This window comes from Papilio polytes, unplaced genomic scaffold (assembly GCF_000836215.1).
Source record: "Papilio polytes unplaced genomic scaffold, Ppol_1.0 DF823691.1, whole genome shotgun sequence".
NCBI classification, from domain to species: Eukaryota; Metazoa; Arthropoda; class Insecta; order Lepidoptera; family Papilionidae; genus Papilio; species Papilio polytes.
The window spans coordinates 1,618,651-1,851,754 of record NW_013525513.1 but is presented as its reverse complement, the minus strand read 5'-3'; the positions used below and the strand labels follow the sequence as shown (position 1 = coordinate 1,851,754).

Sequence of the window (233,104 nt, the reverse complement as noted above, 5' to 3'; positions counted from 1 at the left end):
TGCGTTTTAGATAAGAACGTGCGGGATCTTGCTATGTTAAAATTTGTTAGAAAAGTAAAACAATGTTTTTCTTTTTCATTTTGAGACTAGCCGTTGCTCGCGATTTCACCCGTGTGAAATTAAAAAATAATAAAAAAGTATAGCCTATATTACTTACAGATAAATTACCTTTCTAATGGTAAAAGAATTTTTGAAATAGGCCCAGTAGTTTTGTCGTGAATCTATATACTAATATAATATAATATTAGTATAATACTAATATAATTATATTAGTATAGTTTCAGATTTAACTTTATTTTTTATTTGTGAGTTATAACGTTACAAAATGGTGTTACGAACGTTACAATCTTATTTGAAACGCATTGTATTTTGATTTTTAACCGACTTCAAAAAAGGGGTTCTGAATTCGTCTGGTATTTTTTTGTATGTACATAATTTTACATAGTTTTCACGGCGATTTATGAACCGATTTATGTTATTTCTTTTTTTTCTAATGCGGGATAGCTGCCATTCGATCCTACTTTTTCAAAATCAAAGATTATTTATTACTTTTTCAGCTTTTAAAATGTACTAAAATCAGGACATTTCTGTCTCGAAGTCGATTTTCAATTTTTTGTTAGAATAGTTAGAATTAAGGATTATTACTTAGCTTTAGTCTGTTAATGCCGTCCATTTTGAATCTATTAAAATTAAATTAATATTGTACAAATATGTTTGTGTAAAGTGACGTGTCAATTTATGAATTTAGTGACTTAACTTTTTTTATTTTTTTAAAAACATTGTAAGATACAATATTCGGTTTAATTTTGTCATTAGCGCCATCTACAGGAAAACAAATCAAGGTAGGAAACGTTGGTTTCTCCATTGCCAACTAGATGGCGTTGTTTGTAATCCAGACAAATATATTTCGTTGTACGTTTTTGTTGTTTTTTTTACCGACAGTTGCCAATTTCTTATCTCACTAAAATAACATCATCATCCTCTTGCCCTTATCTGTTCTTCCATACATCTCTATCAGCCGTCATATCTGAATCCACATCTTTCTTAAACCTATCCTCTTTCACACAATCCATCCATGCTTTCTTCGGTCCTCCCCTTCCTTTGCAGCCATCCACATCCAATCTTAACACTTTCTGGTTTATGTCCCTATCGTTTCGCCGCATATGTCCATACCACGCTAACCTTTTGCTTCTCAATTTCTCCACCGCACCTCCATCTTAACATACGCATGTCAGCCACATGCAATCTTCTTTCATCCGCAACTTTAGTGGCCAAACATTAAGATCCATACAATACAACAGGTCTCATGATGGACTTGTAGATCTGTCCCTCAAGCTTAAGAGGCATTCTTGGATCTGGATCTGGATGGAGTCTTACCAGTTACCTGTCGCCATTTCATCCAACCTGCATTTATTCGGCTTTTCACACTAAAATACACCAAAATTAAATATTCACGGTGGTATTTCTAAACCAGTACTTACCTCAAAAAGTCATTTCCTTCGGCTGACAACGCATCTATCGTTCATCTTGTATTGAAGACAGCTGTGGGTGTCATATACCTCGGTTTTCATGGAGTGAACTTACTTTTATAAGAATAAAAATTGCTTTTAAATATCAGTTGTTAAGCCTTAATAAAAAGACGCACCTAAAGAGGACATTTCACCTTCCTATGCGTCTTTCCACCGTCAAATCCACTTTTCCTTCCCATCCTGTCCTCTTAAGAAAAGTGTGGAAAGGGAAAGGGACTAAAATTAGGCCTCCGGCACCAACCTTATCAGACGAAACGCGGAATTGTCTCCGCTTCACGCCAGTTTTCTGTGTGGTCGTGGTATTACACCGGGCGAGCCGACCCATTCGTGCGATGTTAAAGCGGACTCTACCACTGTTAGACTGCTCTTACTTATTTCTTGTACGAAAATAAAAGTATTGATAAATAAAAGTTTTTCAATGAAAATTTCTTAATTATTTTATTCGGAGAAATAAATTTTCTTTCATTTTTCGTTTGATCGATTAAAAACATAAAAAAAATGTTGAATTGAAAAATCATTTCAAGATAAAAAAAAGTAAATGTCGGATATTCGCGATACAAGCCTAATCCCAATATTAATTACAGGTTTATTACATTTTTTTTTAATTATAATTCCTTAAATTTAGTATACATTAACGAAGCTTTTAGAAAACAAAACATTCACTTGTATTGCACAGTAAATAGAATACATTATTTAATTAATATTGTAAATACCTAAACGTTTAACTATTATAAAATTACACATTTTCATATCAAATTACATCAAATGGAATGATTTGAGTATTTATTTTTTTATGTATTAATTTGTCATGAAAAATTAACAATGAAATCTTTGATCAAGACTGCGAGTGTAAATATACCACACAAAAACAGCAATTTCTTCAATCTTTAAGAAACAGTTGCGAATATTCCCGAGATTGTTTTTGTAACATTATCCTCATATAAGATTTGTGCAGCGCCCCTAGTGGTCGAAAAATGAACCAATATCATGTACATAAAGTTACAAATACATTCTCACAATATTCGCGGTTAATCCTCAGATACATGTTTCTTTATAATGTGTTATGAGATTCCGCGGTGACATACAATAAACTGCATTTATACGGCGCACAGTGGAATATTTCTTGGACCTCCATAGATAGATCGATATAAGATCAATTTTACGTTATAAAGTATGTATAGTAGAACCTCTACAACCTAGACTCTTGATAACTCAAAACCTCTATAACTCAAAATATTTTGAGTTTCCCTTGGACTTTAACTTATCGAGGTTCTACTGTATTAACTCATACAAAGTATATCAAGAAAAAACATTTATTAGATGAATCTGTCTATGGAGGCCCAAGAACTATTCCACTGTGCGACAAAATCATCAAAAAACTCAAAATTATAGTCACACTAGAAACTCCCAACTTTCAGGAAATTGTACTTACTAATTCAAATTGTTTGATAAAATAATTCGTTCGAAAACCACGATATTTAATTAATTTATCTGAGTATTAATATTAATTTTCCAATACAAAATGGCGTCTTTGTAATACATAATTTTTATGTATGTACACTCGAATTTCCTTAGAGAGGCTTCGATAGATTTCGTATTAATAATAATTTACAATTCTTATTTTAATTCAGAATATTATAATTAAAATATTTAATTAAAAAAAAACAAATGTAACAAAAAAGTCTTTGAGCCTTGACAAAAAATGTGGCCGTTATTCTAACAATGTTATATACAATGAAATTCTATATTCAAATAGTAAAAATAATATACAATACTTAATTCCTAAAATTTACAGAATTCAAGACATTAATCCTAAAAACAGTCATGAAATTGTACAATAATTTACAGAAAGCTTAAATTTAAAAATAATTGATATGCAACAAGCTATAATTAGCTCTTGTTTTTTGTGTTATAAAAAAAGACATTACATCGTGTTTATTTCAGTACAATAAACATTTTCCTTTCAAACATTCCTTGCATAGGTTGCAAAATTCCCCCCATTTGTCATAATCATCGTGAAGTTGCCAGTGACAAAAAATGTTTATATTCCACTGTGAATATTCAGCAATATAACATACCAATTTTCACGATCATAAGATAATTAATTGCACGTTATCCGATCAAGCCGAATGGCAACCCAGCACCACTTGGCACACAAAATATAAAAACAATAGATGGATGGCATTTGTCTATAAGAACGTACAGTTGTTAATAACTTTATTAACACCCCTGTTCATTTTGCAACATAAAACTCATAACTTTGTTTTAGTTAAATTATAAAAACATTTTCAGACATCGTAAACATAAACGATAACAAAAAAGTCGTCAGTAACAATAAATATGAATCAAACATTTGAATCAACGCCTTACATTTTTGGCAAACGTTTTGTATCTCAATATTTATTATCTATATGGCTATGACCCAGACGAGTACCAATTTGTATTTGGTGGTGCTGTTTTATCCGCTGATTGGTGAGAGTGAGACGGATGTGCGGCATGCGCCTGAGGATGATAGAGATGGAATGATGATGGTGGATGGAAAAATTGAGATTGATCCAAAGGCGACGCATAATCCAATGCACCGGGCACTGCAGAATATGCTTGTGGCTTCAACGGTAATGGAGCTTCGCCTAAATAAGAATGTCTTAGTGCATCAGAGTAGGCACTGTTATCGTAAGATATCGCGTATTGCTGTTTATCTCTTGGTGAAACAGATCCGGGTGGGGTCATCGCGGAATGGTAATCCCCATAGCTTGTATAAGCCAGAGATCCAATTTCAGTAGTTTTGTGTCCGAGTTGTTCACCATAACCGGACCCTTCGCTACCGGGCGGCGTCGGCAGTGGTCCCGTTTGGCCATCACTGGAATAATATCCCCCACCTCTTCCATCTCCTAAGAAGTTACTGCGAATTACACTTTCCCTGTTCGCGTAGAGTTGTCTCAACAACGCTGATGCAGGGTTTGGCGTGTGATTGCCAGGTATCTGTCTATTGAGGTGGTTCAAGTGATGATTCTGTGTCCCTATCCACTGTATAGTGGATTTCTGCTGTTGTTGCTTTAGTAGAGCATCCGTAGAGAAGTCAGTAGGTCGGTGTGATATTTCCTTTCCATCTAAAGCTACTGATGGCAAATGTTTAGACATAGCATTCTCTAAATCCCTAACTGAAGTTGCGTCGCCCCCACCTTCTGGTATCGCTAAGTTTGTTTTACTCATGTCGGCGGGTGATATGGCTGTGCTGGGATTAGAGTTGCTCTTCCGCCTCTCTTCGTCTCTTTCTGTATCTTCTTCGCAATCAGTGGTATGCTTTCGTTTTTTCAGTCTTCTAGCAGGCATCGGTGATGTTCTTTCTGTGTTAGTGTGCAGCGGTAATGGTTGTGTGTCGCTAAGCCTCGTTAGATGTGTCACATCCGAAGTTGGTGGTACTGTTGAAGCGGAGTCAGAGTTGTTCGGGGCTTCGTTGCGCTCGGTTGTGTGTCTGGTGGGCGGCGGCGGTGCTCCGGGCGTGTCAGCATCAGGCGGTCCGTTATCGGGATCTCCTATCGTTTCTTCGCGCTTCACTCCTTGTACGCTTTCTTCTAATTGACAGCAATCCATAACGGTGTTGGGATACTCTCGGCCACTGGAAATAAAAGAAAAACGGTTTTAAACAACTATGACTAAAGACAGTTTTTGGAAGAAATTAATCGTGTTACCGACGTAGTCTTGTTAAAATGGTTCCTCACCTGATGACGTAGTTCACACAGATAATGTTCTGTTCCTCAGCGTTCTTGGAGGAGCAGACGACGGTGGCACACGTCTGCATCCAGGTGTAGCCGCCCAGCTTGTTCATCAGTCGATAATAGTGCGTCAACACTTGGCCCTTATTCATTACTGTAACAAAACAATTTAAATATCAATAACGTTTACTAGACTATCAGCGATAGCGCCGCATGAACGGTAAGACCTGACCTGAAAAATAATACAACTTTTTAAATTAGTTGACTAACTTTAGACTTGACTAGTAAACTCAACTTTTAAAGGACGTAGTTGTATCTTCATAGCAGTCTGACCTTCAATTTTTAATTCAGTTAAGTTCGTTGCTTTAAATAGTAACTATCAACAATTTACTCGCGAAAACAATCTGACAGGTGTTTGAGTTACGTCAGTTATTGGTCATCGACCAGCCCAAGTTGGTGCATCTTAAAATGGTCTGCAACCGCGGTGACCCAAAGCCTTCTAATCCCGACCTTGAATTAGTAGCCTAAATTGATGTTTGATGACGATATTATTCATATTGTTCTATACAATTAATACGATAAGCCTAAACCGATATGTAAAGCTGGGGACACATTGATAGGAATGTATTTAATTGCTATTCAAAGTAGCAAACAAACTTGTCTTGAATTTGTGTATGATATTCATGTAATAACGAAGTTTTTGAAAATGATTTTGAATTAAAAAAATGAATGAATGAATGAACCTTTAAATTATCTTATTCTTTCAATTACATAAATAATTCTATAATCAAACGGGAACTGCAAACAACCACGTATTACTCTATGAAACTTCTTACGTGCGAATTACAAGGCTTGCATGGGAAGAATTTTTACTCCTACTTATGTATTGTGAATACAGTCCAGTCGATCAGCACATTTACAATTAACCGCAAACAGAAACAATGTGAACGACACGTGTATTGTGCTACGTGAGTCATTAGCGACGAGACGGTTTTTGGTTTTGTTGTCGTATTGTTTATTGTCGGCTGGAGTTATAACCGCGGTTGGACCTCGTCCAACAAGTGAAAAAGGCGCCATTTGTGAGGCATCATTGTTGTGGTCCACTATAGCTGATTACTACGTAATTGTTCAAGTTTATATAGATTCAGACAATTGCGTGTATAACTATGGTATGCACTTCCAATATAACTACATATTTACATATGAACGTCGTTATAACGTCAAACTGTATAACCGTGGAATTTGCCATAACACTTGAGGACATATATTCTTGTCTTACAGTAGTTAAAGATTACCAAATACGGATAACAGGCACTGAAATATCCTAATAAAATACTAATGAAGGCTAAGAATTGAAGGATTGTCTTACGTGAATCATTAATTAATCCAATATCATCATTTAATAAGCAGATACTATAAGCTGATTACAAAAAAGAAGTATGGAATTAGACGTTAATGACGTCAACCATAACTTTACGATACGTTGCCAAGTAATTAGTCAATGTTGTTTGTACATTTTATACAAGTGCACAATATTAAAAGAATGCAAAAGTGCCAGTAATGTGCTAATGTCAAACTACGAGCCATTTTAATGAGACTTAATAGTGTTGGCGCTTTTATTACCTTTTGTTTAACTTTTGTATTCGCATCAACGGATATTGTGATGACGAATAGACACATAGAACTGTTATTTACAAAAGCATGAGTTATAAACGGCAGCTGTCGTTCTCGACTCTCGACTGATAATCTAGTTCTAAGAAACATTTATAATTCTACACTCAGCGGCATCTTAAAGTGTCGGAAGTCCCAGACATAAGAATTCAATTTTATAGCCTTATATACTAAATTTAAATATCAGGCGGTCAGTTATGTCGCTGGCTACATCAGAAATCCTGTCCGCGTATGTAGTTGTAACCAAATTACCCGCTTTCTAACAAACGCCTGGACTTTTATGGAAATTCAAACAATTGATATTCTACACCCGGATTGTCCACATTTGACCGGCATCTGCAGAGACAGTGTGTATTTTAAATTCAAATTAATCGTCTCGTAAAGCTATCAACGGTTTTGGTGCTAGAGAAAAAAACTATGACGTTAACTCGCTCGTGATTCGTGTACGCAAGCGGCGGCCATCTTGTTTCGGCTTGGCGCGAACGGTGACAGCACCGTTGCATTTTTTTTTTTTTTATAACATAAGGTGGCAAACGAGCAAGCGGCCACCTGAAACCGCCAAAATGGCGTAGCGACCGCTGCCCATAGACATCCGCAATTGTAGATGCGTTGCCTACCCTTATACGACGGAGGAGGAGACGCACATAAAGAGGATATTTCCCCCTTCCTATGCATCTCCTCCGCCGTCAAATCCACTTCCTCTTCCCAACCTCTTCTTATAAGAAAAGGGTGGTAAAGAGAAAGGGACTTAAATTAGGCCTCCGGCACCACACTCATCAGACAAAACACGGAATTGCTTCCATTTCACGCCTGTCTTCTGTGTGGTCGTGGTATTACACCGGGCGTGCCGGCCCATTCGTGCTAAGATGTCAAAGCGGGCACTACCACTGTCAAACGTCAGTCCTTCGTTTTATGCAGTTTTATAATTTATTTTGTAAGTTCCTTGCACGTATTTATTTTGAATTTGCTTTAAATAATTGAATCAACACATTTTTCCTACGTGTATTAAGTAATTTTAAAGCCATTACTTTATTTAGGACAATAAAGTTTATATTACACAGTCAAATGTTCAAGGAAAAAGTAAGCTATCATGGAAAATAAAATAGACACAAGATAAAGCTATGCAGGACGAATTACTTTTCCCACGAGTAAGCCGAAGGAAAGGAAACTAAAATGACAGTAAAAGAATTATTATTCAAATCACAACACATATGAGACGGCGCATGGCGTCAACCTAAATTGTATTCCTTTGATGAATACATAAGAGATAAAAACATCAGGAACTATATTGAGCTTGGACAACGATGTGAACAACATTTTACATTCAATTTTTTCCCAAGAAAAAATTACATCGAATACCCAAATTTATTGGAAGAAACTCTACATAATGGAACAATAAAAATCGAATAACACATCACAAACCAAAAAGAAACAATTTATTTTAAATTACCATACTTAACTGTCTTTGTGGTTAAAGTGAAGGTCCAAACCAAAGAATGCGGATAAGAAAATTACTAGGATCATTAGAAATCATTTCGCACCCAAAAGTTACCCTCAAAACTGGACAGAGTCGTAAATTTTCCTTCTAACGCACCTCAATCGACCGCTAGTCGACTTGACATGGATTTCTATATGCCTCAGACTGAATACAAATTGTCCGTTGCGACATATACTGGCAAAGGATTTCACTACGCGTATTGGGTCATGGGTGGACGATCGATACAATGATTGTTGAGAACAATCGATGATTAATCGGTTTTATTGAAGTTTTATAGGAGCAATAAGAGTACGAAGTCCTTGCGACTTCAGGGGACGATCAAGTGGCATATAACATTTTAAATATTTTAGGATTTATCTCTTATTAAATAAACGAAATGCTTATCGTAGAATAAATACTACAACTTACAATCTACATGGCATTTTCTTAATTTGTTAGCGTCTTCACCGTGGCAGAGCGCGTAAAGATTTTTCCCCGTCAGTTCCTCGGCGGTGTAGCCCAGCAGCTCTGATACCCTGCTGAGAATGAAACAAAAATTGTAATTGAATTTATCGTAAGTAAAAGAAAAATAACATTAGATAAATGACTCTACATGACTATTGATGACATTGGAGAGATTGATAAAAGTTTAAATGCTGAATAAAAAAAAAACTTTATTGGTTTCGAATGAAGTGATACTTGTATTGGGTCTGTTGAATATTGGTGATGGTAACATAACAATAAAGTCGAAACCTAAGAAAATCCAAAAGAAATATCTACCAGAATCTGTTATGGTAATCACCTTCTATAATGATAAGTCTATACTCTATCATCTATACTTCTTATTTTATCTTATTAATTTGGAAATTTGGATTTTTGTATGTACTAACATAACTCAAAAATTACTAGACCGATTTCTCTCACCATAAAAAAGCTAAGTTATCGGTAAGTAAACTAGTAATTGATAATTGTATTACCTGGGTTCACAATGTGCTATTCGGAAGTCGAAGTTAATCCTCGTCACGAACATATCTGATTCCAGTCTTATCTCGTGTACTGAGGGCGGTGGTAGAGCAATAGCTAGGGCGACCATGCCCAGCAGCGCTGGTGGAGACTTGCGGCTGTGGGAGAACGTGTACTGCGGCCGTAGACGACATAGCATGAGCACCACCTGGAAAAAAAAGAAAGATCTTTAAAATATAAAGCATTAGACCTATTATTCTTTAAATGGTGGCCCTCTGGGGTCAATAGAAGATCCTGTGATGATGTACTAAGGTTGGAAATAAAATAAGGAGTTCACAAATTAAAAAATTAAAGTAATAGGGATTCAACGAGTGAAGTTTGAGACATTACTCTGTGTCCTACACGATCTGTGGTGGCGAAGGCCGGCAACGCATCTGCGGTACCTCTAACATCGTCAGATCAATTATTTAAGGCAATTCTATGCTCTGTTTGTCGCTTCTCCTATTAACACTGATATAAAAGATTTTTTTTTTTCACTCGAAATATCAGTTCTTTACCAATCCGATAATAATAACGAAGTAACAGCTCGTGCCGAGAACCCTGAGAGAGCCTTCGAGCTTAGTTACTCATAAACGAGGTTTAGGCTAAGCGCCATCTGCACTGGGCCATCGCAAGCTCGGTGAATCTGTAAATGCCTCTTCGATGTAAACAGTGGCCATTCAGTCACAAAAAAATCAGTTTACTCTCTTCATTGATAACTCTCACAATATTTTCCCTGTTTATTAGTAAGTACTTTTATGAACAAAAAGATTTTATACTACAGGTTAAAAAAATCTACGACAATCGGTTATTATTGGTGAGGAGGCACGTGCTCTCAAACTTTAAAGCACTAAAGCTTGATCAAAACTTTTAGAACATAAATTACTTTAATAGTACATGTTCAACGTTAATTCCGAAAAGCACGTACTGAAAATTCAGGTAACAAACTCGAGGACCACTGAATTTGGGCAATAAAATACTTGCCCGCGGCGTTGCTTGTGTTCGGTAAGTAATTAATGTTACTAATTGTACAAGTCGAAATTCAAGCAATTAAGATATAGATAAAGCGAATTACGACTTCATAGGAAAATCCGTTTCACTGATTTATTTGAATTAAAATTAAATGCTAATGTTATTGTAATATCCGTATATTAAACAACACTAACGTAATTGGTATATGGTTTCCATACAGATTTCAAATTAGTTTTTTACAATACCATTTTAAAATACTTCGCTTTATTCTAATATAGTATTTTGTTTTAATTAACATTATTTTTAACTTATAAATAATATACATGTCTTAGAAAATGTATTATTTAATTTACAAGAGTACATACGTAAATATAATTTTAATCGTACATCCATACTACCTCTATGTCATCATCATCCACTTGCCCTTATCCCTTACGGAGGGTCGGCACAGTATGTGCTGCTCTTCCATACATCTCTATCAGCCGTCATATCTGAATCCACTCCTTTCTTAAGCATATCCTCTTTCACACAATCCATCCATACTTTCTTCGGTCTTCCTCTTCCTTTGTACCACCTCTATATCTATACTATTATGATAAAGAGGAATGTATTTGTATTTTTATATTTTTGTATTATATATATTGAGATAACACAGAAACTACTGGACTGATTTTAAAAAAAATTCTTTCACCTTTAGAAAGGTAATTTGTATGTGAGTAACATGCATATATTTTTTATTTGCACGCGGCCGAAGTCGCCAACAAGAGGAAAGATTTGTATTTTTGTATGTATTCGATTCACGTAAAAACTACTGGGCCGATATCAAAAATTCTTTCGCCATTAGAATAGTAATTTATCTGTGAGTAACATAGGCTATATTTTTTAATCTCACGTGGACGAAGTCACAAGCTACAGCTATTTAAATATAAATCACATATGAAAAAAGTAATAACAATAAATGTAACAAATCAATATATAAATTCACTTCACAACATAAAAATGTCCACAAACGTTTATGAAATAAAAGCTAAATTTTCACCCCGGAAACAATCTATTAAGAACAATTTTACGCACCTACTAAGACATTTTCATGTTGAGATATGATCACATTTTATGTTGTAGCACCGAGTTAAGGCAAAAATTATGGGCCATAGAGATTGCCTTGGGGCACCCCGCGTTGCAATAACTCGCCCATGATATTTGTGATCTTCCCAGGATAAAACCTCAATTATTTATTCGCAAGTTACTCCCGATATCTCTATTACATCGCGAAATAATGAATTAACTAGCACTTTGTTACTTGTAGTACTGATAATATGAATGAAAACAAAAAAGTCTTTGCCTATTACAATCATATTTACTTATTCGCTTAAAAAATCTTAATTTGCGAAAACAATCGTATTTTCTAATTTCCTTAGTACATAATTTGAGGCAGGTGTTTTTACACGATTATTTCGGTAAATTTTATGTATTAAAACACAAACATGGAGTAAAATGCTAGAAATTTCTGTGACAGATAATTTCAATCTTTCTGCATTTGATACCCACCCGCCAATTCCCACTCTCTGTGTTTCTGGTAGATTCGCCTTCCTGGTTTCTTGCAACCTATATATGAAAATTCAAGGTCCATTTAAATCTCAGTCTAAAATCTAGATAAGAAATAAAATGTCCACAAATTTCCAAACTCTTACATTGCAAGTGTATGAGTATGTAATATTTTCCCAGATCTAGAAATCCTATATCATCTAAACGCGTTTATTTTAACTGTACAGTACGACTGTTCAGTTTGTACTGAAGCTGTGTAGCCGGCTTTAAGTAGATTACGAAAAATACATTTTAGATATCATAAATTCATATCTGTACTATAAAGGTCCATATTCGTTAGACTTCAAATCAAAAGCGTGAATCTGCAGTAGGATAAAATATTGGTATCCTTACCCTGTATCCAGAGGACTTGAAATGGCAGCCGCGTTTAGTGAGCGTGCTCTTCATCCGGACGCAGAAGGCTCTATCCATGCCTCGGAATAACACCCCACTTGCAGCCAGAGTCATTTGTGCTGACACTGTGAACAATAAGAAACATATGACAACAGAATTAAAAATGAACAAATCCGAAAGTCATAAAAAGCATAAATCATTTATTTAGTTGACAATCGTGCACAGAATGAACAATTCGAAGTAAATCAATCATTGTTGAGAACTTTATATTGGAAATGACTAGGTAATTTAGATTGAAAGAGTAAATTTGATTGCTCGTGTATTTTCAAAACATTTTTTGCATCCTTATGTTTTGTTATAAATTATTCTTTAAGTGACATGAGTTTCGTCAGTCGATATTCTCGAGAGCGCGCAGGTAATGATGAAGGGGCAAGTAGTAAAATAACTTTTTTTTTCTAAAGAAAATAATAATATGTGGTACAGTATTTTAATGAACAACTTACAAATCTCTTTTGAGTTATTTATGTGTCTAGGCATTGTAGGCACTTTAGTATTTTGATTTAATTTTTACAATTTTTGAGTCCTTCCCTCTCTGGCTACACCCATGACCCATGACAAGAGTATATTTAATTTAAATGTAAAATTAAATGGCTGTTTAAAATCTAATCGCAACAAAATTCCTTTCACGCAAGAGTAAAAAAGCGAGTAATCATTTCAAATTAAACTATGAAGAAGTGATTGATTGGTCGAGTGAGCAGGTAATTAAAAGATTCATGGGCCCAGCGTTAGGTACCAAAAGATCAACATCACGGCTTAATTGATTTTTATTTAGCTACGTAATACTGGGAAAAATCATTGAAACTTAAACTTTTGAAGTACCTTTAATTCATCAATAAACTTTCAACTTAAGTATTACTCATAGTCGTTAACTGACGGATATCCTATAGTCTAAATAAGTATAGCTGTCCGTCCAACTTTAAAACCTCTAAGTGACCTTCAGTTTTATTTTTGAAGGTGACATTGAATTCTGCAGTATAACTTTTATTTTGAAGCCGAAATCGAATGACGCTTGTAGATTTATTTATTGCCACTGTCATGTTCACGTACACTTTAATAAATTAACCGATTTAATGAGTAATGAAACAATGGAGTCATTTAAAAAGACAAAATGTTTTTATATACATGATTTTATTGCAGACATTTTTTTATATAATTCTTTTTTACATTAACGATAATATCATCATAGACGAAAAATAGTTACTAAGACAGTGTCTTGGTGTGATTTCTTGAATTAAATTTATTGATATTTATTTAAGTAATTTAAAGACTGAGACAGTGTTTGAAAGAAAATTGGAATTCTGTACTCCAAGTTGTCAGGGAAAGATGTGTACAATGGACTACAACAGATTCCTTAATCGAATAGATGATGACAAAGGTTTGCTCCACAAAAATGTGCAGTTTAACAAACAAAGAGCATGTATTAATGCGAATAAAATTTGTCTACTGATTTTCAAGATATTTGCAAAAAATTAAAAAATAAATAGCAAACTTTAGAGGCCTCTAGCGCCCAAACGAAGTAACTTTGGGTAAAGATAAGCTAGGTCAAATGTCATATTTTCGGCCAAGGAATCTGTGGTAGTCCATTGTTCACGTTTTTCCTAAACACCCTGTATATTGTTTTTGCTTAGTCTGTACTTTAAGCTTAGGGTTGAGAACCGCTGACTTTAAAATCAACTAACATAATCACACGGACCTCAATCATTTTATGGTACGTAATATGCGGTTGTCCGCGCGCCTCTGTTCTGAAGTCCCTTTAACCACGCCAGTCAGATTACAATGACCTGCTGTCACATCGATTCCTGATTGATTTTTTACTCCATCTAACATTTTTTTTCAACATATCACGGACGTAAATTGAATTCAAGGTCTTGATTGTAACTGACATCCGTTACGAGAAAAAAAGTCATATAAAGATTGTATGGAGAGTTAGAAATGTGTTTGTTTATGTCACAAAAAAGTGAATTAAAAAGTGATCATTTCTAAAAGGTTAACTTCAGTTTAATATTTTTAAAATAAATGATAGTAGTCTTAAGAGTTTGATCCTTTGAGGTTATGTTTTTAGATTTTATACGTTTCCATACGTTTTAAATGTTGTTAAAGGCAATGAAGGAAAATTGGACTTTTTAATTTACTCAAATTGTGTTAATACAGATAAAAGACAAAAGGTATACACGGTTTATTATAATAACAAAATGTCAAGGAAAGTTCTAGAACAAAAGCGTAAGTGAACAACTCAAGTTTCTCTTAGAATATTATGAAATAATTCCGGTTTGAAAAGAAATGCATCAAATATCTGGGTCAAACAACCGCATGTAGAAAATAACATTCAAGTTTTTTATAGACCAACTTGGATTACACTTTAACTTATAAAAACATCAGATTCAATAAACCAAGATCTAACTTTGGCAATGTACGAATAAATAAAGAATTAAAAAAATATCAAATATTTTTAACACATCTATAGTAATATTATAAAGAGGAAAGTTTTGTATTTTTTTGTGTTGAAATAACTCAAAAACTACTGGGGCGATATCAAAAATTCTTTCACCATTAAAAAGCTATGTTATTAGTGATTAACATTGGTTATACTTTATTATTATTTTTTAATATCACGCGAATAAAGTCGCGAGTAGCTAGTAATCAATAAAAAGGAAATCAAATTTACCTCACGAAATAAAATCTCCAGAAAAATGACGTCCAAATTCTGTTGCCATTCCGTGATAAGAACTGTTAAAGTACTTTTAAATTTACCGTCATTTCAAATTACTTTTTGTCAATCACAAAGTTTTAATGGGACCAGCATGATTTCTGATGTAATAACACCTTACAATTCGACTCCCTTAAGTCCATCTGTTGAGAATTGGCCAGAGAATGGCGCCCAAGTTTCAATAAACTTAATCTGATTCCTAGAGCGATGTGAAATATTAATCAATAGTATAAAAGTATGCTGTGACTCCCCATTGACCGTTTCATAAAGTAAAATACGCCGTGAAGTCACTATAATCTAATTTAAATTTGGTATACTATTACAGGCCTCATTCAACGATTCGTTGTACCAAGGTTTGGGATCGATATTGTCGCTGATAAAAATAGAAACTGAACTGGAAATGAGGAAACTTTAATTGAATTTATAACAATTTTTTTTGTTGTTTTTCAACTTTCATTTGAAATGTACGGTTTGTTTTGTTTTCTTTTTTAGAAGTGGCATTCAGAACGCGTAACGGTTAATGCTTAACTTCGACTTATGGAATCTTTTATCCAGTAAATAAAGATATCTTCTTCATTTCTTTTCTATCTTTTATCTTTTCCACAGCTATTTTATTCATGGTCTTAAAACCGTTACTTGAGCATTCTTCGTAATCATTTTGGAGTTCTAATAAAAGTTCCTTTAATCTTAAGAGATTTACAGTTACAGTAAGATTCTATAAGTAATCAAGCAAAACAATCTTTGAAGGAATAAATTGCATACATAAATGAGACTTGAATACATTTAAATTAACAGTACAGGGAAAATGTAATTGTTGTGGGTCAACAAACGATTGATATATCTAACCTTGTTGGGACAAAGTATTTACGATGGCTGGGTGCATATTTTATTCATTGACATTTTGCTTTCTTTTGAAATCGTATTGTTTTAACGAAACAGATAAGAACTGAAGAATTAAAATAGCAAAAACATAATTACATTTATTTTTATCCAAGATGATCAAAGATATTCTCATTGGTCCACTTTAAACTACAATTCTCAGTTGCTAGTGATCGAGGATCAGAATTTTGGTCTAGATATATTGAGGTAAATCTCTTTTATTTTATTTTGAAGTGTCATATAACACTTACCATCAGGATTGTTGGTACCATGTTGACTTCCCTCCTCGCTGCCTGAGGCTGGACTATTCAGGCCGGCCCCGCCGCCCCTGCCGGCCAGGGATAGACCGAGCTGCTCCGCGATCTCCGCATGGTCGCTTTGGTGAACGTAATCAAATATGCTGCTACCAGTCATCTCTACCTGGAAAAGATAGATCATGTTAGAAATAATAATTCTATTAACAAGAACTAAGTAAACGGATGAATGAATTATAAGTGTTGTCAGACCACCATAACCTGTCAACAAAGTTTTATAACAGAGTAATGTAATACCACTTCCAAAATAAAATTTTCAACCACGGAAATGTTCCTATAGTCAACAAACTAACAAATCATAACAATCTTAGTAACATGCATGCTATATCCATCCTTAGTAGAATACAATAATGATCAGAGTTGCTTGATATTTTGGACGGTCAATGCTGCGGAGGCCTAGTGTAATTAAGCTGGGCCGTCACGTACTCAGTCATCGTTATGAATGAACGGGCTGTTATCAGACATCGCATAGCAGGTGGCTTCATAGAAATACCAATAAAACTCGGTTGCGACGAGGAAACCAAGAGAACAATGGAAGAAGCTATTGCGACAACTGCGATTGATTTTCTTATAAATCTGAATTCTTTGAAAACGGATTCCATATTTAATTTTGTTATTACGAACATCAATTGAAGCAATACGGTTAGAGAAACCAAGCCCTTTATAGCAATATAAATGATGATTTAATAAAATGCCTTCACTATCGTAAGCAACACTAGATAACTATTAAGATATTATGACGTCATAAATTAGTACATACATATACGTGTGTAGTAAGTAGTATCGGTCTAACGACTTGGAATTTCCGTTGTGTTTATTTCAGGCGTCTACGATATAGTTACAATTTCTGATCAAGGCTGAAATTTTCGATCGATTTTCAATTTGTTGCCAGGCGACTTTCACGTTGAACCTTTCACGGTATGCAAATGTAGCTTTAAATAAATTTATCAAATATAATTGTGGGACCTTATTAAAGATTCAATGCGCGCGTATCCGCAGCGGCGAAGCGCATGTGAATGTCTACAAACAATGGTGAAGTTATGGTGGTCGCTTCTGGGAAAGATGGTATGGATTTTATGGTGTTTACCGATTCGCCGATTGATGGCTCACAAATTTTAAGATGTTGGCAGTTGATTTGATATTACCTCATGTATGTTAAGCGGCGTCATTGATCATGTCCACTTTATTTATGCTTCGACAAGACTGTCTTTAGTGTGAAAATGATAATTTTCTCGATTGTTAATGAATTTGGGCTCTTGAGGTCCCAAGTGCGACTAGCGTTAATTCTAACTGTGCTTTTTGTTATAATCAAAACTATAGACTTTTGTGAGAGTTAAGTTTGAAATGTATTGAAATCAATCAAATCTGAAAACTGACAAAAGCTTTGAATAAACCAGTTAAGAAAATGTTATTTAATTATTTCTACATCAGTTCCAAGAAAGTTCGTAGCGATAAATAATTTTGTCGAGAAAGCAAAAACATGTCAGTATAAAAAAGTAAGGTAGGAATTTTCCGAGAAAATATGATTCCTTTTGTCGACATCAGACTGGCTCCGAAAAAATTGCCAGTAAGAGAATTTAATATAGGAGCGTTTCGAGGCTCGCTTATAAGAAAGTTGTATCTTAGGTTATTTACCAGGAAGTTTATATGTATTTTATGCTCACTCACACTGACGTATTAGACTTATGAGACTTCATGTGTTAGGTGTTTAGATTTTGGTGTGTGTGTGTTTGGGGGAGTGTGGGTTATGTCCGTATTAGGATGAGGATCACGCGCGCGCCTTGCCCGAGACGTGACTCGCATATCGCATCGTCCCTTTCCCCCTGTGTCCTGTCTCGCTTGCACCACCCTCCAGCCATGTTGGATTTGAGTTTTCCAGTTTTCGGATCTTTTCCCGGCTCCCTTTAATTTCGTAATGTTTAATTTCGTTTACATGTGTTTTTTCTGTCTTCGCTGTTTTCAGCTTATAAAATACTGGAGTTTAAAACTGAGGCTTTAAATTTTTTTAACGTATATTCACACTAAGCAACCCTAGACAGACGGACCTTCAATTTCGAATTGTGAAAGTTCGCTGTATTTTCATAAAAAAAAAAATTAATAGCACTAAAAATGTTTTATTATTTTCACATTTTTTGTTAACATCAAATAGGGGAATAATTTATGGACATAACAGCGTCAATAAAAATACCATAAAGTAGAAATAAAATGATGAAGAAGAATTTGAAATGACGATAGACAATATCGAGGTATTCTTTAAATAGATATCTACAATGCACAATAACTGATTTAAAACAAAAGTATGCGATATGTAATCACTATTAAATTCAAATGAACCAACGAAGTGATTGTTCCAATCTGGCAAAATGAAGACTTATTGATCAAAGAAGTTAGTAAACAGACAATTGATTAAGCTTGAATTACATAATATGGGCCCCACAATTCTTGTAAATTGTCAGGTAACAATCAAACGTAAAAAATATCTTATGGAAACATCAGATTTTGGTGCTCTATTTGACAGTGACGTCACTTTTAAGCTATCTGAGCCTCTATCAGCCAGTGGTGGGACAGACCCAATAAAATTAAACCAATAATTTTTAGCAAAATTTTACTGCTTCACTTAAAGTCTCATTAATGAGCAATTAACTATGAAAATTACCACTTTAAGGGAACACTTTCCATATATTCATTATGTAACATGAATGGTCACTCTACCTTCTTACGTAAAACACGTTGACACAAAACATTTACAAGACCCTTTCCAGCCCATTTTATAAGCGTCTACCCACGTAACAGACATAATGCGACACGTGTAGCTTTATCTACGATCACACCATTACACCGGATGTCTATCCAGCGCCGAAAATTTCTGATTAAATCGTATAATGCCATGTGAAACTTCGAGCGTGCTTCAATGGACTGCACTCTGCTTAGATTTTACGCCTACAAAATGTAGGCGTTTAGTTAACTGTGATACAGTTTTACAAGATTATGTTGATATTTGAAACGGAGTCAAATGGTTCGTAGTCTCTACCTATCCTTCTGGGTTACGAGTGTGAGTTATGTTGTTGCATTCTATTTGTATTCCTTATGATACTAACATTACGAGTATAAACAAGCAGTATAAACATGCATTGCTTGGAAATTTTATATGATTGTAAGTTTCGGAATACAAGGCTAAACTAATATTAACTTACGAGGCATGTGGTCTATAACAATTATGTCCTGCACTATAAGAGTAGAGGTAACATTATTAAAAATGTTGTACTTACTTGTGATAATCCTAAATATATTGAGACAGTTTCAGATATGTACAGAAATCTCCCGTCCGCTGCCACTGAGAGCGCGAACCCGTCGAGAGACTGTGGACAAAAAATAGAAGTTAAGAAAGAAAACAAGAAATATAACAGTTGAATGAAGAAGTCAGCAAGATAGATGAAGTTTAAATCATGTATGTGAAAGGTTATGGTGTGTCTGATCGGTGAGTCGTCTTTTTAACCGACTTCGTAAAATACGGAGATTCTCAATTCGTCTGTATGTTTTTTATTAACTCTTTTAACGATTAAAAAGAAAATGTCTATCAAATCGTTGTTATTTTGTGTGAATTCTCTTAACCTATTCCTTCATGAACATTATCTTGATAACAACTTTAGTAAGAAATTACTTATGAAAAACAGTTAAAATCAAATCACGAGATGACATCAAAATGAATACAGATGTTTGAAGTTCAAGATCAATGGGGCGTCAGGTAATAGTCGTGAAATTAAAAAAAAGAATAATCCATTGAGCAAAAACTGTGCTTACGATTTAGTTCTTTTCATGTCTGATAGGGTTGGCAGATTAATAAAATTAAAAGTATAATTTTTAACAATTATTATTTAATGTAAAAATCATTATTAAAACGCTAAAAGCCTAATGGCTAGGGGGTATGGATTTCCAATCACATGGTCGAGGGTTCGAATCCCGCCATTCGACTTTTGTCGTAAACTATATCCTTGCACAAACCTAGCGCTTAGTTGAAATGGTGACAGAAATATTAGTAAATTAGCAAAAAATTTACTACTATTTTTTGTTTTATATATAATTTTGTTACGGTGTATGGTATGTAAGTAAAGTACTACTCGTTTAATTTTTAAATTTCAACATTCGGGTAAAAACTTTTTTGCATAACATACTATTGCAGTATACAATGTAATTAAAATTATTTGAATTAACTTTAAGGATTGTTGGACGCTTTCTCCATCTGCTAGTACGTTTTTATTCTACGTTAAACTTCGGTAATTTTTATAATGTTTTCTGCTGACGTTACTTGTAGCGGAAAACTAATAGCTTCATATCCCGCGTCAATTTTCTACCGACAGTAAAAAGTTACACAAACAAAACAATTCAATCACGAATGTACCTATTATTACTAGAAGTGGCATGTAAAATTAGTTTTATGATGATTTTAAAATTTGTTTTATAGATTGATTTTCACAATAATTCATTATAAACATATCCCAATATGACGTGTTATGGTTTTGAGATTTATTTGACATCGTTGTTTTAAAGTATGAAGGTTTTTATAAACACTTATTAATCGTTAGTTTTCCCAAACAAAAGTTAGCCCAAACATTCGTAAAAACAATATCATCGTTCTTTTTGTAGAGATAGTAATATGGAGGAAGGATCCTCAGAACGTAGTGCCACATCTAGTGAATTACATCCATGTATAATTCATTTTCGTTGCAATAAGAAATATAAACTCGGTCACAAGAGAGTAAAATAAAAACCAGTTTGCGATGTTTTTTTACTTTTTGTTATCGTCAAATGAAAATATGTTTTACAAAATTTAAGATGTTTAATCTACGAAATTATTACTAAGAAAATAAAAGGTTATTACAATCTAAGTAAGAGCACATACATAATGGCAATTACATACATATACACCTTTTACATTTAAAATAAAAAAAGCTACCTAGTAAAAATAATATGTACACCCATTAATTACCGAATCAAAGTGCGAAATTCTACAGGATAAATTTAGCTGCAAATGAGGTCAGTAAGTGTTGTAAATAACGTTTATTTTTTAGTACAGTTGTAGTACATAATTCGTAATACAAGAGTTCCCACAGCTATCGACGTCGGCATCAGTCTCGACAGTTTTTATCAAACCAACATAAACACATTATTCGCACACAGCGACCTTTTGTAGCGTTCCTTCATGCGCGTCCTTATTTTTTCCATCAAAACGTACAACTTGTCCCGTAAATACAATCGCCTAAATTTGATGAGATCAGAAAAACTATACACACAATAAGAGCGGGAATCACGTACTGAGGTATTTTCACGCCACAGAATAGAAAACCACGGCGGCCACAGTAATACAAAGACTGAGAATCGATTGCACAAAATGATAATTTACGTGATCGAATGGTATAATCGATTTTTTAGTATTCAACCGCCATTTAGGTTAACGCTGATGCTTGCGAAGTCGATTTGTCCTTGAACATCAGATTTTACAATGAAAAAAAAAACTAATTTAATAGCTTTTGATGTAACAATGACTCTACTAACTCTTTGTTGTACACTGGAATAGATTTCATTTTACAATGGTGCGTTAAATTACTATTCAAGTTAACCAGTGAAATAACTTAGTCGTAACTTACTTATCGATGGAGAAACAGCTTGAATCGTCGATGATATCAATGATTTATTAAAACCTCACGATACATATTCGAATACCTTACTTTAATTAAGTAGAGAACTTAGTTATAAAAGTAGCATAACATTTAGACAATATCATTCGGGATTCCAAAACTTGATTTTAATATACACGAATATCAACAAACCTATTTTTATTTGATTCTTCAACAATATCTTATTATCCGCAAGGCTATAGACAAGTTTTGTGACGCAAAAATAAATTGACTCGTTCAATAACTAACATTTCAATTGCAATGTAATTCGGACAACCCTTTTACAACTCTGTACAACGCATTCGATTAAATTCCGTTATGAAATTCGAGTGAAACCGATAAAAAAAATATTAAATTGATATTTCGCAAGCGCTTTAGTGTGTCGGTCTATTGTATGCATACTATTGAGTTGATAAAAAGCATGAAGTTAGTTTATTGGGCAACGGCAAAGTCAAGTTCGTTTGTGCTTTGTGATGCTTGGTGACGAAAGTAAACAAAATTTTTAATTAGTCATGAAAAGACATATATCTTACAATATAATCTATTAAAAAGGACAAATATGAACCCACGTAATCGAATAACAGTGCCCTTAACCATTATGCTATTGAAACTTCAAGGTTGATGGATTAATGTTTGATGTAACATTCAACTGACCTGGAGTATGTGAGTGCCTTGATGCTGCTCAAACAATTCCAAGGCCATACCCGCAGACGTCCGCCTGTTCTGTGCACCTGAAACAAGAAACATTTTACAATTAAATAGCCATAATATCTATACTAATATTGTAAAGAGGAAAGATTTGTATTTATTGTAATAATTCAAAAACTACTAGGCCGATTTCAATTCTTGCACCATTAGAAAGCTACGTTATCGGTATATAACATAGGCGTGGACGAAGTCGCAACAAACAGCTTGTATCTTATAAAGGAGAAATTTTAAGTACAGTATTTAACTAATTATAATAAGCTCTTACAACTATAAAAAAAATGATCTATAGAACTATAGAGCAATATCTAAAGAAGATCCAAGTTTATATTGAAACTATTTGAGGTTATCTTATTATAGATAGAGCTGAAGACATAACATTCTTGCAAAATCTCTGTAATATGAAAAACAGAAGTTGATAATGAGAGTTAAATTAATAAAATAATTGATATCTAGCTATATTTTGTTGTCTACGTTCCTTTCTTAGTAAACCTTCTGTGACATCCTTATAATAAAACCAAAACAATAGTCCTTTCTTGTAAACAGAGGACAAAGAGAAGCGTCCTGTCGTAAAGCAGTCAGGAGTGCCGAGGTAACCTGACTCTGCGCGATAACATCGCCACGGTCTGACACGGTAGCTGCTTTATTGAGACGAGCCTCTTCGGTTAAAATGATGTTTTCATTAACCAATGTTTATGAGAATTGTGATTTTATAATCTTTATTGGTTAGTAATCTACACTTCCTCAGAGACAGTACCTGATTTAGTCTACACGCGCCCTGGGCTGGATTTGTACAGCGCTCCATTTTTCTATGCTTTGTAACAGTCCTATTTGAGACATTATAATTGTAGACATTGGCGCCCCCTTTTGTCAAGCGCCCAGGGCGATAGCCCAACAACGCCCTACCCTATCGCCTGCTACTTATTAATGACTAAATAAGTTAGTAAACGTAATGAATTAAGTAGTCATTAAAAATTATAATTTAAGCGAAAGTGACTGCGAAATGTGAACTAATGACCATTCCAGCAAGAAGTCGTCAAGATTCGTGACCGGGGTGTCGTGACGTCGGTGCGGACGGACAAACGCACAGACAAGCACGACTACAACTCCGCGGCCTCGCCTTCATACCCTCACGAACTTACGTAAGTGTTATAACGAATGTTTTTCGTGTTACGAATGGTATCACGTTTCAATACAGATTTGGACATTTGCTAACTGGGTCAGTTTTGTTTTTGGTTACTTACGGCCGACTGAAACAACATAAAAAATCTAACAGCATCTTAATTGATAAGACCACGCTTAAACTCTGGATTATTTTAAATTTTGACGTCTGTCAGATTGTAAGGGACGAAGCAATGATACGAATTTGATTGCAACGCGAAATTACAATTTAGGAACATATGTAAAAAACGTTATCGTTTATGTTTTTTTTTTAATATCTTGCAATAGGTAAGTAAGTAATAGTAATTTATATCTCAACATCAGATATCTAGATTGTAATTTCAAGTCCAGAATCCTAGATTTATTCTAAACAGCTCATTAGTCATCACAGTAGTAGCAACATCCACGTCCCATTTGTCTCCGGATTATAACAAATATGGCCACCTGACACGAACTCCATGTCGGCATCTTCAAAGCGTTATGTTCTATGTTTTATTGAATTAAAACGTAATAAAGAACACGGCGGTACTATCGCGAGATCGCGTAGCATAAATATGGTCCGCAGCCTAAATCTGCCATGTGAACATTTTTATCAGTGTAAAATTTCAGGACAGATGTAGACGGTGAACTGATAAGAATGTACATTGCATTTTAAACCTTGTTACGTATGCGTTATGGCTGTTATTGTTTGGCTTTTGACTATGATTTTTGCAAGCAATGTATGTTGTTGCAGTGACAGGTCAAATGGCATTTTTGTTCAAACAAACTCAATGAACTTTAACCAGTAAAGGTTTTAAAATATCATTCCCAGTTTATGCATGGAACTACAATAATTTTTAAATTATGCGTTATCGTCTTTATTTAATGAAACTTTTCATAAGTAAATATTAATATAAATTATCTATATTTTCTGGTAATAAAGTGTACAAGCATATTCCTCATTGTAAGTAACTCATTTGTACATTGTCTGTATTTGTAATTTTACTGCAACATAACTCAAATCAACAACTCTTTAGTCCCTAATATTAAATAGCTAGAGATTTTAGTTTCAAAAGTCGTTATGTTTAAATTTACTTTTATAAGTAGAAACAAACTGCGATCAAAGCATTTATTTCTTTCCATCGACCCTAAGTTGGGAACAAATTTTTATGACGGCGACTAAGACTCGGTATAATTTTGTCATTACCGTCTGCAGTGTGGCATTACCCTTAAGTCGTCATTATGACGATAATTTAGAAAGGCGTTATGAAGTTAATAAAGATATTAATAGATGTTTCCAGAAGCCAATGTTTTAAATTGTTAAAATAACATTTATTTTACTTTAATACTTTAAGATAATAAAAGTTTGAGAAAATAAAAGCTATGATAATTTATTACTAAAGACAAAAGTGGATTTTAGAAAATAATCCGTTAAATGCACGATTTTTTTTTTTCAGAAAAATTTTATCTATGTCCGTACCGTACATTGCATGTATGTATTATTTAGCTCTTTAATAATAAAAAAACGAATGCTAAACTACATTTAAATTTGTTCCATATACTTCCCCTATCAATACATTTAGAAACCACGGCGTCAATGTTGACTAATCAAACATCTTCGGCTGTATTTTGGCAGAAAAAGCAATAATTTGCGGGTATTTGCCCTTTCCGACAAGCGGACACTCTGCCAACATGGGGGTCGATATTTTCACAAGGCGAAATTAAATAAAACTCACCAACTCCTAATAGGAGGGTCGGCAGAAACTTGACCGGTTACGACTTAAATAAGTGTCGAAACAGTTTGATATCTTTTTATAAGATTGTCTATTAGAAGTTACTTTAATGCGATATTATTTTATTGTACATATATGGATGAATGGCAAGATTTTACTTGGTCTAAAATTATTGAAAATAATTTTGATATTTGACCCAATACGATTTAAATTACCTAACAGAATAACGATAGGTGCGCCTAAAATATCGTTCTTAACAACGAAATTTATTGCACTTTATTATCCAACAATAAACATATTCGTTTGAACTGTACAAAATAGTTTTACCATTCCAATTGGATTTCTTCCAAACGGCGTAGTCTTCCCTCAAAAATAATACAAGTTGCAAGCGTTGATTACCAACCCCCGGGGGCAGCACTTGACCGGAACCCGCCGACTCTAATGAAGAATTACCGCCCTTTGTGGCCGAGCCTCTCCTCACGAGAGCCATCGATTCATCGACTAGTTTAACTGAGACCAATAACAAAGAAAAGGATGCTTTTATTTTAAAAGAACGCAGTTAATTTATTGTTACATTTAATTTTATATGTACTGATTATGATCTGACGGATTGCAAAGCACCTATATGTGATTATTTAGTTTATAACTTTTTAAATTAATAAACTATCAGCCTAATTACTAAAACGACATTTAAATATGTAACAACGTCTTAGATGACAAGTTCACGTAGAACTCCAAATTCCATTAAAATTCTAACAACGCGAAGTGTTTAAGTTTCGTCATATCATTATTCTGCCCTTAGTCTTCTTCAATTGAATTAAAAAAAAAACTATTTCGAGAATTTCGGAAAGTAATAAATATTGGTAATTTTGGTTTTGAAAAATCCTCACTTTTGTAAAATCCTAAGTATTAAAATAGTGAAAATCACATACAGTGAACAGTAATGAATCGTAACTAACCAATTACACGGGCTGATAACCCTTCAACCGCCGACGCGGGGTCGATCCGGCCGAACGGGGATCGATCGATTGCTGAATAAAAATAGCTACAAAATCCCGGAAAACGATGCTGCATTCGGGACACGTACTGTCAATATACAATGGCGCAGGGTGATGATTGTGATGCACCGAACGCGGGGACGCACTGAAATGACGCTTACAAGCTCTATATTGAAAATAAAACTATCCACTTTATGAAAAGAACTCCTTTTATAACAAAGATTACTCATAACTGACCAAGTTTAGTGTTTATAATATTTACTAGTTAATAAACAATATGATACACCTAAGTTATTATCATAAAGAGTAAGATTTTTCTTTCCATTTACTTTAAAAGCTGACTTTTAGTCATAAAATTGACGTAATTTATCTATAAAAATCTATAAGTTCAGAAATAATAATATGAGAAAATGTCAGCGAAGACAAAATTGACAAGAAAAAAGTAAGAAAAAGGATCGGTAGCCATTTCTCGTGTATTTGGGCTTAACCCGTGTTGTCGCCGGCTACGGACGCATTTTCCCTTTATTTATTGTTATTTTTCTATTTCGCCGGCAGATGTGCCATTGCATGATTTACGGTGGGCAAGTATTAAGGAAGGTACGAGAATTATAACTCATGTTCCATTTGGTCAAGGAATAACCTTTTCTATGTCCGCATTTATAGTGTTACGAACACAATAAATAACTAGTTAAAAGCTAAGCAAAAGGGTACATGGATTTTTGAAACGTTAGTGTGATTTGAGATTATAGAAACAGAAACCTTACTAATATTATAAATGCGAAAGTTTACCTGGTTTGACGTTTGCTAAAGTTTACCGCCTAAACGGATCGGATCTCGATGAAATTTGGCTTAGATGTAGAGATAAGTTTGGAAGAACACATAGTCAATAAAAATACTTTTGGTATTTTTATTCTGCATTGACGGAGCCACGGGTAAAGGGTAAATAAAAGAGAACACAACCTCTCATTATTAACGTAAACTCAGTTGATCTAAGTGTTAAGACGTCTACGGTTCGCAAATATAAAATAAACAGCGCCATGTTTTTAATTTTGCGTTGAAATCCAACTTCTTATTTAAAATTTCCTCTTAAATAAATGTAGAATTGTTGGTGAACATTCGTATTACGTAGTCTTATGTCATGCAGCAATCATGCCTAAAAAACAGTTAACGTGAAATATAACTGTACTCTTTTTGCATGGAAAATCCACGTTTCGTGAATTTGACAACCTATTTAATTTCATCCGAGCAAGGTTAACAAGAGTCAGTCGCTTCGCAGAAACCTATTGTTAGCATTTTTCAATCTGCACTGACAATAGTTTTAAAGCACAAGTTTGTCGAAATTATAACAAACAAAAAATGGCAAATCATTAAGCGTAAGAAATTTTGCACAATTACTTATTGCCTTAATTTATTTGACGTGGTTTATAACTTAATATTTTCTTTATAATATCATAATATTTTATTCTGTTTTTTTCTCAAAAATAAAACCAAATTATTGAATAATGCAAGTGTATTAAAGAGACATCTTCCTGTCTTGATTACGAAATATGCAGTTTTTTTAAACTCGTGTATATTTCAAAACACGTCTTTCTTCTGCGAGCACCGGCGCCCTAATGCTATAAATCAACCGTGCTGCCACCAAACGGCAATATGGGGAACGAAACATGTGTTTACCCCGGAGTTAATTTGTCGAATTTATCTCCTTGTCTCCTGTTATTGTATTGAGAAATATTGCGTTCCTCTGACTTATGCGGTTACATTTCTGAACGCATGTATCAATGGAGAAATAAAACTTTCACGAGATAATTTACTTTTCTGATTACCTTTTGGTGAATAAAAGTGAAATAGAAGATTACCTTAACAGATTAATTACAAAAATTTAAAAATTTTACAATAAATTTTTATTAAATATGACGAATATAGTAAGTTAAAATTAATGTTACTAATCCTACTAACATTATAAATGCGAAGGTTTAGATGGATGGATGTTTGTTAGAGCTTGTAGTCGAAACGGCTGAATGGATCTGTACGAAATTTGGCATAGATGTAGAGGATAGTCTGGAAGAACACATAGACTACTTTCTTTTGTTTTTATTAATTCCACGCGAACGGTATCGCGGGCGAACTCTAGTTTGAAATATATGTTATGTCAATTTAACTTCAATAAAAGCTTGTCAATTATTACACTACGTGACGCATTGAACACTAATTTGATATAACCTGACAATTATGTTAATATGATTGCATTACATTTATATTAAACCCCAGTTTAATTTAAAAAAAAAACAATTGCACTGATAAGCAGATGTTTATCTCGACTTAATAAGGAAATAAGTGTATATTGTTGTTGATATAGACATTTGCATCTTATTGTCGCCTATCCATTATGTTATAGATTGTTTTTTTTTGTATTTATAGATTGTTGTTAATAAATATGTTATTTTTACAACGACATACTAATATAAAAGCGAATAGATGGATGGATGTTTGTTAGAGTTTGTAGAAATTTGGCATAGATGTAGAGTATAGTCTGGAAGAACACATGGGCTTACTTACTTTTGAATCCACACGGACGGTGCCGAGAGCAAAAACTGCTAGCTCGTATATTAAAGATTATTAAATGAAGCAGAAGATTGAATACAATGTAGATAAGTAAATACAATATTGAACATAACAGACAATAAGTTTGTTTTCCACATATCGATAGACACAATGTTTTATTATTTTACTCAGCATTAGATCTTGATATATGTCTATATAATTAAGATGAATGTACATTTAATAGTTATCAATAAGAATCTAAGTAAATTATACATTTGTTCAAGGATTAATGTATTTTAATGAGTTGTATTTTACTTAAGAAATTTTCCATTTGGGTTTATGAAAACTTGTCATGGACATATTATGCGACGAAATGATGGGGACATAAACCAGAAAGTGCTGAGATTGAATGTGGATGGCTACAAAGAAAGAGGAAGACCGAAGAAAGTATGGATGGATTGTGTGAAGGAAGATATGCTTAAGAAAGGAGTGGATTCAGATATGACGGCTGATAGAGATGTATGGAAGAGCAGCAAATACTGTGCCGACCCTCCATAAGGGATAAGGGCAAGTGGATGATGATGGTTTATGAAAACTTGTCGTATGGTGTATCCACTAAGAGTGAGAGACTATTCTTAAAATAGTAAAGAATCAATTTAATTTTTAAAGCCAGTATTTAATTTTATTAAATTAAACGTCAATAGCCTAATAGTATGGAGTACGGAATACCAATCTTGTGGTCGAGGGTTCGAATCGCATTCGACTGTTGTCGTGAACCATATCCTAGCACAAGCCTAGAGCTTAGTTGAAATGGTTAAAGAAAGTATTAGTAAATTATTCACAAAGTACAAGCTTTCACATGTAACTTCGTCTACGCGGAAAAAAAAACTAAGCATCCTCTGTTCTAGATTTTTCTAAATTTATTCGAAGTACGTATTAACAAATACCCATATCTCCAACCAAAATTTCGCATTGACCATTTTATGCGACTGAAGTTGATGTATAACAGTTTTTAAATAATTTAATGTGAACTCCCACATTTATTTTAGGAAAATTAAATAGAGTTTTTCCTCTTTGTTTTAATTTATTTTATACATACGGTATTTAATTGTAAACGTACATACTAATAACAGTAAAATAGCAAAGCCGCGAACATCAATTAAACATCCTGACGAAATTGTCAAACGAACCCCAACACAATTTAAATAAAGCAAGCGAGTCACGTTCACCAAATAAGCAGCACTAACAAGCGGCATATCGCTTGCACTGATTGATAATTGATTAGATTAAAAATTTTGGCCCAATTCGTCCGCCATTGTCCCCGCGGTATCCGAGCCCCGCCCTTGTTACTTAATTAAACTTTTTAATAGCAGTCTCTTTTACAATTTAGATGTTAACAGTTGTATTATTTGATAATCCTGTTATACTTTCGTTGAATACAGTTTATTTTTAGTAGTAAGATATTTCTTCATGGAGTTACTGTGTATATTAAATTGTACTTTATTCGATAGTCCTGAAGGTTGCTTTTAATTGTTTTTCTTCTTATTTTAAAATCATGAATAACTTTTAAGTTACAGGAATAACTGTTCGTACCTTGCATTATTTTCCTGTTTAAAGCGCACATCTTTGACTGAACTATCGCACAACTGTTGTGCGATTGTCGATTATTTCGCTACAACTATTTAGTTGCACAACTAAAAATCGAGTAGTGTGCACCTCCATAGAAGGTCAGAGGAATCAAAGCGCGACTAAACAGTTGTGCGATAGTTTAGTCAAAGATTTGCGCTTGCTCTTAGAAGACATTTAAGATCTGCAATAAAAGTTTCGATATGTTTTTGCCAACAACAATTTTAAATCACATTCTCGAAGTCTGTTAACTAGATGAGTTTAAGTTTATTACAATACAAAGTACATTGCTCTCATATTGTACTCGACTATCAATCTCAAAGGGGACGTTTACGATATCGATGGGTATTTTCAAATCCTCTAAACAAAGTCTTTATAGCGTACGTGAGTGCGTTTGAAAGTTCAGAATTTACCTCCGTTTCGCAACCAGATGTCGCTGCTCCCCACTTGTTTGTTTTATTATTGTCAATTTTATTTGAATGTTAAAATATAGCTCAAGCAGAAATAGCAGTTGTAGCTTTTAAGTTAAACGATGTACTCTTTTGTAGGAATTTATTATGCTGATAATAAAATCATCATCGTTTTGCAAAATTTATTATATGAATTTTTTTAGGTTAGATTCTTAAAACTTTCAATGCTGCAGACTTTATTTAGGGTAAACATTAAAAAAATATATACAAAAATGATGTTTACATTGATCATATTTTAACATAAAATTTTGCTTTAAAAATAAAGTTTCATTTACTTTTTTACTGAAATAAAAAACAGTTAAGCTTTTTTTAATATGTCTAGCTGCTATACAAAGTAGAGTTATAATAAAAAGCTCATAAAATACAGCGAAATACAGAAATGTATTTTAATGTGTATAGGTAAGGAGAGCTTTAAATCGAGTTAAAATGACGGCGTACGTAGTGATTCGCCCCGTGGTCGCATTAGCCGCATTAGGGGTTGAAATTGGATTTGTTCGCGGGACGTTTTATTGGTACACTTGTTACGCATTTACTCACCGAGTGTGTGTTAAAAAAGCTCCTTTGTCAAGCACACGTACGCTAGAATATTCCGTATTTATTTTTGCGCGAATGATTTATTTTTGTAGTAGATTTGCGGGAAAATATTTTATGCTAAAGCTATGAAGGCATTTTATTTTTAAATTTATATCTTATCTTTGTAAATTAATATGCAGATTTATTATAAGTAAGATGTAGGTTGGAATGTTTATTATAAAATACAGCAATAACGTCTTATTAAGCCATAGTTTCTGCGATAATAGCTTGTTTGTTAGTAAAAGCGTTTAAATATTATCTACATAATTAAATATTTAATAAAATATACTTTATTCACTTTATTTATTTTATTTAAATCATGTAAGATTAATTACACATATTTAAAATATATACAATTAACAACAAGAAAAAGAAAAGATGTATTGTAAACACTACTTCTAATTAAAACACTTAAATTTAATTTAAAGGACTTTTAACTTTAGAATTTAACATTTAAGTCAATTTCCCGAACTTACCTAACACGCTACTTATCCACGAAAAAGTTAACCTCCTGTTAAACAAACAGGAGGTTAACTTTTTCAATTTCATTGTCAACTGACAAAACAGGAAAAAAACATGTATAGACCTTTATTAATACTCGAAACGCATACCAAAACTATGTGAACTCAAACATACACGCGTGAGTCATGTTGACTGAAACTCTATTTCCCTATCGATAATGCTTATTTCACACGTGGACAGAACATTAGAGCAGTAGAAGTGCAGTACATGTATTATTTCAAAGCATACCAATCTGGAATCTAAAAATAATAAAAAGATGTTTTTTTTTAATTTTTAATGTCACGCAGACCAAGTCGCGAGCAACAGCTGGTCTATACTATTATTATAAAGAGGAAAGATTTGTTTTCTATTATGTATTTGATTCACGTAAAAACTACTGGGACGGTTCTAATAATTCGTTCACCATTAGTAAGGTAATTTATCTGTGAGTAACATCGGTTTTATTTTTTATTATTTTTTAATTTCACGCAGACGAAGTCGCTAGCAACAGCTAGTATGTAACAATACGAGTGTAAGGTCAGTAGAGTTCTATGGTATTTATGTCAAACATTAGCAGTACTGTTCTGTCCTACTGCTCTACGCTGCCCTCGTGGCATACACGCATAAGGTAATTTATTTATTTGAAGCGATGTGGTGAATCAGTCCCTAAGGTTCATTTATTTGCGCGCACGCCTCGCTTGTCAATGTTTGTGATTTGCCCCACGGCAACAAACTATTTTTTTATCCATAAATACATTTTGATACTAAAATACTTATTTTTTTCTTTAATAGTCTTATTAGTTGTTATGGATGTCTTTTGTTTTATCGAAAATTTTGCAGTACTTCAATATGGATGTGCTAAAAATCAACAATATTCATAATTGTTAATTTCGTTCAAAAAAATATGCAAATTAAATGATAAACCATTTTCGATGTTAAGTTTTATATCTGCATTTCTTATTAATGTATGTTAAAATGGACAAATGAACATAGTATTATGGAGCATGTAAAATAATCGTAACTAGATTTCGAGCTTCTACAAACAAAAAACAAGTGGCCTGTGTTTTTCAAGAGCTCTATGCTTATGCCAAATTTCGTCAAGATCCGATTGTTTATGCTACAAAATCTATCAAACATATTTCTAAACTTTCGCATTTATAATATTACTAAGATTACTTTATCCACTAACTTTGAGGAACAACATTACATGTTGTCTATTTTCATAGTACCAGTTATATCTATACAAACTTGTGTCGCCTGTATAAGGGTACGCGGTAACTCTGTTAGTGTCGACAATGACTTGACGAAGGCAAATCAGATTTGGGAACCCTCCCGGTTATTTTAAACCTACTCAGTCATTTTGCATAGTTTTAGAGGGGCCGTTTGTGGGCATTTCTGTAAACTAATTCTACTATTGTTGGAATTAAATTTCATTAAATGTAACCCACAATAAAATTGGACTGTAGATATAAAATTAATTCTAAAAAAAATCTTACTGCTGTTTATACCAGTTTAAACTTATTTACGTGTAGTATTTGGTTTAGAAAGTTTAATTAGATTAATTTTTAGAATATCACTAACACTGAAAGAGAACAATGATTTTGCGGGTATCTATACTATTATAATAAAGCGTAAACATACACTTCTTTGTTGCCTAAGATGTCAGCAATTACAGCATATTTTTGAATAATTCTTTTTTTTTTTAAAAAGCCCTACACCTACGTCACGCTTTAGGCTATCTATTTTCACGCCATTAAACTTAGGGGGTAAATATTTTGGATAAAAACGCTAATGTGGGAAAGAGACCATAAGTTGCTGCCAACATCAAAGAAGCAAGATTGCCAAGGTTTGTCATGTCATGTCATTTGACCTTTGCTATTGATAATTTGACAAAAGTAAACAATAATATAAAGTTTTCATAAGTTCATGTGGATGAAGCCGCATGGGAACAGCTAGTGTTTTAATATGAGTACCTACTTTAACAATATTTTGACCTTAAAGAGTCAAAAAACTGCACCAATTTTGACGTATAAGATCTCATTGCATTCATAATCTTATTGCGACCAAATACTGAAACGACATTTTAATATGTAAAGTATCTTGAATGGTAAAGCCACGTTTAAACTCCAAAAACCGTTAAAATTTGTTAGATTGTAGATTTCATTATTCAGTATTCGGCCATAAGTGTAACTTATATCTAGAGGCGGTTTATTTTTTAATTACTTACTAATGGCCGGTTTCCCAGTTACATTTAACTGTTCGTTAATGTTGTTGGTTCGATAACAATGAAATGCGTTTCCGATCGTAACTAGAGTTTAAGTCCATTGAAGCTTTACATTTAGGTGGTTTATTTTAATTTAGCTACTAATAGTACGTACCTTTAAGGGCTTTACTGGTGGGCGGAGGGTCGCGACTCCACGGCGGGTCTCCGTGTCCTGAGAAGTCACGTAACTTGAGGTAGCTGATGGTAAGCCTGATGATGGAGGCCTTGTCCAGCTGGCTAGTGATAGCAGCCGGTAGTGGCAGCATTTTCGCCAGCTCGTAAAACTCATAGTTCTCCTTGCCTCGCCTCGACCGCGCTGCATCTCGACTCTTCTCTTTTCTAAGCTCGAGGATGCTGTAAACGAAGTATCAGGTTAGATTATCTGCTAATAAATTTCTGTAGGCGTCTAATGGTCATAAGAAATATCACCTTGACTTTTTGATACCTTATTCTAAATTTGGGACTTTTAACTTTTAATTATTTTGACATCTTAAAATAATCTATTGTTAACTATAATAATTTCTTCTGTATGTGTCCGTTGTCTTTGACTTTATCAGGCATCTGTAGCTTAGTGCCACTTGACTTTTGCATTTCGTAATTTTTTTATTCTTATAAGATAAGTACAAACATACCAATTGACGTCTTATTGGCGAAGTTAATTATGACTTCTAAATACTATTCTATTAAGACTAGTACAAACGCCCAGTTTCGATTTGAGAACATCGAATCGGTCATTGTTATGGGATTTACCTCTCTACTTTAATACGAATTAAAAGGAACGGAGTAAGCTTTTAGGAATCATTTTATTGGTTTTGAAGTCTTGGTATAAACTGATGTATCCTTGAAGTATTAAGACGAATGGGTGTGTACACCCTGCCACAACGCCACACCCACGCCACGCCCGCGGGCGGAGTCGCTAATGAACCCGCTGTTTTATCGACTGTACTTATAGCGTTTTATTTAAAACTGGCTTTTGGTCATTTACATTTCAAACTATTTGATGTCGCTTACAAAACGATGTGTTAGAGCGAGACAGGAGTTGCTGTATTTGGCCGAGCTATTTTTTTAGTCGTTAGTTAATTTGTTTGATTTGGTCATTTATAAGCAAGGTTTATTTGTTAAGGATTTTAAACGAACGTGACAGGCTTAGATTATTGACGTTTATGTATTTTATTGCATCAAATTAACTTTACAAATCCACTGTTAGATACATAAACTTAAGTTAGCTTTTTGTAAAAAAAATGTATATATTTATGTTAATTTTCATTATAGAATAAAATAGCTAATTTATTAATTTAAAAATAATTGAGACAACAAATATTTTGGCAATGAAATCCCAGTGTTAAATTTTCCAAGCATATACAAGTACGTAAACTAAATTAAGACCCGTGTCTACACGGTAGAATAAAGGTTGAGGTTTTATATAATTGTGCTCTGTCAACACGAAAACCACTAACATTGAAGGTTGATAATAAAACTCTTTCCTCCATTAGTTGGGTTAGAGGCAGGGTGCTTCGCTGGCTAACATTCGATAGCTTGGTTTACGATCGCCCTCGATTACTGGCCCCCGAGAGTGCTTACTTTATTGTCACCTGAGTAAGGTAGTTGGAATGGACCCGAGACATCTAGTGACAGTAAAATCTTTGCAAGACAAAGCAGAATTTGTACTGCTTTTAATGGAATAGCTGGGATTACAGTGATGACAGTATCAAATGCCAGTAAATCGTTTCTAAACAACTCTATCAATTGGAGATCTTTGTTTTTAATAGTTAAAGTCTGAAACTAATAACGAAGACTAGGCTAGTTTTAATCTTACTAAGTTGTAAGTGCGAAAGTTTACGGCAAAATGTTTGTGACATCATCAGATCAGCTTTACATATCTCGCTCAAATTTGGCATAGATGTTGAATGTAGTCTAGAAAAAGACTTATTGCGTTTTTGTTTTAATTCCGCTTGTATGAATTTCGGGCTACAGCCGCGATTCCATACATACACGCGGATGTAGTTTAGTTAATCGCATAAAAACTTTATACAAATATAAAATATCGTAATTTTATCTATAAAAATAAACAAAACAGTGAACTTCTGTTCCTTGGTTTAGTATTTAAAAGAACTCTCAGTGCTTCTCGAATTCCATTTTAAAATTTTCTACGGTTATTCTACAGAAGTAGTATAAATAACTCCAAAGCTTTACCTTATCAGAGTTTAAGTACAGTTAAGGGACTAATAACTCTTAAAAATAAAGAAATTCTACACAATCCCTTCAAACGATATAAGATCAAATTTTCCGATACACGAACTAAACGTTTTACGTATAAACAAGCGGAGCATTGTGTTTGATTTAATGTTACCCGAGGGTTTGGTCAGCTTTGGGCAGGGGCATTAAATTGTTTAAAATAAGTTAAACATCGTCCAAGGGTTGGTGAATGCAACAAAACATTTTCAACCTTAAAGTACGGGATATAAGGTGTGTTATTCAATAACGTGAGCTGTTAATGTAATTATGGTAAATAAAACTGTATTTAATTTATGTCTTATAAGGTTCGATTCTAAATAGATATTTAGTGTGAAATATAAGATGCGATGAAATACGTCTTGAAAAAATTGGTTTTAAACAATAACTTAGAAGATTTACAATATTGACCATTATTTAAACTATCTAGTTAATAATTTTCGCCCGTGACTCCGTCCGCGTAAAGTTAAAAAAAGTGAGTAGTCTGTGTTCTTCCACACTACACACATGCTCCACATTTATGCCTACAAACTCTAACAAACTTCCATCCTTCCATCTAAACTTTCGCATTTATTATATTATAAGTAAGAAGTAAGATAAAATAAGTGAAATTAGGACGAATTAAAAAAAAAGTTTCTGTATCTCTAATTGGAAGTACTGCGCGAGCTAAAGTCGATCGACTGGCAGGCGACGACGCAGGATAGACGACGCTGGCGCTCTCTTTGGGTCACTACGCCAACGCAGTAAGAAAGTAAGTATCTACTAATTCCAGTGCAATGATACTGTAATAGATATACACATGAAACATAACTATTATTATAAAATAGAAATTAGTTATTACGACAATCACTTTTAAGTTTATTTATAAATACACAAGTGCATGTTACTGGAGATTCTCACCATAGACTATTGTCATAGAGATTGTTGTCATAGACTACATATATACTTTACTTTATAACTGCCTTTTTTGAACAAAAATACAACATAATAAATGATTTTATTGCAAGTCGACTCTAATGTTTTTGTTCTGTCCAATTTTTATGACGGACCTCCCTTCATCTTAGAAGTGTCTGTCTTTAAGTGTTCACGTACGTGTCCCGACGCCCCGTACACCTGGGAATCAAACCCGCAATACGGCTACTAACGCCTTGACCCCCTACTAAACTAACTCTACAAATCAACAATCCAAATTCAACCTTAAAAACAAACCAACAAAGTCTACTTTCCCAATACAACTAATTTTCGTATTGGTCAGCGATGATTGGTTACCTCCGTTTGATAAATGTCACATCTGTCTAAAACTTCAAAGAAAAATGAACTTTATAACCATACTCATACGTAATACTGTGAATAAGGAAGTCGACGTAGAAAAAAAGAATTTTGTAAATTGAAACTGTAGAGAGAGTGGAGAAATAGGATCAGAATCGAACCCGTAGCGAGGTCGTAAAAAGCCGACCATCTAGCAACCGTGTCGCGATAGTTACGCTTAATGTGCCCGGGACAAATTGAGTTGGAGCTGCTAGCGAAATTAGTCGGCCCTTGGGAATGCAAACTCGTATACATCAAGAAAATATGACAGGCGTTCTGTCTAATATTGAAGGAGGGCGAAACAGAACTAATGTTAGTTTCCTTTACGTTGAAGAAGAATCAATTTAAGAGTTCATTAATTGCAATAATAAGTATTTTGTTTACGCTGTCTTAATCACATCTGAGACCAAATTTCTCTAATTCAAAAAATTTTGATGATTCGTGAAAGTAGGTATGGTAAACTGGAATATTCCATTTATTTTTATCAGATTAGGATAAATGCTTATTAAATTTTCTAATACTAGCATTCGCCCGCGACTACGTCCGCGCGAAATTAAAAAAAACTAAAACAGCCTATGTGTTCTTCCAGACTATCCTCTGCGTTTATACCAAATTTCTTGGAGATCCGTTAGGCTGCAAACTCTAACAAACATCTATCCATCCTTCTAAACTTTCGCATTTATAATGTAAGTAAGATTATGTAATGTACGAACATTTGTCAGTTAAAAAAAGGCGATCATCACACCGAGAGCAAAGCTATGAAAGGCGTTCTTATTGTTAGTAGATTTAAATCTGGTAGCACCAAAAAAATAGATCAATGGTCCATTAGAAAACGCTCGTTAAATTGTCACCCATCGCTATTGAAGGGTTAATATCGAAAGATTTGCGAATAACCCCTCAAGCGACCTTTAATCTCCTTGTTGTGGCTTTATAGACCCCGTCTGGGAATTTACTAAGTATTTTCTGGTTGAACAGTTTAAAGTCCAAACATCGGTTTCTTTTGTTGACGATCAATGTGTTTATTGGAGATCGAAGCAATAAAAAGCATGAGAAAAATATAAAGAAGTTAGACAGAGGTTTGCTATTATTAGAATTATTCGCTATCTTCACGCTTGCGAACTGTGACGAATTACAAAGAATAAAACACGAACCGCGTAATGTTTATTAAATTATTTTTTGTAATCCAAATCTTACTTATGTTACTAATATTTTAAATGCGAAAGTTTAGATAGATGGATGGATGAGTGGATGGATGTTTGTTAGAGTTTGTAGCCTAAAAGGCTGTACGTACCTCGATGAAATTTAGCATAGACGTAGAGTATACTCTGGAAGAACACATAGGCTGCTCACTTTTGTTTTTTTTTTAATTCCAAGCGCACAGAGTCGCGCGCGAAAGCTAGTACATAATTGAAAGAATTTTACTACGTTCTATTTCTTTATTTTTTGTGAAATTGGCCTGCTTATCTTTAATTGTATCTCGAAATATTTTCTATTTTATCTAATTAAAGCGCCAATAGCCTAATGGTTTGGGGTACGGACTACCGATCTTGCGGTCGAGGGTTCGAATCCCGCCATTCGACTATTGTCGTGAACCATATCCTAGCACAGGCCTAGAGCTTAGTTGGAAGCAAAAAAAAACACGGAAGACCAGTACATGTGCTGAGTGGTTTTAAATAAATAGGTAAATAGACAGCTTACGTAATTTAAATGAAATTTTCATGACACATTGTTTTCACAAATTAAAATACTGTAAGAGCCTTCCTTACCAAGCGCCGTAGTTGAAGACAGTTATAGTAACTCAATACTGGGACCCCATCAATTATTTGAGTGACAAATATGACACGTCGTATTGTCATTGTGAAGTGGTCCTCAACGCAAAATACTACCCACTTCACATCTATGGGGATATTAAATTTAATGGCCGACAACAATATGCTTCTTAGTAGCAATTTCTCTAGAATTATTATCCATTTGGGGTTATAAGTATGTATTATAAGACTACGGTATAACGGTTGCTGAAGTGCAGTTAAAAATTATTTGGAATCTTAAAGAATGAATAAGTATTCTAGTAATAATTTTAAAATCCGACATAAAATAGTAGCTTGTATTTAGACATTCAAGCAATATCTTATCGCACCAATATTACAAATGCGAATGTTTAGATGGATGGATGTTTGTAAGAGTTTGTAGGCTAAACTGCAAACGGATCTCGATGAAATTTGGCATAGATGTAGAGGATAGTCTAGAAGAACACGTAGGCTACTTATTGCTATTTTTGTAATTCTTCGCAAATGGAGCTGCAGGTGAAAGCTTATCACATATAAATCCATGTATTTGAAGGATACAAGTATAATTTATTCAAATATGTAGAGGTAATGAATAAAAATACGCACGGCTTAAGCAAAAGTAACTTTTCAAAGAGAAATTCACACCCTCAGAGAACTTAAGGGTCGGCTAGTTTTCTTTAAAAGCGCGGGCATTTGAACCCTTGGAATTTAGTCAACCGTCCACTCCCTTGGGCCTTGCATACCCCGGGCCACGGTCAATGTAAGGAAATTCGAATAAATCGACCCAGTAACTGAGCTTACTCAAAGTGATCTTTATTCACCTTTATTGTAGAACAAATTTATAACCTAATGTAAATTTTATCTTCCTTTTAGTAGTTACTAAAATTGATTTTAGCTTAATTGTTATAACAATCTTTAAGGAAGTAAAATTAAATCAAAACCACAATTGCAAGTAAGGAAGTATAGAAAAGTTGAGGCCTAACCTTAAAACATTTAAATGTTTCATCCGCATGACATTATAAAAAATTTATTCTATTGTTTACATTTGTCAAATATCAAAATGACATGACATGAAAAACCTTGGCAATCTTGATTCCTTGATGTTGGCAACAACTTATGGTTTCCTTCCCACATTAGGGTTTTTCATCCAAAATATATACCCCCTAAGTTTAATAGCGTGAAAATATATAGCCCAAAGCGTGACGTAAGTGTAGGGCTTTTTATAAAAAAAAGAATTATTCAAAAACATGCTGTGATTGCTGACATCTTAGGCAACAAAGAAGTGTGTGTTTACGCTTTATTATAATAAGTATAGATTACGTGAACCCTTTTATAACATCGTTGTTTTAGATTCGTTTCAATATACGGTAGTCTGTATTACCTACATTCATCTAAATTCGACTACAGACCAAAAATAACATAAAGCTATCTATTTACCCTAACTAGGGACAAACACGGAACACAATAAACCCGTGAGATATTAACTAAGCGATCTAATGACATCTTATTGACGAAGGGAATCAAATAAATACAAATGGAGGGGAGCGGCCATATTTGACGTAGCAAATGAAAATGTCATCGGCTTATTACCCGTCGAGATTATTGATATTATGGATGATTATTTTCTTATATAAACTACGACTGTAATGACTAATGAAGGAATATTACAGTCGCCATCTTTAATTGCATATTGCAAATCTTACTAACATTATAAATGCGAAAGTTTAGTTGGATGTTTGTAGAACTTTGCTGCCAAAAATCCAAAACGAATCTCAATGTTTGGCAAAGATATAAAGCATAGTTTGGAAGAACACATAGGTTAGTTTCTTTTATTTTTATTAATTCCACGCGGACAGCGTCACGAGCGAAAGCTAGTAGTCGTAGATTTCTTGTGTTGCGTTTGTTAGGATTGAAAGATACACTTGTATTAAAACACATCTCTCTCTGTTTCTATGGACAATATTTATAAGTTTTCTGATAGTGGAAAACCAAGATGCCAAGAGATGAGAGCCAACATGCTGTGATATCTTAATTCTTACGGTATTTAGTAGAAAACAACTAAGATTTAAAACAATTTTACCGTTGGAGGTCAGTAAATTTTGATATACAAAAAAAAACTTGAGAGACTTTAACCTTTTTTAACTAAAATATAAGTTTTTTGCAGCACCATTGTACCTTAGACAGATGATCAAAGGTGACAAGAAATGTGAATGAGGACCGGCGTAGAAAAGCGGAGGTCACGCCGGTCACTAGCGGCCCATTGCAAGAAATACTGCCAACTGTACGATGACCTACATTTCTTGGTACTTGGACACGATGAACACTAAACGATTAAATTATCCGTACATTTTCGAACATAGTTAATTACTTTTAGTGAATTTAAGACTTTTTTTAATTCATATAACTAGTATGAGGTACTTTCAAAGCAAATAATATTCTTTTCAACCTCATTAACAGTGGCTTATTGAATACTAGTTGTGGCTCGCGACTTTATTACTTCACAAAATTAAAAAAAAATAATAAAACATGGTATAGCCTATGTTACTCAGCGATAACAGAGCTTTTTAATGGTGTAAGAATTTTTGAAATCGGTCCATTAGTTTTCGAGTTATTGCAATACATACAAAAATCCAAAATACAAATCTTTTCTTTCCAATATTAGTATACAAGTATGGATAAGCAAGAGACAAAATAATAATTGAGCTTATGCTGAATCCTCACAAAAATTCAGTTCCGCGGCCATAACTTTCGTATCTTAAACCGCATTTGTTGTCAAATACAATTTTCTATTAACTATCAAGTTGTTTCGATCCTAGTATACAGTTCGGAAATAATCACAAGGGCTCAGTCTCGCGGGACGGACATTTTACTGGCCCGCACCCCCGAGATGAGTTTAATATGACTCGGCGACTTTCTGAACGGGACTCGTCACGCCTTGGGAAGAGAAAGGTGTTGTTTACTATCAACAAGGTATTTTATTATGAAAAGGTCAACTTTGACTTATACTGTTTTTGTTGGAAATGCCTTATATTGCGAACGAAATCAAATTGCAGATAATACTGATAAAACAAGCAGCCATTTTGCATCTAGACTTACTTAAAATTTATTCAAATGACTAAAGGATGTATGAAAAGGGCGTGGGTGGAAAAACATCTTAGCTTGTAAAATCTACTTGATTATATCTCACAGTCATAAACATTCGTTTTTTTACAACATGCCTAACATTTTAATTTTATAAGAAATAAAAAAGATAAGAGTTTTCATTGAGTCATGCCAAAAATATAGTGTAATGAAAACGTTTTGTCTTTCCTTTTTCAAATTTTCTTTCACCCTATCATTCTTATTCAAACCACAGTATTTTATTATTTTTTTTCATAAGATTATATGGTAAATACTGTTTATGATTTTTTTTTTGTTAATTGAATAATTTATTTTCAAGCAACACCGAGCTATTTATTACAAAGTAAGTATAATGATGATTAATTAAATGAAAATTTATAGGGCAAAATACATGCACACTTTGCCGTTATTTCGGCACAAAAATACATCTCATTTGAAATGCCCCGTCCGGTCCGGGGTCCCAAAGGACCGGACGATTTGTACGCTGCCGAATTGCCAGCTCTTTAGAAAAGCTTTAATAATCACGTCATATCCAATTTTCCCTTCAAACGCATTCGGAATACCGAATAAGTGTAAAAATAAACGTACAGATAAATCGTTCGTAAAGGACGATTGTTAAAATATACCAATAATTTGGTAATTATTAACCAATTAAAATTTAGCGGTAGTGTTTAAACAAATTGTTTTGGATTTTATGTAACATTTTTATAAAATACTAAGGGCCTGACCCACCACTGGCTGATAGAGGCTCAGATAGCTTAAAAATGACTTCACTGTCAGATTGGGGAACAAAATCCGATATCCATCACATATTTTACACATTGGATAGTTATCAAACAATTTACAATTTGGTGGGACAGGACCTAAGTATAAATATCTTGTTGCCCCAATTTTATCGATACCATGCATAGTACTCTCCTCCCGCATATTAATACCCGCTACATCTAATATTGTGCTCTACACAGCGACTTGTATTATGTTCCGAGCAGCCAAAACATCTCACAACGGTTCTCAGAATTGTAGGAAAACTCACGGTATCAGCGTACAATCCTACTAGGATATAATTAGCATGATCGTGTAATGATGATAGTGTGATATCTAAATGAGGCAATGAAAAGGCCACTAATCAATATATTTTGAATAATCAAAGACAATTGTCAGGAGCAGCACGTACCAGCGTTCGTCATCGGTTATTTAGAAAACAAAGAGTTGAATGGCGCAACACGTGTGTTAAGGATTTTACGACTGTTGGTAATTGGAATAAATGCATTTAATTTGTGTGCACATACTATGTTATTGAACATGTAAAATATTTGAGTCATGTATTTGTATGAAGACAAGGGCAGTTTTTTTTACAATGGAATCACATTAAAATTAATATTAGGTTATATTAATTGATAACTTTTATGTTAAGCAAATCAAATGACTTAAGATCAAAAGCTGAAGTAATTGAAGGCGCTGTTGTAAAAATTGTCAAGTCATTTTCTGCTTTAACTTGTAAATGACAATATAAACAATTTTGTACAATAAATTATTTCCGTGTTTGTATTTAAATAGGATGACGTCACAAGAAACATGCCCCAATGGACAGCGATCAGCGATAAAAAAATGACCAATATACGCTTTAGTCTTGACTAATGGTGTACTGTCAGCTAGTAAATTGCCTATCAAAATCGCGGCGAAGTCTGGAAAATTGTTTCATTCATAAATGCAATAGGTGGGATTTATCTATGGCTTTCTGATGAATAAAATAGTAGCGGGGTCTTGCCCCATCTGATGCTGGGTCAATGTTACAACGAATATTTGTTAGGATTACCGCGGATGTTGATTTCCTTCGATTATTGTACTCATTTTTTGGCAATATCCCTTGTATTGTACGAATTTTGTATTTCGTATAACTTGTGTAGATTTCTCGGAGATGTAACGCACACTTTTTCATTATACATTTGTCGTAAACTATTCATAAGGAATTAATCTACAATTTTCAAAGTCGTTCCTCGCTCGGTGCGAAATTCTACGTTCTCCTAGTGAATTCGTGCTGAATTGATAAAACTACCGTCACTAGAATTAGCAATACAAAGAGAAATATCGTGCCTGCATTCGCTGCCAATTGAATGGAGAAGGAAATAATAGTTATTTGCAATAATCGTCTGAAGGGACGGGTGATTGCGCTTCGGGCGGGAGCGTTTTTCTCGTCCTACCCTCACAGCTATACGAACACCGGTCTGGTAGACGCTTGTTAGTATAATGTAATTCTAGTGGCCGTTTCTTGGCATCGGTTGCTATGGTTTCAATTATTACCTTCACTATAGAAAATAAAAATTATAATTTCAAACACATTAACTAGTAGTAATTTAACAAAAGATGTTATCGAACTACTAATTGTGTTAATTTAGAATTCAGTCCACAACCTCAAAATCTTATTCAATAATTTGAAAGTTTTTGATGGTTTTCGATAAAATGTTGTTTTCTTCTTCTCTTTGTTTTATTTTAATAAACTCACAGTTATGTTTACCTTCTAATTATGTATATAACTTCAAAAATGGCATCTATACTAATATTGTAAGGAGGAAAGATTTGTATCTTTGGAATTTTGTATGTATTAAAATAGTTCAAAAACTACTACACCGATTTAAAAAATTCGTGCGCCATTATACAGCTACGTCATCAGTGACTAACATAGGCTATATTTTTATGTTTATTTTTTAATTTCTACGTGGAAGAAGTCGCGGGCAACAGCTAGTTTACTATAAAATATATATATAACACAGACCTCTCGGACCACTCTTTATTAGATCTACCGATCGTACCCAATCTACGGCTATTCAACCCTAAAAGAAGGAATTAAAACAACACAAGGGTCCGTACAAAGTTCTCTGATGAGGTAAAGGGGGGAATAATGCATCATTTTCGGGACACTTCATCCGCAGTTAATCCGCACTGACCGGACCCTTGATCGATTGTTGTCACCCTATCGTTCAATTTATATCGGAATGTCTATTAAACTACGAATAGAAGAAATAAATAGGAGTACTGAAGACTATTGACGGTCGAATATTGTGATTTTTGATCGGTTTATATACTAGCTTTTGCTCGAGGCTTCGTCCGCGTGAAATTGAAATTGAAGTAAAGATTATAGTCTATGTCACTCAGAATTAATATAGCTTGCTTATGACAAAGTCATTTTTGAAATAAATCCAGTAGTTTTAAAGTTTATAAGTTACGTACAAAAATACAAATTTTCCTCTTCATAATATAAGTATACATAGATTAAAAATCCTTTGCATTTAACTTTAATTTAATTCATAAATAAATTTTAATAAGTCAATAGTAATATAATTCAACAATTTAAATTTAAAAAATTGTGTTAAATTGCACATTAGAAAAATAAAAAAGCAATCTTAAGTTATTCAAAAATTTAAACAATACAAACTTCTTAATTTCCGTCTAAATATTCCCGCCACAGACTATCATTTTGATCTCAGTAATGAGACCATGAAGGTTTAATGTAGAGCGCTAAACGTTTCCACAGATTAAAAACTCATGTATTTTGTACCGCGCCATTTTTTTACCGCGTACTGATGGCCGACCAGATAGTAACTGCATTCCACAATATTGTTGTAACGATTTTACTCTTGAAAATATAAAACAAAATATTTTATTTAATCTGTTAGAGTGTAATAAAACTTAAAATCTATAGTTTTATTTTTGCATAGATATTACGACTGATGTTAGATCACTTTTTGTGGTTGAAAAATGCAACATTTTTTTTTAAATCATTGTTCAATCGGTACATTTAAAATCAACTTAAATAAAAACATCATAAAGAGTTAAAAAAGCAACCACAAGGAAACCACAGAAATAATCGATTTAAATTTATCAGGATATCGATTATGGTTTTGATTTGATTGTACATAATCATTACCTACAGACGTAATTCACGGGAATCGATCCCGAAACCTCAATTTCCAACTCTTATGGTCGGTTTCCCATTTACTTTTAACCATTCGTTAGTGCTTTTGATTCGATAAATTCATGAAATGCGTTCACGAACTACGTAACTTCAGTTTTAGTCCGTTGAAAAATACGTCAAGCTAACATTAAAAAATCGCTAGTTAATGACAAAATAGGTCGAAACTTCAGAAACCCAGCATGAAAACATTAACTCAAATTATTTTTGATACCGAAACAAAAGACGACCCCGTACAGAAAATTAACAAATATTAAAAAAATTGGTTGACATAAATGTTAGTAATTGTTCAAAAAAGTTTCCAATTGTTGAAAAAATGTCGTAGTAATATATTTACCTAGATATTTAAACGTGGTTATTTTCTATCTTTTGACACCCGAGCCGTTTGTCTGATCGATGGTCAACTTGGTAAAAACTAGAATGTATAGAGGGCGCGACGAATCGACGTGACTTAGCGTTTGCTCGCTGATTGAAGCTGACTACTGTCATATACGGGATGTTAACTTTTCCATACCTTATTTTTTTATGTGAATTTTTAATTTTTTGTTTGTTATTGTATTTTTTGTCATACTCCGCAGATATAGAATGGTGCAATGAATTAGTTTTAAAATTCTAACCTCTTGTTAAAAGAATCTAAAAAAGAAACTAAATCAAACTTAAATAATATTCTAATTTTTCACAGGAGGTATATTCAATAGTGTTATTGCCTTCTTGCAAAATTCTCTAATATTACAATATTTAAAAAAAAAAAACTATTATTGATTTATTTTAGTTTTACCTTTGATATAAAAATTGACCAGCCTGTAAATTGATCAGTAGCAAACAACACAAAGCAAAACGTAATAGATCCATATATTCAAAAAAGGGCCGCCTATCGTTTCTACGGCCAGATAATAATAATCTTAATAATCATTATAACACTCTTATCACGAAGGCATAAGACTTAAAATCACACAATTGTTACTTATCAAATCGCAGAATGTGTAGTTTTCAATTGATAGAAGACCCAAATAATTTCTTTCCGATTATTTGTAGGTTGGTATTAGTTGTGGCAACATAACAGAGTTCCGGATGTTGATATTAACTTCTTTTTTTAAATGTATCTTAGTTTTTTCTATATCTGCCTTTGCGTAATTTACGAATATTACATTTTACTGGGAAGTTTTTCTTGAAACTTTCGTGTATGCTCTTAGTATGAAATTTTGCAAAAATCAACTAAGGTTTCGTTGAATTTATGTTTAAAAAAATACTGAATAGAAATGAAACAAGCTTTACATATAAGCTCTCAATTCATTAAAATCCTAATACGTTAATTATAAATGTAATACGAACAAAATTGAATTTATTTAAGTAAGCCGTGAAGCTTTTTGTTACAGCGAAGTTCATTTACGTTTGTTCAATTACACTTAAAAAAAGATTAAGTTACAAGAGTTAAGTTTTTTGTAAGAGAATTTTTTATCTGCTTGGTATGACTTTTATTTTTTAATTTTGTAATTAAGAATTTTACTGGCAATGGAATTACCCTGCTATTTTTAAATAATTTTATTTATTTTGGTTTTTCTTTGAGACTTAAGACTACTTACTAGTTTTTTAAGCTTAGTCGTACATGTCCTTTTAATATAAACTCTGTGTACATAAATCTGTACAAAATTAACAATAATTTACTACTATTCTTTATAATTACTAACTTTAGCCAGCGCGTGCAATTAACAAAAAACAAAAGCAAGTAGCCTATGTTGTGTTCTTCCAGACTATCCCCTACATGTTTGCCTAATTTCATCGGGATCCCTTCAGCAGTTTATGCTACAAACTCTAACAACCATCAAACCATCCATCTGAACTTTCACATTTATAATAAGTAAGTTTACATTTTATAGATTGTAATATGTCAAGATTCGTGATAAACTATAATCTTTTACAACTTATGTTAGGGTGTCCGGTAGGTTTTTTAATGTGATATACATTTAAATTGAATCGCTTAGCAACAGTTTAAAAACTAATGTAACATGTTATTCTGAATAAAACTTCTAATTGCGATGTCGTTACACAAAAAGGCTCGCCGAATTCGAAGCTTTTTTTAAACGACTCGATTGCGGTTTGTACGTTTTTTGTGCACTCAGGTGTACCGATTGAATTCTGCTTTTGTACGACTAAATATCGACTTCTTTATAACTGCTTGATGGGTTAACATTGTTACCGTCATTTATTTATCGGACAGCTGTTACTATCTGGCAGATAGAGACTAAAAAGAAAATTTATATTGAATTTTTACTATTATGTCTTATTTATCTTACATTTCGTTTTATGTATCGTAATAATAAATGCGAAAGTTTAGATGGATGTTTGTTACTAAGTATTTAGAAATAGCTGCAGGGATGTGGATATTTGGTACAAATGTAGAACACTATCTGGAAGAACACATCAAATACTTACTATGTTTTTTTTTTAATCCTGCGCGGCCGGAGTTCCAGTCGACAGTTAGTATTAGTTACTTTTCTTCTGATATGAAGTACGCAATTGATATCTCTATTTGTTTTTTGATGATGTCTTTTTTCACTTATTTTGATATCCTACCTTTACCATTTAACTATAAAAAATATTTTAGATTCATTATCATTACGAAAATCCGATAGAATAATTAAATAAAATAAATAAAAATGTTTACAATTATTACCAACTTGTCAAGTTTACGCATCGACTAATGCCTACAGAAGTACACTTAATGCATTTTAATGATATTTCGCAAGAACCCGCCTATCTGACAGTATAATTGTCTGGCATTTTAATTACATTTAATCAAACACTTAAATACGTTTTCTACTCATATTAGCATTTCGAAAGCCTAGACCAGTCTAGACCTATACAGAATGTTCTAAGAAATGACAATATATATAAATAATAAAAATTCTGACATACTGAATTCAGTGTTAATTTTCATTTTTATTCTTGCACTAGCTTTCGCCCGCGACTCCGTCCGCGTGGAGTTAAAAAAATGTGAATTTAAAAAATTAATACAGAGATATACAAAATCATGCAGGGAGTCGGTTAACCGAGCTTGTATCTAATCTTAGTGAACAATAACATATTAAATTCAAATCAAAGACATTTAAAAACATATAGACGAGGCATAGTGAATAGCATTTTTTCACCTGTACTTTCTCTGATACTATATCAGGTGTTAACTTTAGTACGCCACCTCGTGTCCTGTATTGACATGTAATAAAACATTTTATAAAATTATAATAAGCTCCATCTGTTGTTTATTAAATAAATTAAACAGAGCTACAAAATAAAATATAAACATTTTTATTGAGATTATATGAAGTGTTAACTATGCCTCCTCTATATACATTTTTAATCTCTTTGATTCAAGTCTTTGTCCGTACATACATACTCGTGTAACAATTGGTTACGGCTTTTATTTTTCAATCAAAATATTTTACACAACGGATGTGGGGCTTCTATTTTTTCTTGCTCATTCTAAAAGCATTCGATGGGGAAATTTTAATGAGGTGTGAAAGGGTTCTTGTCTCATGATTGAGTCAAAAGGATAGTTTTTGTTTAGTCTGGACTAGGGATAAAAAGTCAAACTCTTAAGCGATGTAAAGGATGAAAAAAAATCAATTTCATTCGACTACTGTTCATTGGAACACAATAAATAGTTTCATTTATGTTACAATTTTTGTAGAAAAACGTAGAAATAATTTTAAAATGTCAAGCTGCTGCCCACAGATTCGCATGTTTGTTTTAGGGAAGCGCGATACCTCTTACCCGTTATGGTGGAAAGCAAAACATACATTGCATTTAGTTATAATAATAAGGGCCTATCCCACCAGTAACTGATAGTGGCTCAGCTTAAAATTGACGTCAATGTCAAATAAAGTAACAAAATCCGATATTTCCATCACATTTTTACACGATGGATTGTAATCAGATAATTTCATCAGAATCAGATAATCCTCTCCACACACACACACAGGCACATATGTGTACATATATACCACATGCGTACATATATACGCACTCACATACCCAAACATATGTATTTGATCACATATGTACCTAGATTAAGAGAAGGCACTGCCTCCTGTAATACAGGTCCCCACCTAGCTCAGGAGGCAGAGCCCAATGATTATTGTTAAACTGATCTTATCAATAGTGTTTTTTTTTTTTTTAATTTACAATTTGGTGGGATAGGCCGTAAATAATTGTTATTACAACATTCAATTGTTTTGGGTTGAATCTAATCTAGTTTATATTGCAATTTTGTTTAAACTGGTCTCGTTGAGAGATAATAAATGTAATAGTGACGGGTTTTCTGACGCAAACCAAGTCCGTCAATGAAACTGGTACTGGTTTACGTAGGATGTACGGTTAAGCAATGGTGGAATAAAAATGTTATTACTATAGTGGGACGTTATTCACATTAGGAAGTTAAGTTAAACGATGTACCAGTTTGTTCATTGTTTAAAAACGACACGGAGTTTAAGTCAAATTATAAACATAATTAGTAAATTAAAAAAACTTAAGTCTGATAAGATAAGATTTGCCGTTTAGTTGATAACTTTTAACAAATATCCGTCCATACAAACTTTTTTAATATTAGTACAATTTGTTAATATTGAAATAGTATGATTGTAGAAAAATAGCTTTTTTTTAAAGAGGCAAAGACATTTGAGGTTGACAATAACAGCTTATAAAAATATGTATTGACATGAAATATTTCTTCAATAAATTTCATTGTGTATAGAAAACTAATTTACACAGGAAAATGAAATTGGTATAGTTCGTTCGTTTCCATGGCCGTTGCAATTCCGTTGAAAGGTCGGGAAATGTACGTGATTTAATAATAACAAAAAATACGTTTTTGTACATTTATAAACATTACTTGTTATTACTTTTTTATTTAAAAAAAGAAACTTCAGTCAATGGATCACGTAAAATTTGCATGAATGGACAGAAAAGGTAGAGTATTAACCCTTTGTGATCGTAACATTATTGTGACATTAATATTTATTATACTTCCTATGTAGGCTTAAAAATACAGTTTTACTGTAAACAATTAAGACACTGTGTCAAATATATTTCATCTTAAGTGCGTGGGCACCTAAAACTTAACTATCGCACAAATGCTTAGTCTCGCTTTGATTCCTATGACCTTATAGAGGTGCGCACACTACTCGATTTTTAGTCATGCAACTAAACAGTTGAATTGACTGCGAAACAATGGACAATCGCACAACTTTTGTGCGATAGTTCAGTCAAAGTTGGTCGCCCGCTTCAAACATACATCAATCCATTCATACCGTGACTAGCGTCCGGGATTTTTAGGTAATTATGCCTATTAAAACATTGTTATGCATAGACTATGCTATATATTTTTATTTCATAAATACTTTTAGAGTGTGATTCATTATCTTATGTCTATTCTCGTTCAAGTTAAAATCAACTCTGTGTTGACAAAGGATTATAGTAATACTAAATGTAGAGTTTTAAGTACGAATTAAATTTAACAAGATCGGATAGCATCTTCATATTTCCACAGATTAAAAATTACTCTCGAAACTTCATCGTATAAACCTTAATTGAGTTTACTCCCAAGCCAATTTGTTAAAGAAAATTATATTAACAAGTGCCTTTCAATTTCTGAACAAATATGTATACCTCATTATGAATAAAAAATAAAACAAAACATTTCTGGGAAAACGACAAATTACGAAGGTGAACGCCGTCGCTCGGGTCATGTTATGTTCTTGAAATTATAGAGTTAAAAAGATTCAGATCTCGCTAGTAAAAAATCATTTATGTTTATTTTATTACAATGGCTTATTACTCTGTCGTCAAAATGTCGATAAAAATATCTTTATAAGCTCTACAAGCTTTCGTTGTTTTATTGAAGCTTTTAACAACCTCTTTGTTAATATTTTACAATGCGAATACTTTTAAATGGTTTTTTAAGATACTCCATTTATTAGGATTGATTAAAATCAGTCTTAAAATTTGCAACACATTTTAATTATGATTTTCTCGTTCTCAGTACCTACAATATGCTCTAGTTTTTACTCGTAACTTCATCCGCGCAGAATTTAAAAAAAAAAGTATTATAAATGGGTTTAGCCTATGTCACTCAGTTATAATGTAGTTTTTACTGGCTAAAGAATTTCTGATATTGGTCGAATAGTTTTTGACTTTATGCGTTACATGCAAAGATACAAATCTTTCCTCTTGAGCGTTTCACGTTTATTTCTTGATTGAATATATAAACTAGACTATGCCTGGATAGAAACATAATTTTTATTTTTTATGTTCACCGTAATATAACTTTTATAGTTCTGTGGCAAAGACGCGTGGCAGTACCAGAGCAACAATGATAGCATCTTAATTTGCGACTGCCCGCCCGGGCCATACCTGCTACGAAATAATCGCTAAAGTTTGTATAAAATTGTATAAGTCCCGCGTGGGCTAGATTAAGTAAATTCGCTCTGTGTTGTATTTTATTATGTACAGTCAGATGGACAAAAATGTATATCATTACAGAACTTAAGAATCAATCGATGAACTCGTAATTGTATTCCTGAACCTTTGTAAATGTATAAATATTTCCACCTGACTGTACAATTAGTATTGCAACTACCAAGAATTTAAACTGCATCACAGATGTATAGTTATCTCTTTTTATCAAAGAGTATGAGTAAGATGCCATTATTGTTAGGATAGTTGGCTCATAGCAACATATTTAGTATCATTTAAACTTGAAAACGTACATAATTGATGTCAGCTCTTGTTTATTAAATTAAACCAGAAAATCAACAACTAATTAACTGTAGATAAAAATAGAGAGCGTCGGTGGCTCAGTGGTTTAAGCACTTGACTTGTAATCTACAGGTCTTGGGTTCGAATCCCGCCGCCATGTACCAATGTGATTTTCGATTTTTCGAATTTTCATATGTACATAATTTACCCGACGTTCTTACGGTGAAGGAAAACATCGTGATGCAACCTGCACATATCGGCGAAGAAATTCAAAGATATGTGTGAAGTCAACCAACCCGCACTTGGCCAGCGTGGTTGACTATGGCCTAGTCACCCTAACTTTAGGGTAGGCTCCGGGCCCCTCGGTGGGGACGTATAGTGAGTTGGCGATGATGAAAAATAGTTTCACTGCCTGTATCCTATACTTTTATTGCACTACAGGATAAAATAAAAATTGCATGATACTTTCAAACTGCTTCAGATATGACGGCTGATAGAGGTGTATGGAAGAGCAGGACATATTGTGCCGACTCTCTGTAAGGACAAGGGTAAGCTGTTGACGTCAGACATGAAGTTATTGGCAACAAAAAGTTTTTAAATGACATATATTATTGTTTTACGTAATTTACTTGTGACATATGTTTACATACAAGTAGGTTACATTTAAATATGTTTGGACTAGTCATTACAATCGTGATTGTACAAGAACCAGTTAAACAATGTCGTGTTGATATCAATCTTTGACTTTTCTACTTTAATTCCGCTGTTCTGAGCGCTTTTGTTTTACTGTTTAGTTAATATTGAAAATCATAAGTTTTATTGTACTTTTGTGTGTTGGTTTTTAAACGTAATTTGTTTTATCCTAAACTAGCTGTTGTCGCGACATCGAAATTACAAAAAATAATAAAAAATGTAGCCTATGTTACTACTGAAAACGTGGCTTCTAATGGTGAAAGATTTTTTGAAATCGGTCCAGTAGTTTTTAAATTATTTCAATACATATAAAAATATAATACAAATCTTTATAATAAAAGTCTAAACGTATAGATTTTTTTTCCAATTGGAATAAATTATTTTTAGTTATATTATTATTGGTATTAGTTTTTATTATTATTTTATTTATTAGTTATGCTATTATTGGTATGTTTAACTTTTTGATATGTTTGACATGTAAAAACTTCTAGAATGTTCTATCGGCTGGAGTTCTGAAATCTCAAAACTCCGAAGTCTCAGACAGCTGTTGAATTGTAAAAGATTACGGAATAATCCACATCAATAGATGCAAAAGTGTCTAATACCATATATTAAACCACACATAAGCATTTAATATAATAAAACATGTAAATACATTCAGTTTTAACTAAATACAAAATTTTGTTACAACTAAATCTATGACTTACCCATATTTTTCAATACAACAAATATTTCATTACATTCAGACAACATTGAGTTACGTTAGGTAACTTCTAAAAGCACGTTAAAAAAAAGCAAAAGAGGTAAATAAAAAGCAAAATAACAACAAATGCTACGATCAGGTAATCGATTACATAATTCGACTTGTCGACTTGCTCTTAAATAACAAATGAATAGCTTTAAAAGTACTTTTAATTTGTGTAAAGTTTAAAAATAGAAGATAATTTTGTTTCTTAATTAATAGAAGATGTCGACAAGTCAATTATTTTGCTATAAGTAGTGTAACTTAAAAAATTAAAAAATATAAAGAAAAAATGAAACGTGCCCAGGTTCGAGATGCGATTGGTTGGATGCTTGTTGCTGCCGACAGATATCCGGGCTTGTCTGTACGAACCAGGAATGGGTGAAGGCCGGGTTGAGGCCCGGGTTGAGGCCGGGCCCCGGGCCCGACAGTCCCATCACTCCGGGCAGCCCCCCCGGCCGCTGGTGGTGGTGGAAACTGGCGGACGCCACCGCATAGTCCATGGCTACCGCTTGGTACGGTAACATTCTCACTTTAACTACGAAATCTTAGTCCAGAACGGTTCCACTTAAAAGTTCCCGCGTTTCGCACATTTTTGTCCAGACTTATCGGTTAAGTTCGCACCTGAGTTTTCAGAATAGTTCCATTTTGTAAACACTCACACACGACCACTGCTTTTTCTTCTTTCTATACTAAAACTTTACTGTCCTTGGTGAAGTTACAAGCCAGGTACTATAGCGCTGCGTTTGGACTGACAAGTCACTGAGCTTTCAGATTTCAGTTAACAAACAAACGATTGTCCCATTTTCGCTACCGATCATTTACGGGGCGAGATGGTCGCCGGGGTAAAGTCACGCACAGCCACCCACTTAATAAATATTCTGGGCATATATCCGTTTTTACGCGGACGTGACCCGACGCGCACTGTCCAATTTTCACGTACGGAACGCGCGGCCGATTATCGAAAACAGTTGCATGCGTCCCCCTCTTTCAACTTCGGACGTGCAACTGAGACCGAGCACGCGCCAAACGCGACTCTATCACGCTCGGGCTAGCTCCCCGACGGACTAGACTTCGGTTTTAGAGAGCGGGACGACGCTTTACGATAGACCGGGACGAAGAGATCGATCACGAAAGTTAAAAGGCTGCGTCGTTACACGGTCTGTAATAGGCGGTTACGTGATTGGGCGTGGCGTTGACTATTAAGTTGAATCGTCGCGCTCTGATTGGTTGAAATTGGTAGTAGCAGCCTACGTGATATGTTCAGGAATACGTTTATAGCTTGTGCTCATAGAATATAATAAGAGAGTTGGAGATTGGACGCGCGCCAGCCGAGGAGTCGACGGGAGCTTCGATCCCGATTCGCTCGGAGCTTTTCAATTATTATGCAGCGTTAATGAATTTGTTTGACCGTCAAATGTCGGTCAAAGAAAGCCATTTTCAATAAAGCTATTTCTTAAAATTACTCTTTAATCTAATGGGTAGTTATAAAACTTACATCAAATTATTTGTAGGTACTTCAGTTACAATTAGATATAATACATTCTATACCAAATGATAGTCCTATTCGCAATCAAATTCAATAACTTTACATAATTACTTAGTTATTTTTTCGACAATTAACTGCCCTTACTATATCTCAAAAGACAAACATTTCCTTGTAAAAGCGTATTAAATTCACAATTGCGTTTTTAAAATGTACATTTTACCAAATTGGTTTAAAAATGATTTACAACAATCAAATGACAGATCGATATACACAATACCTTCACACAAATCAAAATCAATTCAAACACAAAGCCATCGCAAATCCATGGGATTACGAAGTCAATTGAACGTTTGATATTAGCACACAAATCGTCGGCAATGACTTCGCAATGGCGACCGGAAGCCGCAAACGCATGCCCCTTCCGGTCCGCGCCCGACTGGATACCAACCTAATGCCTGTTTAGATGCCACCATACAGATATCCTAATCAATTTCTATTGTTGGATGTTTGCGATAGGTGTTAAAGCGTGGGATAGGTACGAGTTTGTAATACGATAGTACGGTTAAATACTATTCGATTTGTGTTATTTCAAAGTAAAAAGGCGCTTCTATTATTAGTATTGATAAGAATGAAGCAGTAGTACCCTGATTTTATAGAATAAAATGGAATTATTATATTTATGTTCCTTTGTTTGAAACATTTTTAATAACCCATGCTTATCTTCATCCCATCGCCCTTGAAATATTAAAAAATAAGTCTTAAAAATATTCCGAAAGACGTAAATTTCTTTCCAGCTACAAAGCACTATATTAAAAAAAGAACTAAATGTAAACTTTTTTTCAAGAGACCTATTAAATTATCACAAACAATTATAAAATAAAATCCGATCAACGTTCAGTTTCCGTAAATAAAAGGCTTGGAATAGTTGGAAATGCACAGTTTTTTGTTTTGGTGGCCGCTTATTGGGTAAAGAGTGCTCGTCTCTGGTTATAATCAATAAAGAGATCGCTCCAATGGACACGGTCACGCGAACAGCGCTCAGAAGCGCGGACGCGGAGGTACGCGGGCTGAGAGCATAGTAGCATAGCCGGAGCGGAAGCGGTAGCGGGAACATTTATGTTCATGTATTAAATGAGAGGGTATAGGTATAGATAATACACTTTAATTTCCCAATCCTGTAATAATAACGAAGTAACAATCAGAGTCAAGGCCCCAGAGGATGTTCTTTTGCTTAGTTACTTGCAAAATCAATATTTTAAATACCATTCCCGTATTACGTTAAAATTGTTCGTTAACATCAAGATAATATGATTGTGTTTTCTAAAACATGTTGCCTACATAATTCGAGTACAAAAAATACCTGTGCTTTGTCTACTGTGACCTCTAATTTTATACTTAGTAAACATTTTAACACCTCGAAAAATTATTGCTAATTATATCCAAAAATAAAATAACAAATCGCTGATCCTGTCACTGTGCGCACATAATCGCTGAAGTCAGCCAGAAAACTGCCTTCTTATTGGATAATTCGTGATTTTCTTTTTTTTCTCGGCGTCGCTATACAGCGACAGGTGCTTGAACCTGCCCACGATCTTGACATTGGTGTCTCGATGATAATCGAACATCGACTGCCAACATCAGTTCAACGCACTCGATTAAATCTAGTGCGACGCACAGTTATGTGTAGAATCGATTTTTTAACAACGAATTAGTGTTTCGTTTGGTGACAGACGGTGGCGCTTAAATGTGTACAATTCTTGTGAACAAGAGTCATGTAAAATGAATGTAGCATTTTATGACACATGTGCATAGACCGAGTTATAGAACCCTGTAATAATAACAGTTACTAATCTCGTAGGTTAATTTAACAGAACAGTAATTATAGGCAGTATTTAATACTAACTATTACATTGCAATAAATCCACATAGGGTTAAAATCCCGTCCATTCAAATGCAGACCTTTATCGAATAATAAACGATAAACACTTGTGCATTTTGTAATTCGTAAACACGGTACATCACTATCTCATAGTCTGCCAACTCGTACGCTTCCAGTATAACATATAAGTGATATCCATTATTAAATAATAGTTACAAATTCTTAACACTATCGACGGCTGCGATACGTCCCCCGCACCATGATAGCGTTCGATACTGAATTTAAAGCAGCATCGATCGCATCTTGTGGCCCACATTCGACTGAGGACGGTCAACAACCTGCCCTTAAGTTTATTGGTAGGGTGTCGCTCATAAACATTCGGACATGTGCTCTGGATACTCAACTAGGTATAATAGGAACATGTGTTATGTCTAGGAACTTTTAGAGTCGTAACTTTTTTTACACTTTTATTTAAAAACAAAAATCAATAATCATACGCTCGGTGTAAAGTATCACGAATTTTGTTGTTTTATTGCAAACTTTTTCCTTACTTAATAATGATAAGTAATCTTCAAAGTTGCATAACTAGAGAAATTACCTCAATCCTTAGAGCAGAGCATTACGTTATAAAATAAACGGACTAAATTGAAACCACAGCTAACATATCAAAACAAACTCCCTCCCTTAGATCGTACACATCTACATAAATTAGTCGCATTACATTCACTTACGAACAAATAAACATGTCCAAGCAGCGCGCACTCTATCTCAGCATTACCCCGGAATTAGGGTAGCAGATATACACATTAAGATGGCAACCCCGATACTTTGATATGAATTAAGATATTCTAATTTTAATTGCCCCATACGTTGGCTTCCGGTGTTAGAATAACAAGAATTTACTTGTAAACTGGTTGTTATTTTTTACGTTCTTTAACTTTTTCACGTAAATAATTAAACACCCATCCATTAAGGTGGTAAAACCCGCTTTATCAACTTCGCACGAATGGGTCGGCTCACCCGGTGCAATACCACGACCACACAGAAGTTAAGCGTCAAGTGGGAACAATTCCGTGTTTCGTCTGATGAGTCTGGTGCCGTAGGCCCAACTTTAGTTCCTTTTACTTTCCTCCCTTTTTCTTATTAGAAAAAAGATGGACAGGTAACGTGGATTTGACGGTGGAGGAAGCGCATAGGAAGGTGAAACATGCTCTTTATGTGCGTCTTCTACTTCGAAAGTAGGGGTCTCCTCGCTATTTTGGCGGATTCAGGAGAGCGCTTGCTCGTTTGCCACCTTACGATATAAAATAAAACATCGTGAACGACATAAAAAAAACAATAATTTTTCTTTTTGAATATTAAATTAAACTTAAGTAATTATAATTTGTATAGTTAATTTTTACTATTTTATACTAACGAGGTTTCATATTAAATTTGCAAACATTCAAGAACTTCTAAACAACCCTTACCAAGAAAATGTATTAAACCCTGATAAAATCACATCGCGACACTAAACTTTGCATATGGGGCCAATTAGGCCGGAGTTTGTACAGATATGAGAGTAAATAAATTAATAAAACAACCCTAAGTGAAGGGTTAAGATTTAAATGCAAGCGATATGATCTTTCAACCCTTTAGGGTTAAGTTGTGATGTTCTAGCTAGTATTTCAAACATAGAAAATATCTAATAAATATTATAAAGAGGGAAACTTTGTAAAGGAAATACTTATTCTTTATTAGAGAGAATTAAACTGTTATTTCCTAGTTACTATTATAACATGATATCTATATCTATACTAATATTATAAAATAGGAAAGATTTGTATTTTTGCATTTGTATGTATTGAAATAAGTCAAAAACTGCTTGACCGATTTCAAAAAACTTTCACCAATAAAAAGATACGTTATCAGTGAGTAACATAGGCTACATTTTTAATTTCATGTAGACAATGTCGCGAGCAACAGCTAGTTAATTATAATTTCATCATTAGCTCACTATTGTGCCCACTGTAGGCTTCGGAACCTATATAGAGTTTGGGGTGATTTTGCCATAGTCAACCACGCTAGTCTACTGCGGGTTAATTGCCCTCACACATATCTTTAAATTTCTTCACACAAAGGTTGCACTACGATGATTTCCTTCACCGTAAGAAAGTCGGATAAATGTATGAAATTAAAAAATTAAAAATACATTGGTACACAAAGGGCTTCGAACCAGCAGTTTACAATTTAAATGGCCCTTGAGAGTGTACAATACTTTAGTTAAAATTACATATCATTTTTATTAACATATTAGTGACAAATAAAATTAAAATTCTCTAAACATAACGCAATTAACAATGCAGTCAATGAATTCATTCATAACTAACAAATTAAACGCATTGTACCGTGCATTTAAATAACCATAGACGTATAAATAGTTAATAATAACCATAAACAAATAGTTATTTAATATTTTTAGCAGGAAGCGACACGCTATTAACGCGTTAAGCCAGTCCGGGCAGAAATAATAAGCCTTGTGACGGATATGAGTTTCGGGCCTACGTCATCATGCATTCGCGGCACGGACTTACGAACCCCAGCATATTACTAAGTAAAGCCGGTGATCTATTGGCAAGCGAGCGCGTTTACGCTTCTAAGATAGAGTTTGTAGAATTCAACTCGTCGTAGTATTCCTACGATTGTTTTTATTGAGTTTTATGTTTTTTCTGTCAAATAAGAAGTTTCTTTAGTTAAGTAAACCATAGAAACCAAAGGACTTTTTTTCTTTTTAAATTTATTACTTTTAAATCTTACCTTTCTTTTCGATGGATGCTTGATAGATTTTGTAGCCTAAACTATTAAACAGATCTCGATGAAATTTGATACATGTAGAACGTAGTCTGGAAGAACATATAAGGAACTTACTTAGTTTTTTTTATTCCGCGCGGACAGAGTCACGGACAAATGGTAACGACGAAAAAAATTTTAATAATTGAGTCTACGTTTTTCTGTAACTATAGTAACGTGAAGACGTCTTTAAATGTATCTGTCTGTACATATGTTTATAATAAAGTCAGCTTTTATATACCTACTAGCTGGTGCCCTGCGACTTCATCCGCATTTGTTTTTTGTTTTTTACATGTGTCAAGTAATGAATTGCAAATGTCAAAATACCAATTACCTTACTATGGCAAATTTGCTTTCTTGATGATGACAGCAACTTATGGTCTCTTTCGCACATTAGGGTTTTCATCCAAAATATTTACCCCTTATGTTTAATGGCGTGAAAATATATGGCCTAAAGCATGACGTAAGTGTAGGGCTTTTTATTACAAAAAGAATTATTCAAAAATATGCTGTAATTGCTGACATCTTAGGCAACAAAGAAGTGTGTGTTTACGCTTTATTATAATAGTATAGATTATCCGCATATACAAATAATATACGTTTGTATGCATATCTGTTTATATGTTGGCTGTCGTATTTAGTAGTGACTCTTGAATGGTTAAAGGTTTTTAACCACAATTTAAGGAAAACAAGCGCATATAAATTTATTACAAAATGTCGTCGTTTAAAATTACAGTTTAAACAAATTACAGTGAGCTTAAATTCTTACAAATTGCTGCTAACAATTTAAAAAACGCATTATTACGTTAACACCTCCCCTTTACTGTACAATAGGGACACCTTAGCACACAGTTTGTACTTTAAAACTAAATTTAATTATGTTAAAATAAAAGCTATTCTTTGTACCATAAGACTTAAAATCGTTTATAGGTTTCAATGTTAGAATACATTATTAGTTGGGGTGTACACTTTTCTCGCGTCAACGTTGCGTTGCATTTTTCTTTTTCTTCGTCTCGTCAATAACTAAGTGAATTTTTTCGAGCCGCTCCCGAACCTAATAACGTAGGTAATTTTTCAATTTGCCCTATTGAACTCGCTACGTAGTTTACCAATGTAAGGTGAACTTTGGATGATAATTTCTAGAAGAAAATGTTTTATTTACCGATTTTAAAATATTGTATTAATGATTTTTAACACGAATTAAAATACAAGCCAATTTTAATGAAGTTAAAAAGTGTTTTTTTAAACAATTCTTTCATACTAACATTATCAATGCGAAAGTTTAGATGGATTGATGTTTATTAGAGTTTGTAGCTTAGACGGCTGAACGGATTTCGATAAAATTCGGTATAGGAGTGGAGGATAGTCTAGAAGAACACATAGGCTACTCACTTTTGTCATTTTTTAATTCCACGCGGACGGAGTCACGGTCGAAAGCTAGTATAACATATATGATTGATAATACCATTACGTCTATCTTACTAAATTTTATCAGATATTTTAATATTTCTCATATCCTTAGAAAAAATGAACGACACTTGTGCACGATTGCATAACACCATTTCACAAAAATGTACATACACTTTTTTACTCCCTTTAAACTTTTTGCGTCTTTGACAAAATGACATACTGCTACAAATTGAAGACAAGTTAAATATTTAGTTTTCCTTGTAGGAAAGGAAAAATAAAATTGGCGAACGCACTTTATAAGTATAATGCGGTATTTTGTAGCGCCATTATAGATTTTAAAACTTACGACCATAATGAGAAACGAATTTTAAACACTACACTTTGTAAGGCCACTTACAATCTTATAGATGTCAAAATATTAATGCAAATTGGAGTTGAGGCGTAGTATTAAAGACGCTGTAACATATTTATAAGTCGTTTCAGTAGTCGACCGTCAGTTATAAAAGCTATAGTTGAGACGAAGAATAATTTCTACAAGTATAGCTACTAAAATTCAGTAAAACAAAAATTTAAATTAAAAACATCTTTCGTAAATTAAATATATCTATTTTTTTAAATAAAGCTCTTGGTTTAAGAAAGCTTGAATTAAATAACTTAATGCTTTAAATAAGACTTTAGTAACATCGTCATAGTTGATTTTAAATTCGATTTTGGTTTTTAAATGCAAAGAATAGACGACAACAAAAGTTTGTCAATGACGTGTTGACAGCCGGCAAAATTTCTGCAGACCCACGACTGAACGGTTCAGCTAATTTACCATAGAGTTTTTAAGTTATAGACCGGTCAATTATGAAAGATTTTTTACAATTACCATCTGGACTATATTTTTTGATGTTTTGCTTTTTATAATTTTTTTAATTGTTACTATCGACAACGTCAAGGTTGAGAAATTAAATTGAAAGTAACTAAAACAGTGATTTACAAAATAAAACAAAGAACAATTTGGAAAAAGTTAATTAAATTAATGAATAATTAAACAACGAACTATCTTATAAGTTCACTATCCTCAAATTGTAAACAGCGAATCATAAAGCCAAGATATTATTATTATAATGGCATTTCTGAATAATTTATAGTCTACATTTCACCCCACGGTTGGCTGTAACGAGAGCAATCTTGTGGGTGACTCGAAAGTAAAAAAAACGACTGGAAAATGTTTCCACTTAAAACATGACTTGTGCATTATGGTGGACAACATTTTGCCTTAGTTAAGACGAGAACGGAATAATAATGACGATTAATATGAATTATGGCTAATTGTTTTCACGTCAGTCGTAGTATTTCAGTAGAAGCTGAACACAGTTGTCTAGACAGTTAGCCGGCAGTAGAACAATGAATGAAGAAGTCTGTAACTAACAGACGGTAGCTCAGGTATGCGCTCATCCTTATGCACAACGCCTACGAACGATTGCACCCATTTGATACTTGAAACAAAATGTTTTTATTAATTTTGTTCAATACATTTGGAATGTATTTAGTTAGTAATTCAAACAATAGTTAAAAAGTCAAAAATGTTGAATGAAATTAACAAAAAATTAAGTACTTTTCTATTTACATTTTTAACATACTTTGCTATCTGATGTAAAAAAACTACTTTCAAGAAATTTTTAAACATAAGTATAGATTTTTAACCCTCAAGTCAAATCGATTGTGTGTCGGGGGTATTGGAGTTAATTTTCTATTTAATGAGACTAACAGTGTGACAAAATTTTAAAATCATTCAAGTATCAAATCCTCTCATTCGGACTTGTCGTGTCTTCAAGTCGCGTTCAAAAGTCACGTAGAGGCGCGGTCGACCGCACGTACACCAATCATCTGAACGGGCCCGTCGAAATATACGCGTCCCTTTTCTACTTATATAAAAATCATATCTTCTCTTTCATCAACAAAGAATATCCACCGGGAAATCGGGATGCTATTCAGGGTTACTAGATTCGTGTGAAAAAAATGAATAGAAGATTGAGCAAAGAAAACGAGGTTAATAAAGTCTGTACGAATTCTTTTTAAATAATATGAACATATAAATAATACGAAGGTCCTTTATCCTTTATCATAAATACACTTTCTAGCGTCAACCAAAGAAATCTAACAGTGTTTGATATAACAAAAAGATTACATAATGCGAGGTAAATAAAATACTAAAAGTAGTTTATTTACCTCGCAAAGTACAAAATTAATTTAAAACATGTGACAACCCTAACGTTAAGCCATCGCAGTGGAATTAGGCTCTAACAGTACTATGTAAGGCGTTACAGATTCCGTTTGATATCCTCCTTTGGAGTTCGGTGTGCTGTGGTGTGAATGGAGTTCACTACTTTATAAACAGGTATAAAAAAAATTATTTATCAATACACAGGTTCAGTGCGCATTGGTTGACTACACATATCTTTAAATTTCTGTCTACCTACGCGCTGCTACGCCGTAGCTCTACGCAACTTTTGTTTTAAAAATTAGACAAAGACTTTTTTATTTTCTTATATGTTCTAACGATATCAATGCGAAAGAAATACTGAATAACTTTTTTTTTTTTTTTATAACATTAGGTGGCAAACGAGCTAGCGGCCACCTGAAACCGCCAAAATGGCGAAGCGACCGCTGCCCATAGACATCCGCAATTGCAGATGCGTTGCCTACCCTTATACGACGGAGGAGGAGACGCACATAAAGAGGATATTTCCCCTTCCTATGCATCTCCTCCACCGTGAAATCCACTTTCTCTTTCCAACCTCTCCTTATAAGAAAAGGGTGGTAAAGAGAAAGGGACTTAAATTAGGCCTCCGGCACCACACTCATCAGACGAAACACGGAATTGCTTCCATTTCACGCCTGTATTCTGTGTGGTCGTGGTATTACACCGGGCGTGCCGGCCCATTCGTGCTAAGATGTTAAAGCGGGCACTACCACTGTTAACTTCATAGCTGCATCTTATTTATTTCCATCGTCGATGTCAATATTAAATTCTTAACTTACGGTACTTTTTATTTCTTTTAATTTAAGCAACAGCAAAACTGGGCTATGTTATGTTTAATTGCCCGTCGCCGTTTTTATCCTATCAATATTCAATGCTAGTTATTGAGTTTCTTTAAGTTATTTTGAATGCATAGGGAGTTGAATATTGTAGTCGTAATACACCAGAGAGTTTTGTCACCACGCTGTCTGAAACAAGCGCCGATATCATTTCGTGGGAGGCACGCACGACCGCTCCTAGTGCGACGTCTGGAAGATATTCTTTCTCTATTTCAAAAATGTAGTGGAAACACAGAAATAAAGAAAAATATAGGCTACAAAAACGTGTACTTTAAAATATACATATGCGTAAAGTTAAAATTGCAGAAAGTAAGTCAATTTTAAATGTTCTGGAATTTCGAAAATTCCTCTGAGAACACTACAAAACATTTTAATCTAATAACACCTATTTTAAATATCGGTACCAATAAAAAGCTTGGTGTTGAACTCTCGACTTCCCACATTATCAATCTGAGAAAAACTCGAAGCGTAAAAGACCACGTCCAACGATTTTTCTGGTCAAACGAGCGTCAAACGGAACGCGGCACTGCGCGGCCATCGTCGATCTATCAAAGATTCGCGCGCTGAATTACAAATTCGAAATGACCAATCGGCAACACCGAACTAAAGAGTCCTATCACCACTCACCATAATACCCAAAATTCAAACCTAAAACTTTGCAATTAAAGGTACTTTTGCAATACAACAAATATAAATCACTTTTAGGGCAGTCGGAGAGATTTGAATTTAATTACCAACTCATAGAGTCTCATTTCAAACGGCAATTGAAATGTGGACGTCTGCTTATGGTGAGTGATTTGAGAATATAAACTATTTCCTGTTAAAATGTCTCTTTCGCCCATTGTTGTTGGTTTCTCTTTGTAGTAGCGATGATGTCATATGCACCTTTCGAAGGAATCGTAAATATATTTTATTGTTTTATTTAAACGTTTTACAAGTTATTTTTTCGCGGGTCATTATAACGGATGTACATTTATTGTATATATCCTCGATTGTAGGGTGTCCAAATAAACCCCAATTACTTTTAAAATCCATAACATGCAAATTAAGCACAACTAGTCTAGAGGCGGAGTTTGTCTTCTACTTTTTTTATAACATAAGGTGGCAAACGAGCAAGCGGCCACCTAAATCCGACCACTGCCCATAAACATCCAGATTTGCAGATGCGTTGCCTACCCTTAATTGACGAAGGAAGAGACGCACAAAAAGAGGACATTTCCCCTTCCTATGCTTCTCCTCCATCGTCAAATCCACTTTTCCTTTCCATCCTTTCCTCTAAAGAAAAGCTGGAAAGGGAAAGGGACTAAAATTAGATCTCCGGCAACACACTCATCAGACGAAACGCGAAAGTTTTTCCACTTCACGCCTGTTTTCTGTGTGGTCGTGGTATAACACGGGGCGAGCCGGCCCATTCGTGTCAAGATATTAAAACGGGAAAGCAAGCAAGCTTCTAGCAAAGCATTTTGATTTTGTAAGTGGACCACCGCAGATTTCCGCGACAGTACAAATAGAATTAAACAAATCCTTCATAACAGGTACTAATATTGTTAAAGGATCTAATTATAAGAGAAGTATGAGTAACTGAAGTATGCACCTTACTCAAACACGATAACGCTGAGTTTTTAACAACAGTTTTAAAGACGAATCGAACTGTTCAGATTAAACTACGTGTGTTGGAGTCTAGAGGCTAGAGCATAGTCAAAGTAAAAGTTTTTACTAATCAGTTCGGCTATTCAGTTAGAAAAAGTGTATATAGTGGGCTTAACCATTCCTTTTCCTAATTAGTTATACCTAAATTCAAAAATAAACAAAACACTTAATAAATCGAACACGTTTCAAATTGATTCGTTGCATTTTTATCTTTTCGTTATAATTTGAGATTGCCAGTTATAAAGTAGCAATAAAAAACCATAAATAAAGTTAACAACCCTTCACTGCAGGTGGAATGGAAATAATTTATTCAAATAAATCTTGCGAAATTTTCACTAGAGCGGGTGTAGGAGGCCCCCGGGCGTTGTTATACAATTCTTTTAAGTGCACCGACGAGATTCTTTTAGTTACCAAAGTAATGGAAATGCTAATAAAAACGTGAACCGCGATTTTCAAAGAAAATCTTATTTTAACTTTCTTACTTACTTTAAATTTATTAAAAAAAAAAAACAAAGTTTAAAGCGTCGAAAGAAAAAGTGTGTAGTAATTCCTTTGACATTTTAAAGAAAGTAATCTTACGATGAATATATTAAAAATGTATGGAAGATGTAATTTATATACGAATTGTTAAAATAACACATAATAAATCCAATTTTCGGTATGCTATTGAAAAAATATTTTCACACTATGCAAATAACTAAAAAGCCATTTTTTAAATTTGGGTATGTTTGTGTCTTTTTGTCCTAAGATAGTAAGTTAGAAGACAAGAAATTTTAACCTCGCTTGATTCGATAATAAAACACTAATTATTATTGTCAAAGATTTTCATTAATCATACCAAAAATGCGAAAGTTTAGATGGATGGATGTTTGTAGCCTTAATAGATTTCGATGAAAATTGGTATAGATGTAGAGGATAGTCTGGAAGAATATATAGGCTACTCATTTTTTTTAACTCCACGCAGACTGAGTCGCGAAAGCTAGTGTTAATAAAAGGTATAAGATAAGAGATAAGTTTAAAAACATTTCTCTACGTAATAATGTTGAATGTAGGAAGGAGAGGAAGTACAGAGCTCGTAAATAAGAAGTCAGATAAAGTGGGCATTATCGTTTTCGTTTTAATTTCGCTGTACATTAATCATCTCGACTCGAGTCGCGAGCTATTTATCACGGCCGGGTCTTTTTAATTTGTAGCGCTATTTTAGGGTTGTTTTTTTCTTACTCTATACAAATTTTGTTGTGTATTTTATAAAATGTATGTACTTTGGTAGAAAACAAGTTTTAATAAATCAATTATTGGAAAAATCGTTTAAAAAACGACTAAATTGCCTTACCTATATACATATTGAACTGTATTTATTACATTTATTTATTGACGTATATAACATTGCGTTTAATACCGGTTTAATCAAAATTTTATTAATTAATGAAAAACATCCTTTATAACATACTAACTATTGTTCATGACAGTCGATAGTCTATGTTATTCACAGATAAATTACCTTTCTAACGGTAAATGATTTTTTAAGATCAGTTTAGTAGTTTTTATGTTATATATACAAAAATACAAATCTTCCTCTTTATAATATTTGTATAGAAAAAATGTGAATAAGTATTTTTCAAAATAAAAATCATCTTTTATGCTAATTACGCTATAAACTTTCCGAGAATAGAAACATAAAATACTCAGAGAACAATAATAGATTTTTCCAAAAATATCTATCAGACTATTATCGCAATGCTGGGCTACCGTTCTCATGGACAGAGGTAATAAAACGTCAAAATTATGAGAGGATATGAATAAGCGGGTTTTTTTACGATGCGCGTAGTTCGAGCCTTAAACAAAGGAAGACTACTGAAGGTTCATCTGCAAGTTTGTGTCTCAAAAGAAGAAAGAATAATATGGATATGTCTTTGCTGCATCTATTTTTTAATTTTGAATTTACTTATTTTTGAAAACTTTCATAAGATGTAATATGAATACTTTGAACTCTTGTTTATCTAGTTACATATTTATAGGAAAACTTAGAAGCATAGACATTGTAAAACTATAGTATACAGGGTTAGAGAAGTACAGTTCTAGATATACACAGTATGAAAAGGGTACTGGTAGCCAAGTAGGAATACCACACTTTATTAAAACAGAAAAAAAGAAGAAATTTCAGCCTCGATGCAATGAACAGGATAATATTTTAAATGCCAAAAAATATGCATAGAAGTCATATCCACACTATTCTTGCTGTACGATGCGCAGGCGCCCGTTTTGTCAACAGGCCATTGCGGTGCGACCGCCATGGTTTACGACATCGTAAATCTACGCCCCGGCCTCTGGCTAGCTCACAGGTGTCAGTACCTGCACGTTAGGGGGCTTTTTTACCTAGATCATAACGTAAACATTATCAACTCAAAATCTGAACTGAACGTCAAGGAAATTGAAATAAATTCAAATATTTATAACAAAATGTTTTAATGTTTTAATTTGCGTAGCAGACAGCGAAAGGAAAACTTCATTTTTTTCAATCTTAAAAGTACTGTACATTAACTTACAGAAAAAAAAAATTAAGTAACATATTGAACATTGCAAGAATTAAAATAACACTAAATGAATAAAAAAAGATACTTAAAAGCATCAAAGAAAACTTACATCAATAAAGCGTAAATTCAAAATAAAAATCTACAGTACACGTGTTAAACCATTATACATATACGACACACACACGCGTAAGTCACGCACACTAACGTAATTCTCAACCAACCCTTCAAACGCTACTAGGAAGACGAGTAAGTAGATACTCTTTAGATCGTCATCTAAGATTTTTCTTTGAAGTGGCAACAACGTTTTGGGGTAAAATTGAATATTAATAGCGAAATTATACCCCCAACCGTCCGCTCACGGCTGTTTATTACTTTATTAAGACTCTCTTCTTGTTAATGTAAGATAAACAAATCGTTGGGACCTTTATATGTTCCGAGAAGGAATAGTGTCAAAAAACGGTAGCATTTTATTGCTTAATCGCGTGTTTCTTTTTATTATTTACAATTATTAGCTTAGGTTATTGTGGTCACGTCATTTAATGGCGATAAAAGGTTTTGAAGTATAATAATCATAAATTGAGAAATAACATATTAATCAATCTTGGAAAAAATAATTAAATATTAAAGATAAAAAATAATTATTTTAACAATAATCGCTTGAGTTTCTACGAAAGGGTTTAATTTGAAAAAGGAGACTAGCCCATGACTTAATCTAATACCTAGATAAATACGACTAAAATAAAACGATAAGTACTAAAACTAAGCTTATTATCGATCAGCTTAGTTTTAGTATACTTTTTGTAATAACTGTGCATTAGATAATAAATCAATTAAAATGTGAGTCTCTCTCTAGACAAAGTGACTTTCGATATTGCTAGTTGAATCGACAATATGTTTTAAAAATTATAGGAATAAAACGTGACAAGCACGTGACATATCGAGGATTATTGTTAATTCGATACATTTATGACTTTTCTATTTATTTGACTAGGATATCTGATTATTAAAGCAACAAGTATACTTTACCTACATTACTATAAAAGGTGTCAAATAGATCTGTAAATATGATACTTTTTTAATTAAGGAAAAAAAGATAATGCAAAAACACATTATTCTTCGTTTCATTGCTTGCGTTGAATTTTCTTAGAAGCAATAATTTTTTTTCATTGTTTATTGTTATACGTCACGAATAAGAATTACGATCGAAGGTAAAGACAAATTAGCGACAACATTAACAAAAAAAAGGAATAGTCGGCTATGATTTAGTATATTTTTAGAATGGCGATAAACGTCAGATGGTGACCCAGCTACCCTTAGCGGTTTGAATTAAGTCATATATTATACGCAAATTGTTTTAGATAGTATCAAAAGTGTAAGGTTACTTTTTGTACTTCAACAATCGTAAAGTTTTTCTACCATTGATTTTGATCTTGAATTTATTGATCTATTTATAACATACGGTTTTTTATTTATATTTATACGTGTAGTATAAAAACAATTGATTCTTGTAAAGTACATTTTTTAAACTGATACTTTTAAGTTCGAAATGAAGAAATTTGATAAGTTCGGTTTAGTAATTTTATAAAAATCGATATTTTCAAAAACCCGGCACAAGCATGGATTCAGATTCGGACAAGAATAAAAAAAACAGTTTATTATCGATATTATAAGTAAAGCAAATAAATCATGTGTATAAAATGTTATTTTTTACACATACAATTTTATTTCATTAACTGTGGGCCACAATTATTCATAAGTACGTTTCCGTACTGTTATCGACGTAATTTACATGAGGTTTGTACAGCGCCCCTACCGGCGATAAAGGACACTAATAAATTTCATACAAAAATCGATATACAAATACGTTCTCGCAAAAGTTCGTGATAGTTCCTCTGTATACAAAACAACGTGGGCGTCAGTTTATAAAACAAAAGACAAACAAATTGTTCTTTAAAAAACTGTACCCTTAAAGGATCACAGTTAAAGGTCACCCTGCATCACTTTACATAGAGTAATAGCCAAGGGACCAGCGTTTAGCGACAACGTCCAACGAAACCATTTTTCACTTGCGAGACTCAATTTCACTGTTGTCGTTTTTCATCCAACCCCCTCCCGGGGACAAGATCTCAGATAATAAAAATAAATATAAACTCTCACTACCTTATTACCCTAACAGGATAGACAGAGTTTATAAATTTGGCGAGTACGCATTTGAACTATATTAATATAAAAAGTAAAGTAAATAAATATGGGTATTGCTAATAGCATTTTATTCAGCGATAATATAGCTTTTTAATGATAAGAAAAAAAATTTACCGGCTCTGTACTTTTTTCAATGTTTATTAATGTACACAAAAATACGAAGTTTCCTCTTGTTTTTTTTTAATATAGATCATTATTTACCTTTAATTAAAATAATATTAACACTGTGTACTCGTATAAAATAAAAATTACCAGAAATCTTAGCTATAGCTAGTAATAGCAACTTTAAAAAATATGATACACTTAATTATTTAAACTTATATGATTATTAACATAATCAATTTAATTTTTGATCGAAATACCGATGCCAGTTTTGGTTGGTATCAAACCTTGACTGGCTTGATAACTCAAAGAATATCAGTTAATTACTGTGGCCTTAACGGCCGTTCAAAAATTGCCATAGCGGTCGGTATTTCACGACCACAAGGCGGGGTATTGGTAAAGTTTTCAACTAGCAATAATCGCACCTCGGATTAACCTCATTGGTTACGATATTGCCTCTGCGCAAAGTTAAATGTCCTTACCCATAGAGAGGGATCTGCCGTACTCGAGATAACATAACTACATCGCGTAACAAGTTCCCTTCAGCGCCATCTGTTACTGTAAAATTTAAACTATCAAGTAAGATATTTTTTTCTTTTGGTGCTTTTATTTTTTGTAGAAAAAATCATTTTTTTTCTATGTTCTATAACTAAAAGCTTTTAAATTATTGAAAACAGAAAGTCTGAAAATATTATTTCTTAACGCCATCTAGTGCTAAAATACCTAAACTAAGCGGGACAAACAAGAAGCGTATGCGTCAAGTATGGAACATACTTTTTTAGGCACTTGGACTAATTATGCACATTTTTTATTGCATTGCGTTTCAAAATGCTAAATGCACAAAGCCGATTAGATCGTTATTTTAGGTATGTCTATGCTAACGACATAGATTTATTTTATGTTTTTGAACGCTATGTTATCCAAAAGTAAAGTTGAATCTCCACAGGATGTTTTTACAGATGGTCCTCTATGGCACAATCCATCGTAGTCAGTACCCAAATAAATTGAAATTATTTATATGTAGATAATTTGTATGTACTTATTAAATAAAAAAAATAAGTGTTACATCACGAAAAATTGCGGATTCTTTTCGTCCAGTACAATTGCGCCAAAATCCATCGAATTTGAATATTTAAAAAGAGAAACGTTACAAATACCTCACCGAGGGCGCTGATTGGTCGAGCCGCGTCCGAATTTCTCCGAACGTGAAAATGACAGTACCACAATCACGCACGCGTTCCGTTACTGCACATTTCAAAAATAGAACACGCCGGCCATATTGAGTAGGTGGACGGTAGCGATACATGCTCGGCCTATTAATCAGTTTATTTATTTTATCGCGCAATAAAATATGCATACGGCGCGCAATGAACGCATAAGTTTCCCGTGAAAATTGCCATTACGTTGAGAATGAGATTGTATCACGGGGCCAGTGTCCGTTAGTACTCAGTACTGAGTATGATTCCGCGCTGAATAATATCGGTCTTCGAGACCCATAACACGTAACATGCAGTGTAATGGATACTGTCGTCAATGCAAAATTGCTATTTAAGTGACGTGATGTTGGCAAAACAAAACTTTTTTTTTAAATTGAGTCATAACTGACCAATATCATTACTATGTGGACCACAAAGAGGGCAAAGCATATAGTATCCTGCAGTATATGAGATGCTAGCTGTTGCTCGCGACTTCGTCTATGTGAAATTAAAAAAATATTAAATATAGCCTATTACTCATTGGTAACGTAGTTTTTTAATGGTGAAAGAATTTATGGTAGTTTTCGAGCTCTTACAATAATTACAAAAGTCCAAAAATGCAAACCTTTCCTTTTTATATTAGTATAGATATATATATCGACAGTTACGAAATGTTACGTCACAGACTCAACTTGCTCTCCTATCAACCTATTCTGATCAGAATTAGATTAAAAAAATCAGCACTCCATACACAAATGCGGATAAACAAGAGAAAAACGGTATTTTAAATTGTTTACGTTTTTAGAAATCGGGGTCTTTTATATAGTTTCATAAACAAACGAAGTTATCATCGAGCTAACACATACATAATGTATTTCTAACGGTAAGGTTAATCAACTATACAAGACATGACAGCTGGCGCTGCCTCAGTCCATCTGGCGAGTAGCCAGATTTGTAATCTTTGCAAATACAACATGAATTTGGAGCAAACCGTTATTGGTATATCGGTAAAAACAAAAATACGTTACATGCATGAAGCGACGCCATGTTGTAACGTCACAACTCTTAAACGAAATATGCTGAGGTTATTAAAAAAATTACTTTAGTTTATAAATCAAAATTATTTATTTAAGATTGAATTCAGAGTTTAAAAAAGTTCTGTAAATTTTACACTAGTAGTATAGTAGTTTTTTAGTTTTTTTTAGTTTTTTAGTCATAGAACTTAGTTTTAGCGTAAAAGTCAAAACAGAATAGTTTATCAAAGCCCTTATTTTAACCGCGGATATAACTTGTCTATTCAACTATGACCCTGCAAAACATATTGAATATGTAATTGTGTTATGAAATTTGCGGAGTAGCGGGGTCATGTTATACTGGTTGGATGGCATCATTTGTCTTGTCAGATTTGGTGATACCACCATCGACAATGTGATGGCCAGAGATTTGTGTAATGCTGGCTATGAATAATTTTTGTTATCTACGCATTCGAACTTTGGTGGAATAATAAAAATTATTTTCGCTCTTACTAATATTATAAATGCGAATGTTTAGATGGATGGATGAATGTTTGTTAGAGTAAGTGTAGGGCTTTTTATTAAAAAAGAACTATTCAAAAATATGCTGTAATTACTGACATCTTAGGCAACAAAGAAGTGTGTGTTTACGCTTTATTATAATAATATAGATGATTGAAGTAATCTTCCTTTTCTTTTATTTAGATAACACTAAAATCAACTACAACATGCCGAGTTTCATATATGTCAGATGAGTGTGGTGTCGGAGTTCGGAGGCGTAATTTAAGTCCCTTTCTCTTTACCACCCTTTTCTTATGAGAGGATGGGAAGGGGAAGTGGATTTGACGATGGAGGAGATGCATAGGAAGAGGAAATATCCTCTTTATGTGCGTCGCCTCCGTCGGATAAGGGTAGGCGACGCATCTGCAATTGCAGATGTCTATGGGCAGCGGTCGCTTCGCCATTTTGGCGGATTCAGGTGGCCGCTTGCTCGTTTGCCATCTTATGTTATAAAAAAAAAAACTAAAGTGGTACAGCATTTGTACATACACACATATTTTATTCCTCTAGACGCAGCAATATTAATAAGAAAGCAACCACCACTACACTCAACATAAACACTACAACCCCTAAGAGATATAAATATACATTAAAAATCAAACCGCAAAAGAAAATCCTTTAAATTATTCAGTGCCGTGATTTTCACCGTCTTTGTAAGTCACTCGGCACCTTGTGGCACTTAGCGCGGCACCTTGGGGGTTTGCCTTCATTCTTTTTACCCCGAATATTATTAACATATTTCATTCGTATATTTATCTACAGAATTCAGATTACAAGTATGGAATACCGACGCTTAGGGATTTGCTATGTTTTTTATAATCAAAATATTATTTAAAAAGAATAAATTCTATTCCAAGAAATTCGTAATTATCATACTAATATTATAAATGCGAAAGTTTAGATGGATGGATGTTTGTTAGAGGTTGTAGCCTAAACAGCTGAACGGATTTCCATGAAATTTGGCATAGACGTAGTCCTCTACGTGGCCTACACATAGACTGAGGACAGTCTGGATAAACACATAGGCCACTAACGTTTATTTTTTCTAATTCCACGCGGACGGTGTCACGGGCAAGAGCTAGTAAGTTAATATTTTTTTCTACATCGCCTTTAATATTAGAAAGCAACATATTGTTTATTTTCATACTTTGCGTTATCTATACTAATATAAAAAAGATGAAAGTTTTGTATTTTTGTATGTATTGAAATAACTCAAAAACTACTGGGCCGATTTCAAAAATTCTTTCGTCATTAAAAAGCTATATTATCAGTGAGTAACATAGGCTATATTTTTTATTATTTTTTTTAATAACACAAGGACGAAGTGGCGTGCAACAGCTATTCAAAGATAAGTCAAAAAGTTTTAAGCCGTGACTTATGTTCCGTAAGGGATGCAAATAGTAGTCAGTCCTATTTACTAGGCAAATAAGCAACTGGCGCACACAATTTGCCGGTGGCACGTCTATACCAATATCTATCGCTTTGTACAATAAATTATTTTCTTCTAACTATAATGCAACATTAAATTGTTGGGCAAGTGTCGCATCGCCAGGAAGCGGTAGTCGATTTGATTCCTGACCGGAATATATTATTTGATATGTCTCCACCGCCGTCAATGTCACCGTACATTACTTACCAAACTTGGCCGGGAATAGTAAGTTCATTTCTTAATACTTAAGGGGTATTTTCACTGAACTATTGTATCTCTTAATCAAATCTCTACTTACTAGCTGTTGAACAGAAGAACAGAGTCAGAACTTCGTCCGAGTGTAATAAAAAAATACAGCTGTTACTCTCTGATAACGTAGTTTTTTCTGATTGAATTTTTGAAATTCGTCTAGCAGTTGTTAAGTTATTCTAATATGTACCAAAATACATTCTTTCCTTTTTTTATTATTAGATAGATAAGAGTAAAGTGATGCAAACAGTAGTAATGTTCAAGAATGTAAAAAATTCGGGCGAAGAGAGGACAAGTTAATAGTTTTTGCTTATGACGGATAATTCAAAAGTAACGTATTAATTTAACAAAATAACTCATTTGTTTTTCAAAATGTGTAATGCAAAATAATTTTTAATTACAGTGTTATGATGAAAACGCCCTTTTATTGTAACCAATTGACGCATTTTAATGTTACAATGCTCTCACCGATTACTAATATTGAGCTTTGCTCACTTAAATATCTTTGTTATGACGTCATTTTTGACGTAACTTAAATTTGAAATGACGTCATAACGAAGATGTACATTTCCATAACAAAATTTAGTTGAATTTTTATTCATGAAAATAATTTATTATAATTTAAAAATGTTGTTTTCATTTAACAATTTCTGTATGTCATAATCTAGAAAAAGCCTATCTGAACTATACTAATATTTTCATAAGAATTACGTTTTATTGTTATACTTTAAAATGAAATAAAATCACAAAACATCCACAGATGTAAAACATTTGTACAATCATCAAAACAGAATGTCACCCCAATACAACCCCAAGGGCCCGTGAGTTCACTTTAAAGCCCCCGCAGATAATAAAAACGCTTGTCTATAGTCCTACTACCTTAGACAATAAGAGGGGTCTATAAAGAATGTGACCATTCAAGATAGACTCGCATCTACAACTTTTCTTTTACATTTTTGAAAGCCAGTTAAATTTTAAGAGGTCAGTAATACTGGTTGTGGATTTAGACAATACTGTAAAGGCAAATGGCTCGCGACGGCAACTTTAAATCGTCATTACACAGGTTAGAGCGTTTTTATATTTGGAAATGCAAGGTGCTTAGTTTAACATATTTCCGCGGTGCAAGAATATACAGGGTGATTCGAGAAATTAATACGCAACTAAGCAACATTTAAAGATAGTTACGTATGTAAGTAATTGAATATCGACATTGGTGATTTAACTAACAAAAAAAAGTAGATAAATCATATATCCTAGTTCCCTCGATAAGTCACCTAACACACTAAGCATGCAATTAGTTTTTTCTTTCGCAATATTTTTTTTATAATGGTCTACATCAATATTGGAAAATAGAACATCCTGTAGCATACAAGAGCGTATCTGTAAAGAGAAAATGCTAATAATAAAGAAGGCAATCCTTTTCCCTCGCAACGTAAGGGCCCGTGCACACTGTTCCCCAGAGCATTCGGGAATTACGCACCTGCCTGCTCGCGCCTTTATTTATTGAACCGTTTAACTTAAGCTACAGTAGCAAACTGATTGGCAATAATAAACAAAAGTGCCATTCATAAATATAAATTGCATTTTATTTAATTTTTGATCAATAGATGGCGCTGTACTTGATAATATTTGAATTATTCAGGTACAAACACATAAAAAAACGCGTTTCTTTTAAAGGGATATAAAAAGATCCTCAAACCGTGTCAAATGGGGGTCTTATTATGTAACTATGGTTTATCGAGTATTTTTTCAAGGGGAGACGGCATTAGTTTAAATTTAGAAGTGACAACTTCGTAAAATTATGTTAAACACTTAAATAGGGGATATAAATTCGATTTATTAGTAATTTATTTACAAGTACTGTTAAATTCGAGTACGAACACACCTGATCTACCCGGCACCACGTTTTCTACCTCCAGGTTAATCTATCTTCCGTCACCTCAGTCGTCACTCCTTGATCAAGTCACCTTTCACGCAATATGTCCTTCACCTTTTTTGCTACCTTTACCGGTGTACCTCCACACTTATTACTGTTCTTGTTGACTGCGGCTACACTTTTGTAAGAGTTATGTCCTCTTTGTATGTATGTATACTATATTGACAAGCTTTCGCCCTCGAATTCATCCGCGTGGAAAAAAAAAACAAAAACAAGCAGCATATGTGTTCTTCTAGACAATCTTCCAGATCCATGCCAAATTTCATAATATTAGTAATAATTCTGACTTCTAGATTACGTGAGAAAAAAGGTAGAGGGCGCTACTGGGTCGAGAATACGTCATCGTTTCATAAACGGTGGGTGTCCCTGATTACTGTATCAAATACATTCCTTGATAGTGAAGTTTCAAGTCATGAAAGCTGTTACCTGACTACACAGAAGTCTCGGCAGGTATTCAAAGACGGTGCGCGAAGTATTTGCATATAAATTGCGACTTGCCAAAGTCTATTCCGCGCGAGCTTGGAAGCTCCGTACATCCATCTCTCTGCTACTTACGGTTAGTAAGATATGACTTTGGAGTACGGATTCAAGAATCATTTTATTTAAATTCATTTGCCTGCAAATCGGTGCGTTTTTAAGGAAGGTAAATACGAGACAAAATACTCCTAATAACATATATTTTGTAAAAATTGATTAATTTCAAAAATAAGACCGACTGGAGCCTTAGAACAATGCGAATCGAATAACACTTTAACATAGAAATTTAGCTTAGACCATAGGACATGGGCGTCGTCAACCTACGATTTAGTTTAGGTTTAATCTAAGGAGTTTAGTAGCTCCCATTAATATGGTCTTGTTAAAAGCATTTTTTCTTTTTACATTTTCCGACTCTGCGCCCTGGTGACGCTTTTTGCAGGTCTTCAAGAACAGTCGAAAACGAAGTATATTTTTTAAAATTCCTATATACAGTCTGAAAGTTCTCAAAGTAATATCCACTACCTTTCTCAAGGCACGTGTCTTTGCATACGCAAATATTGTGCCGGCGTGTCAGTGCCTGCTGCTTCAGAGGCGTGATTTAAAATTCTTCCCGCGTCACTCTGCTTGAAGTTTCGCCGACGCCAGATAATCCATCTAAAGGCCGGTGGATTACGGTTGCTATGGATACGAGATTATGGATATTATATTGAAGTTTACCATCGTGTTTACCGGTAAAAGTTGTTACATATATTATGGCCGGCTGATGTATATTTCGCCCGCGACTCCATCTTAGCTAAGACTATCCCTTACCAAATACCAAATTTCATTGAAATCCGTTAAGCCGTTTAGGCTACAAACATCCATCCATCCATCTAAACTTTCGCAATTATAATATTACTAGCTGTTTCCGTGCGACTTCATTCGCATGAAATGATGAATATTTTATTTTATTATTTACATGTGTCAAATTATCAATTACAAATGTCAAAATGACATGACTTGATGACAACCTTGCTTCCTTGATGTCGGCAGCAACCTATGGTCTCTTTTCCACATTAGGATTTTTATCCAAAATATTTACCCCCCTAAGTTTAATGCCGAGAAAATTTATATCCTAAAGCGTGACGTAAGTGTAGGGCTTTTTATTAAAGAAAGAATTATTCAAAAATGTGCTGTAATTGCTGACATCTTAGGCAACAAAGAAGTGTGTGTTTACGCTTCATTATAATAGTATAGATAACGATTATGAATTATGATTATTCATTTTATTGTGACCTCCTGTACTTTACTATGATGTATCACTGATCTTATTTCAAATTGTAACTGCGTACGTAAACACTTTTGATTAAACTTTCGCACAACTGTCGTGTTATTGTCGATTGTTTCGCAGCCAATTCAACTGTTTAGTTGCACAACTAAAAATCGAGTAGTGTGCGCACCTCCATATAAGCTCATAGGAATCAAAGCGCTACTAAACAGTTGTGCGATAGTTTATTCAAAGAAGGACACGCTTTGACTCTAATTAATAATTAATTTAAATAATAAAAAAAGTTACAATTATTTTAAATGTTGTATCGGGATAGTTTACAATAGCAACAAATTACTCACCTAAAAGTTACTAATTATACCGTTTTTATTGAAAAAAAAAATTATTTTGACCCTCGATTCCGGGTCATATCGACCCCGCGTCATTCTATCGACAGGGTTAAAGATGTCGTCGAGTGACATACCGACGAATTGTCGGAGGGGAATTATAACTGTTGCGAAGGGAAAGTAATGTTTTCCTTGTTCTTGTGGAATTTAACATGAGAGAAAGGTTTTTTATATAGTTTTTAGTGTATTTATTAGTGTCTAAGTAAACTATTTTAACAGAAAAATTAAGGGTTACTGACAAAATGATGAAATAATTAAGTAAAATTGTAAATAAATATTAACTCAAGTTAGGACCTACTTTTACTATAAAGCATGTAAAATAAATCTGTTTATTACGTTAAATTATAATAACATTGTAATAGTATATAATTAAAATGCATAAAACACAAAATCCAATGACTGTTTGTTTTAAGCAAAAGAATAAATTTCAAGGTCCGTTTGATGTCAACCCTTCCGTAGCTAATAGAGCCCGTTCTTGAAGAATTAAAACTGCAATTCTTACGAATTAAAGGGTTAACATTTAAGGTTACAATGTAAACCTTATAAATAGCCTATCTTGCATATTAAATTAGCGTAAATAATGTATAGTTTTTTCTCATTTTTTTCTAATAAATTTGTAATTTCCTTCAATAATAAAAAAAATACTTATAATAAAATAAAGATAAAAAGTATTTAAAATTTACTTAACCAGTTCTCTTGTGCATAGTATCTGAAACAAGGTATTTAATAAATATTAATAATCACATTTTAAAATTAAATAAGTTTACTAAACTAAGTTTTCAAGCTACTTCTTACTACAAGCGCCATCTATCCCCCAAGTACTGCACCTTTTTGAGAGCATGTTTGGTAGAATTCTACTTTACTCCACACTAGATGGCGCTACTAACCGTTCAAAGTAGCATAGAATTATTTTTAACATTACAATTATCTGTAAAATACACAATATGACTCAGTAGTCTTGTAAATTTTTCTTTCCTTATGGTCATGAAATAAGAAGAATGACGGTGACATAGAGATAGGATCTACACTGTGCTGTAATTCTAATTATACCTACTTAGATCTTAATATTTCGAAAATATAACTATAAAAATTAAATTTGAAAATTAACACATAAGAAAAATAATATTTTATACATGATATATTAATTTTTGTGGCAAAATTTTAACGCTCCGTTTCCCGCCAAGAGTTTTTCAAGACAAATCCCATACCTCATCAAACAAACATTATGAAATAATAAAGAGGGCACATCTTAATCTCATTATATTATAATAACTTGGAATAACTTACAGATGTTTTGCCAATCAGATCTCTTGTCGAAATCCCCAATTTTTCATCACGGGAAATTACATTATCGAAAATTTGCATTGCCTCTGGCGCCATCTCTGTTCCAGTAGCGTCATTACACAATTTAATAAAACGCTCATTCCAAATCTAAAACGCTTTTAATAATTCTTAGTGCTTTGTCTTAAAGTTCAAAATCGTATATTTCTTGATTTTCTTAAAGATATATCTCAAGTTGGTAACTGTACGATGTAAGATCGCTTTCAAAATCAAATAGGTTTCTATAATGATTCTTAATGCTTATGAAATAAGGATAAAATTGGAATAGGTCATAAGCAAAGCATACAAGGTTGGTAGTGTATGATTAGAGGGCTCTTTTCCGTTGCGCTCCCTTTCCAAAAACAGTATGAATAATAAGATTTGCATAATATCGCGAGTCGATCTAACAAGGTTATTTACTTTGATAAGAGCTTCGGAAATTTCTGATTTGACAAACATGACGAAAATTAGTTTTCAATGAGATTTTAATCTTAAGAAGTCTAATACTAAAGTGAAATTTATCTATATGTATACTTACATTATAAAGCAGAAAGATTTGTGTTTTTTTGTATGTTTTGTTTTTAAATTTCTATCTTCATAAAAGAGCTATGTTATCAGTAACATGTTTTATTTCGACGCGGTCGATGTCGCGAGCAACAACTAAAAATACAAATAAACAATAACATCGATATTACAACTGAATATTGATTATCCTCTTAGTGTTGTAACCGGTTTTTTGTACTTACTTTAAATAACAAATACTGGTCAATAGTAATGCAAACGTCACACGTTTTTATTTTATTACAAGTATTTTTTTTATAATATAAGTTGGCAAACGAGCAAGCGGCCACCTGAATCCCACGAAATGGAAAGCGACCGCTGCCCATAAACATCCGCAATTGCAGATGCGTTGCCTACCCTTAATTGACGGAGGAGACACACATAAAGAGGACATTTCCCCTTTCTTTGTGTCTCCTCCACTGTCAAATTCACTTTTCCTTCTCATCCTTTCCTCTTAAGAAAAGGGTGGAAAGGGAAAGGCACCAAAATTAGGCCTAGGGCACCACACTCATCAGACGAAACGCGGAATTGCTTCCACTTCACGGCCTGGCGACCAGGCCCATTCGTGCGAAGACGTTAAAGCGGGCTCTACCGCTGTTAAAGTAAATAATTTATCAAACAAACTTAACACAATATTATCCATGGCCAATACTATTAAATAAATATACCATCATCTGACCCTGAGTGGAAACAAATAGACATATATTAGCATATATATGTGAGATCGGACATTGCCCACTGTAAATAAATAATTGTAATTCTTAATAAAACTACCCTCAATACGGCCGCAGTAACTCGCATGCGGCGAACAAGTCAGACTATACTACGATTGATTGGTCTTGATCCTATTTGATTGTAGTACTTTCAAAGGCTACTTGCCTATGCATGTAAAAGGCTTATTTACTTTTAGTTAGGGTTACTATTTAGCATAGATTATGCTTAAAGAAATTAAAAACGTTAACGACTTTTCTTTTGTATTTTCAGTATTAAGACAGAATCCTACACTTCAGGAGAATATAAGAGAGTAAATATGATGTTATGAAATTTTTATGTAAAAATTAAAACTATGTTAAATAGTGACAAATACTGGTATAGAATTATTAATATAGTGAAATGCTAGTTTTGCCTACATGGTGTATGTATTCAGTATCGGTTATGCTTACCCCTTTTGCCATCTGTTAAGTATATTTTTTATAATATAAGGTAGCAAACGATCAAGCGGTCACCTGAATAAACCGAAATGGAAAGCGACCGCTGCCCATAGACATCCGCAATTGCAGATGCGTTGCCTACCCTTAATTGACGGAGGAGCAGACGCACATAAAGAGGAAATTTCCTCTTCCTATGTGTCTCCTTCACCGTCAAATACACTTTTCTTTTCCACACTTTCCTCTGACGAAAAGGGTGGAAAGGGAAAGTTACTAAAAATAGGCCTTCGGCACCACAACCCTTCAGACGAAACGCGGAATTGCTTCCACTTCACGCCTGTTTTCTGTGTGGTCGTGGTATTACACCGGGCGAGCCGGCCCATTCGTACGAAGATGTTAAAGCGGGCTCTACCACTGTTAAAATGTTTACTAACATTTTGAAAAGTAACCAAAGGATCAAGGTTTGTCGATCGCACTACAAGGATATGGGCCCGTCAGTAGTGTCCGTAATGACCGGATACTTTACATAATTTGCCGATCGACTGACCCCAGGCCGACTTAGCTTTATCTCCGATACCCGAAATATTGCGCTCACCTCCAGCCCTATCCGATCTAACGCTATAACTAACAAAATGTTTTATTAAAAAGATCAAGATGTTTCAAATACAATAACTTTGCTTTCAATATAAATAGAACTTTGAGTAAGCGAATTATAAAAAAATAATTATAAATTTTATGTACGATGCGATAACGAAAATACTAATATTAAAATCAACGAATATTTGATTAATACTGCAGGAATTGTAATTTTGCTGTATGAAGCTTATTTGAAACAACACTTTTACAGTAAATATTTGCCTAAAACATTTCAATTTCGAACAAATAATCATATTGCATAACATTATTCAAGGTGGGCGTACATCTTTGACTAAACATTCGCACAACGGCTGTACGATTGTCGATTGTTTCACAACCAATTCAACTGTTTAGTTGCAAAACTAAAAATCGTGTAGTGTGCCTCCATATAAGGTCATAGGAATCGAAACGCGCACTTAATTAATCCGAAACATACTTCAATAAGCCACTAAAATACATAAGATACAAAATAATAGATCAATTACGTTATATCAAAGATATACGTAAGACATTCAACGTATGCGCAGAAAACTAGTAACGAGAAAAAACTAGACTTCAAACTGCTTAAACTAAGACCAACTACAATCAGAGATGTCACTCAGTGTCACACAGACAAAATGAAGATTCTCTGCTTGGATGCGAATTTTAAAATATTGGCCGGTTGTCTTGGAACTTGTTTTATTACTCTGTGGCATAATCTATGAACCTGGTTGCTATAATAAACTTACTTTACCTATTTTGGATGTACCCTATATAGTGGTAATATCATTTTAGTGTTTTTGTTGTGTAGGGAAGTGATAGCTCTGCCGCTCCGGGGGGTTGCCATGTTCTTGTATTATGTCCTTTTTATATTGTCTTTGCAATATATCTATCACTAAATTCCAAAGATCAATGTTTTATTAAACATATTGAATAATTTCTAACTTGAGTATCAACGTGGGCTATATTTAAAAGAGGAACAGACAGAGGTAAATTGCAATACGCTTTTTACCAATTTTCTTTATCTTGTATTAGTTACGTTACAGAAAATACAGAACAAGATATTTTCAAAAATTTTAAATACATACATATATGCAACAAAAACCCAACTTCACTTCAAGATAATTTCAATTAAATTATTTATATTACTAATATCATATTAAGAAAATAAGGAGTAAAAGGTTAGAGTGGTATGTATGTGGTTATGAGGGATGAATCGCAAACAGGACGGACGTTTATTATGAATGTGGAGGGGTACACCGGTAAAGGTAGACCTAGAAAAAGATGGATGGATTGCGTGAAAGGTGACATGATCAATAAGGGAGTGATGACTGAGATGACGGATGATAGAGTGCTATGGAGGACGAAAACCCTGTGCGCCGACCCTACGGGAGTAGGATAAGGCAGGGGAGATGATGATGATGACTTAATATCATATTAGTTAAACAGTCTAATTTCATATCGACAAAAAAAAAAACTTTGTCATAAGACAAAAGTATTTTAAATAAAACAGTTTGCGAGAAACGCACTGGGAAGTCTATCGGAAGGTGACCGCATTTTATGTCCTCAATGCACCATTTACGATCCCGTTCCGACCTAACAAACGTTTATCGACAATCCTCGAGGAATTTTATGAGACATAACCGTCCACTACTGGACTATCTGATGCATTTTTAGATGATTCGATTTTCGGTTAAGACAATCGTAATGGGATATAGTTTAAGTTGTAAGACACAGCGATTTTAGAATTTCTTTAACATATATTTGCATAGTAAAATGTTTTCTTAATTATGTCGGGATCTAACTTTGGTACAAATTACGTGTCCGGATAAGTTTTGCTAAGAGAAATGGGGCAAAAAAGTTGGAGCTATTTCATTAATCTACTAAAATCAAAAATGTACGTCTACTAAACCATATTGCGGAAAATATAGCATTTAATTGTTTTCTACAATTGCAATTTTTTTACACTTCTCTGTTAGTCTTCGTAATTATGTTCTTTGTAAGAAATTACAACATGAAAAGGCTACCGTTAACATTTACATGTTTATTATTTTCCGATACTATTTTCGCTTAAGCTTGTGACTTGTACCAAACCCACAAAAGCAATCTACTCGGGACATGCAGTTTAAAGGATTAGGATAAATGTTATTGTCCTTTTTTCTCGCAGTTTTAGAACATTTCGAGGTTAAACTGAGCACCTCGCAGTAAGACGGTGGCTTTTGGATTATTCCAATGGCTCCTGAAGGAACTCGTCTGTTTCAATTGTTAATATTGTTGAGTTTTAGTTTACTCCGGTTACAAAGAAAGCTGCAAAAAATTATTTTACTTTAAATTAACTAATATAAAACATCAGCAAACTTAGTCAATTTTAAAGGTGACTTGTTGTTTCCATAAAAAAATAATTGGATGATTTTAGAGCACTTAACATTTTATGACTTTTTCTGTGTAGTTTCGTTTTTTTTTCATTAAATATTTTAGCAAAGGAATCTTTTATTCTTTTCATTATTGTACACAATTATTTAATCTAATATACTAATATCATAATGGGGAAAGATTTGTATTTTTTATGTATTGAATTAAAAAGCTACGTTATCAGTGAGTAACATAGGTTATATTTTCTTTTGTTTATTAATTTAACGCGGGTGACGTCGCAAGCTACAGCTAGTGCAATATAAACGACTGATCGTAATAAAAATTGTATAAACAGTATAGGATTGAGTTCATCTATTTATGAGTCCATCTCGGTACATCGAGATAGAGATGTGCTCGTAAAGTGACCCTCGCATTGCAAGGGTCAGTCGGACCGCCTCACTGTATTCAATAATTTATGCTATTGATAAATAATAAATACGCTTCGATAGTATTTCATTTTTGTTTCTAAATAAAGTTTTTGTTGTTCGATATATTACGAAATATTTTAAATAAAATAAATGTTACTAAATACACTAGTAAATTAATTATGGTTAAATGTTTTATCCTGGTATAATAAATGAAATTCAAAATAAAAATTTAAAATTAAATACGCGGTACCCCTCGTTTACAGTTCTTGCATTACTTGCTTGCGCTAAATGTCTTCACGTTAAATATTCTAAAAGCTTAATTGGATATCAAATACATCGGGATTTTCTAATAAAAGCTTCCATCTTTTTATTCACTTTTTTAATATAAAATAACACTACACGAGCGAGATAACAATACTAATCAATAAATCGTTTAATTAAATCACTTCGTTGAATCGAGATTCGCGATGAAATCGCCGAACCCATAACGCCTTCGTATTCGACATTTTTTCGCACGAAAACTCACTAACAATCGACTGTCGTATAACAATATCGGATAATACAATCCCGTATTCCATCGAAGATCCTTTTTCTATACGATTGCACATTTCACTAAACAACGTCTGCTTGTCATCGACTGGGACGTACATTCCGACAACTTTAATTCAAGCATCGATCATTCGAATATGACTCTTAGAATGAGTAGACAAAAATTTGATTTCGCTTTAAATTTGACCCCATAAGTGAACGCTAGAGTAAACCCAACCTTAACACATACCAATAAGATTGATATTGTTTTGTCTAAGGGAGTGTGTACATTGGAAAAAGTACCAATTTTTCCCATACAAGAGATTGAGTTCCTTATAATGGGTCGATTGCATTGTAAGGAATGCTCGTATTGAGCGCTAGCTGTTATCAGAAAATGCCTTTTTGGTGAAAGACGTTCGGATTTCCATTCCGCTCGACGTCTTTCTATGAGTTCCGATCATTGTCGATGTCTCTTTGTGATGCATTTATTACGCTGTAAATGTTTTCCGAGTATTCTAAAGCTATATTCTGTATTAGTTATCAGAAGATTGAAGATTTTCTACGAGAAAAATGATTGATTTCAAATATTTTTTTGACTTTATCTATACTAATATTATAAAGAGGAAATATTTGTATTTTTGTATGTATTGTAATAACTCAAAATATACCGGGCAGATTTCAAAAATTTTTTCACCATTAGAAAACTGCGTTATCAGTGAGTAGCGTAGGCTATTTTTATTTGAACCTGGCGAAGTCGCGAGCTACAGCTAGTCTTATATAATATAATTAAATTGAATCTTTATAAAACAATAGAGTCAATGTCAGATTCATGCAATTTGCCTAATTTTTTGAAAAAACAAATGCAAACCTCTCGTTTTCTCGAAACAAGAGATAATGGACTTACACCTCTTTCAAAATAGACGGTCCATATATTGCCAGCTCCACTTGAGATTAATTGGCGATGTGATTAAAAGATATTTACTAGATTAACTTTATTATAAGGACAAGTAATTTTTTTATAACTGTGTGATTAAAAAAATCAAGGATTAATGTCAAACTTTAGAGGTTACTTTATTAGAGGTAACATTCAGTTTTCTTTGCTATTGAAGTTGTAAATTTTTTAAAACAGCAACAAATCTTAAAACACAATCCTATATAATCTTAAGAAGTCGCAAGCCATACTTAAGTGTAACTTATCCCGACATTATAATCCTTTCTTAGCAAGTTAAGAAGACGCGTGAAAAATCCCCAGTGCGTCATAGCTGGGACAACTTTGGCCATAATGTCAGTTAAGGGATGTTTTAATACCTCTTAATGAGTGGCGAAGGTTCTCGCGTCTTAACAACTTGTGTTATTTCGTTTTAAGTGACGTTGGGAAAGACTGTGTTGTGAAAAGCAACAACGTATGAACCTTCTATACTAATATAATAAAGAGGAAAGATTTACATTTTTGTACGTATTGAAATAACTCAAAAACTACTGGACCGAATTCAAAAATTGTTTTACCGTTAAAAAGCTACTTTATCAGTGAGCAACATAGGCTATTCTTTTATTATTTTTTTAATGTCACGGAAGCGAAGTCGCGAGCAACAGCTATAATAATATTTTATTTAATAACATTATTTGTTACTTTAAAAAATCCCCCCTGTAGTCCTATGATCTATTACACTCCGTGAAAGATGTTGAATCTAACCTCCTCATTTATTAAAATCAGTTTATTCTAGACCCTATCAATGGAATTTACATACATAAAAACAAATATAAATACGCGCGAAAAAACATTAATTCTCTTTGTCAATCGGATAAAAAAAGGAATAACTACAATGTTTATACATTACATATATAGATAGATAGATGGAGAACTTAACACTTTCAATGCCGCCGATTTGATTTGCAAGTCCACTTTAATGCATTATATCGTAGTGCATCGCAAGTGTTAACTTTCCATGATATTGAGAAAGGTGAATGCTTTAAAAATGCTAGTGCAGCGTATTACGTAAGTCGACAGTCGTAAAGGCAAATTGGATTGTTGCCGACCCTCCGCACAGGGGCGGATTTAATTATTGTTTTATTGCGTGCAGACATCCCAGTTTTTGTGCTAATGCTGACGACTTTTGGATTACGTGTACATTATTGTTACATGTCCACAGTATTGACATTCGTTATCTAATAACTTTAAATAAAGAAGTTACTTAGATCCAGTTAAGTTATAAAATATTTATCATTAAAAATTTTGTTGGAAAAATTAAAAAAAAAACAGTTGTTAGTTCCGAAGAATTAAACTAAATGTCTTAGTGTATAACTCTGTGGAAGTCACGGGATATAAGCAGTTATTAGTAAGAATAAACGAAATGTTACAAACAGTATATTAGAAATGCATTCAAACGACAAACACACATCCATTAAACAAGAGAGGATCGTGAACTTTGGCCCACATCTATGCATAAAGTCCCTGCAGTGAACTCCGATTAGCCTTCCGCTATCTTAAGGGGAAGAATCTGTCTATTAGTTTAATTTAGTAATGCATTAAAATGAAAGTATGAAACGTGTACTATACTATAATACTGTCTTCACAAGTACGAAAAAAAATAATCTGAAGTTTTTATTAAAGAATTTTCAAAGGAGCAGACCCGAAATAGGAAGTCAAATAGAAAAGAGTTCCTCTCACAACTCATACATTTTGTACAATGTACTAATAGTATAGTACTATGTACTTTTGTGTACTAGCAGGACATAATCTTTTATTTTTTAATGCATGTAATTAAATGCACCTTAAATCCGTTATCGTAAATGAAGCTCCATACTTAAGTTACTCTATGAATTAATGTTGCATGCCACGTATGCAATAAACTTAGACCTGGAGCCTCCAGAGATCTAACAGCGATATTGCTTCTATTAATTATATGAATAAGAGATAAGATCTTTTACTTAGATATAGACTGAATTATGTTTATATGTTAAAAAATCAATCTTCTTACTAATATTATAAATGTGAAAGTTTAGATGGGCAGATGGATGTTTGTTAGAGTTTGCAGCCTAAACGGCTGAACGGATTTTGAGAAATTCGACACAGATGTAGAGGATAATCTGGAAAAACATATAGGCTATCCACTTTTGTTTTTTACAATTCCACGCAGACAGAGTCATGGGCGAAAGCTAGTATTTTTATAATTTCTTATGTTGTAAATTTACTTCAAAATTTATTAAATAAGAAATACGTTAGTGTTTATTCTCGTTGATATAAAGAGAAAAAAAAGAAATAAGAATAAAGTCCTAAACGCATCGTAACCATAAGTTAAAATTCATAGTTAAATGTAACGGAATAACTTATCCGCATGCAAATGCGGCAGTTAAGTTGAACCGTTCTGATTAAAACTGTGCATCATAACTCAAATGGGCCGAAATATGACGCTCGGTTAAACATCAGTTAAGTTACGAGTTACGAATTTCACTTTATAGAGGATTTTGAAAATTGAGATGGCTATTGTAAGGGTAATACGTTTATTAGACGACTTGTATTTATAAAAAAAAATACAAATAAAAGTATTAGAGTCAAAGATAATTTTAAAACTAAAATCTACCACAAATATACATGACTTTCAAATAGATTTCGTTATCGTATTTTTTATAGCAGAGGTAAAAATATGGAAACTGAATAATGAATTTTCGCTTGTATTAATATATTCGTCAAGTCTTTAAACAAGTAATAAAATATTACATAGAAATCTATCCACCAACGTAACTGTCACCCAAAAATTTACATAAGGGAAATTAACAGGAAAGAGAATTGAGATAGGAGTTAAGGGGCTTAATAACTTGCTACAGTCAGATGTCTCGAGTTTCCGGAAAACTAGTCATGTAAAAAGTTCATTTGTACTTCAACTTTGCAGAAATAATAATGTTACAAATCGGATGTGTGAATTCAACATGGCCTTTATAAACTTCTAGTAAAAGTCAATCACTAGATGGCGCTTATCAAAGAAAACATCAATTACACGTAAACATGTAAAGGGTCTTATGAAGAGAAAGGGAGTGTTTGACAAATAACTTCAATAAAACAACAGAGTATTGGCTTAAGAAAAGTCACTTTATCAGTCGCCGGGGGTGCCGGGGAGGGGGGCACATATTAGATTCGCTGTACAAGAAAAAGGGCGAAAATAAATTTTGGTTTTTCTTTCTCGCGTCTCTTTTAATATCAAGAAAATATGAATTTTAGTATTTAAAGATAATCAGTGTTAATCCTTTAAATTTTCTACTACGTACACTCTTACGAATCTGTATTTAAATATGCGACAGTGTCAAAGTAAACCCACGTTTAATCTACAATTTCTATTAACATTTTAACGTCTGTCAAATCATAAGCGGCACTAATGAAACGAATTGTTTAAGATTTGTTGCCGTATTCGACCGTTATTATAATTAAACCTTCTTGATGATATATTTTATTCTATTACTAGCTGTTGCCCGCGACTTCGTCAACGCAATATTAAGATAATAGCCTATAAAATGCCCGTCTATGTCAGCTACCCTTCAGTGAAAGTCCGGTCGAAATCGGCCCAGCCGTTTCGGAGATTGCCCGGAACAAACGCGGTTTGTGAACAGACAAACACAGAAAAAAAATTTAAATGCGATTTTTGTTATCAGCAACGCAAATACATCATCTTCCCGAAATCTGGAATTTTTCTTTTGATTTCACAAACGGACAGTCCAATTTTATTATATGTATGTATAGATTAGTTATTCGTTAATATTGAGAAAATAGAATTTTCGATGTCTTAACGAAATAATCAAATACGTCCATTTCTCCGGCACCAGCATCGATAAGGTTTACCCCTCGATAAATAATTTGGCATCATATTAGCATATGTCGATTTATCTCGCGGCCGAGACGGGGCGGGAATTATTATTTATGTTCCGATTCCACCCCTGCCTTGCACTACATATGTTAGCTAAATCCAACCATACCCGAAATCTTGGCAAAGATTAAGAATGAAAAAAGATACGATACTCAGTCTACTTGAAAATGTCACAGTCTTAGAAAATTAAATTGCTTCGAGTCAGTTTGAAAATGTTTTTTTTTTTCGTTAAATTTACTTTTAGAAATATTTAGAGTTGAGTTGTTTTAGAAATGCAAGCAAATGTTTCGCTTTTCGTTATATCGACATTTGTTTTTTAATAGGGATGAGAAAATAATGTGATAATATTTATGCAAGTGAGTCAAGAAAATACAAAAATAAAAAGTGATAGAACTACAAGATGTCTAAAAGAAAAAATGACCACGTCTTTATAATAAAAATAAATTCCTTAGAGAAAAATGTTCTAGGAAATGTCCTGTCTACGTACAACATAGAATGTAATCTTTGATCGTTCAAGATCTCCGACACCTTGCCGGCGCACGCCTGGGACTTGCTTTGATTATTGAAGTTTGAAGTCTTAAATCAAATTCAGGGAATTAGCATTATCCAATTTGCTTCCCGATATGCAAGGATACTCTTTGTTTATGCACAACGCAACCAATGTCACACATACCTACATGAAGGATAAAGTCAAATATTTGTAAACAAAAACGTTTAGCTGTAAAATACCGTTACTGCATTTAAGCAAACAAACACATACAAGAAAAATACACATATGCAAAAACCACGGGCGTCTTAAAGACCGGGAGGCAGATAGAGTATCGAAAATTGTAAAATCAATTATCGAAAAAGGCGATTTTTAATGGTCGATACCCCCCTACCCTAGACATAGCCTAGATAATCGGCTGGTGACATCCATGACACAGATATTATCTTAGACTTGTCTAATATAAGTCAGTACTTCCAGAAACACAAAAGGCAGAGTTCCAAGTATCTGTGAACTGCCATTGTTTAAATTGTTAGTTAAAAGCGTAAAAGGGGTGCTAATTTTATAAAGCTCGTGATACACCAAGACAAATCTTCAACGATTAAAGTTGACGTGCGACAATACTGTGAAGTTATTAATATTATCACGTCTCATCCAAATTATTAAGTTAATTAATCAAACAATTTGAATTCTGCACCCTCTTTAAAGATAACAAGGAGTTTTAGATGAAAGCTGTTTGTTTTTAACTATGTTAATAAAGAATAATAATCTGTCATGACTGTTGATTATATATTCTTTGAGCTTTTTGACGCGGTAAAAGTCCTACTTCAGTAGAGTCGCACCGGGTTGTCGTCCTCCAAATAACTCATCATACATCATCTCAGTCATTACTCCCTTCTTGATCATGTCACCTTTCACGCAAGCCATCGGTGTACCGGTGTACCTCCACATTTTCTATTAACTGTAGAACATAAATTATTTTCTCATCGTTTAAAGTACTAAAAACTATTAACTAAGATGTTGCATTTTAGATGCATACGTAGCTTCATTTATACAATATTGAAGAGGTCAGATAAAATATAGCAAAAGAAACACAAGTCAAAATGTAAATGCACACCGTCTCCAATCTTGGTACGCGCGCCTAATTCTCTTATAAATATTCATAAGACTATTATTGTCGTCATATTGTGATACTTTGATTAACTACCTTCCCGCCCTCTGGCCTCTGATTAATGGAGCTCGGTCTGATTGTTTAGTCGGCGTTCTTTTAAGTTTTTTTAATCTTTGACAAGATGGTGTTAAGTGACGCTACTGTCATGTTTCTTTTAGTGATATTTTATTCTGTTGTGATAAAATATGATTTATATGACTATTGAAGAGAGTTTTTTGTCATGAGTGATAAGTTTTTGTCGATCCAGTTGACACAAAGGTTATGTTAGAGATGAATTTACCAGAATAAGACAGATTTTTCAAGACTTTTTCTGTTCTCAAACACGTAAATAGTTAAAAATTTACGTTTTTTTTATAACATTAGGTGGCAAACGAGCAAGCGGCCACCTGAAGCCACCGAAATGGAAAGCGACCGCTGCCCATAAACATCCGCAATTGCAGATGCATTGCCTACCCTTAATTAACGGAGGAGGAGACGCACATAAAGAGGACATTTCCCCTTTCTATGCGTCTCCTCCACCGTCAAATCCACTTTTCCTTGCCATCCTTACCTCTTAAGAAAAGGGTGGAAAGGAACTAAAATTGGGCCTTCGGCACCACACTCATCAGACGAACCGCGGCATTGCTTCCACTTCACGCCTGTTTTCTGTGTAGTCGTGGTATTACACCGGGCCTGCCGGCCCATTCATGCGAAGATGTTAAAGCGGGCTCTACCACTGTTAAAAATAGTACGGTTTTAATCTTTAGTCATCTTTTTAACAAAGGCAGGCAATGTTAGAGGATATTTTACTATACAAATATAGATATTAAACCTCCAACAAGTGTCTAAATCCTGCTATAACAATATGACGTTGGTCATCCGATGCCCGGGATCAATTCACTAATCCTCGAGCTAATAGCCAGGAGGGACAATTTCGCTTCATTTACCGAACATCCATTTAATAAAGAAATATGATCTTTATCCCATTGAAATATAGTTCAAAATGGTATGATATAAATGCAACTGTGCGGAATAATTTTTAGAGGGTCACTACGTGCCTGTGGAAATGTAAGAGCATTTCTGTGTTAGATTATTTTATTGCGAAATGATTTACTTTGTAACATAGTATAGAAAATTGAACTAGAATATTGTGTTATTTTGGTAAAAAAAAATAATAATAAAAAATCGATGGCAATTCAAGCCCCAACAAGTTAAAGGTCCGAGAAAAGAATAATTTCACTTGTTATTAGGAAATCTTGCATTTTTACAAGTGTAAAACTATCTTAATAATGTTCCAAATTCTCTTTGTAATTGATAAAATAAATTAATACGGGACTAAATGTGGATTTCCAGAATTAAACTCAATTTTTATAATAAAAGGAACTTTGTTTCTACACAAAGAAAAGATACGAACACGAAAAGTACGCATCGCACGGAAAAAGAATTACCAAATTCTCTTATTAAGACTAAATAAATTACTCCGCCCCACTAATTGGGCCGTTTTAACATTTCTGCTCTTCGCAAGAAACAAAGGAATTTATGCAAAACACCCGGCGCCGACAAATTAAAAGTGCCAAAGAAAAAAAAGTATAAATTAATGCACCCAATACGCATCTGTTTTAATTATCTGACAACGTTAGAACTATACGGATAAGACAAGTCTCTAAAAACAGTGAGTCTAAGTGAGAAGAGGCTAAAGGAGACAAGATGAAAGGAATAGTAAGTATTTCGTGGGAGAAATTAAAAGATCAAGTTTTGGTTTCTGAAACTAAAGTGGTTTTTATAACTGAAACATATTTTTGATTGTGGTCATCATCCACTTGCCCTTATCCCTTATGGAGGGTCGGCACAGTATGTGCTGCTCTTCCATACATCTCTATCAGCCGTCATATCTGAATCCACTCCTTTCTTAAGCATATCCACTTTCACACAATCCATCCATACTTTCTTCGGTCTTCCTCTTCCTTTGTAGCCATCCACATTCAATCTTAACACATATTTTTGATTGTGGTATTTGTCAATAATCAATGTTTCCTTTTAAAATTTTGTGGAATATCCACATTCTACTTTCGTTTCATATAACTAATGCTGGAATTAAAAACAGCAGTCAAGAGTCAAACTGCGTTATAATCGTAGCGATAAATTTTAACATTCAGTAATTACTTTAAACTATACAAGTTGTTTGCGAAATTGACTAGAAAATTTTAAAAATATTTCTTCTACTTCTCTATACATATAATAAAATTGGAGTGTCTGTTTGTAATATCAAAACAAAAACTCCAGATTTCAGGAAGATTGTCTGTATGTCTGTCTGGCCGCATACCTCGTTTGGTTTGGGTCATCTCCGAAACGGCTGGGCCGATTCCGACAGGACTTTCACTGAAGGATAGCTGACGGGCATGTTATTGGCTACTTTTTTATCCTTATATTGCATGGACAAAGTCGCGGACAACAGCTAATTTTCTTATATTATCAGATCTTAGTTAATCGAATTTACAACTTAAACAAGTACAGAGTACCTAATTGTTTAGAGATGCCTTATCTATAGTGTATCTATCAGATAGCGCAGTAAGAAGGGACAATGGGAATGTAGATAAATGGCCCTGTATGTTAATATATCTTGTATTGTTACTTTGACCATCAATTGTAAAACAGATCAAGATTAATCTATGTTTACTATTCAACTAGAAACAATTAGAGATTTAAAAGTAAGTGTGAATAACATGTATTTCTCTTGAGGCGATTATTAAATGTTGAAGTTTCTTCTGACGTAAAACATGTACAAAGTGTTTTAATGAGTGCTGTGATTATGTCAATTCGTAAAACGTAAAAAAAATACATTTGAAGTTTAAAATTACATCAACCTTCACACTCAAAGTCGTATCTTTAGCGGAGATTTTATCTACATTAAAGGATTTGGTATTGTTCATTTAACGATTGCAATGTTCTATACTAATATTATATAGAAGAAAGATTTGTACTTTGTATGTATTCGATTCACGTAAAAAATACTGTGCCAATTTAAAAAATTCTTTCACCGTTAGAAAGGTAGTTTATCTGTGAGTAACATAGGCTATATTTTTTGATTATTTTCCAATTTCACGCGGACGAAAACGCGAGGAATATCTAGTTCTTAATAACTGGTATACGATAAAATTACTACAGAGTGTGAACTAATAGGAGGAATTGAAAAAAGTGAGGGGTATTTTAATCTCCAATACTATTTAAAGTGTCAGAGAATGTCTTATGAAAGAAGTCGACTTGAATAGATCTCACAAAGACAGCATTCGTATGCAAATGCCGATACAGCGGAGGTCTGGTATTTTTTAATATTATGAATACAATTCTTTACAAATACTTACTTGAAAAAAATGTTTTTAAACCTTCTTGGATACTTAATTTTCTTGGTTAAATGGTGTTCTTGAATTAAAAAGATATCCCTTTTCTAAACGTTTTACTAACTTGTTACTTTGGATTAGGTCGCAAAAAATTTTGTCATAAACACTTCCATACAAGTCAAGTTTTATTTTAAACTTTCTCATTCAATGTTCTTACTTCAAGTATATTTACTACATTTTAAAATTACCATATTCTTGATAATATTACATATGCAAAAGTTTAGATGGATGGACAGATGTTTGTTAGAATTTGCCGCCTTAACAGTTCCACAGATCTTGGTAAAATTTGTCACAAATGTAGAGCAGAGTCTAGAACACATAGGCTACTATTTTTGTTTTCGTTAAATTCCACGCAACCAGAGTCGTGGGTAAAAGCTAGTATACACATAATAAAATCATTTTTTCTGAATTATTATATTCTACACTAAGATGGGCAACTTCGAAGTAATATTAGTAATATATCAAGCATTCCATCTCACTCACTCTTGCATATAATTGAATTGGGTTTCAGCGCTCTCTCTCGCACAAAGGGGCACGTGACCAGCGTACTAGTGGTGTGAAGTTTTTCCTATTTTAGTAGCTCAGTGAAAAATCACCTGACTTCAGAAACTGAGCATATAGAGACTTCTTAGTATCTTAACTGTGAAAAACGATTTTACATGAAACTAGGGTTTTACGAATGTTGATGTCATTTGATTTAAATAAATGATTTTGTGATTTTATTTGCTTAGAATGTCTATGAAACACCCAATTAAACCATTTCCAACACTTCGGTGTTTGTACCGAATATAAAAGTTTCAAGCACATAATGCATTTGTTACTTATAACAAAAAAAATCTCCGGAACAGCTTGATTTCGAAAGCACTTTTAATAGAAGGTAACTGATGTTAGCGTGAATAACATTGGCCACTTTATTTCAACTTGACGTTGAAGAAGTTAAGGGGGACAGTTAGTCTGTAAAAATACTAAATTTTGCTCCAGACATCGTCCGCGCGATATTAAAAAAAAAAGAAAAAATCATATGTTACTCAGTGATAACGTAGCTTTCTAATGGCAAAATCATTTTAATAATCTTGTAGTTTTTGAGTTTATTTGTTACGTACTAGACAAACTCTTTTTCATTAAAACATTATTAAATTATTATTGTAATTAAATCTCTTCACATCACTAAAAGCGAAAATCGGTTATACAATAACAATAAAGCAATCGAGCAAATAGTCGATATATCGAGATGTCAGGAATCGATTGCATCGGTCATTTTCGATTATTGTCCCTTACCAGGCGAGTCGTAATTGCAAAGGACTATTGTGTTATGAGATTTATCATTGATACAATGCATTCGAGAGGTTATTAATGAATATTTTGTAGTACAATGCTTGAAGAATAAATGCAGAAGTTAAAGATAGTGTTATAAAGAGGCAATTTTAATAGCAAAAATATTCCTACCACTAGATATATTTCGTATACATTAAAATGAGCAAAATAATTCCCTAACACACATAATAACTTATGTCAGGTTCTTATACTGATAGGGTTAGCGAACCATGTTTTTGTTATCCAGGTTAAGCTGTCTTCCATCATCTCAGTCATCACTTCTTGATCATGTCACCTTTCACCATCTACCTCTTTCTAGAACCTCTACCGGTGTATCTCACCACATGTCTCACACTTTTAACAAAATTATAATAACTACCAATAAAAATATGAAACACTAGCTGTAGCTCGTAGCTCCGCCTGTGTGGAACTAAAAAAAAACAAAAACAAGTGACCTATGTGTTCTTTAAGAGTATCCTTTACATCTAAGCTAAATATCATCAAAATCCGTTTGAAAATTTAGGCTACAAACTCTAACAAACATCCATCCACTCATCCGAATTTTCCCATAATATTAGTAAGAAGTAAAATAGGCTACCATATTAGGAATTCGACGTTTCCCCGTTAACAAGATTTATTTTTAAACCAAACTAGCTGTTCCCATGCGGTTTCAACCACATGAAGTTATGAAAATTTAATTTTATTGTTTAACTTGTCAAATTATCAATAGCAAATGTCTAAGTTTAATGTCGTGAAAATATATAGCCTAAAGCGTGATGTAAGTATAGAGCTTTTTATTATATAAAGAATTATTCAAAAACATGCTGTAATTGCTTACATCTTAGGTAAGAAGTGTGTATTTACGCTTTATTATAATAGTATAGATGAACAAATTTAAGACTTTTAGAATAACAACCGATAGTTAATATTTTGTTCAGATATAAGCAATTATAAAAACTTGATTGGTGTTTGTCGCACAATATTATTCACACAGGGACTGGCTAAATCTAATTTGTCCAGGCTTATCCGGGAGTGCGGGTTTTTCATTATTTTTAGCCAGTATCTTAAGCCGAGGCTTAAAGGTCGCGCGCCGGGAATACTAAACGAGTGGACTGTTTGGAAATTAAGTCTATCTAAAACTAAATAACGGAATAGTATTATAAATTAGTCTATTTTATGTCTATAATAAGTCTACAATTCCTGTGTCAATTTATGTTTTTTTAAAACGTAATTTATAATGTATTATTTAGTGCACACCTTTGACTAAACTATCGCAACTGTTGTCCGATTGTCGATTGTTTCGCAGCCAATTCAACTGTTTAGTTGCACAACTAAAAATCGGGTAGTGTGCGCACCTCCATGCTCATAGGAATCAAAACGCGACTAAACATTTATGCGATAGTTTTGTTTCAGATGTGCGCACGCTCTTAATATAACTTTACCTCTAATAAAGGAGGTAAACGAGTAAGATACCTTTACGTTAAATGAAAGGAATTAAGTTACCAATAGACAATTACAAGAACTTCAAATTTTATTTTCTAAGAACTGTAACGTAGCAAACTTATACCAGTTCTGGTATTACCTTTGGTATACCGATTGGTTTGTCGATCTTCCTATATTTAACTCTTACTCCGTGAGAACGGGAAGGAAATTACCATTTTTAGTGATTGGGTTATTGGATACCTGCGCCACTCCGTATCCGGATTGACCCAACACCGATCATTGAGATTGGTTTCGAATAACACGTTTTTCGGCGGCAAATTGCGATATGATTACGATTTTTTTTGTATGTTTGTGAAGGTATGTGGTTATTATTGCATGGATTTGGTAGAAATTAGCAATATTATTTATAAAAAAAGGAAACTAATTACTTTTAAAGCAACATAATTACTTTATTATATTTTATTACAATGGAATACTTATGTTAACTAAAATATTTTTTTTAAGTTGTAAGTAAGATACATTTTAATTATTACATGGAAAATCGCAGTAAAGTTAAACCTTGTTTGTTTCTCATCTAAGTAATATTGCTAAATTTTAAAATACTCTAGGTACGTAATAAATATATACGTAAAATTCGAGTTGAAAATGTATCATTTTCCAGAATATTTTATTCCTCTACTAATTGCTATAATTAACTCTTGGCGCTCCGTTATAAATAAAATAAGAACATTTATTAGAAATATATTTAAATTTTGCTGAAGCAACTTACCGACTATTAACCGAAGCAGCGTTCCCAACGCCATCTACCGACGGTTTCCTGCAACAAAATAACAAAAAATTTAATTGCATGAAATTGTGAATTTTACAGTAGTATTGATAAGCTTTATATTTTCTTATATGATGATACGTATTGTTCAAAAAGGTAAACTATAAGAATTAATAGTCTGTGTGTTATAAATCTATGTTGAAGGAAATTCAACCCCTAAACGAAAATGAATTTAAGCTAACTGTACTTAGAAGAATCGGGAGTTCACTAATTTTAGTCCCTTTTCCTTTCCACTCTTTTCTTAAGTAGTAAGGATAGAAAGGAAGAGTAGATTTGACGGTGGAGGAGACGCATATGAAGGGGAAATGTCCTCTTTATGTGCATCTCTTCCTCCGTCAATTAAGGGTAGGCAACGCATCTGAAGTTGCGGATGTTTACGGGCAGCGGTCGCTTTCCATTTCGGTGGATTCACGTGGCCGCTTGCTCGTTTGCAACCTTATATTATAAAAAAAAATACAAACAAGAAACTAAACCACGCGCTTACGCACAAAAATGCATATATTTTTTTCTTTATAAGGGTATTAATGTTTTTATTATACTTACAACCAATATTGTTCTGCAAGACCAGGACTGTGAACATAAGGGCTAGTAGCAAGATGGTACGGACTGCAAAAGTTTACCATTGGCACTGCATACATTTTTCTATGTTAAATTAACCTTGTTATGATTCCTAATTACTAAAACAAAACGTTATATAACATTTAAATAAATACGAATAGGATGTTTCAGAGAAAGGCGAAAAAATCAAAACTGAAAACGCATTCCAATAATATAATAGACCGCAACTATAACTAAACGTATTGATTAGGGTTGACACATACGCGTAAATACTTCGTGAAAAATAAATCGTTATTTTATTTTATATGGAGATGGAATTCGATTCAACCAAGTATTACATTCAAGTTAAATTACAAACGAATGCCCCTTGAATAAAAAATATCTTAGAATTAGAATTACGTAGAGCATAGGTTAATTTACCTTCTATAATTTAATACGTAACTGTAAAAAAATGTTTTTACTCGAACTTGAAGCGTGTTAAAATCTACGTCAACCCTAAACATCAGTAAGAAGCCGACAACAACCGATCGCTACCGAATCGAATCGAACAAAAGTTCCACTTAGTGACCAACAGATGTCGTTAGCGCCCGCTGCGCACACGCAGCGACATGCAGAGATACCAAATTGGAACGCTCGGAGACCTTTTTTCAAGCCTCCGCCCGTAACGAGCCTCTTAAACGCACCTATAATGAGTCTTCGTGGCTTTTTTTAGCATTTATTTCCTTTCCATTGTTGAAAAGATTTTCGGATCCCTTTGTTTGCTCGTTTGTAGCTTTGAATGTGCCGCTCCTTTCGAAACAGATCGTCGAATGCGCTTAACTTGAATATATTAATTTTACTTATCATTGGTAATAATCATTTGCGGTAATTTCACTAAACAGTTACGTGAAATTAGCTTGCTATGATCAGGGAAATAATTTTATGCATGTAGTTGAATTGGTCATATTTTGCAAACATTTTTTAGTTACAAAAGGTAGGAATCTATTAAAAATAAAAAAGGGATTAGATTTAAATTCAAAAATAATTTTACAACAGAAATTGTAATTCGAAGAAGCAATAATATAAAAAGCCATTTCGATTATAACAACATAATTAACCAAATCACAATATACGATCAAATGGTCTCGTATTTTTGTCCATATTTAACTTGATTATTTACGGGTTGCGAGTCTCTGGATCCGATATTTAGCGTAACGCATTATAGTTTGATAGATCGAAACAATAATCTTGATACTTGAAACATTTGTTCAAACCTTGTATGTTAGTGGCGGAAACTGACATTGTAAATTAAAAAAATTTCGTAACTAGGAATCTTTAAAACTTTCCGGTAAATTCACTATTAAAATATTAAAAAAAAAACAAATATTTTCTAACAGTTTTAAATTTGTATACTTTGTCCATTTGTTAAAGACGAAGAGTCAAAAATATACTGGAATTGTTAAACCAATACTAGCGAAGAAGTTTACATTTTTATGAATTTGTTTAGCATGTATTAAATTAAATTAAGTAATATTAAAAAGTATCAAGAAGTTTCTTTCCTATTAGCAATAAGACAGATCACAAATCGATGTACCGCCGCATTCGTAACCACCAATTTGTCGTCGATTCGATTCCGACAGCAATGACTTCTCGATAGCCGCGGCGAGATGAAAGAGACACCGCAATGCTTTCGTCACACCAAAGGCTACCGACACAAACACTTTTTTCAGTAACAAGGAAGCTGGAGACGTATTTAAATTAACCTATACAAGATAGGATCGACAAAAGTTTAAAGGAAACTAGTTATTTGTAACTTTAGAATTTCCCCCAAAGAACCAATAAAGGAAAACTCTTGATAACAAACAATTCGATAAAGTTGATCTATCATTATAAAATTCAATTAAAAACTCAACGATTATCTTCTCCAGCCAAATTAATCACACCGTTAAACTTAACCAATTCTTTAGTTATGAGTTAGGTACGAAAGATTCTGAGTAGTTAATATTTATCGATAATAATTAGTAAGTATCCGACCGTATATAAGTTAATGTGAAAATAAGCTCGAAAGAAAATCTAAACTTAATGTAAAGTTATGTCAAGTTCAAAACAATCTTACGATATATCTTTAAATGTAAACAAACCACTGCAAATTATTTTTAAAATATAAATATCAGCACAAAACTATACAAAAAATGTCAAAAGAACAGACAGTCTCACATTTCAACTCACTTAAATTCTACCAAAAACTTTAAAAACTACCAAAGATTACGCGCGCGTTTTACGCGTAAAAGTTGAAAACGGAACTGAAACTTTTGAATAAAGAACGCGTAGGCCTGCGCTCGTCGCGAGGCGTCACGTGCTAGTGAGGTGACACTGCAAACGCCCTCCGGAAAATTCGCTAGTTCCCCTTGCATGCGCTGGTGTGAGTGAAAACCCCTAATCGAATAGTAATCTCTAATTGAAAGCCACCTTAACGATTCATTAATGTGTCCGGGTGTTTTGATCGCGTCACAACACTATTCGTTATGATTTTATAATTATATCAGATGTTAAGTGGTCATGGCATTTTTTATGTTGAGTTACAAAAGTTTTTTTTAAATTCAAACGGTTTTGGCAGAGATCAGATATAACTAACTTCTCAGAGAAATATAATAAAGGGAATGTTATTATATTTGTTAGTTTGTGTCTACACTAAGTTACTTTTCTTGATTAGTCAATCGGCATTCAAAGCATCCAGATGTAGTTGAAGAAATAGGGAACTATGGACTTGTTTCATATGAAATTAAGTATGGTTATAATTAATGGTGGTATGAGAACCCTCTAACATTAATAAATTTATTTTATTAATATACAACCGACAAATATGACTAAAGCCAACACGTAAGGGTCATAACTGTATTCTTATTTTATATTCTTGGACTAAATATTGCCAAATATTCGCGTTTCCTGCTACAAAATACGTTCTATTTTGCAACGCATTCCCCTCACAAACGCCGAATATTTCTCCAATATTAGGGTAATATGACAGAACACTGGCAACATCGGTTGAATAATATATAAAATGTTTCTGGAGACGCACGCCTCGCGTACTGTCAATTATTTATCGGGAAATTATGTAAGTGACTTAGGAAGGTTTTGTTTATAAAATACACATTTGTCCAAGTCTCAATATTAGTCCAGGAGAAATTTGGACCTGATTTTGAAAAGATTTAATCTTTACTTGTCAAGATATCTTCTTTCATCTAAAATTTTAAATCACGTCTTACAAGGCATTGCTAATTGCATGAGATATAGGAAATTCTAGCAAAAGTTTTCGTGAGCCTGAAGGTTCCTTCTAGCAAGTTTAATCAAAAAAATGTGCACCTCCAATCACTTACAGATGAAACAACGTCGAACAAAAGTCAGGGGTAATGCAACAGTAATACCGCGGCCCGCTTTACTGCCGCCGTGGGATCGCGCGCCGTAAACCCGGGGGCGGCTAATGAGGATTTATCGTCGAAGAGAGACGTATGCGACAGGGCAGTTGAACTGTGGACGTCTTGAACTGCTAGATACGGATTAGATGTTCCAAATTAGGTTTTAATTTTTACGATTAACAGTTAATAGTAGTCTCAAAAAGGAAATTTTAGAAAAACGTAAAATTATCAGAAACCAATTTTCACCTACGTTAAAGGTCGCTGTATGGTTAATCACGTTTATGTTAAGATTTTAATTGTATAGCAATAGCGTTTGACGATATCCAGTTCTTTTAGATTTCATTTTTTTAATACTATAAAACTTGACGCAAAGGGACAAAGTTTAACACCCCTGACATCTTTGTACTACTAAGTACAATTCAGCTACCGATGACGCCATGACATTCGACCCTTACTTTATTTTATTTTTTTACCTTCACGCTTTATTGTTCGGGGGTGATGTAAAAGACAATGGTACTTTAAGATCACGCAAATGTTTGTGGTAAATTATAATATGACAGTTTAAGGACATTCGAAAGTGTGGTCGGACAAAAGACATACTTCTGCGTCACTGATGAATAATTGAGAATTGCATTTGCATTTAAAAAATTGCATTAAATAAAGTTGAAATATATTTATTTTTGTGAATCTTTTTAGCACACGAGAATATATAAGAAACCAATTACGTGTCAAGTAAAAGTTTTATCAAACCCAAGGAAACAGTAATACAAGTTTGTGTTTGACGTTACTTCTTTTGTAAATTTAAATGCAACACATTGTAATCTATATCTATACTAATATACAAAGAGGAAAGATGTGTATTTTTGGACTTTTGTATGTATTGAAATAACTCAAAAACAACAGGGACGAATTCGCGAGCAATAGCTATGATAAAAATTATCTAAGCACAGAGAATTGTTGATCAAAATGCCATTATATCATGTTTCGTTACGATATGATGGCATTTGGCATAATACTTTACCTCTTGCGCCGACCCCACTGGAGTAGGATAAGGAGGATGATGATGATGATGGTGATGGTGATGGTGATGGTGATGGTGATGGTGATGGTGATGGTGATGGTGATGGTGATGGTGATGATGACGATGATGATGATGATGATGATAATGATCGTGTTTCTTTCGTTGTTGTTATCATAGATGGGTAAGTTTAGATGAATGTTTGTTAGAGTTTGTAGCCTAAACAGCTGAAATGATTTCGATGAAATTTGGTATAGATGTAGAGGATATTCTGGAAGAAAACATGGGCTACTATCTTTTGTTTTTTTTAATCCCACGCGAACGAAGTCGCGGACGAAAGTTAGTAGTGTATAAATTTTATCTATAGCATCACATTCAAACCAAATATCTATGGTATTTATGTGGATAGAGGAATGAAATGAAAACATAAACTTTACGTAACCAGCTCTAAACTAGCCACAGACTTCCAGTTACTGGAGTGTACCTATCACTCACAATTTAAACAAAAACGCTTCACAGTCATTCGATACCGGCCGCTCGTCTTTGTTACATACAAGTAACGTCAGCATAATAAATCAAGAAAGTATCGCTAAAAATTATTTTGTAATTCTTTCATACATCTGCAATAAAATAAAATTACGCATAAATTTTCGTTATTGATATAATGCTCAAATGTTTTACTAGCGTGTTTTTTTTTCTTTCTATTATATTTTATATATGTTTATATTAAATATTTATTAGTAGTTATACAGTTTTGAATACTTTTTATCATCTAAACTATTGCATCTTTTACGACTAACTTCGATGTTCAGGAAACCCTAATCCTAAATTATGTATTACAAGATTAGTCTGGTGACAAGATGGCTGTAGTTATCACCATTTAAATAATGTGTTTATTATTGTAATAAAAATGGGTTATTAAAATTGCGGAACATGTTTTGCAAACCGTACAAATCGAGTAATAAGTCAGTAAAAATGTGCATACAATGCGATTGCATTTGAAATGCAAAGACCGTCAGAGGTCGCTCTGCGCGTCGCTCGTCGCTTCCACGTCACAGATGTGCATACTTTGTCAATTCGTACTTACCGTTTTTAAGATAATCTTCCTTTACGAAACAAAAAATCTTATGAACATTAAAATCCAAGTTTCTATAAGATCTATGACATGTAGCTTTGTCCTAGCAAGAGCTCTTTTTAGAATGTTAGCTTAATTAGCTAAATCGCTCAATTGTAACTTATATTAGCCGTGGGCGCACACGTTAACTATAGATACTGAAGGAGGCAAAGGAGTTCCTTTGCCTCCTTCAGTAGGCCTGACGTCATTAGGCCACCGGCAAAGCGTCTTCGCACACGTAATATTTTTTTTTATATTATAAGGTGGCAAACGAGCAAGCAGCCACCTAAATCCACCGAAATGGAAAGCGACCGCTGCCCATAAACATCCGCAATTTAAAATGCGTTGCCTACCCTTAATTGACGGAGGAGGAGACGCATAGAAAGGGGAAATGTCCTCTTTATGTGCGTCTCCTCCACCGTCAAAACCACTTTTCCTTCCCATCCTTTCCTCTTAAGAATAGGGTGGAAAGGGAAAGGCACTAAAATTGGGCCTCCGGGACCACACTCATCAGACGAAACGCGGAATTGCTTCCACTTCACGCCTGTTTTCTGTGTGGTCGTGGTATTTTACCGGGCGAGCCGGCCCATTTGTGCGAAGATGTTTGTAAGCGGGCTCTACCTCTGTTACAATAATTTTCCTTGTAAAACAGACATCCTTTTAACTTGGTAATTCACTTCATCTCTTACCAACTGATTTCGTAAAGGTTTAAACAACATTGTCCACAAAACTTAATTAAATTAAATACAACGTTTACCTTAAATTACTCTATACCTGTTAAAGGCGTTAATATACAAAAACCAAAAACGTTAATTACGAAGTTAATTAAAGCGAAAAATTCAAGTTGTCATTAAAAAACATCATCACACTTCCAAGTGTTTAAACACATGAGTGAAACGAAGAAAACAAAAATCATTAACATCAATAATATTTTACAAGCAACATTGTGCTTGTATACTTTGATTTTTAAATGACAAGACCAGTAAAGCTTATGCATACAGCATATCATTCTGTCAAGTTCTAAATTTGCTTGCTTCTGTGCTCATTTTGTGCGAGTAAGTTTTTAATTCAGCATATACTTAAAGAAGGAATTTTGTTCATTCAAAAAGAAAAAAAAGAATTCGGCATGTACTGCGGTGTACACCGAAGCGTCGGTTTTCATTGAATCCCAAAACAGAACAAAGAGTCGTTCAGAATAGAAGAATAAAAAACATGTACTTAATATTACACTCGGTCACAACTAGAAAACTTTATCTAAATTTAAATCTTAAGTATTAGCATTTTATGTGCATGATCGAGGCGTTTTTGTAAACAATATGCAGTATGCATATATCTTTACCCTACGCGAAAAGACCTTAGTACAACAATTATTTGCGTAGTCCATTTCTCTAAAGTCAAAGCAAGCATCAACATTAATAATATTTTACGAAACATTGTGGACAGTTTGAAAGTTTCAATCCGTGCTTCACGTTCCCAATCTGCATGTAAAGCGCCGTTGTATAATGGAAATTTACATGTGTACAAAACGGCTATTGTCCACCGCGAGTCAGACACAGTGTGAAAACCTCGACGGTCGACGGCACAAACAAGCGATTCGTAGTAATGACGATGCTTTCGATGCTTAACATATGGGAAGGTGACTCAGAGTAAATGGTTGGTGCTGGTTATAATACTGCATACTATTTTTTCAACATTTTTAAAATAAAAAGCCTACTGTAGAGTCCTTACTTAGTCTCTAGTATTATATATTAAAACCGTAAAGTCAAGAACGCCTTTTATACATTTAAAAAATATTGAAAAGTAAAAATTAAACGAAATGAATATGAAAAAATATAATACCACAATAACATATGAAATATTACTTTTGAAACTTAAGTATTGAATCTACAGACAGTAACACGAGTACGTCAGTAAGCGCGGAACTAAATCATTTCTTTCACTCAGTTGTCCAACTAAAGCCTGCTATACACGCTCAGTTCCGACACTTTTAACTGATCAGTCATAATGTTTAGTTCAAAATATGCTTATGTAGGGAAACACAGTTTAAATCATGCCCACATAGAACTGAACGTATGTAGTGGGCTTAACTTACAACACTTGACAAATGCACGACGACTCACATTACTTCTAGATATATTCTCAGAATAACACAAAAGCAATCTTAAGTAATCATGGGTTATTTCACTGTCGATAACTTGTCGCTAATTTTAACAAGTATTTCGTAACATTGATAACATAAGTGAGGATTTTATCAAATTAAATTTATACCGTAAACACGCTAATATTATAACTGCGAAAGTTTAGATGGTTGGATGTTTGTTAGAGTTTTTGGCCTAAACGTCAGAACGGATTTTGATGAAATTTGGTATAGATGTAGATGATAGTCTGTAAGAACACATAGGCCACTCACTGTTTTTTTTTAATTCCACGCGGACGGAGTCGCTGGCGAAAGCTAGTATAAAATAACGCGAGGACGGCTGTCTGTCTGTACGAAGACATTGTCTATCTAGAAACGGACGTTCGATATTTTAAGTAACCAACTAAAGTTGCTTTAAACAAATAATATTCAATTTGAAACGCATAGCTTTACAAAGATTTATATAGAGCAGTATTGAATAATATGAGTTTATCGGCCGAATATTAAATCTATCTCAAACACCTTCTTTCGTAAGCACCGCATATTTTTTTTATAACATAAAATGGCAAACGAGCAAGCTGCCACCTGAATCCTCCAAAATGGCGAAGCGACCGCTGCCCATAGACATCCGCGATCGCAGATGCGTTGCATACCCTTTTCCGACGGAAGAGGAGACGCACATAAAGAGGATATTGCCCCTTCCTATGCATCTCCTCCACCGTCAAATCCACTTCCCCTTCCCATCCTCTCCTTATAAGAATAGGGTGGTAAAGAGAAAGGGACTTTAATTAGGCCTCCGGCACCATACTCATCAGACGAAACACGGAATTGCTTCCATTTCACGCCTGAATTCTGTGTGGTCGTGGTATTACACCGGGAGTGCCGACCCATTCGTGCTAAGATATTAAAGCGGGCACTACCACTGTTATATTATAGGACGTAAATTTTAAATGAATTTGGAAAATAAACGTGGCCTTATCATTTAAGATTTAAACGTAATTTTAGCTGTATTTGTTTGTCAAATAAAAATAACAAACAATACAATTACTAGTGTACAGCGACCTCCGACTATCTACGCTCCCTTTTACATCTTGGGAAGGGGGGTGGCTGAAAACCAGCTCGACACTGGATCTCAACCAGTATCGGTTAAGCTGAGCCTCCCCCGTTTTCCATCTGTTATAATTTTTTCGTGTATGTTTTTTTATTTTGTACAACTCTGTGTATTCTTGGATGGCAATAAAGAGGTTTTTATTTATTTATTTATTATTTTCATCAAACCCACCAAATTTCTACCGTAGTATATAAATACTGTCGTTATTTAACAAGTAAACGATTTGCTCCGTTTCTGACAGTAAAGCTGCAATCAATGCAGAAATAGCGGTTTCTTTTATTACAATCCTGAATTAAATTAAAAACATAGCGTAATATCAACTCTTTAAATTTCCACCTGTCGTTCATTTTGAAGCGAGCTTGATGCAAATGTCGTCCATTGTTGCGTGGCCACTAACGACTTGCACCGAGTCAGGTCATTACTGACCCCGTACTCGGTCCTCCTATAACGTCTATACTAAGCTCCATTTTAACATTGATCCAATGTCCGTGTGTCAGTTTGTACGATTTAACTGGCGCGACATCGTTATTTAAGTTCAAACTTAAAGGACATAGGATATTAGCTAAGTAAGTGAAAGTAGATAGAAAAAAATGTAACAAGTAACAAAATCATAAGGACTATAAATTCGCGAAACCGGACAAAAGAAACTGGAGATGCCGGGGATTGAACCCGGGACCTTTCACATGCAAAGCGAACGCTCTACCACTGAGCTACATCCCCATAATCTTTGCTAGTCAAAATATAGATTGTAATATAACATTTGCGGCTTGCTTGTGGCTTTCTAGATTACGAGGGCGAGATAGTCCTTTAAGGTGTGTGGATGTAAAAAAAGTTATTAAGTGTTATTATTTACTGCGAACATGTGGGCTTAATTCCGCATCCGCCGAGAGAACGGCGGTAACAAATAACGAAATCGGTCGATACTATCCGACCATTGTTAAATTCCTTGTTTTTGACTGGCTCGGATTCCCGGCATCGCGCGCGCTCCCACCAGTTCTACAGAGCAATGCTTTTTACACGCATTTGACTCTGAAACTGGTTGCAATATATGCTTTACTATCCAGATGTGTTGACTGGATTTGAAGCGTTTACGAGATATTATTATAGTTACTTCAAAGCTATGTATATTCATACATTCACAGGAACCCTTCTACAAATTACAGTATCCTTTTTCAAAACACCACGACTATCTTAACGTAACTTCACGGTTAAGATAGTCCACTTTTGAGATCTGGTCCTATTTTACAATCAAAGGAATACGGTCTGCTGCAGAATATTCAGTAGTACTATTAAATTAAAACTCAACTCAATTAGAAATCAAGATTATAATTTTGAAATTATTTTCGCAAACAAATTATCTAAAACGCTAAGAATACGTTAAAATAAAAAGTTGTAGCTTAATCAAACAATATTTTAATAAGGATCAGCCACAGCTTCTCCTAGGTGTCAAAGATTATACGTATATATTTTCTGTTATATCCACACCCTTCCCGCTGATGTTTCTTTTGTTATATAGCCTATGTTACTTAGTGACGTTACTTTCTACTGGCAAAAGAATTTATGAAATCTGTCCAGTAGTTTTGGAGCCTATTAAATGCAGAAATCAAATCTCTCACGTGTACCTAAATAATATTGTAAAATATATCCTATATTACTAAGTGATAACGTAGCTTTTAATGGTGAAAGAATTTATGAAATTGACCCAGTAGTTTTTGAGTTATTTCAATATATACAAAAATACAAATGTTTTCTCTTTATAGTAAAGACTACCTGTTCCCGTGCGTCTTCATCGGCATGAAATTACGAAAATTTTATTTTATTGTTTACATTTGTCAAATTGTCAATAACAAATGTCAAAATGACATGACATGACAAACCTTGGCAATCTTGCTTCCTTGATGTTAGCAGCAACTTTGGTCTCGTTCCCACATTAGGGGTTTTATCCAAATTCTTTACTCCCCAAGTTTTATTGAAAAAAGAGTTACTCAAAAATATGCTGTAATTGCTGACATCTTAGGCAACAAACAAGTGTGTGTTTTCGCTTTATTATAATAGTATAGATAGTATAGATTAATAAATATTTGATTTATTTTATGCCGATCAAAGCAAGCATTCGTTTATCATAGCTGCAATTTAACTTAAATCCTATCGAGGAATAGCAGATATTGGAAATGTCAGATACATTTGCGAACTATTTTGAATACAACGTATATGGGCGACATTAAATCATTGCTTTAGTTTTGCATACGATGTCTACAGTTGTTTAGTCCAATCTATTTATACCATAGTATCTGTGTGAGGACGTTGACATGGAATAGATATGTCACCGTACGATTTGGAATTTATTCATTTTATAATGTAACTAAAATTGTAATCGTTCGCAATATTTTCAACATTCGAGTTAGAGCATGCGCCACCTTTCTTGATACTGTCGTACAACTGTTTAGTTGCGCTTTGACTCTTATGAGCTTATGGAGGTGCGCATTTTTCGATTCTTAGTTGTGCAACTAAACAGTTGAATTGGCTGCCAAACAATTGACAATCGCACAACAGCTGTATGACAGTTTAGTCAAAGAAGTCACAATTAAATTGATTAAAACTTCAATTATATTATTTTTCTTGTAAGTAGCGCAACTATCTGCTTTATGATAATAGACCGCCACTGAAACACAGTATAACTTTACCTTTAAACATAGTTTTAACTTTTGTCTCGTGTATCATTATCAAGTCCAGTCATAAACCTTAAGACTTTATTAATTACATGGTTTAAAGTATTATCAGACTCATAAAACTGAGGCATCAAATGTGACAGGTAAATTAGCGTCTAGAAAATAACTCTCATTTTAACTTAAAACCGGGTATTAATATCGGGTTATCGATTAATTTTCCCATTAAAACCGTTACAGGTGTTTCTTGTACGCAAAATGTAGGTGTAAAAATAAGTGTGAAGTGACAAGTTTTACACTTTTCTAAGGTGTAACTGTTATAATACATTTTATAACAAAACTAGAACAAAGAAATGGTTAGCTTTCAAAGCTAACAGAGCAAAGCCAGTTTAGACATAATTTTATTGAAATAAAATTCTTTTATCTACGTTAGTGATAAAAGAATTTTATTTTGTTTAACAGTGGTAGTGCCCGCTTTAACATCTTAGCACGAACGGGCCGGCACGCCCGGTGTAATACCACGACCACACAGAAGACAGGCGTGAAATGGAAGCAATTCCGTGTTTCGTCTGATGAGTGTGGTGCCGGAGGCCTAATTTAAGTTCCTTTCTCTTTACCACCCTTTTCTTATAAGGAGAGGTTGGGAAGAGGAAGTGGATTTGACGGTGGAGGAGAAGCATAGGAAGGGGAAATATCCTCTTTATATGCATCTCCTCCTCCGTCGTATAAGGGTAGGCAACGCATCTGCAATTGCGGATGTCTATGGGCAGCGGTCGCTTCGCCATTTTGGCGGTTTCAGGTGGCCGCTTGCTCGTTTGCCACCTTATATTATAAAAAAAAAAAAAAGTTACCTATCCTAAATTTCTAAGTTATCTTCTGCAGCCTTAAACAAAATGCTTGACACAGAATTCTCGTAACACCGTCTATTATTTTGTAAGTGGCTCGGAGCGGGGTAATGGCAAGCGACCGGCTAATTTCTGACCATCTGATAACGTCTCGACATATTGCCGTAATAAGACTGCGACACAGACTTCATAATTTATAGACATGGCACAATATTTTTATAGTAAATCTAAAAATTTGTGATCTTAAAACTGTCTCAACTTTTATAAGTGTTACATTATTCAGACTAAAACGTACTACATACCTTCAGTTTAACTGCACAGTTTTAAGTGAACCAGTTGAATTGTAGAATTCAAACTGTACACAAAACTGACAACTGTACAGTTTAACTGAAAAAAAATCTACATACGAAGTCCTGTAGAGGTTCTACCGATATAATAAATCTCATTTCTTTAATCAGAAATTCGACATCAATTCATGTGAGTGCAATAAACGACAGTCAATTTATCATCAACTAATAAAACATCACGTCACCACTAATAGAATATTAACCCTGCACCGGACAGGGGACGTGTAATGAAAAAATAATTTAACTTGATTTATAGCTTACTCAGGTCTTCGCAAATTGCGGCCAGTTTGGGACGTTTAAGTTAACTACAGGCTGGATACGACATTTAAGTCAAAAAAAAAGAAAATACTAAAGAGGTTTTATGTAAAAATCATTTGGGCAACCACGCCGGAGATCGATCGATTTTTATAAACACTGGTTGAAATGCAAATAAGCGTGTGTACTTTACGATGTAACGCAAACTGGTATTTCATCGTTAATGTTCAATCATTACGGTATTATACTATTACTTTTACGGTATTTTGATCATCGCACATACAAAAGTAAATACTAGAAATAATAATTAGTGAAGTATAATCGAAACATTGAGCGCAAGATTCTGAAATATCGGATTTAAACATTGCTTATATGGAGGTGCCAAACTACTCAATTTTTATTTTAGCAACTAAACAGTTGAATTAGCTGCGAAACAATCGACAATCGCAAAACAATTGTTCGATTGTTTAATCAAAAGTGTGGGCCCGCTCTTACTACTCTTTATATAAAAGACGGCTTTAAACAAAAAATTTGTAAATTAACCAAAAGTCAAACAAATATAACTCTTATTACGTTGCAGTAAAACATTTACGACTTTAAAAAGTTGGTTAAACAAAACACTTCCCGAAGCGTTTGTGATTCCCACGCCTTTGACAGTTATTCAAATACAAGAGTCAAGGCAATCAATTAAGCTTACATTTGTATGATATTTATATAATTTCTATAAAATATCAAAAGGAACATCTCAGAAATGTCGACTTCTGACAAAGTCCGTCCAATATTAGATTCGTAATTTTATTTTTTAAATAAATTTTCAGCTAAAATATGTAATTATATAGAATTTTTTAGGTCACAGACGCCTACATTCTTTAATAATTAATGTCATTAACAAGTAAATAAAAGCGCTCTTATAACCGTTGCCGTGTTTACCAAACGAACACAGCTTGTCAAGACCGCTCTAGTCAACTTTAGTGTCGCATACAGAATGGTCACTTCGACAGTTTGTAATTTAACTATTTATATTGTGTACTGTCAACCTACGATTAGCTTTTGTTCTAACTTACAATAAAAACACAAGCAATTACATTACTTTAATATTTGGTGATTAAAATTGTCTATAAATGTCAGGTTAAAGTATATATTGTGGCTTACCGATAGAGTCATTGTGGCTAGACTACGAATTAACTAAGTTTACAATCTGTCGGTAACAAAATTGCGCAAATACCAAGCGTTGCGACGTAATAGCACCGGCTTGTTCTCACTGCTGTTTGATTGTTTTTATGTCTCTATCTCATCGGATAAATTTAAATAAAACAACAAAATTTGTTTTACACGTTGCCTTTTGTTTTTACAACATATATAAGCTGAGGAAATGATAGTATGATAGAATATAAATATGCTAAAGAATTGTTTGGTTAAATAGAAACAAAATTTAGTATAGAAAAGGAGATATCGACGGGTGAAAGGCTATTTGATTCAACCGCCATTTTACGCGATATTGACTCATATATTCAGAATTTTAAATATAATGAAGTATGCAGAATTATAGTAATTTTAATGAAAATCCTTCAATTTAAATGATTTCCAGGATTTGTATTTATGTTTTTTTTTTAAATGAAGACTTTAAATGGCTCTCCTGAACATTTAACCTAATGGCGCTTAAAACAAATAGCCTTTCACCCAACGATATCATATTTTTACGCCAATTTTCTGTACAATTTTGATGAGAAACTTTGTCTAATATCAAATACCGCGCCAATTCTGAAATCTGCATACATGTAAAACTCTGCCGTTTGTTATATACTAACTTTGGTGATATAATCTAAGTTAGTTAACATCTAGTCAGCTTAGGTATTTAGCCAAAGTAATATTCGAAGTTGAATAATTTTCCTTTGTGTAACTGCAAGTAAATATGAAACATGACCGCAATAAAGCCATAAAAACAATTAAACAACAATGAATACGGCCAGGCGACGGTCTCGGACCCAAATCTCCCGTAATTGAGGTCCGCCGCGCTATCAGATACGCATAATTCGTGGTAGCCCTAACGTCAAACATCGGCCCTTCGCTTGACCGCTTACCCAGAAGATAGGGTTGTACAAGATAAACTTTATTATGTTTTATTAATAATTTTATTTTAAATTTTCTTAGATTCAAGTAATGCCAACTACACTGAATAGACGATGATGGTTTTGAAGCATACGGGCAAATTTTAATATCATTACTAAAAAGGATAAAAATTAGGAGCCCGCGGTTAATTTGATATTAATTTTAAACTTTAAAACAATATGAATTACCAATAGAAAAAGGGTAAAATAATTAAAATACAGCAACGTGTTGAGGATTCAATTCAGAATCGAGATGTTTTATAAAAAGTATAACAAAAGTTAAGCTTCTTTTCTATTAACAAAAAAAAACATATAATAATAGCCAAAAATAACTGGCTGGAAACGAAACCTACGTCATGGAATAGAAAACCGTAACATCTAAATATTAAGCCATGATAGTTTTACAAATAAATAAATATACTCTTAATTCCCGCGCTAGAGGTCGCTTGGATTACGCGGGTCCTTCAGCAAATATTTGTACACGGGGCGATGCGATTAAAATATTACGACAGTGGTCAGTTCGCTTGTTTGCATTAATTTCGGCATAGTTTATATTCGGTTTCGTTTTGCATAAAATTAGCATGAAATTCGATCGAAAATTTTCTTACATAAATATGCAATTATTATTTCATCGATATGCAATTAAAATGAGATTCAAACGGTTCATTTTCTTCTAAAAATTCGAGAATGAATTTACAAAATAATCCAAAATAAGTCTACAGTGAATAGAAACGCTTGTTTGCTCAGAATACAAATCTCTTACTAGTAAACTAACATTACAAATAATCAAAAATAATAGCACCATTCAATACCAAAACCTACTAGAAATTTCATTAATAAGCGCCATCTTTAAAAAAAGTATTTTTTGCGAATTAGCTATAAAACTATTATAGCAATCATACTTCATAGTTACTAATATTATAAATACGAAAGTTTGGATGGATATATGTATGTTAGTTTGTGTCTTAAACGGTGTTACGGATTGCAATGAAATTCGCACAGATGTAAAACATACTCTGGTAAAACTTAAGCTACATGCTATGTTTTTAAATACCGCGCAGAAGAAATGGCGAGAAAAATCTAGTATTTATAAAGAAAAGGTCCATACCTGTCTGACCAACACAATGCATCGTCGCGATACCTGAAACAAAACATCTTATTAAATTAAATTACTTCTAATCTACGGCAATGAAAACTAAACACAAATTATTCACATGAACACAATTGAGATATTTGCAATTTGTAACCTTTGTAAAATAGAATTCGTAATTTTACTAACATAACCTCTTTCAAATGAACCTCTATGATCTACAAAGTCTACGACCTCCCAGGCGTTAAATGAATAATTCAGATGCTATTGCGGGCAAGTGCGGCCATTATTAATAACAGGCTAACGCATTACTTCGGACTTAGGACTTGCAAACCGCACTGATGGAATGCTAACCCGGCTGATATATCGGTGACGATGTATTCAATAGTTATTACTGATGCTTTTACTCGGATTAAAGCGTTTGTCACAAATAAACTGAAATATCTATTTTAGAATAGCTTACTTCAATCACATAATAAAAAATGAAATAAACTAGTTAATACATTGTAATCATTCCCAAAAGACAGAAGGATAAGTTAATGGCTGCCGATTATAAAAGGTTCGGAGCAAAAAACCTAGAAACGCAGTGTAGTTTAAACAGTAAAGCGTATATAAAGTAAATTTTAATTGAAATGAGAAATTTTAACAAACCTGTCTAAACAAGTTTACCTTTATAAGTCTTTAATCACAGAATTATTAACACATTTATGTTCACATCATCACTTGAAACACTGAAACTAATAAATCTACAGAAAAATAAATGACGGATGAACGTTAGGAAATACTAGGAAACGGAATGAATGAGGGGGTAGTTGTAAAAAATATTTTGCAAGCAGTCGTGTAGTTCCTGAGTACCTCAGAATTTTCCACGAAACGTTCGATTTGGCCGATCGTCTTTTTTTTAATCATTAGAATAGAAATATTTGAATAAATTCTCTCTTCTGTTGAGTTCATAGACGAGTAAGAAATTTCTAGAAGTATCACTTAGCCATAACAGCTAGATGTAATTAAGTTTTTTACCCATATATCCACACTGAATTTTTTTATACCAATTTTATCATTATTTCTATCTGTCCATATATGTACTATTATAGGTTATTTTATAATTCATTAATAAAAAACCATACTCATTAAATAACTTCCATAAAATAATTTAAATCGAGTTTATAAGAGCTTGCTGTAAAACATAAATTGCTTAATAGAATACAAGTCGGATAAGTACTAGTACAGCTCTGTAGATAATCTAGGAAATTGCATTTTATAATGCGCTAGAAAATTAACAAGATAACTTAATATGCAGTAAAGTTATAACGCTACATTTCGATCAACTTTAAGAAGTATTAAAATAATAAAATAATCTAATATGTCGAAATGTTATCAACATATTAGAGCACAATACGTACTTTCTAAGAACTAGAAATAACATCTATTTATTAAACAAGCTTTCGCCAGCGACCCCGTCCGCGTGGAATTAAAAAAAACAAAAGTGAGTAGCCTATATGTTCTTCCAGACTATCCTCTACATATATACCAAATTTCATCGAATTCCGTTCAGCAGTTTAGGCTACAAACTCTAACAGACATCCATTCATCCATCTAAACTTTCACATTTATAATATCAGTATGAAAGTATGATATCACAGGTAATCTACTTCAGTCTTAATACAATGATGTATCTTGTCATCGTTAACCTGACCTTGACCCTACTGAGGGTCGGCACAGTAACTGCTCTTCCATGCAACTCTATCAGCCGTCATCTGAACACACTCCCTTCTTAAGCATATCCTCTTTCACGCAATCTATCTACAGAGTCTTCAGTCTTCCTCTGCCTTTAAAGCCACATACAAACTAATTTTTTTCTTGTTCATGTATACTGCTACCGCACTCAAAGTCCTTAATGGTTGCTTAACAATCCCTTAGAGCAGATTTAGGAAAGACGCCCTTAGTGACTATTATTTGAGTCCGATACTAAGTTCCAAATTTCAAATTTCTTAGCAAGTCCAATAAGCGCCCACATGTTTACATCCCGTAAAAACTTTTAATAAACCTTGGTAGGGGTTCGCAAATTTGAAAAATGAAATATGTCGAACTGACTTTATGAACGTTGATGCGACCGTAAATTCTGTTCTGTTCATATTACGATGCCTCATTCGCACTTTATTGTCTTGTTTTACTGCTTTATGCATTATCTTTAAATTTTACCCACTGTATTGTTAAATCAACAGTTACCTAGGACATCATACTGAAAACTGACTGACACTTTCAAATGTACACGTTGAATTGTAAATATTTTCTGTTTGTAGTATATTGACTTTGTTGATTTATATTTTACAAGCTTTTGCCCGTGTGTCCGTTCGCTCGGAATTGAAAAAAACAAAACTGCGTAGCCTATGTGTTCTTCCAGACTATCCTCTTCTATATACGCCAAATTTCATCGTAATTCGTTCACCCGTTTAGCCTATAAACTCTAACAAACATCCATCCAACTGAACATTCACATTTATAAGAGTAATATAAGTAAGATTGAATTCCGCACGGACGTAGTCGTGGGCGATAGCTAGTAACCTATGTTTGATGAAAACAGGGAAGTTGAAACACGAACATATTCGTTGTAAAGTTTAACGCCATAAAACGTAATAGAATTTAGTTTAGCGCGGCGACTGGCAATTGACAACACCGGTGCACCTATTTTGCATTTTATAACATCCATTCCACGTTTCCGAACATTGTTGACTCGGTAAGTATCGATTTTAAATTAAGAACATTTACTCTGAAATTCGATCAGTTTACTTGCAAAGAAAGATCAAAGAATTAGGATGGTTTTTAAATCTAAATCTGCAGCTTGAGTACTATTCGTTATTTCGGACATAAAAAAAATCACTTTAGCATTTAGTTTTTGAATGTTTAGTCGTCTTTTAGATGATTTCACATCTTTTATGCTTTTATTTACAAATTCACTCTATTTTTTCTAAAACAGAATCTGGTAGCGCATCTCACTTTTGACTGAATTGATTATATAAATTAACGCAGTATTTTGTGGGATATAAATACAAAAGTAAAACAATGTACACAAAACGGCTAATATTTGCACTCATAAGAGAAATAAACACCACGTGTGTCCTCCGAAACAACGTAATCGTCATGTTTGAATGTAAATTATCCAATTTGCCGCACGTTTCACGTCACACGCTTACCTAACTGTTGGCATAAAATTACCATTCGCCGACCTATCATAAAGTAATTTGGTAGAAAAGTATGCGAGTTTTCATACAATTGTCACAAAGATTGTTAAATCATGCCTCAGAATAACGTTTACTAAGACCTAAGTAGAAACACGATATTAAAGTTCCACTGCTCCTAAGGTAGATTCTCCGAACTTCATAGTTAAAATATTATATATCAGTCGGAGAGACACAAGGAACTGTATATATGGAAACTTACATCGATTTGTAGACCATTTTCTCGAATATTCTTCCAATAAGACATGACAGCTGAAATAAATTAGGCCAAGACATCAATTTACTAAGATTTTTTAAAAAGATATTATACTTCTCTTATCTATGAGAAAGTTTAGATGGATGGATGGATGTTTGTTAGAGATTGTAGCCTAAACGGCTTAACGAATCTCAACGAAATTTGGCATTTGAATGTAGACGATAGTCTGGAATAACACATAGGTTACTTACTTTTACTTTTTTTAATTCTGCGCGGACGGTGCCGCGGGCGAAAGCTAGTTTATAATAAATGTACCAGAAATGCCAATGTCACGAAAACCATTACCATGACACTAAATTTAATGACGTTTTCTTAGAATTGGCAAGGATCTAAAGTCGATCAGTGTGCACATACCAGTACAATAGTAAACATAACGTTTGTGTGCTCAGACGTACGTACTTTTTGAAATGAGAGTTTTAAATCATATCAAAGAATATATTACGCAGATCTCATTTTAAGTAGAAAAGTAAAACATAAGAGTAATAACTACTTATTAACGTTACATTTACTGCGTAACGGAGAATGAAGTAATACATAAAAATATGTATTCATATCGATGTAAAGTAGTAATTTAGATAAGAAAAACATCATAGACTTCGTTTATCAACATTCAGGAAAATTCAAAATTACGCGTTTTACATTAAAAATATTGTACTTATTGTTATTTCCTTGGTATATTAATTAATTGTCTATTATTAATATTCAGCAAAATTACTCGAGTATGTACGCTTCTGGCAACGTTTAATCTATGACGAAGTGTTTAAAAACAGGTCTGATAAATTAACAAACAGTGAAGGCAAATGTTTGTTGGCGGTAATATGCAGTCGACGATCTCCACGGCCCACTTATTTCATATTTGTAATTAAGCAACAAATCTTTGTCAATAAATTAACAGAAATCTATAAGTGGTACACAAGCCTTATTTAATTGTAATGATCTCCCTTTCTTATTTACTTGCTAGCTGTCCCCGTGCGGTTTCATCTGCATGAAATTATGAAAACTTAATTTTACTGTTTACATTTGTCAAATTCCTAGTTGCAAGTGTAAAAATTAGCGTTACCATAATAACCTTGTTTCCCTAATGTTGGCTGCTTGCAGTTTATTCTCTCTTACCAACATGAAGGTTTTTTTTCAATTTGTTTGTGTCGTAAGTGTAGGGCTTTTTATTCAAGAAAGAATTATTCAAATACATGTTGTGATTGCCACGAAGTACGAAGTATTTTGTGTTTATGCTTTATTATATAAGTACAGATAAAATAGATAACTCTAAGATGGGTGACTCATATTTTATATGAAGCAAATAGTTTATATCAATAGTGAAATATACTTGCTATTTGGCTCTATTAACTAGGTACTAGAGCTGTTGGATTTTATAATTTTTCGTCAAATACACAAACATCAGGTATCATTCTTTCATTGTAATATAAATAAGAAAGTTTAAATAGAAGGATGGATAGATGAAGTATAACATATCTAAAAAAATGGCACAGAAGACATAATCTGGAAGAACACTTACTTTTAAGTCCTTAATTTCGCGCGGACAACATCGGGGACAAAAGGTAGTTGCAAATAAGTTTCAGTAAACAATAGTCAGAGACATTTACGGTAGCACAGATAAAACAAAAGCATAGACAAGTTGGGCGAGTGTTGGCACATGCGAGTGCTGTGTTACCCTGTATATAATTACAGGGAAAAGCAATTAGCAAATTATCTCCCTGGACGCGGTGGCCGGAGATAAGACAAAGATAAATATTCTCAAAGTTACCTGACACCTTGTTAGCGCGTGCGATAGCGGCTTGTGTATAGCACACAGAATAGTTTTAAACTTGGATAGTTCTTGTTAAATGTAAAATAGAATTGTCATTTACATTTTTGATTTTTTTAAATAAACAAAAATGCAATATGAATTAACTATAACAAATTAAGGTAATCCTAGTATGTTGAGTGACGGACAGCTTGGCGGATATAGGAAGGGGAAATATCCTCTTTATATGCGTTTCCTCCTCCGTCGATTAAGGGTAGGCTACGCATCCGCTATTCCGAATCTGGGCAGCGGTCACTTCACCATTTTGACGAATTCAGGTGGCAACTCGCTCGTTTGCGACCTTATGATATATAAAAATCCACCCATCTAAACTTTCGTATTTATAATATTAGTAAGAAGTAAGATAACTAAATTTCTTACATTAAAGCAACTGTTTTGCTCTTTTTCTACATTAAAGGATGTTAACAATACTACTAAACTTGAATTACACATCAGTCACACTTTTTTGATCTACGGACGCTGTAAAAAATGCAATTTAGTGACCCGAGCATCGCCGGTCGTCTGCCATTATCGCTTCAGTACCTTCCGATCAGTACCGCGCTGCAATCAATAATTTTCTATCAATGACCGCGCCAACCGCTTATTAACAAAGGAAAAAACAACTGACTGTAACCAAGATTATTGTGATGGCTATTCCAAAATATTTTATGGACATTCTTTTGTAAATAATAATTTAGATTTTGCGTATTAAAAAACAAGAAAAAAATGGTATCGTCAAATATTGACAAGACTGTTGTTGGATTAAAAGCAAAAGAATATAAAAAAAATCCAAATGGTATTAATTAATACTTATATGAGTTCATTCACGTCAATTAAAGAGTTTGTAATTAGATCTTTCACAATACAAACTAATTCAACACATAAAACTAATGAAATGCCCAAAAATGTCACTCACATTGGAATCAGACTGAGAAAAAAAGTTTTAACTACAAAACGACCTCATTTCGTCGAAAATTGGAATTGCTGTCCGACTGCCGGTAACAGAATATTCAGTTTTTTTAACATGGCAATGTTTTTGTGTTGAAATTCATTACGCGTTTGTTGTCTTGATGACAAGGTCTTGTGTGACCGTACGTTATGGCAAGCCGGAATAACTTTTACACAATTTAAAATTTCAACGATAGCTTTTTATTCCTTTAAGTATCGGTCGCTAAATCACCGGTCTGTCAAGTTGCCAGGAGGTCTTTAGCGGCTTTATAAATCACATAGACTCAGCCAGCGACAAATCAAGGAAAGAGACAGGCCTCTAAATACATTAAAGTCCTTCTATTTATGTCTATTGTAGTTTATCTAACTAATCTGTATCTATACTAATATAATAAAGCGTAAACACACACTACTTTGTGGCGTCAGATGTCAGCAATCACAGTACATTTTTGAATAATTCTTTCTTTAATAAAAAGGCCTACACTAATGCTAATAATAGCGTGAAAACATGTCTAAAGCGTAAAAAATATTAGGGGGTAAATAAATTGGACAAATTCACGAGAACAGCTAGCCATTAGTATAAAACCAAACGGTATCAGCGATTAACTATTTTATTTGAAGCAAATACAAATTTCTAAAAACAACAAAAAGGCTTATCCATAATATTCCAACGGGGTTACGATCCCGTTGCAGTGTAAAATCACTAGCGCTATACATAATTCCCACAATATCACCGCCGCGACCGACATAACCTTTCACACCTAGCCACTTGAACCCAACGCGAAATTGTACAACCCAAATTATAACATTTCGTGTTATGTTAAGAACTTTTAATGTTTTTCAGCTATAATATTCCGTTGTTTTGTTAAAGTTAGGAATGTGTACATTAGAGTAAGTTTGAAAGTAGCGCCAGTGGTAGAGAAATTGAGAAGCAAAAGGTTAGCGTGGTACAGACATGTTATACGAGGAAACGATGGGGACATAAACCAGAAAGTGTTAAGATGTAATGTGGATGGCTACAAAGGTAGAGGAAGATCGAAGAAAGTATGGATGGATTGTGTGAAGAGGATATGCTTAAGAAAGGAGTGGATTCAGACATGACGGTTGATAGAAATGTATGGAAGAGCAGCACATACTGTGCCCTCTACCCTCTACCGTAAGGGATATGGGCAAGTGGATGATGATTAAGTTGTTTTGTATGTACGTTTAGTACTATTTTCTTAATTATTTTTGTTGCTATTGGCCTTGTTTATCGTATCGTATCACACTTCAAATACAGATTTTAATAACGCATTTCCACAAAATGTCGTCATATTCAAACAAGGACATTTAAAATATATATTGACGAGACATATTTTTGTCGGTACTTTCTCTGTAAGGTACTATATCAGTTTTCAAGTTTAGTACGCCGCTTCGTGTCCTTGTATAGATGTGTAATAAAACATTTTACAGAATTATAATAAGCTCCAAGTTTTGTTTTAAAAATAATCTAAAAAGTATTATAAAAATGTTATTTATTTAATGACATCTAGTTTTTTTTTTTATATATATTATTTTTGAATATCTTTGCATTAAAATAACAAAATAAAGTTAGTTTCGTGTGAAAATGTCAGTTACCGTTAGATGAGAGACTCGTGAGTCTAGGCATCGGTTGTATACGTGTTGTTATTAGCGCAATTATTCCGATCGTTGCTTTGATTTGCTGGCTGCATGAATTTATCGCCTCATTTTCTATACCTGCAAAAAGTTACCGACTAGCTTTGTTTATAATAACAAAGCTACAAGTTTAATAGTTAGTTTGTTTTCTGAGATGTTGGTAGTATGGAAGAGTTTTGGCATTATTAGTTGTAATCGTTTTTGACCGACTTCCTAAAAGAATGAGGTACTCAAGTCGTCTGTATGTTTTTTTTATTATTTTTTTAATTTTGAGTAAGTGCTTGAGTCCTCAATGAAATTTTACCCACCATCCTCGCCTAAAATTTCGATTAACATTTGTCTGGACCATGCTTACCTATTTTGCAATGCGATGCTTCCTAACTTTAAAATTAGACTTTAATCTAGTTTTTGTAAGACCTAAAATTGCGTGAAAATCTTTTCACAGGTGAAAAAATTATATTAATCGTTTAAAGCTTAAAGCAATCGATATACTCGGCTTATATGGCTTATAAAGGCGGGTACACATTAGGTATTTTTAGACCGCTCAAAACGTTCATAATGTGCACCGGGGCTATAGTCATAAAATAATATTCCATAATACATTATAATAGTCGCCATCCCGGGTAATGTTCGTAAGTATTGGAATTACAGGGCGGTGCGTTCGGGTCTCATATAGATTTGCTGTGGTGCAAGTGACAAAAATCTGCGGTTCCAGGGACTATAATTACTTTAAAAAATATTTATGTTTTCATTTTTTTATTCGTGTTTGATTATAAACTTTATAAAATTCCAGACATATTACGTTAGTGAAGCATAACTTGCTTCATTTTTGCTTTCTGTAACACGTATTTATTTAAAATGCTGGTGACTCCTATGGCCCTACTTCCCGTTTGCATACTTATCATACATACTAATAGTTTCAATGTTCACTAGATAATTCATTTTCAATAACATCCCGCTTTGTTTAGTCTTTTTCTTATTGTTTGGACCACACACACATATCGAATCTCATCGTGCGACTTGATTGGTTGCGGGTGGCGAAATTGTTCCTCGATGATGATTCCATTCATTTCCATGACAGATTATTTTTTTTAAATTCACAATGACTTCCTAATTATGCTACACTGTTACACTTTATTTTTTTAACATTTCCACTTTTATGCAGTGACGATACATTAAGAAAGAGATAAGGCAAATATAACAACCTTAATCTATACTATTATAATAAAGCGTAAACACACACTTCTATGTTCCCTAAGATGTCAGCAATTACACCATATTTTCGAATAAATCTTTTTTTTTGTAAAAAGCCCTACACTTTCGTCATGCTTTAGGCATTTAGCCATTAGACTATATACGCTATTAGACTTAGGGGGTAAAGATTATGGATAAAAACCCTAATGTGCGAAAGAGGCCATAAGTTGCTGCCAACATTAAGGAAGCAAGATTGTCAAGATTTGTCATGTCATGTCATTTTGACATTTGCTATTGATAATTTGACACATGTAAACAATAAAATAAAGCTTTCATAACTTAATGCGGATGAAGCCGCACGGGATCTAGTTATATATAAGTTGGCAAAGGAGCAAATGGCCATTTGAATCCGCCGAAATAGAGAAGCGATGCTGCCCGCAGACAACTGCAAATTTAGATGCACTACTTAACTTTTAAAACAACATTTCCTGTATACATAAAAGTGATATACTTTTATAAAAATTAGGAATATACTTATTGAGAATTGAAAAAAAATATGTTATGAAACTTATTTATAGAAAGAACTAGCGTAGGTTTATGTCGAAACACCTAAACCGAACATCGTTATCGCATTTATTTATAAAGGGAATGACAGGGATGGGAATATATTTTTGTGTAAATGTTTCGGCAATGGAAGTGTTGGGTTAGAATAAGCCATTTTATTTTAATGACAAAACAAATTACTCGTACATACTCGTAAAAGTTTGTTATTTTAAGATCTTTATTAACCAGTGATATTATACTTGCATTCTATCGACTTTTTAAATTAAGTACTAAAAGGGTTTATAGGTAATTTATATTTTAATTTTTTCTATAACTTTTTTATTTATTTTTAAGAGCGCTTTCAGATCACTTACCTATACCTTTTTTATATTCAAAATGCTTATAAAATTTTAATAGCACTATCATATCTCGTTATCACATCTTATCCCGTGTTATCTTTAGATACACCAAACCTTAGTTTATGAGCGGTCGAGTCATATACATGATGACAGAGATAAGTCATTGTATCTGTTCATTCACTTACTTATACATTACTTTTGTAACTTCGGCAATTATATTTTTCTGTCTCAATTAACATTACGTAATTCACTTCTAGGTTTATTAAAAAGCTTAGGGAATTCAAGAGTTCCAAATCTTAAAAACTTTAAGACAGAGGAGTATCCCTGTCAGTCTCTTACAAATTATAATAAAACCATCAGTAGTCAACACTGGCTTAGCCGCTGAGAGAGAGACATATACAATAGAATAGAATAATTAACTACTGCGCATATCATCTCTTCTCAGTAAGGACTTGTAATTTACTGAATCAGATTTTATAATATTATAAATGCGAAAGTTTAGTTTGGATGGATGTATATTAAAGTTCGTAGCCTAATCTGAACGGATCTCGATGATATTTGGCATAGATGTATAGGATAAAATAGAAGAACGCTTAGACTAATTACTTCTGTTTTTTAAATCCCACGCCAACGGATTCGCGGGCTAAAGCTAGTTAACCATAATTTACTATACAGTTTGTATTTAAAATTGTCCCGATTATCTTCATTGATAATATCGCACAATCAAGTATCTATGATAAAAATACACAAACAATAGAAAATCAATTGATTAAGCGAGGATTTAAAACAGATTTCCATACTTATCAGATTTCGCCTTATTTATCGTGTCCACTATCTGCGCCGGATAAAGCAACAGGCTCCGTGCTGTTAATTGGTACAATCTTAACTTTATACATTCAGATTGTTATGGTAATTAGGGATCTTTCCTCTTCATCTCGCCTTAAGTGGCGTTCTCGTCGATTTGTCCGAGATAAGATAGATCAAAATTTATATTAAAATAACATTTAAATACGTCCCTGTACATTTTTATATGCAACTTTGATGTTTCGTTTTCTACCATTTAATTTGCATGCATGGGACGGATTAACGGTTTGATATTTATAATCTCATATCGTTTTATTTATCACAAGATTCATTTATATCTTGTTTATATTCGATTTTAAATAATTTAAAATAGCATAAAATGTTCTCAGACCTTAATCTCTGAGTAGGATCAGATAAAAGTTTGAAAATATGTAATTCTTATACAGACTTATCGTTCAAATCGGTTTTTAACTAAAGTTTGGAACTTATGAGTATGATATAAAGATTTTTAACTGATAAATGTTGTTTTGGTTATCAAATAAAACAAACGTAGAATATATCTTGTTATTGATTACATTTGAATATTGACGATGTTTTTTTATGAGTTCAATGACAAGCAATGAGACAAATTATAAAAAAGACGTGAGAAACATCTTAAATAGATGACTGCTATTTCTAAATACTTATATTATGAAACAGAATAGACATTATCAGGTAACTGTCTAGTTAAATAACTATAGGACTAGGAAATTAAGAACGCAAGAAAAAAAGTATGCAAATCCTAGTATAATGTTATGTTATGTCATCATGGGTTTATTCATTAATATGATGTACTTTTTGGATCCCTACTCTCCATCTGGTGATAACTGTGAGGCATAAGGCTACCTCTTCGCTCCTATATCTAATTCACCTGTTTTTTACAAGGTTATTCCGAGATTATTAAAATATTATTTACTTAATAAATAATGGACGGACCCTAAAATCTATACACATACAAAAATTGCAGTGTCTGTTTATATCCAGATTTCGAGAAGATGATGTATTTACGTTGCTAATATCAAAAATCGCATTTAAAAAAAATTGTCTGCCTGTCTGTCTGTCCGTAAACGGCGTTTGTTCCGGGTAATCTTAACGGCTGGGCCCATTTGGACAAAACTTTCACTGGAGGGTAGCTGACAAGGATAGGTATATCACAGGCTATTTTTTTTAATTCCAAACTTACACTAACGAAGTTTGAGAGCGACAGCTCATATTTAGTAATATCAAAGAAGTCAAATGAGCATTAAGTTGGTTGATTTGGTATTTCTGAGCGCTGTATTATTTTGCCCAGGCTTCAGTTGTTAATGAATCAGTGCAGACTTGCTTTATTTCGACAACAAATCAGGATAAACGGAATGCATTTCGTAATAACATTACTTTAAAGCAAACGAATGTATCGAGGTCAATGAGTAAGTACACAAGTCGATGTCGAACAATGAAAAAAAGTCGAAGTGTAATACTTTCGAGAAAGATGTCAAAAGTATTATTAACAAACAAATGTCTCACGGTAAGGACAATTTAAACAAATAAAGGCAACGCATTGCGGCGACATTCGCAGCGTGAATCCGAACAGCTTATTTTCCCTCGTTTTCTACAGACATGCCGCGCGCGATATCTCACACTTTTTGACGTATCATTAGGGTGACTAAGTGTTTTAAATTCCCTAACCTACAAAATCGATGTCAAACATTATGAAAATACGATGTACATATCTTATTTTTTATATATCTTAACATCAAACGAGTCTACGGAGAACACAGTTTTAAGTGAAGCGGGACGAAGCGGGATGCGCCAGGTTATTGTGCAGCGTGCAAATGACCTTGTGCCACCAAGGTATTTGAAAAGCGTAATCACCTCATATATGTCCTAACAGAGAGATCGATTTTAACCTTTATAGGCCTGAGTTAACCAAGTTGGTACAGAACATTGTTTAAAAATTAATAAGGATAGTATTATTAGCTTTATGGATTACCCGATATAAAGAACAAATCGAGACACCCTACACAGACCGCAATGGCATCGATTTATCAAGCGTTGCGTTTTGTTTTTTCGAGTAATTTTGAATAATTTGTGAATGGCCGATATCGATGAGGCGCTTGTAATTTATAAGTGGTGTATTCTGTTAATTAATGGAGGACATTGTTTTGTTCGTGGCGTGTTACGGATTTTATTGAATTTAAAAGTATTCCGCACGGTAGATAAAGACAGGGGGAGAGACAGCGAATGTTTTATGTCGTTTTAATGATAAAATTGCAGCCGTTTCTTATTAAACCTTTGTGAATAATAATTAGCAACAGTTTTTCATACGTTACATAGAAGATATTTCAACAATGTAGGATAAATAAAAAGTTTATACTCTGTACATGTTTTTTTTGGCAAGTAAATTTTTAAGTTGACATTTTTATTACCAATTAGTTCTTATTCCAGCTGTATCCTGTGTCACTTTTTAGACAACTTCAGAACAGGGAAAACATCTGTTCATTTAATATTCTTTTGAGTCGACCAATGTATTTGATAAAGTCGAGTTGTAGGACAAAGTAATAAAATAAGCCTTAGAGAGTAAAACATGCAATAATTTCAAGTAACTTAATTTATTTCTAACCAGCTTTCGCCTGTGATTCCGTCCCTGTGGAATTAAAATAAAATAGTGAGTAGCCTAAGTTTACTTCCAGACTCTCCTCTAAATCTATGCCAAATTTCATCGAAATCTGTTTAGCAGTTTAGGCTACAAACTCTAACAAACATCCATCTCTGTAAACATTCGCACTTATAAAATTAGTTAGTAAGATAGTATGCACAATTTTGTGGATGATCGGATTGTAGTTAATATCTTATTTTTTGGAGTATAAATAAATTCAAAAATTCCTTAGGAATCCTTTGTTATTAAGCTCGTATGACACGCATCGAAGTAGGTTAACAGGCGTTTCAACCGACATGCTACATCATAAAGCCTGTTACACACACTCAGTTTTATTTCTTCGATCGTTCAGATAAAACTGAGCGTGTGTACCGGGCTTAAGACAGCACAGTAAATATGTAGAGAACCCCTACAGTTCGGCGATTTGTCTCTGGACAGAGAAGCGCGCACTGGCCCATAACTCTCATGCGACCACAGATAATAAAATTATTTATTCAATGAAACAAATAGACTATAAAGTGTGACTTTTGTCACTGTTGCCTTGTACGAGTTAATAGCGTATATAAATAAAAGGTAGACACCGATGTCTGTGCGTATGTTCGTAATTTAATACGTCAGAAGCATACATTACTTTGGGATATGATATTAATAACTAAATATAAAGTGTTTATTTAACTTTGTATGAAAAAGAAATACTTTATCATTACTCATTACTAAGAACTAACGTCTAATCTGTATTCGTAAAAATTAGAATTAACAAGCAATCATGTTGCAGAAAAATTTGTAAAGCCGACAGTTTAAAAGTTGTACAAAAAAATTGTCGCATTTGTAAAGGGAATCGCGTTTATGAAGCGTCCCTAATACCATTTTAAAATGTAAGCTAATAATGGAAACTGCGTTCAGCTAATAAAAGAACAGACGGGCGTCGAGCTCGAGGCTCGAGGGAGCTCACTGAGCGCCTTTTAATTCTCACACCCCATTTGCTGAGGAGTACTGCAGGCCGGTACTAAGGAACATAGAATGGTATGGAGACGCTGTACATCTTTCATGTTCAAAGAGAATAGATAACTTTGAAATCATCAGTATTTGCTGTTATAAAAGGTAAACAAAAGTATACGTTTTACAAAGAGGCATTATTTAGTCAGCATCTGCATCACCTTATCGTAATCAGTACATCAATTTTATATTGTTAATTATTTCGGTACAACCAATTATTATGACAAACAATACGACTCCACGTATGAATTGTTCTCAATGTTTTCCTAATTCTGTCCTCAGTCCGGCGCCCTTTCATTTGTGCTCAATTGCCTGCATCCCTTTGGCACATTTCTTTTATTCACACTTTTTATTTCCCCTTCTAAGGAATGTCAAGACGGTGATTACGTACTGCTGGCGAGTAATTATGACTGTGAATTTTTCACTAATATAAACGAACGAAGACTCGCGGAGGGTATTAACTAAAGGTACAAAATCTTGAGTCGCCGTAGTTTGACGAGGGGAATTTCACCTCCCCTTGGTCGTGCAAAAGCCATGCAAAAGCACAGATTACCGTGCGTTCAGCTGGAGATTCAGGGATTTCAAGTCCCACTAGAAGATAGCCATTGAGATTTTTTAGTAAGTCAAGTGTAATATAACCCTATCTTTTCTCCAAAAGGCAGGATATTTTTTAAAGATCTTCTCCCCCGACTACCAACTCGGGATGTATCTCTGACAGTAAAGTTAAATATGTGTGATAGATGAGAAATTAATACGTTTATTTGATATCGTAACTGAAAAGAATGCGTATTGTATCAGAATGTTAATAGTTTGTAACTTCTTTTCTTAAAATATCCTCTATTCAATATAAATGATTCAATTTTGTTTTGAATTCGAATATCAGTGTTTCATAATTTAACTCTAGACTGATAAATCACTTTCTAGTAGGTTCAATATGTTTTAAAGTAACACTAGCTTTCGGCCGTGACTCCTTCCGCTTAGAACTACAAAAAAAAAAAAACAAAGTATGTAGCCTATGAGTTCTTCCAGACTACTGCATCTACGCCAGATTTCATCCAAATCCATTCAGCCGTGTAGGCTACAAACTCTAACAAACATCCATCTAAACTTTCGCATTTATAATATTAGTAAGATAAAACATAAACCATTTAGAAAGTAATCAAAATCCAATCTATACTAGAAACCAGAGTCAATTATTTAACCACACTGTCAACATTACGGGTGCAGTGGAGTTGCAATATACAATTTGTAAACATTATCTGAACCACAACACCGTTTTTAATCAATACTGCTTCGAGCTAGTGTTATACTTTTCTTATATTGTGGTCTATATATAAAGTACTTTCTAGTCAAACTTTTTATATAATTACATACTAACGTTGGACTTATTGCGATCTAGAATATTCATGTATAATTTTTTTAAATTTTTAATTACAAGCTATACTATATTAGAATCAGATTCCATCGATTACAAATAAGACCATAAAAAGATTTACCTCACACAAGCTACAAGACACGCGAACGCGCAAGAAACATTATCTAGATTTGCACATAATATTTTATACTTATTTACATAAAAGATAGCGGCATAAATACCAAAGAGGAATTATCCCCAATTTGCTTCTCTGTAAGTCAAAGGGGAACGATTAGAACCTTATTATCGACAGCGGCTTGCACGATTCATGTGGCAATCAATTACTAGACAAGACGCTGCAAATGCTGAAATTAATTTCTATAGGGCAATTAAATTTGCTGACACGAATCGGAAACTATTTACTGGCGAAAATGTTAGTTATTTGACATTTTATTACCAATACTAGTTTTGGCCCGCGACACCGTCCGCGTGGGATTAAAGAAAAACAAAAGTGAGTAGCCTATGTATTCTTCCAAATTATCCTCTACATCTATACCAAATTTCTTCAAAAATCGGTTCAGCCGTTTAGGCTACAAACTCTAAGAGACATCCAGTCATCCATCTAAGCTATCGCATTTATAATCATACCAATATTATAAATGCGAAAGTTCATATGTATGGATGGATGGATGTTTGTTAGAGTTTGTAGCCTAAACTGTTGAACGGATCTTGATGAAATTTGGCATAGATGTAGAGCTTAGTCTGGAAGAGCACAAAGGTTACTTGATTTTGTTTTTTTTTAATTTCACGTGGACGGATTCGCGGACGATATCTAGTGTTTAATAATATTTGTATCTGAGGCTATTATATATTATTATAGGTATATTTGGATGTTAAATTATACTATTTATCTGTATCACACAAAAACAACATTTTTCTCCACCCCTAGGTGTTAATCGTCGCAATTTTTTATTCATTAATACTAGTAAATAAAACGTACAATAAAATTCCTATTGTGTGCAAAACGGTACTTCTATTTATAACAAAACATTCGAAACATGGTGTAAGAAAATTTTCACAGCAAAGGGCAAGCTTTTGACAGCAACACCATATAGAATAGGGTTGTATAAATGGCATTTCCATTTATAGATATCGATAGAAAATTCGTATCGATATATCTTCTCTTGACGATTTACATTTCAAAAACCAAAACATTACATTGATAACTTTATGCGGTAGTCGCAAATTGCACTGCCTAGTACGGTCAGCAAAAAACACCAACCGATCAGTAAATAACATTAACAATGGAGTGATAAGTCCATCAGAGTCAACGGAAACGTTGCGATAAATTAAAGTACAGAATAAGTTTGCGACAATAGACTTAATTACGGATATACTTTTTATTGAGTTACATTGCCAAAGATAGACAACATGGTCACAAGAAAACGTCCTAGTTAATGTCATATGTCTATCATTTACAGTAGTTAAAAAATTATAATTTTGCAATTACTTATGTTCACTTTTGTCATTGTTAAATTCAGTATGAAATTCCCTTGTGATACACAACTAGATACCACTTGAAAGTAAGACTGCCTGTCCATTTAAAATATGCAAACTAAAGGTATCATTAACTATACAACAATATTTGTGTGTCTTCTTATCTAGTTATCTAAAATACTTTACGCCTTTTAATATGAAATGTAATTAAATGAACCGTTATCTACGAATAAACCAAACAAGAAACAAAATAGCTAGAATCCTTTCAGAATAAAATGCCATTTGGAAAACAAAATCAGTCTATATTTAAAAGCGATAGTTTTATAAAAATAAACCAAGTCTTTATTGACTAATTGAAGCGTATTTACGATCGCAACTGCAAGAGGAATTAAAGAGCAATTGCAAATAGTAAAGTTTTTTGACATCGTCTCCGATTTATGTGATCCCTTTTATTTGTTACCTTTTATGGATACAGGATCTATACTAAGTATCTTCTATAGAAAATACTCGATATAGTTTTAAAGGAAACGATAAAAAAAATACCGCGTAAGTATTATAATAGCGTGGGCACCTGAAACTAAACTATCGCACAACTGTTTAGTCCCGCTTTGATTCCTATGGGCTTATATGCAGGTGCTACATAACTCGATTTTTATTTATGCAACTAAACAGTTAAACTAGCTGCGAAACAATCGACAATAGCACAACAGTTGTGCGATACTTCAGTCAAAGGTGTCTAAAACAATAGTTTACAGAATAATGTGGCATTATTTACTTATTCAAGTTGCCATATCATGGGTATATGGCTACCTTTTTAGTACATATCCTTTTTGCGTTATATTGTCTCTATTTGTCAAATGGCAACACCATTTGACTGACTTAATTATTAAAAACATAATAGTCTTAATTACAATTCAAGAAGCGTTCGTGCGACGAATGTTTGTGTGGCCCTTTCTTGTCTGGCTTTGTGTCCATGAATAAGAGTTAAAAAATGTATATATGATTAATAAATCACACATTAAATTTCTCGCTACAATACGTCTTATCGAATTTGAGTGTTTGGAATTTTTATACATTTACATTATTATAATGCTGTATGAAGAATGTGATACAATATTCATGTTAATGTACTTGTAATTACAGTACGTTACTTATCACAATTTTATTATGTTTTATATCTATAGAACTAAAAGCATAACGGATACTAGAGATGTAAAATTAAATAAAGTTGGTCTCTAAACGTAACTTTTCATTTAAAATTTCGCATTGATATTGCTAATGGCGTCTTAAATTCTTGAGCTCCCAGGAGTTTAAGCACTTGACTTGTAATCCACAGATCGTGGGTTCGACTCCAGCCATGTACCAACGTGATTTTCATATGAACATCATTTACCCGATATTCTTAAGATAAACAAAAAAAAGGTAAGGAAAACATCGTGTGCAACCTGCACTTATCGGGAAAGAAATTCAAAGATATATGTGAAGTCAACCAACCCGCAGTGGGCCAGCGTGCTTGACTATAGTCTAGTCATCTAACTTAGAAAAGGCTACATACATATAGTGAGCTGGTGATGATATGATGATGATCGCATCCTCGTTTTTCAAAATAAACAATTACCTTAATATTGTTACATACTCTGTTTTTGACAATGTAACATTGAATGTAGAATGATCAACATTTCTGCATAAAAATAAACGCTGTTTTCATTACTTTTTCGTATATTTCGGAATACGAAAACACAAAAAGATCCGCCATTTATCATTGATATGTACAGTCAAGTACTTTTTACCGAAATGAATCGTAAATCGGATGAGATTCAGATAAAGTAATCTAATTCCGACACTAACGACATACAAGCACTTTTGAGAACTTTCCCATTCTGGAAAAAACCAAGCAATGACAACCCAAAGTATGCACTTAAATTATACCGTGGGGGTTATTCTGATGGCGTTCGTCATTAATTATTGATGATAAAGAGAAAAGAGGCTGACAAATGCAATTCGAATGTCGTGCAATCGACACCAGACGTTAATGAAGTGGTCCAAAATGCAGCGCACCAAATGCATTCGCCAATCGATGTAAGAACAACTTTTGAAATTCAAATTATCGCCATTTCGATTTCAATTAAATCGTTCGGTAGATTTTCGCGTGGAATGTCACCTTTTTTTCTAAATCGTATGCGGAATTGTAATTTGCGAATTGATTACTCGTTTTCAGTTGATGTTTTTCTTCGCTATCTATATAACAAATGCCCAATTAAGAAGTCACATTAAGGGTGAGTTGCATCAAATCGCCGGTTATCGTAAAAGTTATAATAGGGTTACAAGTGCAAAAACATATTCTCACAGAGGTTTTATGTGTTTTTCGTTTTTACAATGGAAACATTTAAACCTGAATGTCACTAAAGTGTCAAGTTGGTGTCAAGAATGACATTTACGTAAATTAAAATGTTTGGAAATTCATGTTTCGCCGATTATATTTATGTATCATACGCATGGTATTTTCTAGTGAAATAAACTTTTTGCCCACGAAGATGGAGAAAATGGCAAACTCTTGTGAAAATAAACTAGTTTGGGCCATTATTGAAACTGTATTTACTTTACTACTCAAATATGTAGCAAAAATGAAGCAATAAAATTATACAAATGTAAATGCATCTTATTTATTTTCCATATTATAAATTGTCCTGTCAATGCATATTATAAATTGACCTTTTATGGAGGACATTTTTTTAAATAAGAGAAAAGGGACAAGCGCTGTTGCTATGGCCTTAGACACTCGAAATTTGTCCAAACTGAATGTTTGGCCAAATTTCGAGTTCCATCTTGGAAATCCATTATTTCCGAGCACGCAAGACTTTATTCTTCTGGATTACGTATAGGATAATAGTAGAGATTTTCTTTTTCCATTACTTTTCCATTATTTGTGCTTTTGAAGATAAGAGCTTGTGACAGTTGACACTACCGAACTGACACTAACCGTAACGCTAACTATAACCGCCCAAAATCGGGCGGTTATGATTAGTGTCAAATATGACGTCATTTTGACCAGCGCAAAACTGGTGTAGCGAATATCATGAACATCCGAAGACGTAACCATCGGGAATGTGCTGGTTAAGGTTTATAGTTAGTTAATGTAACTCATCCTTAGTAAATTTTAAGGTTATTCCAAATATTACTGTTACAAATAATTTTAACTTTAACGGTAACCGGCGATATGGTGCAACTCACCCTTAGAGTGATTCCTGGTGATGGCGTAAATGTCTTAGTACTGGCGGAAAGAGCATTAGTCAACTTTAAAAAGTTAGACTGTATCTAGAATCTTGATATTTTAGGAATAGACTTATTTTTAAAGATTTAACTCTTAAATACCTAAAGTTTCATATTTATACCGGGGCTATAAATCGCATTGTTCACCTAGAATCTATTTTATTTTAATACTAACTGTTCCCGTGCGGCTTCATCCGCATAAAATTTTTAAAAACTTTATTTAATGTTTACATTTGTCAAATTATCAATAGCAAATGTCAAAATGGCACATGACTAAACTTGGCAATATTGCTTCATTAATGTTGGCAGCAACTTATGGTCTCTTTCCCACATAAGGGCTTTATCTAAAATATTTACCTCCTAAGTTTAATGGCGTGAAAATATATAGCCTAAAGTGTGACGTAAGTGTAGGGCTTTTTAATAAACAAAGAATTATTAAAAAATATACTGTAATTGCTGACATCTTAGGCAACAAAGAAGTGTGTGTTTACGCTTTATTATATTAGTGTAACAAACATTCACTGAAGACCAGTAGTTTTTACGTACAAAACTAGATGGCGCCACCTGTATTTTAAAACACGATGTTGTATCACATGCGCCTTAGGTTAAGTCATTTCATGTACATTACGCAAATGAGAGAAGTAAAGGGAAAACACTGTCTTCTCCACTTTAGTTCCTACGACGCGATTCTGAGTACATTAGCTTGCTGTATTGTGACTAATTTTATTCAGAATAGCACAGTAGTGTAGTTAAATTAGGTCGCTTGCGGATAGTGACGGCCTAATTTAGCAGATAGCCGCTTGCTGTATTGTGACGGCTATCCGTTGTTTGTTTTTTTAACATTTTTTGTAACTGCGTGTGGTTCCCAACCCGGGGTACGCGCGCAGACCAACCTCATTGGTAAATAACCAATAAACGACTTTTTTTTGCCACCCGGCTGTGTTTTCTTTGGCTGTTTCGGCTCAAGATACCCCTGCTCTTATATTAGTATAAAAAAAGTATAAAATATAAATCTATACTATTATAATAAAGTCGGTTTACAAGTTACTGTTGACTGATAATCTTCAAGTTAGAAAACAAAAAGAGCGTATCTCGAAAATATATAAAAGTATCGTTTTGAATTTTCATTAGTAAAAATAAAGTAAAGGGTACACTTATACATTTTGTAATTTGATTTAAAAAATTAGGCCTTTAAGAGTTAAGACTGATTCTGTTATTCAAAAAACCTGCTTTTATATTTTATACCGGTGTTTCAGTGTAAACTTACCTTTATATTCTTTATATAATTCACCTTGAACGATGATGTTGACATATTAAATTACTAGAACTATACGATCATGCAACATTGGTGAATACATGTGCAACTTTTTTCTGTCACATTTCACTTTACCGTATTAGTCTCTGATTATCATTAATTTTAATTCTGTATATGTGTTTTAAGCGCATCCTTTATGTTCATCCAATATCTCATTTGGATTAAAAATTGTATTCCAATTATGCTATAATAAAACTCCTATGAGAAAACAAGAGCAATAATAACTCGAATATTCATCAATTCATAAACGTTTCTCCTTGTGATATATAATGACATATGCTCGTAAATTACACGACAAGTACATTTTAATAAATATTTCATATAGTAAGAAACGCTATAAAAATTCTGCAGAAACTATATTGGACATATGCAGGTGTTAAAAAATATTCGACGTATGTCTGTCCACAGATGGCGCTGTTTTCAAAACTGGTTCTTTAGACATATATATTGATACACTGTTTTGGGAAGTGCGTACACTTCGAATTACATTAAAATGTAACCATAAGTGTTTAAGTTTACGTTTTCCGATATTAACAACATTGTAGCAAAAACGTTTTATTTAAATTACATATATGCGACTTTTATCTTTGCCGCTGCTTTTTTCCTTTTAGATTGTAAAGTGTACGGGCCTTTTAAGGCTATTTATTATGGTTTATATTTCGTTACAGTATAATGTCAAGCGAATGACTGTATGGGACCGAAATCTATACACCCAAGTTCACTTGCTATGTACCAATGTGATAAAACAGTTTTACGATTTTCGATTTAAATATGTTCAATCCAATGTTCTTACGGTGATGAAAAACATCGTAATGTAAGCTACATCGTGATTGACGCACCTGGTTGATGGTCTAGTCACTATGTGTAGTGTATACGACTCTTCGCTACATTTTATCTACTTAACTATAATTACCAAGAAGATACTTTTTTACTGTAAAATCTGTGATAAACCTAGGGGCTAGGCTATAGGCCGACTACAAGTTTTGTCTCATAATATGATTTTATCTCAGAATTAGCTATTGCTCGCAACTTTGTTGTCGTGTAAAATATACAGCAGAAGATATAAAAATAAAATACAGAAAATAAGTTAAATCGGCTTAGTGGTTTTTGAGTTACATCAATACAAACAAAAATACAAGTGCCCCTTAATAATATTACTCTAGATAATTTAATGGTAATTTGAGAAACATCGACACTCTAAATAACTATTAAACCGACAAAACTGCCGATGTTATTTATAGTACACACAAAAATAACTGAACTTGAAGGCTCGAAACACGTTAACCACAATGTAAACAGAACAATGTTACAGCTTTATAGATTTCTGTCTGTATTTTGTAGATAGCTAGTAAATAAACATTTTTAACACTGTATAATTAACTAGGCGTATAACATTGCATATTCTAATATCTTATTTATTATTCTCATTAGTATAACTTATATTCATTTATGTAAATAATTTGAAAATCACACTATTCAGATAGATAACCTCTTAAAGACAAGTCATGTAGTTTTTTTGGCGCTTATTTTTGACGTCGTCTGTAAAATTATCCTGTATTCCTTTTAGTAAGAGCGCACACGTTCGACTAAACTATCGCACTACTGTTGTGCGATTGTCGATTGTTTCGCAGCCAATTCAACTGTTAAGTTGCACAACTAAAAATCGAGTAGTGTGCGCACCTCCATAGGAGGTCATAGGAAACAAAGCGCGACTAAACAGTTGTGCGATAGTTTAGTCAAAGGCGCGCTCTGAGTTGATCAAATTACTGTTGAATGACATTACTGTAATTATAATAGGTAGACTCTAAAAAAAGATTTTAAACCAGGAATTAGATCGAGAAGTGAAATCAATTTGCTGAATGACGTATCGTTCAGAATCTGATATCCTTGAGATCGATCTAAAAACAATTGTAATTAGGTAGTTTGAATGAAACGGAATTTAAAAATAGATTCTTCATTTGATTTAGCGATCTTTAGATAAGTTTGCATCAAATAGATTAATATTTTAATTAAAGTTATCTCTGATAAGCCGTTTCGGTTCGAGATGGAATATAGATTTGGACTGTAAATCCGAATGTATACTTTGGAGTCGGTATATAATTAGGCTCTGACCGAATGGTCGGTGACCACACGACCCTGCGAACGAAATGACAAGGTTGCTTTGCTTCACGGTTTAATTGATGGTCTGCGCACGCGCAGATTACAGTCCCGATTCTAACTGGCGACATATTAATGTCAGAAATTACGGTTTTATTGCGAACAAGAATGTTTTGATGTCTAAATTGAAGGCAAAAAAATATTAAATTTTGCATTAGTACCGAAGAAAAGAAATTAAAAAGACTGACCTTTTAACTGTGAGATTTAAGATAATTTTAGTATTTTCTTTAAAATCTTGTTCCCTTTGAATAAAAAATACTGTCATACTAATATTATAAATGCGAAAGTTTAGATGGATGGATGTTTCTTAGAGTTTGTAGCCTAAACGGCTGAACGGATCTTGATGAAATTTGGCATAATTGTAGATGATAGTATGGAAGAACACATAGGCTACTTTACTTTTGTTTTTTTTTTTTTATCAATTCCGCTCTCTCAATCGCGGGCAAAAGCTAGTTTGGTAATTCAAAAATGAAACATAAAAACTTCATCAATCATATCTGATGAAACATCAAATCATTTTTAATTTCACAATTATCACGTATCAACATTATGTATTAAACAAAAACAAGTCATCAGATTACGTAGTGTTCCTGTTTATATCCAGGGGCCATCTCGGTGGTGCGCGGCGTGCGCTATGCCCACGGCAAAAACCCAGCGCCGACCACGTCGCGGCATCCCACCCTAATAACTGACCATATCCGATGCGCCCGCTTTTTGCAAACAACTTTTATTTCGTACTTCGACTAAACAACCACCATCATTAACTATACAATTAAACTTTACTAGAAATCTTTTAGATAATCTTCATTGGAACGTACTCATAGGATTGTCGTTGCAACTTTGTTTGAGAAATAGTTAAGTTCTAAATTGTACGGGGGCCAAGCACGAAAATTAGATAAATGTTCTTTTTTTTATTATATATAGTGGCAAACGAGCCAGCGGTCACCTGAATCCGCCAAAATGGCGAAGCGACCGCTGCCCATAGACATCCGCAATTGCAGATGCGTTACCTACCTTTAATCGACGAAGGAGGAAACGCACATAAAGAGGATGGCATGAGGCACCTCCTCCGTCTTTTCTAATAAGAAAAAGGATGGGAAGGAAAAGGGACCAAAGTTGGGCCTCCAGCACCAAAAATATTTGCCTTCATAGTACGTAAATTCCCAGTTTAAACAATTCTTATACAAATTTTTTAATGGGATTATTATCCCTATGTCAATATTAATAAAAAAATAGTTTTATAAAGTTTTTACATAAAGAATGTATATGCCGATATAATATAGTAGTCATCCATTCGACCATAATTTAGGTGCAATCTAAGAATTATTAATTAACTAGTGCTAACTCCATGTTAACTTTAACTCTGTTAAATTTTACGTGAATCTCTTGAGGTAATTAACTTAAAAAGGGGTGCAGTTTACTTATTTTTAAATACTATAAAAACAGACATAAACATTCCTTTTTATTGTACTAAACTTTAAATTTCATAGCCAATATCACACGTGTTAATGATATATTTTATTATTTCTCAGATATGTAGATTTCCACGACATTTCCGATAATTTACTTCATCGTAAAACGGGTGCTAATTTACTTTATTGAATTGCAAATATGAAAATTTATTCCATCATTCGGCACCTACATTAAAAACATACTAATTTTTTTACGCGAAAGTTTAAATGGATGGATGTTTGTTAGAGTTTGTAGCCTAAACTGCTGAACGGATCTGGATGAAATTTGGCACAGATGAACAGCATAGTCCGGAAGAATATGTAGGCTACTTTCCAAGTTTATTTCTTCATTCTGCGCGGACTCTGTCACGAGCAAAAGCTAGTTTAATCATAAACAGGAAATATTTATAATATAGGATGATTTTAACAAATAAACTCATCAATTACAAGTGGTATTGGTTAAAGAGAATAAAATAAAAAGACCATTGAAATACTAAAATTATCCCTGGACAAATTTAATCCTTAAATGTATGAGATGCATTTATACATCAGTCTTTTCTTCTTTACCCAATAGGTTGTTTTGAAAAAACAGTTATTTTTCTTTTTTTTTTTCTCCTTATTCTATGTTCTATTTACTACCCGTTTCAATTTATGGTATTTAAAAAGAAAAATTCGTGCATTTAAGGGTTAATTGTACTGTACTGTACTAACTATATTATCCCAAAAATGTTATAGTTAGACACTGTTTAGTTATACGCGTGTTTTGAGTCTTTGATCTCCGCTGATTTTTATTATGGACTCAAAAGTTATATGTTGCAGCATAAATATGTATCACCATAATACACTGCTTTCTTACGCATTTCGAAAGCCTATGCTGAATAATAGTTCAATAACCATGATTTGTCAAAAATCCGCGACGGGCGCTACAGTCGCGGTATAAAAGTGTTGACGTAAATTCAAGCTAAAAGGTATTTGAAACAATTTCTATTTTTTTATGGTTCAACCTTACAAATGTAATCAAAAAAGGTCTTTGGTATCGACTTAACTGTAAACAAGTCTCTTAATTTTATATTATAATGATACAGATTGCTTGAAATGCCTAGGAATTAAATAATCATTACCTGAAAAGTCCTACCTTGGGAAAGAATTTTTGGTGATATTGCTGGTCAGTTTATAGTGCTTTTATGCTACAATAAAATTATTCAAATACTGAGTTATGTTATCACAACAACTAACAACGTTAAATACAAAATACAAACGGCAACCGTAACTATTGCCTATTAAAATAAAAATTTACACAAAAAACGCTGTCATTTTAAAAGCGACGAATACTAATTTCAATTTTTAAATTACAAAGGAAAATAACGTTAATAACATAAAAATCACATTAAACATACAAAACTTTGCTAAAGTAAACCGCAACATAACATACAAGTTAAAACATACTTACCGATAATAAGGAAAAGCTTGAGGCACATGGAGGTCCATTGGCATGGAGGCATGCGCATGTGCATGCGTGTAGTCATGCTGCATCATGCCATGCATGCCATGACCCAGCATGGCCGCCCAGGGCGAGGCCGCAAAACCGCCCGGGTGCTCCATCCTAACCACACTTATTGTTCCATTTTCTAACACTATTTGTCACTTATGTTTTTTTATGTTTCAATCTTTTCATTTTCAATTGTTTTTTATGAGTTTCACGTCATTTATTTTTGAATTTGATTGTCATTTCTTTTGTTTCAATCGTTTTGTTTGAACACTAAAGGTAATTTCTTATCCTAGAGAAAAATTGTAAACGACAATGCACTATAGTAGTGAAAAATTAGCTCTACTTGCTCGAAGTAGTCGAAATACACTAGGTACAGTACAAACGTTAGATGTGGGTGTTTATGAACCATAAAAACGACAAACAATTATGAAGATAATTCAGCAACTTTATATATTTGCGGTGGTAAAAGCCACTATAAGGGATTTGTCGAGTCATTAATTTGGAGTTAAGTGTACACTCAAGCACCAATATAACCGTACGCGTTTTAATTTGTTTACACTCATGAAGGTTCGAACATTTGATATGTTGACACAGTACGTCGCAAAGACGATTGTTTTCGTGGCTGTACCTTCTATTAGTTAAGACGATGTTTGCTCGAAGCTAAAATATTTATTGAGATGGTGTTTTGTTAACCTCAAGGGATTACGGGTTTTTATTGTTTGTTGAGAAATAACACCTGTTAGGGAGATGCGGTAAAGGTTCCGGTGTCAATAACAAGGAATTTATTTTATTTTATTACTACTTTTACAAATGCAAGCAAACGTTTGCTCGTAACATCCGCATTATTAAACTTTTCATTTTTTTTACATTTACAAGGATATATAAAATTCTCTCCATTATCTCTTATAAAAGAAAATTACGTCTAGTAGCTGCATACTAATAAAAGTAAAAATTTTCCACAGTCGCAACGACTTTTCTAATTAACACCATACCCTAAATTAGATTTATTTATTAAAATTTTCTAACTTAGAATTTTTTAGAATCACGATACACACAAACACACATTTATCACATAAAAAAATCACATTTCAGTGTCATCACAACCGGGCGAACCTGCTGTCACTGCTTTAAAAAAATAAACGTCAACTGTCAAAGTTTTCCCGCGCCCGCGCGCCGCCGCGTTCTGAAACGCGCGTGTTGTGTATTTACATGCATTTTGGTTAGACGCGCGACGGTGGGAACACGTGTGCCCGGTCTGTCGGTCCAGCGGTCATTGAGGATCTGCTATCAAAACTATACGGCGTGCTTGGATGTGTGCGCCGAACCGGCCGGGGCGTACGCCGGGCATACAAAACAAGCTTCGAACTATACGCTCCGACTTGCCTGCTAGGGTGACCATGTGCTAGGAACAATTCCCTTGTATCGTATTACACGAGTTTTTTAGCGCATTTACTTGAAACATGTAGCCATGCTAGTAAACTAAATAACAACTTGTGATGACCGAGAAATAAGAAAGAAATCTCATTCCATTAGTTTTTAAATAGGCGAAAAAACTACTTTAGTTTTATAACTTGAAATTTAATTTAGCTTGCAATTAGTCCATAACCTTTGAGTTCCACCTTTTCTTTTGGGACATTAAATAAAATGGACATCTTATGTAAACTGTTATAACCTTATTTAAGAAAATTCTAATACGGTTTTGACACTATTTTTTAGCAAAATTCTGTACATATTTGCAAAAGTGGAATGGTAGTCCTATGCGGGACGTGCTGTCGAATTTCCGAGCGTCACGTCGTCTGTAATTGGGTTACCTTTACGTGACGTTGGCTTACGTCACGTCGTACAAACACGCTCTCGGAGGCGCCCTAATTATAACTTTCGCTAAAATCTTTTTTGAGGTTATAAAAATTGTAACAATTATGTTACAGTGTGTAAAAAGTGTGGGACAATTAATTCTCTTTTTATAATCATAGGAATTATTAAAAAAAAAAAGATAACTATAAATAGATAAGATTATTCCGCTATACAAAAAGTGTCCGTTTCACACATTACTAAAATAACATAGCTAATAAAAATGTCTACGAATCAGATCATAACTTTTTCCCACGTCTTAAACCTTTTGACCTTGAATATTTCGTGTGTCACTGGCATAATTGTCGTGCAATTTAGCATGCGTTCAGTATAATTTGAGCTCTAACGTTTCTCTAGCTCCATAACACATACACGTATTTTAACAGTTTCTTAGCATCTACTTAAACTGGTTACATGAGTAATAATTGCGTGGAACAAAGCTGCGACTAAACATAACGGTAATAAGAAATGTTAAAGTTGACCAAAGCGAGAGAAACCGTTTTACGAAATTACCGCATTAAAGAAAAATGTTTTGCGGCGAGCTTACGTCAGTTTTTTTTCTATGCATAGCTAAGTAATACTGTCTAAGTCAATAAGAACATAGTTACATTAAGTATAGCTTTTTCTATGAGAAAATATAAAACTTCTAACGCAGATTTAAAGCCATTGTTTTTTCCATATTTAAAAACTTTATTAACTGCTTTAAATGATGCATAAAAATGTATTAGAAAATATCTTTCTTTTTTAAAAATATCGCGTAATTTATCTCAAATATTTTTAAAATTCGTATACTAAAATTAAATTGTATAATCCTAACGCTCTTCAAAGATATAAATCTAACTTCCTTATAATAAATAGTACTTAACGCATCAGCATATGCACTCGTGCAATAAAAGGGGTGGCGACTGACTTAATAAAAATGTCTCGGAAAATCAAAACTATAAATCAACTTAGCACCCTTTCGTCCGCTTGCCCGCATACATTTTACCACTTAAGTTATTTAGCATAATACTTAGTTTCTACATATCAAACTTGAATATATTCTGTACTCAGAAGCAATTTATTTAATAAATGCCTTTTATGAAGTACTAGTTGTTACCCACGAATTCTTTGGCGTGAAATTGAAATATTAAAAAAATATACCCATGTTACTCACTAATTACGTAGCCCTTTTTATGGTGAACAACTTTTTCGGGAACAAAATGGGCTCAATAGTTTTTAAGTTATTTTTGCTCTTTATAATATTAGTATAGATTGAAATAATCTAAGTTGTAATTTATAACTTCAAAACTACTCATGGATATAAAATTTAAGAAAATATAACAAAAACATTATTTGTCAGAATCAATAAATATTTCAATACACTTAAAACACTAACATTTAACTACAAATAGTTACTATCAATAAAAAGAGTTTTATGTAACTATAAAATAAATACTTAACGATCTACATTAGTTACTCTGCACACTTTTTCTTGCCTAATCGTACTTAAGTTAATTGCTAAGACAATTTAAAATATAAATTACCAGTCATAAATATCCATACATTAATGTAACGATACTAGTTATGGGTAGGACTGAAACAACTGTATACGAACGGCTTCGATTCAAATTTCGAACGCGGGTTGTGATTGGCCGGCGGACGCGGACGAGGCGTTGGGCGACTGCCCACGCGTATGGGCGTGGACAAAGTGTGAATTCTGCTCCAGTGATTGTAATAAATTAGCTTAAAAGTTACAGAACAACGTAGCTGTGCTACGCCGTAGCGATATGTTGTCTATAACACAAAAGTTCAACGCGTCCAGTCATTCCATCGAAGTAAATATTAAATTAAATTATTTAATATAAACTGATATCTTTGAATTCGTATTAAATTCTAAAAGCAATTTAATATGAATGAAAATTACAATGAAGAACAGATTAAATTATAAATGTGTTTAAGTTTCATTATAAAAAAAAAACATAAATAGAAATAAAAAAAAACTAAAACCACTTCATCGATACGTGAAGAACTTTTAAGAACAAACCTAAAACCAGCATTTGATCGACATCTTAATATTTCAGACTGGCTGACGTTGACCTTCTATACACTAACTAACTTATCTTTATTCGTCTTTATGCAAAATTCACCCTTAACGTTATAACTGTAAGGTACTTCACAATTGCACCCTTAAGTTGGTATAATCTCACATTAGGTATTCGAGAGGCGTACGCGGCGATCGATAAAGCCTGCCTTTGAGATGAGATCGGTCTGAACTGATGGAACAGTACTCTCATACTTTACAACTGTCTTCATCTAATACAACAAAACAACATTATCATGTAACAGATATTACACACTAGCTGTTGCATGCGACTTCGGCCATGTGAAATTAAAATATAACCTATGTTACTCAGTGATAACGAAGCTTTTTGAAGGTGAAAGAATATTTGAAATCGGCCCAGTAGTTTTTGAGTTATTTCAATACATACTAAAATCTAAAAAATACTAATCATTCCGCTTTATAATATTAGTACAGATATAGGTTAATACATAGTATATGCGACTAGCTGTCGTCCGCGACTCCTACCACGTGAAATTAATAAAAAAGAAGTAAGTAGCCTATGTGTTCTTCCAAACTATCCCCTACATCTATGTCAAATTTCACCAAGATCCGTTTAGCAGTTTAGGTTATAAACTCTAAAAACCATCCAACTAAACTTTCGCATTTATAATATTAACTACTTATACCTAAAATATATCCCATTTATTTTAGTAACTGTAGGGTTTGATTTGAAAAGTCCTTTGATCGAAAAAGGTCAAGGTTACAAGGACAGGGACCTGCTAAAACGTGGATTCTCTAAAAACTTTTTGAAGACGCTTTACCCTTATGCTTAACACTTAATTGAAATGTGAGTTAATTATTAAAACAGGCGTTTAACATCTAATAATATAGAAAACTCGCTAACTTTGTATATATTAAAAATTATTTTATTGAACTAATAAATTTTCTCATAAGTAAGTCTGTTTAAAGTCATTTACAGGCGATCCGTCCCAACTTTGCCTGGATTGCAAAGAATATAGGTCTCTTATCTTTTCTGTCATATCCATACCCTTCCCGATAATGTAAAATGTACCTTATGGTACTCAATATAGCTTTCTAATGACGGAAGAATTTTTGAAATCGGTTTGGTAACTTCGGAGGCGACTCTAAGCAAATAAACAAATAATCATATCTTTCCTGTTCATAACGTTAGCACAGATAATCAAGAACCCTATGAAAAATAAGAAGATATCCTTAGTGGTCTTAGTGATTCCAGATAGTAATCTATATCTCTTTGTCAAATTTCATTCAGATTCGTTAAGTACTAAACACTTTAGCATTTAGTAATTCCTCTTTTATAATTACAGTATTAGAGCAGAATGTTATGTTTCGCGATTGTCTACGGCCCGAAGGTTTCGCGGGTGCTCGGAGGCGTCTGCGTGGATCGATAGTGGGACGTGAGGCGGGTACCAACGCCCGCTTCACGCCAACACTTAAGTCCACGCTTTGAGTTAGTTTCACACGAAGGTAGTACAGTAACGAACGGTATAACAGAACAGTGTTTGACCTCATAACGCTTATGTGCAATAGTACAATGTTAGTAATGCATACAAGTGCAGAGAGATAGTACAGTGTAGTACTGCTATTGTATGAAACAATATTGTTTTTACTGTAAGTGCGCGTAACAATAGCAGTATTGCAATGTCGGCTACTCTGTGACACTGTGCTGTCCTCGTGAAAAAGGAGTGCTGAAAAAATTACTTGAATACTTCAACGCTACCCTCAACTACGCGACTTAAATCATTTATAATGTACTTAGCTATTGAACTTGGCAATTGATCGTAATTATGTTGTTAAACAACTATTGCGTATTCTTATTAATACGACCAGATAAAACTTGCTTTTCTTTTTAAAATCATTGAGCATTGAAGTAAACTTTTAATTTATGTTTTTTAGGATGTACGAGTATATGTCCTTTTTTACGTTGTAATAACCTTTTTAAGCAAACAGTAGCATTGGATTGGATGGATAACATTGCATTGGATATAGTTGACATTGACAAATCCCTAAAAACTAGTGGAATTTTTAAAATTCTTATTCAAGATTTCTTATAAGAATCGCTAGGTCACCGACCTTAGAGCGGCCATCTTGTGTACTAACCTACATCGTGACTTTGTAAAGCTAAATTAACTTGCAATAATTTCTTCTGCAGTTTACATTATTAATCTTGCTACCACTCGACTTTGCAATAAGGCTCCACGCGGCTAACGGATCGATAATCTTAAAAACATAGCTCTCCTTTTACAATACGCATTTACTTAAATAATCCATAAATCTCGCACTCTCCGGCCGTAATAACAGAATTCACAAATTCAATCAAAAAAGACCCCTGAATATATGAAGCGATGCAAGGAACGGACGTACGGACAGACACAAGAAATCATTATTGCGGCGGAATCCATACAAATAATTGGCCCGTAAACATGTCAGAGCGGCGTCTCTACCATGTATATTTCAGTAGGGTTGGCACTTACCAGTTATTTATATTGTAACATTTTGTGACATAGAAAACTCGACCCTGATAAAATATTAAATCTAAAACCTAGATCTGACTATTTTATGAAAACTTCATATCTTACTTTTGTTTTTTTCGTATGTGACAAGATCATATAATAAATGTGGTTATATCATAAATACATATATAATAATAAATTACTTAAAGAAATCTATAACCACGTTGAAATCATTTTCATAGTTACGTACTAAGGTAGGTAATAAATTAATTATGAAAGAAAAATATACTAGTCACATATATCTACTTATTGTGGCAGCCCTGCGGCAAGCCGAATCCGTCAATGTCGTATCAATAGAGCGGGCGACGCAGTTTTTTCGTCGCGCGCTGGTGACAGACGCGCGCCGTAAGATGGCGCTGGCATTGTACGGCGCGCGCGCTATCCCACCAGACCGTACTAAATAAAACCACGATTATACCAAAGTACATTTAAGTAAGCTAAATACTAAATATGTTTTTTTAGACCATTATATAATTTAGTTAACACAAAGTAAACATTTTACAATTCTTTATTATTATTAGGACCCGTGTAAAAAAATAACTTTTCAAAGAAAAATTAATTGTCGTCTGATCGACATAGAGGGCAGCACTTTGATTCAGTCAAAAGGAATTAAATTACCTTTAGTAACTAGCTGGCTTGTACCTTTATCGGCATTAAGTTAAAGAAAAACTAAGTCACTTATGCATGCATTCCAGGTGGTAATCTTTGTTTCAAATCTTATTCGGATCTAATAAAACAATCTGATGTTACGCGGTGGCACATCCATTCCTCCAAACTTTCCTATTTATTAGTGAGATATTTTTAATCGAGATTATTTCTTTGTAGTCGCACCCTTACGTTTATCTCGATATAAATAGCTATCAGGAGATATCAGAGTTTATCTGCTATCGCCGCCGTCGGTCCCGGTCTCTCATAGAATTGATTTTGATCGACAACTCGTCTCATTTTCATTCTCCCCAGTACTAAATGTCCACGTTTTATCGAACGCTATTATTATGTATGTATTTGAAGCAACTTGTCAATCAAACGATTTTATATTTATTGCTAAAGGTTTTTTAATCAATAAATGCTTGAACAACCTGATATTAAGGCGGAAATACACATGCCAGTAAAACTGGTGCCAATCAGTTATAGTAAGACATCTACTGGCACAATGCGTTCACACCTGTCAGAAAAATGTCAATGAGGCGTGTCAAGATCAGGTCAGAATGTGCCCGTTGCATAATTAGACGTAAACATATACAGTCGGCTTTTTAATTTATTTATCCACTAGCTGTTGCTCGCGACTTTGTTCGCGTGAAATTAAAAAATAATAAAGTAACATTTTAACGGTGAACGAATTTTTGTAATCGGTTAAGTAGTTTTTGAGCTATTTCAATACATACAAAAATAGAAATCTTTCCTCTTTATAAGATTATAATAATAATAATAATAATAATAATAATATAGATTAAAATAACTTAAATCAAACGTTTCAACACTTGTATATATTTGTGTGTAAATTTTATTGAGAAATTTCAAAAATTAGTTACTAATATCAGTTATTTGAGAATCGAATTGTTCACTAATCGTTTAGTGTAGCTATTAGTGAGTAATCTACGCAATGGGAAGCCCTTCGTCATTACTAAACGTCTCTGGGTGTGGCAATTATATTACGAATACGATTGTCAACTGAGACACAAACTGGTATAATTTATTTTTTATTTTGGACAACACATTTATTTTCGAGTCATTAAAAAGCCGGCTGTGTCTGTATGTTATAATCACCGTGTCATCGGACGGTAAAGGAAAGTTTTTTTTATTCGATTTTTTTGTTCCAGATATAGCCGGATGTTGAGTATCTCGGCAAATTCACTTCGATCACCGATCGATTCGTTCAATCGATAGTTAGTTCGGCATGTCGAAGACAGGTGGCGTCATTGTCCGAACGTAATTATAATGTAATTAATGTGGGGGGTTTAATTAGACATCGGATAATGCCGTGTCCGCTTATGATGCTCCAATTAGTGCAATTAAATGGCTCTGTCCGATGTCCTGAAGATGTTTAGGAGTTATAATGACGTATTGGACTCCTTAATGTGTATTGAATGTGGCGCCAAACAGCGTCTTCATGGACGATGATTACTATAAACATTAACATTACACACTGTAGGGAAATACAAGAATTGCATGGACACTTATTACTTTAGTTAACGCTTAATAACTATTTTCTTAATTTTATAACAAAAATCGAATTTATAAATGATGAGTACTATAATGATGAGTATGGTCTTTAAAATCTATAAAATTAAGCAGCCCTGGATTACAAATCAGATCGCTTCTGTGAGCTGTTGAATCCAGGCATGGGCATTTTATTCCCGCATCGAGATAAGGGGTGTATTAAATCAAAGGACGCCGCTTTTTCAAACTCTATTCTTATTCATTAATACTTTAAATAAATTGGAAAAAGCGCTTGCAAGTGGGGGTCTGACATAAACCGTTCGACGACAAAAAGTTGAATTCCTCGCTTTAGCATAAGCGAGTAAAAACGGAATTGCCTCGAGATTTTCAGTGCGATATAAACTTACAGCGTAGCGCTTTAAGCTCGATCGTAAAGCGACATTGTTTTGGAAACGGCAACTTAAAATATTCAGACTTTATACGATACAAATTTTTGTAAAGCTTAAACATTTACGAATTACAAAGAATGTTGTATTTCAAAAAGAGATATTGTGTTTGTTATTAGGTCTTTTTTAATAATTGTCACTGCACTTAGAAACCTCAAATGGTTGCTAAGTGATCCTCTTAATGTCTGAGTTGGTGTTTTATTATAATATAAAGAATGTTTACAAATTTTAACGGTTATTACATATTACAAAAATATCTTGTTCATCATAATTTATTTCAATTAAAATAAAACGAAAACACCTTTCGTATTTTATTCCGTTTGTATTTTTTAAACTAAAATCTATAAGACTGTAAAATTTGGCGTCGCACTTCTACAAATCGATAAGACTCGATGAAATACAATCGACAATAAAATCGACTCGACGACGTACGGCTTTTGTCAAAGCGAAATGATTCGAGTGCAAAAAAGTATCGTAATTATTGCACCGGGAGGGTAATTTCGAGTCATTGTTCTCGAGAAATGGCAATTATATACAATTACTTGTATATGACATTGTGTCGTTTCATTCTTGTGTATCGATAGTGAACCGCTGTTGCATCGCTCGCATGCCCCGCGACCTGCGTGCCGACTGCTTCGCTCCACACTGCACCTTATAATATTAAAAATAAATAATGCTGTTAGTAAAATAAAAAAAGTATCTAACTGTGTTTCAGGATAAGAATACTATTCGATACTCACTTGTTTATTCCAGTTCAATCGTTTTCATCATAATATATCGATAATCATAAATCATATATTCATACAAACTTACCATATTTAAAAAAAAATATACGTGCATAAAACATAAGAGCGTGGAGCTTCGATGTTTTAATCTATACTTATGTCATAAAGAGGAAATGTTTGTATTTTTGTATGTAACTATTGAAATAAATCCAAAACTACTGGGCCTATTTCAAAAATTGTTTCACCATTGAAAAGCTACGTTATCAATGAGTACCATAAGCTACTTGGCGAAGTCGCGAGCAACAGCTAGTTCTTCATATAACTAAATTAAATTACAAATATAAAGTAATTACTTGGTAATTATAAATATTAAATTGACATTTAGAAAAGTTTATGGTTAAATGTGGAACAAACCATCGAGACGCGGCCATCAGTGCCTTTGTCCGTGTAAAAAGTAGAACAATGAAGTGAAAATGTTAACGAAATATTATCTAACAATGGCGGGCCATTATGACGGATAGGTGTGAAGAATGCGACGGAATCTGTAAACAGGCGCGGCTTTAGAATTTACTAGCGGACGGGCAACTATGGCGCGGGGCTTATCTGAAGAAAAAAACAAAACATATTCGTTTTACTATGTTTATATTGATAACATAATATAGTAGCTTAAAAGTGTTAGTCGTTGGGGGTTCAATAGTTTGTCGTTGTATTTTTTTCCTATCAAATACCGTGAAATATTTAGCTACTTTCTATGGATTGTTTTGTTAATTTTAATTCTTAGAAGCTTTATTTTAAAACCTCTTCATAAAAGCGGAATATTCGAACAACCGTGCAGAATCACATTAAAATTAAATTGAAATTTCATCACTTTAAAATAAATTGGAATGAAATTAGAATACTGAGACCGAATACATCACTATTTAATAAATAGGCCACACACAGCCTACAAGAATAGTTTATAGTAATGAAATCAAGAATAGGGTTGGCGAACAAAGATTATGTTGTAACATTTTCAGAAATTAAAACATAAAAACGTTTTGTAGTTTGGCATTTTTTTGCGATAATTCGATATTAGAATTTCACAAACCAGTCAGCTTTCTATTCTATCTTTTCAAATTTAACAATGAGGGAAGAAAAATCATGTCCATTTAATTTATTTCAATACATTAAATTTCTTGATTTGATTTAACGTTTTTTATCATTGTTTTTGATAATCTTCAAAGATTTGAAAACCTCTTGAATTCGAGATTTATTTTTGTTTTATAAAGTCAAACTTCCATAAAACGTTTCAATGTTTTTCTTTAATTTTTCAATTTACACTTTCAATATAAAATTTAAATATGAGACAGCCCTATACGGGCAGGACGTAGATCGTTTTTTTTAATTCGAGTCGTGAATTCGTCGCATACATTGTCTAAGTTTGGACAAAATAAGTGAGTAGGAAATACAGGTAAGAAGTAGTCCCTTTCCACTTGTCCTTTAGGCTTTAAAAATGCACTTTGAGCGCGACAAAATTGAACCTTGAACCTCGATTATAAAGGTCTTAATTCCGTAAATCTTTGGACTGTAATAATAAACACACAGTTGCATAATTTTCAACGTTATTGTCAGTGTCTAAGGTATCTTTTGGAATGGAGAAATAAAGCAATAAAGTATAAATGAAAGTCCGCGTAAAAAGGGAGTGATGATGGAAAAATGAGCAGAAAGTTATTAAGGCTCTTTGACGAAGATGCCAATTCGATAGTTTTCTTGTGGCTCACGTCGTTTCGCTTCGACATTTTTGTCCGGATTTTGGATTTGAAGCGTTTGTGGAATTCAATCCAGTTTAGAATTTCACCGTGTTTAAAACCACATTGTGGACTAAAAATTATTCAGAAAAATACTTATAACAATGGTTAAAAACGTATTAATCTTTTATGGATCTTATTTTAAAGTAAATATTTTGTTATGCAAACACAATTATTATATAAATTTACTATGAAAAAAGCGTATTATAACGGCTACTTATTACGCGTACGTTTGCTGATAATAATAAAATAATTATGTCTAGAAAATAAATAGACATTCTTATTAATATATTCCTTTTTTTCACGAAAACACAAACAATATAAATGATTTATTATAAGCTAGTCGTTTGGCGAGATACGCGATACAAGCGTCGATATCCGTCAGTCAGCCCCAGCGGCCCGGCCACCGGATTAGTTATGATTTACGACGCGGATTGCCGAGGTAAGAACACTCAAAGTCGGCAAATGTCCTTATACCATTACATCCCCACGCTCTAGCTGGCCATTAGTGTGGGCCATAAAAATAGATAAATGTAAATATTATAAATGCGAAAGTGTAGATGAATGAATGGATGTTTGTTAGAGTTACTAGTTTAAACGGATCTCAACGAAATTTGGCAGACGTAGAGGATAGTCTGGAAGAACACATTAGCTACTCACTTTTTTTTTAATTCCGTGCTGTCGGTGTCACGGTCAAAAGCTAGTAACTTCTTCTTGCCAGTACCTTGAAGTTCTTTCTTCATTTCTTTTGAGATTACATAGAATGATTGGAATTCATTCTCAATGAAGTCATTCTTAATTATGTTTTATCGGATTATTACAAATGAATTTTAATTAAACTATTATCATGCTTGCTAGTTCATAGCTAGTTGTGTTAGTAAAAAGTAAAATTTGGATGCCATGTTAAAAATAACCAAAAACAACCACAGTAATATTAAAATTTGATTATATCACAACCACTACAAAACTGGTTTCGAATGGTTATAAAAAGTTTCCATTATTAAACTAAAATCGAGTGCTAAGCTAGTGCACAAAATTGTCCCAGATTCCTTTTATTTTTAATACTTGCACGCTATAAGCCTATAAATTCACGCTAGTTTCGTGGCCCATACACGTGTCCATACAGATGTCACTTCTTCGCAATCGTATCGCACTTATATCTCGCCTTTTTTAATAAATCCACACAAAAACCTCCCCCGCGTGGTCACAAACAATTTGTATGAATCAATTACAACGAAGGGACAGTGTTTTTTATTAATAGTTTTTGTTTGGAGATCTTTAATAAGAGACAAATGTACCAGTTTTTCTAGAAACATTTCCTTCAGAACAGTTTTGATATTACTAAGTACTTAGCTTTGTATTACCAAATTGTATTCCTCTCGGTAAAATAAAAGTAGTAGAACTTCGACATTTTTCACTCATATGACATGATATCGTTTAACTTTAGTTTGCGTTTTAAAAATGGTTAGTATATATATTTAAAAAAAAAAGAAGGTGGCATTTCGAGCAAACACCAAAGTGATCATCGTCGCCCATCATTCTCAATACTAGAGAAACTGCAAATACGTTGCCTTTGAGGTATACTTCTTGTATAGCTTCTCGTATTAAAAAATTTACCATAGTAATTTTTGTTTTAAATGTATATGTTACGGGTTCGATTATCCTACTACCCGCTTTAAAGTGGCAAGGGTGGCGGATGATGTAAAAAGTAAGCCAACCCCTCCCGCCCCCCACCCTCCACCCCGACTCACCTGTACGCAGGTCGCATACTAACGCCGATCTCAGGAAGCTTTTAACCCGACTCGTTTGAACCTTGATTATAAACGTAATTACACTTCAACTACGCTTACAAGAAAAACTTAAAGCTGTTATAAAACTTTCCTTTAGCGACGAATTTAAGTTAACCGATTATTACATATAGCTGTTGCACGCGACTTCGTCCGCATGAAATTAGGATGTAATAAAAAATATAGCCTGTGTTATGCTGGGGTTCTTCGGAGAGCTGGGTTAGCTGGAGTAAAATAATGGAGTTAAGGAAACCGTAACCGCATCTACTACTACCACTACTAGCCTGTGTTACTCACAGACAAAAATTCCTTTCCAACGGTGAAAGAATTTTTAAAATCGGCCCAGTAGTTTTTAAGTCATTACAATGCATACAAAAATACAAATCTATCCTCATTATAATATAAGGATAGATAAATCAAGATTATCAATATAATATCGTTACTAAATCTAATGAAAAGATGAGGGTAAAATTATTTAAATAACATGAACATACGCTATTAAAACTTAACTTTACTAAAGTTAATCATATACAAATTCATAATTTAAAAAAAATGTATTAAGATTCTGTAACACTCAATTCTTTGTATAAACTGATATATCACAAATGTTTGGTGTCGAGTCTGGTTGGTGTATTTGGACAACGCAACTGTTTTCAACAAACTACTTGACGATTAAAAAATGCAAATCTTGATTAGGAGTATTATCTATTTTATAGCTTCACGCTAGAGTTTTGGTAGTTTTAGGTGAGTACGTCAGGTCGCAGAGACTTCGTTACGTCGCCGGATCGATGACGGCACGTGATGTTCTTTAGGGCTGTCAACTTTAGTTTTTAGTAACTTATATAAGCTATTATCAGATTTTTGATAAAAACCATAAAGCGTTGTGTGGTTTTAAAACACTTAAAGATGGAATACTTTAAAATGTTCTGATTTAAAAAAAAAACTATGAAAAAGGTGATGGAAGAATAAAAAAAAATAACACTGAATATAGCCTAATTTTAACCATTTTGAGCACAAGTATTATCTTTTTTTATTTTACTTTTGTGACAGCCCTACTGTGTCCAGCACGTACGTTTTACGACCGCCTAAATATCGCATCAGGTCCATAAACTTGAGACACGGCAAGAAGCCGCCCGCGATGCTTTATGGGTAAACTTTATAATTCTCAAAAGTAATAGTTCGCTTCGGCAACATTTGCAGCTAAATTTTATAACCTTAATTATCTTACTTAGCTCAGACTTTATACTTGTTTCTTTCCTATTTTAATTGTTAAAATTATCATATGAACTCTAACAGATACTTTTTTGTTAAACATTTCGCTTATCAAGAACCTCATCCAGGTTTAAGTAGTACAATTAATTTTTGTACTTGTTTTAGACTTGAATTTATTTGATTACTTAGTAACGAATGTTTCTATGTTTTATCTAACTCCTACTTTACTAAATAGCAAAATTGTAACAACACTACTATGTTAAAACATAGAAATTGTTTTACAATAACAATAACAAAACATTCAGCATTGAAGCTTTTTAAAGACTAATCACCCTGTTTCCGGCAGTGCGTCGTAATAGAGGTTCGGGTTGGGGCGAGATCTTATTCCCGTCACGTAGTCGGTACGTGGCCACCCCGAGAATTACTACCGCGCTATACGTAGCTAACTTCAGATAACTACGAGAAAGTGTAAACCTTTTTCAGGAAGTTATACAAATTTTCTTAGCTTTTTTAATGTATTACAAGTGAAAAGTAGATTAAATTAGAATCTACGGACACAAAAATTCACAGAGACACGTCTGAATATGTAAAACGAATAGCTTTTTGTCACAAGACATCAATAACTATGTCAGTCAAGATGAATTTATAACTTATCGTATAACTACAAAACCATTTAATCTTAACCTAGAACTATCTAGTTTTAGACAATATACTCGTAATCGTGACAACGTAATTTTATTTCGATACTCAGACTACCGATTACCGCCAGAATGGCACGATTATTTTATTTCTGATTGACATTGACAGATGTCATAGGGACGGGACGTGTATGCCAATAATTTAGTGTTGCGCCGCTACTCCGGCACAGTACCGATATCTTCTTAACACGGTACATTTTTTTTATATTCAACAAGACACTACGGTTTTTCGCCGTATAAGAATCTAATTATTGTTTTACTTCAAAAACAGTTAAGGATTTTAGTTTTGCGAAATCAGATTGGTACTACGTTAACCCGAATAATATTACTCTCCTATAGTCGGGCAAAAATTAAAACATTCAACATGATAAACGAGTAATAAAACGATTTCAAATTGCACACATTTTTGCAACTTTAAATATCGTCTTTATTATCAATATGAGTCGCTTTTAGTAGCATTAACTCCCTCTCGAAGGCGTGAAAGTATTTTTATAGGTGTCCAGGAATGTCATCAGATGCGAACACAGCGCCCCCTTGACAACTTTATGATTTAATGCTTGCCTTGCCTGTAATTATGTGACGGTCTAACTACGCATTAGAATGGCAGGATCTTAGATGATTCCTTAAGTACCACCTTAAAATATAAAAAATCGAAATTTACAAATGAAACGAAAAAAATGAAAATGCTAACTGGTATCTGATAATATTAGTTATTTACTTTTAATGCTTTGTATCTTTATTCTTACTGCTGTGTTTTATTAGTAACAATACAAACCATTTCATTTCGCGAAAATTAAAAATTGTGATTTGTCAGTGTCTGTATTTTTATGAAATAAATTTAAAAAAAAATATTATAGTTACATCATATGTGGATCCTTTGTACGTGTTCGATAAAATAGGATAGTTTATATGCATACGTTGTCAGTGCCTAAGGCAAAAGTAACTGGACCAAATTGTTTTTAACTTTCACTTAGTGTGTTAAGCGACTACTAAGCTCTTAATTTAAATCCTACCGCATCGGGGATGTAGCTCAGTGGTAGAGCGTTCGCTTTGCATGTGAAAGGCCCCGGGTTCGATCCCCGGCATCTCCAGATTTTTTTTTTCATTTCCATTAAATTAAATTCCAATTCCAATTAAATATGATTTTGTACAATTTGAACATTATATAACACTGGCATGTAACAAATATATATTTTTGATTATTTTGTTCGGAATAACTTTATGATAGCACATAGTTGAAGTACACTTTTTCTTCTACAACTAACAATTGAGTTAAAGTAACTTACTTAATTTTTACATTTAAAACTTTTTAATGAACTTGCGGCAGCAAAAATACAAATCCATAAAGACAACTTGAACATCAATGAATACAATAACATCGTAATCAAAGTAACCGCGGACATAAACAGGCTGTTGTCAGTAAAACAAATGCCAAAGTTCATTTGTCGGCAGATTGAGGATGGGCTATAAACAGAGCAACTGAGGACCTAGGACCGGGAATTAGCTATAAAAACTTTTTTACAATCGACAAGCCGAGGGGACCTTAGATTATAGTGTTGTGCGCGGAGGAAACTAGAATTATATCGATATTATTAAAAAGTTATACAAGCAAGCGCTTTTTGTAAACTTTTGGTTCGTTTTCATAAATGTGTCTCTCATTGTTTTAGATTTTTTTATAAAAGCACATAATTTGATGATGTTATGTATAAAATATGTGTTAATATACTCATTTTCAACGTCACCTTTATCAGTCATCGTGATTTTTCACTAATTTGTTAAACGGGAAACCACACTTAATACATGGTGAAATTTTATTTATATTAATCTGTTATAATACTTTAAGGAAGGTTGAATGGATACTTATTAAATTAACGCGTGCCATCCGTCGTCCACATTACCACTTTACTTCAGATTGAATCGTGGTCAAGCATTGGTTTATACATCATAAAAAGAATAAATGTCAATTTTAATATAGCATTATAAAAGCTTAAAAATATCTACATCGATATCGACATCCGACACCGCCCATCCTTAATTGACACAAGCAATAATTCTTGGCCGCACCTCATTTGCATTTCTTTATTGGATCGCGGGGAAATTGAGAAAAATTCACGCTCTCTGTTTTAATTACAAGTTGTTTATTATTTGCATTACAATTAAGCACAGGATCCTGAGGAATCTTGTTTGATGCTTCAACTTAATTCGGTCTCACAAATTACATCGATATATCAAGAGGGTGTGTAGTTTCTTACAAAATTTCTTAAAAATTACATAAATTAACTGCTATTACTTAAAACCGCTAATTTAAAAAAAAGTATTAAAAAGTGAAGAATAATTTTAAATTACAAATTAAAATTTCGAACCTAGAGTAAACATACACAAAACATAATAAATTAACAAACATTGAAAAAAAAATGTTTAAAATTGATGATTTAAAGACATCGGGGATGTAGCTCAGTGGTAGAGCGTTCGCTTTGCATGTGAAAGGCCCCGGGTTCGATCCCCGGCATCTCCAGATTTTTTGCTTTAGTTTGCTATTGGACAAAATTACAAACTTCGTATCATGAAGATGTACGTTCTTTGTCGATATTTTTAATTAGGGAACAAAAATGGTACTTTTTTTCTAGGAAATCAGAATTAGTTATTTACGATTTTTTTACATTAAATTATATTGTTTCTGTATAGAAAGAAATGGATAAAAAGGCAAAAGACAAGATAAAAACAAGAAAAGTGTTTCATTTAAAGCAGGTTTTTTCACAAAAGACAACTATTCTTATTAGCCTAATCGAGTGACATCGCGAATTTCCATTTATTGCAAAAAATCTGGAGATGCCGGGGATCGAACCCGGGGCCTTTCACATGCAAAGCGAACGCTCTACCACTGAGCTACATCCCCATACAACTTCATCATAAAAGTTTAAACAATTCACAATTGTTAACGCGTCAAATGAACATATTATGGTCATGTAATTTACTATTGCTTTAGTTATTTCAATCGGGGATGTAGCTCAGTGGTAGAGCGTTCGCTTTGCATGTGAAAGGCCCCGGGTTCGATCCCCGGCATCTCCAATTTTTTTTATAGAAACGATTATTATATCTATCTAAACATTATGAACAGAAACTTAGGAGACGTCATTTTTTTTATTTTTAACCTTATACATTGAGATAAGACCCTCCAAGAATATTACAAAAATTCACTTTATTATTTTTCGATGTTTTATTTTTCAAGTGTTGATTGCAGCTGTTCAAATAACTTAACAGTTGTTTAAGTTCATTAGAAAGTATTGTTTTTTAATGAATGTCTTAATTACTATTGACTACAGGAGTAACATAAAATAAACAAAAGACATTGTAAATGTTTGTAAGAATTAAATGTACAAGAATTATTTTCACTGCTCTTTCTACAGTGTAAACCTACCATTGTCGCCACTAATATTCAATTGTATGTCGCATCATGATCATCACCAGCTCGCTATAAGTCCCCACTGGGGGACTCGGAGCCTTCCCTAAGTTAGGGGTGACTAGGCCATAGTCAACCACGCTGGCAAACATATTTTTGAATTTCTTCGGCGTTTATTGTAGGTTGCCTCACGATGTTTTATTTCACGTTGGGTAAATTATGTCCTCATACATCAATTCAAAAATTACATCGATACATGGCAGAATTCGAACCCAAGAACTGTAGATTACAAATCAACTGTTTAAACCCCTGAGCCACCGATGCCTTTGTAAATCGTATGCCATCAAAAAATAATGCATCACGTATTCTCTCACCTAGGACTACAATCACAAAAATGTTGTGTGTCAATTAAAAAGATCATACCAGACGCAACATTTAACATTAGGTTCTATCTTGATTGGACATTAAGCGTTTCCTAGGCGATGGATTCCAATGTAGCGTATCCATTAAACATTCAGTATAATGCTCACAGTCGAGGTACTGTACTATTACGGAGATGGATGGTGCGTTAGCGGTGATGTATCGGGTAATCTGGCGATTGCTCCTTTATGCGGTTCACTGTAAGTTATGTGACCGTAGAGTTATTTAAGGATCTTGTGAAGTTGTAACTTTAACATCGACGTTTTTGTCTTCAGTTTAGTCGGCGCTGGGTTTTACTTATTTTTCTGCATTTAACAACTAGCAACATTAATGGTAGTCGACCGAGATAAACTCTATCAGTAATAGTCGGAAATTTTAGACTACTTTTACAAAAAAATAAGTTTGATACCATGTCCAAAATATACAATCATAGATCATAGCCTTAGTTACTATGTTTACTAATAAAACAGGCAATAAATACAGTGTTATATAACAGTCTTTTATCTAAAGACTTATTGCTATTTCCCTCCTCTAGAAGTAGTTTTACCTTATAGGTAAAAAGATATAAACTTCAATAATAAAAAATCTGGAGATGCCGGGGATCGAACCCGGGGCCTTTCACATGCAAAGCGAACGCTCTACCACTGAGCTACATCCCCGATACATTTTACATTAGTAAAAGTAAATTATTTTACCCTAATATTAACTGCGTTCCAATCAAGCATTATCCAAACTTTGTATTAGAATTCGTACTGGGGATGTAGCTCAGTGGTAGAGCGTTCGCTTTGCATGTGAAAGGCCCCGGGTTCAATCCCCGGCATCTCCAAAGTTTTTTTGGTGTTTGTAGTTTTTGGGACAGAATAGTTACGACATGAATTTGATTACTTCTTAATTCTTTATCCAATGTACATTTTACTGGTTAATTTATCACTCCCAGAATCAATATAACAATACCTATCATTTTGATCTCAAGTTTGTCTTTAAAGTAATTATGAAAAGTATGTTTAGATTTGAAACTATCTAAAAAACAGCCTTAACAGGACATAATATTGTTTAAACTAAAACACGAAATGTATTTCTAAATAAAAAATGGCAGGAAACCGATGGAGTACATTGAGGGTTTCCACTGTCAACAGTCTTGTGTAAAAAGTAGCTACTTGCACTCAGTTAAATTCCACCGTTTTTATTTGGTATTCATAATAAAAAAAATCTGGAGATGCCGGGGATTGAACCCGGGGCCTTTCACATGCAAAGCGAACGCTCTACCACTGAGCTACATCCCCCGTTGAAGTCACATAGAATACGGACTAATATAGAAAAAATCAAAATCGTTATTTAATTAAAAACGGGTAAATTACTCTGTTTTTATTTATATCGTATGAAACATAAGAGTAAGCGATGAAAGAACTATCATTTATCCTAAAACATGTAACAGAAAAGCAATTCAGGACATTTTTCAAGGCGACAAAATTTATAGCCGCTCAATTGAATTTCACACTTGATTTGAGAGGACGCTGGAAAAATCCTTCCGGTTTTCAAATTCCGAACGCATCTGTCAAACGATAGCGGGAAAACATAGAGCGGTGTTGCCCGCTTAGGGTGAAATGTAACGGGAGAAGTTAGGAAAATTAGGCTTCGATCTTCGATTTTATTTTATTCTTTTTTAAGTATATCCAACAGTAACTAAGTAAGACATCAATAACTTACACACTATATTCACTAATTGTGTTTTAAAAAATAAAAAAAATGCAATACGTTAATTTTAAAAACCCTTTAGGCAATGGAAACCGATTTTTTATAGTATTTGGATAATCTGTGCACATTGATTACTTATGTTTTACTATTGTTTCTGAAATAGTACATCGTGGTAACTTTCAGGCTGCGCTCCTGGTGTGTCAGTACCCTTATTGAAGGGTCGCCGTGTGTCAAACGGGAAATAGTTATTTATGGGCTCCATTCACAAATTGCATTCGTGGTCGAATTGATATATTGGCATGTTTTATATGTAAATGTGGACTTAAGACGAATGTTTTGGCCCACAAATAGATATTGGATGATTTAGTTTCGATATCAACGTTTTGTATTCATTTAGAATTATTTATCGTAAATAAGGATTAATGAAACTTGCTCGCGACTTCGCCACCGTAAAATTATGAAACAATAAATATATAAATCGCTTATGTTAGTTACAGATAAGCTACTTTTCTTATGGTTCAAGAATTTTTTAAGTAGTTTTTGAATTATTCCAATACATACAAAACAAATGTTTCCACTTTATCATATACCATAATATCAGTATAGATATAGACAAATAAGGTACATGTTTTTTCCAACTAAGAAAGTTACATTATAACATTGCACTTCTACTTTTCAATGTCCCATTACCTAGTAGTTTAGTAGTCTCACATAATAGTATTATATAAACTTGGTTAAACTCTCAGAAAAATAAATAAATAGGGAAAGCTGCAACTGGGAAGCAGAGCTCAGTACATTTTTAATTTTAAACCTTCTGTGTTTATAATTATTTGATGTGAATCCTGTCAAAATCCGTTCACTACATCTTCAGTACTTCCAAATTATGGCATCAGGTTTGTTTTATAATGTATTATGAAATAGTTAGTTGTAACGTCGTGAATAACGGCGAGTCGTGTCGCGGGCCGCGAGTCGACCCCGGGACTGCTGCCGGCAAACGTCCGTGATTTACTGAGCCCATGTGATTTATAGAACAAACGTGACTGTCCAATGTATTTTATATTGTTTTATATGTCACGGGTCGATTATTATCTTCGTTGGTTTGTAATCGAACTAGTCTTAGAACTAAGCGATTTGATTTATAGAATTCAAAAAATGTCGAGGAATTTTACGACAAATTGAGAATAGGCTCTTCTACCTCCTCCGTAGTACCTGCCTACTCCGATTTTAAACTAACAAAGCTAATATAATAATGTACAAACATATAAAGTCAACAATAAAAAAAAATAATCATAAAAATCTCCATTTTGTTAAGTCACGTGCTGCAGTCACATCACAACCTTGCAGACCTAATGTTACCATATCAAAAATAACATACTTGTAACTTTATTTATTAGTGTATTAGTACTATGTTATAGCTTTAATTTTATTTTAATTATAAGTTTTGACGTTTGTTTTTATGTTGGAAAAATTCTCTGTACATGTACATTACATTTTAAGGTAAAATACTACTTTACGTAAATGGTAGAAAGCATTTTTAAGTATGGCAACAATAAGCTGCTCATGCTCAGATGTTGTTTTGATGTATCGTAATGTCAAAATTTTATTACGTCAATGTTGACTTGTATATTTGGTTGAATATTAACCTTCAATTAAGGGAGTAGTAACAAATACGTCCTCGTATTATATCAAATGGAATTTCAAGACAAAGTTGTGTTAATAACCGGCGCCAGTTCCGGCATCGGCGCTGCCACTGCTATATACTTGTCTAAGCAGTCTGCAAAACTGGCCTTGGTCGGTCGAAAAGCAAATAATTTAAAAGCAATCGGTGTGTATTGTCTAAAAGCAAAAGGTATTCTGCCGTTAACAATTACCGCAGATCTTACAGAAGATGCTGATGTTGAAAGAATCGTAAAGGAAACTATCGATCATTTTGGCAGACTTGACGTGTTGATAAACAATGCTGGCATCGTTCTTATGGGTGGATTGAAAAACTCAAATATGGAAATTTATGATAAAGTGATGTCGACAAACATGAGATCCGTTTACCATTTAACAATGGTCGCAACCCCGCACCTAATAGAAAGTAAAGGTTGTGTAGTGAACATTTCTAGCGTCTCTAGCACTATGGCAAGCGCAATGTCGACGGCCTACAATATATCCAAAGCGGCACTCGATCATTTTACGAAATGCGCGGCGTTGGAACTAGCCCCCGATGGCGTCAGAGTTAACTCCGTTAACCCAGGTTTTGTGAAGACAAATCTATACAAAAATGTAGGCCTAAGTGAGGATCAATTGAATCTAGTGGCGCAGAATATGGTGGGAAAAAATCCAATGAAGAAGGCAATCGAAGGAGAAGAGGTCGCCGTATTAATTGCATTTCTAGCCAGTGACAAAGCGAAAAGTATTACCGGATGTAACTACAATATTGATGCAGGCAGATTGTTAAATTCATAATTTATACGAAAATTAATGTTTTAAATCCATATTTATATTTATTTAGCAAAACGTTCCACTCTGGGTATTATTGAGATTACGAAATATTTAATAGTCATATATTAATGCTTTATTTACAAAACGCTTATTAGGTTAAATCAAATGTTATTTATTATTAACAAAAATATATTTAATGAACTTGAAATTGAAATTGTTTTTATTCTTCCTCTAATTAGTAGCAGTAATATAAAATGAAACAACATCGTCATAACAAGCCATATAAGTCAGGGCTAAGATCTTAAAATTCAATCTTTGATATACTCGTAGTGCGAACCAGAAAATCTGCAAAAAAAACTCGTGCGAGCCGGTCAAAGATAAGCAGAACAGATGGTATGGTTGCAGAATGTATAACTCAAGTCGTCGTAACTGGTGTTGGCATGATATAAATTAAAAATTGTAATACGAGAATAAATACAAGTACGAAAAAGTTTTTGAATTTTTAATACGAGCAACACTTAAAATGGCAATATCTTAGTTGAGGATCTCGAACGCTTTTTATAGGAAAAGCATGAAATATGCAGCAGGTCGTAGAACCAGTATGATTTTCTCGTCAATACGATCTCCAGCCGAGATTAAGTCCGTAGACTACATGGGCACGTGCTGTTTTACCTTCAAGGTAAACATCCTTAAATCTAGATGGAAGATATATGTGTAAAAAGCTTGAGTATAACTAGTTCTTTCAAAGTTACATAACGAACATATACGATGATACTAGTATTCCTTTCGGTAGGAATTATTATTACAAAATTTTATTTATTTGATATTTAAATTATATTAACCTAATAAGTAAATATCCTCGCCGCAGATTACATTAAGGTTATTTTTTTAGCCAATGATATTTGGCTCAGTTCATTTACTTCACCACTAAAATGGCACAATAACAAACATTTTCTAACTATTAAGTGATGGGGACTTTAAAATGTTTAAAATTTGGATAGCTATCATTGCTTACAAATCTCGACATGTTTAGGCACAACAATACTTTTCTACAAGCACATAATACGACTCCATTGAAACCACGAAAGTATGTACATTTTAAGACTACGTAATGTAATGTGCGAAACAACCATGAAAGTTTATACAGCGTTGAAGCCATTTACGTTTTAAAAGTAAAAAGCATGAGCCATTTGTCTCATCAAATATGGTTTATCTTCATCTCAAACTCACTGTTCAAAAGAGAACTCCGCAAAAATGTCGGCTTACTACTGTATTGCATTTATAGACCTTTTTAAGACCTGTTTTGATTGACCGAACCATTAAAATATCCGCAACAAATAAAACAAGATCTGTATGTTTTTAAAAAAAAATGCACCAAAAGTAATTAAACCTAAGAATATTAAAGTTTATTAGAATTTTATTTAAGATTAAATTTAAATACACAATTTCGCCATTTACGGACATCGGGGATGTAGCTCAGTGGTAGAGCGTTCGCTTTGCATGTGAAAGGCCCCGGGTTCGATCCCCGGCATCTCCAGATTTTTTGTTTTTTTTTTTAGAAATCCATAGAATTTCCCATCATGTTTTCTTTTATTTTTAACTACAATTCAGTATTAGCAGGAAAACAACGTAAGAAATAAAAACAAAATACATTTTTCTTTTTTTTTATTAAAATGTTCTTAGGACCGATTTAGGTTATCCTGTCAATTCTTAACAAGAGGTTTACGTAAAGATTAAAATTAAATTACGTACATAAATGAGAGAATTAAATACATTGTTCAAATAACCACATCATTCAGTTCTCGCCAACTTAAGTTTGTTTCTTTTCATACTAAATGACACAGAAAAAGTTAAAAAAAAAGTAAAATTGCTGAAAAGACGGATATCTTTACTTCCCATAATGTAATTTTAATTCCTTCAACAGTGAAACTAAATACATAATGATAATACATAATGTACATTGCAAGTCCATGATACTAACTTTAAAAAAATATTTATCTATTTGGTTAAAAGTTAAGAAATTAATTCTTGTACAGATTTCGTTGTAAAAATGTAATGCCACGCATTTAATTCAACAGTAAATTACTTTTAACAAAAATGAACTTTAAAATAGACATTTAAATTTTTAAAGTGAAAAACAATCTGCGTATCTTTGTATATTTAAGAATAGACTTCCACTGTTTCACGCTACTAAAATAAATGAGATAAAAACTTTTTATGTAAATAGTAACAGTGAAAATTGACGTATTGGCTCCGTACAATACTGGCTGGATACATTAAACCTTGTTTACTCGCTAAAAATGCAATATATTCTACCTTCGGGACAACAAAGATACGCGACTAATAAACTGTTATTTCATGGTAAAGGAATGAATACTTGATATCTAATAATAATTTCCCAAGTCTTTATTACAATTTAATATACACATCTCAATAGACTCTTTGCTTTGAACACTATTTAAAAACATCACGACCTTATAAAGAGTTCCTACTCTAGCAAGACTACACAATGAACACATTGTAATTTGGAATTATCAACTTTTATTCAATAAATTCATGGGAAAAACTGTGACAAAAGCGGATATATACATAGATATTATTTGTAGTTGATTATTGAAATGTTATTTTGTATTGCAAAACACTAATAAAATTTATCTCAACAAAATGCCACCCAGTGGCCTTTTTTTTGCCTTCATTTTATTCTCCGGACATAAGGTTATGAATATATGCAGTAACACAGTTTAGCATTAAAGTGACAATTATTTCACTAATTTCCAATAACGGCAGGAATGTTGATAATCCATACAATGGGCAATTTTATCATCCTAACACAGTATAAGCTCTGGATGTAAGTTCCACAATACGTAATTCTCTTAAATACATTTATCAATGAATACTTAAATCTTTAGGAGGACCTTAAATTTAATATTAAACACTGGAATTTTTACAATCCACTTGGGTAGTAAACAATCATACTTGACAGGGGTCAGTCTCTCGAACAAGTTTTTATTTTGACTTTTGTGTTATTTAACTATTTTTTTACGTTTTAATTTTTGACTACCATGCATAGGGCCTGTCCCACCACTAGCAGATAGTGGCCCAGGCAGCTTAAGTGACGCACTGTCAGATAGAGTACCAAAATCCTATCCATCACATATTTTATACGTTGGATTGTTATCCGACAATTTACTAGAATTGTGGGACAGGCCTTTAGAATCGTAAATTGATCACCAAGTGTTACCGCTAGTGTAGATTTTATATGAGAAATGTACACTAAGGGAACTAAGTAACCAATAAACGATTTTGAGTGCAGCAGATAACTTGACCCTGGTCGAGCACAGTTGCTATCAGTCGGAGGCGGATGCGGAGGCGTGGCGCGCACGTGCGTGGGGCGGGGCGTGCTTGTGTCGGGCGCACTTGTTGCTGTTGAGGTCGAGGTGTGGGTGAGGGTGTGGGCGGGGGTGGCGGGGGCTAGGCGCGCGGCTCGAGCTGGGTGAGCCGGGCGGGGAAGTCTGCGTTGCCGTGTGCGGCGTGCGCGGCGTAGTTGGCGCAGGAGGCGGGCACGGGCGCGTGCGGGCGCGCGGGCGAAGCGGGCCGGGACGAAAGGCAGTCGCAGCCCGTGAGGAGCGCGAAGCTGCCGGAGTGAAGTGAAGCGGTCTCCTCGAGGGGCGGCGTCGGCGCGTCCACATCATTCTGCAACGATCCAACGCGCTCAGCTGAGGCGCCATCCGCTACAACACCGGACCGGGCGGGCGAGGGGGGAACGGGAGGGGCGCAGGCGGGGAGAGGGGGAGCACCGTTACTCACTCGGCCGATTGTGTCGCCTTACTAATACACAATGACTGTCCAAAGAAGGATTATTTAAATAAAAAAAGTAATTTTCCTGATTTCCAAATCATTTAGATAATAACACAGTTTCAATCTTTAGCTCAAGGAATACAGAAAGCATTCATTTTTTTAGGTCTAACTCTAATTTTTTTTTTAAATACTTTTTCATTGTATTACATTAACATTTGAAGGAAACAGTCAATTGAAATTGAATAAAGCGACACATACCAACATATTTCCTTTCTAATTTAAACTATCTTCTCTATGAAAAAACAAATATATGAAATTAATGTATATTTATAAAAAAATTGACATACACTACGTAGTTAGGAAGTAGAATAATTATGAGATTAGGTGCGACAGCGATGGTTATATGGAGAATGATAGGTGCGAGGGAGATAGCATATGATTTGATGAAATGAGATGTGAAAACCTACCAAAGTTATTGGCAATCAACTAATGAAGAGCGGGATCTATCAATGAAACCTAGAGTTATGGGGTGTTTGAATATTTTTTTATTTAATTTTAAATACATTAAGTTCAAATACCTATTTAATATAAAATATAATAAGTTTAATTGAAATTATAATATACCTTTAAGAGATCCTTCAAATAAAAATTTTAGTAAAAAAAGTATTGACCGGCTAGGCTTTAATCAAGGTTTTTTTTAAATTCTACAATCGACTGTTTTTTTTTTAATTATGTGATAGCTGTAATGGCCATGTATTTTATGAGATATAAAAGCGTTATGAAATAAAAGCGTGCAAGCCTATGAGTCTATGGCTAACCTAACACCATTAAAGAAATGGGGTAGAGTAACGATATAAAAATATTTTTTTTATAAAATGTGTAATAAAAATAAATGTATATCTATAAATAAATAAAGTAGGGATATATTATGTAAGTCATGCGTATGTAATAGGATAATTTGGTTATATTTCGTAAATTCCGTTTTATGTCTGATTTTTTTTCTAATTTTTTCTATTAGGAATATAATAATGTAAGGGTATGTACTGTGCTAAATAAGCTATGTATATAGAGCCAAGCAAAGGTGTAGTTGTGCTGTTACACTTACCAATGCAAAAATATATGTTATCCTTAAATTATACAAAAACAATCTCATACAAATCAAATATTAAAGAACAATATATTTTTAAAACAATTTAATATAAAAAGAAATAATCGTACCTATTTCCATTATTTGAATTTCTAAAAAAAATATTCTAAAATAACATCTATAAATTCATACAAATGTCATACCGTAAATACAAATCACATACACATACATACAAATACAAACATTTTACCTGTTATAATGTTGACGCGGATAATAATATCGTTATTTCATAATCATTCTCTAGCTCCCAATACGACGCAGACTAGAAACAATACAATAAACATACAAAAATATATATAATATAGCTACATGTTAAATCTTTATATTAGATACAATTGTAAAAAAATACAAATAAATACAATATTAATAATTTCTACAATTTTTTTTCTGGATACATGCTACCCTTAGCCGTCTTTACTACACCTAGCATTATATAAATTACTTATAAAATATAAAGTTTTTAAATACCTAAGTTTTATACAATGAACATGTCAAACAAAATAAATTGAACATTTCTAATTGTTATCTACGTAATAATTTTCAACTTGTAGATTATCTAAGTTAATTTATCTAAATATGACAACTTCTAAACCATTATGTACATAAGTACATTTTTTAATCCACTTAAATACACAAAATTATTAATACAATTAAAAATATAAAACTGACAAAAAATAAAAGAGAAATTGCTGGAATAAAATTGAAAAACTAGCATAAAATTTAGTCGAATAATATATATGCTTACATAAATACTAAAAAAACATATCAATAATAAACTTAAGACAGACACGAAAGACACTTAACAAAAACCATGTTCATTGTATATCTAAAAACAGATATATTTGAAATACTTCACTAACTCATAACTAGCACTATTCCTCTAGCGTTCGTTCACCACGTTCTAAAAACCACACTATTATTGACTAATGTCAAAGGAGCGGAGAGCTGTAATTCTGTCAAATTGGCCCATTTTGACTACGAACTTACTGTGAGCAATGTGCTTACAACCAAAGTACACCCGCCTGAGGGCACCTCTCACTTTGCCCTGATTGTAACAAATTATATTTTAGTATAATTCAATATGTTTTTAATGATAACATGAAATATCCATGTAATTTTACACACCCCCTTATTTATACTTAAATTATAAAGACTACAGATTTGTATTTTTGCATTTTTGTGTGTATTGGAATAACTCGAAAACTACTGGACCGATTTCAAAAATTCTTTCACCGTTAGAAAGGAAATTTATCTGCAAGTAACATAGGCTATATTTTATTATTACTATTGTTGAGGAACTATAATTAAACAACATATTTCTGAACCACGGCGTTAAGAAATCTATGATAATATTATAGAGATGTGTATTATTGTATGTTTTGAACTAAAAAACTAGTAGACCGATTTCAAAAATTCTTTCACCATAAAAGCTACGTTATCAGTAACAGAATGTATTTGTTATATTCACGCGGACAAAGTCGCGAGCTAACCAGTAGTCAAATAAAATGGTAATCTTTCATACATTTTTCCCTGATACGGAATAAATCATCCTATAATAAGTTGATATTCGAGATATCCAATTTGGATGACATATATTTTTGCATTCATATGCATATATTGCGAATTTACTTAAAATAATATATTTGTACCAATGCTTAGCCCTGTATATTATTTCAAACTATATTCCTGTGTGTAATATGTGTTTGATGGTCTTAGTTAAAATTCGGTTTACCTTATGTATATTATTTTAGATTTCTATATATTTGATATTATTTGCTTAAAGCTATCATATAATCTTACAGTGTAAGTAGCGAATAGAAGATAATGAAAAAAATCACATATCAGTGCAAACTTCTGATTTTTTATGAGTCTTACGAAAGGGTTTAAAATTTATTTCGTAGATTTTAGAACCAATTTTTATATTTACATTATCATAATGAACTAAGGAATTAGTCATATATTTACATGTATGGTGTAGTATTTTACATATTGAAAATATATAAAATTTCATGCTTTTTTATTGATAAAATCTCACCACACTCACTGTTGATCTTCCCTGAAATTTATAATTCCACTGGAATATCTTATAGTAATTTATTATCTATACAATAAAAGTAAATGGCAGTGATATTAAAATAAATGTATATAACCATAGACAAGGATAAATAAATAAAATTATAGCAAACAATACCCATATGTATAAATAGTGTAAAAATAAATACATAAATAGAAATTTTGTAAAACATAATACCTTTTTTTGTATGTTTTTATTGTATTGAATAGGTATGCTTAATAAAAATATATTGTAAAAAATCTTAGGGGTTTATTGTAAAAATATAAAGATTTAAACAGTGTTCTTGCATATATATGTCATAAATACCATGAGTGTATAATATTTTTTGAAATAGATTCAGTATTATTTACTGTGAACAAAATTGTGATTTTTCACTCTCTTAGAAAACAGAATGTTTTACGCTTTACCAGAAACCAAGCCTTTGTATATTGTGTGTATATATATTGTGTACAGATATTTTAAATATTGGGTGTATGTTTAATACATTATGTTGTAAATAAATACATAAATAAATAATGCAAAGGAATAGTACACAACCCGTTGTCCGAGGTAAGAGACAATTATATCAAACATGAGACTTAGAAAACATCTGTAGTTAATATGTTATATAGATTGCTACAGATTATTAAATAGTTATTTCCATCAAATTTCTTCGTTATAGCAAAACTTGTGTTTTAATTTTTTTTTAGAAATCAAGATATATAGATTACGCTACTTTAGATGTCAAATTAACCTAGGACAACGTGTTGTGATAAGCGGGAATGTCACCAGATGGGGGCAAGGCAGAGGGAGAGCAGTGCTAGCAGCAGCTGCAGCAGTTGCAGCGGTTGCAGGCGTGGCAGTGGCAGTGGCATTGGTGGCATTGGCAGCCAGCGCGCTGCGACAGTTACCTGCAGTGGTACGGCCGGCGCCTCCAGGTGGTAGCCAATACCGCACAGCTTGCGGAGTAACTCTATACCTGGAAATTATGTATAAAACATATTACAACTCGACTCATTTTCACATGTCATTTCAAGACTAATACAAAAAAAAATCAACCAAACTAGCCGTTACCCCCGACTTCGTCAGCATTCAAACTCTCCCAAAAATCCAGCAGTTACAGATAATACCCGGAACTACCTCTGTTGCGGACTTAAAATTATTTAGTTAACAACGCAAATATATTATGTTCGCGAAATATGGATTTTTTTTCTTTGCTAGATAAGCACGCTCATAATGGTGGATAATTAATGCTGCAAACCGCTCGCAAAGCTTATATGTACCAGACTATCCTCTACATCTGTCTTTCATTAAGTTCTGATCATCCGTTTAGGCTATAACCTCTAACATCCATCGATGTAAACATTCGCATTTATATAAGTAATGTTATAAATTTCGAAACAAATGACTTTTTAAAAAATATGAAAATATGGTGAAATACTTTAAAACAATACACTAAGGCAACTACGTAAAAGACATCGAACGTTCCGTGGTGACGATTACAAATGTACTGAGCTACTGAGCGACTAAAGGATTAAGGTACTGAAGGCTAGAGAGCTTGTTAGCGACTGCGCGACTGAGTAACTGTCTGCCTCTAGTCTTAGGTAGTACACATACGATGTACTAAAAAGTAATGTTACTCGGCACTGTACTAAAAGTAACGTAACCGAACGGCTTCTGTTACTCGGACATTAAGTACTGTTAGTACACTACACGATATCGGTGTTCGCCTCTTCGTTGTTTGATTTGATTGAATATTTGCCAGATTGAAGCATCCACCTTCGATAATGAGAATCAAAAGTGGATAAAATTATTTGTTGATAACTAAATTTATTTTCGCTAATAACATATGTTTGACCCTGCTTAAAATTGGATGTGAAGTAATATATAACCCTCGTTATATTCTATTCATGTATTGTGTTCTCACAAATCTGATGTACTAAAGGTACTGAACGTGTGTACTAGTACGTTTTCCCAATTGTACTAGTACGATGCGTACTTGCAGATACCCGATTAACCTTAAGACTAGCTGCCTCACTCCTTGCAAGGTCTTTTATGCACCCCCCCCCCCCATTATTTTGTAACAGTATTATATTTACCGGGTTCCCTGTAGTTGGCGTAGCGCACCTCCCAGGCGTCGAAGAGGCGGTTGTAGTAGCGCGGGCCGGCCAGGAACTGCAGGTACTTGTGCGAGTGCTGGCTGGGGAAGACGCGCTCCATGCCGCGCGCCTGCGTCAGCTCGTCCTCCGCCTGGATCAGGTGCCGCACGTCGTCCGGCGTCAGCGTCGACAGGATATCCCGGAGGTACTGGAATATTGCATTTTTTCATATTAATTGATGATATTATGCTTTGGTTTCATCCACCTGTAAGTAAAGACTAATTTAGCTTAATAATAGTGTTTTTTGAATAACTCAAATATGTTCTGTATCTATACTATTATAATAAAGCGTAAACACTTTTTTGTTGCACATTTTTGAGTAACTCTTCTTTTAATAAAAAGCCCTACACTTACGTCACGCTTTAGGTTATATATTTTCACGCCATTAAACTTAGGGGGTAAATATTTTGGATAAAAACCATAATGTAGAAAAGAAACCATAAATTGCTGCCAACATCAAAGATCAAGATTGCCAATGTTTGTCATGTCATGTCATATCATTTTGAAATTTGCTATTGATAATTTGACAAATGTAAACAATAATTATAACATTGTCATAATTTCATGCGGATGAAGTCGCACGGGAACAGCTAGTTATTAATAAGTTGTACTTACGAGATCTCTGTCTTCCATGTTGGTATATATGATGTGCTTGTCTCTTTCTTCTTTGGAAAGGTATACCGTGTACAATCTACTATCGTAAGGCAGGCCCGTCTGAAATACATGTAAATTTGCACAATTAGTACTTAAAATTAATAAAATAAACTTAATATGTCTATTTACAGCTAACTAAAAATACAAAAACCTTTGCCATATTGCAGAAAATACGGAACTATTTTTTTTAGTATTATAAATAGAAAGTGTGCAAATAGGAATTGTAAATTATTAAAGAAGTCGATTAAAGCTTCGCCAGTCCCAGATTTTATATAATTTTGTCTATAAAACACTAGTTTTCGCCCGCAATTCCGTCTTCATGGATTTAAAATAAAAAACAAAAGTAAACAGCATATGTGTTCTTCTATCTAAACATCCATCCATCCATCTAAACTTTTGTATTTACAATATTAGTAAGACTGAGATGCAGCCGATTCTGTTTCACTGCCTTAATTATAAAAATTTACCAATATTACAAATAATATATGGAAATATCTTACCAATTTATTGGGTTTAGTTGTACTAAGTGCCTCCAAGTTAGTTTTGGAAGGAACTTGGAACTGCGCGATGTTGAGCACTGTAGACACCAGAGGTCCCTTTACGTGGATGTCGAGCGGAGACGCGCTGTGCAGGCTGGGCGATATATTCACCTGCAATTACACAATACAATGAAAATTTACGTTTTCTATGGATGTATCTTAATAATATTACAAATGCAAAAGTTTAGATGGATGGATGGATGTTGCCTAAATATCTTTTTTTTTTTTTTTTATAACATAAGGTGGCAAACGAGCAAGCGGCCACCTGAAATCGCCAAAATGGCGAAGCGACCGCTGCCCATAGACATCCGCAATTGCAAATGCGTTGCCTACCCTTATACGACGGAGGAGGAGACGCACATTAAGAGGATATTTCCCCTTCCTATGCATCTCCTCCACCGTCAAATCCACTTCCTCTTCCCAACCTCTCCTTATAAGAAAAGGGTGGTAATGAGAAAGGGACTTAAATTAGGCCTCCGGCACCACACTCATCAGACGAAACACGGAATATTTTCCATTTCACGCCTATCTTCTGTGTGGTCGTGGTATTACACCGGGCGTGCCGGCCCATTCGTGCTAAGATGTTAAAGCGGGCACTACCACTGAAAAATATCTAAACGGATCTGGATGAAATTTAGTGAAGACCGCACATAGACTAATTAATTTTGTTTTTTTTTAAATTCCGCGTGGACGGAGTCGTGGGCGAAAGGTAGTACATAATATATATGTTAGTACGTTGTTACAATTACATTAATGTCAAAAAATACTTACTTCTAAAAGCCATGGTTTAAGATCTTCATCCAACAAAACATCGATACCGAACAACTCGTAGCAATTGTACCGCGAGGTGACGTTGGCTTTGGTAAGAGAACTGATGCTGGCTTCGCCCGATATTATAGTCTTTATTACCAAATCTTTGAGAGATTCCCACAACGAGTCCGTGTCTACATTCCTATCAGTCTTTAGGTAATGGAAAAGAGATTGCAGCGTCCTGGAGAAAAAAAATAGCAAACTAAAATATCTCGACATGTGACGTCATAATGTGTGCTTAATGCATTTTAACTCTAGCGGTAACTTTTTATGTTAAATAATTTGATTTTTCATCAATTTACTTGTAAGCTATAAAAAGCTGCCGTTGGAATATTGTTAACAATAAATGTCGAATGCTGGGAATCGAACCCCCTCAGTTCAGTAGTTCTTACTCGGAACTTTGACTAATGGCAATTCAAAAAATTAAATTAGGCGTATTTTCAATTGAACATTATAGTATTTTCGTTATTACAAACGTAAACTGTAAATTAGCAAGACAAAAAATAGGTTATGTTTGTATGAAGAATATTTACCATTTATGCCCTTCACATGCGGCGAAGTCTTCATTAGGCGTATAGTTCTTTGAGAGTCTATTGATTGAGTAGTTTGTTAAATGCATATATCTGTCGTTCAATGATGCTAGTTCATCGTTATATTTAACTGGAAAATAACAAAAATGACAAGATTAAGAATTAAAATAACCATTGAAATTACAATATACCACATTTAACGGATAAACTATTAGTTTAATCAAACCTCGTATATGTAAGCTAAAATAGATAAAACCTTAAACTCTTAGTAATAGTTTTAATTCAAAGGATGGATGTAAGGAAATTGATTACTCCAGAAATTTCACATATATAGAAAAAATTGGACACCCAAATAGTTTACAGTCTCTATTTATCTTTTTTTAGTCCTTTTTTTTAACAAAATACATCATACTTATCATACTAATATTACGAATGCGAAAGTTTAGATGGATGGATGGATGTTTGTCAGAGTTTGTAGCCTAAACTTCGAAACGAAACGAATCTTGATGAAATTCGGCATATATGTATAGAATAGTCTGGAAGAACCATATGCTACCTACTTTGTTTTTGTATTACACGCGGACGGAGTCGCGGGCGAAAGCTAGTTTTCATATAATTATGTAAACACAACTTGGTGCCATTAAACATGTGTTTGTATTGGCACTGCAAAAATTGTTAACATTTTTTTATTTGATAAGATGATAATCTGGGCAATACATATTTAAAATGAACTAACCGGAGGCAAACCTGGCGAGTCCATCCTTGTAGAGGTATATCCTGAGCGGATGTATAGAGGTGACGAGCACGTAGAGGCGCATGTCGAACTTGTTTCCGTTGATGAGGTAGGGCTTGGAGACGTAGCGCTGCACCACCACTGGACGCTTCTTTGGGATCTGCGTCCAGCGGGACACTACCTTGATGCCGGTGCCGCGGGCAGACGCCGGCTGACAGACAGACAGAACAATCATTTTAAGTTGCTATGATTATTTTTCGATCTAATTGCAATGAAATTCTGTAGGATCTAGCGTGTGAAATAAACGTCCTCGACTATATAAACTTACAGTCATTTTTGACACCAAATAAAAGTTATAAAAATACTAATTCTTACTGTTCATTGTTCATTAAAATGACAAAAGTTGTGCATTTTAAACAGGTAAACACATTCAAGATGATTAACCTAGTCTAGTTAATTTATTAATTCATTAATCTAATGACATCAGTGATAGCAAACCCGTAAACAAGATTAACACCAATATTTTTTGGTCTAGGTAGGTCAAATTATAGCAACAATATCAAGATAAATATTATAAATGCAAACTCTGGATGGATGATATCTGTTACTACACATTACTAAAAAAGTTTAACAAATCTCGATGTAATTTGGCAAAAATGTAAAACATTGGAAGATCACATAGACTTAGTTTACTTTTAACTAGCTGTTCCCGTGCGACTTCATATTCGCATGAAATCATGAAAATCTTATTTTATTGTTTACATTTGTCAAATTGCAAATGTCAAAATGACATGACATGATGACAACCGTGCTTCCTTGATGTTGGCAGCAACTTATGATCTCTTTCCCACATTAGGGTTTTTATTTAAAATATTTACCTCCCAAGTTTAATTGCGTTAAAATAGTATAAAGCGTGAAACAAGCGTAAGGCTTGTTATTAAATAAAAAAATTATCCAAAAACATACTTAACATCTTAGGCAACATAGAAGTGTGTGTTTAGTGTTTACGCTTTATCATAATAGTATAGATTCCGCGCGAACGAAGTCACGAAAAGTTAGTAACAATAATCTAAGAATTATAAATACTTACAGGTTTTATGATCCATTTCTCATTATTAGCTGCATGTTTTTCCCAATCATGTTTCAATAACTTCATATCATGAGGCAGTACATATGTCTTTGGCATTATTCCGAACTCGTTCATGCCATACTTGGAGACTAACTTCTGTAGATTTCTCCACAAGCGATCCTTCCTTCCTATATGAAATGTTCCCGGGAAATGATTCATTTTCTGTCCATCCTTTATTGCTCTGAACATCAATGATTTCATATGTTTACCCCAAATACCTATCCATTCCACTGTCTCTGTAAGTAGAGAAATGTGTTATAAGTCATCTATAATTATAAGGAAATCCGAAAGAATAATTAGTAACGATAATATAAAAAGCATATATTTTAGAATATTTATTTTTACATTAATATGTGAAGCGAAAAATTTACACTTTTTAAGGAAACTGTTCTGCTACTACTGTTATGAAGAGGAAAGACTTGTATTTTTTTGTAACTCAAATAATTTTTCATTTCATTTAAAAATTCATTTCATATTAGATAGCTATATTATCAATGATCATTGTGGGCTATGTTTTTACTAGATTTTTAGTTCCTACGCACATGAAGTTGCGAGCAAATTTTAATTAAATCATTTTTTAATTAAAAATTAATATTAAACTATCTTTCGCCCGCGACTTCATCCGCGTGGAACTAATAAACCCAAAAATTTAGATGGATGGATATTTGTTAGTTTGTAGCCTAAACTGCTGAACAGATCACGATGAAATTTGGCTGAGATGTAGAAGATAGCGTAAAAGATAGGCTACTTTTGTTTTTTTTTTTTTAATTTCACAAGTACAAATGTACGTAATATTCTTATTTACCTTCTTGTGGACATTCCGACGTATCACATTCACTTTTAACCAATCTAAATCCGGAGTTAGTTAATGTTTTCTTTACTAAAATTGGTGTTATCGTGGTTAATTTCCATTTCAAATGCTTCTGTATTGGAGCTGGTATTTTCAACGGAGCTGTCTCTTCGTGGCTTGCAAATTTTAAATATGGCGGCACTCGCGGGAACAGGGATAAGCGGAGACTACTCGTTATCGAATCTGGGATTGATACTGGAGAATCTGAAATTATATTAATATTTACTTTATATTATTGTCAATATTACAAGCTCATACTTCAAGTTGTATATCTATACTGATATTACAAAAAAGTTTTTTTTTCTGTATTGATAAATCAAAAACTACTGAGTCGATTACAACAATAATTTCACAGTTATATAGCTACGTTATCACTGAGTAACATAGACTACATTTATGATTTTTCTAGCAGAGTACAGATGAAATAAATTACATAAGAATACTTTGTTTACATCAATATCTACAAGAATAAATAATTAAATTTCATGTTTAGTGTAATTATGGAAATACTTAAATAATATTTACAATACAGATAATACAAAAATTATAAAACTCCAAAAAATAACTATAAATTCAAGCACATATTAAAAATGTCAAGTTTGATAAAAAAAATCAACAATATTAATGTTACAGTTATGATAAAATAACAAAAAACGACATAAAAAGCTAAATTTACGCTTTAAAGACATACAAGGTAACAAAAACTTTGAGATGTGTAACCTTTGCGTGATGGTAGATTTTTGAATGGATTAATTGTGTGTAACGCTGTTAGAAATTGTTGATGTTCCGAATTCGGCTCTGTAAACCAATTCCAAATTAGAAAATAACTCTCGAGTAGTCAAAGAATTAAATTCACTTTCCGGCTAAGACCAAATATCGTATAGAAATCTACCACGAACGCTATAATTTGGTGATGCTTTGCCAAGTTTTTTACTCTCAGGTCAGACGATTTACTAAAATACGTAGGAAATAAGTAAGTAGGTTTAAATTCGCTATTTAAGTGACTTGCGATTTACTTTCCTTTTTCACTTTTTAATGGCAATTTTACAACAATACTTCATACTAATATTATAATGGATTTTGATGAAATTTGGCATATATGTTTTATACACGTTTATTTTTTTAATTCTATAGACGGAGTCCCGGGGAAAACTAATAAGGATATAAAATCTAGTGAAGCTTACCTTTCTTTTTGGGTGATACAACAGTTCCGTTCAATTTACTAGATAATTTAGCAACACAGTTTTGTTCCGAGTACTCATGTTTTTTGGATATCGGCGTTGGCGAGGGCGATCGCTTCTCCACTTTATCCTCTGGTACGATAGTATCTGTCTCCATATGCCATTCTGGTTCTACTGGGTGTGGGGATGGTGTTCTGCTTTTACCTCTGGAAAGAAATATAAAAAAAAATTAAAACCCGACAAGTAGCTACAACATCACGATGCCACATATTGGCTTAGAAATTCAAACATATGTGAAGTCAACCAAACCGCACATGGCCAGCGTGATAGACTATGGCTTAGTCATCCTTATTAAGGGTAGGCTCCGAGCCCCTTAGTGGGGACATATAGTGAGCTGTTCTACTAACAAGTATTTCAATTCTTTAGATAAAAGTTAGTAAATTGGTTAAATACAAAAGCACATTAAAGTATAATTTCATGTAAGACTCTGTTAATGTACCCTTGGAACGATACAACTATTTCAAATGCAAATCACATAGAATTACAAAACATTTTAAAGTCCTGGCATTAATCGATCGAAATAAAGTTTATTTTTACCCGCAAAAATTCTATGTATTTATTATCTGTAATCACGCCACAGATTAAAACTTTTCTAATGTCAGGACGCACGGAATGTTTCTCTAACTGTAGATAATTAAAACTCTATTAAATTACGCAAAACAGACTGACGACTGTTGTTTATTTGTAGTTACAGAATTATGTTTCATTTCCTTTACAATGATTTAAAAATAACTTCGTCTTATATACGAGAAATCCAACGAAATACGTTTAAAAAAAACTAAAAAAAATATCGTACACTTGTTATCAAAGCCTGTTTAGTACTCAAAGCTACTAGGGCTATTAATAAATACTTGAACATTATCTTCGTATAAGATCACTTGTTAAACAATAAATAATCTTATCTAATCATAATTGACAATAAGATTTAGAAAAACAATCCAAAGGGAAAAATTATTAACAGTTTGAGCTAAAATGTATTTAAACGCTGTCTAAATTTTTAGAGTAATGCCCGGTTTACACTTCCCAGTACAGTATGACAGTTGTGACGACAAGCGACACTCATTGACGACTGTTGGCGTTCACACTCTGCCAGTTAATTGTTTAAAAAACGACTTACTGTAAAATGTCGTCTGGAACGGTGCAGTCAACTTTCGAGTTTGATTTCATCTTGACAACTTTGACTTTGGGCTTTCCTTTCTTCTTGACAGTTTTGACAGGTTTCTTGACAACAGGTAAAGCGGTGACCGAGCTCACTGGTAACGTTGGGGTTACTGCTGGACAAGTTGGCGTTGGTGAGTTTCGGCGTGACTGAAATTAAACAGATATAATATTAAATAAAATATCAAAGTCATCAACGGTTCATCAAAGTCTTTGATGAACCGTAACAGCATTTTAGTTACAATACAATTAAATGAAAATATAATTTATGAAATTAAGGGCCAGTCCCACCAAATTATAAACTGCCTGATAAAAATACAACGTGTAAAACATGTGATGAAAAAATCAAGATTGTTCCCTTATATGAGTGACGTTGTTTTTAAGCTATCTGAGCCTCCATCAGCTAGTAATGGGACAAGCCCTTAACGTTTCAAATTAATTCATACTTGTCCCAAATATTCTTATATTAATTCCATATTTATAATAGACTAGTTGTTGCTGACGACTTCGCCCGCGTGAATATAAAAATTTAACCTATGTTATGAAGCGATATCGTAGCTTTTTTAAGCAAGAATTGTTGAAATTGATCTAGTCGTTTTCGAGTTATTTCAATACATACAAAAATCGAAAAATAAGAATCTTTCCTCTTTTTAAAATCACTATAAAATAAAACGTTAAAACTATTTAGAATTCAATGTTGGTCCAAGTAATGATATCATTTGTATTACTCAAATGTATGTTACAAAGCCACGAACGCTGAATGTAAAGGTGATGACAAAAATAATCTTGAAGGTTAACAATGGTGAGATAGTATTAAAAATAGATTTTATGTGTTAAGTGTTTTGTGCGAGAGATCTGTTACAGGCGGCCGTTTTCGTGAAAAAAAATCAAAGGCACACTTCGCCTTAATAAAGGCGAAGTTTGCCTTTGATTAATGGAAACTTAATTTAACTGTTTTACTAAAACAGTGTACGGAAGAACACATAGGCTATTCACTTTTTTTTTAATTCTACGCCGATGCAGTCGCGGGCAAAAGCTAGTCTGTGCTGTAAAATTAAACAGTTTAACGGATCTCGTGATATATCACCTCCGTTACTCATACGTGGTCGTTTACCGTGATGCTTTCGTCTATATTTACCTAAAACACGCATAAGATGACGTATTTAATTACAACTAGTTTTTATTAGACATTGATTCATACTTTGATGAATAAGTAAATCACGGAACATTACAAATGTGGGTCTTAAAAACAAGCTACCTGAAATAACAGAGAATGTTCAGTACAACACGTGTTTTAACTCTGCCTACCGCAGATTGATATCATGGACATCAACAGTGTTATATGTTTTTCTCTATTAACACGTATCTCCTACTTGATATAAACTCTTCATTATTTATTTGTCAAGCACACATGTCACAAGCCAATGTATTACGTTTCGAGCCATAATTTGAGGCAGGAGCTAGTGATGGTATAAAAACTTGAAGTTTGTTTAAGTTAAAACGTCTATCTGCATTATGGTAACAACTGAAACACTAATATGTCCCTAGGTACAACATTTAATAGGGGAGTGAAGGGGTACGGTACCAACATCTCAACCGACCCAAATGTCAACCTCACCTGCACGCGTCTACTGACGGCGAAGTCCAGTCCAGCCTTCGCGGTACTCCCTGCTAGACAACGGACGAGGCTCTGGCGACCGAACAGTGGCGGGATAACCACACGCCCAGCTGAGAAACTAGCTGGAAGAGGCTACAGTAAGCCTTGGGATATAAATGGACCCAAAAAGTGCTGGTGCAGAAGGCAAGGGGAAACCACTGCATCTACTGTCCCAAGATAGTTATCATGTATACGGAATCAAAGAAACAACGATACCCATGCGACCCGCGTAGGCGGCGCCATGCCGTGTCCGGGACGGATGGTGTGAAGTATGCTACCGGCCATGGTGGTGTAGGTAACCAGGCATCTCATGGACACGCTGCTACTGGAACATCTCTAAAATTGAGAATTATACAAAATGTAGGGACTTGGAATATTCGCGGATTACTTCAACCAGGAAAACTGAAAATTTTAGAAAATGAGTTATCACGATGTAATATAAACATTTGTGGGATCAGTGAAACACATTGGAAGGGTAGTGGCCATCATCTCACCGAGACCAACATAGTGTACTTCTCCGGTAACGAGGACAACAGTAGAAACGGAGTTGGCTTTGTGATTCCAAAAAATGTATCTAAATGTGTAATCGGCTATGAACCTGTAAGCGACAGAATAATAAGCATTAAGCTGAAGTCATCGCCCGTAAATATCAATATCGTGCAGGTTTATGCCCCAACTAGCACTGCTACATGTGAAGATGTTGAAAAGTTCTTCTCTGATCTGGAAACAATAACCTCTAGGATGCCAAAAAGAGAACTTCTACTAGTCATGGGTGACTTTAACTCCAAAATAGGTGCGGACGCACATATGCTCAGCTCATGTGTAGGGAAACATGGTCTTGGACAACGCAACGAGAGAGGAGAACGTCTCGTACAATTTGCCTCAGAAAACAACCTGGTGATATCAAACACTTTCTTCCAAAACCACCCTCGAAGACTTTATACCTGGATATCACCAGATGGCAAATATCGCAACCAAATCGACTACATCATGATTCAGTCACGATGGAGAACATCCATACGGAACGCACACACGTTGCCAGGAGCTGACTGTGGCTCAGATCATCAGCTACTCATCGCAAAAATCCAGTTAAAGCTTAAGGCGTCTAGAACTCTGTATAAACCCAAAAGACTGGAAATAAGAGACACTCCAAAATTTACAGAAATCATAGAACGGAACTGGCAACAGTGGTTGACGACGGACTCCAGAACAGAAAGTCCGGATAAATTTTGGGAGTGCGCAAAAGATCTTCTCAGTTCCGCTGTAAAACAGACAACAACACCTGTAACATGCAAAAAGCAGCACTGGATGAGCGATGAAACCCTAGCACTGGTCGAAGAAAGGCGGAAGATGAAGACTTTAGGAGTCGATATAAAAACCATTAATAAAAAGTCCGCACAAATCCAAGCAGCATGTAGACGTGACTATAATAATCACCTACAAAATATTTGTGGAGAAATAGAGGCCCATGCAGATAAAAGTGAGACAAAGGATCTTTATCAGAAAATCCGGCTAATAACCAAATCGCTATCTTCAAAAACATGGGCTATAGAGAATAGTCAAGGACAAACAGTGACTGAAATAGAGAAGATCTCGGATACCTGGAGAAGTTACTGTCAGTCATTGTTTGAAGATCCACAGTCACAGTGCTTTGAACCAACAGAACCCACGGAGGAAGAAAAGGAACCGGACATTCTTAAAGACGAAATCAGAGCTGCAATAAAACACCTAAAAAAAGGGAAGGCCATAGGGTCAGATTCTATTCCCATTGAGACTGTTAAAGCCTCGGGCGAATTCGGAGTAGAAATCTTTCATGGGCTTTGCAACAGGATCTGGAAAACTGGACAATGGCCTCAAGAATGGACACACACTATCTTCGTTCCATTACATAAAAAGGGTTCAACGAAATTATGCAGTAACTACCGGCTCATTGCCCTTATCTCGCATGCTAGCAAAATCTTACTGCATATATTAAACGAACGATTAAAGGCGTTTCTTTCTAAAGAAGTGGCACCTGAACAAGCAGGCTTTGTAAAGGGTAAAGGCACAAGGGAGCAAATACTTATAGTGCGCCAAATTATAGAGAAATCCCGCGAGTTTAATAAAGCAACTTACATCTGCTTTGTAGATTTCTCAAAAGCCTTCGACTCCGTGAAATGGCCTAAGCTCTGGAAAACCCTGTTAGAAATGGGCGCACCTAAACACCTCGTTCATCTGTTGAGGCGCCTATATGAAGATGGTACTGCGTCGGTCAGGACAGACGATCAATTGTCAAGTACCTTTCACCCTAGTGCAGGCGTTCGTCAAGGATGCATAATATCTCCACTGCTCTTCAATACCTACACAGAGCTAATAATGAGGCGTACTCTTGAATTTTGGACTGATGGAGTCATAATTGGAGGCCGCAAGCTATCTAACTTGCGCTACGCGGATGACACCACCCTTTTTACGACCAGTGCTTGCCTCATGGAGGAGCTTCTCTTGAGGATGGAGAGAGTCAGTCTCGAGTTTGGCCTGAAGATCAACCGCAGCAAGACTAAGATTATGATTATTGACCGCATTAATAACAACTTACCAGACATCGCAAAAATCGCGAATTGTTCAGTTGTAAATTCTTATGTTTATCTTGGTGCGTTGATCTCGAACAGCGGCGGTTGCATCGATGAGATAAAGCGACGTATGGCAATCACTCGATCAGCGATGGACAAAATGCAAAAAATTTGGAAGAACCGTGACATTACAAAAGCAACTAAAACCCGGCTTGTAAGATCACTTGTGTTCTCCATTTTCTTGTACGCCTCTGAAACATGGACCCTACGAGAGAGCGAGAAACAGAGGATAGATGCGCTCGAGATGTGGTGCTGGAGAAGAATGCTGAGAATACCTTGGACTGCATTCCGAACTAACCGGTCAATACTTGAAGAACTCGGCATCAAGCAGCGTCTGTCTTCCATTGTTCGGGCTCGGATACTCACTTTTTTTGGTCACGTCTGCAGGCGTAATGACGAGTCCATAGAACGTTTAGTAGTGCAGGGTAAGGTGGAGGGCACCAGACCTAGAGGAAGATCGCCTATGAGATGGACCGACCAGATTAGAACGGCAATGGACGTACCCTTGCATCAATGTGCGAAAAAAGCAGCGTACAGGGAGGAGTGGCGGCGTCTTGTAAAGCGGGTCACTGATACGTGATAACCACGACGAGTCTGTAAAGACTCAAGCGACAAAGAAGAAGACAACATTTAATACGCACTAATATTGTAGAGCAAAATTTAAAGAGTTCAAGGTTTTTATAGTCTTTCTAGTTGTTTTATCGATCCGCAATACATGCCATAAATCTTACACCTGTTATAAAAAAGCTAAATCTACAAAGAATAAATATAGAACATGAGATAACATTTGTATAAAAAAAATAATTCAGCCACTTTCAAGAACACTACTGGTATGAAATCAGGGCGATACAAGAATAGAACATAAGTGCGAGGAATTCGGAAAGCTTACCGGCGCGACGCACCTCTAATTGCGGACACGTGCCGCGGGAGAAACACACGCGGAAATAATTGAAAAAAACACGTTCAAGTTACTACTTCTCATACGTTTTAATAGAAATATGTTACAAAGGATTATCTGATCACCTTCCTCCTTATCATACTCCCGTAGGGTCGCAACAGGTTTTTGTCCTCCACATAACTATCATACGTCATCTGTCTTCACTCCCTTCTTGATCGTGTTACCTTTCACGCAAGCCATCCATCTCTTTCTATGTCTACAAAGGATTATCCATCTGTTAATAGCGGCACCTTAATCTTCAACAAACTTAAGAGCCCCCGCAAAATAAACTTTTTGGCGGTTACTTTAGTCGCATGCTTATTTAGTATGGACATGTATGGTAGGTCGCACATTTACAGCGATTTTGTTTTATGATTTTGAGTTAACAGCCTTTTTTCTTATCTCTACCTAGAAGGTGTACAGAAGCAATCACCTTAATTTAAGATATTCTGTTAAATATAGTTAAATAAATTAAGCATAAGTACTAAAACCAAACGCAGACGTAAAGAACGTATAAATAAATAAGTTCACGTCCGTATTCTGGTAAATAAGATAAATACTTTCGCAGTAGAGCAAGTTCCGTTTATTCTTGTTATTATATTAATTGCAGAGATAACTTAAACCAATTAATTACCTCTATCGTAACCTACATCCTTTATCCTTGACAACACAAAGTACATACAATAAATATATGTGAAGGATTGTGTATGTATAAAAAATCTATGAACAAATAAAACCGAAACGCTTTACTGCATTCAAAATTAACATACTGCAATACAGGAACAGACTGATACTTATCTTAAACTTTTTTTAATTACCTTATTCATTAAAAACACAAATAGGTTTTTTGATCACAAACATGTTTGTACACTTAACTCTAAAATAGAAAAAAACATGAACACTAATCAAATTTAACTGAAAAAAAAATTAAAAAACTGAGTCTATTTTTGAAATAAAAAAAACACAAAACAACATACAGACGAATCGAGAACCTTTTTTTTTAAATCAGTTAAAAATAAAAGCCGAATGGACAATATTTCTTCGTGTGATCATAATAAAAAATACAACTTACTAATAAAAATAACTTACACGATCGATAAAATAAAGCGATACGTTACATGCACTAAATTAACTAAAAAAAAACTAAATATCACTCTTTCTCACATATAATAAATAAAAAATAAATCACATTTTCTTGAACACTCGTCACTATAAAATCACAATTTTTAAATTTCGGCAGAACGGTATAAAAACCTTTACACAATAAAATTAAAAAAAAAAACAGCTCTAGTGTTGTGCGAGTAAGACGAGCCCGCGCTATGGTACTGGTATTAGTGCATCGGTATTGACATTTCGCGTGTTCTGGCTTAATGCCATAATGCCTGAATTGATGAAGCAATGTTACGTATTAGGGTCCGCATGCAACGAGCGCCCACACTCACTGAAAACTACGGTAAATGCGCGGGAAATTCAACTATTAAAGTAAATTGATATACTAGTGTAAAGTATGATGCTATTTTAAAAAATAAAAGCCGAATGAAATGCCTGCCGATTACTTCATATGAATGTGAACTCGACCGGCGAGTTACATTTAATGGAACGTCTATGATAGAAATGAGATTTTACATTTCAACACCCCTGACTTAGGGAGTAAATGTACGAAGCTATAAAGTAAATAGTGTCAAATATTTGTTATCTTCTCGCTCGAATGACAAGGATGTTAATCAAATATTTTACTTATTAAGGGGGTCAGTTGGGTTTAATTTACAACCCTTTTACCATTGCAATTTATGTACACCTGACTGAAGAGACATTTAGTGTATAAAAAATAAAATAACTGGAAGCGACAAGCTCACACCTAGTGTGTCAATGTCCTAAATCAACCAAATTAAATAGACAATAAGACGAGATTTAACAAGATGTAACTAGTAAAAAGAGACAACAGACGACGCGGCAAATTAATCTTGATGAATTACCTGCGAACTGGAGCAATAAACCTCACGCATTACACCATCATTCATAGATAATATTAATTACAATAAATTCAAACGTAACACTTACGCAGCGACAAATTTTCCTTAGAAACTTTTTGAAAGATATCATCAGTGCTAAAATATCGAGCGTACTGTTAACACACATTTGAACACACGCATAGAAACGGTAGAGTTTTGTTTGCGCGGAATACAAGAAGAATACCACACGTGTCGCACCGACTACAAAAGATCGGAAATAGTTTTAAAACTTATAAAAAGAAAAACCTTCCGCTGCATGCGGCCATCTCTCCTCACTCCTACACGATTATGCAAACAATTTACTTTTGCGAAGACGTTCGAACGGTTGAATAGATCGCGTCGTCTATCGTTCATATCTCTCACGCAGTTTTCGTTTTTCGGATTATTTTGATAAGATCTACAATTGCGTGTGTATTAATTAATGTGTAATAAACAATTCAACGGACTGTGATAATGTTGCTTTTCGAACATAAGTGCACTTTAATTTTATAACGCGTAAATTTTCAACGACCGTGTAGGTGTACAGCCTTGCATATGCCAGTATTTACTGGAAAACGTTCGATATAGCTGTATTGTAAAGTGTAAAAATATAGTTGCGTTCGTTCAAAATTAAATAGACAAACCAATCATCTATACTAATTATAGTAATTATAAAGAGGAAAAAAACTTTGTTTTATTGTAATGAATAGGCTCAAAAACTGCAAGGGCCAATTTTAAAAATTCTTTCACCGTTAGAAATGCAATTTATCTGTGAGTAAATAATTAAAATTTCACGCGGACGGAGTCGCGGGCGATAACCAGTCAATATATAAAATTGTTCTAATACTTTTAATATTTTACATTAATTACATATATATTTAACTTAATTATCACAAACTTGCTGTTGCTAGCGACTTCGCCCGGGTGTAATTAAAAAAATAATACAAAACATAGCCTATGTTACAGACAACATCTTTTAACAGTGAAAGAATTTTGAAATGAGTCCAGCAGTTTTTGAGTTATTTCAATCTATAAAAAAATCCTAAAATATAAATCTTTTCTCTATGACTGATATTTACATTTGGTCACAAAATACATATTAATGGAAAAAAAAAAATTCAACAACATAACACTAAATTTTAGTGAGCCTATCTAGCTAAAAAGTTTCAACGATAGGATTCACTTATAGCCTAACCAAGAATACAAAATCTTGGCCTTGGGTGCACTTTATTTGGCTTCTTTATTACATAATTTTCTAATGTATATAAATAAAGTCTATATTTTTCTGCAATATTGCAAGGGTTTTTTTATGTCTAGTCTGGCTTAATTGAAGCTAACTGCCATTCAGTATCTACAGTCATACAGTCCTAAACTAAAGTTTATAGGTGGGAACATGGTAAAATGTTAGTTTTTTACTGTTAGTTAATTAACAGTGGTAGTGCCCGCTTTAACATCTTAGCACGAATGGGCCGGCACGCCCGGTGTAATACCACGACCACACAGAAGACAGGCGTGAAATGGAAGCAATTCCGTGTTTCGTCTGATGAGTGTGGTGACGGAGGCCTAATTTAAGTCCCTTTCTCTTTACCACCCTTTTCTTATAAGGAGAGGTTGGGAAGAGGAAGTGGATTTGACGGTGGAGGAGATGCATAGGAAGGAGAAATAACCTTTTTATGTGCGTCTCCTCCTCCGTCGTATAAGGGTAGGCAACGCATCTACAATTGCAGATGTCTATGGGCAGCGGTCGCTTCGCCATTTTGGCGGTTATAGGTGGCCGATTGCTCGTTTGCCACTTTATGTTATAAAAAAAAAAAAAAAGTTTATTATTTATTAGTTTTTGGTCGCTACTTTGTTCATGTGAAATTAAAAAATATAGCTTATGTTACTCATTAATAAATGACTTTACTAATGGTATAAGAATTGTTTAAATCAGCCAAGTATTTATTTCGATACATACAAAAATACAAATCTTTCCTCTTTATAACGGTATAAGAATTTTTTAAATCCACCAAGTACTTATTTCAATATGTACAAAAATACAAATCTTTCCTCTTTATAACAATAGTATAGATAAATAACTAAACTGCTCATATCATAAAACAATTGTGCAGTAAATTTAAAGTTCAAGTTATACTTAAACTTTAAATAAATACAATTTAAATAAAATTTAAGGCTTACCACTGGGATTGTTGGAACATGTTCAACTCTGTCATTATTAATAGCTGTGGTCCTCAATATATGCATCCCAAACATATCATCTCTAGCTGGTACCGCCTGGTCCTTACAAGAGCAATGCAGACTCCGTCGGAAGGTTGGAGGACTTTTAGATCGAGATGGTGATATCACATTAACAGAATTCCCATATGAATATCCACTTCCAGAGTTATCTTTAGCTCGTTTTGTATTGTTCGGGATGTAGTTCAGTCGACTGAAAATATATACAAAATAGTGAAGATCTTTTAAAAAATCAAACCAATAATATATATGATCTTTATGCACTTATTTATCAAAAAAACAAAATTATTGTCATTGAATTAGTGTTATTAGTTAGGGTGCTTGGTATTTCAGCAATTATACTTTCAGAAAAAGGTAAAACTTTGGATTAATCCACAACTTAGGAGTCACTTAAATAAAAAAACATTGATTAATAACCTCTTGAAGCTATGTTTCATACAAGATTGACACTTGAGTTGATGAAAATGTCACTTTGCATTGTAAATAACAAAACTGAGGGAATAAACACAAGGCACTTTTTGCCTCAATTTTGTGTTCTAGATTAGGTATCTATAGGTGATAAATCTATGAGGTTATTAAATAATTTAAACTCACCTATCATATCCAGGTATTGGAGAGCTGATGTTATAACTGCAGTAAGTATTGTCAGATTCACTGGCAGCTCTCTGTCTTCTCCGGCCTTCAACACTTGACTTAGGATCCTGGTACAGTCTGCTCTTAGGTTTCTTTAGTATACTTTGTGGTGGTGACTTTACTAATGGATTATTCAGTATTGATTTTAATGGTTGTTTTATTACAGGCACTTCCATCATTTCATGATCAACTCTTTCTAACAGTTCTTCAACTTTTGGTAAACGGCTATCGTCAAATTTTGAATTTGGCTTAGGACTGAATTGACGTGGTCTAGTAGGACTTGATCTTTGCACATTTGATCTTGGTGCCTGATAACTGTGGAAATAAAAACAAACACAAATTATTATAACAATCTCCACCAATAAATAAAATATGAATTATTAATACTGTTTATCTAAGCAAACACATTTGAAATAATTTGGCACATTGAGGGCAGCCACATTGTTATTGAATTATATTTGACATTTAAGTTTATAGGTTATGTTGACATCTGATAACTTACCCCTGGTTTCTACGATGGTCATGAGACATGGCGTAATCACCGTTTTCAGCTGCGGCAAAAGAACATTCGTAATGAAAACGATCGTAACGCGCCTCTTGAACGGCGTTTAGGGTGAAATGACTTTTATTGGGCACGGTGCGTTGATGACGAGGGTGACTATCTGCTGACCGGTTGACGTCGCGTGTCACATCCTCGTACGGTGATCTGTCGATACCCTCGCTCCGGCAGCGTCGCCGGAGCACACGGGCCGGCCCCCGGCCTGACCACTCCAACACAGATCCAAGAGGGTCGCACGCGTCAAAACTTGCTTCGAAGCTAGGGGACGCCCGTCTGGTATCCATATCTGACGCGCCTACCCAAGACACATGGTCTAATGTCCACATTGATCACAAAACGCACCACAAATTTCACTGTTGCACTGGTAATTTTATAGCTTACAAGATATAAGCTCTAAACGGCGTCGAGGCCAGGGGACGACAGACGAGACGACAGCTGACAGAACACCATTCAACGTTTATGAAGTATTGTGCCAGCTCTCCCGCCAAAATTGAAAGAAAAATAAGTTCTTTTTATGAATAAATACTGAGCATAGTATGACGAGAAACCAGACGATTTAACTGCACTTGGCCACACACTGTTGCACCGTTAATTCTAGATGAATTCATACATTTCATAGTAATGGCGAGCGATCACAATAGTGATTTTGTAAATACTTCTTCATGATAGCCTATTGTCTACAAATAATGTATTGATTTTAATTTAATTAAGTTATTTCTAGAAAAATATAACATCTATGTCTTAAGCTTTTGTTCTTTTAATTATGTACTTATAAAATGACTTGCTACTGATTCTATTCAAACTCAGATAGGCTGGACCAATATGTATTGTATGTTTTTAAGAGCAGAGAGAGAGCTACCAATACCAATATACAATGACATTTGCATTTGACTATTTTTATTACACTTATATCCGATGGCAGCACCATCATTCTAGCTTTGAACAGATCAATTCAGTAACCTTAATTTACACTTTACGCAAAGCTCAAATAAAGTTTATCAAAAATAGAAATAAGAACCAAAATAATTCAATACTATCGAATTTTATCCGACATCTGTTTTGATTATCTAAATCCTTATATAAAACGTATTAATATAAGACCATCACTTGACATTGTTTACTTAATATCCGGGATATTTAAAAAACGGTATTAACGACAATGGGAATAGTTACGTAGACCGGCAAACTTATATGACCCGGTGGGCATATGTGACACTGAATTACAATTTAGTGACAATATTTATGGTCATTTCTGTCAGAAAATATTTTTTTTTTTGTTAACTGAACCTACGTTGTAAGCACGGAAAAAGACGTAAATGAAAATAAATTCGACAGGCTACATACAGTACGAAAATGATCTTGTGAAACTCTTTGAAAAACGTTTGTGAGCTATCATAATTTCATTAACTTATACTAGTCTTGGGTAGTACACGTACATTGTACTAAAAAGTAATGTTACTCGGCACTGTACTAAAAGTAACGTTACCGAACGGCTTCTGTTAATCGGACATTTAGTACTTTTAGTACACTACACGATATCGGTGTTCGCCTTTTTGTCAGATTGAAGCATCCACCTTCGATAATGAGAATCAAAAGTGGATAAAATTATTGATAACTAAATTTATTTTCGCTAATAACATATGTTTGACCCTGCTTAAAATTTGATGTGAAGTAATATATAACCCTCGTTATATTCTATTCATGTATTGTGTCTTCACAAATCTGAAGTACTAAAAGTACTAAAAGTGTGTACTAGTACGTTTTCCCAATTGTACTATTACGGTGCGCACTTGCAGATGTCCGATTAAGCCCAAGACTAACTTATACCCACCGGGTTAGATAACTTAGTCGTACTATAGCTGTCTTTTATAATTTTTTTCTGTATATCGTTCAACTAGCATCTTATGGTAGTCGGAAAACATGTGAACCAACAATGTCATTTTGACAACATATTTTGACCAATCAGCGGAGATTAGTTTGACAATTCACTTCAAATTTTGTAGGGATTGTTAGATATTTCCACAAACGACTTCCTTTTAAAATATAGACGGACGGCCATATTAACAATACTTGTAAATTACTTTAAAACACACAAACTGAACTCCAATGCGACAACGCATATATATCGAACGTTCCGTGGTGACGACTAGTAAAACATTGAGCTTGTTGGTGATTGAGCGCGGAGACTACAACTGAGCCCGAGCCATTTTTTTTGTGACTGAATGGCCACTGTTTGCCTTGAAGAGACATTTACAGATTCACCGGGCTTAAGTTGGCCGAGCGCAAAAGGCGCTTAGCCTAAACCTCGTTTATGAGTAACTGAGCTCGAGGGCTCCCTCAGGAGCCTTGGCACGAGCCGTTATTTCGTTATTATTACCGGATTAGGAGGCCACCGAGCTCTTAGATCGCTTCGGTGGACGCTCCATGGAGTGACTAGGCACAAGGGCCTCCGAGAGGGGACCTCGGCTTGGGCTGTCAATCAATACGCGTTTAGCATTCCGATTCAAGGGCGCCCGAGATACGAACCTCTACTTGATCGGTTGCTGCTATCTGAATAATATTAATACGTCTAACATTACTACCACTTCGGAAAGCGTTAGCGCTGGGAGAAGAAGTGGCGGAAGAAACTCCAGCAACGCTTCTATCATTGATAGGAGAAAACCTGCCTGCTATGAGGCCGTATCGCGGGAATGATTGCCGAAGTCGACAGCGACTATGGCGTGTTGTCTCTTTGCGTAAATGTTTAAACGTAGCCTGAGCGATTGTAATTGCATCGTCTTGGAAGTCAAGAACGTGCCTAGGTCTGCGGTGATCACGTCGAAATTTACCGAGTGCGATTGGGTTGTACAGTTGTATAATGCTGTTTATAGCCCACAAGTACAACGGAAATAAAGTGCCTACTTCGTCAAGTCTGCAAATTAAAAACGGTTGTAAAAGGAATGATTAATTTCACTAACCATTTCTTGATTGAGGTGTTACGAATAAATAAAAAACAAAGATAGGATTTTTTTTTATTGTGCATTTTGAAGGCAGCTTGCCTCTCGTAATTACGACCGGCGAATCAGCCTAGATTGATTAGCGATAACTTATAAATAAAATGAATGGTGGATAAAATAAAAGTCAAATATATGAGAATCAGTATTCATTTTATACAGCAGTAACCTACCTAAACCTTACTGATGCCATTACACTTAAATTATAATACGAATCTGACTCTATATATCAATAAAAAATCTGTGAAAATAATATACTAATATATTTCGTTTAAAAAAAAAACAGGCGCATTATTTCCATCAAAATAATCTGGAATTTTACTAACATTATCAATACACAATTTCATTATAGTAGTCAAAATGAACAGATTCATTTCGTATTGGAATAACACAACTTAGGGCCAAGAAACTTGTCAATTGCTAATCGCTTGGCGTTTATGTACAAAATTTAAATGTTTCTTTAACACAACAAATGTTCAACTTCAATATGCCACATCACCAAAGTCTATAAATATAAACGAGGATACAATATAAAATTGGTAGAATTATAACCATTATCTGTACATACAAAAACAGTCCCGCACAGAGCACTTAAACTAATTTTATTAAATGAATAGTTTTATTAACTCTACCCAATAAAGTAACATTTTAATGTTTCTTCACAGATTGATATACAAGTAGAAAAAATATACATTACTATTAGTACTTTATAAGATGACGCCTTCGTTCACAGAATACAAGGATCCGTGTGATTTCAAAACGGCCGCAGGTTTATGAGGATCCTCGTGAACACTGATGTATATTCTAAGTCAGCTAGTGACTTTATTGTGAAATCTGAAAAAAAAAATTCAGTTATTACTTTAAGAACCCTTTCAAACAATTATTGAAGCTCTAAAAGCCACATAACTTATATTCTCATACGTTTTGATTCTACTAACGATACCATTAGTCGAAACTCAATTTGTCTATGGGGTTTGCTTTCTGAACGACTAAGTCCCCATCTACATAGGCGCTTTTATAAACCGCATTATAAAAACGTTACAATAGCACAAATGCATCAATGTTTATATTTATACGTAAGGGTTTTTAAAGTGTTAAGTTTTTTTATTACGAAGTGTTGCACTTCGAGCGCTAGACAAATGCAAAACAGTGATTTTCAAACATTCGTATGCGTGCACTTTAAAGGGCAATGTATATCCGTACATACGAAATAAAACACCGTAGTGAAAAGATAATGTTGTAGTTTATTCCTATAACTAGCTTTCGCCCGCGACTCCGTACGCGTGGAATTAAAAAAAAAACAAAAGTGAATAGCCTATGTGTCCTTCCAGACTATCCACTACATTTATACCAAATTTCATCGAGATCCGTTCAGTCGTTTAGGCTACAAACTAACAAACATCCATCCATATATTCATCCATGCATCTAAACTTTCGCATTTATAATATTAGTAAGATAACTACGGCTATGTATGGTGGTAAGCACACGCGAACGTGGTAGTGATTCAACGTGTACTAATTTAGTATGTTCATCGCGTTATAATGGTAAAAATGCTTAGTCGGGAAAAACATGTATTGTTCGGTATTTACTGCCTGTACGGTGTAAATCTATCTGACAGTGGAACACTGGTGATGTTCGTGACTGTACCTTAGCTGGTGAGCAGCGCGATGTTGATCTCCTTGACCATCTTGACGCGGTGCAGCATCTTGGCTAGCGCGGCGCGGCTGAGCGGCTGCGTGGAGTACCACACGGGCGAGTCGGGCACGCACGACCGCTCCGGCTGCAGGTAGAACACGTCGTTGCGCGTGCGCACAGACTCAGGACTGCAAATATTCAACACAAACAAGTTATTTAAAGATCTGATATGTTTTTTTTGTAACTTTTTTATCAGTTTCAAAATACTTAATCGTAATATATTTCTTTATGTAGACATTAAATGAATTGTAATGAAGTACTGGGTAAGGAATTGGCTCCTGTGACACAGGGCAACCTACTTTACTACTAAAGGAGCCAAGACTTCCATGAAATGTATTCAAAAGAGACAATAAATAAAATACTCTTTAAAAAAAACTGATAAGAAAATCGGCGCAACCCTAGGTCAACGCCATAGACGTTGTCGCTATGATAGCTGTCAATGTCATTCAGACGTATTAGAATAGCGCGCCATTCTGACAAGAGGTGGGCTGAGTGTTAAAGTTAATTACGGGTCTACAATGAAATCAATGTCCTTCGATACATTATTTTTTTTTTATTTTTTATTTATTTATTTAAAAAAACCAACAGCGTACATATATAAAACACTTAAACGTTGAGTATTATGTATAGTAAGGCCAATGACAGGTTTTTATTTATAGTTATAAAAGTATATAATTCAATGATAAAGAAAACTATAAAGAATCAAAAGAAAAAAAAGAAAAAGAAAGATTATAGACTAGCTATTCCTAAGCAGTTTCATTTACATGATATTATATTGTACATAACTTTTTGTATTTGTTTTTATAAAACTGTATTTAATTGTTTAATTTCGTAAAACTCTATATTGCGAATATAGGTAGCAAGTGAATATTAAAAATAATTAAGAAACTTACCATTTTGATATATAAAATTCATACAATTTCACAGGACATCTGAGTGGGTTATCTTCATTTTCTTGTTGTTCATATACTTTTTTCTTTCTTGAATTCGCTTCTGTAAATTTATTTAAAACTTTAACATTTTGACACAGAAAATACTTCATCGTATTATAAATATTATAGCACAACTCTTTATTGATTGGGTTTATAAAATTTTTACATAATAAGTAAAATGCAAATAGGACTGGTTATATAAATCATATTTTTCTCTAGATTTTTTTTTCTCAAGCGACTGGTGGAAGTTCATATTTATAAAATTAACTATATCTTTGTTATGTAATATACTTACCTAGCGCAGACTGGGGCGGGTAGAATCTTAGCAAGACATTCCTGGATCCTGGCATCTTGGCCTGTCCGGGCTGGTTGGGGTTGCGTTTCCAATGCTTCATTATATGCGAGAATGATAGCTGCATGTGTTCATCTACAGTCTGCAAATGTGATTCAATTTATTATCTAAGTTGTCTAAGGTCAATCTTTCCTCTATGTAAGCTATACTAATATAAAGAGGAAAGATTTGTGTTTTTGTATGTACTGAAATATTTTCTCACCAATAGATAGCTATGTAATCACTGAGTAACATAGATTACTATATTTAAATAAAACTAGCTTTCGCACCCGACCCCATCCGCGTAATATCCGCGAAATAAAAAAGAAACGTAAGTAGTCTTTGTGTTCTTCGAGATTATCCTCTACATCTATGCAAAACTAGGCCACGAACATCCATCATCATCATCACCAGCTCATTATACGCCCCCACCGAGGAGCTCGGAGCCTACCCTAATAAGGGGTGACTGGGCAATAGTCAACCATGCTGGCCCACTGCAGGTTGGTTGACTTCACACATATCTTTGAATTTCTTTGCCGATATGTGCAGGTAGCATCGCGATGTTTTCCTTCACCGTAAGAACGTCGGGTAAATTATGTACATATGAAAATTCGAAAAATCGAAAATCACATTGGTAAATGGCGGGATTCGAACCCAAGTATAGATTGGTAAGATATCTGTGGTCTAACGTAAATCTATATGTAATATAAATATAGTAAGGCAAATAATACTTACCACTAAATTAAAATGTTTCGTATTAAAGAACATAAGTGTGGACAGCAGTACGTGAGGCGAGTGCGCGCCGAGCTGCTTGCTCTCCCACAGGTGCTCCTCCTCCACTCTTGTTACAATATATTCTGAAATTTATATAATTATTAACTACAGCCTTACTAATATAAAAAACTAGTCTACAGGCACATTAGTTGCTTTCTATCTATACTAATATAAAGCATTTTTTAATGTTATAAGATGACAAGCGAGCAAGCGGCCAACTAAATCCGCCGCACCAAGACGCACACAGGAGGAAGTTTCCCCTTCCTATGAGTCTCCTCCAAAAATGTCAAATCCACTATTCCTTCTCAGTCATCTTAAGAAAAGGTGAAAATAATATACTCTTATATAATCTTAAGGAAAGGGGCTAAAATTAGGCCTAAATACATGCTTTGATTTGTTTTTTGATGTCAGCAATCACAGCAGTTTTTTTTTTAATAATTCATTTGGGTTATAAATTGGAATAAAATGTCTCGCGGAAAGGGAAAAAACTACAAACCAATAAGAGCAAAGCAAGATTGCCATGGTAACGGTTTTGTTAGCCAATAGCAAAAGTCTTTTTTGTCATTTATGCATTTGAATTTTGACATTAGCAATAAAAAATTTTACACACTTACGTGAATCGTTGTATAAAACTGAAAACTTCCTCGCGACTTCGTCCAAACAGTCTGTAAACTTCTCATAATATGGATCCGTAAATATATTGTCTATTCTGCCATTTTCAAATAAGTATTGTTGAATTCCTGTAACAAAAATACATACATTAAAAATCAAATCTATAATAATATTATAAAGAAGATTTGTATTTTTTGTATGTATTGAAATAACTCAAAAACTAATAAGTTTATTTCAAAAATTCTTTGCCTGTTAGAAAGTTAATATATTTGTAACATTTTTTTTTTTTAATAGGGCAAACTCGCGAGCAACAGCTGGTAATTTATAAGTTTAGTCGAGATATTTATCTAAAACATTAAAGCAATGATAATTGAGCATATATAGGTAAAGATACATGCAATTAGTACTTACAGTTTATCTGTAACTTTTGAGTTTAACTGAACAAATGTTAAAAACGGCTCAACTCACGCTTTTTTCTTCCGGTGACGGCCGTCACCGGAAGAAAAAAGCGTGAGTTGAGCCGTTTTTAATTAATTTTCGCTTAAAGTAATGTCTCACGATAGTTTAAACAATTTAAATGAACAAATGTTGTGGGCTTAAAAATATACAAGTGCTTCTATGTGACTACCCGCAGAAATGTTTATAACATGTAATATTGAACATGCCATAGATAGTATAAACGATAGAATACTAACCTAAAACCAAATAATAAATAGTATCTGGTGCGTATTCACTGCCGTTAGGTTTGCGCACCTCCTTCACAAACAAACACAGCGAGTAGTTGAGTTCATCAGCCGTAAGCTGTAAGATCTCGGACTTAAAGGGCTTGCGGCGTATAGAACTCTTCTCTATCTCCGCGTTCTTCGTCATCACCCACTGCTTCCACGCGTTCACACCGAATGTATACTGAAAGATCGATAAAGAAAAGTAAAAATTTCTAGCAATTTCCATTTGAACCGTGACACCGCGAATAAAGCTTAAAGATATTTCTGTTAACAAATAATAATTTAATTAATTACATCCTAACCAAGAATATAAATATGTCGTGGGCGCTTCAATCATCTTATTTATAATGTTGTAATGTTCAAAGAAATTAGTTCCATCTTTTTCCGCAGTACGGCAGATTTTTTAAATTCATGGTTGGGGTTACACATTCCCGAAGAGAGGAAAGAAGCGAATGCTGGCGTTTGCACGTGTTGAACATTGAATGGGCCGTAAAACACACATCAGACATTACTAGCTCACTAGTAGATGATGGCGATGAAGATGAAGATGAAGATGAAGACTTGTTTATGACTACGTGCGTACTTCGAGAAGTCTTTGTATGCGGAAGGCAGTGGACAAACAAAAGCTGATTATGATGATGTCAGAATGTGTAGTGATATACCTTGAGGCACATGTTGGCGTCTGGTTTCTCCACGGGCTCCCGCGGGGGCTCCGGCGGCGGCGGCGCGGGGTCTGCGCGGCGGCGCTTGGAGCGCGTGGCGCGCGCGGGAGGGGGCGCTGCCTCGGGTGCCGGCGCGCGCTTGCGGGGCGCCGTCGCCCGCAGCGCCGCCACCGCGCGCTGCTGCTCTAGCACCATCATCTGATGCGCGTGCATACTCTCGCCTTCCAGACCTTGATAAATACAATTTAAATGAGAAATTATGACGTTTCACCTAGACAATTTTATCTATATCAGGCTGTAAAACTGATTTAAACATTATCTACGGTTGTATTATATAAAGAATGAATATTAGATGAACGGATAAAATCATACCGAAAAAGTTGTCTTTATATTCACCACATAAAAAAAAAACCATAAAAACATACAGACGAATTGAGACCTCCTTCTTATGGGAACTCGGTCAAAAACTCAATGTCAACCAATGTGCAAAACGGAAAACCAAAATGGAAAACGGTTAATATCGAAAATAAGGAAGATAAAATCAACATAGTCTTCAAACACAAGGTAATAAAATAGTAATTCAGTGATGTTAAAACACTTATTCCGAATTAGAGTTAATTCTATACTAAATAATGACCGATTCCTTACAACATTATGATTTCAGTTAGTAATGAATTACGATATGTTGTCCATACCGGGCATACCGGGATGCGAGCTGGGTGTGATAGTATTCGCAGTCATCGCGGACTCGAGGTCTACCGGCTGGTCCTCGTACTCAGTGGCCATCTTGAGCGCCATCTGCAGCATGTCCTCACCGAAAGCGTTGTTGCCGTCTATACCGGCCACGGGACTGAATGTGTCTTCTAACAACAAAAACAGACACTATTAGTGATTTCGTTTACACAAACCTGGTTGGAAAACAGAGATTTGAACTTTATAAGTTTGAAATAAGGTTTAATTTAATTCTACACGTTCTATTAAATGGAAAACTTGTGTAAAAGTAAAATTATACCTTATTTCGATCACATATAGCTCAATTTTGTTTGCGATAAAAATCTGCTTTATCAAAATTTGTGTAACCATTACAAAATTAAATTACATATTACCAATTTTTTTTTATTCCCCGCAAGAGAAGTCGATCGCAAAAGCACTATGAAAATTCAAAATTAAATCTATTCATATAAAATTCTTACCATTATCATCATCCGTATCTGAATCGCTATGATCCTTCTTCTTATCACCAGCCACCATTTCCGCCATCATCAGCAGTTCCGCTTCAAATGGATCCGTCGGCATTTTATCATGAATCTTATTGATTTCCTTCATAATACCCTTTGCTGAATTTCTCGTTGTCGGTATGAATACCGGAGTTGGTATCGGTAACGGAATTGGTACGGGTATCGGGAAGGGTAAAGACCACATCGCACACGGTACGGGTACATAAATAGGTACTGGAATGGGTATTAGTATTTTCCGTTCTAAACTTGAATCAGTTTGACATTCCTTTGTACAAGGATGAGGCCGGCATGAGACACCTTTTGACACCATCATAGGTTTCGTCATAGTAGCTTTGTTGGCGACTTCATTTGGGGGTAATGTTTTCACTATAACGTGGTTGTATACTTTGGGGGGTGGAGGCGGGGGCGGAGTTAAGGGTTTAGGTGGCGGGGGCGGGGGCGAGGGCGTGCGGGGCGTGGGCTCAGGCTCCGTGAGTGGGGCCTGTCCGGAGCGTTTTAATTTGGAGCGTGCGTTAGACGCAGCCGCGGCTGCAGGTTGTGGGGGCGCCAGAGACTGCACATTCGATATAACCGGCAATGACGATGAGTTTCGCTGGATATTTTTGGCAGCTGCAAGAAATTATGACGAGTACATTAATTAAAATGTTGAAACATATATTACACAATCACAATGCAAATCATAGTAGTAAGATAGGATGCGTGATTGAATAATAGAATTCAATTGAAATATTACCATTTTGCTGATAATATTGTTGATTATCTATGGATTTATTTTGACAATTAGTGTTTAAATTGACGATATAAACCTGTCTGTTTTTAAAAAGTCTATGAATAATCATAGATAGGCTATAAGGCCTTACAAAGGTCAAATAATTTAAAAGGCTTATTATAACCTGTCACTTCTATTAAATTCTATTATAATACTTTTCAGTACTAGTTAAGATGTTATTTAAAGGTATAATTACCATTTTTAGACGAAGGATATGTTCGTCTGGGCGCGCCGGTCGGTACAGCCTTAGTCTGTTCTAATGCTTCCCCTGACACAAGTGGAGGGTGTTTTGCGTATTGACCCTGGAATAAAAAGAACACTTAAATACTACAAACTATAATTACTTATACCAATATTATGATTCCTAAACTTAAGGTGAATGGATGGATGGATATTTGTTACTATGTATCTCCAAAACTGCGAAATTAATCTTGGTGATATTTAGTACAGGTGTAAAACATGGTTTAAAAGAACCTATGATCCCGGAAATGTGTGGATACCCCGCAGGATACCTTTGATTTAACTATTACTTGATAAAACCACAACGGTTTAACACATCTTATTGGAACTTAGCACAGATATAGACCAGTCTAGAAAAAATTCAACTTTTCTTCTGTGCAAACGGAGTCGCGGGTAAAAGCTAGTAGTATATATTGGTAAAAACATTTACCTGGAATGACATAACACATTGATATGTACAGAAGTTCCTCACTGTAGCATCTGACATTGTTAAGTGGTACTGTGCTAACGAGGTTCGTTTACACATGTCACATTTTGTTCTGAAATCATAATGATAAGAGTTTTAATCCATTTTTAATAGAAAATTACTTACTACACACTTTTTTACACTTACTTACCTTCTGGAAGAAACAGCATTAACCGATACTTGATAAAGATTCAAACAATTTAGTGAACACATTAAAACTATCTGTCCGTTTGTTTGAACACGTCGTATCATGTCGAAATTGTACTTCTTCACTTTACACCAATTACACGGTACTATGTGCCGAGAGTTGCTGATGTACACGTTCATACAGGACTTGGTGCAAAAACATTGTGGGCTAGAGTTCTCGTAGATCGTAAACGATTTTGGTATTTTTCTTTCAAAATATTTTTTACACCAACAACATTGATCTGGAAATGTAAAAAAAAATTATATCAACACCACATTAATATTAAAAATGGGACTGTTGAGATGAATAGATGGGTTTCAATCACAGCATATTTTTTAATAACTCTTTGTTTAATAAAAAGCCCTACACTTACGATACGCTTTAGGCTATACATTTTCACGCTATTATACTTAAGGGGTAAATAATTTGGAAAAAAACCTTCATGTGGGAAAGGGACCATAAACTACAAGCTGCCAATAATAAGGAAGCAAGGTTATTATAGTGATGGTAATATTGACACTTGCAAATAAAGTTTTTTACAATTCCAAGCAGATGAATTTGCACGGGAACAGCTAGATAGTTTATAAATTTAGTTATATTAATAAATAATAACTCACCTGGGAAGATATGATTTACAAATTTGAAGGCAGCAAAGCAAGGATCGGAGCACAGCCTCTGTGACACACCATCACTGATCTCCACCTCGATAGTGGTCGCTTTACGCAGCGCGCATACCGCACACTTAGCCCACACTGGGGCAGGGACCGGGTTCTTACTCATATGATCAAACTTTTCTACACATAATTGCGAACAAAAGTCTTTAAACTGTCCTTTATCACCCACAGGCGCTAGAAAACCTTGCAAACCAGCCGATATATCCTTTTGGCAGTAGCAACAGATTTTCAAGGATTTTTTAAATTCCTCTAAACAGGTGGAATTACAAAATTGACGGATGTCATATCCAAATCTAACGCAGTATTTCCCTAAACTAGTATGCTGCACGGCGCAGTTGCAATTTGCACATCTAGCTCCGATCTTATTCTGATACCGTCCCAAACATACTTCATTACAAAAGTCCATCGTCTCCCAAGTCAACATCCTTTCTTCGGATGTCAACATTAAGTAACATTGAGTACACGAACGGAGAAATGTTCGTTGCCTTTCATCTTTAGCTGCTTGTATCATAGCGGGAGTCTTATTTTGTACCTTATATGCCTCATCCAAATATTTATCTGTTGCATTACTTATTACTTTTAATTTTAACAATGGTGGTTTCATCTGCGAGGTATTTGTTTGTTTAACTTTTGGCACAGGACGTTTCTTTACCAACACATATCTACCATTTTCTGAATCATTTAAATTTTTAACACAAGCTTGGTCACAAATGAACTGTGTAATTCCATACTGTGACATAGAGAAGGAACTTTTTTTCTTCTCATGACACACAAAACAAGCTTTTTTTAATTTTGTCTCAGTTAGTACTATTTTTCTTCGTTTTATAACATATTTGTCCTGTTCATCTGCCATCATGCTGTGTAAGCAATTTATTGAACAATAATTTGTGTCTTCTCCGTCCAATTTGTAATAGAAGTAGCATGTTTTATTTTCTTCACATTCTGAACATGTAAGTGACTCTGGATTAATTTCTTCAACAACATAAGTAGAGTCGGCAACCGGAGCTTGTGTCGGACTTTCTGATAGAAAAGATTTTAAACAATCTTCACTACAAATATAGTCTTTATCTTCATTGTTTGGTAAATGGTAAATGCAGTCTTTTTCCACATTACACTGAAAACAGGTTTTTGTTTTAGGTTCAATTTCTTGAATAGTATTCAACACATAACTGCTAGCATCTCCTGATTCTTCATTTTCATTTTCCTTATCTGGAAAATAAGTAAGTTATGGCATTAAGTGGGAATATAAACACCCTGGCAAGAGTACTTCAATCGTCTTCTTCATTACCTTACTTACTAATGATAATTGTAGTGTGCAAAGGTATTACTTTCATACTTTTTTGCATTATATCTAGGGTTTTTAGCTTTTTATTTGATTTACTATAAAATAGATTGCGTATTTTACATAAACATTATATAAAACACTATAGTAATCAAACATATATTTATGAATACTAAGATGGAAGTATGTGAATTTTGATTCCAAGGGTTGAAAGTAATTTCTTATTTAAAACTATATTTATTTCCTTTTAGTGCACTTAACAACTGTGTGACACATAAATTACCTCCATTTTCTTGAGAGGGGTCATCATGTTCATCTTCTACTTCAAGTCCTGCATCTCCCGCCTCACTGTTTGTTGCCTCCTCTGTGTTATCATTCTCCTTCTCTACTTCTGTTTCACTCTCTTTTTTAGGTTCACTCTCTTCTGCTAATTCTGCAAATTCTGCTAATTCTGATGCAGCCGCTACATTGGAAAAAAATATACAATAATTTTATTATTATTATTATTGACTAACAACTATGTACCAACATAAAATAAAAGAAATCATTGTTCAGATATGGTTATTTTGACATGTAGATATCTTATTGTGTATTGCTGTAATAGCGTTTTGGACAATAAATCTACACTACAGTTCTGATAAAATAATAGAAGTATAATAGTACTGGTTACCCTCAGCCTGCTTTCTTTTCTCAGCAAGAACCTTCTCCGCCTCAGCTTTATCTGCTTCAGATATCTCCCGCTCAGTGTCAGGAAGCAAGCATACCTCTTCATCAGCACCTGGCTCTTCACCAAGTTCTGCTACACTGTCTTCTAGTGATACATCTTCTAAACAAAATAATACATGACCATAATTAACATTTATCTCTTACAATGAAATAAATTGAATGTCCTGTCTAATATAACTTCAAGCTTTTGCTAAGTAAATAAAGAGACCATAAATTAACTTAATTAGTTCAAAACTTTAATTAAGTTAAATAAGAGTAACACTTATAATACTAAAATATTGGTAAACATGTTAGAAATTTAAGAAACGTTAACTTGTTAAATGTTAATTAAGTGGACATTAAAAATGAAATGAATACCTGCATTATGTTCATCATCTTCATCTACAGGATTATCAGCATTGTAGTCATCATTATCATCATCCTCATCTAATACATTAACAGTTGCTTGTGTTGCTGTTTCTGAAGTTTCCTGCACTGAATCATTTTGTTCCCTCAACAAAGTATCAAATGGATCAAGTGCCTGAAAAATAGACATTTAATTTTTATTAACATATAAGGATATAATACCTACTTTATAATGAGTAAAAATATCAATAACATTCTATTCTGTCCATTAGTATAGCTTTAAAAGATTATACACGATTTTTTTATTTTGGCTGTTTTCTCAAAGAAAATGTGCAAAAAACATTGATAATTCATAGTTTTATATATCACAAACTATCTTACTAATGGTGCAAATTGCCCCAGTAGATTTTACGCAAATCAAACATACAAAATTATAAATCTTTCAACTATATAATATTAGTCTAGATTTCAATTTTCATTTGAGAAATTAACTTACAGTACCTGAGTATGATCATCTTGGGGTTCATCAATTGATATATTTGGGGCAGTTTCAAATTCCGGCTTTCCGACCTCATCTTTTTTTTCATCCCCATCATTGTCTACACAGTCTGTTTTTTCACTCATCTCATTACTATCTGCTTTTTCATCTTGTGTATCTGTACTTTCTTGTGAATCTGTTCTTTGTTCTATTACATCTGTATTCTCTTCTTGCAAACCTGTACTTTCTTCTTTAATATCAGTGATTCCTTCTTTATCCATTTTTTCCTCTTGTTTTTCTGTTTCTTCTATTTGTGAATCTATACTATCTTGTGATACAGATTCTGATGGTGTTTGTGGTATATTCTCATTTTCTGTATCATTACTTCTGTCAATTGTACTCATTTCATTTATTTCATTGTCTACTTCTTCAGATTCTTCTTTGTTTTCTGAAAATATATTTTTTTACAATTAAACATTTGTTTTTAAAAGTATTATTTCTTGTGTATATTAGACCACTCCTGCAAAAATTGTGTTTAACTTCAATTATATGCAACAATTACACAAATGTCATAAAACTCCTCAGATAACTGTCAACTTTAATGCTATAAACAACCCTGTTAACTTTAAGATAAATAATCCACATACATGGGCATTATTCTGTGATTGTAATATTATAATTACTGTGAATATTAGAATTATGTGAGAGAAGTAATGAACTAAGCAATGGTATTGCTCTAATTTTTTTCTCCAACACCAAGTAATTAAAATAATCTTTGGGTTGATTTTACCAAATATTGTTGCAAAAAACTACAGTGATGAGCGGTTTACACTACACTAGTACAGTTGGTCAGTAGCACTCTGATTGGACCATCAATTAACTGGCAGAGTGTAAACACTTAAGGAGCTTGCTACTGTTCTACTGTATTGGCCAAGTGTGAACCGGGCATTAATGTACCTTGCTCCACAGTACTGCTTTCTTCATTACCTAAGGGCACTATATTGTCTGTCTCACTAGATAGACTGTTTTGCACACAACCTTCTTTATCACTGGGCAAATGGTCCACATGATTTGGTGGTTCGTTTGTAATTCCTAGGTCACTAACACTATCTAAATCACTTTCTAATTCTTTTAAGTCACTTTTTACATTTTCACTAGTTATATTTTCGTCTATTGCAGTTTCCGTTTCTTTTGAATCATCGTCAACATTACTTGTACCATCTCCGTCGTCTTTTGGACGACATTCCAACACCGTAGGAACTTTTTCATCATTATCCATGTTTCCAATCTTATTGGAATATTGGCCTCAAAGTTCTACATATATCTGAAAAACAAAAAAATAACAATTTACATACTTTAGTACGTCCACATACAATTCTAAACCGGTGATAATTTTTAGGTTATAATGCTCCACGAATGTACAAAGTTTGAACAATTCAGTATTATTATGAACATTGAAGAATAATCTTCAGTGCAGTGTTATAATTACCAGAAAAACAAATTAGTGCATTACAATGAACTACTACAATACTAATGACGCTATGCGAACATACAGCCACATAATCCCGCGCTTATTTGTTTCTGTATTTTTTGAAGCTCTTTAATTTCTCAAAGTTTATAATATAATGAACTGTTTTTAACAACTCCTGCAGATACTTAATATGATTATATATATTGTTTAAAACATTATCTTATGATTTTGCATCTTCCTGGATGCTAGCGACAATTTCTTTGTAATTAGCGAAGAAACCAAACGTCACTTTTCAGGAATAATAGAACTATAAGGTTAATGCATTTTTAGTTGTATACTTTTACAGAAAACTAGCAAATTTTTGTTTTTCACAAATTGTTTGTACTCACGTGAAAGAGAAAATTAAAACAGATCACTGGAAAGCACAACAAACGTCCACCATATTGAAATAAACCTATCAGATTTTTGTTGCGGATGTTAGTGTTTAAAACAAATAAACTTCTTGTAAGTAATTTTGTTAAGCATTAATAAAACAAAAATATGTCTTTTATTTAAAAATAAAAACCAAGATTAAAATTAGTTGGTTAGCCGCTCTGTTTTATTTTTTTAAATTCAAATAGATTATGAAATGATCAATGTTGAGAACATTTTATGTCAATGTTGGTAAAAACGGCAAAATCCAGATAAAAAATAAAAAAAGCGTGAAGTAATACTTTATAACGCATAGTTTTACCTTTGCATGTTCTTTTTTCATTTTTTTATTTTAAAAATAAAACCTAACACAATAATATTTTATCTTATCTTTCAACTTTCAACGCGCTAGGCGGACATACCAGATTACCCAATTTAATGTACCAGAACGATAGTGGTACAGCCCAAGTACAGCTTGCAAATATTTTTGTTGTTTAATAGACTGACTCGATTTGCTTATATCCCGCCGAATATCCCGTGCGGTGACACCTTTATGCCGGAAATCCATTTTCGTCAGAGATCAGTGCGTATGACACTGCAATCTCTCGATATCAACAACTCGAGTGGGCCTGACGGTATTCCTCCCATTGTGCTTAGGACATGCGCTCCTGAGTTGGCACTCTTGTTCTCGAAAGTCATGGAAACGACCATTAATTGCCAGCTTATGAGGTACCTGGAGGAGCACCAGCTGTTAAGCGATTCTCAGTACGGTTTTCGTCAACGTCGCTCAGCTGGTGATCTTCTTGCGTACCTCACGCATAGATGGTCGGATGCAATCGAGGGCAAGGGTGAGGCCCTAGCAGTTACTTTGGACGTGGCCAAGGCCTTTGATCGGGTGTGGCACAAAGCACTTCTTTCGAAGTTGCCTTCCTACGGGCTGAACGAGAAACTCTGCGCCTGGATTTCCAGCTTCTTGTAGGGTCGGAGCATCAAGGTCGTTGTCGACGGTGCATGCTCTGACCTGAAACCAATCAATGCTGGTGTCCCACAGGGCTGTGTACTGTCTCCCACCCTGTTTCTTCTGCATATCAATGACATGCTGCGAATACGCAGCATTCATTGTTATGCAGACGATAGCACTGGTGATGCACTGTACACGGCCCGCGCTAATGTTTCTCGGGCCACTGCCGATGAGAACCGGAACAAACTTGTGTCTGAGCTGGAGACCTTCTTGGGTTAAGTCTCGGATTGGGGTCGACAAAATCATGTCGATTTCAATCCTAAAAAGACACAAGTATGCGCCATTACCACTAAAAAAGATCCTTTCGTCGTCAATCTCCGGTTTGAGAACACTCCCCTGGTTGCCACAGCCAGTATCGGTATTCTCGGCGTTGACATATCGAGTGACGTAGAGTTTCGTGGTCATTTGGAAGACAAGGCCAAGCTGGCATCTAAAAATCTGGGTGTGCTCAGTAGGGCGAAGCAGTACTTCCAGCGGGCCACCGCTTTCAACTTTACAAGGCGCAAGTTCGGCCCCATATGAAGTACTGCTCGCACCTCTGGGCGGGAGCACCCCAATGCCAGCTTCTTCCATTTGACCGCATACAACGGAGAGCGACTCGAATCGTCAACGACCGAGCTCTTACCGATTGCGGAGGGACGTCAGTTTCCTCTGCATTTTTCACCACATTTACCACGGGGAGTGTTCCAAGGAGTTGTTTGGAACGATTCCTGCCGCCGAGTTTTGTATCGGACGACACGACAGACCGCCAGGTACCATCCTCACTATATTGATGGCTGGCATTCCACAACCGTGCGGTTTTCGCGGAACTTTCTGCCCCGCACAGCCGCGTTGTGGAACGGTCTGTCCTCGGCGGTATTTCCAAACCAATACGACTTAGGATCCTTCAAGAAGCGAGCCTACAATTTCCCCAAAGGCTGGCAACGCATCTGTAGTTCCTCTGGTGTTGCGAATGTCCATGGGCGTCGTTGACCACCTTTGTGTTCCTGCCGCTCGTTTGCCCCCTTCTCATGTAAAAAAAAAACAGGCGTTTGTTCTAATAAGTGAGGTGTTAGAGATTTTCATAGACTGAGATCCCAGAGCTGGATGAGGACACTTACGTTCACAAGCTTTATTGTTATACGACAAGATAGTACATGATTATACTGTAACCGAAAGGCGACTGGATATCCAATTGGGTAGTTTCGCGTTATCACGGACTGAAATTGGTAAAAAGAAATACACCAGGATAACTAATGGCTGTTTGATCACACTGAGCAATCGTATAACAATAAAGCTTGTTAGTGTCGTAATCCAGCTCTGGGAGATCAATCTATTAGATTTCATTTCTTTTCCAATTGTTTTTACAGCGGAAAGCAGCATTTCCTAACTTCTATGGAACAGAATTTCTGCTTTAGTAAACTTTTGTTTTACTGCAATTGCAGGTATTTTAGCGATATCAAGTAGCCGATTCTTCATAAATTAGATGTCGTCTTACATGAATTTACTGTTTCTCTGAGAAACAGTAAATTCATTCTCTGTATACATTCCGAAATGAAAAATAAAAAGGAGAATCAATGTAGAGGAAAATATGATTTTGTTCATTTTACTGAAATATTTTACTTCTTTCGAATTTCCAGAGTGCCAATCTAAATCTTAAATAGATGATTTCGAAAATAACAACTTTTCTGGTTTTTTTTATCAATACATCACTAGGATTCATTCATAAAAACATTTAGCCCTAGTCGTTCTCTATTACGAAATATTTTCTATTGAAGTGATTGGTGTATTTTTTGACAGTTTTGTGCATCATTGGTCGAAAGTCAACAAACTACTCTTTTCTCCAATCAATGTGGTTGTTCGTAATTTTGTTAGTTGTCAAACCTCTTCAATTATTATGGCGGGTTCGTGTTTTTTCAAGCTCAAATACGAAATGAGTAGTTATGTGCGCCGCTCGGGCGGCGACATTGACAGCGATTTGTCGAATATTCTCGTTCGCCATTTTGTGAATGCTATGGAGTTTTGTGTTAAGTAATCACCGTGAGGTAATTTCAGCGGATACAAAATTCAGTAAGTACCAACTCCGTACTTAGGGTCTAACTGGATGCGAGAGTTATTCGAATATATCATCATTTGTGAATGATAGTAGCGGTGTGGCAGTGGTTATCATATCCTCGCTACTTTTTCGTTTCATTGTTATTTGCGAATTTACATCAAGATTGTCCACATCCTTAACACCATATCTTGTTTCTAGGCACTATGTCTGAGAAATCAGATGCGGGTAAGACGGTGCTTAAGCCACATGAAGTTGCCAAACCAATACATCTGCAAAGGCTGGAAGCCGCCTTAGATATCAGACCTTTTGTGAATCAAGTAGAAAGAATTCTAAATTCAGATGGTGGCAGTTGCAGTGAAGATGATTCAGACTCTATTTTTGAAAAGGAAATGGGCAGAGGTGATAAATTAATGCATGGTATCCTTACTACAAAACAAGGTAAGAATCTAATAGTATTGTTTTGATACACTTGCTTATAATTTCAACACCCAACAAATTCACCACTGTTATTTTGATTTCGGCCAAAATAAACACGTACACTCTGAATAGGTAATAGATATTAAATGTTTCAACATACATTTTATTTCTATAAATCTAATCATTAATCTTCAGCTATTTTTCTTTAATTAATTAATCTTTTATTGATATAAACAATTAATTAATAAAATTTACTAGCTGTTGCTCTTAATTCATTCCGATAGATATAGCCTATGTTACTCACAGATATATCACCGTTCTAATGGTGAATTTTTGAAACTGGCCAGTAATCTTTAAGTTATTTATATACATACAAAAATACAAATCTTTTCTCTTTATAATATTAGTATTTTCATTATAGTATCATATATTTAATTTTTATTTCCAGAACGTCAAAGTGATCGTCTGCGTCTTTATAACTTGGCCTCTGTTGGTGAGGAGAGAGAATGGCTTCGTGATATTTTGCTATCATCAAGTAATGAATCAAGTAGCGAAGATGAAACAACAGCTGCAAAAGACATTAGGATAAAGAGGCTTCTGAAAGAGAGATATTATCACAATAAATATGCTAAGAAGTATTATAAAGATCCAGGGGTTAGTAATTTTTTTTTGAATATCAGTAGATTATTATTAATTTACTAATATTTCCTTTAACCATCCCAACTAAGCTCTAGGCTTGTGCTAGGATATGGTTCACAACAATAGTCGAATGGCGGGATTCGAACCCTCGACCACAAGATTGGTAGTCCATACCCCAAACCATTAGGCTATTGTCGCTTAATTATTACTTTTGAATAAAGATGCATCTATTCAATGGTGTGGTATTCTTATCTTTAAAAAAATCCATTAATAATTTAATATAACTAAAAAATTTGATAAAACCATTGTCAAGCTTTGCTAAAATTTATTTCAGTGTACCCCAGTGATAAAAAACAATTCAATATTTAATTAAATTGAAGTATTATTAAATATTCTCCATGATTTTTTTTCTCTGTAACTTCTAACAGGGTATTTCTTTTGTAGAATTCCCGATACATGTACTATGGTGCGGGTTTACTATCAACCATTGATAGATACCCAGAGCGTAGAATCAACCATCCTCTGCAGCAACAGCCATCATCAAGAGGCCGCAGAGGGAGGCCGGCTGAAAGAGGTGCAATCAGAGGTCTACAGAAAGCTAGACGAGGTCGGAATAGAGAGAACAGGGTTGGTGTTAATGAAGGAAATGATATGGTAAGTGTTTTTTTATGTTAATAACTGTTATAATCTATAAAGAAAATATTTTTCTCATGTTCATTTATTTGAGTTTCTATTTATTGATTTTATATGTGATTTAATTTATAGCCTGATGGAATGGATTGGGAAGAACAATTGCGAAATTTGAAAGAAGAAAATGATACTGATGAGTTTACAATTATAGAAAAACCAGGAGCTAGGTAATATATCATTATTGGAACAATTCTTTACTGTATTCTTAGTTTTATATGACTTTTATAATCTGTAAATATGAGTGTTACCAGTAAGTGATCTGAACAATAAAAACTACATTCTATTAGATAAATCTGATCCTCGGATTGTTTAAATTTGAAGATAATGGTTAAAAATATTTAGACTAGCAACATCAATAATTGAATTCAGTCTTTAATATATACTGTAATGTTAATATTTCTGTGTTTTTAGGGGTAGAAAGAAACTATCAACATTAAAGAGTCCTGAAGCATTAACGGCTCGTCGCCGACGTCATTGGCAGTTGTTAGTAAAGAAGGAGCTCGGTAAAGTGCAGCGAGCTCGGGGTGCAGCACACCGTGAGATGGTGCTGCACAGCAAGCGGCTGGCCACACTCTGCTGCAAGCACTGGAGACATGTTGCTATGCAGGTATTAAGGAACTTTCTGGAATAAGATTTTGCAATATGATGTCAAGGAGGTATAGTAGGTCTTGTAGACTTAAATCTACCTCATTATGCATTATAATGCATAATATATAACCTTATAAGGTTAAATTCTATAAATCCGGTCTATTGTTGAACATGTTTGTTTTGAAAATGAATTGGAACAACTAAAATAATCTTACTTTTACTAATATAAGTGCGAAAGTTTGGATGCATGGATGTTTTTAGAAGCTATCTCCAGAATGGCTTAACCAATCACAATGTTCTACATGTGCCAAACAGATGTAGAACATTATTTGCAAGAACACATAAACTTCTTACTAAGTTTTTATTAATACCGCGCCGACGAAGTCACAGACTAAGTCTGTCTGGTTTATATTGAGATGTGTCTTGATTTGATTAAAGTTTGTGAGAATATCCAATATTTTACCTTTTGCTTAGGTATCTTGCCTTTTCAAAATGTAATATGAGAAATTATTGTTTAGGTTTATTTTTAAATAGACTAGCTGTTTCTTGCGACTTTGCGCGCGTTGGATTAAAAAAAATCAAGTAGCCTGCGAATTCTTCCATACTATTATATAAATGTCAAATTTCAAGATCCGTTCCGCAATATAGGCTAAAATCCATCCATCCATACATCCAAGCCTTGCATTTAAAATATTAGTAAGGTTAGTAAGATAGATAAAAAATAAGTTTTATGTTTGCATCAGTCACAAAAGAACATGAAGGAGACGGTGTGGCGCTGCAAGCGGCTGAGTCGCGAGATGCAGGCCTACTGGCGCCGCTACGACCGCGCCGAGCGGGAGACGCGCAGACGTATGGAGCGCGAGGCTGAGGAACAGAGGAAGGTAATTACAATATTAGTGTAACAGTAACAACCAGTGTTATTTGACCTTCTAATAGAACCATTTATGTGACAGCGTGATACAAATATCCATTTTTACGGGAAAAAGTTTGAGGAGCTGTTTCCATGCGGCTCCATCTGCATGGAATTATAAAAACTTTATTTTAGTTTACATTTGTCAAAATCTCAACTGCAAATGACAACAAAGGCCTTTGAAATTGATATTAAATAACCATAACCGTTGCCATGGCAACCTTGCTTCCTTGATGTCAGCTTGTAGTTTTTGGTCCCGTTCCCACATTATGGTTTTTTCCAATTTATTTACCTCCTAACTTTAATAGTGTGAAAATATCTAGCTTAAATCGTGTCGTAGGTGTAGGGCTTTTTAATTAAAGAGATATTCAAAAACATGCCATGGTTGTAAACATCCTAACTAAGTCGTGTGTTTACGCTTTATTATATTAATATTAGTACAGAATATAGATACAAAGACACGGGTAATACAAATAATTTTTCATCATATACGGTTCCTTTAATTTGTTTATCTTTTAGATGGACGTGGAACTGATGGAAGCGAAGCGGCAACGTCGCAAGTTGAACTTCCTGATAACTCAGACGGAGCTGTACGCGCACTTCATGCAGCGCAAGCTGAGTGCGGGCGGCGCGGGGGGCGCGGGGGGCGCGGGCGGGGACGACGACTGCGGCACCGACCGCATACTGCGACAGCTGGATGAAGACCGCGACCCACGGCTCGCCGGAATTGATAACTATGATAGGTATGATATGATAGTAGTAGTAACTAGTTGAATTTTAATTGATACTTGATCAATTTTTCAACAATCTTAATGTCCCTTTATAAGACCGCCTTTCCATAATTTTTGTAGTTGATAAGCTTAGTTTTAGTTTACATTTTGTTTGTGCATTGAGTGTTAAATAAATAAATTTTCAATTAAATAAATTGTAAATCCTGCATGTACACCACTATTTTGTTAAATTATGAATTAAATCAGATTGTATGTGATAAATTTATTATTCAATAATTTAATCGCTAATAGCCTAATATTATAAAGAGGAAAGATATGTAGTTTAGTATGTATTGAAATAACTCAAAAACTGCCCGATTTTAAAAATTCTTACACCGTTAGAAATGTAACTTTGTGAGTAACAGGATATATTTAAATTGCACGCTGGCAAGGTTATATAGTTAAGAATAAAGATATATGTGAGTTAATAATAAATGTTCGTTATAGCGAGGCGATGAAAGCGCGTGCGTCGCGTAACGCACGCGAGGCGTTCCGCGCGGAGCGAGCGCGTGCGCGGCAGTTCGGCGCGGCGACGGACACGCCCCCCGGGGACCACGCACAGCCTAACATATTCCGCGGCACGCTCAAGGGATACCAACTTAAAGGAATGAACTGGCTAGCTAATCTATACGACCAGGTATGTTTCTATACTAATATTGTAAAGAGAAAAGATGTGTATTTTTATATGTATTGAGTTAACTCAAAAATTACTGGCCTAAAAATTCTTTCGCTAATAAATAGCTACGATACCCTTGAGAAAAATAATAAACAACATATGTATGTAATATAATTGTTCTTAAAGTAATTGTCCAACGGAAAGTTTAGAAAAAAAACTTATATATTTTATATTACAATAGCTGTTGCTCGCGACTTTACCCGGGTGAAATTAAATAATAGCCTATATTACTCTCTGATGAAGTAGTTTTTTATAATGAAAGAATTTTGAAATTGGCCCAATAGTTTTTGAGTTATTTTAATAAATAATATACAAAATACAATATTGAAGTATTATAAAAATGAATAAAACATTATAAACATTTGAAAGTAATATAGCGTTGTTGGTAAGTAAAAGTAATTGATGCGTGTTGTCAGGGCATCAGCGGCATCCTGGCGGACGAGATGGGGCTGGGCAAGACGGTGCAGTGCATCGCGTTCCTGTGCCACGTGGCGGAGCGCCTCGGCGTGTGGGGGCCCTTCCTCGTGGTGTCGCCCGCCTCCACGCTGCACAACTGGCAGCAGGAGATGCAGAGATTCGTGCCGGACTTTAAAGTTGTATGTGTGCTTTTAGCCAGAGATTCAGAATATATACAGAGTAGGCATAGTTGACACTTCACTCACTAAATCTATTGATGGATCTCTAAAACCACATCATCATCATCATCATCCACTTACCCTTATCCCTTATGGAGGGTCGGCACAGTATGTGCTGCTCTTCCATACATCTCTATCAGCCGTCATATCTGAATCCACTCCTTTCTTAAGCATATCCTCTTTCACACAATCCATCCATACTTTCTTCGGTCTTCCACTTCCTTTGTAGCCATCCACATGTCAATATAATTGTATTTAAATTAATTGCCAATAGTTCTCTTAAAAATAATTGTACAATGTTTGACAAGAGGGGGCACTGGACTTGACTGATATAGTAAAACCTTTTAAAGAAAGTATTGGTGAAAAAAAGTGTTAACTATGCCTAAGTCTATGTATTTATGAATGTCTGCTTCTAGCCTGTAGAGTTTCTTTATTAGTCTTATAACAATAGTATATCAGTAGTATAAATTATTCACAACATATTTCGTGTACACGTCCAGTCTTCTCTTAATGCCTTCTTAGCTGTCAATTGTCACTGTCACTGTCACTGTGTTACACCCGACATTTCTTAGTATATAGTTGTGTATAGTATGTGTACTTCCAAATTATTTTACAAACATCCATCCATCCATCCAAACTTGCGAATCAACTTATTCTCATCCAACAGTTAATTTTTATACTTATTTTTTATAATTTTTGTACTTGATCTGGTGAAACAACTTACTGCTGTATTTAAAGTTATCTAGTCTGTAACAAAGATCCTTACCGTTGAATTACTATCATAAATGGAGGTTAGCAACCATTAATATGTGTTATTTTGGTTAGAACATTTAATTTAGTTTTTTTTTTTAAATCTTTTTCATGTATTTTGTTAAGGTACCGTACTGGGGCAGTCCCAGCGAGCGTAAGATATTACGTCAGTTCTGGGAGCGCAAGGACCTGCACACGAGGCAGGCGGCCTTCCACGTGGTGGTCACTTCCTACCAGATCGTGGTCTCCGACCTCAAGTACCTGAACCGCGTGTCCTGGCAGTACATGATCCTCGATGAAGCTCAGGCTATTAAAAGCTCCGCTAGTATGAGATGGAAGTTGTTACTAGGCTTCAGTTGTAGGAATAGACTGCTTTTGTCAGGTTAGTGTATTAAAAGAGTGAAAGTGACTTATTATTTTTAAGGAAAATTTAAAATTATAAATGACTAGCTTTTCCTCACGACTTCGTCCACATGAAATTAAAAAAAAAATATGCATAATATAGTCTGTGCTTTTCAGTGATAACGTAGTTTTAATGATAAAGGAATTTTTAAAATTGGCCTAATAGTTTTTGAATTATTTTAATACATACAGAAATACAAAAATACAAATCTTTCCTCTTTTTAATATTATTATATAACATTATAGAAGATTAAAAACTAAAATTTACTTATGATGGCCATAATTTAATTTAAGTCCTGAAATTAAATGATCCAGTTTTGTTTGTTAATCTGCTTTATTTTGTTTTAAAAATCTATGGCAATAAGTAACATGTTTACTTTTTAAGATATCTTATTGGGATCCCATATAAAGTGGGATATAGGCAAGTTTTTTTTTTTTAAATATGTGTATTAACAGGTACACCGATACAAAACAGTATGGCGGAGTTGTGGGCATTATTGCATTTTATAATGCCGACATTATTCGACTCGCACGAGGAATTCAACGAGTGGTTCTCCAAAGATATTGAGAGTCACGCCGAGAACAAGAGCACTATTGATGAAAGTAAGTCACCGATAAACATAAAGCTATCTCTTTCATTCTCACTACAAAACAGAGATAGAAATAGTGTTCATAATTTAATGGATTTAAGATTTCCATAGAAGATCCTTTCACGAACTGTCTGGTATAATGGATGGACATTTGTTTAAAACATTTTGAACAAATATTAAATATAGCCTATGTTACTCAGTGATAATGTAGAGATCTAATAGTGTAAGATTTTTTTAATCTGTCTAGTAGTTTTTAAATTTATCTATTACATACAAAAATGCAAATCCTTCCTCTTTATGATTAATGTTATTTGTACAGTAATCTATACTTTTTTACTTTTTTTATTTAAAAGAGACTCATAGGAATAGAAATTTTATATAGCTAATTTTTTATAGTACATTAAGGAATATTTTATATTATTTCAGAGCATCTATCTCGCTTGCACATGATATTGAAGCCGTTCATGTTACGACGCATCAAGAAGGATGTGGAGAACGAATTGTCTGATAAAATTGAGATTATGGTTCACTGCCCTTTAACTATAAGACAAAAACTACTATATATAGGTATGTGTGCTGTTATTTATTCGCATTTATCTCTTTTACTCCCTTTCTCTTAGTTTTAAATAAAAATATAGATTTTATTAGCGGATTTTTGTTAATTCACTGATATTTCTTGTACTTCCATTCACTACTGTACTTTTATTGTCTTCTGTACTTCTATTTACTATTCTCTTGTACTACTCTCAAGTAACTTTTTGTTCTATATTCTTTACGACAATAGTCAAATGGCGGCATTTTAACTTTTGGAGATACATAGTAACATCCATCCATCTAAACTTTCGTATTAAAATACTAGTGTTCAGTAGGATTTGTTACATGTCTTTTGTTGTTAATAATAAGTATTGTTTTTCTAACACAGCTTTAAAGAAGAAAATAAAAATCGAAGAATTACTACATTATTCAGTGGGAGCGGAATCTGGTCATAATGTTGATAAGAATTTCACATCGAATCTAATGAATTTAGTTATGCAATTTAGAAAGGTAAGTTATGTTGTTCTGTTAAGAAATGTTTTCTGTTAAATTCTGTTTGGTTTTAAAAATTACCTTTAAAAGGTACATTATTATTAATTGTATGAAAAAAAGCATAGTTGTGAAAGATCTATACAAATTATAGAAAATATATAATAAGGGGAAATATCCTTTGAGTGCGTCTCCTCTGTTAACTGAAGTTAGGCAACGCTTCTACATATGTTGCTGTCTATAGCGGTCATTTCGCTATTTTGGGAAATCCTAGTGTCCGATTGTTTGTCACCTTACAATATTTTTTGGTTAAAGTAACTTTTAATTCATACTTTTATTGTTTTTAGGTATGTAATCATCCAGAACTATTCGAAAGGCGTGATGTAAGGTCGCCGTTTGCGATGCATGTCGACGACTACCACATGCCTAAGTTAATCGCAGAAGATGGTATATTACTGCACAGTGTGCCGTCCACACGACACTTGTTGTACAACAAGTTGTCGATACTGACCCCGCAGTATGTACACACGAGTATGGACGATGGAAACTGTTTCAGTTTTACAAGATTTATTGATCTTTCGCCTATGGAGTTGTACAGGATCATGCTATGTGGATGGTTGTTAGCGTAAGTGGACTTTTTTATAGTTTTTACAATGGGAAAGCTAAGGAAAGTGTCAATTAATACCAATTTGCTGGTAGAATTTTAAAGGGTTTTTATACAAAAGGTGGCATACAAGCAAACGGTTTTGAATTCTCAAAAATAGCGAAGTAACAGATGCTCATGGATTAATCGTCAAAGTAAGCACAAACGAGGCTATTTCTTGTTAATATTCCCCATTATATTCATCTTTGTCAAATCGTTATTTTCCTTCCCTTCATGTAAGAAAAGGGTGGGAATGGAAATAAAATTAGTTTGCTGGCACGCAAAAATCATTTCGAAATTAATATTGGATTTTGTTATACTTATATTTTCTACAAATGAAGTTATTCAAATATCTATATTTAAACATATAAAGAATAAAAAGTTGTTACAAATAATAAGATATTTATTTTTAGGATAGAGCATTTAGAGCAATGTCAAGAGAAATATGAGAAATTACGTCACAGACGCCAATGGTGGCGGAATTATACTGACAGTTGTATAAAACAGGAATATGAACATATAGACATACCACCGGATTATTATAATAAAACAGATATTAAAGATATGTTACTTGTATGTCCTGACGCTGATATATTAAAGCAACGGAAACATGATAGTTTATTATGGAATGATTTATTATTCACAGATCCTCGGTGGGTTGAAGGTAAGACAATACAAAAGTATTAAAACTTACTAATATTGTGGATGGAGGGATGTTTGATAAATTTGATATAGATGTAGAATGTAGGCTTGATTAATATATAGGCTGCTGCTTTTTTCTTTTAAATCCCATGCGGACGTAGATGCGGGCGATAACCAGTTAAAAATGTACATTTATTGATTTCTTTATTTTTAGATTTATTTAGTCTATTGTACGTATGTCCCAAGTTTTGTAGTAAAATGTGTAATAAAATATAATTAAACTGTAATAATTAATAGGTGGTCCATTCTATGCGCACACTGAGCACTGTATACACTTCATGGCTGAGACTGTAGAGCACAGAGCAATGAGGACTAAGAACTTGAAGACGGAAGGACAGGTCAGTTTATTCAATTTGTAGTACAAATATCAGTTCACTTTAAAAGGAATATTATTTATAGTAATATTATGAAGAAAGATTTCTATTTTTGTATATTAAAATAACTCTAAAACTGCTGGGTCGATTTCAAAAAACATTTTAATAACAAATAGCTATGTTGTGACTGAGTAAAATAGGCTATACTTTTTATTATTTTTTTAATTTTACGCGGGCGTAGTCGCGAGCAATAGTTACATTATAATTATATCGAGACTATCTCGGCGTTTGAATTGGCACGTTTAATAAATGGTAACTTGTTAGTTATCAGAAAAGTTCAATACACAATCCTGATAATATTGGTCTAATTTTTCTGTTCCATAATTGTGTATAGTTTTTCGTGTTTGTAATATTAATAAATAAGGTATTGCAGTGTGAGATGCTGCAAGAAATAAAGACAGAGGAGGGCGGGGTGATGTGCGTGGAGGCGGCGGAGCTGGCGCACGTGGAGCGCGCGCCGCTGCGCCGCGCAGACACGCCCACAGCGCTGCCTGCATTCATATACACTGCACAGGAGAAGGTATCACTGTTAATATTGTTAACCTTTCATTTTAAATATGGGGGACTACATTTTGATCGCGACTCCGTTAGCGCGAAATTAAATAAAAAGTTTGCAAAGTACCCTACGTGTTCGTCCAGACCGTTTTACTTCTATGATTAATTTCATCAAGATTAACCATATCTGATGAAATTTGGTCGCTGTTTTGGAGATAGGTAGTAACAAATATCCATCTATCTAAACTTTTGTATTTATGTTAGTAAGAATATAAAAAAAATGAAAAGTCTATGTGTTCTTCCAGATTATCCTCTATGTCTATACCAAATTTCCATGAAACTTGTTCAACCGGTTAGGGTAAAAACACTAATAAACATTCATCCATCCATCTACACTTTCGCATTATGTATTATGTATGATGATAACTTATATAAAAAAAAATCAATAATAATGAGTTATTACATATTGTAAAGAATATGAAAATATATTTCTTCCCACTTTGAATAAAATATGTATTCAGGTTAGTGCGCACACGCGTATGTCGTTCGCGGTGTCGCGGGCGCACGCGCACCGCGAGGCGGCGCACCGGGGGGGCGGGGCCGCGCTGGCGCCGCTCGTCGCCCGCGCGCGCCCGCACACCGGCTGGGCCTCGCTGCAAGTACCCGGTAACGTATCAAAGATATTCAATAAATATATACAAGAATGAATGAAGGAATGAATGAATGAATATGTATTTATTGCCACAAAAAGAAATTACATAAAACGACTTATTCTAAAGAAACTTACAATTGTGGCAAAAGGTAACCAACTCAGCGTATGTAATAGGGACTATCTTTTCTGCCCTGGTTTTTAGCTGGCTATTTCGCATTCAAGTAACATATAGATATTTCTATTTAAATTAAGGAAGAATTCCCCACGACAGAAATCAATAAAAATGTTTAGAGGAGGCCTATGCCAAGAGACACACTGAAATACCGGATATATTGAGAACTTTATGCATTCTCAACTCTCTAATTCTTGAATAATTTAAATTGTTAATAGATATTAATTCAAAATTAAATGTTTTTACTTTAATTGGTGACACAGTTTAGTTTATTTTATAACAAAATATGCTTATTATAATTTTTTAAAATGTTTTATAACACTTCTATATAAGGACATAGTACCATTCAAAGAAGTTACCGGTGAAAAAAATGTTCCGTATGTCTAGTCTATATATTTCTTAAATGTTTTGGTTTTCAGATAAGAATCAGTTAGTGAGCGACGCGGGCAAGCTGACTGTGCTGGACTCGTTACTGAAGAGATTGAAGGAGCGTGGACATAGAGTACTGATTTACAGCCAGATGACCAAAATGATTGATCTCTTAGAAGTAAGTATCTATTTTGTATGTCGTTAGTTATCTATACTTTTTTAAAGATTTGTATTTTTGTATGTAGTGATATAACTCAAAAATTACTTGGCCGATTTCAAAAATTCTTTCGCCATTACAAAGATTACATTACAAACATTATCAGTAACAGGCTATAATTATTTTTATTTTTTAATTTCACGCGGACGAAGTTGCAGACAACAGCTAGTTTGTGATAAAAGTATTAAAATCGAAACCTTTGTGTTAATTTCTAGTATATTTTTCACTCTGGTTTAATATTATGTTTATATTTTCAGGAATATATGTGGCACAGAAAGCATAAATATATGAGATTAGATGGTTCAAGTAAAATTTCCGCTCGTAGAGATATGGTCGCCGATTTTCAGGTAATTTTATACATAACAAATTCTATAATCATTTTATTCAATAGAAAATCCTTCAAGTCAACTGTAATTTATAAGAAATAATCGTTTAATAGAAAATTCATGATTATTCCAGGCACGGACCGACATTTTTGTGTTTTTATTATCGACGCGAGCTGGTGGGCTCGGTATCAATCTTACTGCTGCTGATACTGTGAGTATTATTGTAAATATGTATGGATTTAAACATTATATTCTTAAGATAGGGTTTTTTCTTACCACGAATGGGTTGTTTTAGCTCTACATTTTTCACACTACCTCATTTAATCAGCCCGTGAACATATCGAAATATCTGAAGCTAAAACAACCCAATTGTGGTAAGAAACCTATATTTTATGAACATTATATTTGTAAAAACCACGACACTTTAAAGGTTTTAAACATTTTTTATTTTACTTTACTCTTTTTAAATCTCTAGCGTTAAAACAGTTAATTTTCCATTAATGCATCAGCGCCATCTATCGATCAAAGTATCCAACAAAGAATATATTTCATTATTATTGTGGTAAGTAGCGGCAAACCATGGACGTCTTCTGTCCCACTTCGGGGACATAGGACAATAAGAGTCAGTCCTACCAAGTTCTTGTAAATTGTCTGATAACAATCCAACTTATAAAAAATGTGATGGAAATATCGGTTACCTTATCTGACAGTGACGTCATTTTTAAGCTATCTGAGCTATCGGCCAGTGGTGGGACAGGCCCTAAGTGTATGTTCGTGTGCAGGTGATATTCTACGACTCGGACTGGAACCCGACGGTGGACCAGCAGGCGATGGACCGCGCGCACCGCCTGGGCCAGACCAAGCAGGTCACCGTGTACCGCCTCATCTGCCGCGGCACCATCGAGGAGCGCATCGTGCAGCGCGCCACCGAAAAGAGTGAAGTTAGCACTTATGCTTTCTCTAAATAGATTAGTTTGACAATTTAGTAGGGATGGGTTGTGTAAAAGCAGCCATCAATTATCGATTTTTATTCTTATAGAAATTGGAATCGATAGATTCACAGTAATAGCTTGTGAATTAAAAAAAAAACACTGTTTTCTCAAATTAATAATGACCTGCAGAACCATTACAAATAATGATATTAAATAAATATTTATTACTACTACAGCCGTATGTAATCGAATTGGATCGCTACATTCTCTAGACTATAATACTAGAATTGTTATCTAAATCAGTAAAAAAGTAAATAATAAATTAGTTAAGTTCGATAAATTTTATTTATTTAAACCGAATATCGATAGTTCATAAAGAAACTTAAATTCCTTGAATATATGGATTCATGAGAATAGTGGTCGCCAGTCAATATTGAAGTTTTTTATTTAGTCCTTAACATTTTATTTAGCAAATCATTTAGGAATGTTTACTAGTTGAAAATCCGTGTAGTCATTTATATTTTTTTGATGTAAAGAAACCCTTATTAAAAAATTATTTCATAAATAGATTCAAAGGATGGTGATAAGTGGTGGCAACTTCAAGCCGGACACGCTCAAGCCAAAAGAAGTGGTGTCATTATTGCTGGATGATGAAGAAATTGAACTCAAATGTAATTATGTTAATTTATCACATACATGTTTATCCTATTTATTAATAATCTAGCTTTTGCCCGCGACTCCGACCGCGTGGAATTAAAGAAAAAAAAGTAGTATAGGTTCTTTCTGACTATCCTCTACATCTATGTCAAATTTCATCGAGATCCGTTCAGTCATTTAGGCTACACTCTAACAAATATTCATATAAAGTTTCGTTTTTTTAATGTTAGTAAGATTAAACTATCTTGTGTTTTACAGATCGTCAAAAATCAGAGGAAAAGAAGTTAATGGAGGAGAGAGAACGAAAGCGAAAACTAGGAATTTTATCACCTGTGAGTAAATTATTTCTGTAACTAACAATACTTGGACGTCAGTTCGATAAACATTCACCGCTACACTTTTATTTTAATACTAGCTATTCCCGTGCGGCTTCATCCACATGAAATTATAAAAACTTTATTTTATTGTTTACATTTGTCAAATTCTCAATTGCAAATGTCAAAATACCAATTATATAGAAAATATATAGCCTAAAGCGTGACGTAAGTGTAGGGCTTTTTGCTGACATCCTACGCCACGAAGTGTTTACGCTTTATTTGTATAGATTAGTATGTAAAAATGTTATTTTTATTCAGCAACCGGGTCCAGTGGAGGTGAAGCGGTCGCGGGAGTCCTCGGAGCCCGGCAGCCCGCTGCAGGTGGATGATGATGACATTTTGGTGGTTGACACCACGCCGCATCCCTCCCCACTGCGTTAGTATATATACTATACCACTTGAAAACTATTTTGTCTCAGTAGGTTAAAAACTAAGAAAACGTATGTTAAGCTAGTGATTTTGATTTACCTACCACTTGTTGGTTGACAAAAATAAGTTATCCGATTATTCAAGTTATTTGTTGATATAGAAATTAGTTATAAAGGGGAAATATCCCCTTTATGTGCGTCTCCACCGTCAATCAAGGGTAGGCAACGTGTTTGGAATTGCGGATGTCTATGCTATAGAGGTCGCTTCATTTCGAATTTAGGTGACCATTTGCTAGTTTACCACCTTATAATATAAAAGACGCCGATAACAACATAGAATTCGTAGTTTGAAGTAATATTTGTTTGCAGCGTACACGAACGTGCGTACTGGATGGAGCGGCATGCGTGCGGCGCGCGGCGCCCGGCGCGGCAGACCGCGCGGCTCGCGACACGCCTTCGCCCGCCGCGCGCCGCCCGCGCCCGCCGCGCCCCGCGCCGCCTCGCCCGCGCCCTCCGCCCCCGCCGAGCCCCCGGACCCCGCCGCCCTCGCCGCAGGTCAGCTACATGGATATATACATACAAATTTTACTTCCTCTGTTTGTACGGTGATGTCCAAAGTACTCCAGGTAAAACCCTGAGTACATAACATCTTCTGCAATGTCAGAAAACAGTGTTGAATGTTCGTATTTTGTTTCGTAGAAATAAACAATTGGTGTTTAAAATGTAATGTTTAAAACAAATTAAATAGTTCAATAACTGCATAATAATAAATAGAAGTAAGAAAAATATAAATGACGCTCATGACAACGCTGCCTTTGAGTGAGTCAAGTAGTCAGCGATTGACCATAAAGAAGTAAAAATTGCGGATGACCGATCGTCGTCAATTCCCAATGTCTGTACGAATTATCCGCCCTCAAACAGTTCAATCTAAAATTAACATTTTGCTACAATATGTTTTAAATAGTCGGGAACATTTGTGTTTGTATTAGGGATGAGTATAAAAGTGGTGTTTCAGGTGCGTTGTTGCTGCAATCGGACGCGCCGCTGGAGTCGCTGGTGGAGCGCAGCCCCGCGGAGGGGCGCGGGCGGCGCGGGCCGGGGCGGCCGCGGCTGCGCAGCACGGCGCCGCGCGCGCCCGTGCGCCGCCCGCGCCGCCCTCGCGAGCCCCTGCTCGTGCCGCTCGCGCCGCCGCCCTAGCATATGCAGGTATGCAACGCATGCACGCACTTACTATACGTGCACGTGCTCGCACATACGTACGCATTTTTATGTAATTACATTTTTTTTCTACTTAATTACTATGTCATCTATGTTTTTCTTTTGTTATTTCTGATTGAGTTGTTAAGGATTAAACATTATTTTTTCATTGTTTTATTTCATTTTATTTATTTTACGTGTACGTATTTGCCTGTACCCACCTAGGTGCACGTACGCATCTACGTGGTACTGTACGTACTTACATGCACGTGCTCGCATGCATGCACGTATACTTACACGTTCAATCAGATGTCAATTAATCATTAATTAATCCTTAATTCTATAGTGTCCAGTGTTGAATGACTAATTTAAAAAATCTACTGAACTAGTTTAGAAAAAAATACATGAGATTATTATATTAGTTTTTTGGTATCATATTTTTTGCTACTAGAGTGCTGACTAGAATGATACATTTGTATACCGTTTAAAGTATTATTTAGTTGTTACAAAGTACATACTTTTATTTTTTCATTTTTTGAGTAATAAATTATTTTTGACGAGTTAACCGACTTACCTTCAAAAAACTCTGAACATTTTAAACAATGTAGAATTTTTTGTTACAGAATCCAACGCTCAAGAATGGATAATCAGTCAATGTGGTCTACGGAACCCACCAATAGTGCAATTATTGTTTGTAATGGAACATTACTTTATGTTAAATATCTAACCTCAATGTACTATATGTTCAAATAAACTTGATTTTTTTTGTTAATAAACAAAGTTTGTAAAACTTTGGTCGTATTTAAGTTATTTGTAATGATTGTAGTCAATTCTTGTTCAAGATGTAAATATATTTTTAGGATACAAAATCGAAATATTAGTGTTTCACACAAAATAAACGCCATTAAAATCTAAAATGCCAGGTATTAAGTAGACGAGGTTATTTTGTTTTACTTGCAGTTTACATGAAACATTTTTTTATCTGTTTTGGGCATTGTGAACGCACGGTTATGCCTAGCTTACGAAAATCCAGTCCAGCGATCGAAACCAACGCTGGATTGCAATTGGAACAATGTAGAACTACACTGGAATGCATTGAGTGGGTTTACATGTTTCCAGTTGTAATCCAACGAATATGATCGCTAGACTGGATTCATGTAAACCGGACATTACAAATCGTTTATAGGTAATAAGTCTTAATATGAGGAAAACAAGGTTTATGCATATTTATGTCTGTACAATGGAGAAAATATAGTTAGAAGATATTGAATAGGTTTATTGCTAGTCAATTAACAGAATTCATGATTACTTTGCTTTTAATATAGAGTAAAATACTTAGGAGCTTATAAGACTGCATTTTTAAAAAGTAAAAAGCAGATTTTTTTTAAATGTAAACAATTTTTATTTTCCGTTCGAATATTAATCTTGAAATGTACTAAATTTATGTTTATTTTTATTATAAAATATTACGTTTTTTCCAAAATTTATCGTGATTAAAAAAATCGATGTATTTAAAAATTTTAAAATGAAACTGTCTTTATATTTGTAAGCAAAATGTAATGCTACCTTGTTTTTCTTACCGAGAAAATGTCATGTATAGTAGATATTAACTATTGTGTAACAGCCACTTGTAAATTTTGATAATTTAATGTAAAGGAATATATATCGTTTTATTTAATCCCCAACCTCTAATAAAATACCCAAACCACATTTATACTAATACTAGCTGTTCCCGTGCGGCTTCGTCCGCATGAAATTATGAAAATTTTATAATATTGTTTACATGTGTCAAATTATCAATTCCAAGTGTCTAAATGACATGACATGATGACAACCTTGTTTCCTTAATGTTGGCAGCAACTTATGGTCTCTTTCCCACATTAAGGTTTTTATCCAAAATATTAACTCCTTAGTTTAACGGCGTGAAAATATATAGCCTAAAGCGTGATGTAAGTGTAGGGCTTTT

General features: G+C 34.0%; 5 protein-coding genes, 1 long non-coding RNA gene and 9 other non-coding genes across 26 annotated transcripts; 8 read left to right on the top strand and 7 right to left on the bottom strand.

The window, feature by feature from the left end:
* Window positions 1-2,003: 2,003 nt before the first annotated feature.
* Window positions 2,004-146,147, bottom strand: LOC106104251 (protein trachealess). 9 transcript variants are annotated; one of them, XM_013284236.1, is made up of 14 exons: window positions 145,791-146,147; window positions 144,832-145,159; window positions 117,880-117,912; window positions 101,161-101,208; window positions 81,480-81,500; window positions 34,606-34,844; window positions 22,595-22,671; window positions 19,535-19,624; window positions 16,203-16,371; window positions 12,306-12,430; window positions 9,371-9,564; window positions 8,823-8,932; window positions 5,252-5,399; window positions 2,004-5,148 (listed from the first exon to the last, which is right to left on the bottom strand). In XM_013284236.1, exons 2-14 carry the CDS (start codon window positions 144,981-144,983, stop codon window positions 3,945-3,947), a joined length of 2,610 nt encoding a protein of 869 aa, XP_013139690.1. In that variant the 5' UTR covers window positions 144,984-145,159; window positions 145,791-146,147; the 3' UTR covers window positions 2,004-3,944. The 9 variants fall into 9 exon arrangements, with proteins under 9 accessions (XP_013139690.1, XP_013139691.1, XP_013139689.1 ...); XM_013284237.1 differs by having other exon boundaries at window positions 145,863-146,147; XM_013284235.1 differs by having other exon boundaries at window positions 145,897-146,147.
* Window positions 111,199-111,270, bottom strand: Trnaa-ugc. The gene has a single exon. It is a non-coding gene; the product is annotated as a tRNA-Ala (tRNA).
* Window positions 146,148-161,151: 15,004 nt separating the features above from the next.
* On the top strand, window positions 161,152-161,223 carry Trnaa-ugc. Its single transcript has one exon. It is a non-coding gene; the product is annotated as a tRNA-Ala (tRNA).
* A 1,352-nt stretch (window positions 161,224-162,575) lies between these two features.
* Trnaa-ugc lies at window positions 162,576-162,647 on the top strand. Its single transcript has one exon. It is a non-coding gene; the product is annotated as a tRNA-Ala (tRNA).
* A 309-nt stretch (window positions 162,648-162,956) lies between these two features.
* Trnaa-ugc lies at window positions 162,957-163,028 on the bottom strand. Its single transcript has one exon. It is a non-coding gene; the product is annotated as a tRNA-Ala (tRNA).
* Window positions 163,029-163,129: 101 nt separating this feature from the next.
* Trnaa-ugc lies at window positions 163,130-163,201 on the top strand. Its single transcript has one exon. It is a non-coding gene; the product is annotated as a tRNA-Ala (tRNA).
* A 1,338-nt stretch (window positions 163,202-164,539) lies between these two features.
* Window positions 164,540-164,611, bottom strand: Trnaa-ugc. The gene has a single exon. It is a non-coding gene; the product is annotated as a tRNA-Ala (tRNA).
* Window positions 164,612-164,706: 95 nt separating this feature from the next.
* Trnaa-ugc lies at window positions 164,707-164,778 on the top strand. The gene has a single exon. It is a non-coding gene; the product is annotated as a tRNA-Ala (tRNA).
* Window positions 164,779-165,163: 385 nt separating this feature from the next.
* Window positions 165,164-165,235, bottom strand: Trnaa-ugc. Its single transcript has one exon. It is a non-coding gene; the product is annotated as a tRNA-Ala (tRNA).
* A 1,990-nt stretch (window positions 165,236-167,225) lies between these two features.
* LOC106104196 (uncharacterized oxidoreductase TM_0325-like) lies at window positions 167,226-168,243 on the top strand. Its single transcript, XM_013284158.1, has one exon. The coding sequence runs from the start codon at window positions 167,337-167,339 to the stop codon at window positions 168,099-168,101; it is 765 nt and encodes a 254-aa protein (XP_013139612.1). The 5' UTR covers window positions 167,226-167,336; the 3' UTR covers window positions 168,102-168,243.
* A 1,299-nt stretch (window positions 168,244-169,542) lies between these two features.
* Window positions 169,543-169,614, top strand: Trnaa-ugc. The gene has a single exon. It is a non-coding gene; the product is annotated as a tRNA-Ala (tRNA).
* A 113-nt stretch (window positions 169,615-169,727) lies between these two features.
* LOC106104195 lies at window positions 169,728-196,361 on the bottom strand. 3 transcript variants are annotated; one of them, XM_013284155.1, is made up of 16 exons: window positions 195,443-196,361; window positions 194,902-195,255; window positions 194,251-194,500; window positions 184,838-185,028; window positions 183,664-183,866; window positions 183,200-183,277; window positions 182,435-182,683; window positions 181,591-181,865; window positions 180,504-180,711; window positions 179,771-179,897; window positions 179,199-179,418; window positions 178,389-178,538; window positions 177,850-177,948; window positions 177,175-177,382; window positions 175,987-176,054; window positions 169,728-171,808 (listed from the first exon to the last, which is right to left on the bottom strand). In XM_013284155.1, the coding sequence occupies exons 1-16, from the start codon at window positions 195,823-195,825 to the stop codon at window positions 171,425-171,427; spliced, it is 3,447 nt and encodes a 1,148-aa protein (XP_013139609.1). In that variant the 5' UTR covers window positions 195,826-196,361; the 3' UTR covers window positions 169,728-171,424. The 3 variants fall into 3 exon arrangements, with proteins under 3 accessions (XP_013139609.1, XP_013139610.1, XP_013139611.1); XM_013284157.1 differs by having other exon boundaries at window positions 171,449-171,770; XM_013284156.1 differs by lacking the exon at window positions 183,200-183,277.
* Window positions 196,362-198,498: 2,137 nt separating this feature from the next.
* LOC106104235 (zinc finger MYM-type protein 3) lies at window positions 198,499-212,674 on the bottom strand. 2 transcript variants are annotated; one of them, XM_013284214.1, is made up of 20 exons: window positions 212,490-212,674; window positions 211,587-211,953; window positions 210,653-211,077; window positions 210,164-210,326; window positions 209,751-209,906; window positions 209,364-209,543; window positions 207,742-209,007; window positions 207,089-207,365; window positions 206,902-207,010; window positions 206,428-206,533; window positions 205,418-206,071; window positions 204,920-205,087; window positions 204,225-204,454; window positions 203,533-203,743; window positions 202,840-202,965; window positions 202,187-202,308; window positions 201,416-201,554; window positions 201,082-201,181; window positions 200,141-200,316; window positions 198,499-199,326 (listed from the first exon to the last, which is right to left on the bottom strand). In XM_013284214.1, the coding sequence occupies exons 2-19, from the start codon at window positions 211,906-211,908 to the stop codon at window positions 200,142-200,144; spliced, it is 4,929 nt and encodes a 1,642-aa protein (XP_013139668.1). In that variant the 5' UTR covers window positions 211,909-211,953; window positions 212,490-212,674; the 3' UTR covers window positions 198,499-199,326; window position 200,141. The 2 variants fall into 2 exon arrangements, with proteins under 2 accessions (XP_013139668.1, XP_013139669.1); XM_013284215.1 differs by having other exon boundaries at window positions 204,929-205,087.
* A 2,742-nt stretch (window positions 212,675-215,416) lies between these two features.
* LOC106104043 (putative DNA helicase Ino80) lies at window positions 215,417-230,453 on the top strand (the record flags this gene model as incomplete). Its single annotated transcript, XM_013283981.1, has 27 exons — window positions 215,417-215,581; window positions 215,766-216,005; window positions 216,433-216,638; window positions 217,068-217,277; window positions 217,389-217,480; window positions 217,725-217,920; window positions 218,645-218,782; window positions 219,331-219,554; window positions 220,029-220,218; window positions 220,674-220,853; window positions 221,769-222,024; window positions 222,501-222,647; window positions 223,061-223,201; window positions 223,557-223,678; window positions 224,005-224,282; window positions 224,714-224,964; window positions 225,240-225,340; window positions 225,750-225,896; window positions 226,393-226,537; window positions 227,115-227,242; window positions 227,539-227,628; window positions 227,741-227,818; window positions 228,390-228,548; window positions 229,108-229,210; window positions 229,455-229,528; window positions 229,832-229,949; window positions 230,311-230,453. Coding segments are annotated over exons 1-27 (4,218 nt in total), but the record flags the coding sequence as incomplete, so codon positions are not given.
* A 634-nt stretch (window positions 230,454-231,087) lies between these two features.
* Window positions 231,088-232,797, top strand: LOC106104130. Its single transcript, XR_001225650.1, has 2 exons — window positions 231,088-231,147; window positions 231,762-232,797. It is a non-coding gene; the product is annotated as an uncharacterized LOC106104130 (long non-coding RNA).
* Window positions 232,798-233,104: the final 307 nt, after the last annotated feature.

Bases quoted from the DNA above. Each gene is read 5' to 3' on its own strand.
- LOC106104251 (XM_013284236.1), bottom strand. From the start codon at position 144,983: ATGGAGCACCCGGGCGGTTTTGCGGCCTCGCCCTGGGCGGCCATGCTG. The intron at 81,501-101,160 runs GTAAGTTGCTTC...ACCTTGTTTCAG, and splicing joins GCTGCTTCGGTTAATAGTCG to ATACTATGCACAAGAGAACT. The intron at 9,565-12,305 runs GTAAGGATACCA...TTTTTTTTCCAG, and splicing joins TCAAGTCCTCTGGATACAGG to GTGGTGCTCATGCTATGTCG.
- LOC106104196 (XM_013284158.1), top strand. From the start codon at position 167,337: ATGGAATTTCAAGACAAAGTTGTGTTAATAACCGGCGCCAGTTCCGGC.
- LOC106104195 (XM_013284155.1), bottom strand. From the start codon at position 195,825: ATGTGGACATTAGACCATGTGTCTTGGGTAGGCGCGTCAGATATGGAT. The intron at 194,501-194,901 runs GTGAGTTTAAAT...ATATATTTTCAG, and splicing joins CCAATACCTGGATATGATAG to TCGACTGAACTACATCCCGA. The intron at 171,809-175,986 runs GTAACTGTCGCA...CCGGTGTTGTAG, and splicing joins CGCCGGCCGTACCACTGCAG to CGGATGGCGCCTCAGCTGAG.
- LOC106104235 (XM_013284214.1), bottom strand. From the start codon at position 211,908: ATGGATAATGATGAAAAAGTTCCTACGGTGTTGGAATGTCGTCCAAAA. The intron at 211,078-211,586 runs GTACATTAATGC...ATATATTTTCAG, and splicing joins AAGCAGTACTGTGGAGCAAG to AAAACAAAGAAGAATCTGAA. The intron at 202,966-203,532 runs GTTAGTATTCTA...TTTTTGTTACAG, and splicing joins TATTTATTATTTGGTTTTAG to GAATTCAACAATACTTATTT.